Source organism: Schistocerca piceifrons, chromosome 4 (assembly GCF_021461385.2).
Source record: "Schistocerca piceifrons isolate TAMUIC-IGC-003096 chromosome 4, iqSchPice1.1, whole genome shotgun sequence".
NCBI classification, from domain to species: Eukaryota; Metazoa; Arthropoda; class Insecta; order Orthoptera; family Acrididae; genus Schistocerca; species Schistocerca piceifrons.
Window position 1 is genome coordinate 429,596,327 of NC_060141.1, and position 250,335 is coordinate 429,846,661.

A 250,335-nucleotide genomic window follows, 5' to 3' on the forward strand; every position below is an offset into this window, starting at 1 on the left:
TCTTCGTCAGTCTTCGATGGTTCAGCTGAAAATGACTAGCAGGTGCCCAGTCAAGTTATCGTGTGATGATTTAAACGACAACCGGCTGCAAACCCGAAATTTTTTTGAACAGCAGATACATTTTTTGTTTTGTTTGTTCGAATTGCGCCGTCATAATATGTGAAATGTTACAGAATCCAGGCGTTTAAAAGTTTGGATACTTTAACTCATTTAGAATTTCTACAATTACCCGAACTTCACAATTCTTTCTTTAGTTAATTCTCTCCGTACTAAAAGAAACCTGGGAACGTTGTCATGTCTCTAACGAAGACAACGAAGCCATCACTAAGATAATCAACCAAATAAAACTTCATATTTTTACATGTGGATACCCCCTTCGATGCAAAGCATTTCAAAATAATGACTAACATCCGGTCTGCAGACAAGTCACTAACTATGCAGCGTTAAAGAGGCACGTTATAAGATTCGTTCCAGAAAGTAGATGTCGACGTAGAATTTCAACATAGGCACGAGTATCAACAGATGTACTGTTAGCAGACAGCCGATCTACAACGCTGTTTGCAGTAACAGCACCCGTAGTTAACAAACCTGAGCTGTTGCTGCTGCGATAGGAAAATGCAAGAAGCCATTACGGAATCAGCATCACCAACAGCACAAGGATGAGTCGCTACAGCACCAGCATTGGCTTGAGTATGTGTCTGAGTATATAGATGCAGGTAATGACATTAGTTCAGAGAATCAGCAATGGTAGTAGATGATCTCTAGGGCGCCGTTGATAGGGAAATATACTGACGGTAGGACCTGTATTGAAGAAGAGAAATAAACGCACGTATTTAAACAATCACAGCAGCTGGAGTATTGCAACACGAGTGAAAGTTTCTACGGCAGCTATGCTACAGGTTCAGACGTCAATATTGGTGTGTCTGTACCAAGTGGATGTGTTACACAGAGTGTAGTTACGCAAGTCACTCTAAGTGACACAGAGCTACGCAAGGAACTAACGACGCAACACATCAAATGTAAAATCTTGTGATCGCAATAGGTGCGATCCTCTGCAAGCTAACAGTCACAATGCGGAAGGATCAAGTCATCATTATTCAGCTTTTGACGAAGACCGAAAAAAAAAAAAAAAGAGTACAGTAACTAAATGGCCCGTCGACGTCGAGGTCACTGGAGACGGAGCACAAACTCAATTTAGGGTACATAGGAAAGCTAGGCCGCTCCGTTTCAGAGGAACCATCCCGGCACTGACTATAAGCGATTTATGAAAGCAAGGGAAGCGTAAATCTGGATGGCTGACGGGGTTATTAACCGTCTTCTTCCAGAATACGGGTCCAAAGTCGTACCACCGAACCACCCCGCTCGGTGATATCTGGTGCGTATTGAGAGCAGAAACCCACAAAGAAGGGAAAGTTAAAGGCAGAAGGAGTAAATAGAGAGACTATACAACGGAGATGAAATTGAAAGCAATATTACAGAAATGGAAGAGGACATAGATGAACATGCGATGGAAGATATTATACTACGAGAAGAATTTGACAGAACACTGAAAGATCTACGCGAAACAAGGCATCAGGAGTAGTTGACATTCCGTCAGAACTAGATATAAATAAATGGTTCAAATGGCTCTAAGCACTATGGGACTTAACATCTGAGGTCATCAGTCGCCTAGACTTAGAACTACTTAAACCTAACTAACCTAAGGACATCACACACATCCATGCCCGAGGCAGAACTCGAACCTGCGACAGTAGCAGCAGCGCGGTTCCGGACTGAAGCCCCTAGAACCGCTCGGCAATAGCGGCCGGCAACTAGCGATAGACTTGGGAGAGCCAGCCGTGACAAAACTCTTCCATCTCGTGAACAAGACATATGAGACAAGAAAATACTCGCAGACCTCAAGAAGAATATAATAATTCTAATTCCAAAGAAAGCTAGTGCTGACAGGTGTGAATATTTCCGAACTATAATTTTAATAAGTCATGGTTCCAAAATACTAACACGAATTATTTTCAGAAGAATGTAAAAACTAGTAGAATTGGACCTTAGGGAAGGTCACTTTGGATTCCGGAGAAATGTAGGAACACGTGAGGCAATACCGACCCTACGACTTAGCTTAGAAGATAGGTTAAGGAAAGACAAACCTACTTTTATAACATTAATAGACTTGAAGAAAGATTTTGACAATGTTGACTGGAATACACTCTCTGAAATTGTGAAGACAGGAGAGATAAAATACAAGGATCGAAAGGCTACTTAAAACCTGTACAAGAATCAGATGGCTGTTATAAGAGTCGAAGGACAGTAAAGGGAAGCAATGGTTGAGAAGAGAGTGAAATAAAATTTTAGCCGATCCCCGATGTTATTCAGCCTGTACATTGAGCAAGCAGTAAAGGAAACCAAAGAAGAAACTGGAGTTGAAATTAAAGGACGGGGAGAAGACATACAAATTTTTACATTTGCTGCTGATATTGCAATTCTGTCAGAGACAGAAAAGGACTTTGAAGAGCGGAATGGACAGTGTCTTGAAAGGAGGATATAACATGAACATCAATCAACAACGTAGTCGCATTAAATCAGGCGATGCTGAGGGAATTAGATCAGACAAGGAGACTGAAAGTAGTAGATTAGTTTTACTATTTGGGCAGCAAAATTACTGACGATGGCCGAAGTAGAGAGGACATGAAATACAGGCAGGCAATGGCAAGGAAAGCGTTTCGGACGAAGAGAAATTTGTTGACGCTGAGTATTGATTTAGGCGTTAGGAAATTTTTTCCGAAAGAATTTGTATGGAGTGTAGCCATGTAAGGAAGTGAAACATGGGCGATAAGAGGTTCAGACAAGAATAGCTTAGAAGTTTAAGAAATGTGGTGCTACTGAAGAATGCAGACGATTTGATGGGTAGATGACGTAACTAATGCGGAGGTACTGAATGGAACTGGGGAGAAAAGAAATTTGTGGCACAACGTAACTAGAAGAAGGGATCAGTTGATCGGACACATTTGAGATACCAACGGATCACCAATTTAGTACTGGAGGGAAGTGTGGGTGTGTGTATGTGTATGCGCGGGGGGGGGGGGGGGCGGTGTAAGACTCGTAGAGGGGGACGAAGAGATGAATACAGTAACCAGATTCAGAAGAATGTAAGTTCAGTATGTAAGTAGGCCGTTTAGGTTTTTACGTTGGTAACGCCACCTAGCGCTCTATATGAAAATCACTGACTGTCCTGCGTGAAGGCTGTGGTTGGTTCAAATGGCTCTGAGCACTATGCGACTTAACTTCTGAGGTCATCAGTCGCCTAGAACTTAGAACTAATTAAACCTAACTAACCTAAGGACATCACACACATCCATGCCCGAGGCAGGATTCGAACCTGCGACCGTAGCGGTCACGCGGTTTCAGACTGAAGCGCCTTTAACCGCACGGCCACACCGGCCGGCGGCTGTGGTTGGTTTGCATTGTTGGAGTATATGCTATTCTAGTCTTGGGCAGTTGGTTGTTAACAGCGCGTAGCGTTGCGCAGTTGGAGATGGGCCGCCAGCAGTGGTGGATGTGGGGAGAGAGATTGCGGAGTTTTGAGAGCGGACGATCTGGACGTGTGTCCATCAGAAAGAGTAAATTTGTAATATTGGATATCAGGTTGTTTGTTCCCTATCAAAATCTTTCATTTGCTAACTATGCCTATCAGTAGTTAGTGCCTTCAGTAGTTTGAATCTTTTATTTAGCTGGCCGTAGTGGCGCTCGCTGTATTGCAGTAGTTCGAGTAACGAAGATTTTTGTGAGGTAAGTGATTTGTGAAAGGTATAGATTAATGTTAGTCAGGGCCATTCTTTTGTAGGGATTTTTGAAAGTCAGATTGCGTTGCGCTAAAAATATTGTGTGTCAGTTTAGTGTTGATCAGAATAGGTAAAGAGCGAAATACCTGAGTACGTTCTTTTCTGCTCAGCTGTTTGAAGATCAAATAATGTAAGAGGTTTATCAGCACAGTAATTCACTAATTTTTCTAAGGGGAAGTTTCAAGTAGTTATTCAGAGATGAAGAGGCTCCCTCAGAAGAGAGTAGCATGTTGTTGAGAAGACCACAACAACAATAGCAACAAATCTGTTCTCAAATCCAAAGTTGGCTTGGAAACCGCAGCGCTTTACTACACGTGGAAGTGTACCCATGCCATCATTGAGCCTTTAATCTGGCTTTCCCGGATAGTTGTAGGGGGACCTACAGTTTACTTCATTGACACCTACTTTCCAACCGTGCCACAATGACCCTTCACTGCCACTGACGAAATAGTTCTGCCAAAGCATAAGTTTAGACCTTTCCACTATATCTGAAATTCCTTTCGTGTAATAAACTGTCTTCAAAATTAAGTTTACAATGAATATAGAGGTGGTTTTGTGCGAATTTTTGTGTAGTTTGGAAAATTCTTCTGCCAGTAATATAGCTGTTCTTCAGTAAGGTAGAATTCTGAGAAACGATTATCTCTAATTGTGGCTCAAACAGTACAATTATGAGCAACTGAAAACGGCTTGTTAAATAATTTCGTTTACTGCGGTATGCGGGTTTTAAAACTTCGTCTTCATACTCTCACAAAGTTGCTCACTTCCCCCGCTTCCCCCTTTTTTTAATTCGTAAAAAGTTAGATTTTCTGTGCCAAGCTAGCTTTCAAGCTACGGAATTTATCCATGAACATATCGTGTCTGTGACATATGTCAATGACTGGTTGATCACTCCTTGTAATGGCATATTTAATTTATTTAAATGGCTTGTTACATCAACTAGAAGGGCTAGGTTCGCTATCCCTTGGCCGTCATTCAGTGATGGAGGTATTTGTATTTTTATTACCACTAACATGGCGACTGCCTCCTTTACTAGGTGGTCGTTCCTTGCGGTGGTAAGGTACATCACCGTAACCTGTTCCCACACGTAGCAAAAAATAAGAACTGTCGGTGAGTGGCACCACGGCGCAGCATGAAGATTCAACAGGTTCGTCACGATCCCCCTCACATGGGCAAGCACGCAATCTGGCAGCCTGTCACACGCACCAAGCTGGTGCTGAGTCGCGACGCCTGGCATGTGTCCATGACCCATGAAGCAGAGTTGGAAGTACCTGGGCTAGGCAGTGTAATAATTCAGAAACATATTTTTTCTCTGTGCGGAGTACGCCATGACTAACATTTTTACTTCACATGAACCTTGTGTCGGACTGGGACACGAAGGTGAATTTCCCGCCCTTGGTGGAGTTTGAAATGTAAGAAGGAAAACAAGTGAGAAATTGGTTCCGCACTACCTGCAAAATGTAAGGGTTCTGGATTTTAGCCCCAGTTCAATAAGTAGTTCTAACTTATCACAAAACTGTTAACGTTATAATCATTTAATTTCAATCAAGTACTTGGGATGGATCACAGTCAGCACCATTTGCTAAATGTTCGGATAAATATTTTAATTTATTTTTAAATGCTCTTCGCCAGAAGCACACTTGTATTTACCGCTTAGGCAGGCATCTATCTACCAGGACTGTTAATTCACTACTGGCCATTAAAATTGCTACACCAAGAAGAAATGCAGATGATAAACTGGTATTCATTGGACAAATATATGTGATTACATTTTCACGCCATTTGGGTGCATAGATCCTGAGAAATCAGTTCAAAAAATGGCTCTGAGCACTATGGGACGTAACATCTATGGTCATCAGTCCCCTAGAACGACTTAAACCTAACTAACCTAAGGACATCACACAACACCCAGCCATCACGAGGCAGAGAAAATCCCTGACCCCGCCGGGAATCGAACCCGGAAACCCGGGCGGGGGAAGCGAGAACGCTACCGCACGACCACGAGATGCGGGCGAGAAATCAGTACCCAGAACAACCACCTCTGGCCGTAATACCGGCCTTGATACGCCTGAGCATTGAGTCAAACAGAGCTTGGATGGCGTGTCAGGTACAGCTGCCCATGCAGCTTCAACACGATACCAAAGTTCATCAAGAGTAGTGACTGGCGTATTGTGACAAGCCAGTTGCTCGGCCACCACTGACCAGACGCTTTCAACTGGTGAGAGATCTGGAGAATGTGCTGGCCAGTGTAGCAGTCGAACATTTTCTGTATCCAGAAAGGCCCGTACAGGACCTGCGACATGCGGTCGTGCATTATCCTGCTGAAATGTAGGGTTTTGCAGGGATCGAATGAAGGGTAGAGCCACGGGTCGTAACACATCTGAAATGTAACGTCCACTGCTCAAAGTGCCGTCAATGCGAACAAGAGGTGCCGAGACGTGTAACCAATGGCACCCCATACCATCACGTCGGGTGATACGCCAGTACGGCGATGACGAATACACGCTTCCAATGTGCGTTCACCGCGATGTCGCCAAACAAGGAAGCGACCATCATGATGCTGTAAACAGAACCTGGATTTATCCGAAAAAATGACTTTTTGCCATTCGTGCACCCAGGTTCGTCATTGAGAACACCATCGCAGGCGCCCTGTCGGTGATGCAACGTCAAGGGTAACCGCCGCCATGGTCTCCGAGCTGATAGTCTATGCTGCTGCAAACGTCGTCGAACTGTTAGTGCAGATGGTTGTTGTCTTGCAAACGTCCCCATCTGTTGACTCAGGGATCGAGACGTGGCTGCACTATCCGTTCCAGCCATGCGAATAAGATGCCTGTCATCTCGACTGCTAGTGATACGAGGCCGTTGGGATCCAGCACGGCGTTCCGTATTACCCTCCTGAACGCACCGATTCCATATTCTGCTAACAGTCATTGGATTTCGACCAACGCGAGCAGCAATGTCGCGATACGATAAACCGCAGTTGCGATAGGCTACAATCCGACCTTTATCAAAGTCGGAAACGTGATGGTACGCATTTCTCCTCCTTACACGAGGCATCACAATAACGTTTCACTAGGCAACGCCGGTCAACTGCTGTTTGTGTATGAGTAATCGGTTGGAAACTTTCGGCATGTCAGCACGTTGTAGGTGTCGCCACCGGCGCCAACCTTGTGTGAATGCTCCTAAAAGCTAATCATTTGCATATCACAGCATCTTCTTCCTGTCGGTTAAATTTTGCGTCTGTAGCACGTCATCTTCGTGGTGCAGCAATTTTAATGGCCGGTAGTGTAGATGCATTGTCTTGCCACCTACTGCCAGGTAATCCATATCAGCGATCTCAGTAGTCATTAGACATCGCAAGAGAGCAGAATGAAGCGTTCCGCGGAACTCATGCTCTTCGAACGTGGTCACATGATTGGGTGTCGCTTGTGTCATACGTATGTACGCGAGACTTCCACACTCCTAAACATTCCTAGATCCACTGTTTCCGATGAGAATGTGAAGTGGAAACATTAAGGGATAAAAGTGTACAGGCCGACCTCGTCTGTTGACTGACAAAGACCGCTGACAGTTGAAGAGAGTCGTAATGTGTAATAGGCAGACATCTACCCAGACCATCACATAGGAATTCAAAGTGCATCAGGATCCACTGCAAGTACTATGACAGTTAGGCGGGAGCTGACAAAACTTGTATTTCATGGTCGAACGGCTGCTCAAAAGACACACATCACGCCGGTAAATGCAAAACGAGGCGTCGCTTGCTGTAAGGAGCGTAAACATTGGACGACTTAACAGTGGAAAAATATTGTGTGAGTGAGAATCACGGTACACAATGTGGCGATCCGATGGCAGGGTGTGGGTACGACGAATGTCCGGTGAACGTCATCTTCCAGCGTGTGTAGTGCCAACAGTAAAATTCGGAGGCAATGGTGTTATGGTGTCGTCGTGTTTTTCATGGAGGGGGCTTGCACCCCTTGTTGTTTCGCGTGGCACTTTCACAGCACAGGCCTATATTGATGTTTTAAGCACATTCTTGCTTCCCATTGTTGAAGGGCAATTCAGGGATGGCATCTTTCTAACGATCGAGCACCTGTTCATAGCGCACGGCCGGTGTTGGAGTAGTTACACGACAATAACATTCCTGTAATGGACTGCCCTGCACAGAGTCCTGACCTGAATTCTATAGAACACCTTTGGGATGTTTTGGAACGCCGACTTCGTGCCAGGCCTCACCGACCGACAATGATACCTCTCCTCATTGCAGCACTCCGTGAAGAATGGGCTGCCATTCCCCAAGAAGCCTTCCAGCACCTGATTGAACATATGACTGCGAGAGTGGAAGCTCTCATGAAGGCTAAGAGTGGGCCAACACCATATTGAATACCAGAATTTCCGATGGACAGCATCATGAACTTGTAAGTCATTTTCAGCCAGCTGTCCGGATACTTTTGATCACATAGTTTATCTCTCCAGCTGCTGGATCTGTGAGGATGGCAGCTTTAGTGGCAGTATGTCGTATAGTTTTAATCTGCGAATGTATGTAGGCTTTTCTTGTTTCTGTTACAACCAACTTAGTTGAACAAATCAAAGCAGCACATTGTTGTGTATACAGTTTTTGTGTAAAATTACATATAAGGAGAAAGAATATATATGGGAGGAGCGATTTGTCCAATGGTTTAAATGTCCTTCTATCGTAGTTAAAACTGATTACGAGAAAGAAACCGACAGCGTATATTTCGCAGCAGAGCATACATTTTCTTTCTCACAGTCGGTTTTAACAGAAAAACTGGAGATTTTTGCTAACGGCATTTCCTGTTTATACACGGTGAACACTGATAAGGTTCAAATGGTCCAAATGGCTCTGAGCACTTGGGACTTAATTTCTGAGGTCATCAGTCCCCTAGAACTTAGAACTACTTAAACCTAACTAACCTAAGGACATCACACAACACCCAGTCGTCACGAGGCAGAGAAAATCCCTGACCCCGCCGGGAATCGAACCCGGGAACCCGGGCGTGGGAAGCGAGAACGCTACCGCACGACCACGAGCTGCGGACCGGACACATGTTCATAGGACCTCTTTTCCTCCATTTCCAATCAGCAATCCGTCCCTGCAGGTGGTCGGTTTATGAATGTTATATACAGGGTGTTACAAAAAGGTACGGCCAAACTTTCAGGAAACATTCCTCACACACAAAGAAAGAAAATATGTTATGTGGACATGTGTCCGGAAACGCTTACTTTCCATGTTAGAGCTCATTTTATTACTTCTCTTCAAATCATATTAATCATGGAATAGAAACACACAGCAACAGAACGTACCAGCGTGACTTCAAACACTTTGTTACAGGAAATGTTCAAAATGTCCTCCGTTAGCGAGGACCCTCCGTCGCATGGAATCCCTGATGTGCTGATGCAGCCATGGAGAATGGTGTATTGTATCACAGCCGTCTACAATACGAGCACGAAGAGTCTGTACATTTGGTACCGGGGTTGCGTAGACAAGAGCTTTCAAATGCCCCCATAAATGAAAGTCAAGAGGGTTGAGGTCGGGAGAGCGTGGAGGCCATGGAATTGGTCCGCGTTTACCAATCCATCGGTCACCGAATCTGTTGTTGAGAAGCGTACGAACACTTCGACTGAAATGTGCTGGAGCTCCATCGTGCATGAACCACATGTTGTGTCGTACTTGTAAAGGCACATGTTCTAGCAGCACAGGTAGAGTATCCCGTATGAAATCATGATAACGTGCTCCACTGAGCGTAGGTGGAAGAACATGGGGCCCAATCAAGAAATCACCAACAATGCCTGCCCAAACGTTCACGGAAAATCTGTGATGATGACGTGATTGCACAATTGCGTGCGGATTCTCGTCAGCCCACACATGTTGATTGTGAAAATTTACAATTTGATCACGTTGGAATGAAGCCTCATCCGTAAAGAGAACATTTGCACTGAAATGAGGATTGACACATTGTTGGATGAACCATTCGCAGAAGTGAACCCGTGGAGGCCAATCAGCTGCTGATAGTGCCTGCACACGCTGTACATGGTACGGAAACAACTGGTTCTCCCGTAGCACTCTCCATACAGTGACGTGGTCAACGTTACCTTGTACAGCAGCAACTTCTCTGACGCTGACATCAGGGTTATCGTCAACTGCACGAAGAATTGCCTCGTCCATTGCAGGTGTCCTCGTCGTTCTAGGTCTTCCCCAGTCGCGAGTCATAGGCTGGAATGTTCCGTGCTCCCTAAGTCGCCAATCAATTGCTTCGAACGTCTTCCTGTCGGGACACCTTCGTTCTGGAAATCTGTCTCGATACAAACGTACCGTGCCACGGCTATGCCCCGTGCTAATCCATACATCAAATGGGCATCTGCCAACTCCGCATTTGTAAACATTGCACTGACTGCAAAGCCATGTTCGTGATGAACACTAACCTGTTGATGCTACGTACTGATGTGCTTGATGCTAGTATTGTAGAGCAATGAGTCGCATGTCAACACAAGCACCGAAGTCAACATTACCTTCCTTTAATTGGGCCAACTGGCGGTGAATCGAGGAAGTACATACTGACGATACTAAAATGAGCTCTAACATGGAAATGAAGCGTTTCCGGACACATGTCCACGTAACATCTTTTCTTTATTTGTGTGTGAGGAATGGTTCCTGAAAGTTTGGCCGTACCTTTTTGTAACACCCTGTATATTTATATACTATACACCCATTTTTTAAACAAGGTAGCCTATGTTCTCCTGTAAGTTTTTTAGAGTATCGTAAAAATTTGAAGTCGGTTAAGAGCTTTTCGCGATTTTTGCGAACATTTCCTATTATGCATTTATATACCACGCATATTGAAAATATGTAGCCTATTCCCGCCCAAACGTTTATTATTCTATTATGTAAAAATCTGAGGTACATCGATCAAGAATTTTTCGAGATTTTTGGTAACAATTTTTCGATATTTTTAATGCATGTATTTCCTATATACCAAAAAATATACACCTATCGCCATAAGAACTTTTTGAGCGTTTTGGTAAGAGCGTTAAGCAATGGCCCTATGTCCATCCGAATGTTTATTAGTGTATCGTGTAAAAATTTGAAGTAAAATGGTGAAGAACCTGTCGTAATTTTTGGTAACAATGTTAAACAGCAATTTGATTTTATACGGTTGTATGGATATGAAATACATTCAGGTGTTCCCTGACTTCTGAATTTTGAAATCTGTTAGCTCTTGTGCATCCATTTACCGCTCTTGGAAATTTCATTGTCTGCTGCTTATAGTCGTTTTGCTGACGTTTAGTTATACCCACAATTCACTTCCGTAAGCAAGCGAAGAGACCTCATTCCTCGTTTTGCTAATTTCTTCTTTATGTCTTCGTCATATTCGTACGTTGACGTCGCACCTATATAGCTAAAATGTTTGACCTCTTTTATTATCAATCACAATTTTTGTCCACAGGAGTATTTTCCTGTAAAAATGGTTCAAATGGCTCTAAGCACTATGGGACTTAACATCTGAGGTCATCAGTCCCCTAGACTTAGAACTACTTAAACCTAACTAACATCACACACATCCATGCCCAAGGCAGGATTCGAACCTGCGACCGTAGCAGCAGCGTGGTTGCGGTCTGAAGCGCCTAGAATCGCTCGGCCACAGCGGCCGGCGCTCCTGGAAAAACCATTGATTTTGCTCAAAATGGTTCAAATGGATCTGAGCACTATGCGACTTAACTTCTGAGGTCATCAGTCGCCTAGAACTTAGAACTAATTAAACCTAACTAACCTAAGGACATCACACACATCCATGCCCGAGGCAGGATTCGAACCTGCGACCGTAGCGGTCGCTCGGCTCCGGACTGTAGCGCCTAGAACCGCACGGCCACTCCGGCCGGCCATAGATTTTGTCTAATTGTCTTCTTCTCAAATATTATCTAATTAATGTAGTCCCCTTTATAGGTCATCTTCATTCTCCAGCAGCAGTGTGCTGTCGTCTGTACATAAAAGGCAATTCAAGCAGGAATTTATGTTGTTCTTTATTCCCCTTTTAAAAATCTCCTTCTATTTCCTGATTGCGTCATCTAAATAAATGTTAAGAAGAGTGGATGAAATGTTTCACTCTTGTCGAACTTCTTTGTGGTTGCTGGCTGTGTTAGAGTACCATTTAATAATAAAATTACAGTCGTGTGTTTGTACAGACTCTTTAAAAAATTTATTAGAGGTTGTGGCTGTCCTCTTTTCCTCATAATTCCCCACTGTTCTATCACAGTTATCGAATGCCTTAATAAAAACAATTAATGCAAAATGGGTTTCCCTATTAGAACACAGCTGTCCGACTTGAGGTTTTATTAAAGGCCGATTAGAGCGGTAGACGCCAGTAAGCCGCAGAATGCGGTTTACGTTCTGCAGGAAGCAGAATCCTTAAACGTAACAAGGGACGAAGAGAAATGCACAGTGGCACCTCGACAGCTGTGTTAAGCTGGCGACGAACGGAGTTACATACCGTTTCTGACATACACAACCTTCTTGTACCAGGAAGCAGACGCATTCCTATCTACTGAGGGAACTCTAATAGCGTGGCTTCTCATTTCACGCCTTCCAGTCACACGATTCCGAGGCGGCAGCCTTGAGCAGCTCCGCTACGTCGCGCTTCGTAAGCCCCTTACTCCAGGGTTGTTAATTGGCCGCCGCGCCGCAGTAGCAGTAGCAGCAGCGCTTTCCGACCGCGGTGAGCAGCCTTCCTGGAACGGGTGACGCGCGTGACTCCAGCGGCTGACTCAGGGAGGGCGGGCAGTGAATGGGGAACGAGCAGCCGTTCGCTTCCTCTGCGCCGCGTTTACAAACAGTGCCGCTTCTGGAAACTCGGAGACGCGCCGTAGCTTGCTTGGAAAGCCGCGACGGGAACACAGTGCCAAGTGCCGTGGCAAACAGTGCTCGGTGTGTGCTCACCGCCTTGACCCGTTTCAGCCATTATCTCTCTCTGCGTAGCCGTCCGGATACAGGTGCTTGCGGCTGCGTAAAACATTCTTGCAACCTAACCCCGAGCTTTTTCACAAACAACTTATATCTTACCAAGTACGTATGTGAGCGTATTGTTTAACATCAAGATAGGTAGATTACCATATGTAGCAGCTGCATTCAAACTTCTCTTCAGTTGGTGGAATCTCGAAAAATATTTAACAAGGAAATTAATTTGTTGACATACAAAATCTATATTGCACTGAGTCTTTCATTGTTATAATTTTTATGAAGTACGAGAAGTAGTCGTAAAGTTTCAACTATTATCTCGAAAAAAAACTGAGTTACGTAATTAATTTATGCTTGTTGTGATTCTTCAATTTCTCCAGGCATATTTTATGACGAAATAAATCTCGGGTAAACAGCCTGGTATGAGTGTGCATAGGACACAACGGCACACTAGACTGCAACAGCCCAGTAAGTCGGCAATCGCTGAGCATTGCCTGTCGGAACTCCACAGCATGGATTATGACCAAACCAAAGTCCTGACACAGACTTCCAAATACTGGGACTGTGTCATAAAAAAAGCCACAGAGATCAGAATAAGGGAGCCACAACTAAATCGTGACAGCGGTTACATACTTAGCGAGGCGTGGGAACCCGCGATCACCCAGATTAAGAAGAAAAAGGATATTTGCCAGAGTGTACCGACTTCGGGGGAGGAGAGGAGAATAACGAGAGCGGTGCCGGCAGACCCCCCTGAACGAGAAGACCTAGGACTCAGCGCCCAGACGGCGGGAGAACGGACGCTGTACCTGGACCTCGCGCGGGGCGCGGACCGCACCGACTCATAGGAAGCCGCTGAGGGAGGAAGGGAATTGTCCTATATATTGCCGAAATATTGTGTCCTATGCACACTCATACCAGGCTGTTCAGCCGAGATTTATTTTGCCAATTTATGCTTGTTTGCAACTCTGTTTTCATACCTGGTACACACTGACTCCCTCAGGATTCGGTAGTAGATCCTATACCATTTCCACCGAACGTGAAAGACGTGTCATCTGTTTCGTCCTACTGAAAATACCACATGTAAGCTGATGAACTCCAGTTGTATGGAAGTAAAAAATCAGTAAACTTGAAGACAACAATCGAGACTCTCAATACCGACCTGTGTGCAATATCAAAATTGGCGCAGGATATGGGGCTCAAGCTCAACTCACCCAAAACCCACGGGGTACTAGTTGGCCATTCTAGGCTCATTATCCCGAAATATGGGCAAATCCTACTAGCTTTAAACCCTAGATAAGACAGTTAATATCAACTTTACTTCCTCAGAAAAGAGTCTGAGAGTAATATCATCATCATCATCATCATCATTTAAGACTGATTATGCCTTTCAGCGTTCAGTCTGGAGCATAGCCCCCCTTATACAGTTCCTCCATGATCCCCTATTCAGTGCTAACATTGGTGCCTCTTCTGATGTTAAACCTATTACTTCAAAATCATTCTTAACCGAATCCAGGTACCTTCTCCTCGGTCTGCCCCGACTCCTCCTACCCTCTACTGCTGAATCCATGAGTCTCTTGGGTAACCTTGCTTCTCCCATGCGTGTAACATGACCCCACCATCTAAGCCTGTTCGCCCTGACTGCTACATCTATAGAGTTCATTCCCAGTTTTTCTTTGATTTCCTCATTGTGGACACCCTCCTGCCATTGTTCCCATCTACTAGTACCTGCAATCATCCTAGCTACTTTCATATCCGTAACCTCAACCTTGTTGATAAGGTAACCTGAATCCACCCAGCTTTCGCTCCCATACAACAAAGTTGGTCGAAAGATTGAACGGGGCACAGATAACTTAGTCTTGGTACTGACTTCCTTCTTGCAGAAGAGAGTAGATCGTAGCTGAGCGCTCACTGCATTAGCTTTGCTACACCTCGCTTCCAGTTCTTTCACTATGTTGCCATCCTGTGAGAATATGCATCCTAAGTACTTGAAATCGTCCACCTGTTCTAACTTTGTTCCTCCTATTTGGCACTCAATCCGTTTATATTTCTTTCCCACTGACATTACCTTCGTTTTGGAGATGCTAATCTTCATACCATAGTCCTTACATTTCTGATCTAGCTCTGAAATATTACTTTGCAAACTTTCAATCGAATCTGCCATCACAACTAAGTCATCCGCATATGCAAGACTGCTTATTTTGTGTTCACATATCTTAATCTCACCCAGCCAGTCTATTGTTTTCAACATATGATCCATAAATAATATGAACAACAGTGGAGACAGGTTGCAGCCTTGTCTTACCCCTGAAACTACTGGTACTTTAAATATGATGCTGGCAACAATCTGAGAGTAATAATAGCCAAAAATCTAAATTGGACTGAGCAAGTAACTACACTGTGCAAGAAGACACCAGCATGTCTCCATGCCCTACAGAAATATAAAAAGTTCTTCCTTCTTGAGCTGAAAATAAACTTGTACAAACATTTATACTTCCAACTATTGACGACAGCGTTGTTATTCTGCAAGCCCTTTCTCAGGACAGCTCACGATGCTTCGACCTGGTTATGAATGCTAGTATTCGTTACATTTGTGATATTCTAATCTTTGATCATAATCACCAAAATAAACACACCTACCTTGGCTGCATACTGACAAGCGCAGAGACTTCTATACCCTCTGCTTTTCTGCTGTACAGATTTTTAGAAAATTTCGCCCTCTGGTAATTACTTGTGTTTTGTGCCCGATAATTAGAGCAAATAAAAATCTTTTATATTCAGACTTGATTTAAATTATGAGATCCTTCAAAATTCCTCCAGCTTTACCTGATTAGGCGACCCACTGGTAATAAATAGAACCTGTTCCACAACTGAACTTGTTGTTCTCACTATGATGGTATCATCATCATGTACCGTGGCCAGACTCAACGATCATTCTCTTATTATTCAGTGAAGGTAACGAACATTGCACTCGCCTGTCTTGTTTGATTATAAGCCTGTTCATCGACTAGGGAGAGATGTGTCGATTTCCCCGGGTAATATTAATTTGTAGCGTATTATTTCATTACTAATTGGCTAACGGCCTTGCAACAACATGATATAGCAGCGTCATAGCATAACGCTGGTGAAGGGTCATTGCCCACAAACAAGTTATAAACTTTCAGCAGTTAAAATAAAGGACTTAGACTCATTTATGAAGGCATTTACATTAAAGTATTTTAGTTATGGATAATAAACTCAAATGCGTAAAGCTTCCATGGTTTCTTGTCCAAAGCCCGGCTTGATACATCTCTTGCCACTAGTCTGTCCGTGCAATTCTTTACATATCAGCAAAATCACTGCAACTTACTTCCATTTTTTTTATTACACTAGTTTCAGTGTCCCGTTTCCCAATCTAGTTCCTTCCATATCACCTGACTTAAATTCGACTACCCTCCACAACCCTTATTTTACGTTTATTTATATTCATCTTAGCACCTATTTTCAAGACACTATCCATTCCATTCAACTTATCTACCATTTCATTTGCCATATTTTAACAGAAATCCAATGTCATTGGCAAAAGTTAAAATTTTTATTTCTTCTCCCTGAACTTTGTTTACCTTTACACTTTTCCTTCAACGATAAACGAAAAGATCTGCGATTGTTTCATGCTGGACAACGCAAACCAACACACACTGTAAATGGCATATGACAGTATTACTAGGTGTTCCTGATGGCAGTTCTCTGAGAAAAAGATTGCAATATATTGTCACTATACCTCTCAGAAATAAGTATTACTTGGTCATTCTGATGGTACTTCTCTGAGAAAAAGATTGCAATATATTGTCGATGTACCTCTCAGAAGCTATAGTTTGACGGCAAAAGATTGGTTCAGTAAAATAACTGTTCACCATACTCGTCCTTCCACACCATGCAGAGGCTCTGGAGGTAACTGCCGACAATTGTCGGATTGTTCAGCGAGTTTTTACCCTGGTTAAGTGCAGCTATGCTTTATCAAAAAAAAGAGAGTAATTCTGTATCAGCCTCTCAATACTGCACGTGACTGCATCAGCGAGATGCAATAGGGGCCTACCTGAATTGGTCAGTTGATCCCTACCATTACTCTGTAACGTTTCAATGTATAATCAGATGCTGCTGACACACCAGACTAAAGTGCTAAACGGTGTGACTATTTACTTGGACTTCGTTACTAGACGGTTACTAACTCGCCTGATTTAGCTTAAACTGATACGCCATCCAGCATAGCCAAAGGGACGAGCCATGATGTGTGCAGCAATTCGAGCGTGACTCCTGCCTCACCGGTACTGCGCAACGCCGGACACCGCTCTTGAATCATACGTGGATGACCCTGTACCTAAGCGTTACACAAAGAATAGGAAAATTGGCTAAGGCCTAGATCTGGGGCAGCGCCAGTCATAGCGGCATGACTTAAATGCTCAAACGTTGGCAACGCGTCAGTTCCAAGCAGGCAACTGAATAATACTTTCATCTAATCAATGTTAGGCAAAACAAAAAAGAGACAATGTATTTCTACAAGCAGGAATGAAATATATAATCTTGATTGTCACAAATTTATGGTTTTTTAAATACACTTCAAGACAACAAACTCACCACAAAGGTATTGTCCGAATGGGACAGAAATCGGTAGATGTTATGTACGTGTACACACAAACAAATGAGAACAATTTCAGAAAAATTGGGTGATTTATTCAAGAGAACGCGTTCGTCGACATCTGGCCCTTATACATGGAGTTATCCCGCTTGGCACTGATAGATGTTGGATGTCCTCCTGAGGGATGTTGTTGTTGTGGTCTTCAGTCCTGAGACTGGTTTGATGCAGCTCTCCATGCTACTCTATCCTGTGCAAGCTTCTTCATCTCCCAGTACCTACTGCAGCCTACATCCTTCTGAATCTGCTTAGTGTATTCATCTCTTTGTCTCCCTCTACGATTTTTACCCTCCACGCATCCCTCCAATACTAAATTGGTGATCCTTTGATGCCTCAGAACATGTCTTACCAACCGATCCCTTCTTCTAGTCAAGTTGTGCCACAAACTCCTCTTCTCCCCAATTCTATTCAATACCTCCTCATTAGTTATGTGATCTACCCATCTAATCTTCAGCATTCTTCTGTAGCACCACATTTCGAAAGCTTCTATTCTCTTCTTGTCCAAACTATTTATCGTCCATGTTTCAGTTCCATACATGGCTACACTCCATACAAATACTTTTAGAAATGACTTCCTGACACTTAAATCTATACCCGATGTTAACAAATTTCTCTTCTTCAGAAACGCTTTCCCTGCCATTGCCAGTCTACACTTTATATCTTCTCTACTTTGACCATCATCAGTTATTTTGCTCCCCAAATAGCAAAACTCCTTTACTACTTTAAGTGTCTCATTTCCTAATCTAATTCCCTCAGCATCACCCGACTTAATACGACTACATTCCATTATCCTCGTTTTGCTTTTGTTGATGTTCATGTTATACCCTCCTTTCAAGACACTGTCCATTCCGTTCAGCTGCTCTTCCAGGTCCTTTGCTGTCTCTGACAGAATTGCAATATCATCGGCGAACCTCAAAGTTTTTATTTCTTCTCCATGGATTTTAATACCTACTCCGAACTTTTCTTTTGTTTCCTTTATTATTTGCTCAATAAACAGATTGAATAACATCGGGGAGAGGCTACAACCCTGTCTCACTCCCTTCCCAACCACTGCTTCCCTTTCATGTCCCTCGACTCGTGTAACTGCCATCTGCTTTCTGTGAAAATTGTAAATAGCCTTTCGCTCCCTGTATTGAACCCCTGCCACCTTCAGAATTTGAAAGAGAGTATTCCAGTCAACATTGTCAAAAGCTTTCTCTAGGTCTACAAATGCTAGAAACGTAGGTTTACCTGAGGGATATCGTGTCCAAATCTCTCCAACTGGCGCGTTACATCGTCAAAATACCTAGCTGATTGGAGGGCCCTGCCCATAATGCTCCGAACCTTCTCAGTGGATAGATCCGGCACCTCGCTGGCCAATGTAGGGTTCGGCAAGCATGAAGACAAGCTTAGAAACTATCGCCGTTTGCGGGCGGGCTGTACCTTGCTGCAATGTGAGCCGAGGATGGCTTGCCATGAAGAGGAACAAAATGGAGCGTAGAATATAGTCGACGTACCGCTGTACTGTAAGGGTGCCGTGGATGACAACCAAAAGGTCCCACTATGAAAAGAGATGGCACCCCAGAATATCAGTCCTGGTTGTTGGGCCAAATGATGGCTGACAGTCAGGGTGGTAACCAACCACTGTCCAGGGCTTCTCTTGCTGTTCATTGGGGCACAATTGGAAGTGGGACTCATCACTGAAGACAATTCTACTCCAGGCCCAAGACGTGTTTGGAGATGCCCCAGACAGCAGTGTGATACTATCTTGACTGTTGCCCGCCATACGGCCTGACGACTAGGAGTACTAGTCTGTGGTACCACTTCTTTTCACAGCAGGACCGGTTTGGTTGTCATCGGCGGCAACCTTACAACATATTGGTACGCCGACGATATTCTACGCTCCATTTCGTTGGCCTTCATGGCAAGCCATCCTAGGCTTACATTCCAGCAAGACAATGCTCACCTACACACCGCGAGAGTTTGTATTGCTTGTCTTTGTGCTTGCCAAACCCTAACTTTGCCAGCTAGGTCGCTGGTGCTCTTCCCAACTGAGAACTTTCGGAGCAGTATAGGCAGGGCCCTCCAACCAGCTCGGGATTTGGACGATCTAACACGCCAATGGACAGAATCTGACATGATACCTGCGGAGGACGTCCAACAATTGTCACTCAATGTCAAGTCGAATAACTTCTTGCATAAGGACTACAGGTGCACCAGAGCGTCAATGAATTGCTCAATTTGTGAAGCTCTTTCTCTGGAATAAAATTGGATGAATAAATCATCCAGTTTTTTTCTGAAATTGTAATCATTTGTTTATCTGTACATGCACATCATATCTACCGATTTATCTCCTGTGGCATCAACGTTCGATACCACACTTGTTAGGGGTTGCACTTATCGACTGCGGTCCGTATTAGTATTGTTGGACCCGCGATTCGCGACCAGCGCCGCTCCGCGACTTGTATCAAGTTTCTAGCGAGCTCTCGTCCACTCTTGCTCGGGATGTCAAATAGTAAAGTAGCATAGTCTTCAGCTGATAGGAAGCAACCTCTAACAAGGCGCTTAGTAACGTATGGCCTAAGTGAGGCCTCTATAACTATCTGTTTATAATTATATGTATGCAGCCAAGAAGAATCCTGTACAACCAGTTAAGTACAATATATATTATTTTTTTACTATCGACTTCTAATTATTTTAGTCGTTGCAGATGCAGACCATGCAGCCCGCACCTTATCGACGGTACCGACAAACCTGCTATGATTTATATGTTTCTATTTAGCATTGGCCACCAGTCAACACTGGCGACGACTCGTTCGTCATCATCGTAACACCTCCTATTCGGATAACTCCTTCATGGTGAGTCTTTTTTTATTTTTATTAGCGTGTATGTCGCGATTTCCGAGGTGGTGGTTACGGTGGGGCCTAATAGGACAGCTTAAATCTGCGAGTGAAACGGGCATGAATAAAATTTGTAATCTTAAATGGCACAAATATTTGGCTGTTTTCTCCGAATGTGTTGCGATTTCCAAAGCGGTGGTTAGGGTGGGACCTGAGAACACAGTTGTTTTATTTCCGAATACATGACTGATTTCCCCTTTCTATTGACGTAAGAATGTGGCAATATTTCTTCGCCTCCTGCTCCCAAACAAGTCGTCTACCTACTATTCTCTCATTAGCTGTTGGATGTAAAATATAAGTTTATTTACGAACCGAAGTTCGTTTCGCAGTCAGAAAGGATCAGCGTGTTGCTAAAGGACCAAGCAATACTGGGACATTTAAGGGTAAAATTTACGTGAGGGCAGCTAATTTAAATCATTCAGGTTCTCCCTCTTTGAAGCTGCTGCTTTCCAAAGTCTGACAGTTCTTACTTGGTGGACCCTTGGTCAGCCGGAGAAAGACAAGGGCGTGATATCTCTAAACAAGACCTGCCTAGCAATATCGTAAGTAATTATGGCTGTGGACCATTTCACAAAGAAAAAAGAACTAGGGCGTTAGAACCAAACTTCGATTAATAAATGCAAGCACTCCGTCTTCAGGCCACAAGTGGCCATCGGGACCATCCGACTGCCGTGTCATCCTCAGATGAGAATGCGGATAGGAGGGACCTGTGGTCAGCACACCGTTCTCCCGGTCGTTACAATGGTTTTCTGTGACCGGAGTCTCTACCATTCGGTCGAGTAGCTCCTCAAGTGGCATCACGAGGCTGAGTGCACCCCGAAAAACGACAACAGCGCATGGCGGCCCGGATGTCACCCATCTACGTGCCGGCCACACCCGGCAGCGCTTAACTTCGGTGATCTGACGGGAAAGGTGTAGCCACTGCGGCAAGACCGTTGCCCTCGATTAATAAATAGCCCTCGTATATTAGCAGGAGATCCGAGTTCACATCCCAGTCCGGCACAAATTTTTGTTTGCCATGATAAATGAAAAATATCGTGTTTAGCGTATTGAGTTATTGATTTACTTAATTTCAAAGTTTCTACAAATATTCCTAGGCTTACGGTACAGCCACGGTTCGCCAGACAACCAGTTACTCAAGTGGCGACATAGCCATACACCATTCTTTGGATATAGTGCTAAGAAGAAAGAGGAGAAAGTATGACTGACAATAAAAATTTGAATAGGGCCAAGAGGCGAGATAGGGTGATCTAAATGGTTTCGATGATATAAACATGAATCTTGAGTATGTCAAGAGATTTTATTGGGAATAAAATTATGTCCAACATAATCTGTTTCCTTACTGGACACCAAATATTTATTTTTCAAACGTTCAAATGTGTGTGAATTCCTAAGGGACCAAACTGCTAAGGTCATCTATCCCTAGACTTACACACTACTTATACTAACTTATGCTAAGAACAACACACACACCCATGCCCGAGTGAGGACTCGAACCTCTGGCGGGAGTGGCCGCGCAATCTGTGACATGGCGCCTCAACAAGAAAGGGAAGGGTAAACTGGCTGGGCTGATAGCAGGAAATTTAAAGGGGGGAGGAACTACATCTCACGGTGGAAACTCTTTTTTAGTGTAAGATCAGTGTCCAGTGGGAAACTCAGCCAGGCAAGTACTAAAGATGTTAAAAAAGTTCAAGATACTCACAAAAGTAAAGTGAAAAATAATGTTAGTATATTTCATCAAAATATTGGGGGATTGAAGAATAAAATTGATGAGCTTCTGCTTTGTTTAGAAGATATAGAAACTGAGAATGTAATAGGTGTACTATGCCTGTCTGAGCATCACATTGTCACTGATATGCAAAAGGTTAGCATCAATGGGTACAAATTAGTTGCACCTGTAAGTAGAGATAATATGATGAGAGGAGGAGTTGCCATATATGCCAAAAGCTTCCACAGTGTAAAAAATTTATAAACTAAAAAATTTTGTGTAGAACAACATATGGAAGCATGTGCCACTGAACTTAAACTAAATGATGGCACTTTCATAATTGTAAAAGTGTATAGGTCCCCATCAGGGAATTTCCAGCTATTTCTAGAAAACTTGGATGCTTTGTTGTGCTATCTGTCAGACAGGGGGAAGCAAATTATCATTTGTGGGGATTTCAGTGTTGATTCCCTGAAAGAGTGTAATAGGAAGAATGACCTTGTAGTATTACTCAGTTCTTTCAATTTGAGCTCCGTCACTGATTTTCCTACTCGGATAACAAAGAACAGCAGTACATTGATAACTTTTTTATAGACCAAGATAAGTTTAAGGACATAAATGCTTATCCTGTTGAGAATGGTCTTTCAGATCATGGTGCACAGCTAGTTACAGTACATGACATAGCTCCATGCAGTATATCAAATCAGACTTTCAAAGCAGTGCGTTCAATTAACAATACAAATATTGCAAACTTTAGGGAAAGCCTACAGCAGCTAGACTGGGATGAAGTGTATAAGGAACCCGATGCAAACTTGAAATAAAACTTATTTCACGATACATTTTTAAGGGTATTTGAAAATTGTTTTCCCAAGAAAATAGTTAAACATAATTCCAAGAAAACATATAAAAACCCTTGGCTAACTAAAGGAATAAGAATACCTTGCAACCGTAAAAGAGAATTGTATCTAACAGCAAGAGGGAGTACTGACCCCGAAATTGTTCAATATTATAAAAACTATTCTGCGGTACTTAGAAAAGTTATTAAAAAGTCCAGAAGCATGTGTATCATGTCTGAGATCAGTAACTCTGATAATAAAATTATAGCAATTTGGAATATTATTGAAAGGGAAACAGCGCAACCAAGAGCACAGGAAGACTTTAGTGCCATAAAACTGAATGACAAGTGTACTAACAAACAATCAGAAATTGAAAATATTTTCAATAATCATTTTTTAAATGTTGGGGAGAAAATAGGATCTAGATCTTCACTAGAAGAGGCAAGGCTACTAATGGAAGAGGCCATACCTGTACAGTTTGAAACAACTGTAATTCCACCAACCTCTCCCTCTGAAAACAGTAAAATAATAAACTCACTGAAAAGTAAAAGCTCTTACGGAATTGATGGCATTTCCAGCAAGGTACTTAAAGCTTGTTCCCCACAGATAAGTAGGATTCTCAGCCACGTATGTAATAGCTCTTTGGAGCAGGTTGTTTTCCCCGATAGACTGAAATATGCCATTGTAAAACCATTGCATAAAAAAGGGGATACGTCGGATGTCAACAACTACCGCCCAATCTCTCTTCTGACAGCTCTATCAACAATTTTTGAGAAAGTAATGTATTCAAGAGTAGCCTCCCATATTTGTAAAAATAAAGTACTGACAAAATGTCAGTTTGGTTTTCAGAAAGGCTTTTCAACAGAAAATGCTATATACGCTTTCACTGATCAAATATTAAATGCTCTGAATAACCGGACATCACCCATTGGTATTTTTTGTGATCTCTCAAAGGCCTTTGATTGTGTAAATCATGGAATTCTTTTAGATAAGCTAAATCATTATGGTTTGAATGGGGCAGTGCACAAATGGTTTACTTCATACTTAACTGGAAGAATGCAGAAAGTTGAAATAAGTGGTTCATGTAATGTTAAAAAAACAGATGATTCCTCAAACTTGTGGGGGGGGGGGCTAATCAAGTACAGGGTCCCACAGGGTTTGGTCTTAGGTCCTTTACTGTTCTTGATATACATGAATGACTTACCATTCCACATTGATGAAGATGCAAAGTTAGTTCTTTTTGCTGATGATACAAGTATAGTAATAACATCCAAAAACCAAGAACTAAGTGATGTAATTGTAAATGATGTTTTTCACAAAATTATTAAGTGGTTCTCAGCAAACGGACTCTCTTTAAATTTTGATAAAACACAGTATGTACAGTTCCGTGCAGTAAATGGCACAACTCCAGTAATAAATATAGACTTTGAACAGAAGTCTGTAGCTAAGGTAGAATTTTCAAAATTTTTAGGTGTGTCCATTGATGAGAGGTTAAACTGGATGCAACACATTGATGGTCTGCTGAAACGTCTGAGTTCAGCTACGTATGCTATTAGGGTTATTGCAAATTTTGGTGATAAGAATCTCAGTAAATTAGCTTACTATGCCTACTTTCATTCCCTGCTTTTGTATGGCATCATATTCTGGGGTAATTCATCGTTGAGTAGAAAAGTATTCATTGCTCAAAAACGTGTAATCAGAATAATTGCTGGAGCCCACCCACGGTCATCCTGCAGACATCTATTTAAGGATCTAGGGATCCTCACAGTAACCTCACAGTATATCACTTATGAAATTTGTTGTTAATAATCCAACCCAGTTCAAAAGTAATAGCAGTGTGCATAGCTATAACACCAGGAGAAAGGATGATCTTCACTATGCAGGGTTAAATCTGACTTTGGCACAGAAAGGGGTAAATTATGCTGCCAGAAAAGTCTTTGGTCACCTACCAAACAGCATCAAAAGCCTGACAGATAGCCAACTAACATTTAAAAATAAATTAAAAGAATTTCTAGTTGACAACTCCTTCTACTCATTGGCTGAATTTTTAGATATAAATTAAGGGAGGGGGGGGGGGGGGGTGGAAACAACAACATAGTGTCATGCAACATTTTGTGTAATGTAATATCTTGTACAGACATCTTTTATTAACCTGACACATTCCACATCATTACGAAGTGTCGTATTCATGATCTATGGAACAAGTATTAATCTAATCTAATCTAACCGCGCGGCTCTTTATTTTTAAGCAACACAAAGTTTACCAGGAAATCCAACAGAAACTACAAATACGTTCAGAAACTGGAAAAAATGTACAAATTCCGCTCCTCAACACTCTGAACAGATCCACCTGGTATGACACAATTAATGGGAAAATTCCAACCGGAGATAAGCTCCACAAAAGTGGCTTACATCCCTTCACGTACATCTACTGTATACTCCGCAAAGCACCTTACGGTGCCTGCCAGAGGGTACTTCGGGTACCACTGTCACTTCCCATCTTTCCCGTTCCAGTCGCGAAGAATTCGCAGGCAAAACGACTGTTGATAAGCCTCCGAGTGGGCTCAAACCTCTCTGATTTTACCGTCATGTTTTTCCGCATAACTTTTCTAGAATCTTACGCTCTCAGAATTTTGCCTGTCATCTGTAGCAGAACGCCTCTCTTGTAGCGTCTGCCGCTGGAGCTGGCTGAACATCGCTGTGATGCTTTCGCCTTTACTAAATGAACCTGTGAGCATATGGTCTTCTCTGGATCTTCTCTATTTCCTCTCTCAATCCTGTCTGGTAAGAACACCAGATGACGAGCAATATTCGTGCGTTGCTTCAACGAGAGTTTTGTAAGCTGTCTCCTTAGTCAGCGGACTACACTTCTCGATCATTCTTCCTATGGATCTCACTCTTGCATCTATCTTACCTGCTATTTGTTCCATTTCAGATCGCTCCTCAGTCATAGTATTAGATATTTCAAGGATGTAACTGCTTCCAGTTATTGCTCTGCAACCATTTAATCATGCGATAATAGGTGCTTCTGCATATTTATTTATTTTGAGGATCAACTATCAGATCCAGCACCAAACGTCGATCCTCTGCAGGTCTTCCTGCATTTTGGTACAATTTTCAAGCGTTGTGACATCTCTGAATAGAACAGCATCAACCGTGAAAAGCCTCGTGGAACTTCAACGTCATCCACTAGGTCATTTATGGTCCTATAACTCCCTTGGTGTACGCCAGAAGTTACTTGTACTGCAGAAGATTCCTCGCTGTTGAGAATGGCATGCCTTGTTCTGGTTGCTAGAAATTCTTCAGTCCAATAATGCTGCTGGGCTGATATTTCGTAAGCTCTTATTTTGTTCATTAGGCGACAATGTGGAACTGTATTTAACGCCTTCCAGAAGTCAAGGAACGCAACATTCAACCTTGGCTCCGGTATTTCCTGCTTTCAGGGTCTCATGGACGAACAGATCGAGCTGGATTTCACACGATTTTTATTTTCGGGACACGTGTTGTTTCTTATACTGGAGATTTTCGATTTCCAGAAATGTTACAATATGTGAGCATAGAACATCATTCAAATTCTGCAACGGACCGACGTCAGACATATAGGCTAATAGTTTTTTGTGTCTGTTCGAAGACCCTTCCTGAAAACAGGTATGACCCGCACTTTTTTTCAGTCACAAGGAACAATTCTCTACTCCAGCGACTTAGGGTACACCGCTGCTACAAAAGAAGCAAGTTCTCTCGCATTCTCTTTATAGAATCGCACTGGTTCCCACCAGGTCCAGTAACCTTTCCTCTGTTGAGCGAGTTCAGTTGCTTTTCTATCCCGTGGTCATTTATTTCGATCTCTGTCATCCTGGCCTCCATGTGATGATTTAGAAGAGGAACAACAGTACGATATTCGTCAGTGAAATTGTTTCGGAAAAAGATGTTTAGTATTTTGGCCTTCTCTCTGTCTTCCTCCGTTTCCATTCGATTATGGTTACAGATGCCTGGAAAGAAGGCTTCGATCCATTTACTGACGTTATATAAGATCAATTTTTTTTAGGATTTTCTATCAAGTCGCTAAATAGAATTTTGCATTCCAGTTCGCTGATTCCTTCACGCGTAGTTCTCCTTATGCTAATGTTCTTTTCGTTCAATTCTTCTTTGTCTGTGAGGCTTTCATTACGTTTAAATCTGGAGCAGCTTTCTAACACGTCTGTGGAAAGACAGCGGTCTTTCTCATCTCTCACAATTCTCCTTGACACAGAACTGTCTAAGGCGGATTGTACAATACACCCAAACATTGTCCATTGACGCTCAACATTTTCGATCTTGAAGATGAATTTTTCATGTTGACGGCTTCGGTAATCCGAAATATGTTTCTTGTCGCTCTTGTTAATCAAAAATATCTTCCTACCTTTCTTTACATTCCTATTGACAGTTATATTCAGTGCTGCTGTGACGGCCTTATGATCACTGATTCCCTATTCTACGCTAAGGCGAAAGGTTTTGGCTGTTTGAGACCAGGAGATATAGTATGTTCCCTTCACGGTTCTCTCATTCCAAATCTGATATCAGTGAGAAGTGGACGTTAGTAGTCTCCCCAATGTTTGATTCTAGCAACCAATGTCTTCCACGGAGATACGTCAGGCATAGACCTCTGTGATGTATAAGAGCATGCATAGAGGTCGTAGTACAGTTATTTTTCGTTTCTTTTGCATGAATGAAATGAAGTGCAAAGAGCATTTGGCCCATCTAACTTTACGCAGTTAGAGCTTTGCAACTGGCAGGCGTAGACAGTGCGATAACTTCCAGCACAACGACTGGCCGAAAGGACTAAAAACGCGGCTATTTACTCTCTCCCTCTTCTCGAATGTCATTCTACACAGAACGCCAGTAGCATTCATTAGCTCCACATTTGATCACACACTTACACACGCTTTAAGCACAACACGTAGTGTGTGCTGTTGAGCTTGTGTTACGAACTCCCTTGCTACGAACAGGCGAGATAATGGGTGTCGGAGCTTTAGTGCAGTATGCTAAGCGATCTTTGAGGATACAGTGGATAACCAAATTATCGGATTAAGATAACACTTTCGGTTTATTGTGTCTGCACTCGCCCTCTGTAGAATGGCTACTATGGGTATGCACAAGGAATTATAGTGAAGTTGCGAAATAAGCAGTATATCAGTAGGAAGTGTAAAAGCACAAGCAGAGCATGTTTATCCATCAGGTCACATGAACAAACAATCCGCTAGCCCTTGAAGCTGGTGTAAAAACCATAGAACACGATCTATACGGATGAACTGCTGCACGGCATTTAAACACCGTAAACCATCAAAACTGTGTTATTTCGTTAGCTTGAGTGTTCTATATACATGTAATGATTTATTTCAAAAACAGTGCTTCATAAGGCTAACTATGTCCTTTTGATGGTAGATATTGTGTTCGGAGGAGGTTTCGGAAGCGACTACTCGTCGATTGCCTCCATTGTCTAGTCAACAAATCACGTAGTTGGTAAACATAAATTTGTATTGTCTGTGGATCTTAAAGTAAGTCACACGAGAGTTCCAGCTCATCATAAATGAAACTGGCTACTTTCCCTTGTAAACTGGCAGTACTGATGAATCGGACGGCTATACTTTTGCTAGGCTTTCCGGCTCATTACGCCAGTATTAAACAACATCGTACGCTTGATGGCAGATGATATAAAAGAAGGTCCCTTACAAGATTCACATTGACACACGAAGCAGACCACCTGAAAAAGCTTCGTAAGTCCAAACTAAGTTTGCTAGGAGAATATAATGTTTGCTGATGTACCACTTTTCGCCGGCCGCGGTGGTCTAGCGGTTCTAGGCGCGCAGTCCGGAACCGCGCGACTGCTACGGTCGCAGGTTCGAATCCTGCCTCGGGCATGGATGTGTGTGATGTCCTTAGGTTAGTTAGGTTTAAGTAGTTCTAAGTTCTAGGGGACTGATGACCACAGATGTTAAGTCCCATAGTGCTCAGAGCCATTTGAACCATTTGTACCACTTTTATTTATCAAGTTCGTAATGGGTTCACAACACTAAGTCCAGATTGGAAATCAAGTCAGAAGCTTCTGCAAACAAATTGTGAAGGTCTTCGATTGTCCCTTTGAATGCTCTGAAGCAACATCTAAATGTTATGTGATGTATGGTTTGCTGCTCTTCACCACTGTCATATTCAGGGGAGGACTTCCTTCCCCATTGGTGCAGCAATGCCCCACATCTGCCTCTGTCACTTCTGATCCGCTTCAGCATGTACCAGTGTCGTCGGGGTAGATGAAAACCTGCTGGTCGCTCACAGGGAGTTTTGATTAATAGGTGATACTTCATGGAAGAATGCTCCTAACATGCTTCTTGCATGTTGAAGTTACTGAGGCTGACTGCTGTACGTCATGATGGTTTTGTAGATCTCACTCGCCGGGTTCCTGATGATGAAATTTTTTAATGAACTGGTGTTTTTTTTATTCTCGTCCAACTTTCAGTAATGACTCTGATCTCCACCTTTCAGTAATGACTGTGGTCTTCTTACGGATGGCGGTGGAATATTCCTAAGTATCAGTAGCCATTGCGTGTTTGTGATACGAATACACCTCGTGATAAGGCGCCTTGCTTGATTGAGCTGTGTGTCAATTATTTTAGTGTGAGCACTGATTACCCAGATGGTTTAGCAGTATACTGCGACTTAATATGAAAATCTACAGATGATGATCTAAGGACTGTTACAGTGGCGCCCCAGCCGGTCCCTGTTCTTCTGGAGTGTATTGTTCTGTTGTTATTTATTGTATGATTATATGATAGCGGAACAAACACTGGTAGCAGTTACTTCTGTAAAATATCTGGGAGTATGCGTGCGGAACAATTTGAAGTGGAATGATCATATAAAATTAATTGTTGGTATGGCGGGTACCAGGTTGAGATTCATTGGGAGAGTCCTTAGAAAATGTAGTCCGCCAACAAAGGAGGTGGCTTACAAAACACTCGTTCGACCTATACTTGAGTGTTGCTCATCAGTGTGGGATCCGTACCAGTTCAGGATGAGGGAGGAGATAGAGAAGATCCAAAGAAGAGCGGCGCGTTTCGTCACAGGGTTATTTGGTAAGCGTGATAAGCGTTACGGAGATGTTTAGCAAACTCAAGTGGCAGACTCTGCAAAAGAGGTGCTCTGCATCGCGGTGTAGCTTGCTGTCCAGGTTTCGAGAGGGTGCGTTTCTGGAAGAGGTATCGAATATATTGCTTTCCCCTACTTATACCTCTTGAGGAGACCACGAATGTAAAATTAGAGAGATTCGAGCGTGCACGGAGGCTTTCCGGCAGTCGTTCTTCCCGCGAACCATACGCGACTTGAACAGGAAAGGGAGGTAATGACAGTGGCACGTAAAGTGCCCTCCACCACACACCGTTGGGTGGCTTGCGGAGTATAAATGTAGATGTAGGTTTGATTGCAGCTGGCACATTCCGGAGATATATTTTGTATGTCAAAAGACCGGCTGGGGTTACACCTAGGTATTTTGTAGTGTTGCAGTATTGGAGGGTCTGATCTCTAAATATGATGTTAGTTTTGTAGTTTGCTTGTTTATTTCGTAGGTGGAGAGATGATACAATTGTCTATTGAGGATTTGATTGGAGAGAGTTATGTTTAAATATTGATCCATGGTCTTCGGGTCCGATGTTAATGTCGCTTCAGCTTCCCTAAATATTTGATCCTGAGCGATCAGAGCAGTATCATCAGCGAAAATAAATTTCCTGGACTTCGTTTCCAGAAGGCCAGATGTATACAAATCAAAAAGGAGTGGGGCCGAAACAGAACCTTGTGGGATACCATCATTTATTTTGTGAACTCTGCTTTTCTATTTCTCTGAGAACATCTGGAACTATGTATTGTTTAGGACGTTGACAACTACAGTCGTTAGTTTCCGACACCGAATGACACTGATGAATTTGAGCAGGAGTTTGTCGCGCCAGAGAGTATCATAGGCTGCAGCTATATCAAAGAAGACCCCTTGTTTATCATTTCCTTCTCAATGCTGTTTTCCATATGAATTGCTACTGCTAGCAGAGGTTTCTCACATCTTCTTCCTGGTCTAAGCCTAGCTTGCTGCGCTGAGACGGGTTTGTTGTTGGCCGAACAGATTCCCACCAGGAGTTTTGGACGTGACGCTAAGGAGAGCAATGGGGCGATAGTTTCCAACGATGGATAGATCTTTGTTTGCCTTTAGTGCAGCAATGATCTTAGTTTTCTCGAACAGAGGTGGGAAGGCATTTAGCCATTTGGCAGTAGTACGACCACAGTGCAACAGAAACTCAGCCATCAAAGTCAGAGCTTCTGTTTGTTTAGTACTAGCAGTATCCGACTAAAGGCTCAGTTTGGTTACATAGAAAAGAAAGAAAAGGTAAAGCACGCGTTTCTAATACGTATGCTAACTGGATATACATCCTAATCTCCTTCTCCCCCATGCCTCTGTCCATCTCCTCCTCCGCCTCTCTTTGTCCATCTCCTCCTCCTTTCGCTTCTGTCTGTCCATCATCTTGTCTCCCCTCTCTCCATCTCCTTCTGCCCCCTCTTCCTGGAATCTCTTCCATTCCACTCTCCATATCCATTTCTTCCCATCCCTCTGTCCATCTCCTCTTCCCCCTCCCCCTCTCTGATCTTGAAGCTTGGTTATTGTTGTTGCAAATTAAGATTCTATAACAGTATTCCCATCATAAGGCGATAAGCCAGAAACATAGCTAGATTTCGTAGACCCATCATACAGATGTGATACGAGACTGCAGCTGATCAATAACTCGTAGAAAAAGGATACCAACACCCGTAATTCTTCCTAAAAATATTATTTAAGCAGCTAGTTTCGTCGCTTCATTAGCGGCATCTTCAGGCCCATATACGAAAAAGGAATGAGACATATAAACATTGGCGCACACAGAATAGGTACCATATATACTGAAGTAACAAAAGTCATAGGACACCTTCCAATATCGTGTCGGCGCAGTGCAGCAACTCGACGTGGAATGGACTCAACAAGTCGTTGTAAGTCCCCTGAAGAAGTATTAAGTCATGCTGCCTCTACAGCCGTCCATAATCGCGAAAATGATGCTGGGGCAGGATTTTGTGCACAAACTGACCTTTCGATTATTGTTCAAATGGTTCTGGGCACTATGAGACTTAACATCTGAGGTCATCAGTCCCCTAGAACTTAGAACTACTTAAACCTAACTAACCTAAGAACATCACACACATCCATGCCCGAGGCAGGATTCGAACCTGCGACCGTAGCGGTCGCGCGGTTCCAGACTGAAGCGCCAGACCCGTGACAACAACAGTCACAATTGTGCGTTTGGGGTGTACGCATAGAATAAATAGAAGACGACAGTATCCAGTTCAATATACATGGTACCTAATCTGTGTGCGTCAATCTTTGAATGTCTCCATTCGTTTTTCCCGTAGGGGCCTATAGATGACGCTAATGAAGCGTCGGAACTGGTTGCCTAAATAAAAAACTTTAGGAAGAATTGCGGCTGTTCGTATCGTTTCTCTACGAGAAGTGCAACTTAATTGTTTTCTGTGAAAACTGTCTGTGAGCGATAAAAGACAACAGTACAGTGTTGAGTATAGAATTTATGTTTAGAATTAAATAAAATGAGAAAGATTATACGAGGCGTGTTTTTTAAGTAAGTGCCGTTTTGAAATAAAAAAAAAGACGTGCTAAGATATCTCAATAATTTTACTTTTACATGAAATCCTGTACCTTAATCTACGCACTGACGCCATTAGAGTCTGATTCTTCCTTGTTTATGTTATGTACTGAGTGTTTAAGATGCCTCGTGTAATCGTGAGTCCCGCCGACTGTGAAGTACGGGCTGTTATAAGATTTCTTAGTGCTAAAGGCCTAAAAGCGATCGACATTCATCGTGAGATCTGTGCAGTTTACGGAGAAAACATTATGACTGATGGAATGGTAAGAAAGTGGGTGAGAGCATTTAAAGATGGCCGCACAAATGTGCATGATGAACAACGGAGTGGGCGTCCTTCGGTCGTTAATGAAAGTTTGGTGCGGGAAGTGGACAATAAGATGAGAGAAAACAGACGCTTTACGGTTTCCTCCTTGCGGGATTACTTTGCTAATGTTTCTCGTAGTGCTTTGTATGGTATTGTGACCGAGCACTTGAATTACCGAAAATTGTGCGCACGTTGGTTAATGAAAATGTTGACGGATGTGCACAAAACCAAACGTTTAGAGAGCATTGACTTTTCCTGAGTGGTACCACAACGACGGTGATGATTCCTTAAGCCAAATTGTTGCGGGGGATGGAACATGGGTGGCTTACGTCACACCAGAATCAAAGCAACAGTCCATGGAAGTTGGGCAACGGCATCGTTTTGCTGCAAGACAATACCCGTCCGCATGTGGCGTATCAGACCAAAGATCTCATCACATCTTTTCGATGGGAAACTCTAGATCATCCTCCGTGCAGCCCCGATCTTGAGCCCAGTGACTACCATCTGTTCATGCACTTGAAGAAACACTTGGGCGGTCAGCATCTTCAAGACGATGACGAAGTCAAAACAGTGGTGATGCAGTGGTTAACAAGTCAGGCGGCAGACGTCTATGAGGAGGGTATTCAAAAACTGGTACAACTTTATGACAAGTGCCTCAATATTGACGGAAATTATGTAGAAAAGTAGATTAAGGTACAGGCATTCATGTAAAAATAAAATTATTGAGATATCTTAGCACGTCTTTTTTTAAATTTCAAAACGGTACTTACTTAAAAAACACGCCTCGTATATGAGAGAAACAATTTGTGTAATGGTTTAAATACCCCGCCATCGTAATTAAAACTGCACATTTCTACATCAGAGCATTTCCTTTCTCGCAGTGAGTTTTAACACTTCAGTCTTGTACATCGTCTTTCGTAACCCTCTGGGCCTGCTGCGTAATAAGAATCTTTCAAGGACATAATAAATTTCGTATAATAAGTTACTTTTCCCGAGGGCATGTAGCTTTACTGTATGTTTAAATGATGATGGCGTCCTCTTGGGTAAAATATTCCGGAGGTATAATAGTCCCCCATTCGGATCTCCGGGCGGGGACTACTCAGGAGGACGTCGTTATCAGGAGAAAGAAAACTGGCGTTCTACGGATCGGAGCGTGGAATGTCAGATCCCTTAATCGGGCAGGTAGGTTAGAAAATTTAAAAAGGGAAATGGATAGGTTAAAGTTAGATATAGTGGGAATTAGTGAAGTTCGGTGGCAGGAAGAACAAGACTTTTGGTCAGGTGAATACAGGGTTATAAATACAAAATCAAATAGGGGTAATGCAGGAGTAGGTTTAATAATGAATAAAAAAATAGGACTGCGGGTAAGCTACTACAAACAGCATAGTGAACGCATTATTGTGGCCAAGATAGACACGAAGCCCACACCTACAACAGTAGTACAAATTTATATGCCAACTAGCTCTGCAGATGACGAAGAAATTGATGAAATGTATGATGAGATAAAAGAAATTATTCGGGTAGTGAAGGGAGACGAAAATTTAATAGTCATGGATGACTGGAATTCGACAGCAGGAAAAGGAAGAGAAGTAGTAGGTGAATATGGATTGGGGCTAAGAAATGAAAGAGGAAGCCGCCTGGTAGAAATTTTGCACAGAGCATAACTTAATCATAGCTAACACTTGGTTCAAGAATCATAAAAGAAGGTTGTATACATGGAAGAAGCCTGGAGATACTAAAAGGTTTCAGATATATTATATAATGGTAAGACAGAGATTTAGGAGCCAGGCTTTAAATTATAAAACATTTCCAGGGGCAGATGTGGACTCTGACCACAATCTATTGGTTATGAACTGTAGATTAAAACTGAAGAAACTGCAAAAAGGTGGGAATTTAAGGAGATGGGATCTGGAGAAACTGAAAGAACCAGAGGTTGTACGGAGTTTCAGGGAGAGTGTAAGGGAACAATTGACAAGAATGGGGGAAAGAAATACAGTAGAAGAAGAATGGGTAGCTTTGAGGAATGAAATAGTGAAGGCAGCAGAGGATCAAGTACGTAAAAAGAAGAGGGCTAGTAGAAATCCATGGGTAACAGAAGAGATACTGAATTTAATTGATGAAAGGAGAAAATACAAAAATGCAGTAAGTGAAGCAGGCAAAAAGGAATACAAACGTGTCAAAAATGAGATCGACAGGAAATGCAAAATGGCTAAGCAGGAATGGCTAGAGGACAAATGTAAGGATGTAGAGGTTTATCTCACGAGGGGTAAGATAGATACTGCCAACATGAAAATTAAAGAGACCTTTGGAGAAAAGAGAACCACTTGCATGAGTATCAAGAGCTCCGATGGAAACCCAGTTCTAAGCAAAGAAGGGAAAGCAGAAAGGTGGAAGGAGTATATAGAGGGTCTATACAGGGGCGATGTTCTCGAGGACAATATTATGGAAATGGAAGAGGATGTAGATGAAGATGAAATGGGAGATATGATACTGCGTGAAGAGTTTGACAGAGCACTGAAAGACCTAAGTCTAAACAAGGCCCCGGGAGTAGACAACACTCCATTAGAACTACTGACAGCCTTGGGAGAGCCAGTCATGACAAAACTCTACCATCTGGCGAGCAAAATGTATGAGACAGGCGAAGTTCCCTCAGACTTCAAGAAAAATGTCATAATTCCAATCCCAAAGAAAGCAGGTGTTGACAGATGTGAAAATTACTGAACTATCAGTTTAATAAGTCACAGCTGCAAAATACTAACGCGAATTCTTTACAGACGAATGGGAAAACTGGTAGAAGCCGACCTCGGGGAAGATCAGTTTGGATTCCGTAGAAATGTTGGAACACGTGAGGCAATACTGACCCTACGACTTATCATAGAAGAAAGATTAAAGAAAGGCAAACGGCGATAGTTCCTAAGCTTTTCTTCATGCTTGCCGAACCCTACATTGGCCAGCGAGGTGCCGGATCTATCCACTGAGAAGGTTCGGAGCATTATGGGCAGGGCCCTCCAATCAGCTAGGTATTTTGACGACGTAACGCGCCAGCTGGAGAAATTTGGACACGATATCCCTCAGGTAAACCTACGTTTCTAGCATTTGTAGACTTAGAGAAAGCTTTTGACAATGTTGTTTAGAATACTCTCTTTCAAATTCTGAAGGTGGCAGGGGTTCAATACAGGGAGCGAAAGGCTATTTACAATTTGTACAGAAACCAGATGGCAGTTATAAGAGTCGAGGGACATGAAAGGGAAGCAGTGGTTGGGAAGGGAGTGAGACAGGGTTGTAGCCTCTCCTCGATGTTATTCAATCTGTATATTGAGCAAGCAGTAAAGGAAACAAATTAAAAGTTCGGAGTAGGTATTAAAATCCATGGAGAAGAAGTAAAAACTTTGAGGTTCGCCGATGACATTGTAATTCTGTCAGAAACAGCAAAGGACTTGGAAAAGCAGTTGAACGGAATGGACAGTGTCTTGAAGGGAGGGTATAACATGAACATCAACAAAAGCAAAACAAGGATAATGGAAAGTAGTTGAATTAAGTAGAGTGATGCTGAGGGAATTAGATTAGGAAATGAGACACTTAAAGTAGTAAAGGAGTTTTGCTATTTGGGGAGCAAGATAACTGATGATGGTCGAAGTAGAGAGGATATAAAATGTAGACTGGCAAAGGCAAGGAAAGCGTTTCTGAAGAAGAGAAATTTGTTAACATCGAGTATTGATTTAAGTGTTAGGAAGTCGTTTCTGAAAGTATTTGTATGGAGTGTAGCCATGTATGGAAGTGAAACGTGGACGATGAATAGTTTGGACAAGAAGAGAATAGAAGCTTTCGAAATGCTGAAGATTAGATGGGTAGATCACATAACTAATGAGGAGGTATTGAATAGAATTGGGGAGAAGAGGAGTTTGTGGCACAACTTGACTAGAAGAAGGGATCGGTTGGTAGGACATGTTCTGAGGCATCAAGGGATCACCAATTTAGTACTGGAGGGCAGCGTGGAGGGTAAAAATCGTAGAGGGAGACCAAGAGATGAATACAGTAAGCAGATTCAGAAGGATGTAGGCTGCAGTAGGTACTGGGAGATGAAGAAGCTTGCACAGGATAGAGTGCATGGAGAGCTGCATCAAACCAGTCTCAGGACTGAAGACCACAACAACAACAACAACAATCAGTTATGCTGCTATGAGATTATTTATATTTGAACTGTAGACCTGCATCAGCTATTTAGCCATCATCAGGTTATCTAGAACAGAACATCTTATAAATTTTGGTCTATTTGTTGTATCATATGAGTTTCTTATGGAGAAAGTCCTGACTTCCATGCAGTATCGTTTTTTCTGTAGCTATCTACGAGTATTTGCTTACTGATTATATTCTTTCGTTGTTATTCTATTGTTGTGAGTTATGGAATGCTCTGACACTTCGTTAATAATGATTAGAAATAAACTTAATTTGCAGCTGAAATTTCGTGAAAGCAATTATGTCAGATGATATTTTATGGTTACATCTGCTTGTTGACAATTCTGTCAGCTATGCTGTTGGGTTACTTTGAGTGGATATAATTAAATACATATATAATACAAACAGAGAAAAAATTTAAGTAACACAACACCGCAGATATCCATTCAATACAACCCAATAACATCGCTGACAAAACTTTCAACAAGCAGATGTAACCATACAATATCGTTGATCATCTACATAATTGCTGTTATGAAATTTCAGTTGGAAATTAAGTTTATTTCTTACCATTATTAATGAATTTATAAGATGTTCTATAACAGATAACCTGACGATGGCCATATAGCTGAAACAAGCCTACAGTTCAATTAAAAACAATATTCATAGCAGCGTAGCTGTTCTTGTACATTGTTGTTTAAAATAATTAATGTCCGTCTCAATGTTTAATAGAGTCTTGCTTAAAATTTGAAGTAAATCGGTCAAGTACTTTTTGAGAGTTTGGTAACAATGTTTCCCTTTTATATATTACATACACATTTACATATTATGTATGCATATTAAAAAGTATACAGATATTCGTCCGAATGTTCATTAGAGCGTCGTGTAAAAATTGGAAGTAAAACGGTGAAGAATTTTGAGAAATTTGGTAACTACATTTCCCTGTATATATTGCCTGTTTGTGTATATATTATACATATTATAAATAGGTATATAAAGAGAAGCACGTATTCGAATACAACGTTGAGGCAAAATTTAAAGTCAATAGACCGATTACTTTAGAGTTTTGCGATCACAACCATACGTAGGCTGACTCTTTAGACATAAAGAAGATGAGTTTTTGTATGAATGGCTAGCACCGAGGTGCCACTCGGCCTTTCAAGCGTGCAAGAGGCCCAGTAGGATCTGTGCATGGCCAGTGGCCTGTAAACTGCGCTTTTTCCACCGACACCCGGCCGGAACCGCTATGACAGCTGCCCCGAAAACCAGTGATCGTTATCGATGGGCAAACGTCACGGTATCGCGAAGTCTTTGGGAACGACCTGGCTAATAACGTTGTATTTCGAAACAAACGTCCATCTCTTGTTTATTTAATTTCTTGTCCAGTGATACGCCATTGGCGTTATTTATTTCAGCTTATCGGAATAGATTTCATGCGTGTCCCAGCCTGTTGTAAGAAAATTTACACCACCAAAATTGCAAATCCCTTTTTCACTTCAGTTTATGTTAGACAAGTACGAAATGTCACAACATACTTCTTCAGCTGAACATTGTGAAAGTTAACTCTTTGCTAAACTTTCCTCAGAGGCATCGTTTGAGTCATTTAACACTAAGTTTCTTCGTTTCCTGTTCCTTATTAAGAATTAGATACTGCGGCACTTGAATGGTAATTGATAGGTTTACAAAGAACAAATGTTATCTCCTCTCGTTAATATCTTCCGATATAACTTTCGGGGGTAACGCATTACTTAGAAAGACCGCAGGCCCGTTGATTGCGCAAGAGCTAGCAGTGAAAACACAGGTCTGTCATAGGCGCCACGTAAAATAGTGAAGCTATCTAACTGCAGCTTCACAATACATGTTACAATAGTACTGGGGAAAATAATGTCTTCATTACTCAGCGTTTAAACTGTCAGCGTCTATAAAGGTGTTCAGTGTACGGCCACAAAAATCTTTGATCTTTGCAATATCAACCACTCTCGGAAGACGAGATAAAGTAACGTTTCACCAGGCCTGGAATGAAAGTCATACCAATCGCCATGACTCTACTCGGTATAACAGATCCTTTAGAGTAACCTTTCACAACGGTGGCAATCGGGAACGTGATTAATTGTAAGTATATATGAAGGTGTCATAAATTGCCATCCGCACTCGAACACCACGATAGATCAGCGCAGGCCTATACTTCTATGGGATATACAACAACGACTGTATGAGTGAATCGATTTATCCCTGGTAACAGAAGCTTCCCACATCCCTTCATGAAACGTCAATGTCACATCAAAGGAATGAGCTGCTCAGCAAATGGGACCATCTCGACTACGTACCTTCTATTTGGCCAGACCCTATATTAAACCCATTCTATAACGTAGATTGACAAAGTGGACTCCCATGTGCTAAAGCAGTACTACACACCGAATTACCAACAGCGCATCTCTGGAAAATGAAATACACTCTGTACAAGCACGCAAAAATATACCTAAATAAGAAGAGAAGAAGCACACATTAACGAGCAACATACACTCCTGGAAATGGAAAAAAGAACACATTGACACCGGTGTGTCAGACCCACCATACTTGCTCCGGACACTGCGAGAGGGCTGTACAAGCAATGATCACACGCACGGCACAGCGGACACACCAGGAACCGCGGTGTTGGCCGTCGAATGGCGCTAGCTGCGCAGCATTTGTGCACCGCCGCCGTCAGTGTCAGCCAGTTTGCCGTGGCATACGGAGCTCCATCGCAGTCTTTAACACTAGTAGCATGCCGCATGCCGCGACAGCGTGGACGTGAACCGTATGTGCAGTTGACGGACTTTGAGCGAGGGCGTATAGTGGGCATGCGGGAGGCCGGGTGGACGTACCGCCGAATTGCTCAACACGTGGGGCGTGAGGTCTCCACAGTACATCGATGTTGTCGCCAGTGGTCGGCGGAAGGTGCACGTGCCCGTCGACCTGGGACCGGACCGCAGCGACGCACGGATGCACGCCAAGACCGTAGGATCCTACGCAGTGCCGTAGGGGACCGCACCGCCACTTCCCAGCAAATTAGGGACACTGTTGCTCCTGGGGTATCGGCGAGGACCATTCGCAACCGTCTCCACGAAGCTGGGCTACGGTCCCGCACACCGTTAGGCCGTCTTCCGCTCACGCCCCAACATCGTGCAGCCCGCCTCCAGTGGTGTCGCGACAGGCGTGAATGGAGGGACGAATGGAGACGTGTCGCCTTCAGCGATGAGAGTCGCTTCTGCCTTGGTGCCAATGATGGTCGTATGCGTGTTTGGCGCCGTGCAGGTGAGCGCCACAATCAGGACTGCATACGACCGAGGCACACAGGGCCAACACCCGGCATCATGGTGTGGGGAGCGATCTCCTACACTGGCCGTACACCACTGGTGATCGTCGAGGGGACACTGAATAGTGCACGGTACATCCAAACCGTCATCGAACCCATCGTTCTACCATTCCTAGACCGGCAAGGGAACTTGCTGTTCCAACAGGACAATGCACGTCCGCATGTATCCCGTGCCACCCAACGTGCTCTAGAAGGTGTAAGTCAACTACCCTGGCCAGCAAGATCTCCGGATCTGTCCCCCATTGAGCATGTTTGGGACTGGATGAAGCGTCGTCTCACGCGGTCTGCACGTCCAGCACGAACGCTGGTCCAACTGAGGCGCCAGGTGGAAATGGCATGGCAAGCCGTTCCACAGGACTACATCCAGCATCTCTACGATCGTCTCCATGGGAGAATAGCAGCCTGCATTCCTGCGAAAGGTGGATATACACTGTACTAGTGCCGACATTGTGCATGATCTGTTGCCTGTGTCTATGTGCCTGTGGTTCTGTCAGTGTGATCATGTGATGTATCTGACCCCAGGAATGTTTCAATAAAGTTTCCCCTTCCTGGGACAATGAATTCACGGTGTTCTTATTTCAATTTCCAGGAGTGTATAATCATTTCTTCCATCAAGGAAACACTTACCCGACATTCTACAGGGAGAAAAGTATTTTAACCGACAAACTCTGGGAGGTTGTAGGGGACATCAAAACAAATATTTTTCCCTAACTTCATTTTTTCCTATGAGGATTATTTAAACCGGTGGACGCCGTATTACGCTCTTCAGTTGTTAAGGGGCCGTATTACGATCTTCAGTTGTTAGAGGGCGTATTATGCTCTTCTGTTATAGGCAACTGCTGTCCACCAGTGTAGTAGTGCTTTGTCTCTGTTTACTAATGGAGCGATACACCTGGATTGAGTACACTGATATGGTTGGTGCGTTCTACGTAGCGCAGCACAACGGACAAGCTGCAAAGCGGGTTCATCAACAACAATAGCCTAATCGCCGTATCCCGCATAATACGACTTTTGTTGCTGTGTACCAACGTGAGCGTGAGACCGGGTCATTTAGCAGATTACCTGGACAGGGACGCCGTCGCGCGGTAAGAACGCTGAAGCTGTCTTGCAGCATGTCGAGCAGGATCCTTCAATCAGCACTCGTGCAATTTCACGTAAGATGGGGAATCAGACGAATGTAAGAACAGTCCTTCGAGAGCAGTTGTTACGTCCATTTCACTTGTATAGTGTCCACAACCTGAAACCAGTTGATTATCCACCCAGAGCACAGTTTTCGCAGTGGTACCTGGAACAGTGTGAAATGCATCCTACATTTCCATCCTCTGTGTTGTTTACCGATGAAGCAACGTTCGTGCGCGATGGAGTCTTCAGTATACACAATTCGCGTGTTTGGAGTGAGGATAACCCACATGCCACAGTTACTAGCGCTTATCAAGTGCGGTTCTTCGTTAATGTGTGGGTCGGTGTTATTGGGGACTGCTTAATTGGGCCGTATCTGCTACCTAGGCCATTAAATGGCAGGCACTATTACAATTTTCTCGCCAGAGCATTGCCAGGTTTGCTGGAGGACGTCCCGCTCCCTACAAGACAACGCGTGTGGTTCCAGCATGACGGGGCGCAAGCACATTTCAGCCGTCGTGTGGGTCGATTCCTGGACCGATGGTTCTCAGAAACGTGGATTGGCGGAGGTGGTCCCGTACCATGGCCTGCTCGATCGCCGGCCGGAGTGGCCGAGCGGTTAAAGGCGCTGCAGTCTGGAACTGCACGACCACTACGGTCGCAGGTTCGAATCCTGCCTCAGGCATGGATGTGTGTGATGTCCTTAGGTTAGTTAGGTTTAAGTAGTTCTAAGTTCTAGGGGACTTATGACCACAGCAGTTGAGTCCCATAGTGCACAGAGCCATTTGAACCTGCTCGATCCCCAGATATGTCCCCTCTGGACTTTTTTGTGTGTGGAGAGACGCGCAACCTTGTTTACGCAACTCCTGTTGCATCAGAAGACGATGTGGTTGCCCGGATAGTAGCAGCAGCAGGAACATTTCAGCATACTCCTGGTGTTAATGCCCGTGTCAGAGAGAACATGATCCGACGGTGTAATATTTGTTTGCGTGTCAATGGAGACATTTTTGAAAATCTAATGTAATTGAATTGAAATGTGTTTATGTGTTGTCTCTTGGTCATAAAAAAAAAATGGAAAAGTGTTTGTTGGTTTCATTAATTTGCTGCCAGAGAAATCTTCCTCTACCTGTTTAAATACTCCTCATAGGAAAAAATGACTAGGGAAAAATATTTGTTTTCATGTCCCATACAACCTCTCAGAGTTTGTCGGTTTAAATACTTTTCACCCTGTATAGAATGTAGGTGGTAACTTTTGCTTGCTACGTAAACTGCTGTGAGTATACCGGTGCAGTACCTTCAACATCCCGTTTCTGCAACTGGAACCATTTCTGGGGAAATGTGATACTTTTTCCCCTCTACAGATATGTCGTTATGTAGCAAACATGCTCCCATGCTTAAAGTATGAGGAGGACAAAAACGGAGAAACACAACGCATTAGCATGCATAATGCGGTGTAGGAAAACCACTGGCATTCAAAACCTATCTGTCGTCTCGGAACTGATAAATAAATTCAAGTCCTGTAAGGTTTTCATTGTTACTTATTATCACTGTTCCTGAAAAAAAGTGCCAAGTCCAGGTGACATTGATGGAGGGGGATAGCGACCACGCACTCGCCTGTCCTTAATAGACCACAAGGACACAGTAATATTGAGATCTAGTGACTGTAGCGACAATTCATCCACGTGGTCACAAAACCAGTCCTGGACGATGGGAGCTGTGTGAACAGGGGCCCTGTCACTTTGCAACACAGAATCACCACTGGGGAACAAACATTGTACCATGGGACGGACCTGACCAGCCAAAATGGGCGCGTAATCTCTGTAAGTAATGTCCCCTTGCAGAGTAATATTGGCGCCCATGGAACACCAAGTTATGGTTGCCCAAATCATCACCGAACCTCTGTCACGCTTCACTCTTGGGAAGTAAATTCGGCCAGAAGTTGGAAAGAGCGTGAACCCAGACTCATCCGAGCAAATGACACTCTTCCATTGCAGTCCAGGTTTTATGGTTTCAGCATCCCATTTTCCTGTTACGGGCATTTGCATAAATGATGAGTGGTTTTGGAATTCCAGTTCGCCCTCGAATTGCCTGCTTATGGAGCTCCCTTCGTGTCGTGCTGAAAGGATTCGGAAGTGCGACATTCAGTTCTGCTGTGAGTTCTGCAGCTCTTGTCGTCAGTGACCGTCTGTCACGATCGCTCCACACACACTTTTGTTCTCATTGCGACTCAGTGGTTGACGTTTTTCCGCTTTCCCTGTCTGTGTATAAAACCTCCATACGGTGCCTCTTAAAACACCAAACAGTATGACTACTTCGGTTATCGAAGCACCCACCATGTCCCTAGGTTAGTTAGGTTTAAGTAGTTCTAAGTCTAGGGGACTGATGACCTCAGATGTTAAGTACCATAGTGCTCAGAGCCATTTGAACCGTATGATTTGAAGCACTCACCATACGAACACCATCAATTTGCTCCACCTTCGAAGTCACTTATCTCCGACATAATGCACTCAACTACATAGGACAAGTGTGAAATCTTATGGGACTTAACTGCTAAGGTCATCAGCCCCTAAGCTTACGCAATACTTAACCTAAATTATCCTAAGGACAAACACACACACACCCATGCCCGAGGGAGGACTCGAACCTCCGACGGGACCAGCCGCACAGTCCATGACTGCAGCGCCTCAGACCGCTCGGCTAATCCTGCGCGGCAACTACATAGGACAGTGTTCTGACCACAATTGACATTTGCAACGTGTAGAGGATACAGCACAAGTGCCGTTCGTGGTGAAATATAACTGCGCAATCCGTTATCATCTGCATTTACGCTCAAGCAACCATTTCTCGCAGTGTTTCCATATTGTTGTCCAACCCCCGTACATTCAGTACCATTTTAAGATTGCGCCTTGATGCCGAATCCTGTTGGGAAAAAAAGCTCAGACTTTTTCACCACCCTCGTGACTTACATTTCTTGTGTTTCTTTTTCTTTAAATCGAAAGCCTCTTTCTCAATAACGTGAAGAAGATAAATGCCGACAGCCGTAATTTTACGAATTATTGTATTGGCACCATCTTCAGGCCCATGTATAAATCGACAAAATCAAGCTTACAATAGACAAAAAATCTCATATGCAGCATCATTTGCCTTATTTACAGTAAATTAACCATACGCATACATTAGCAAAAAGGATAAAAAGAGATCAAAGAGATCAACAGTAAATTAAAATGCATGTCATAGAAACGTTGGTCACAGAGCTGTCATGTACCCATTAACGGTATTAATAAAAACTGCTTACAGTACAACGCTAACGTAATATTACGAACGTTGAGTCATGTCGTACAAACAATGGTATCACATACAGTGGTCGTACTATAACGGAACGTTGAAGAGACAAAATCTCTCTCAATATACAAAAAAAAAAAAAAGAAAGAAAAATAAGGAACCGAAATAATGAATGCGTAAACATGATAAAGGAATAAGGCAATCTAACCTTAGCAGTGTAACTGAATTGTGAATGTAATAACCGTTAAAAAGACTAGAAAATCAGAAATGAAACTTGCATTTAGGTCGGTTCCTAAGCTGGAAAAAGTAATTTTTGTGGTAGTAGCTGTGATTCACATGCCCTATTACACGTGCGTCGTGTTGATCAAAAAGCCAAATTGTAAAAATAACAAAAGATGTGAAGCACAAAAAAATATAAACCAGAAGTCATCAACAAAGTAAACTTTCAAGTTGTATAGACGAGATGGAACAACAGAATCTTCCTCATTACTTATACGTATAATGAATCACCACGTGTAAACCTGCATCGTCAGTGCCGTTCAGAAGAGTGCGCTTTGTTTTCAATCATGAACGGCACAATGCGGTTTGTGTGGACTGTGGAGTCTTTTAATGTGCCTCCAACGACCATTTCGAGCTTAGCGCATTGAAACTTTACGGCAAGAGTGGTTGTCAGGACGGAAAGCTGCCAGCCGAATCGCCGTGCACCACAGCGATGTCATTCGAACATTCAACAGCTATTTTGAGGCACCGCTATTGTGATCTGCTTCGTAGAGTTTGTCTGCGATCAACAACACCAGCTGATGACCACTTCCTACAAATTTTGGCTCAGAGGTGCTTAAAAAGGGAATACATTAGAACTACGAGCTGGGTTTTTAGTGGTAACTGTGAGCGCTGTCGACGCGGCCAGCACAGTCTCCAAACGATCAATTTGACTTGAAGGTGTCCATTACGAACAACAGCAGAAGACCTTCAGTACCATTTTGTGGGATGACACTAAGTTAGGGGAGGCCTCGAATGTAACCCGGATGAATGGCGTCGGTTTCTCTTCACGACGAGTACAGAATTTGTCTGGCGTCAGATGACTGTGGTACAAGAGTGAATGAGAGCCAGTTTCAGGGTTGCAGTCCCACGTGTTCAGGGTGGAGGTGCGCCAGTCATGCTTAGGACCGGTACCATATGCAATTGCCAGAAACGTCTCATCAGAATTGAGGACAATTTGAGGGTTGTAGAGTATCAGTTCAGCATCCTCCAAAGTGCTGTCCAGCCTCACAGTCAAAATTTCGTCGATAGGTTCATATTTCAAGAGGATAATGCACGATCACATCACTCCCACCTCGACAACACCTTCTTCCAGTAGGCACGGATCAACTGGATGGAATGGCATGTCTGTCTGCTGACATGAACGCAAATGATCGTCTTTAGTACCTGTTGAAACTTGCAGTGAATTGCCGCAGAAAGTCACTGCACGCACTGGATGACCTCAGTTGGGCCACTGTTGAGGAATGAGATCGGCTTGAGCAGCAACGTCTCTACCACAGTGTGAACAGCACGCCATGAAGGATCCAAGCACATTACAACGAGGCTGGAGCAACACGGTAGTGAATGTTACCCAGCAGCAGATTTTGGTTTCTCGAATGTACAAAGATGGGCACTTTTCAACAGACTGGCTACATTTTGGCTCTTTTTATTTTATTCCAGAGTAGCTTCGGAGGGATTATTCTTACAATCCGTGTTCCCTTTGAACCTAATTGAACACGCTCTCAGATACTGAAGTGGCGCAAAACATTTTTTCCGCAGTTCACATAATCTAATCACAAGTATCCAGAATTGGCAACTGGATACCACGAAGGGTGGATAAAACGAGGCAAGGAGTATTACGTTACCACGAGAGAAGCAGTCGGCAGAAGGGGTAGTGTGGAGAGTACAGTGACTTCGAACGTGGACTAGTCACTGGATGACACTTGAGTAACAAATCCATCATCGGCGTTTGCCCAAGTCGCCCCTTGGTAGTGTAATTGTAAGGTGGAAACACAAAGAAATAAAGACCATTAAACCAAGACCAGATAGGCCTCGTGTAAATACAGGGACAGTAAAGCATTGCAGAGGGAGGTAGTAAAAAATCGCATAAAGTCAACGGAAGAAATAATTCGTGAGGTACAAAGTGGTACCAGCAGACCAGGTAACATAATCACTGTGCGTTGGTCCTTAAAAAGAATGGGGTACAATGGTCGATAAGGTCCTCATAAACCACACTTTTCTGTAGTCAGTGTTAAGTGACCCTTGAAATGGTATACCGGGTGACTCCACTGGACAATGGACGACTGGAAATGAGTGACCAGGAGTGATCAAGAACGTTATACCTTGTGGGAACGCGATGGAAGGGTTTCAGTTTGGCGAATGCCTGGAGAACGTTACCTGCCATCATGGATAGTGGTTCAAATGGCTCTGAGCACTATGGGACTTAACATCTACGGTCATCAGTCCACTAGAACTTAGAACTACTTAAACCTAACTAACCTAAGGACAGCACACAACACCCAGCCATCACGAGGCAGAGAAAATCCCTGACCCCGCCGGGAATCGAACCCGGGAACCCGGGCGTGGGAAGCGAGAACGCTACCGCACGACCACGAGATGCGGGCCCATGGATAGTGCCATCAGGGAAGTACGGAGGAGGTGGTGTTACGGTATGGGGGTATTCTTCGTGGGAATATGTAGTCCCTTTGTTACCGTTAAGAAAACGCTAAATGCGGAAAGATACGATGACAATTAACGGCAATGCATACAGTAGAAGCACAGTTCGGATACGACTATTGTCGTCTGCAGCTCGTGGTCTAGTGGCTTGCGTTGCTGCCTATCATGGAGTCCCGGGCTCGATTCCCAGCTGGGTTGGGGATTTTCTCTGCCCAGGGATTGAGTGTTTGTGTTGCCCTCATCATTTCATCATCATCATCATCATCATCATTCTTGACAGTGGCTCGATTGGATTGTGTAAAAATTGGACTGTGAAAAAATTGGGACTTTGTATGGGCGCTGATGACCGCGCTGTTGAGCGCCCCACAAACCACACACCATCATCATCATCGACGACTATTGTCCGCATCAGCATGACATTGGACCCTATCATAAAGTGCCATCTGTGAGGCAATGGTTTGCGGACAATAACATTCCTGAAACGGACTGGCCTGCCCTGAGTCCCGACCTGAACCCAGTGGAACACCTCTGGGATGAGTTAGAACGTCGACTTCGCTCCAGATCCCAGCGTCTAAGATCATTACCTTCTCTGATGTCGACTTTTGGGGGCGAATGTGCTTCAATTCCTCCCGTTACATTCAGACACCTCACTGGAGGTGTCCCTAGCAGAACTCAAGCCACCACAAAGGCAAAGTGAGGCCACAACCCATATTAATTTCCGCTAATAGGTGTACAGATACTTTCTATCATATAGTGTATTAGATTAAACTGAAAATGGGATTGTGTCGAAAAAAAGTGCATTATGACATAAAACACAGTGTTCCATTATAAATCAGAAGTGCTTTCTCTTTGCCTTGTGCAAGTGAAGTGTTCAATACTTGAGACTGGCACTAACCGAACCGGTACGATTCATCACTGCACGACGAAACAGCACAACTATGCGCTAGTGCTGTATGTATACAAGTGGCCAAGACGTTAAATACCTTAATTATCAAATACCTGTATCCGTAGCGATAAAACGTACTTTTAAAAGTTATTTTATCCTCGGAATGATTCATACTAAGCACACATGACGAAAAATTAGTTACCCTCCATGAGACATCCCGCTAATACCGTGTGAACATCGCCTCGAGGAATGGTAATGACATCAATTCACAGAGGAAGATCACCCACAACTTTACCTGAGGAAAGTTGTGGATGATTCGTCATATACATTCATACCGACAATCCTTCTTTCCACGAACAATACGAGACTGGAATAGAAGGGAGAACCGATAAAGGTACTCAAGGTACCCTCCGCCACACACCGTCAGGTGGCTTGCGGAGTATGGATGCAGATGTAGATGTAGAATAGATCCAATAGAGCTAACAAATTGTGGATACATTGATTGGTCCGTTTCACCTACTGTCCCAAATAGTCCAAGACTTTTTTTCGGCTTAAGATTAGTTGATTTAGCGAGCCAGTTGAGGTGCGGAGTTACGCCCATGTGTTCGTCAAGCGTGCAGCTCTGTTGTGATTTTGGAAAACGTGAATGGCCACAGCATACTCTACTCGTCGTCAGACGCAAAGGAACAACTACAGCTAAACCAAGAACAGGCACATCTCCTGTACTGTTGGACAGGGACAGTTGAACATTGTCCACGGTAATCTGAATGAGTGGGCCCAAGTCACGATAGGAAAAACACCACTAAGACATCAGAGAACCATTGCCATAGACTGCGGGTTAAATATTGCTTTGGACCGTCGATACAATGGAGAACTTGAATCAGTTGAACAGAGGCAAAATAGTGACTTGACGGACCATGCTACAAGCCTAGAGTCAGCTAATGTTGTTTGGCACACTGAAGATGTGCAGCGTAATGTTCCTCAGTGAACTACGACCATTTGCGAGGCACCCAACTCCAAATGTCCATTGCATGCAGTTCCCTTCGCCGGTGTGACCGTGCGGTTCTAGGCACTTCAGTCTGGAACCGCGTGACCGCTACGGTCGCAGGATCGAATCCTGCCTCGGGCATGGATGTGTGTGATGTCCTTAGTTAGGTTTAAGTAGTTCTAAGTTCTAGGGGACTGATGACCACAGGTGTTAAGTCCCATAGTGCTCAGAGCCATTCGAACTTTTTGAACCTTCGCATTATTCACTCAGAAACTGGTCGAGATTGACCTGCATTCACCAACTGCAGCGCTTCCTGTCGAGTTTTTACATGATAGTTATGGAAGCTGAAGAAATGAATTAAAATTTATGCCATGGCTGGGACTTGAACCCAGGCCTCCTTGCTTATTGCGTAGAGATGCTAACCATTACACCACCACACCACTGTAACTAACATTGCTGCACGGATTGCCCTAGTCCAATGCCCTCCGTAACACGAACCTCAATATGCGCCTTCAGTTTATTTTCTCCTTCTTGGTTCGTCACGTCATCGACCATCCGTGACATTCGGCTTCAGTTCGTAGGTTCTTTTTACGACCACTGTTCTTGCGCCGTGTTACACGGCTGCGTGTGGTACATTATTCCTCGTAGATATGATGGACAGACCGTGTTGACAGACCAATAAATCGGGGAACATCATTCACGTTGTGATCAGGGGCACGTCCAAACATGATAACACGTTTCTGCCATTCTGTCACGTCTCCACGTCGACCCAACTGGTTGCGCTGATTTGTTACAGCTGACTAGCACACAGACACCACTTTAGTGCCATGACGTATGTCACTTGTGGAAGATCAGGTGTCCGCTTCTCAGCATTTTTGCATCGTCTATAGCGCACCAAAGCCATCAGTGTGTTCTGTTATGGGGACGACTAATATTTTGTCATACGCGCTTATCATCTCTTAGTGTATGTTAATTTCTTTCTGAAATGTCCTATTTTCCAAGCTAAACTCTAGAGATGATGCTCCAATTAAGGGGACCAGGTCGTGAGCGAATTTTTGGTTGACTATACTAACGTTGGTATGCTTTTACCAAAAATCGTTTGAAACATGCATAAGTTGTCATATTTTCGTCAAAGTATATTAATTACATAACAGCATCATTGTTATCACAGTAGATATTGCAAAAAGGTATGTGATCTAAACAATTGGTATTTTAAAAAAATAATATGTCAAACCGTTTCTCTGATTGCCATGATCTTAGTACATTTTAATTAAAGTGATGTAATTAACCCGAGTGCCAAGTTTCATTGACGTATACGTGTTAGTTTCAGACAACATCGTACCTAATGCGTATAAAGATTTTGATACAACCTATTTTCAAAGTTATAAACTCGCCAGGTTCATAGACGCCAGTTTTACGGGTTTCTGTATCCTCCAGCTTACTTTGGAGGTCCGCTTTCAAATTCTGGCCTCTTTTGTCATTTGTAGGGCACTTTTCTCAGCCTCCCGCCCCCTCAGTTGGCCAATTGAGAGAAGCACATTCTTGATGTGCACCCCAGGTTCTACCGCCATACCACTGGAAGCTTTCAGCCTGTTGGCTGACCCATCACTGACACACAACACTGCAACCAAGACACCAGTTCTTAGGGGTTTGAGGCCCACAAATATTGTTTAGGCAGGCGTTCCCGCACACGGTTATTGAAATTTTCGTTGGGGTTTTGAGTTCTCCCATGTATGCATTTAGCAAGCAAGCTTTTGCTAGACGAGTCCCTATAGACAGATTTTATAATATCTGCTATTGGATTTCGTGAGGGATGGTTATGTCTATATTCATTACCAGTTACACTGGCTCTCTGACACTTACACCAAGACTCCGGGCCTTTTGGACAGAGGGAATGATAGGTGGTCCTCTATTATCTTTAAACTTATTACTACTGTAGAACTTGCTAATTTGGGCCGTATTTACTATCTGCACTGACAAAATATAAGTGAAACACAACAAGTTTGCTTCCTAAAATCAACTACTATTTCAAATCACGTCCCGTAAAACGAAGCAGAATGCTAAATAGATGTTCAGCTGTTACCTACACTCGCTTAGCACCGGGATGGCCAACTTGCAAAGCAGTTATCATAGAATAAATAGAGCAGAGGCTAAAAAAGTCTGCTGCAGCCAGGATAAATACGGTTCAATTGACAGCAGAGAGAAGGGGGCGTGTCATTATTAGACAATGCTATTTCTCTCCTATTAATTCACACCAAACATACAAAGACCATACATATTCTGTGGTTCGAGAAGGACTGGGATGTGAGTTAACACAACAAGGAAATTTCGTTATTTCGACGGATTTTCACTTCCTGGTTCCCTTAAGATAGCAGCCGACCTAGAACTGCGAAATCTGGATCACAAGTCTTCTTGACAGTCTGGCAATGTATCCCATATCACATTTATTAGCAGCATACGTCCTCCCATAGCCTTAAACAGCGGAGCTCCTCGTCAACTGCACAGAGGGAACGGCGCACTGGGTATGAGAGCCACTTAACAAATCGCGGCTCGCCGGAGCTTCAAGCTGGCCTGTGGCGGGTCCAGCGCACAGGCTGGGCTCCCAGAGGCCGCGAGCCACGCCGACGTGCCTGCTTTGCAAAGTAGACCGCCCAACCTCGCAGCCGATAACCAGGTACCGTTCCACTCAGACCGACGCCGGCCGAGTGCGCCGCGCATTCGCCACATAGGTGCCAACGCTGGCCAACAGTCGCGGGACAGCGCCCACACATTCGAGCCAACATTCGCTTGAATTCTTACGGAGCCAACGTAAGCGTGTCTGGCGGACAGAGTGCGGCCCCGGCATTCGCGGTTTTAAACGTAAACAATTATATTTTGTATTTGCAAGACAAAAAACGAAAGCATGTGAAACAAGATGGCAGGTACTAACTAATACATACATACAAACAGTCCACTCTTAGACGATGTATTGCATGACATTCAGAATCAGACGACACGGTATGGAAAATTCAATATAGGATCAGTCTTCATATGGTTTAATGCGCCCTTTACTATACATAAGATACATTCAACCCAGAAAAATTTCAAAGTCAGATATGTGTAACCCACGAGTTTCGAAGAACAAAGTTAAGAGGCTAATGTTCTAAAAATGTTTTTATAAATAGTATCTAGAATATGGTTAAATCTGAATTGAAATAATCTCTGTGTTACGTGGAACAAATACAGAAACTCTGACTCACTGTACAGATACAATACGACCCAAACCACCCAGCCAGTCGAATACACAATATGGTTGTTGGGTAATCGTAAGTTTCTGAAATTCATTCTTAAAACACAGCCTACATAAACCAGCTTCCTCCTGAATTACTTTATCATATGTTCATAATATCGATAGAAATTTTGCAAAATGGTTACCCATGTACAAAAGGATACGAGGATCCTGTTTTACAGAGTAATTTGCCCGTTTTTACTTTCTACACAAAGGGCTCCTATTATCATTTGAAGTTATAATCTGAATCAAGTAATTATTTGCCTCTGCCTGTAATTCATATTTTCTAATGTGAAAAATTGCTTAATTCAAATTTCCACAAACGAACAAAAATAATTATTGGCGTAATACCTACAGCAGCTTTTCAAAAACCGAATCACTTACATTATAATATTCATAGAAAAAATGCGTTATTCCACATACCTTCCGTTCGGCAACTAAGCTGTCAGCCAGAACAAAAACTTACGATCTTATGCTCCTGATATATCGAAAAATGTTACAGTATAATGCAAACCTTCGTCAAGATTCTCCATCGTCATATTTGTAGGAAGAACTCCTATTAAACAAGCTTTATTTCACAAGTAAATAAATACAAAAATGGCTCTGAGCACTATGGGACTCAACTGCTGAGGTCATTAGTCCCCTAGAACTTAGAACTAGTTAAACCTAACTAACCTAAAGGACATCACAAACATCCATGCCCGAGGCAGGATTCGAACCTGCGACCGTAGCGGTCTTGCGGTTCCAGACTGCAGCGCCTTTAACCGCACGGCCACTTCGGCGGCCAAATAAATACACAAATGTACACAAAACACAGCACAGTTGCAGAATATATATAACAATACATATACTAAAATTCAATATTTTTTGACATGTGCGTGTTTATTTGTACCCTGAGCGGGAACGATTCCAAAAAGTGATTCAGCAATTCTGTAGCTGCCGTGCATCCGCAGTAACATTGCGATTTTTGTGATTCCTCATAGAAAGATTCCACAAGTGTATTTCTTGCTGGTAAAGTTCCAAAAACTCGAGAGCTTACATCTTTCTGCACTGTTCCTGAGACAATATATTTTCAAATGCCCACCCTGGGAGGACAAGAGACAAACAAACTCCGGTTTCGAAACGACAACGAAAGTAAACAACGTTGGAGCCAAAATGTGTGGTTGACGTGTCGGTATTGGCATCAACGCCCTTTGATGTTTCGTCGAAGTACGGACAAGCAACGGAGTCGTACCAACATTGGGGCCAATGTTGAGGGTGGTCCTCGGCGGGGACCTCTGTTACTAAGGCTGGATCCACACATTGGGGCCAACGTTGACTCCAACAGTGTTAGCCCAATTTGTGGATCACACATTCAACTAACACTGTTGGAGTCAACGTTGGCCCCTATGTGTGGATCCAGCCTTACGAACAGAGGTCCCTGCCGAGGATCAACCTCAATTGATGTACCACGGAGGTAAAGACCAGTATCGTGTCATTATCTGTGTACCGGTACTGACAGGGCCAAATTTACGGACGACGGCGCCCTACACCGAAGACTTTTCACCTCTCTCTTTTCACCTCTCGTTCGTTTCCGACTTACACAGCATTCTTCGCGACTTTTCTTGTCACTGGCTCCGTACTCCTCTACTTGTTCGTTTCCAAACGTTGCGAGCTCCATGCTATCATCACAAGCTTCTGTCTTAAACGACTCCTCAGCATCAGCACCAACAACGATTACATATTCCCGACATATTGTCAGTGGAACAGTGACCAATACAATACTGAAAAAGTTTGTTTTAATCTGTAGTCGTAGTTTATTTATTTTGCCAACCGACTTCCGGTTTCTGTACACAGTACCATCCTCAGGCTAACCCCTGGGATGCAGTCGTCACTCTCGCTTCCCAAGTATCTGACACATCTACTTGGGAAGCGAACGTGACGACTGCACGCCAGGGGATAGCCTGAGGATTGTACTGTGTACTGAAAACGGTAGTCAGTAGACACAATAAACAAACTGCGATTATAGACTAAAGCACACTTCTTCACCAACAACAATGTCGCTTCACTCCTAACTCGACCACTGCTGTCGCCACACATTTTACCGCCTTCAGCGCTTTCATTAGACTCACCTTCTTGTATTCACCAAATATAAGTGGCCTCAAAGATAAATATATGGCAAGATAAGAACCCTCTACCACCGAAAGTAGTTGCTGTTATTGAGGAGGCTTGCTTACATGCATCCTTGTCGCAAGGCCAAATAGACAAAATAAGGGTACACTGATTAGCAACCATTTAGAGCAGATGGTCCAAATACCGGCTACCACTTTCATTAAAGGGTATCTTACCAAGGCGGTTGAACATTTCAAATACAATGGTTCAAATGGCCCTGAGCACTATGGGACTTAACATCTGAGGTCATCAGTCCCCTAGAACTTAGAACTACTTAAACCTAACTAACCTAAGGACATCACACACATCCATGCCGGAGGCAGGATTCGAACCTGCGACCGTAGCAGTCTCGCGGTTCCAGACTGAAGCGCCTAGAACCCCACGGCCACCACGGCCGGCGCAAATACAATAAATTGCAAGATGAATAGTTCAGAAAGATGCACACTATTTAAAAGATGCACCAAATTCACAATTTTTAATATACGACTAGGGTGTTGTATACCATGATTTACATGAATTATCATATTTACTATTAAGTTCCGTGGATTACATATATTTAACTTGTTTTCATGGAATTTGAAAATTTTATTTTTAATAAATGATGTTAACCTTTTTCTTATAAACTATTCAAGAGATTTACACATTTTCTGTGTTTTAATCTCTTTGCATATAGTAGGCTTCTCCCATGAGGATTTTCGAATATATTGAATAGGAGAATTTTAATTCCTTTTAAATTATAATTCTGTAAGTATAATATAGAATCCTTACAAAATTGCAAGCGTTTTGCTCTATATCTCAGCTTGCACTCATAATTTCAAGATTTACTCTTGATACAATATTTGTTAGTAACTCTTCAGGCTTTCCCGGCGATCTAATGACATCTTGGGTTGTCGGGTGTTCTGCCGGATATCAGCGTCGTACTTGCACGATATTTCGGTCACGTAGCTCGTCACCTTCATCAGGTGCGACCTGAGATTGCTCCTCGAGTGGACCTGGTCCAGTATTTATGCCTATGGCCTTCCCCCTCCACCAACGGCTGCAGGCGCTTCCTCTGTGGTCCGCACCCATTCCCTGCGACCTGCTGGAGCGTTGCTGCTCCGTTTTCCGTCCGCTGCGGTTCTAGGTCTTCCCTCTGCGGTCCGCGCCCACCAACCTCGCTCCTGGGGGTTTCATCTACGGTCTGGGGTACCAAGCGTTCCCCCTGCGGTCCGCGCCCGGTCACCACGACCTGTTGGAGCGTTGCCGCTCCGTTTTTCGTCCGCTGCGGCTCTGGATGTTCCCTCTGCGGTCCGCGCCCACCAGTCTCGAGGCCGCCCCAATCGACGCCGAGGCTATGGAGGAAGTGCCAAAGCCGCCCAAAAGGGTGGCCCCACCACAAATCAATGTCCTATGGAAGGACACCTTTCGAGCCTTCCTCGAAAAATTCTCAGATGGTGTGTCCGCACCACCCAAAATAAAGTCCCTCGGGCGTGAGTTGTTACGCATCACACCCGCAAACATGGACGACTACATCGTAACCATGAGAAAGATTCGGGAGGAGGGGCTGTGCTGCTACACTCATGATGCAGAGCGGCTCCCTCTCCTGAAGGTAGTCTTCCGCCGTTTGCCCATGAGCATGGAACCTGACCACCTCAAGGAGGAACTCCTCGCCCTGGGGTACAGCGTTAGATCCACAGGCCTCATGAAGTCACCCAGGACACGGAGGGACGTGCCGCTGTTCCTCGTTGTCCTGGTGGACAGTATCGAGGCAAGAGAGATTTTTCAGCTTAAAACAGTAGCCACAGTTGACATAGAAGTTGAGCCACTCCGGGCCAAGGGGCGAAGAGCACAGTGCTTCTCGTGCCAAGGCCTGGATCATGTGGCCCACTTCTGCACAATGCCAGCCCATTGCGTCAAATGTGCGGGCTCCCATCAAAGCAGAGATTGCAAAAAGACCAAAGATGAACCGCCGAAATGCTGCAACTGCAGTGAACAACACGTGGCCAGCTACAGGGGCTGCAACCTGTTTAAAAAGACTAGGCGCCGCGGACGCGGTCGTGGAACGTCACGCCCAGTCCAGCAAGGCACCAGCTATGCCACAGCCGCAAAAGGCGCGGCCCCAGCCCACCAGGGGTGACAGCAAGCACCCCCAGACGCCACGAGCAAGCCGGCTGCCACAAACCAGTCACCAGCAGCCCAGCCAGGCCCCACACCACCCGCAACAAGCACCAAAGGCTGCTGTCAGGGCCCACTGCGTCCCACCCCCAGCTCCCCACCCCAAACATTGCAGGCAAACGCACAGGTGGGCAGTCGCACGGCACCTGCTGCACACATCCCACCGGTTCGGAATACTGCGACAGCCATTCCTGAGCCCCACAATAAACCCTGTTTGGAGACAACACAGCTAAATGCCCTCCTGCAGTCGCTGACCTCAATGCTCCAGCAACTCCCGGTACTAGTGCAGGTAGTCACGGCGGCCCTCCAGGCCAGCACCGTCCCAGCCCCACACCATGGATAACCCACACATACATGGGCTAACCGTCTGCGGATTCAACGCAAACGGCCTGGTAAGGCAACAAGGTGAGTTTCGCAACTTTCTGCAGGACGAAGCAGTTGATATATGTCTCGTTTGCGAAACCCACCTTAAGCCTGGAGTCCAAGTCAGGGCAGCCAATTACGCCTGCTACCGCTATGATAGGCCGACTGCCGGTGGCGGGACGGCCGTGTACGTTCGACGTGCACTGATGCACCATGCCACACACCTCCCTGATCTAGTATCGGTGGAAGCCACAGCAGTCAGCGTGTCCACCGCAAGAGGACAGATAATCTTTGTTGCTGCCTATAAGCCCCCACGCGCTATTCTTGCCGACCAGGATATCGACGCGCTACTGGCAGCTGGGGGGCGGGTTTTCATTGCGGGTGACTTCAACTCGAAGCACGCGGAGTGGATCTCCCGCCTCACAAATGCCAGTGGCCGCAGTCTCCTCAGAGCTGCTCAGAGAAATGGCGCCATAGCGCTGGGGCCATTCGAACATACTATCTTCCCGGCTCGCCAGGGTCTGTTGTCCGATGTGCTGGACATAGCACTTCTCAAAGGTATAGGGCACCACATCTCTGCATCGACGCGCTGTGCACTGTCATCAGATCACGTCCCAGTGATCTATGACGTGGACATCGTCGGTGCGGCCCTTCCGCCACGTCGCCCAAACTTCAGGCACCTAAATCGAGAGCGCTATCAGGAGGAGGTCCTCCCTCTCCTGACAGACGCCCCAGACCCATCTGAGGTTGGCACGGACACTGCCCTGCAGTATCTGACCGAAAAACTACTCCAGGCCGCCGAGGCAGCTCCACCGCCTCCCCCACAACATCCACCGGTAAACTCCCGTCGCCTCCCGCCCGAAATCAGGGAGACGATCCAGGAGAAAAACCGACTCTTCCGAGAGTGGCAAATTACACGCCAACATCACACGAAGGCCCGGCTGAACCACATGCGCCGGGAGATCAAGGCTGCAGTCGAGGCCCACCGAAACAGGAAATGGGCGGCCCTAGTGGAATCTCTTGACCCTGCTGACGGCGACGCCTGGCGCGTCGCAAAATCATTTTTGAGACGCCGTAGGTGCGTCCCACCAATTCAGGTAGGCCAGGAGGTCTTCAGCCACCCCGATGAAAAGGCGAAGGTGTTGGCCGACCACTTCGCGGCGTCTTTCACGCCCATGGAGGACGTCGTGGACGCCGATCACGTTCGCCTGGTAGAAACACAGCTCCCCACCTTCCTGGCGGCCAGAGAAGACGGAGACGACATTGAACAGATAACAGTGGAAGAAGTGGCCTTGCAGCTACGGACAATCAGCCCGAAAAAGGCGGGAGGGGATGATGGCATCGTCGGCATCCTCCTGCGCGAACTCCCAGCAGAGGCATACCAGACGCTCGCAGACATTTTCAACACCATCCTGCGCAGGGGAATCTACCCTTCCGAGTGGAAACACGCGGAAGTGGTAGCAATCCCCAAGACAGACAAGGACCCCCGTCTGGCGGCCTCCTACCGCCCGATCAGCCCCCTGCCCACACTCTCGAAAGTATTTGAGCGCCTCTACGCCAAACGCCTCCTCAGATACGTGGAGGCCGAACACCTGCTTCCAGATGAACAGTTCGGTTTTCGCAGGGGCCACTCCACAGTACACCAACTCATGCGTGTCGTGGAGGAAGCCATGAGAGCCCTGGAGACCCGGGAATACCTTGGGGCGGTGTTCCTGGACGTCTCTAGGGCATTTGACTCCGTGTGGCACGACGGGCTCGTGTACAAACTATTCGTGCACGGGGTCCCGACGTCGCACGGGGTGCTACTGAAGTCCTACCTCGAAAACCGGATCTTTCATGTGCGCCTTGAGGAGGGTGTGTCTACTCAACGACCGATCCAGGCTGGAGTGCCGCAGGGGTCCGTACTCGGCCCCCTGCTGTACTCCCTCTACACCGCAGATGCTCCACGAGTGGCGTGGGTGTCACTCGCATTATATGCCGACGACACTGCGCTGCTCGTCCGGAGCATGAACCTGCAAGAAATGAGACGGCGTCTCCAGCTAGGGTGTGAGGCTTTAGGAAGCTGGTCGACGAAATGGCGGCTGAAATTTAATGCTGCCAAAAGTCAGGCGGTAATATTCACTAAGGGAATGCTGCCTCCTGACTTAGAGCCGGTGACGATCACGAGAGGCCCCACCCCGTGGTGTAAAACCGCGAAATATCTCGGGGTAACCCTAGACCAGCGGTTAACATGGCGCCCCCACATACAGGAGGTAAAGGGTAGGGCTGCAGGGCGTCTTCGTGTCCTGTACCCTCTACTCAACCCGACTTCGACGCTTCCCCCTCGCCACGGCATCACCCTATACCTGGCACTGGTTCGCCCGGTGCTGGAGTACGCTGCCGTGGTGTGGGGAAATGCGGCCAAAACCCACATTGTCGAGCTCCAGAGGGTGCAGAACCGAGCACTTTGGCTCGCCCTCCGTCTACCCTGGCGTTACCCAACTGCCCAGCTACACCAACAAACTGGTATACCTCTGCTGAGAGATCGCTTCCGACAATCAGCGCGACAGTTCTATCAAGAGGCCCACAGGTCTCACAATAGGCTCATCCAGGCACTGGGCCACCAAATACACCACAGGCTGACCACACGTTGGCCCGACCTGTTGCGAGCATAAAAATTTTGCAACAACCAATGGATGCAACGCATCCGATAGACCAGCCCGAAGTAAGCCAGTTCCCTCCCACATCTTGTAAGTCAATATTAGCAGGAATAGCACCCGATGCTCACCCTGTCCCTTCACGAGCAAAGGGCTGCTCGCAAGTAATAGTGAGTGAGTGAGTGAGCGCCCACCAGTCTCACTTCTGGGTGTTCCATTTTCGGTCTGGTGCGCCTGGCAGTCCGTCAGGGGCTCGTTTTCCATCAAAGAAGGTGGCATATCTGCCCTATGCTGGCTCTATTTCTGCCAGAATGAGTAGGATCCTCCGTAAACACAATATCAAATGTGTTTTTTGTCCATCCAACAAGATCGGGGGACTGCTGGGGAGTGTCAAAGACGACCTGGGGTTACGAAAACCAGGGATTTACAATATACCTTGTCAATGTGGCATGTCCTATATTGGCCAGACGACAAGAACTGTGGAGATCAGGTGCAAAGAACATCAGAGGCACACTAGATTAAGACAGATGACTAAGTCAGCCATTGCCGAACTCTGTCTAGAACTAGATCATGCCATGAAGTATGAGGATACCAAGATTCTTGCACAAACACCCAGATTTTGGGACAGTGTTATAAGAGAATCGATAGAAATTAAAATGGCTGACGATCTTATGAACCGTGACACAGGGTACCAGCTAAGCAGAGCCTGGGATCCGGCTCTGGAATTGCCGGGGCCAGCTGAAACACTACACAAACAGAAGAACCAGAGACATGGAGATGGAAAACGAGCCCCTGACGGACTGCCAGGCGCACCAGACCGAAGATGGAACACCCAGAAGTGGGACTGGTGGGCGCGGACCGCAGAGGGAACATCCAGAGCCGCAGCGGACGAAAAACGGAGCGGCAACGCTCCAACAGGTCGTGGTGACCGGGCGCGGACCGCAGGGGGAACGCTTGGTACCCCAGACCGTAGATGAAACCCCCAGGAGCGGGGTTGGTGGGTGCGGACCGCAGAGGGAATACCTAGAACCGCAGCGGACGGAAAACGGAGCAGCAACGCTCCAGCAGGTCGCAGGGAATGGGTGCGGACCACAGAGGAAGCGCCTGCAGCCGTTGGTGGAGGGGGAAGGCCATAGGCATAAATACTGGACCAGGTCCACTCGAGGAGCAGTCTCAGGTCGCACCTGATGAAGGTCACGAGCTACGTGACCGAAATATCGTACAAGTACGACGCTGATATCCGGCAGAACACCCGACAACCCAAGATGTCAATATTTGTTAGGTTTAGAAATAAGTGTACAAAATTTTATAATTCCAGCCTTCATAGATTCTGAGAAAAGGGTAAACTTTAAATAATATAATTTTCAGGAAATGATATTTAAAGTTCCATCCAACGTTTTTTCTTACGTCGCCTCTTCAGTGGCCCCAGATTTGTGGACCCTACTCACGGTACTCTTTCGCGTCAGGGCTTCTCTTCTGGTTTCTCGTTTTCTGCCTTCTTTCCTTTACCAGGTCTTCAACCGCCTTTTCTGCCGCAGAAAGACGCTGTAAATAATTTTTTTTGTCTTGAGTGAAACTTTCTACCTTAAAACCCAGTCTCTCTAATACCTTCATCCTGTCTACGTTCCCATAATTAATTACAATAACTGTAACGTAAGTTGCAATTCTGACAGTTGTAACGGATGAATATGGATCCTTGCCATTAAACACACTCTTTTAGAAGTTGCGGACCGGTCATAAACCTGTAAGTGGGCTTGACAACATCTAGGATACACTTTGGAAGCCTCTCCTTGTGAATTTAATGTACGGAATTGTTGTTCACCGAGCTAGTACTGAAGTGTCGCTTCAAAAAGTGGGCGCAGCAGGAAGGTCACATCACACATTTAACTATGTTTCAAACGCCTCGAATGCGATTTCATCACTGAAACTTCGCGAACTTATTGTCTATGCGTTCACCAATAAATAAAAAATTAATCGAAGATTGACATTTTCGGCCGATTTCATGAACCTCCCCCCCCCTCCCCTCAAATGCAATTTTAAAACATGTTGGCTTTCTAACACTGAGGTTACAAAAGTAGGTCGAAGTAAATGTTATAGAAAATAGCTTAACAAACAAGGACTTCAAATTTGCCTCGGTAGGGTCCAAATATGGCATACTTCCAAAACGCTATAAAATAGCTATAAAAAGAACATCAACATTTCAGCCATCCACGTCATTTTTTAGGAAGCCTTGCCAGTACCGGGAAAGCTAAACATACACACGTAAGATGACATCATTTCAGAACAATGTACGTATTTATGGTTAGAAATACACAAAAACACATGACAATATTATGAAAGAAATTTGCAATAGTCGCAAATTTACAGCTCTGTTTCAGCACCAGCACATTCACTGTGTGCCCACATATTGCACTCACAACACTTGACCCAAGGTTCTCCACTAGAATCCTCAGAAAAGAGACCCTTGCAAAAAATGAAGCTCGCATCCTCAACATCTGGATATTCTCCTAGAGTTATTTCCAGGTCACTGGCGTCATGCACAACTCGTTCCAGAGCAGTACAATCGTTCTCCGAATATGGGAATTGTTGTATCACTTTTGAAGGCCTTCCCGTTGTGCAGGCTACTGGAGTGTTGGCTTTCCCTTTGCAACCCCCATTGGCACCGGAAGATTACTTCGTCTTACCCTTCTTGACAGCATATCGTTTAAAAGATCAGACAATTCGTGGCGGTATGGTGTTCCAGTAACGAATAGGAACGTGAAGGCTTACGGCCACGATTTGTTGCTAATTTCCTGATACGGGGAAGTGCAGCAATCTCGAAAAGGCTCACTTGCTTTGACTTTCCTGGAAGAGGCTGCGGAGTAGTGGGAGTGGAAGTCGAACATGATGGTAAGGCAATAACGTTAGGAGTGATCTCGGCGGACTTTGATGACGTAGAACTGCATGTCTTCTCTACTTCAATTTCGGAAGCTAGAAAATCATAACTGGAAAAGATGTTTATTCGAGAAAATATTGCAGTTGCTTCAAATGGGTTTACTGCAATCTTCCCAGTATGGATTTTAAGATGTACATTTCCAAACAGCTCCATTAAGTCATATAGTGTAACAGGACGATGGAAGGATTGAATCCGCTGTCTAACTTCCCCACTACAATAAGTTTGCAATGAGCTCATGAATGTCTTATCCAGAGGCTGCAGCTTACGGGTGGAATGAGCATGGTTGTCACATGGTTTGCTCTAGCGATATCAATGTTATCAAAGTTCCGCAAGTGAGTAGAATGCCATCTAAAATCAGTAACACTGATGAATCTTCTTTAGGGCTTTTACAACGAAATGAGAAAGCCACTCCGTAAACAGACTATTTTGCACCCATTCAGATGGATGAGCCCTGCCTGTCGAACCCGGAGGAGATTCTTTCATTAGAACGTCGGTTATGCTCCTTCGTGGAAAAATGACTGGAACAAACTGGGCAGCTGTTCTTATGCAAGCAATAACTGTCACCGCAGAACCTCTCTCTGCAGAAGTCAAAGCTGCTGTTTGCTTCTTGACCTCTGTCCCTACATATGGGATATTGCTCTGCACAGCTGAAAGACCTGTTTCATCCACACTGAATGTTCTTTCTGCGGTAAATGTATGCTTTTGGTACGCTTCTTCCAAAAGGTTACAGAAGGCTTGGACATTTGCTTTGTTGAAGCCTAGTGCCCTTGCAAACGTTGTTCCACAAGGTTTGCGAAGTGATAAACAATCTTTGTGTCGACCCAGGAAATGATCTAGACAGGCTCTACCAGCGCCATTTGACTTGAAAAAAGTTTGCAGACCATTTCTAATTGCAAGTTGAAATGCCAATAGTCTCAAATCTGCTCTAGTATAGCCGTGGAATTTCTGTTCCACGATAAGTAGGTATTCAACCAGCTGTTCCTCTAACTCTGCACCCAAATAGGGTTTGCTCCTGCAGATGGAGTCATGTCACGCTTTTTACTTAAGGTCTGGAGTGTCGCACGAAGTTCACTAAACATCCTTGTTGCTTTCAGGGTCCCCATTCGCTTTTCGCGGACAGCTATAATATATTTCTCCATGTCCTCTCATTCCATCACTTTTTCTTATTCAGGTGTACCAGAATAAGGTGTAAATATGAGCTAACCAATATTTAGACCCTTTTCTGTAGCCCCCTATTTAGACCAAATGGAGAATAACGCTTAGAATGGTAGTAACTCAATGCCAAAATACTTTATCCGATACATAATGATATGCCAAAGAACTGCGGAATATCAGTAATAAGGTGCTGTTAACAAAAAATGCCTTGCTGTAACAACTAATGGTAAATAAAATGAAACAGACAAATAGACACGTCTGCAAAGTGTGTAAAAGCAATCGAAGCGGCGAAATGACGCGTTCTGTATCACCGTATCTAAATACTTAGGCTGCAAGCGATCAACTACTCGCCTCCCTTTGTAACAGTTTAACTGTTTAACACTGCCGCCACTAGGCTGCAGCACCTGTATGCCTTTGGGCAACAACTAGCTCATATTTAGCCCCTGCTCAGTATTTGAACGATTTTCTCTACAATAATTTATTAAATGAAAGTATACGTTATGTAACTTGAGTGTAGAGAGGATTGTTGCCAATGTAGTACAATTTTCACTTGCACTGATCTCTATCTGTGAACAACGATCAAGTCTTGAATCCAGTGAACGATGACGTGTTGTTACTGTATAACAAATTGCTGATAGATTGTCTGAGTGGAGTCGTGCGTCCCTTTATATCTGCGTTTGGCGGATGGATGTATATATAGGAACTATCTGAGTGGCGCTTGGTGTAAGCATAACTTGTCTGTCTTTTCTGCGCGATCTACAGCGTCTGGCCGCAACTACGTCGCGTCTCTCTGGAGGCTGGCTTTGCCGTGTGGCGCCCCGTCTGTGTGTGGCTCCCTCCCGTGTCTTCTGGCGGACACAGTACAAACTGACTTTTAATTCTTTACTACCGATCGGATGGATCGAATTTGTGTTTCCACGCTTAGGAAAAAATTCGCCATATCTTTTAGATTTAACGGCATCTTCCCTTTTGCGTTCAAAAGTTCGTTTGTATTCTGTGCACCACTTAGCTTCTACACCTCGGTCATCATGTTCGATAGATTACTTTATAAAAAAGAAAAGAGTAATAGCTATTATGTGCAATGATGATAACTAACAACCAAAGCAATATTAACTTGTACACGGATCGATGCGAAACACAGTTATACAGCAACTGCGATTTCATCTATTTTTCTTCAACTGAATGCAGCAATGAACCAAAAGCTAGGCAATCAGCACTGCCACTGGATGTTGCCTTGCCTTCCGAATCTTCAAATTAGACGCAGTCTTTTCTCTGTGTGAGATCAAGTCTACGGAAAATATCAGCGACGATCGAAGTCTCTCGGCGCTCTAGTTCGGGGCCCACCCAGTCTTTGTATAAATCTGGACCTGTGTATTGTTCGTTGAGAGATAGTGAATATGTAGACACCCTTCTGTTATGTTGAATACCAAAGATCTGGCAGACAATATTAATTTCAGACTTTTTGTACATGATGCAGTTATTAGTAATGAAGTATAATGAAGTGCTACGTGACAAATTCTGCACAAACATCTAGTCAAGTTTAAAGTGGTGCAAAGTTAGGTAACTTGCTTTCAAAGTTCAGAAATGTAAAATCGGGCACATCACATAACACAGAAAAGTAATATCCTAATATTGCAGTATCAGTGAGCCACAGTTGAAATCTGTGAAGCCATACAAATACTTGGATGTAACAATTTACAGGGATACGAAATGGAATGATCACATAGGCTTACTCGTAACTAAGGAAAGTGGCAGACTTAGGTTCATTTGTAGGATCCTGGAAAAATGCAGTCAGTCTACACAGCAGATTGCTTACAAAACACATGTGCCTCCCATCTTGCTCAAGTGTGATATTGCAATGCATGCATGTCGGAAGAAACTGGTGCTGTGGTGACTACAGCTGTTATGAATTGCATGAAATGTGTGAATTTTAAAACACATGAAATGTATTCGCAGTTGCGAATGTGGACAACACTGAAAATTTGTGCCTGATCGGGAGACATTTTATTTGAAAGTCAATTGTCCGGTATCAGGGGATAAATATGAAATCGGAGTGCACACACGTCCGAAGGAACAGGCACACAGACGATGACATATGGACGTTTGGGTTTGGCCGTGAAGCGTGTTCCGATAGCCGAAGTTGTTAAGGCGACCGCTCACACCAAATGGGAAATCAGGGTTTGAGTCCCGATCCAGCACAAATTTACAATGTCGTCGTTCCATTATACAACTGAAGGCTGTTTATATATTTATCTGCGAATACATTCCCACACGTTACTCAAGTGTGTGTGGGACCCGTACTAAAAGCACTAATGCGGGATATTCAGTGCACCTTTGTAGGTGGGCAGCACGAATAATCACAGGTTTGTTTGGCTCATTGGAGAGCGTCACTGTAATGCTGAGAAACCTGAACTTGTGGGCGACTGAAATCAAGAGTTAAACGTTTCGCGAAAGTCTACCTACAAAGTTTCGAGAATCAGTAGGAAGTCAAACATCTAGAAAAATACAACAAACCGCTTTGTCCCTCTCCCGCAGGGACTGTGAAGACATGATTCGGCTAACTACAACTTTTTCTTTTTTTTCTTTATTGTTATTTCATCCCTCCTCGCCCCATATAGACGGCGGGGGTTGGAGGGGAGGGGTTGGATGGGGTTGGGCTGTTTGCCGTACAGTCAACCCGCTCTTCAGCCAATTCACACAAAAATCCAAATGAGATGAAGGAATAACATAAAGAAACGTGAGATATTTACAATGAATTTAAAACTTTTTAAAGGTGTAAATAAAATGGAATTTTTTATATATGAAAGACATGATTTGCCTCCTTTTTCTTAAAATAGTAGTAAAAGAAGCTGAAAACGGGAACATAATAAGATAACATTTAAAAATACTCTAAAAGGTCTCGATGCGTAACACGGATATTAAAAAGAAGCACTTCACTGAGGCTAAACCTGGAAGAACCTGCTCCGGGGTAGGTAGTCTGTTGTTGAATGGAAGTAGCATATTGATGCAGGACTGGTGCAGGTGTATTGGAGGGGTGGAGAGAGGGATAGGAGCAGCTGAGAGGATACAGAGGAGTTGGAGTAGAGGGCCATTAGTGAAGCTAAAATCTGATGATGAAAAGGGGCAAGGGAAAGAAGGGTGGAAGGGAATGAGGGGGTAGGGGAAATATGGGGAAGGGAGGTAGAGGGAGTCCTGACGACATGGAAGAGGTGGGGTGGTTTTTAAGTTGGTAGGATGGGTGTGTGTCAGGATGGAGTTCATTATGTGGGAGGGGGAGACCAAGATCCTTCATGAGAGTATGTGGAGGTTATGTTGATGTAGGGTTGGTGGGATGTGTCGATAGCGGCGCGGCAGCGTACTAGGGTTGGAAAGTAGAGGTGAAACTTTACGATTACTGGGGGAGGCGTGTTGCGCATGGTGCAGTTCATTTTAACGTGTTCAGTGTGATAGAGTAGAGGTGGGAATTTGGTCCATGTGGAGAAAGAAAGACAGATGCGGAAGGTGAGGCGGAGTGCATGGCGTTCAAGGATCTAGAGGGACTTATAGAACTTGTGCGGTGGGAGGGGGGGAGGGGGAATATCCACGCAACATTTTCATAGCAAAGGATTGGTTAGTAGATGAGGTTTCACAATCGTTGGTTAGTCTGGGGGAGGGGACCAAACAACGAGATCATCGGTCCCATCGGATTAGGGAAGGGTGGGAAAGGAAATCGGGAAAAGGAACCATCCCAGCATTTACTTGGAGTAATTTAGGGAAATCACGGAAAACCTAAAGCAGGATGACTGGACGCTGGTTTGAACTGTTGTCATCCCGAATTACCAGCCGCTGTGGCCGAGCGGTTCTAGGTGCTTAAGTCCGGAACCGCGCTGCTGCTACGGTCGCAGGTTCGAATCCTGCCTCGGGCATGCAAGTATGTTATGTCCTCAGGTTAGTTTGGTTTAATTAGTTCTAAGTCTAGGGGACTGATGACCTCAGATGTTAAGTCCCATAGTGCTCAGAGCCATTTTCTTCCCGAATTCGAGTCCAGTGTGCTAACCACAGCGCCACCTCGCTCGGTGTTTCACAATGGTTGACAGGCTAATTACAGCATGCAAAGAGCTATTCAAACAATCATTCTTACGCGTTTCGTACGAGAATGGAACTGGAAGAAATATCAATATGTGGTAAGACGCGTAGTTCCTCTGTCATGCACTTCACGGCGGTTCGCAAATGTGGATACAGATGTAGATTTTGATCTTGCAGAACGTGGTACGAAATATAATTGGTGAGGCTTTCGCGACGACTTTTTAAAGAGTTACCTGTTGGCGATCTTTTCGAGACGGCGCCACCAGCAATAGAGGATGAATCTCTGACAAAACTAGCCGCTAGTGCTGGTGAAACGTCAGAAAAACCACTGAACGACCGTTCGCCAACAATCCCGAGTAAAGCCCCAACAGGCAACACGTCATAGTACACGATGCTCGTGGTAGATGGTGATTGGTGAGAACGCTTTTGATTCAATTTACACGAAATTTACAGTAATAACTCTTATTAAACAAGGTATTTATTCAGCTTACGTTAGTACACTGAAGAACACATGCGTCAGTGATATATCCCTCATCATACTTGATGAAGACTGTAAGAAATTCACAATTTAAAGGTCATGCAAGGAAGGAGATTCCATAACAGCAGCCGAATATGAAGTTTTTTTTTTTAAATTGAAACTTCTTCATTTAAATGAGTATGTCGGTACTTAAATTGATGAAAAACTGAGACCCACAATATCCTAGCGCAACACAATCTGAATGCGCAAAAAAAAGATAACCTGACCCCAAATAATTAATTAAAAAGAATGGCCCTGGCTAAAAAGAAATCCTGACAATAACCTATACATTTCATTTACCTCACAAAAATCTTCATTACGCGAACTACTGCAATACAGCGAGCGTCAATATTGCCGGCTAAATAAAAGATTCTAACTACTAAAGCCACTAACTACTAATAGGCATGCGGTTAGGAAAGGAAAGAGTTTGTTTCAAACCAAATAATGTGTTTTTTTTTACCTTCATAATGTGACATCCAGTTCAGACACGAATATAAATCATCATTGACATCTAGTACAAGGGTATATAATCATGAATAATACTCAATCTCCATGTCGAACATGTACTGATCGTTAGCCTTCGCTAACACTTCAAGCCTCTACCCTCCATCAATGCTAACTTCTCACATCTAACATCCATCACTGCTGGCTGCGCCGGCCGTTATGGCCGAGCGGTTCTAGGCGCTTCAGTCTGGAACCGCGCGACCGCTACGATCGCAGGTTCGAATTCTGCCTCGGGCACGGATGTGTGTGATGTCCTTAGGTTAGTTAGGATTAAGTAGTTCTAAGTTCTAGGGGACTGATGACCTCAGATGTTAAGTCCCATAGTGCTCAGAGCCATTTGAACCATTTGAACTGCTGGCTGTTCACCTCCGACTGCCCAATAATACTTCCATCACTGCTGGCGACTAACTTCCAACTGCCCAACAGTACTTGCGATTAACTTCCAACAACGAGTCCGAGCAGCCACAGAGTCTCTTACAAAGAAAGCGCAGTCAGGGATCCAGTGCAAAGCGCTACACAGCGCTGCCAACACAAACAGCCCACTTCCAAAATCTCTAAACTAATAGGAAAACATTATCTGTCAAAACCATCTGGACACCTATTAGTGGACATTAATTTGGGACGTATCCATTCTTCACCTTCATATCAACTAGAACTCTGCTGAAGATACTTTCAGTGAGGTGGCTGAATGTCAGGGGATGATGGCAGCCCATTCTCCCTCAAGAGCCGACACCGGAGAAGGTAGTGATCTTGGAACTGGAGTCTGGAGCAAAGTCTACGTCCTAACTCATCCCAAAAGTGTTTCAATGGGTTCAGGTCGGGACTCCGGGAGGGCCAGTTCATGTCAGGGATGTTTCAGAGATGCTGCTACATGACAGGGTGCGCTGTCATGCTGATACAAACAACGGTCATCTCCCAGCTGTCCCTCTGTTGTAAACAGTACACAATGCTGTCAAACGTGTTCATATCATTCCACATTAAGCAAATTCTTACGCACAATAAGGGGACCACACCCAAACCACACCCCCCACACCGTAACATCAGCTCCTTTGTACTTCATTTTCGGAACTACACATCATGGCAGGTCATGTTCTCCGTGCATTTAGTTGGCACAAACGCTTCCATTGGACTTCCACAGCGTATAGCGCGATTTATCACTCCAAATCATTCGTTTCCAGTCATCCACTGTCCAGTGACGTCGCTCTTCATGCCACCTCAACTCTCGCTTAGCACTGACTACCGAAATGCGTAGCTTATGAGGAGCTGTTTGACCACTGTACGTCATTCTTTCTGAATCCCTATACAGTCATTGTGCTAGTTGGAATGCTCACAGCAATTTGGAACTCACAAGTGACTCTTCCCGCTGATTTCATACAATTTTTTACAACGACTCTTCGCAGCGCTCGACGGTCGCTGTCCGTCAGTAAATGAGGTCTGCCTGGTCTTCTTGGTTTAGCTGTGGTTGTTCCCCTGCGTTTCCACTTCACAGTCACGCCACCAGCAGTTCGACTTGGGTAGCTTTAGAAGGTTGGAATGTCCCAGATGCATTTGTTAAGCAAGCGACATCCATGGCCATGTTTGAAGTCAATGAGATGACGTTACAATCTGCTGTTACAATTTGCTCCCTGACAACACACGGTACTCCTCGCCTCCCTTCATACTGGTGGACCCCCTCTCGTGACAGCTAGGGGCCAGTTCCGCATTATAGAGGGTGTCCGGATACTATTGATCAGATAGTGTACATGCTAAAGGGATGTACATGATCCCAATAGTTTTACTGGTGACGACACCGTATTTTACTCAGGGGCATAGCCAATGAGCATGAATAATGAATACACGACCAAGCTTGAAATTAGGCTTCATAATCAATCGTTGTAAGACTCAGTTAATGTATAATCAACCCAGATATAGCCAATGAGTATGAACAATGAATACACGACCAATGTTGAAATTGGGCTTCATAATCAACTGCTCCCCCATGAACCATGGACCTTGCCGTTGGTGGGGAGGCTTGCGTGCCTCAGCGATACAGATAGCCGTACCGTAGGTGCAACCACAACGGAGGGGTATCTGTTGAGAGGCCAGACAAACGTGTGGTTCCTGAAGAGGGGCAGCAGCCTTTTCAGTAGTTGCAAGGGCAACAGTCTGGATGATTGACTGATCTGGCCTTGTAACAATAACCAAAACGGCCTTGCTGTGCTGGTACTGCGAACGGCTGAAAGCAAGGGGAAACTACAGCCGTAATTTTTCCCGAGGGCATGCAGCTTTACTGTATGATTACATGATGATGGCGTCCTCTTGGGTAAAATATTCCGGAGGTGAAATAGTCCCCCATTCGGATCTCCGGGCGGGGACTACTCAAGAGGATGTCGTTATCAGGAGAAAGAAAACTGGCGTTCTACGGATCGGAGCGTGGAATGTCAGATCCCTTAATCGGGCAGGTAGGTTAGAAAATTTAAAAAGGGAAATGGATAGGTTGAAGTTAGATATAGTGGGAATTAGTGAAGTTCGGTGGCAGGAGGAACAAGACGTCTGGTCAGGTGACTACAGGGTTATAAACACAAAACCAAATAGGGGTAATGCAGGAGTAGGTTTAATAATGAATAGGAAAATAGGAATGCGGGTAAGCTACTACAAACAGCATAGTGAACGCATTATTGTGGCCAAGATAGACACATAGATACGAAGCCCACACCTACTACAGTAGTACAAGTTTATATGCCAACTAGCTCTGCAGATGACGAAGAAATTGAAGAAATGTATGATGAAATAAAAGAAATTATTCAGATTGTGAAGGGAGACGAAAATTTAATAGTCATGGGTGACTGGAATTCGAGTGTAGGGAAAGGGAGAGAAGGAAACATAGTAGGTGAATATGGATTGGGGGACAGAAATGAAAGAGGAAGCCGCCTGGTAGAATTTTGCACAGAGCACAACATTATCATAACTAACACTTGGTTTAAGAATCATGAAAGAAGGTTGTATACATGGAAGAACCCTGGAGATACTAAAAGGTATCAGATAGATTATATAATGGTAAGACAGAGATTTAGGAACCAGGTTTTAAATTGTAAGTCATTTCCAGGGGCAGATGTGGACTCTGACCACAATCTATTGGTTATGACCTGTAGATTAAAACTGAAGAAACTGCAAAAAGATGGGAATTTAAGGAGATGGGACCTGGATAAACTAAAAGAACCAGAGGTTGTACAGAGATTCAGGGAGAGCATAAGGGAGCAATTGACAGGAATTGGGGAAATAAATACAGTAGAAGAAGAATGGGTAGCTTTGAGGGATGAAGTAGTGAAGGCAGCAAGTAGGTAAAAAGACGAGGGCTAGTAGAAATCCTTGGGTAACAGAAGAAATATTGAATTTAATTGATGAAAGGAGAAAATATAAAAATGCAGTAAGTGAAACAGGCAAAAAGGAATACAAACGTCTCAAAAATGAGATCGACAGGAAGTGCAAAATGGCTAAGCAGGGATGGCTAGAGGACAAATGTAAGGATGTAGAGGCCTATCTCACTAGGGGTAAGATAGATACCGCCTACAGGAAAATTAAAGAGACCTTTGGAGATAAGAGAACGACTTGTATGAATATCAAGAGCTCAGATGGAAACCCAGTTCTAAGCAAAGAAGGGAAAGCAGAAAGGTGGAAGGAGTATATAGTGGGTCTATACAAGGGCGATGTACTTGAGGACAATATTATAGAAATGGAAGAGGATGTAGATGAAGATGAAATGGGAGATATGATACTGCGTGAAGAGTTTGACAGAGCACTGAAAGACCTGAGTCGAAACAAGGCCCCCGGAGTAGACAATATTCCATTGGAACTACTGACGGCCGTGGGAGAGCCAGTCCTGACAAAACTCTACCATCTGGTGAGCAAGATGTATGAAACAGGCGAAATACCCTCAGACTTCAAGAAGAATATAATAATTCCAATCCCAAAGAAAGCAGGTGTTGACAGATGTGAAAATAACCGAACTATCAGCTTAATAAGTCACAGCTGCAAAATACTAACACGAATTCTTTACAGACGAATGGAAAAACTAGTAGAAGCCAACCTCGGGGAAGATCAGTTTGGATTCCGTAGAAACACTGGAACACGTGAGGCAATACTGACCTTACGACTTATCTTAGAAGAAAGATTAAGGAAAGGCAAACCTACGTTTCTAGCATTTGTAGACTTAGAGAAAGCTTTTGACAATTTTCACTGGAATACTCTCTTTCAAATTCTAATGGTGGCAGGGGTAAAATACAGGGAGCGAAAGGCTATTTACAATTTGTACAGAAACCAGATGGCAGTTATAAGAGTCGAGGGACATGAAAGGGAAGCAGTGGTTGGGAAGGGAGTAAGACAGGGTTGTAGCCTCTCCCCGATGTTGTTCAATCTGTATATTGAGCAAGCAGTAAAGGAAACAAAAGAAAAATTCGGAGTAGGTATTAAAATTCATGGAGAAGAAATAAAAACTTTGAGGTTCGCCGATGACATTGTAATTCTGTCAGAGACAGCAAAGGACTTGGAAGAGCAGTTGAAGGGAATGGACAGTGTCTTGAAAGGAGGATATAAGATGAACATCAACAAAAGCAAAACAAGGATAATGGAATGTAGTCTAATTAAGTCGGGTGATGCTGAGGGAATTAGATTAGGAAATGAGGCACTTAAAGTAGTAAAGGAGTTTTGTTATTTGGGGAGCAAAATAACTGATGATGGTCGAAGTAGAGAGGATATAAAATGTAGGCTGGCAATGGCAAGGAAAGCGTTTCTGAAGAAGAGAAATTTGTTAACAGCCAGTATTGATTTAAGTGTCAGGAAGTCATTTCTGAAAGTATTCGTATGGAGTGTAGCCATGTATGGAAGTGAAACATGGACGATAAATAGTTTGGACAAGAAGAGAATAGAAGCTTTCGAAATGTGGTGCTACAGAAGAATGCTGAAGATTAGATGGGTGGATCACATAACTAATGAGGAAGTATTGAATAGGATTGGGGAGAAGAGAAGTTTGTGGCACAACTTGACCAGAAGAAGGGATCGGTTGGTAGGACATGTTCTGAGGCATCAAGGGATCACCAATTTAGTATTGGAGGGCAGCGTGGAGAGTAAAAATCGTAGAGGGAGACCAAGAGATGAATATACTAAGCAGATTCAGAAGGATGTAGGTTGCAGTAGGTACTGGGAGATGAAAAAGCTTGCACAGGATAGAGTAGCATGGAGAGCTGCATCAAACCAGTCTCAGGACTGAAGACCACAACAACAACAACAATCAATTGCTGTAAGACTCAGTTAATGTACAAGGTGTTTGTAAATGAATATAAGGGTGTTAACGCTTTATAATATTTATTATATTAAACTTACAGCTACAAATTTGTCAAATGAAAGAGCAACTCAAACAGTTTTACCAAGAACCTTATAAATGTTAAATAATAGCGAAGTACGTGATTGGTTGAACTTCACTGTACCCAAGCGCCGGATAGGCCGCAAGGGGGGGGGCCAATGATAGCGCTTGCTTTGCTTTCCTTCATCAAGGATCGTGTGTATGTGCCTCCGCTACCAGCAGACCTCCCTGAATTAAGAAACCGGATTGTAGCAGCTATTGCTACAATCACTGAAGACACACTGCATGGGGGCTTAATTAAATAAATTAATTGAAAATACTTTTAGTTTTAGTAACTGTATGTCCGATTACGTAAGTCTCGTAAGCGGCTGGCCCTGACTAGAATTATTACGCTATCTGACTGCAAGGAACAATGTAAGAAAATTTTCGTAAACACAGTTAATTAATTAAGACCCCAGCAACTATAAAAATCTACGAAACCAATGAGCACAAGAGTAACTGTTCTGTATGTGGGAGTGTGACTCAACGCCCACATCTGGCACGGTTCCTTTCCAACAAGACAAGAATTTTTTAAATACCAACTATACTGACGTGACAAAAGAAATTTAGAAAAACTACAATTACGCAAAAAAAATCACAATTACACTCTAATCCAAGAACACAAGCCAGATGCTTTGTTGACTGAACCTGTAGTGACACATTATTTCAGATACACAACTAATAAAAGGAACATTATAAATTTTACCTTCATATATATTGACGAAATGCACTCATTACAATAACATCTGCTATCTCTCCCATCAAATAACTGCATAAAACATGGAACAACACTCTTTACTACAACATCTTACTCCAACTTCACGACAAGCAGTGCCCACTAGCACATCTCGGTACGAACTCTTAACACACACTCTCCTCTACGGGCTCTCAACAACCACTGACTTCTACAATCTCATAACAAGCACTGTGGAGGCGGCTTAATAGTACTCTTTGGCGCACTCTCTGGCGCAGTGGCACAGTGTAGCCACCTTTCATATGCCCCTCCACCACAGGCCAGAATTTGATGGTATTTTTGCCAGCATTGGTGGTGAAAATACCACCAAATTCGTCCACAAAAATACAGACAAAAATAAAAGATAATATTATTACCTAAACATCACATAATTAGTTAAAATTTTGGCTTTGCACTGACCTTTTACTAACCTAATATATGAAATACAGTAAGCAATACAACTTCTTTTCATACATGTGACTTTACATAATAGTTTACACAATATACAAAAAATCAGTTTATACAAATGTTCACATAAAATGCTTTCAATGATTAGTTTATACAAAAAAAAAAAAAAAAAAGATACTAACAGGTAACATCTTTTCAGTAAAAGCAGTCCATCAGTTGCACCCAGTAAAGTTTAGCAGGTACACCCAGCAACAAGTGACATCATTTCAGTAGAAGCAGTTCCATCTGTGGTACCCAGTAAAGTTGCAGAGGTACACACAGCAACAAGTCACATTAATTCAGTAGAAGCAGTTCATCAGTGGCACCCAGCAATGTTGAGTTGGTGCAGACAGCAACAAGTGACACCATTTCAGTAGAAGCAGTCCATCAGTGGCATCAGCAATGTTGATCAGGTGCACACAGCAACAGGGGACATCTTTTCAGTAAAAGCAGTACATCAGTGGCACCCAGCAATATTGAGTAGGTGCAAACAGCAAAAAGTGACTTCATTTCTGTAGAAACAGTTCATCAGTTGCACCCAGCAATGTTGAGCAGGTGCAGACAGCAACAAGTGACATCATTTCAGTAGAAGCAGTTCATCAGTTGCACCCAGCAATGTTGAGCAGGTGCAGACAGCAACAAGTGACATTATTTCAGTAGAAGCAGTCCATCAGAGGCACCCAGCAATGTTGAGCAGGTGCAGACACCAACAAGTGACCATCATTTCAGTAGAAGCAGTCCATCAGTTGCACTCAGTAAGGTTTAGCAGGTACACCCAGCACAAGTCACATTAGTTCAGTAGAGGCAATCCATCAGAGGTACCCAGCAATGTTGAGTAGGTGCAGACAGCAACAAGTGACTTCATTTCAGTAGAAACAGTTCATCAGTTGCACCCAGCAATGTTGAGCATGTGCAGACACCAACAAGTGACATCATTTCAGCAGAAACAGTCCATCAGTTGCACCCAGCAATGTTGAGCAGGTGCAAACACCAACAAGTGATATCATTTCAGTAGAAGCAGTCCATCAGTTGCACCCAGCAATGTTGAGCAGGTGCAGACAGCAACAAGTGATATCATTTCAGTAGAAGCAGTCCATCAGTTGCACCCAGCGAAGTTTAGCAGGTGCAGACACCAACAAGTGACATCATTTCAGTAGAAGCAGTCCATCAGTTGCACCCAGCAATGTTGAGAGCAGGTGTAGACACCAACAAGTGACATCTCTCAGCCGAAGCAGTTCCACAAAATTCACTAGCACTGATCACACAGTTCATCAGCAGAAATTAAACACGACCAAATGTCACACATCATGTTGAAAAGTGCAGGTAACAGTTCAGAATATTTATCTTCACTAATCAGACAGTTCAGGCTTGAACAATAGTTTGAATGCACATACAAATGCTTTTACAGTAAGATACAAATCATAACAAACACACAAATGATATCAGATAATTGTCCTATTAACTATTACAATACACAAATACCAATAAACCTATAATATTTATGGGTGTCAGTGCAAGCCACTACACACAAATAAAATAATATTTAGGAGATAGGTGGGTAGGATTAGTAAAGGAAAACACACAGAACACACTCACTCATCTCTCATCCACATTAAGTACTACTGTGTAATTGAATAGTGTTAACTGTGTAAATGCAATTCTGTCAAAATTTAATGTTCATCATGTGTATCAAGTAGTACTGGCAGCAATGTATAACAGTCACTAATAGTTAAGTCAACGTCATAGTCATCATGTCAAGACCAATGTTTGCCAAGCCAGATCAAAATGTACTGTTGTTGAACAACTGTCAGTGAGCCAAGATATGCAATTACTTCCTCTCTCCAAAAAAAAGTATATACTGCTTAGTTATTTAACAAAGTGTGTGTATAGACTATCTTCCTTCTATTTTAGTGTTCTAGTCTGCTCTCTTCATCCTCCTTGTTCCATAAGACCAACAAAAAAAAAATATGCTCCTCACTTACTTTACCTCTTATACACCAAAACTCCAATAATCATCTGCATCACATAATCTCAATGATACCTCAATAATACCTCTTCAATACGTCTTATCATCAATATCATTTACCTTACCTCTTGTCCACAAAAACTCCAATAATCAACAACTTAATATACTCTCAATACCTCAATAATACGTCGCTACATATAAACCTCAGCACCAATATCATTTCACTTCCATAACAACTCTTTCCTCTAGTCAGTCTCCTTGAACAAGTACAGATAAAATCCTAATGCAAACCTCATCATCTCATACAATCCGAAGACACATTGTCAACACACAACCTCTGTGTAATCCATCTGACCCAAATTTTCTACTCATTATAAATTATAAGATACATTTTGGTTCCTTGTCCATCATTAAATAAAAGAAATGCATACCTGACCTCTAACAGACTTAGTTCGAATAACTCTCAGTAATTAAGTACGATTACAGAGTGTGAATGATCATAATATTTCACAGTGTGTACACCACTTCAAGAATCATAGCAGAAGCAAACATGTGGAGTATTTTTTGTGTCAAGTGTCACTTCCTATTTCAATTGCTCACGAAAAATGCAGTGTAATAATTGTCAATGGTCTAAACCTAGTATTGGTATGTCATGTCGTTAGCCTCCTTCTTATTAGCATAAATTATACAGCTTCCATAAAACCTCAGCTCATGTGACTTCTATGACTTTCTTGTACTAATGTCGTTCGTCGAATTATAGCAGTTCATTTTCTTATTTTAAAATGTAAGGCACTGAGCGTAAGCAAAACAAGCAATAGCGAGTAAATATACCAGTAACAGAATGTCAACAAGTGTATGCAGCACAATTCCTACAACGAGGCTCTGCCAAGCGAACAATCTATAATTAATACAGTAGTGTGACCTAAACTCTATGTTTATACACAGTATATCAGCATTTCTATATTCTAAATTAAAGAGTAGTTATGACAACAAAACAGAAATGTGTAAATATGCAATCCATACAAAAAGCAGCAAACATGTCATTAGCATCATATCAGCATAAGCAAATAAATGTTCATATGTCATCTTAATAAGTAAACATGAAGGCGCAAGCAGATAAATGACAAAGTACAACATACATACATAATCATAGTCAGCACAATTAATCAGATGACAATTCTAATTTAAATAAATAAGCACATCAGGCACATAATTAAAAAATATGACATCAGTGAAATAGCAGTGCAGCCAACCGATGCACAATATACACAAGTTACAACCCAGTTCATTAATCAATAATTGTCAAAATCAGTCAGTGAAAAAGCATAGCAGCCAAGCGATGCATAATATATACAAGTCACAACCCAGTTCATTAATAATCATTGTCAAAATCAGTTAACGTACGCAAGCACGTCGCTTCACAAGTAATTCCATAGAACATAAAATTAGCACAAAGTATGAATCACGTAATCGCAAGCAGCAAATTACGTCTAAAGTACGTACCTAAGTGAATTAATGTTACCTGAAAAATAAACTCAATTAATAGTTACTTTTTTTTTTTTTTTTTAGTTAATTAGTTTCTTCTTCGAAATTACATTCTTCCTGAAAATTTCTCGATAGCAAGTCGTCTTAACGTCGGAGACACACAGAATTTACCTGAAGTTCTCAAATATTTTACACAACCGTATCCTGGAAAATACTGAATGTTAATAACAGAATTCATCAAGTCACTATAGCTTTATACAGAATTTAGTCGGAGAAATTAGACTGTGTGTTTGTTTACGGCTGTCAGTGCATTCGCACTGAGCGCTCGATCAGCTGTGGGCGCGTGACGTAGGAAGCTATTGTTCGCGGTCAACGACTGCCTTGTGCGGCGCGCAGACTTCACTGTTGCTTTGAGTATGTGCCGCCGCCAAAACACAGCGCGGTATCCTTGTACTCTCTGCGTGTTTACATGTAGCTGTTAGTTCTCCAAAGTATGTCATTCCACAAATATTTTAACGTTTGATATATGATGTATTCCTTTAGAGCGTCGAGATTTAAGAGTTTCTACTTCAACAGTGTTATCATGAATAATTTTGCGAATTCTGTATGGACCGTTATAAAGCAGAAAAAATTTGCGACACAAGCCTTTTCCTTTGTGCGACAAACGATGAGACTTAATTAACACTTTTTGACCAACTGACAAGATTTTTGAACGACCAGGACGCTTAGCTGATTTCTCTCTTCTAGCAGCCGCAGCTGCAATATTTTGTAGAGCCAGGTTGGCAACTTCAGAATGCCGCAGTTTCCGTGAAGGCGGAAAAGGAACTATTTCAGAAATGCGATTTGTTGGTACTTTGTTTTTTAGTATCAATAGAGGCGGTAAAGAAGTTGAATCATTAGGGAGTTCATTCAGAATATTTTGAAAAATATGAAGATACTGATCCCAAGTTCTGTGATTCTGATGACAATAAAGACGGCACAATTTATTGATTTCCTTCATCCATCTCTCTGAAGCGTTAGATTGAGGGTGAAAAAGTGAAATGAAAATTGGTTTAATTTTACGACGGTGTAGAGTACGAAGCCAAATTTTAGAACGAAACTGTGATCCATTATCTGATATAACCTTGTCAACATGACCAACTTCTTTAAGAAAATGTTTGATGAAAGCATTAGATACTGAACGAGCTGTTGCTTTGCGTAAAGGTGTAAAACACACATATTTTGACGTCAATTCCACTGCTACGAAAATGTAAGCAAAACCATTAGTAGAACGAACCACTGGACCAAACAAATCAACTGCAGCCATCTCCTTTAATTTCGCTGGAATGACAGGAAACAACGGTGCTCTGTGAGAAATCGTTGGAGGCTTAGCCATTTGACATAATTTACATTTGGCAAGAACAGATCGAATACGTTTTTCCATATTACTGAAGTAGCAATTTTCTCGTAATTTATGAAAGCATTTTCGGGGACCAAAGTGTGCATAACTGAAATGCGTATACCAAATCAATTTATTGACCCACTCATCAGGAATACAAACTAACCAAACGGAGTTGTCGACCGATTTTCGTTTAAAAAGAACTTTCCAGATAGATCGCAAAAACGAGGTGTGGCCAAATCGTCCAAACTAACAAAGCGTCGCAGAAAATTACAGACACCAAGGAAACTACGAACATCACGTTTTGTGGTAGGAACAGCATAGTTACGAATAGCGTCTAATTTTTCTGGATCAGGAAGAATACCTTCTGTAGAAATAATGTGACCGAGAAATTTCACCTAAGAACGACCAAATTCAGATTTTTCCAAGTTCACTGTCATGCCAACTCGTGCAAAAATACGTAATAATGAATCCAAAATTTTGTTGTGCTCACTCCAAGAACGTTTAGTAATAAGAATATCGTCAACATATGAAATAATATTGTCACGAATATAAACAGGTAAAATTTCGTTTAGGCTACGAATGAATGCTGCTGAAGGTACAATGAGTCCAAATGGTAATTTACGAAATCACTTTTAGGTACAATTAGTCAAATCCGGTTATTGTTTACTTACTCACTAGATAGATTGATAGTCGAAGAGTTGTTTTGACAGGTGCAAAGAATAGTAAAAGAGTAGGCAGCAGTACAGAAAACTAAAAGAGAAATAGCACCACTACAGCTCGGGGCCCTATGCTCGCTACGGCACATATTCACTTAGAGTAGTGAATCCCCTGAGGACTTTAATAAGTTCAAACAGTACTTTTCGAAATCTCATTTAGGTAAATAGTCAAATCCGGTTATTGTTTATCTACTGTCTAGATAGATTGATAGTCGAAGAGCTGGTTTGACAGATGCAAAGAATAGTAGAAGAGTAGGCAGCGGTACAGAAAACTAAAAGAGAAATAGCACCACTACAGCTCGGGGCCCTATGCTCGCTACGGCACATATTCACTTAGAGTAGTGAATCCCCTGAGGACTTTAATAGCTGCACATAATTTCCAGTTTGTGACTTTGTGGCACATTTGGCGGAAGTGCGTACGTAAATTGATCTAGCCATGAACATGGATGTATGTCATTCTTAGAATTGCGGAATATCTTAATCTTCCGAACAGTTAAGAAGTGTTTATAATCAAAGTTTTCGCCTCGTGGCGACAAAGACCTACCGCGTCTGTCCCAGTCCGAATGTCGATTATTGTCAAGTTCACGCTCCTGGCGCTCTCTTGTTGCATCCCGTAAATGAAATAAATTACTTTCTTCATACCCCTCTGCTATCTGTGATTCTAAATTCCTTCTACTGTCCTTTCCTACTATTTCGCCTTCAATTTGTTTGACTTGCTTCCGTAATGCCTCAAATTCCCTTTTCACACGTTCATTAAATTTTCCCTGATTTTCAACATGCTTATTTATGTTCTGGTATTCTTCGGTTTCTGCAAATGGCAATGGAGCTGTATCATCTGAATCTCTGTCCCCATGTAAACTAAGATTTGTCAGTTTATCTGAAATTTCCTCAACTCTTTCCGATAAGTCACCTAATTGTTCTTTCTGTTTATTTTCGTCTTCCGTAAGTGTCGCGACTCGGGTTTCAGTATTGTCACATTTGGTAGCTAGCTGTTCATATTGTCGTGTTAGATTATTTATTCTGTCATTTGGTACGGATCCTTCGATTCTCTCAAATATTTCTTCCTTGTCCTTTGCACGTTGTAAATTTAACTCTGAAAAATTCTGTACTATCACGCGATCTCTTTCTTCCTGTTCTCTATCCTGTTCCCTTTGTCTGACTTCTACTGCAATTAATCTATTATTGTGAGAATTCAGAATCGGTTGTACTTCTTCCCTGATTTCTTTCTTTAATTCATCTTTCATATTTTTGAAACATGTCCCTATTCGTGAATCTAACCGTGTTTCCAAAGTTCCCATCTCTGTTTTAAATTCAGATCCTAACTGTGATCCAAGTGAGTCTAACCGTGTTTCCATTGTTCCCATCTCAGTTCTAATTGTTCCTATATCAGTTTTAATTTCAGATCGAAACTGCTCCATTGTTCCCCTTTGTGTTTTTAACTCAGATCCAAACCGTGTTTCCATTGTTTCCATTCGTGTTACCATTGTTCCCATTTGTGATCCCAGATTTAATATTGCACCCATCAACTGCTCCATATTAACTTGTTCTAAATTCTTTTCGCCCCTAACATTTCCCGCAAGACCATTTTCCTTCGTCATAGCTGTAAAGCTATCAGTGTTCGATACTATTCCAGAATCTTCTATCGTTAATCTCCGATTCTGTGAATTTTCCGATTGAGAAAAAATTTGAAATGGTTCCGGACTGTCTTCCCGACTTATTACATTGTTTTCCACTTCATTATCCATCATACTGTTTTCCTCTGTTGGCGAGTTCGCCATGTCAACAATTTCGTCCTCACTATTCATCATTTTTGCCTTTTTCATTGATCGCGTAATCATTTACAAAATATACGAAAGATTCGTCACTGTACGAAAATTACACACCGTGACTCTTTATCTCCAACAAGACTATTCACACGAGATGTTTCCTCCAAACACGATCAATCGAACAATTGAAATAATTGCACAAAACTGCCAAACGCGCATACAAGGCAACAAAAATCAAATCCTGAAAAACACCATTAGAAGAATGCCAATTACCAAATCTACACACTCAATACAGACCACAATCACTAAACTCAAAATTACTACAACAATACTACAGTCTACAATTTTCACAATCAGAAGAATCCAAGGGACGATCCTGGCAGGGTCGCCACGTGCATGGGGGCTTAATTAAATAAATTAATTGAAAATACTTTTAGTTTTAGTAACTGTATGTCCGATTACGTAAGTCTCGTAAGCGGCTGGCCCTGACTAGAATTATTACGCTATCTGACTGCAAGGAACAATGTAAGAAAATTTTCGTAAACACAGTTAATTAATTAAGACCCCAGCAACTATAAAAATCTACGAAACCAATGAGCACAAGAGTAACTGTTCTGTATGTGGGAGTGTGACTCAACGCCCACATCTGGCACGGTTCCTTTCCAACAAGACAAGAATTTTTTAAATACCAACTATACTGACGTGACAAAAGAAATTTAGAAAAACTACAATTACGCAAAAAAAATCACAATTACACTCTAATCCAAGAACACAAGCCAGATGCTTTGTTGACTGAACCTGTAGTGACACATTATTTCAGATACACAACTAATAAAAGGAACATTATAAATTTTACCTTCATATATATTGACGAAATGCACTCATTACAATAACATCTGCTATCTCTCCCATCAAATAACTGCATAAAACATGGAACAACACTCTTTGCTACAACATCTTACTCCAACTTCACGACAAGCAGTGCCCACTAGCACATCTCGGTACGAACTCTTAACACACACTCTCCTCTACGGGCTCTCAACAACCACTGACTTCTACAATCTCATAACAAGCACTGTGGAGGCGGCTTAATAGTACTCTTTGGCGCACTCTCTGGCGCAGTGGCACAGTGTAGCCACCTTTCAACACTTATCAACGTTTGGGAAGAACTCGGCTATAGATTTGATGTGTGCCGTGTGACAAATGGTGCTCACATTGAACATTTATAAGGTTCTTGGTAAAACTGTTTGAGTTGCTCTTTCATTTGATATCATTTATAACTGTAAGTTTAATGTAATAAATATTATAAAGCGTTAAAACCCCAATAGTCATTTTTAAACCCCCTGTATAATCAACAAAGCCATAGAATCAACTGACGATTCCTTCTGTCAAAAATTCTTGGAGCCAACCATATATTTCTGATGGTATTAACATGTGGTATCACATTCCACTAAAATAGGTCCAGAAAAAAGCCCACATTGTTCTTGCTTCCAAGAGACACTTGCCAATACGAACATGGACCACTTCGGCCAAATTTCGGCCAGAGCTAAACAAGAAAAACATATATGTTCCTCGAAGCAGTCTTTCAAGTGTTTACATTTCAAATCAAACACAATATTTCGAAGAAAATCGTATTTTCAGAAAGCTGAAGTAACTGATTACAGATTTTTCGCCTTAAACATCCAAAAAAACCGATTAAATGACATAATTTGGATAAAAACAACATTATCCTTCGTAGTGTAGAATTAGAAAACCGCAGTCACATTCACTGCTACAAGTTTACGCTTCAGAATTAGTAACATGTTATGCACCTTACCAGAGTGGGAGTACAGAAACTGGTTACTCACTTGATGAGGAGGAAATGAATCTGATAGTATCCTATCGTATCAGGACACGCAAACTGGCCGGTCTTTTATATAGCTTAATTACACGAAGTACGTAATTAGCTTATATTCAGTTTGTACTTACGGTATAGCTAACCGTACAGGGTGTACCAGGAAGAATGATCTATATTCAGGGATTTGACAGGAACGAACATTCGAGCAAAAATTATAGTAAATGTAGGCTCTGAAACGCGTACCTGAGGAGCTATGAGCACTTGTTCAGAAGAAGAGATGTGTTTCGGAGTAGTTCTTAAGGCACGCATTTTAGAGCCCATGTTTACTAGTCTTTTTTGCTTCGAATGATCGTTCCTGTCATATCCTAAATATTGACCATTCCCTCTTGGACTCCCTGTATGTGCTTCAAACTCAGGACACGTCGTACCTTTTATTCTCATCGTCAAAATAAATGAGAGTCCTACTTATTACACAGTTTTTAGGGGAAGCAAAGCAGGCGGTACTGTACGTCCAAATATTTTATCGGCGCTCACAAGTTTCTCAGAGTGTAATACTGTGACGAATCTTGGAGGCTACTGTATACGTGCTACGTTATTCTGCGCAGATACTAAGTCAGCTAAATAGTCCCGAAATACTTTGGAAAGAAAAATACACGCACTCAAAAAATAGAGGTGGGGCCGTGAGAACCTGAGAGGCAGTACTTTCATTACAAACGCTGACTTGCTGCGAAAAGATTTAGAGTCGCTAAACTATGCATTTCGCGATGCGTAAAACTGTTACAGTCTTTGGCCGCTGGATTCGGAGATTCACAACTGTAGTCCGTCGCTTTATACATACAAATCCGAGAGTAACAATGTCCTGCGATTTGGCATGGAACGATCGCATGGATTCAGATGGGTGCAGAAAAGTACAAATTGTAGGAAATCAGAAAACTGCAGTTTGTCTTCGTTCGCTCATTCGTTCATTGTGTTCCGAAAGTTCCCACCGAGAAAAAGTGTGGAATGAGTCAAAATGTACATGAACAGAACACAAGCAAATTGTAGAAATTTAGCCTGCAGGCTGCATTAATAACAATCTACTACTCTACTGGTTGATACTATATGTGATTACGCCAGCTATATATAACCAAGTAAGTTAGAATCAAAAGTTGATTCTGAAAAGAGGTGTGGCTCCCACAGCTATTTTAAATACACACCTCCGATTGGTGGCTTAATATTTGTGAAAGAAAATATCTATTTTACACCGGTAACAACAAAGGCCTGTTTATAGTACACTATTATTTGTCACGCAGCTTAACAATAAACTCTGCTACTTGCCAGATAAGCAACAGAGCGCTTCAATCCTTGAATCTAGTCACTCAAACAGTTTGCAGGAGAAGTGGCTAGTGATGTTTGTTTCCAGTTTTCTTTTGGATCGATTGCTTTACTTTAGATGGGAGATTGCTGAATAGCGGTAACCTTAACAGCAACAAAAGTCATTACAAAGTAAATGTACTACAACTTGTAGTGAAATACTCGTCAGGTTGAGAAAACATAGGAACTGAAGAATATGCAACGAAGTACAGCGTGGGTGGTCACTGACTTAAGGGGTAGGTGTTACGTCAGAGAAGCTCTGAAAATAATACCCAAACTGCCTATTACTCGTGATAATCTACTGATGTTATTTCACAATTTGTCTGTTCCTTCCACAGCGATTTCATAGTGATTATAAAGATCTCTACATCTACATCTACATTTATACTCCGCAAGCCACCCAACGGTGTGTGGCGGAGGGCACTTTACGTGCCACTGTCATTACCTCCCTTTCCTGTTCCAGTCGCGTATGGTTCGCGGGAAGAACGACTGCCGGAAAGCCTCCGAGCGCGCTCCAATCTCTCTAATTTTACATTCGTGATCTCCTCAGGAGGTATAAGTAGGGAAAGGCAATATATTCGATACCTCATCCAGAAACGCACCCTCTCGAAACCTGGACAGCAAGCTACACCGCGATGCAGAGAGCCTCTCTTGCAAAGTCTGCCACTTGAGTTTGCTAAAAATCTCCGTAACGCTATCACGCTTACCAAATTAATCCTGTGACGAAACGCGCCGCTCTTCTTTGGATCTTCTCTATCTCCTCTGTCAACCCGACTTGGTACGGATCCCATACTGATGAGCAATACTCAAGTATAGGTGGAACGAGTGTTTTGTAAGCCACCTCCTTTGTTGATGGACTACATTTTCTAAGGACTCTCCCAATGAATCTCAACCTGGCACCCGCCTTACCAACAATTAATTTTATACGATCATTCCACTTCAAATCGTTCCGTACGCATACTCTCAGATTTTTACAGAAGTAACTGCTACCATTGTTTGTTCCGTTATCATATAATCATACAATAAATGATCATTCTTTCTATGTATTCGCAATACATTACACTTGTTTATGTTAAGGCTCTGCATTTCGCTGCAATATTCTAATGCTGGAACTTCTATGTATACCACAGCATCATCCGCGAAAAGCCGCATGGAGCTTCCGACACTATATATATATATATATTGTGAAAAGCAGTGGTCCCATAACATTCCCCTGTGGCACGCCAGAGGTTACTTAAACGTCTGTAGACGTCTCTCCATTGAGAACAACATGCTGTGTTCTGTTCAAACAAATTTCGGGCTTGCATGCGTCGAAAACTTGCATGCGCAGAATAGTTACAGTACGCTATATATTGCGGAACGGAGGACGTTTTCGCCAGTCTGCGACGGCTCACCTGAAGATGACTGGCAGGTGCCCAGTTGAAATATCGTGCGAAGTATTGAACGACGACCGGCTACAAGCCTGAAATTTGTTTGAACAGTCAATTCGCCGGGAAATTTTTAAAATTCACATGCTGTGTTCTGTTTGCTAAAAATTCTTCAATCCAGTCACACAGCTGGTCTGATATTCCGTAGGCTCTTACTTTGTTTATCAGGTGACAGTGCGGAACTGTATCGAACGCCTTCCGGAAGTCAAGCAAAATGGTATCTACCTGGGAGCCTGTATCTAATATTTTCTGGGTCTCATGAACAAATAAATCAGTAACACTCTTCCACTTACCTTTCGGTAACTTGTAGAAGACAGAAGTAAAAATCTTGGAAATGTTTACCAAAGCACTTTATACGCCGAAAGCTTCAAAATGAGATATAATGTGCACTTCTGTTGACACGAATTCGCTTTAGGAACATTTAGATTGATCTTATGTCAAAATGCTCTCTGATATCCACCTACTTATTTCAAAACACTTCCCGAGCGATCACTGAGATTTTAGTGCGTGCCTGCAGTCATTTTGTGCTATAAATTCTGTACGTGACTTTTTCATTCCCCCCCAAGCGTCGGAAGCTATGCAAATGTAAACCCAGTCTCATTTGAAGCGTGTCAGGACAAATGCTGTAGTCTATGACCATCCGGACGAGAAGCGCACGTTAGCGGGGAGTTTGAACGGCCGCACTGGGTGCGTCGGCCAGGCCGCGCCGCCGCCTACCTGTTGAAGACGTCGCCTCCGCGAGCTGACTGAGGACTGCGCTGTGCCGACTGCTGCGCGTGCGCCGTGTGTCGGAGTTCTGCCAGCCGCCGCGCTCGAAACTCCACACAGACGAGTACTCCCGCGCAGCGCGGCCCGCGGCGCCAATGGGCGCCCACCTGGCCACGTGACGTCACGCAGCTTTCTACCGCCAGTGGCGCAATGCCCGCTCGGGGTGCGGCTTCACGTTGTCCGCGGGTCACTGCGAGCTTTGGCGCGTGCGGGTTTGCGCGGAGGAGCGCAGCTGACTAGCGCTTCACAGGGAGCGCGACGTACGCTGGAGCGCTCCTCACTTCAGAATCGAGCTTTCATTCATAACTTACAAGGTTCTTAACTGAAGTGCCAAAGAAACTGGTATAGGCATTCGTATTCAAATAGAGAGATATGTAAACAGGCAGAATACGGCGCTGCGGTCGGCAACGCCTATGTAAGACAAGATTAGATTAGATTTACTTTCATTCCAATTGATCCGAGAACATGTCAGAAAAACAACAATACATGACAAATATTTACAACTCAAACCAATAAGCTTGTAGTGACGCTACCGCACGCTAATTCAAGCTCGCCGGTGTGCGTGTGTGTGTGGTGTGTGTCAGTGCAGTGCTGTGCGGTCGTAATTACTGTACACAACGTCTGTGTAGTTCCGCGCCCAGCCTCTAGAGGCGCTGTGTTTTCTAGCTTTTTTTATACGTTCTGTTTATTATTATTATTCCTTGTTTTTGAGTTAGTTAGTAGTTCCGTGCCTCCTGGCTTGTGTGGAAGAGTACTGTTTTCTCTCTAATAACTACGGAAGTTTTCCCAGGATTAAGGATCCTTCTTAGAGGCCGGAAGCAAATTTTGTAAGTCCGACCGGTCCATGCATGCCGGGCGTCGTCAGATACGCGCTTGCAATAAAGTTATTGTTGCTGAACTGAAGGTCTTTATTCGTCTGAATCACGTTAAGCAAAGGTCGGACAGCCACCAGTTTAGCTGAACCCGACAAGCTAATGTGCCATTCCACAGGTCCCAAGTGGAATGATCGTCATTTTTAATGAACACTATATGAAAGAATCATTTTACAAATACTAATGCACTGAATTGAAAATAAAAAAAGTTTTTTAAATTTATTTATAAGGTAATAAATGTGTAATACAAGTACTATAATACTTATTTACAATGAACACATTACTGCACTGAAAATGCGCAGAAGTTATACAAATCAGTTGGTTCTACTGAGAAATTCATCAATGGAGTAGGAGTTGGCCACCAATAAATCCTTTAGGCTTCTCTTAAACTGAATGTCATTGGTTGTTAAGCTTTTTATGACTGCTGGCAAGTTATTGAAAATGTGTGTTCCTAAATAATGCACACCTTTTTGTACAAGACTAAGTGACTTTAAATCCATGTGAAGACTATTCTTATTTCTAGTATTGACTCCATGAATTGAGCTGTTGGTTTGAAAAAGTGATATATTTTTAATGACAAATTTCGTTAAAGAATAAATATATTGGGAAGCAGTAGTTAGTATCCCTAGTTCCCTAAACAGGATTCTGTAGGATGTTCTTGAGTTCACACCACATATAACTCTTACTGCACGCTTTTGTGACCGGAAAACTTTAGCTTGGCTTGATGGATTACCCCAAAAAATAATCCCATATGACATTATGGAATGAAAGTAAGCATAGTATGCCAGCTTTTTCATTTTTATATCCACTATGTCTGACACAATTCGCATTGCAAATAGAGATTTGTTAAGACGCTTCAGCAGTTCTGTGGTGTGCTTTTCCTAGCTGAATTTATTATCAAGCTGTAATCCCAAGAATTTAACACTGTCCACTTCTTCTATCTGCTTGTCATCATATTTTAGGCATATATCATGGGACACCCCTTACAAGTTCTGAACTGCATGTAGTGTGTTTTTTCAAAGTTTAGTGACGAGGAATTGCCTAGGAACCAATGATTAATGTCCACAAATATTTTATTAGCTAATCTTTCTAAGATTACACTTGATTTGCTATTTATTGCAATGTTTGTATCATCGGCAAACAAAACGAACTTGGCATCTGGTAATGTTACTGATGAAAGGTCATTGATATACACAAGTGTCTGGCGCAGTTGTTAGATCGGTTACTGCTGCTACAATGGCAGATTATCAAGATTTAAGTGACTTTAAACGTTGGCGCAGGAGCGATGGGACACAGCATCTCAGAGGTAGCGATGAAGTGGGGATTTTCCCGTACGGCCAATTCATGAGCGTATCGTGAATATCAGGAATCCGGTAAAACATCAAATCTCCGGCATCGCTGCGGCCGGGAACAGATGCTGCATGAAGGGGAGCAACGACGACTGAAGAGAATCGTGACAGAAGTGCAACTCTTCCGCAAATTGCTGCAGATTTCAGTGCTGGGCCATCAACAAGTGGCAGCGTGTAAGCCATTCAATGAAACATTATGAATATGGACTTTCGGAGCCGAAGGCCCACCAATGTACTCTTGATGACTGCATGACACAAAGTTTTACACATCGCATGGGCCCATCAACACCGACATTGAACTGTTGATGACTGGAAACATGTTGCCCGCTCGGACGAGTCTCGTTTCAAATTGTATCGAGCGGATGGACGTGTACGGGTATTGAGACACCTTCATGAATCCATGGACCCTGCATGTCAACAGGGGACTGTTCAAGCTGTTGAGCCGGCCAGAGTGGCCGAGCGGTTCTAGGCGCTTCAGTCTGGAACCGCGCGACCGCTACAGTCGCAGGTTCGAATCCTGCCTCGGGCATGGATGTGTGTGGTGTCCTTAGGTTAGTTAAGTAGTTCTAAGTTCTAGGGGGCTGATGACCTCAGAAGTTAAGTCCCATAGTGCTCAGAGCCATTTGAACCATTTATTTGTTCAAGCTGTTGGAGGCTCTTAACGATGTAGGGCGTGAGCAGTTGGAGCGACATGGGACCCCTGATACATCTAGATAAGACTCTGACAGGTGACACATACGCAAGCATCGTGTCTGATCACCTGCAGCCATTCATGTCCGTTGTACATTCCGACGGACTTGGAAAATTCTAGCAGAACAATGCGACACTCCACATGTCCAGAACTACTACAGAGTTGTCCCAGGAACACTCTTCTGAGTTTAAACACTTCCGCTGGCCATCAAACTCCGTAGACATGAACATTATTGAGCATATCTGGGACGCCTTGCAACGTGCTGTACATAAGAGATCTCCAGTCCCTCGTACTGTCACGGATTTATGGACAACCCTGCAGGAGTCATGGTGTCAGTTCCCTCCAGCACTACTTCAGACATTAGTCGAGTCCCTGCCATGTCGCGTTGTGGCCCTTCTGCGTGCTTACGGTGGCCCTGCATGATATTAGGCAGATGGACCAGTATTTTTGGCCTCTCAGTATATTTAACTAGTGTAATCACCAGTAGGGTGGTAGTTTATTGTTAATGCAGTATACAGGTTAAATTTTTACAGTTTGCTTGTGTTGTGTTAATGTATACTTCGAAGCGTTCCACATCTTTTCTCGATGGCAACTTTGGAACACGATGAATGAACGAGTGAACGAAGACAAACTGCAGTTCCGGTTTCCTACCACTGGCCTGCTCCCAACTGAATCCACGCGATCATTCCTAATCAAAACGCCATGCGTTATTACACTCATATTTGTCTGTATATAGCGGCTACAACTCTGAATCTCTTAATCCAATCGCCGAAGACTACTACAATTTTACGCTTCATAAGATGCATAGTTAGTGACGTGAAAACTTTTCGCAGCAAGTCAGTATGTGTAATGAACGTACTGCCTCGCAGGCACTCACAACACCTCTATTTTTTGAATTAGTGTATTTTTCTTTCCGATGTATTTCGGGGCTATTTTGCTGACGTACTTTTAGTTCCCGAGCAGAATAATGTAGCAAGTATGCTGCAGTCTTTAAGACCTTACACAGTTTCATACTCTGAGAAACTCGTGAGCGCTGATAAAATATTTGGACGTACAATACCATCAGCATTGCTTCTTGCACAAGATTCTCTGTAATAACTAGTTTTCTCATTTATTTTGACGATCAGAATAAAAGCTACGTCGTGTCCTGAGCTTGAAACACATGCAGAGCGTCCCAGAAGGAATAGTCAATAATCTAGGATATGACAGGACCTATCGTTTGAAGTAAAAAAATCCAGTAAACATGGGGTCTAAAATTTGTACCTTACGAGCTGTGAGCACTTCTTCACCTTCGATAGTGTCAAATAAATCTCTTCTACTGCAATCTCTTTGCTTTCCATATTTTGAGAGGTGGTAGTACGGACCAAAACAAAAACAATATGTCCAGTAAACATGTGCTCTTTTAGTGCATATCTTAAGAGCTATGAGCACCCAATCACCTTCACAGCTGTTCAACAGGAGACAGCTGCACTAGGCAAAGTGCTGTGCGCTGTATTTACTTTTCATTTTGCGTTATTATTTAAGCCTGCTTGCATGCTCTTCAAATTGTCGATTGATTTGTGTGTAAGGAGCCTTAGCCACTCACAGTTTTAGATGTATGAAATTTATTTAACCCAAGCAACACCTTCTGGTCTACCTGGTTATCATATGTATGAAGGTCCTCCAGATATTAAGTTCTCCAATTTTTTTAAAAGGAAAACATTTGTTACGCACCAAGACAGTACAGAAATGATAAAGGGAAAAAAATTCCTAAGTCCCTACAGCCCAGCATTGCTTCAGTGCAAGAATGTGTCAACACCAGTCAGCCGCAAGGCACAAACATTTTGACATGGCTAATCAGTCACCAACAGTGTGACATTGACACTTCTGTGTGAGAGTGCGAGCAAGCTTAGCAAAAAAGTATAAGATGAACACACACCAAACTGCCTTCATTGTCCTTCTAATATTAAGCAAAATGCACTAGGTAGGACACAACAACACCTATCGGGGATGCGACAGAGCAGTTATAGTACTGAAACAAACGGTTAAGCAAATGTAGTGGGACTGCAGAAGACTGACCACTCTTAATCAACTGGATCAATTTGGTCATTATGAATGATGTTTCACTGTAAAGACTCTCCTTAGTTCAATATAAATATCTTCAGATGCTTTAACAGACTACATGATTTTTTTTTTATTTTTATTTTTTTTTTTCGCAGGACTTGAAATGCATTGTACTTCAAAATAAAATCACAATTCTGACTGGAGGTGCTTGTTCTTTGTTTTATGAAAGGAACATAGTGATGGAAGAAACACTGACAACTATGGATAAAATCAAGTCAGTATAAATATCCCCACCACCCAGCTTAGAACCAGATTATCAGTAGGATTGATGACATCCATGTTGTTTGCAATAGATTCTCTGATTGTTGTATTGCAGCATCTTGTGTATGATCGTTCCAGCATTTTCACACTGTGCCAATCATACTCTCACTGCCTGGCTTAATGATAGCAGTTCTGTAACTACAGATAACTGACACCAGAGTCCAGGGTGGAAGCTGCTACTAACTGGAAGTCCACAGATCCACCAACATCATTCCAGATTGGAGCCCAAGCTGCTCTGATACTTCAGCATCGTATGAACCAGAAGGGCTACCTAGCCAGTGGCCCAGGATCAGCATACATCACGACATCAGACTTTGCGGCACCTGACCCTGCGGTCCATATGATGGTACCACATGAACAGTGACCAGAGAGGGACAGAACACTCTCAGGGTGGCATTTAAATCAATCACACACACACCACAGTTATGCCTTCTTTGCAGTGGATCTGCCACATGGGAAGTACCTAAAGATTGGTGTTCAGGCGACACACCTGACCCCAAGTTGCCATCCCATGCTGCCACTAAGGACAATAGAGTCCACTACAGCCTACGTCAAAATCAGCCATCACTGGTGCCACAACTAAGAGACGTATTCTGAACAATAAACTGAGTAATAAGTAAGCTTGTTTTATTAGCATCCAACAATGCCACATAGGTCCTGGCCACATATCCTGGCAAAACTGTAGGAGTTTCCAGCCCAGAAGTGGAAATTCCTACAGTTACATGAAAAACATTACTGCTTACAGATACAGCTATGTTTGAGCTAATTTTCAGCACACTCAGAATTGAGACACATGTCATATCTTTGGATCAAGAAGCAAATACACTATTCAGAGATAACAGATTAAATGTGAAAGGCAAAAGAGCAGTTTTGATAAACTTCAGTCACGTAACAAACTGGGAACCACCTTGACAGCAGAAATTCGGTATTGCAAGATAGAGCAAGGTCCCCATACTAAATTTTTAGGAGTACGGCCAGTAGGGGCAGTTTGAGAAAAATTTTCTACCCAAGTGACTTATCATTGCCCCCCCTCCCCTCCCCAAATCCATCCCCCTATCCCTTTTTCATCATACACTTTCACCTGTGTCAGTTTTCACTGCTAATACACACTATTAATATAGACTGCTGATACACAAACTGCATGCAAATCTTGCACTTAATTGACCCTGGTGTCCCACTCAGCTTGGAGCTCCAAGTGGCCAATACTAATTGTGGTATGAGTACGTCTTGCATAGAACTCTTACAGTTGTGGTGCCTCTGGTGCCCCTCTCAGCTTAGCAGTCCAAGTGGTAGCTTGTGTCACTTGGACCTTAAAACAACCCTGATGGCTAGATTAACATCTAAAGGTGGGAAAAGCAAACAGAATAATGTTCTTAGAATGCTTAAAAATTCCTGTAGTATTGAGATGGTGGTATGGTATTAATTTGCACTCATGCATAGCATGTTAAAATACGGCACCATCTTTTGGGGGAATACAAGTCTGGCTAAACACTCATTTGTGCTTCAAAACAGAGCGATAAGAGTAATCAATGTATGAATTTATTTAAGAGTAATCAATGTATGAATTTATTCAACGAACTAAAAATCATGACCCTATCATGTATCAATAATTACAACAGAATATGTTTTCTGAAGACACTTTCAGTGTTAAATTGTTAAGTCCATAGCTACAAAACAAGAAATACAGATGATTTTCACAGAGAAATACGCACAAAAGCAATGTAACAAAAGCATGTTCCTTATCAGCCAAAAGTTCTGTTTAGCAAACTAACAAAGAAAATAAAAAGAATATTGTAATTCTAAATACTTAAAAACTCAAGAAAATGCTAATTATCATGAGTTTTTATAGATCCAAACAATACTTGAATCATCGGCATTCACAGTACAGCAACTTTTTCCTTCATTATAGTGAACTGAGACACTTATTTGAAAAAAATACTTTATTCATGCAGATATAATAAAAATATTTTTGTTATTCAAGTTTGGCATATTCTGACTGTTTTTAGGTGTATGGTTTCATGTTGCACAAGAGTAGTCTGAAAAGTTTTTGACCTAACTAAGAAATGAGACTTCTCTCTTCAGATTTATTTTTTTATTTCAACACAATGTCCTTGTAAGTCTATAGACTTCTCCCAGTGATGCTCCCATCTCCTAACCCATCCAAATAATAGTTAGTGTCTTTCTCTGCAGTAGCAATGGCCTCTTCATTCACTGCCAATTTCTCTTCTCTGGGCTCAACTTTCAGCCCAGGGAAGGTCATTTGGCACTGAATTTGGTAAGTGAGGAGGGTTGTTAAGCATGTGAGATCACAGTTTATGGATTTTCTCAATGGCAACCACTAAGGTGTGAGACAATGCAGAGTGAGCAATCGCAGTATCCAATGTGTGGTCACTTTTCTCATCCCTAAGTTTTAAATCAATATGTAACAAACATGTTCTTTAGCTACTGACAGCTCAATACTCAATTTTGCCAACTTTCACAAAAACACTGTATTGTGTTGACAAGTACTGCTGTATTAAAGTTGAGGTCAGAAACTTTTCAAGACTACTCTTGTATATAAGAAGATTGTATTAGCCAATAAGTAATTGTAAAACTTTTCCGTGTATGATTATCTACATAATGTTATATATGACAAATATCATATCACTGTATAAGATGATATATGAGGATGCATTGAACAATACATTGAACTGACATGAACTGAATCAATTTTTCTTTTGCAGTATCATAGAAGTCTACCACCTGTAAATGGACAATTGTCTTCAGCTCTTTGTTATTATGAAAATCCTGTCCTGAGGACATGAATTTTTTAAGGTTCAAGAAAACTTGGAAATTACTGGGAGAAAGGTCGTGACTGTATGGTGGATGATCAAATGGCACCCAGCTGAACTCTTTCTGATAATTGTTGTGCACTGAGCCATTTGTGGGTGAGCATTATCATGACACATCACAATACCTAACTGAGAATTACATCCCTCTTGTTTTGAATAGCCTATCACAATTTCTGTGGTTTCCAGTGATGGTCTGCATCTGCTGTTTCACCTCTCTGTAGGATGCCAATGAGTAGAATACCCTTCCTGTCCCAGAGCACAGATGGCATCAGATGGCACCCTTCTATGATGCAAGAATACAAAAGTTGATCCCACAATATGCCAGTTGACGGGTATCTCAGTTTTAATGGCGATTATATCAAAAAATAGCTCTATCGTTGCTGTATCTGCTGCCAACACAATTTCTCATGTAACTACACTATGTGATCAAAGTATCCGGGCACCCCCACAAACATATATTTTTCATATTAGGTGCATTGTGCTGCCACTGCCAGGTACTCCATACTGGCGATTTCAGTAGTCATTAGACATCGTGAGAGAGCAGAATGAGGCACTCCATGGAACTCATGGACTACAAACATGCTCAGGTGATTTGGTGTCACTTGTGTCATATGTCTGTGAGCGATATTTCCACACTCCTAAACATCCCTATGTCCATTGTTTCCCATGTGATGATGAAGTGGAAATGTGAAGGGACATGTACAGCACAAAAGCGTACAGGCCGACCTCATCTGTTGACTGACAGAGACCGTCAACAGTTGAAGAGGGTCGTAATGTGTAATAGGCAGACATCTATACAGACCACCATACAAAAATTCCCAACTGCATCAGGATCCACAGCAAGTACTATGACAGTTAGGTGGGAGATGAGAAAACTTGAATTTCATGGTCGAGTGGCTGCTCATAAGCCACAAATCACACCGGTAAATGCCAAACAACGCCTCGCTTGGTACAAGGAGTGTAAACATTGGATGATTTAACAGTGAAAACCATTGTGTATGGGGATGAATCACAGTACACAATATGGTGATCAGATGGCAGGGTGTGGGTATGGCGAATGCCTGGTAAACGTCGTCTGCCAGCGTGTGTGCAATCAGAACCACTACAGCACTGATAGGTGTCACATTTATAGTCATGGTGCTATGGTGTTGTCTGTTGCAGCATTCCTGTATGTGCTAGAATATTTGTTCGGCTGTCTTTCTCCATTTTTGGATTACCATTAGTTCATCTAGTGAGTGTAGAATGTCTGGATTCAGTGTATTATTTGGGAAGGTTAAGTTTTGAGTAAGCAGCACTTCTAGCAGTTTCTGAGGCCAGTACATTATAGGTTGTTCCCACTTAAGCATCATCATACCTGTGCTCATCACTGATAAATGAAATGTCATGCCTGTTAATTCACAAATTGTATTGTTCATTATTTTCCGTTATCCCATAATTCCACTCTATTCATACCTGTTGGTTTCCCATGTTCATCTGGTGAAAAAACTGAGTAGATCCAGTGGATACACATTCTCTGCAAATATGGATACGGCGTTAACACTTTGCTTTGACATTCACTTGCTTTATTTTTCCCATGCAGTCTGTATCATCCTACTTGGGCAGATCATAACACATTCCCTCTGACATCTCTGTAGGTCTTCCAAGAACATTAGAACATAGCCATTTCTTTGTTCTGTAATTATTAATTCATCTTTGGTCTGTACCTGTACCCCTTTTCATATGCAACCGGAGAGAAAGGAACCTTTATCACTATCTCCCCCTTCCTTATGATGTTAAGATTATCTGGACAAAATTATATCCCCATATAAAAAAAAACAATATTGAATTGATCATTGGCAATGAAAAATAAATTAAAACCCTTTAAAACATACTATAAATAGAACAAAATTAAACTGGATGACTTCCTAATAATCTACATTGAAACAAATGAAGTGCAATATTGGCAAACAACAATCTCAAATTGCTTGCAGACTTGGCCTCAGCATAATTGATACAGATGGTTTGGCTTCCTGGAGCTGCTGAAGTAGAACTTGGATGAACTTTTCATGTCTGTCAAGGATACTATCCAGGGGCATAACATCATTTATAGTTTGTTTCAAGAGGCTGATGTGTATGGTTAACAAACTGCAACATGAATTTCTCTCATACAGAGGCTCTGTAGAAGTTGTTGAATGTGAGGCCACGCCCAATGTGAGTGAACCTGTTCAAGAATGAATAGTTTGTAGTGTACCCTTGGAACTCTTAACAAATTTGCTGATATTGTGGAAAGGGATAGATATGACAGTGACAGTGACTGAATCTGGGGTGGCATCATTGTGTTCCTTGGGGTTATTGTGATGGCCACAATCTATGACGTTTTGGAACAGAAATGTGTATCTTTTATGCAGTGCATATAGACCTTGATTCAATCTGATGGCTGATAATATGGAAGTTATAATGTTAGCCTAGTAGATGCCTACCCGCAACATGTAGATGTCACAATTATAGTGTGTCCAGTTCACTTCCTGGACATACATGTCATTTAACAAGCATGCAGTATTGGTATGAGAGAACATCACAACCTGTGTTGACATTCTCTATGACACTGACAAAGAGACACTACATACAACTACCACCTGTGGTCCATGATCAGCTTTCCAGTATATCTTGTATCAGCTTCACTGTTTCACATGTCACAGTGTCAACAAATTATCACAATGCCTTGTAGCATTATGATGAATATGAAGTCCCCTTAATTTATAGACATCAGTTTAATTGTATAAAAGTGAACTGCTCCAATGGGACACAGAATGTTTGAAGGTTATGTCTTTCTGAGAGAGTCTCCATTACTCATTACAGCATAACTGTAGGTATCTTCAAGGACTTTTCTTTATTTTCAATGCTGTTATAGGTGACATTGATTAACTGCTCCTTTTTCTTTGCTGCTGTACATAGTGTATAAGGAAAAAAACACAGAAAACAAATGGATGTTAGTGCAGCAATCTCTTCCTTCCCCTCCTGTCACATTACCTCACAGTAGGTGAGTTAAGTGCATGCACACACCCACACACACACTACAAAGCACAAAAATTTGCCATTGGAAAATCCAGTCAGAGATGAAGTCCTGCACAGCACTGATGAAAATGAAATGCATGTCATTGTTTCAGTTTACACGAAGGGCAGCTGGCAGTGGCATGACTTCACTATTATGTGAAAATGTTGCTACCAATGTTCTGCATCTATTCATACAACACACCAAAAATAAATGTAAATCAATTACATAATCATTACCTATAACAATACATGCTAAGTGAATACAGAGCAATAGGTATTTTCACTGCTTACCTCTATTAAGTGACTGTACGATGTCTGTACTTGATGTGTAGAGGGTCTTGATTTGACTTGAAGTTAAATTGCATATTTCTCTGCCCAAGGCTTTCCCTCCATTCCCTTTCAACAACTGGGTGATACAGCTCTCTTTATGTATGTTTACACAACATTTCACACATACCTCTGTTACTATTAAGTGCAGCTTTTTCTGTGCTAGGTATAACATATTAGCCACAAATTTGAAAAAAAAGTTATTTGTGGTGGTAGCTGTGGTAAAACTGATGATGCCTAGAGATTCATTAGTACCTACTTCTGCCTATGTCAGATGAATCATTTTGGTAGATTCTGGTTACCTCAAAACATGAGTGATTATTGATCATATGGGCACTCCTCGTTGTAGTTCCAGTAACAATTATTATTATTATAATTATTATTCAGAGCTAATACTACAGAAAAGTGTTGAAATTAGAATAAATGTTCATTAACATTCTGGGAAAACTGTTCATTCTACTCTCACATTCTGTTTCCACATGAAGAGAGGAGGTCGGTTCATCACTATAATACCAGGAGACATCTACATCTATATATATACTCTGCAAATCACTGTGAAGTGCATGGCAGAGGGTATATCCCACGGTATCAATTATTAGGGTTTCTTCTCATTCCAGTCACATGTGGAGCACAGGAAGAGTGATTGTTTAAATGTCTTCATGCATGCTATAATTAATCTAATCTTGTCCTCACAATCCCAGGGAGAGTGTTGCATAAGAGGTTGTAGTGCATTCTCAAAGTCTTCATTTAAAGCTGGATCTTGAAATTTTTAAGATGGCTTCCCCTGGATAGTTTATGTCTATCTTCAAGTATCTGCTAGTTCAGTTTCTTCAGCTTCTCTGTAACATTCTCCCACGGGTCCTCTATATACATTTGACATCCCCTGTTAGTCCTACTTAGTAAGGGTCCCAAATATTTTGCAATATTCCAGGAGTGTTTGTATGAGTGATTTGTAAGCAATGTCTTTTGCAGACTGATTGCATCTCCTTAGTATTAAATCAATAAGCTGAAGTCTGCCTCCTGCTTAACCCATGACTAAGCCTCTGTGATCACTCCATTTTATATCCCTACAAGTAGTCACACCCACATATTTGTATGAACTGAATGATTCCAGCTGTGACTCATAGCCATAAGATACAACATTTTTCATTTTTGAAGTGCACAATTTTACATTTATGACTTTTAAAGCAAGTTGCCAGTCTTTGCACCACTTTAAAATCTTATCAAGATCTGACTGAATATTTATGCAGCTTCTTTCATAAAGTATTTAATCACAGATAAGTGCATCATCTGTAAGGAGGCTGATGTTACTATTAATATTGTCTGCAAGGGCATTATTATACAATATAAACAGCAAGGATCACAACATACTTCTCTGAAGCATACCCAATGTTACTTCTAGATCTACTGGTGACTTTCCATCCAAGACATCTTGCTGCATCCTCCTTATCAAACAACCTTCAATGCAGTCACAAATTTCACTTGATACCCCATATGATTGTACTTTTGGTAATAAGCAGAGATGTGGTACTGAGCCAAATGCTTTTCAGAAATCAAGAAATACTGCATCTACCCGAATGCCTTGACCCAAGGCTTTCAAAAATCATGTGAGGAAAGTTCAACCTGGGTTTCACATAATCCATGTTTCTAAAATCCATGGTGGTTGGCATGGAGAAGGTCATTCTTTCATTATGTATGAGCTCAGAATATGAGTATGTTCTTAGATTCTACAACAAATCACTTTTAAGGATGCTGGATGATAGTTTTGTGGATCACTTCTGCCACCCTTCTTGTAAGTGGCTGTGGCCTGTGCTTTCTTCCTGCTATGGGGCAGAGTTCTTTATCTGAGGGGCCTACAATAGATTATAGTTAAAAGAGGGACTAACTCAGCTGCAAATTCAGTACAGTGTCTGACAGAGATCCTATTGGGGCCCTGGTGCTTTGTTCAATTTCAGTTTTAATGATTTCGGCTGTTCCTCAAAACCTCTGACAGTGGAATTTAATGCATCCAGCTTTTCAGGGGTACAAGGATTAAACTGGGGCAGTTTCCCTGGGTTTTCCTTTTTAAAGAGTCATTTAAGAATGGAGTTAAGCATTTCTGCTTTCACTTTGATACCCTCAATTTCAGTTCTCATCTAATTTCTGAGTTACTGGACACTAACTTTGGTGCCATTAACATCACACCTACAGCCAGAATGTCTTTGGGTTTTGTGAAATACCATTTGACAAAATTGTGCTAAGTACTCATTGAAGGCTTCACACATAGCTCTCTTGATAGCCAAATGTATTTCATTCAGCATCTCTCAGTCTATAGCCCAAAGCTTTGTTTTACACCTACATGCAATAGTCTGTGTTTCTTTAGAAGTTTTTTTACAGTTACTACATACCATGGAGGTTACCCCCCTTCATGAACTGTGTGCTAAAAGTTTCAAGTTCATATTTACTTTTTTATATCTAGTTTACTGAAATAATATATCCTTCTACCTGTTTGAGTTGCCCTCTGTACTTTGGTAATCATTGTTGCCATAACTGTGTCATGGTCACTGATACAGTTTCCATGTGAACAAACTCGTAAAAGTCAGGTCTATTTGTTGTCATTATATCTAATACATTTCCATCATAAGTGGGGTTCCAAACCCTCTGTTCTAAGTAGTTTTCAGAAAAGGTATTTAGTAAAGTATTTAGTAATGTATCAAAAGATGTCTTGTCACATCCACCACCACTAATAAAATGTAATTTTTCCAGTTGTTTGTTGGACATTTAAAATGTTCGCCAATGATTACAGAACTTAAGTACAAGCAACCTGAGGTTTTCCTTAAAGTTTTCACTTAAATCAGCAAGTGAGACTGGTGGTCGATACAAGGGTCCAATTACAATTTTATGGTAACCCCTGAAAATGAGGCTTACCCTAATAGGCTGGCATACAGCTCCAATTTCTATCTCAGTGGATTAGAGTGTCCTGTCTGTGCAGACAAACACACAATCTCCATTTCCCATTAGCCTACCCTTTCAATACACACTTTAATTTTCCCCAAAAAACCAACTGTTGTCAACTTCAGGTTTCAACCAAATTTCTGTACCTGGTATTATGTGAGCTTCACTGCTTTTTAGGAGTGCTTCCAACTCTAGCACTTTGCTGTGAATATTTCAGCTGTTAACTGCTAGGATTTGAATACTCTCACCTGTGGGGCATTCCTTTGGATCGCACATTAATACTTCCAAGTCTCCTACAACTGTCATTATCTGGACTGGATTGAGAGTTGCCTAACCTAGAAAATCTTCTAACTTCAGTGAACATTCCCCTGCCTGTCAGCCCCCATAGCATCCAGACCATACCTACCTGACTTTTTTCAGCTACCACTTTCCATAAAACTCCCTCACAACATCCCAAATAATATGAAATCCAAACCGCCACAAAACACTGTTGTCAACCATCACCCATAAAACTATCTCACAGAAGTTTCAGTCCTAGCCAAAGGCTCATTTTCAGCCCCACATCCAAATTCAATCATGCTGTACTTCTCACAATCCTTATACTGGAAGTGTTGTGCCGTGTGCTCATACAGCACGGTCACCACACGTAAGATGCGGACACCACCCTCTTGAGCCCTGTGTGCCAATGCTCCTATGGCAGCTGCATGGCATACTTCGAAGTACTCACAGTAAGGGTGCCACAAGAGATGCAGCAGTCATACTACTGGAGTCAATGGAGCCAAGTGATTAAGTCGTGTCGTCGTGACCTGGGAGGGGAGTCATCTGGTGGGCCTCCTGGAGTATAGAGCAGGTCTCCTATCAGTTGCAAGCTGTTACTGTGATAGTGTTTAAGGGAGATTAACTTTGGCTATGGACCTGGACACAAGTGATTGTGCTCAGATATGTTTCACCTTGGTTTTCAGAATAAGTCTTCTAAGTAGTAATTAATCCCGACTTTCCATTTGGTAGTTTGTACCTGGGGCACAACAGGACACACTTAAAAGTCAATATCAGACCTTGCCTCCACTGTTTCATTCCTCTGGCCAACTATGAACCTTCCACATTCTCACTTACTTTCCCTCCAGTTACCTTTCATACATTCTGTATCTCCAATTTGGCATAAACCTTCTTTACCAGGTCCCTTTCATAATAATGCAGACTTCTTGGCAGAAGAAAGAGAGGCCTTAAAGCAGACTCCAAGCTGACCTTTGTGCCTGTGGACAAAGGAGACACCCCTGCCCTGATGAACTGTTGTAACAATCTGCCAGGAGGTATCTGCCGAATGCCGAAGTCTTCCACCTACAAGCCCTGCCACAGTGATCCCACCCCAGATGCCCAGCATAGCCTTCAATTCATATTCAAATCCTTGGGTGCATCTCAGAACTTCTCCCTTGAAACCCTCTCCATCCCCACGCCTTCACTCTATGTGCTTCTTAAAATCCATAAATCAAACTGCCCTGGATGTCTCAATGTAGCTGTTACAGTTCTCAGCACATATTGACCACTGCCTCCAACCCATTGCCCTACAACCCAAGTTTTCACATCTAAGAAACAAAACACTCCCATTATTGCCTCAGAAACATCCCACCCCATTTCCATCTGGAACCATATGCATCACTGTTGCTGCCACCTTCTTGCACATCAATATCGCCGTGCTCACAGCCTTGATGCTCTTGATCACTATCTCTCCCAACGTTCTATTAACTCCAGGTTTACCACTTATACACAAGATAAATAACATCTTATATCTTTATCTATAACTACTTTCCATTTGAGGGGAAGCTATACAAAAACATCTGCAGTGTGGTCATGGGCATCCAAATGGGACCCACCTATGATCTAGACCTAGGGCCAAAACACTCTATTCTCATTCCTCCACAGGCTCAATGCCTTCTCTTTAGAATGACTGTTCAGCTTCTTCATCCTGCAGCAACTGATCCTCAACCCATAATGTTCCCTTCCTGAATGTTGACATCCACCTCTCCAATGGCTCCATCCAAACATCTGTTCATGTCAACATCATTAACCTCTGTCGGGGCCAAGACAGTGGTCATGTGTGTAAGGTGGATTTGCATGTATGTATGTATGTTGTCTATTTCAGAAGAAGATCTTCTGGCCGAAAGCTTATGTGTTTAGTAGTATTTTAGTAGTGTCGTCAGTGACTCAATATCTCTGCTGTAACGTGAGTAGCAATCTGTCCTTTTCATAATATTCTCATTATACTATCCTGGATTTTCTGTTGTAATTAAAAAAAGAAATTCAAGTTACGTCAAGTAAAATGCAGAGGTATATATTGGAAGAAAGCAGATGAGGAAGCTCAGCAATCAGATATGGACTCCAAATACAAGAGGAGTGACTCCTTCAAAATACCCAAGAAAAGGGGAGAGTACATTGGTATGTACAGGATATGGTATCCTTATGTATCAACTTGTATAATTATTAGGTCAGGTTGTAATCTTACCCTCCCACACATCACCATTAAAGTTCTCATTCGTTGCACAAACTTTGAAAATTATGAGAGGAGTAAGATTATAAAAGAAGAATTTTTTACTTATCTTGATTATCTCGTTGTTGTTGTAGATGGCTCAAAGTCTTATCTAGGAGTACTTTCTTGCAGCTGAAAATTTCGATTTCTTAGGTTCATGATGACAAAATAACTGTCAAAGAGTTGCCTGTTGCTATGAATAACTTTTTATTTTATCCCATTCTTCTAAATCACACTGAATTTACAATTTCCTTGTTCAAAAATAATTACATTGTTATTGCCAAGTTTAGCAAAATACGTGTATTTCCATCAGAGGCATGCCCACAACTTCTTACATTCTGCCATACTCACAAGATTCCAAAGACTTTACAAAGCAAAAGAGTTTTCAAAACAAAAGATGAATCATCACTAAAATAAATCATTATTTCTTAAATTAATCCAGAAACAAATTTAATAATTAGTATTAGATCATGCAATTAATAATGTGAATTTTAAGTATGCCACAAATTTTGTAATTTCATATATGTTTAAAAGAAGAGTAATTTTAACTGTTAGTACATACCAATTGTAGCACATTACTTTCTTTTTTATACATTTTAGTCTGAAATATAATACATCATATACAAAATCATATGAATTCTTTTAATGAAACAGCTGAGATAATTTTAACCTATGCGAGATTAGAGATTAGCATGGTATTGGTTATCTCTATATAAAAAAAAGTAATAATAGAGGAGGATGATTTGTTACAATATCCCCCTCACAAAATTTGGAAACAGAGTGTTTACAATATTTTGTGACAGGCTGTAAGGTTTGCCAAATGGTGTACAAAATGATGCCCATGATAGCAGATGGACATTTAGAAGTATCTGATACATAACATATTACAGAGAACATAAGAAAAATATCTACTATCAAAATCATAATCTATACATATAACAGGATATTGCATGCAGATTTTCAGATCTGTGGAACATACTGTCACAAGACAAATACTGCAAGGTCAAAACTACAACATTACACCACTAAACTATAGAAATAAATACAAAGACAGTGTAAATTACTAGAAATTATGTTTTAAGTTGAGATCTATACAATCAAAGCTTCAAAATCTCCAAAAGATAATAGAAAAAATTTCAGAGCCTAAATGTACAACGAGTGAGCCGACACGAAAAACTCACAACAATGGGTACAGACCAGAAGAATATACTCGATCATGAGCAGGATTCAGTCAGCCAGATATGTTGACTCATGAAAGAACAGAATAATGGAAAATTATTAGGATCTAAGTTTATGATGTGGTGATCAACTCATGAATCCAAACCACACCGGGTACAAATCAGCAAAAAGTTTTGACACAATAAAATGAATAAAGTTCATTATCATATCAGTAAGTTCAATCATGTGAAAAGAATAATTGTGGGAAGCATCTAGCTTCAATCAATGGTTGTCACTTTCCTTGAGTACACACACTGTCATGATGATTAGACTTAAGCATGAATCTGCCCACAACTCGAGATCCAATCAGATACAATATTGAAATATTCAGGATAAATACAGGTAAACAGTCATAGTTAGCTTTGAATAATGACATAATCCGGTAGTTTGAGAACCAAAATCAGAGCATGAAAGCAAACAAAGTATACATCTTGTAATATTGTTCATACCAGTAAATGTCTTCCACACTAAACTATGTACACAAAGACCTAGAAGATTCATTTACAATTAATAAAAAAAATTACCTACTGATTTAAAGTTACATAATGATTAGAGAGTCAATCCCCTATCAAACAAAAAAACATACATTTGTGCTGAATAATACTGTCTTTAGCAGTCTTGGTTAACAATTCACAAATACCAGACACAACACACATTCCAGTTGACAATGCTGGAGTACTTTACCCAGCACCCACAATCTCTTGAAAGATGACTGGTCCAGCAGGGTACAGCCATACAGCAGTGTGGGGAATGGATCGATGCACATCTTTCAGTGTTCTCATTAGAGTTATCGTCACACGCCCCAATACATAGGTCACTTCCTGTCTAGCATTCGCATCAAATCCTGAAACATTGTTTTGTGTACTAAATATGCTGTTCAGTGCCTCCTTCACATCACACGAGATATGCTCTCCATCTTCATTTTACATAGTCAATTATATGGGCTTTATGTCAGGTGCAATTAAAAAGTGTTCACATATGAAACATTAAAAAACAAAGTTACATGAAAATGGACTGATAAGGTAATACACACAGATACTATCCCTAATCTTTACAATACAAGTTACCAATATTGTCCCATTTCAAAACTGTAAAAAGTTCTACTTATTTAGTCTCATGGTAACTACATATTTAATTATAAAGCACAAATTCATTGCAGAACAAACTAAATAGTGCATCACAGTTTTTAACCAAAACTTCAAAAATCACAACATATTACATACTAAATTCCAGGAAACAAGACACAGTTATTTAGTCCTATGCATATACAAATAGATGTCAGTTCAGTCAATGGTTAAAATAGAACTCTAGAAATCACATCATCTTACATACTAAATTCATGCCAATGGAAAGGTACAAACAAACAAAAATTAGATACTCACAGGCCATGTCTATCAACGCTTTAGATTTCTCTTTGGCTTTCACCAACACAAGATTTCCTACTTTAAACTTAGAAAATCAACCTTTACCATCATGTCTCTGCTTTCTCCTACCCCTCCCCCTCCTGTGTTTCCATGATCTCCCTCAGTCAATAGATAAAATAGAACTTCAAAACTACATGATCTTACATACTACATTCATGGCCAAAAAAAAAAAAAAAGTTACATAATCTTAAAAATCTACAAACATAGTGAATATTTTCTTCTAGACTAGGTATCATTATGCATCCATTTTCATATCTCTGGCCCTCTGTACTAAATGTTAACAGTACTTGACATTTTACATATTTGCTTTGCTTACCTGTAGCTCCTCTTATCTTTACACCTACAACGGGCATTTCCACAAAGTTATTACTATATTGGTTCTCACCTTTAAATTTTTCAGACATGTCACAAATTAGGCTACCTGTATCAATCAAACAGTTCCCTTCCCACTATTCAATCTTAATCTGTTATTAGATACTTCATGCAAAAAGTCATTTCACTTTCAGTTTCATCAAATGCTACATCTACACAATTCTTACAGGTTTTTATCAACTTTACTGGGATCATAGCATTACTTTGGTTACACATGTTGTCAAGTAAAGACTGAACACGGTCAATGGGTTCCATAGCACAACCAACATCACTTATTACAGAAGGAACACAAAATATATTATTGTCAAAATTACACTTCCTACTTAGAACTTCTTTCAATTCATTCCACCAATTTGGATACAGATTTTGACTAACCACAGCTAGATTCTTCCAGAATGCAAATTTATCTATGTTAGTATCAATATGGTCCCAAACAAATTTTAAAACAATTTCACCTTTATTCTCTAAGCTTACAGATAACCCACTTTTACTGTTTGGATCATTACTCTGCATGACATTAATGAAAAACTACTTTGACTGGACTGGTATTCCATGGCTCTCACTTACATCATCACAAACATCACTTGCCTTACCTGTATTTGCAAATAACTCTGAAACTTCACTATTCTTAAACTCCATAAAAACCTAATACTCATCATCATCATCATCATATCATCCTCTTCCAAAATTACTCCATCAACATCATTAACATCACAATTCCCATCACTGTCAGAGTTACACACCTCACTTACATTCATTTGCAATAAGCTACCAGTCTCAGACTTACCAACCTCAGTCAATTCAAAGCTCTCATTCACATTTACATAAAAAATACCACCTAATTCAGATCCAATAGTTACTACCTGTTTCATATACATCGCTGACACTGTTTCCTGAGCAAAAGAAGAAATCATTAATACACACTACATCAAAATTCTCATTACTCTCACATTCTGGTTTGTGATTAGTATCTACATCATTATAATTAAATGTAGTATTCCAAAACTTTTGATCAAAACATAAATGAGAAATCCGATGTTCCTTCTGTTCAACTTCAGATACCTGTGTTACATAATTAATCTATTATTATTATCTAAATGTGCATGTAAATTGGGGGTCCTGCATTTGTTGTATTTCCTCGCCCCAAAACTCTGGACCTTCATTGAGGTGGACCACTGTTTCCCAAATAGTTGCCTCCATGATTGTTTCTCCTAATATACTGCCCATGATTATCTCCATTATTCCTGTTCTGATGAGACTCAAAATTTCTGTCTCTATTACCATTTTGACCTTGATTCTGTTCCTGTAGTTGTTACCATTTTGATCTCTATCATTATGATTTTTATGGTATATGTTTCATTCTACTACCCTATCCAGCCTGTCAACATATCTTAAAATTTGCTCAAGGCAATCATCATGTTTGTGTACTAAATCCCAACCTTTCTGGTAATCTTTTTAGTACATCAATTAATGTCATTTTTTCAAATAGCCTGCCAAGATGTGCTAATTTCTCAAGTTGATTCTTACAAAATTCTTTCAGTATGCTATCCCTATTCCAATAATTTGGACCATTCAGAAATTCACTTTTAATTCTCCCTTTTTATTTAAAAAACTATTTTCGAATCTTTTATATGTCTCCCACTGACTTAAATTTAGATTTATCCATGACAGAGCTTCACCTTCAAGACATCTTTTAACAAATTTAATCTTTTGGTCATCACTCATGCCTGACACAAAACCATCTCTACAGTGGTGTAGAAAATCCACTGTATGTAAATTGTCTGATAGTAAACTTTTGGTAGGAATGTTGGACCATGCAATACCGTTGTTTGAATACAGACTGTTGTGAATACAATTTTCTTGAAGTAACGAACTTTTGTGGTCTACAACATTTACCTTAGTTAGCACACTGTTTTCAATACATAAATTTTTTTGATATTAGCTACTAAAGTTCTATTCCATTCTTTCTGCTATGGCTTTCTGTTCAACTCTGATGTCCAACATTCTTTGCTTGTTGTGCAGATTGGACCACAAACTCATTTTCCAAAACAATAAATTTATTTTCTAATACATCAACTTTTTCATTCACACTTGTTTGTCCCTCAGACAACCCATTTTTTAGCTCTGAAACCTGATTGCGTAGTTGGTCTATTTGGTATTGTACACTGTCCATTTTATGATTGTTTTCCAACTGTTCTGTTTTTATTTCTGTTAACTGATCATTGACTGCACTAAATTTGCTATTGTTGTCTGTTTTTATTTCTATTAACTGATCATTAACTGCACTCAATTTTGCCAAAATCAACTGTGTAATATTGGTTTTCCACTGTTTCTTTGCTTTCTACACTTTTACTTGGTTCAAACATGTCTTGGCTATGAACTACAGCTTTCACTTCATCACCACTACCTTCATCTCTATTCATTTTGCTAGCAATCACACAAGTCCATCAAGAAGAATTAATTTCACAATAGACAAACTTCATTATCTGTCAACAGATCATGGCTGATGCCACCACTTGTAATCTTACCCTCCCACACATCATCATTAAAATTGTCATTCATTGCACAAATTTTTGAAAATTAGGAGAAAAGTAAGATTACAAGAGAAGAACTTTTTACTTATCTTGATTATCTTGTTGTTGTTCTAGATGGCTCAAAGTCTTGTCTAAGAGTACTTTCTTGCAACTGAAAATTTTAGTTTCTTAGGTTCATGATGACAAAATAACTGTTGAAGAGTTGCCTGTTGCTATGAATATCTTTTATTTACAATTTCCACATTCAAAAAACCAATAATTACATTGTTGTTGACAAGTTTAGCTTACATTTTGCCATACTCACAATATTCCAAATGATTTACAAAGCAAAAGAGTTTACAAAACAAATGATGAATCATTGCTAAAATATATCATTATTTCATAAATTAAACCAGAAATGAATTCAATACTTAGTGTTAGATCGTGCAATTAATAATGTGAATTTTAAGCGTACCACAAATGTTGTAATTTCAAATCTTTTAAAAGAATGCGAGATTCAAGATTATAGATGGTATCGGCTATCTCTCTATATAAAAATTAGGTAATGTTAGATGAGAATGATTCATTACAGGGTGTAGCAATGGCAGGATGAGAGAAAACAATGCAGGGCAAATAAGAGGTGGCCCACAAGCCATAGTATCCTTAGAAGTTTAGTTGGTTAACCAATTGGAAGTTACTATTTGCATTGCTATTCTCTCCCTAGGTTGTCAATAGTAGGGTATTAGAACCAATTTTTGGATCCTGAGGAGGTGAAAACAGTGACAATTAGGCAGGATTTGAGAACATCTTCATTCTGTGGCATGCCAGTGAAGTATCTCTCAGGGCAGGGATCCTTGGGATGGTGGGGAGTGCGATGGGCATCTGACTTCTTTTCTTCTTCAGTTCTAAAATTCCAGTCTTTCTTTTCCTTTCTTTCTTCTCCACCATTAACATATCTGCTCACCCTCTTTCCATATTCAATATTCTTCATCTTGGAAACCCTTCTCTTATCTGTATTTTAAACTACAGTGAAGTGGTGAATATTTGTTCTGGGAAATGGAAAAGTTGTTACTCAAAATAGGAGTGCAACTGGATTAACAGTCCTCTTGGGGCTAATCCACAACTGATGAGTTATAATGATAATGTAAGGAGGAATTTATGTTCAGAACATTTGATAACTCTAACTTACTTCATGAACTTCAGCTCACGTTGAAGATGTGACTACTGATCATAAAATGTTGAGTATAGTGGTTTGAGGTCAGAACTGTGATAAAAGTTTCATAACAAATATGTAACAGTTGTGTAAAGCTTATCTGGATACAATTCTCAATTATATGAATAACAAAGTGTATTCAATACTATCAGTATTGTACATTTGTTTTATGTTCAATAATTGTGATTTGATCATTCAGAGGGACATGTGGTGTAGCAAATCACAATGATAAAGTAATGCACTGCACAATGTCCATAGTAACAACAAAAGATGATCACAACCATGAAAATATTTTTTAGTTTGAATAGTGAGTTTAGATTCGTATGGTGTTTGGGACTTTTTTTTGTCTGTACACAAAATCTGGTGTGGATGGATGCAGCACTTCTGCAAGGTAGGACCTGATAAATGCTGTGTCACACTTTGCAGTACCTGCTGGTTTTGTGGTTTATTCCGTGCAGTCTCATCCCGGCTCAGTGATTCACTGTGCACCAGAGAACAATGAATAATGTGACAATTGATATTATACCCTGAGAAGAATAGAGGAAGCTGAAGAGTCATCCCAATGAGAACTGTTATTTGAGCTGTAAGGATAACATGTAGTAATATCATAACTTGTACTGTATACACACATTCTATGTGGTGTTTAAGTGCTGTAATCATGTCTGAGAAGAAGTGCTTTCTATTAATTTATTACCACGTCAAAAATTAGATAAGCTCTTTCAGATTTTCTGCAGGAATATAGTTGCAGTGAAAAGAAGCCATCCATTAGAAAGTGAAGAGAAACCATCCATCAGAAGAACTTCACAGCTTTACTGGACAATAAGTCATGAAATATTAGTCTAGAATTTAAGGGTATCGGAAAAAGTAACTCGAACTCATAAACAATTTTCACATACAAAAATATCTCACTATTCTCCAATGCTCTCCACCTATTTTCTCCTCTCACCCATTCCAGAAAACCAAATTCTCTTTACTAACTAAGTACTCATACATCATCTATTAAATGCTATAAGACATGGCGTAAAAGTATTTTCTCTGCTCAAGCTTTTCAAATACGCCCTACCTGCCATCATTTTCTTTCACTCTTTTACACATGTGCTTCCACAAAAATGAGTTGTATTATCAGTGCTCTTCTCATGTAATAAAAGAATTACATATGTATGTTACTAGTCTTTTATCCTTTGTGACCAAGGTAGGAATTTGTATGTCTGTCTAAAACAAAATACCAGTATGAATCTTTCACTGTGCAGCAGTGTGATCACTTCTACAAAACTTCCTTAAAGGTTAAAACTATGTGCCAGTCTCTGAATAAAAATCTAATCCTTGCCTTTAGTGGGTAATTCTCTTACTTATCAAGCTATCTATTCACAATTCATGACCTGCCTTCACAGCTTCAGATTATCCGTGACTCTCTCTTACCTTTCAAACTTCTCAGAATTTCTCTCAGTTGGGACAAAGGAGAGGGATAATACTTGCCTTGAGTTGTGATGCAGTTCAATAGTTGCGTGTGGGTAGCTCAGTCACAGAATGTAATCCAAGACAGCAGGAATTCTTCAAGTCCCAAACTGACACATAGTTTTAATATATCATGAATTGTTAAAATTGGAACATTTTACTAATGACACAGAATACTGGAAGTATTCACAGTGCACTTCTCCTCAATTAGGAGACATTCTAATGTAGTTAAAAGCTGAAAACTTGCATTTCTTTTCATCAGAAGAGAGGTTTTATTTTGATTTGTTCAGAACCCTTCGCATTAAATATATTCTCAACTTTATTTCAGACATTTTGAAATCTTCTCCTGATAAGTAATCAATTGAAATGCTTTTTGCATTTCAGTTTCACTCTCAGTACTGATTATAATTAACCAATGACATCATATTTAAATACCGTACTGGTTACTATGAAATCTGATTTAATATATATCAGTTAGCATGGTTGTGTTATGTACCAGGTAGTATGATTGTTGGGTATGACAGGTCTCTAAATACTCTTCTGAATGTAACACCACACTTTTCACACTGTCGTGCACTTCCACTTCCTTTTCTTCTCTGACTACTGCTTGTCATTTTCTCTGGCTGGATTAATATATATGTTCACTTTTCCTGAACGTGCTGTCAGTTGTAAAGTAAGGTGCATGTGTCAGTTTGCACAAATGAAGTTTAATGAACAAATTTTCTGCAGCATTTTCTGGACAACTTTGTTGATGACAACAACAAATTTTGAGATATCTTTTCAGTATGACCATGAATTTTTTGTGGTAATTTTGAGACTGACAGAGCTTTCTGTTTTCAAAATTTTTTAATATAGCATAGATAAAAAAATTAAGGAGAGCTCTTCTTAACACAGTATCATGTCTACCCTATGCAAAATTTTTACCAGTTTATGATGAAGGATGACATGCACTCTGCATAGCACACTGCAGAGCCATATGTGTCCACAGTGACTAATGTGGATAGCCCATGTTACACTTGGATTGTCACCAATGCCATCATCTTTGTCATTTTGTAGAGAAAATTATTATGGATCTGTAAATGATGATAAGATTCCAGGAAATAAATATTCCACTGTTACAGATAATTATAGTGAAAGAAGATATATTTCCTGAAATATCTGTCACCAACAGTTGAAATGACATCTGTATTAATAGACTTTATTAGTTCGAGATGAATATTATTACAAGACATTTTCTAGATATAGTTGAGGTTTTCAGTTACGAGATCAATATTTGAACATACCAATGCCCATGGGCAGGTCAGTACAAGCAGGTCTGCATGTAAGGGCGGGGAGGGGGGGGGGGGGCATCCCTCCCACAACTGATCCATTACAGTCAAAGTGTTTAAGAGGGGAATACCACCCACTATTCACTGGAGAGTTAGCCCTAAGTTGGAAAAAAGGGGCAGAAGAAATTAAAAGAAAGTAAAGAGGGATGATAAAGGCAAATGGTGAGGGTCTCTCAGACACAGCATGCAAGAGGAGATGCTCCAGTCCTCAATAACCATTCCCCATCCCAAAAGTAGTTTAAAATGTTATATCTGAGGATAAAAGCCATTTTCATGGAGAAAACAGAACCATTTCAACTGTCTTTGAGTCATACATCAATATTAGAAGCAAAGAATCCAGAAGTCTATGTTAAGCATGGAGAGCTAGAGCAAGGAGACATTCAACTAGGATGTGAGTTACAATCTTCAAGAAACCGCAACCATAATTTGGGAGTGGTACATAAAAAAAAATGTAGGTTCATCTCCTATGACCAGTGCAGAAATGACATAGGGCACTGAATTCCTTCTGGGAGGAATGGAAGGATGAGCATCATTCAGCAGTAGTCTTCTTGATAGTGCAGAGTTTATTAGAGGGGGCAGTAGCCCACTAGATGTTGTCCCACCTCTAAGTGAGGAAACACCTTATTTGCATCTATAAATCTCCAGCTAGGAACATCAGGGCAAATGTCGTGAGAGTAATCACTTCTATAGCCAAATGGTCAGTCAGGCTCCAAGTGGAGACCCTTCGGATGGCACCTTGGAACAAGAGTTCAGCCAAGGCTACAGACAGGGGGCCATACAAAATGCAAAAGTTGTTGACACACAGTGCAGGAGTGACCATTGTTCCAATGGAGGTCCCTCAGTCATTGAATTGTGAATGCTCTGACATGTGACCAGCACATGGTGTGCAGCTCCCTCAAAAAATTTGCTCACATTGCATATGATTCTTGTGAGGTCAGTCTTGGATTGTGGATGCATTTTCCCCTGAAGAGGCTACAAATTCAATATCTAAACAGGATAGTCTTCGGTATCACTATATTCAAAGATACACTGACCATTGCTAGCCATAACTATGAATGGTGTCTTTGTTGAGGTGGGGGAACCAACATTGAGGATTCAGCTACCTAACAAAAATGTGCTAATCTTTGATAATATTGTACAGTATAAAAGAGTCTCCAAACCTGAAGGTTGAAATCAACGTTTAGCTCAATAATATCTTCCTGAATTTGGCAAAGATTTATACAGGTGAATCGAAGGCCAGCGATGGCAACAAACTAACAAGGGAACCTCCACATCGCACCCCCCTCAGGGCTGTGGTCCCATGGTTAGCGAGAGCAGCTATGGAACAAGAGGTCCTAGGTTCAAGTCCTCTCTCAAGTGAAAAGTTTAATTTTTTATTTTCAGTTTATGTGACAAACTCTTACGGTTCCATCACTTTTTTGGGAGTGATTATCACATCCACAAGGAAACCTAAATCGGGCAAGGTAGAAGAATCTTTTTACCCATTTGCTAAGTGTACAAGTTAGGCGGGTCGACAACATATTCCTGTCATGTGACGCACATGCCGTCACCAGTGTCGTATAGAATATATCAGACGTGTTTTCCTGTGGAGGAATTGGTTGACCTATGACCTTGCGATCAAATGTTCTCGGTTCCCATTGGAGAGGCACGTCCTTTCGTCTACAAATCGCACGGTTTTGCGGTGCAGTCGCAAAACACAGACACCAAACTTATTACAGTGAACACAGACATCAATGAACGAATGGACAGATCATAACTTTGCGAAAATAAAGAAAGTAAAATTTTCAGTCGAGGGAAGACTCGAACCAAGGACCTCTTGTTCCGCAACTACTCACGCTAACCACGGGACCACGGCGCTCCCGAGCTCAGATTGTCCTTGATGTTGCATATCTTGCCCATGGACTACTCAGTTTGTATATTTTATTAATTTTTTTCATAGTTCAACACAACTTCTTCCTGTTTTCTCAATTGATCTGTGTTCAGTATTTCAAGGCCTATCCACTGTGCCAATTTATAACTAAATCTGAGGGGGGTGCAATGGGGAGGTTCCCTTGTAAGATACACACCTTACATAGACAGTTTTATGATGTGAGCAATGAGCTTAAGTGAAATACTAAATGGTAAACTTCCTTACCAAAGCATGCCGAGCTTAATCTATGTGCCAAATGCACATGTAGGAATGGAAGAAAATTAGTCAGCCTTGAGACACACAGCCTGTGGCTCCTCCAGCCAATGGCTGGTGTAGGGTTGCTGATCTGTGGATTTTTGGGAGAGGGTTCCTGAAAAAGAGGATGCTGCTCCTTCAGTATGCTGCAGATGGTGGTTCCTGAAGATAGTGCCACAGGAACCATGAAAGAGAAAGGCCTGTCATACCCCCCTCCCCCATGATCAAGTTTATTTTTCATGGCATTTGGCCATCGCTAATGATCACATCTACAGAACAAATCTTAACGGTTATTCTACTACACACTCTGGTATTTGTTATTTACAGAAAGATAGCATACAAATAAATTATTGATACATGGCACCACTACGATGGAAGGAAGGAAGGAAGGAAGGAAGGAAGGAAGGAAGGAAGGAAGGAAGATTAGGTTTAATGTCCCATCAACATCTAGGTCGTCAGAGATGGAACACAAACTCTGATTGTTTCAAGGATGGGTAACAAAATTGGCCATACCCTTTCAAAAGAACCATCCCGGCATTTTCCTACATCAATTTAGAGATACCACAGAAAACCTAAATCAGAATGGCTGAGTGTTTATTTGAATTGTCATCCTCTTGAATCCAAGTCCAGTGTGTTAATCACCACAGCACCTTGCTTGATGGCACCACTAGAAATTGCTCAAAATGTAATTATACCATAATAATAATAATAATAATAATAATAATAATAATATGCATAGAACTTTACAAAACTTCCACACATCATGTACACAGTATATCTAGACAGATCACGTACACTTAATTGGTTTAACATACCATTTAATTACAGAGTACTCTTTTTGGCTGACATCAACACTGCAGTCGAAATTGGAAGGGGAATCTTTGCATTAACCAAAGCTCAGACAAAAAATTTTTGTTATGTCTTGTATTTGGCTCATGGGAGTAGTATATGGTTCACGTCTCCTCCTTCACTGTATAAATCACATAATGGAGCTACTTCAATTCTAATCAGAACAGGTGAGTTAGAAATTTGCGACAATTTAAATGCAAATGTGTAAGCACTGTTGAATAGTCTCCTTGTATTAGTGAACCGAGGGAGAATGCTGTTTTAGGTTGTACCCATCCATAATACACTTCTTTTGAAATTATGGTTGAATCTCATTATGTCTATGAGACGGTTCTTGCATTTTCATAGATTAAGCTCAGCATTTCTTGGAAAGGAAGTCTATCACTTAGGATTCTACTTAAGCTCATTGCTCACATTATAAAACTGTTTATGAAAGATGTGCATCTTAGTTTGGTGCCATTGGCGGCCTTATGAAAGATGTGCATCTTAGTTTGGTGCCATTGGCGGCCTTTGATCCACCTGTATAAATCTTTGCCAAATTTAGGAAGATGTTATTAAGCTAAATGTTGATTTCGACCTTCAAGTTTGGATACCCTTTCATTATTATTGTTATTAACGTGATTGGCCACATTGGACCACTTGAGTCATTCCATGTTCATTTTCTCTTTGAAGATTGGACTATTTACTTCCTGCGCTCAGCACAGTAATTTTTCATTTGTTCCAAACACAATTTTCATAACTCATCTGAAATCTCTACCGGTCTTCTGTGCACCATTTCTGCCAAAAATTTATGATTCATAAGGAGAGTGTTAATTTTGTTTTTGTTCTCTGTATCAGTAATTCTAAGTCTGACTGCTTCAAGATCCCACTGAATTTCTTTGACCTACTGCCTTCTGTCTTCCTGTCTTCTTCCTGAGACTTCTCATCACTAGTTGTTTAAAATCCTGTTGTCAGGCAGTTGTAAGACGTGAAAGAAATATGAGATTCTTTTCTTCTTCATTGTGCTGGTGATTGGGTCAATCTCACAATAGACAGTTTCATTAGGGAGGATTCTCCAGACTCCATCAACCTGGTGTTTTTTATTGATGCATGTTCTGACAATCCTTCGGTCAGTCTTGAGGAGTTGATCAGTTCTTCTTTCATTTTTAATTTGGGACAGTTTCGCAAGCATAAGTTGCTTCCTGAAGAGTTACAGTTTTGTAATGTTGGATCTTAGTGTCTATTGACAGGCATTTCTCATTATATGTTGACCAGGTTAGAAAGTTTTTTCATATTTAATTGCGTAGGCTTCCGCGGCCAGAGTCAGTTGACATAAAAGTTTTCTGGGTTTGGTACCGCGTCATAATGTAAAAACTACTGCTGCTATGGAAAAGCCAACATTTCGGCTATGATTGCAGCGGCCTTCTTCTGGGTCTAATGGTGCGTTCTAGCTATGCTACGGCGAAGATAATTTGAAAGACGCAGGCTGCGATTAAGGATTCGAGAATTGACGCTGACACAGCCAAGGGTCTTATTCCCAGAGTACCAGTCTCTCCTAGAATTTACGGTGTTCCAGAGATACATAAGGAAAGTTGTCCTTTGAGGCCAATAGTGAATGGGATCAATTCGCCTACTTACAATTTGGCAAAGTACCTAGCCTGCAAACTAAGACGTCTAGTTGGCAAGACAGACTCTTATGTGAAGAACTCGACACACTTTATAGAACGCCTAAAGGGAGAAACAATTTTACCTACGGACATCATGGTCAGCTTTGATGTGAAATCACTATTTACGAACATGCCAGTAGATGAAACTATCCACATCCTTCAGGAGCATGTCCCGCCAGACATATGCGACCTGGTTGAGTTGTGCCTGACTTCAACCTACTTCAAATGGCAAGGAAAATACTATGAGCAGACAGACGGCTTAGCAATGGGGTCTCCCCTATCTTCACTGGCAGCCGACATATTCATGGAAGCCTTTGAAGCAACGGCCCTCGGTTCAGCTCCTTTACGACCACGTTGCTGATTTAGATACATGGGCGACACGTTTGCTATATAGCCTCATGGTGAAACGGAGCTACACAAGTTCCACGAATATTTGGACAGTATGCATGGGAAGATACAGCTCATGCTGGAAGTAGAAAAGAATGGTGCTATCCCATTTCTAGATGTCGAAGTGTACAGGAGAACGAAGGGCAGACTGGGGCACAGAGTATATCGTAAGCCTACACATACTGACAGGTATCCGCACGCCCAATCCTACCACCACCCAGCGCAGAAGAACTCTGTCATCCGCTCTTTGGCAATCCACGCGCAGTGCCTAAGAGATGCTCAAAACAGCACACCTGAGCTTAAAAGGTTACGCACAATGTTTTTAGCTAATGGCTACAGCCATAAGTCGATAAACACAGCCTTGTCGACGAACACAAGCAAGAAAGATAAGCAGGAAGTAGACAAACTGCAGCAAACAGTACACTTACCCTATGTGAAAAACGTTACTGACCGAATGGGCAAACACCTTCACTGCGTTGGGGTGCAACCTGTCTTCTATAGTGGTCGTAGGATCCAGGATGTGCTAGGCTCCACCAAGGACAAGGTGGATGCATTACACACTGCAGGTGTTTACAAGGTGGAATGCGAATTTGAAGAGGCATACATCGGCGAGACTGGTAGGCCAATAGCAACGCGCATTTGGGAGCACGAGGGTTATATTCATCTAGGGCAACACAACAAATCTGCAGTGGCAGAACATCACCATGACTGCAGAAAAGAAATAAAATTCAGCAAAGCCTGTGTGTTGGCCAAGCAGCCAATTGTGACGAAACGCAAAATCAGAGAGGTCATTGAAATACTTAAACACCCGAACAACATGAACAGGGAGGATGGACTCAGGCTTGCCCCATCTTGGATGCCAGCAATCGGAGCCCAACAGACCGCACTGTCAATACGAGGCACGAGCACTACTGGCGAGTAACTGCCGCCGCGCGGCCGACGTCCAGCAGTTGGTAAACAGCAGCAAACTTCTCATTCGACGGTGGCCACCAATCATGGTACATAACACAAGAGCCAATGGAAAACAGAGGCCACGTTCTCCCCCCACCGCAATAACCTATCGAAATAAAGTTCCCTCTCCTTCTTCCTTACGTGACCAATAAACTAACTACCTTTTTAAAATTATGACGTAATGGCATGTGCAGTGAACACTAACAACAAAATATAAAGGACACTGCATAGCTAGAACGCACCATTAGAAGGCCGCTGAAATCGTGGCTGAAACGTTGGCTTTTCCATAGCAGCAGTAGTTTTTACATTATGTCGCGGTACCAAACCCAGAAAACTTTTATGTCGACTTTTTTCATATTGTTGGTTCTATGTATCCATTTTGCTTTCTCACCCAAGTTGTGTAAAATGATTTCTCCAAGGTATTTAAATTGTAGAACTACGTTGATTGCTTGATTGTTTATGAAGATTTCATCTATGTAAAGAGGTTTCATGGACATGGTTTCAGTTTTCTCAAAGGATATTTGTAATCCTATTGGAGACTCTTTTATATTGTACACTATTATCGAAGATCAGCACATTTTCATTCTATTCATTCATTTGGACTAGAAATTCTGACAGACTTCGTGTCTTATTTTCATAGAAGGTCCATCATTCAAGAGGTTTAAAAATCAGAAGCTTTCTTCTATTTCCAGTGACATAGTTGCATTTTTCAGTGTCTTATCATTTCTTTAATCAGTTGATTTAAGGGCATCCTGTCTGTGAGATTTCCTACAGTGTGAATTTAATCTTAAGTTTTTCCCTTCTGATAATGTTGGTTCCCCCATCTCAACAAAGAAATCATTCATAGTTGTGGCTAGCAAGGTTCAGTATCTTTGAATATAGTGGTACTGAAGTCTATACTGTTTAGATATTGAATTTGTAGCCCTTTCATGGGAAAATGCATCTATAATCCAAGACTGACCTCATAAGAATTGTATACAAAGTGAGCAGGGTTTTTGAGTGAGCTGCACACCATGTGCTCGTCACATGCCAGTGCATTCATCTTTGCCCTGGCTTAGAAGACATATCATTTATGTGAGATTTCCACATTGAGCTTCAGCCAGTTCTCATGCCCATAAACTTAGCTTGACCCCTAAATGGGACACTTATTCCACCAAGACACCTAATATCTAGGTAATGCAGAACTCTACTTTGCATAAAAATAGCTGCAGATGCTTTTTCTGGAGTTATCCTCAGACTAGGCTCCTTCAGCAAATTCTATAGGTTGATACAGCATGGTCTTTTGTTGTTTCATTGGAATAAGCTGTTGAATACAGGCATGCATCATCAGTGAATTGTAAGGTAGATACTGTTGTGGCGTAGAAAGACATCCACGCCACAGAAGTAGCCGAAAGGCACGTGTTTAGCAGGCAAGTTATAGGTCTGTAACAGGATACGTAATGAATGTTATAAAGAAAAGTGCGTAGCTTCTGGAATACTTAACTTTATTCCATCCTTGGTACATCGCTATTGACGATATAAGCAAGACTCCATAGATACATGCAATGTTACTAATGGCGCCTTGCTAGGTAGTAGCCATGGACTTAGCTGAAGGCTATTCTAACTATTGGCTCGGCTAATGAGCGAGGCTTCGTCCGTGTAGTCGCTAGCAAAGTCGTCCGTACAACTGGGGCGAGTGCTAGTCCGTATCTCGAGACCTGCCTTGTGGTGGCGCTCGGTCTGCGATCACACAGTGGCGACACGCGGGTCCGACATGTACTAATGGACCGCGGCCGATTTAAAGCTACCACCTAGCAAGTGTGGTGTCTGGCGGTGACACCACAGATACTCTTAGTGAGAAACATTTCTCAAGGTGTTTCTTATACACTATGTATGTGAGGGGATTTAGTTTGGCTTCTTGTAGAAGACCACTGTACTTAACACAGTGTATTCTTTCTGAAAGCACAGATTAATTCCACAGACGAGTAGGTGGTAATTTGTATGAAGCAAGCTTTCTTTCAGATACTGTGATTTTCACACTGTCATAAGTTCTGTGTATATCACAGAACGTCAAAAACAAGAAACATTTATTCATGAAGGTCCACTAAACATCAGTTGTCAAAATCCCCATGTTATCAAGAGCACTCTTTTTTTCTGAAATATAAACTGGGTCTTGAAGAGAACATGACTTCTCTCCATCTACCGTTCTAATATATTTTTAACCATTCTTTCAAGCATCTTGGATGGAGATCAGTCTGTAGGACAAAGGGTTAAGAGGAGCTTTGTTTGATTTTTAAAAAAATAGGAATTACAATACGTGTTGTCCAATTTTTCTGCATTGGGTCGCTCACATTTTACAACCTTCATTGTGTAGAAAGTGCCTCAGATGGCAAGTTTTGGATCATGCTATAATGCATCCGATTGATATCTGGTGCTGTGTTGGGTGAATTTACGAAAGTATCAATTATTATTCTGTAAAAGGGGTACAAAACTCATGTTCTCTTTTGCTACCTTGAAAGTAAACATCTTCATTACAAATTGAAGCTGACAATTCTACCCACAAACAGCGCTAACCAAGGCATTTGTCTCTTAATGAATTCTCTATTTGATTTCCCACATCTAAAGTGTCTATCTTCTGTAAGACCTTTGTCATGCTGGTATCTTTCTTTCATAACAACTCACAGTACTGAATTGAGTTTTTCAACCCACGTGTCTCAAAACATCTTTATTTTATTTTTTTACATTCATTCACTTGTAATGCGAGAACTTTTCTACCATTGGTGTCTTTCTATATTGCTTTTCTACAATTCCATTTAGCTGTGGGGTTTGTTTACTGATAGTTACATCTGATTTTCATAGATACAGAACAATTATCTTAGTGTGGTGTACTTGCCACATAAACATTATACTGTTCTGTAAGTAGACCATAGTATTAGGTCTAATGTAGGTTTTCCTTCACCAGGAGCCATAACCATTGTTGGAAACCATTATTCATAACTGTTAGCAATTTATTACCCAAGAACACAAGGACAGTGTCGCCCGTTCTGCCATTATACGTACAGCCCCAGCTGATGGTGTCAGTGTTATAATCTCCACATAACATACATGTTGGTCTATTTCTTGAAACAAAGCCTCTCAATGATCCATGTTTACCACAATTCTTAGTTGAATGCACAATGATAAAAAAAAAGATATTAGCAGACTTCCTAATTCAAGCCCAAAAGCCACAGCTTGGAATAGAAGATTAAGCAAATATAAGGCTATTCTGTGATGGATTATACAGCTACTCCTCCTCCTCTTCCATTCTCTTTGTCAACTCTGTATGTAGAGTAGGCTTTGCATAAGAATTATTTGGTTGGAACCATATTTCTGATACTCCTGCAGCTGCCAGGCAGCTTTGTGACAACTGTCTCATTATTATTTTTTTTTAATTTTTTTTTTTTATAGACAGGATCCACTGTTCCACTGTAAAATGTTAAATAAACAGATTATGAATCGTTAATTTTTTAAATGAGGGCTGTATGTCTCCTTCAATTTGTATTTGTTCTGTCCAATAAAGTACTAAATCGCGTACTTTTTCAGCCAGCATATCAATGAAACGCCGAATAGGTTCACTACGTCGTTCTAATCTGGAGAGCGTGTTTTATCTGGGAGTGCATTACCAAAACTGCCTCTTGGGTCATTTAACAACTGATGTGGATAGTTATAGTCTCATTGATCCCTTCTTTTGCTGGGCATACATGTGTTTCCTGTTCATAATTCATGAACCATGGACCTTGCCGTTGGTGGGGAGGCTTGTGTGCCTCAGCGATACAGATGGCTGTACCGTAGGTGCAACCACAACGGAGGGGTATCTGTTGAGAGGCCAGACAAACGTGTGGTTCCTGAAGAGGGGCAGCAGCCTTTTCAGTAGTTGCAGGGGCACCAGTCTGGATGATTGACTGATCTGGCCCTGTAACAATAACCAAAACGGCCTTGCTGTGCTGGTACTGCGAACGGCTGAAAGCAAGGGGAAACTAGAGCCCTAATTTTTCCTGAGGGCATGCAGCTTTACTGTATGGTTAAATGATGATGGCATCCTCTTGGGTAAAATATTCCGGAGGTAAAATAGTCCCCCATTCGGATCTCCGGGCGGGGACTACTCAAGAGGACGTCGTTATCAGGAGAAAGAAAACTGGCGTTCTACGGATCGGAGCGTGGAATGTCAGATCCCTTAATCGAGCAGGTAGGTTAGAAATTTAAAAAAGGAAATGAATAGGTTAAAGTTAGATATAGTGGGAATTAGTGACATTCGGTGGCAGGAGGAACAAGACTTTTGGTCAGGTAAATACAGGGTTGTAAATACAGAATCAAATAGGGGTAATGCAGGAGTAGGTTTAATAATGAATAAAAAAATAGGAGTGCGGGTAAGCTACTACAAACAGCATAGTGAACGCATTATTGTGGCCAAGATAGACACGAAGCCCACGCCTACTACAGTAGTACAAGTTTATATGTCAACTAGCTCTGCAGATGATGAAGAAACTGATGAAATGTATGATGAGATAAAAGAAATTATTTAGGTAGTGAAGGGGGACAAAAATTTAATAGTCATGGGTGACTGGAATTTGAGTGTAGGAAAAGAGAGAAGGAAACATAGTAGGTGGATATGGATTGGGGGTAAGAAATGAAAGAGGAAGCCATCTGGTAGAATTTTGCACAGAGCAGAACTTAATCATAGCTAACACTTCAAGAATCATAAAAGAAGGTTGTATACATGGAAGAATCCCGGAGATACTAAAAGGTATCAGATAGATTATATAATGGTAAGACAGAGATTTAGGAACCATGTTTTAAATTGTAAGACAATTCCAGGGGCAGATGTGGACCCTGATCACAATCTATTGGTTATGACCTGTAGATTAAAACTGAAGAAACTGCAAAAAGGTGGGAATTTAAGGAGATGGGACCTGGATAAACTAAAAGAACCAGAGGTTGTACAGAGTTTTGGGGAGAGCATAAGGGAACAATTGACAGCAATGGGGGAAAGAGTAGAAGAAGAATGGGTAGCTCTGAGGGATGAAGTAGTGAAGGCTGCAGAGGATCAAGTAGGTACAAAGATGAGGGTTAGTAGAACTCCTTGGGTAACAGAAGAAATGTTGAATTTAATTGCTGAAAGGAGAAAATATAAAAAAGCAGTGAATGAAGCAGGCAAAAAGGAATACAAATGTCTCAAAAATGAGATCGACAGGAAGTGCAAAATGGCTAAGCAGGGATGGCTAGATGACAAATGTAAGGATGTAGAGGCTTATCTCACTAGGGGTAAGATAGATACTGCCTACAGGAAAATTAAAGAGACCTTTGCAGAAAAGAGAACCATTTGTATGAATATCAAGAGCTCAGATGGAAACTCAGTTCTAACTAAAGAAGGGAAAGCAGAAAGGTGGAAGGAGTATATAGAGGGTCTATACAAGGGCAATGTACTTGAGGACAATACTATGGAAATGGAAGAGAATGTAGATGAAGATGAAATGGGAGATACGATACTGCATGAAGAGTTTGACAGAGCACTGAAAGACCTAAGTCGAAACAAGGCCCCGGGAGTAGACAACATTCCATTAGAACTACTGACGGCCTTGGCAGAGCCAGTCCTGACAAAACTACCATCTGGTGAGCAAGATGTATGAGACAGGCGAAATACCCTCAGACTTCAACAAGAATATAATAATTCCAATCCCAAAGAAAGCAGGTGCTGACAGATGTGAAAATTACCGAACTATCAGTTTAATAAGTCACAGCTGCAAAATACTAATGCATATTCTTTACAGACGAATGGAAAAACTGGTAGAAGCCGACCTCGGGGAAGATCAGTTTGGATTCTGTAGAAATATTGGAACACGTGAGGCAATACTGACCTTACGACTTATCTTAGAAGAAAGATTAAGGAAAGGCAAACCTACGTTTCTAGCATATGTAGACTTAGAGAAATCTTTTGACAATGTTGACTGGAATACTCTCTTTCAAATTCTAAAGGTGGCAGGGGTAAAATACAGGGAGCGAAAGGCTATTTACAATTTGTACAGAAATCAGATGGCAGTTATAAGAGTTGAGGGGCATGAAAGGGAAGCAGTGGTTGGGAAGGGAGTGAGACAGGGTTGCAGCCTCTCCCAATGTTATTCAATCTCTATATTGAGCAAGCAGTAAAGGAAACAAAAGAAAAATTCGGAGTAGGTATTAAAATCCATGGAGAAGAAATAAAAACTTTGAGGTTCGCCGATGACATTGTAATTCTGTCAGAGACAGCAAAGGACTTGGAAGAGCAGTTGAAGGGAATGGACAGTGTCTTGAAAGGAGGATATAAGATGAACATCAACAAAAGCAAAACAAGGATAATGGAATGTAGTCAAATTAAGTCAGGTGATGCTGAGGGAATTAGATTAGGAAATGAGACACTTAAAGTAGTGAAGGAGTTTTGCTATTTGGGGAGTAAAGTAAATGATGGTGGTCGAAGTAGAGAAGGTATAAAATGTAGACTGGCAATGGCAAGAAAATTGTTTCTGAAGAAGAGAAATTGGTTAACATCGAGTATAGCTTTAAGTGTCAGGAAGTCGTTTCTGAAAGTATTTGTATGGAAGTGAAACATGGATGATAAATAGTTTGGACAGGAAGAGAATAGAAGCTTTCGAAATGTGGTGCTACAGAAGAATGCTGAAGATCAGATGTGTAGATCACATAACTAATGAGGAGGTATTGAATAGAATTGGGGAGAAGAGGTGTTTGTGGCACAACTTGATGAGAAGAAGGGACCGGTTGGTAGGACATGTTCTGAGGCATCAAGGTATCACAAATTTAGCATTGGAGGGCAGCGTGGAGGGTAAAAATCGTAGAGGGAGACCAAGAGATGAATACACTAAGCAGATTCAGAAGGATGTAGGTTGCAGTAGGTACTGGGAGATGAAGAAACTTGCACAGGATAGAGTAGCATGGAGAGCCGCATCAAACCAGTCTCAGGACTGAAGACCACAACAACAACAATTCAGCACTATCAATTTGGGGCAGGGTGAGGGGGGGAGGGGGAGGGATCATCAGTTTGTTGACATGTCATACATATAATGCTGACTCATTCTGGAAGCCTCAACAGTCTTTTTTGTTTCCAGTGCAGTTCTTGATACAGGGAAAGGGGGAGGAGGGGCTGTGATTCACTTATATTTTCATTTTTGTATGTCCATATTGTTGAATTTGAGGTACATTAATATTTTCAGATGCAGGGAAAGAATGAACAGCCTAAGATTATGTTGCATTGCATACATCATTCTCAGCTCTTTTAAAGCTCCAGTTGTTTTATGGCGCTGTTTCATTAGCTTGTTTCCTAAACTGAAAGACTTCCTTTTTTGTGTGTTAGTTCACATCCCTTATCACAATGTATACAGTCATCGTGGCACTGCTCCACAGTACGTTGACAGCCACATCGACAGAAATGATACTGACTGTGGCAAGTTATATGCCATAACACAAACACTAAAAACATTGTTTCACTCTTGGAACATATGGAGTAAATCCACAGTGCACGCTATGAATGTAAACAATCTGCAGAAGGATTTGAGTGTCAAAAGTCAGGAAACAGATCCACAAATTTATAACATGACATACATTACTAGGGACATGTTTCGTCTTTCGTATCACTTTGATGATACAAACATAGGATGGCATTATTATTATTTATTTCTAATTTCTGTTACCAGTCACTTTTTTATTTTATGTTTAATCTAATATGTTAGATTAAACATATAGATTAAACACATAGATTAATCTAACATGTTAGATTAAACAGGTGATGCTGAGGGAATTAGATTAGGAAATGAGACACTTAAAGTAGTGAAGGAGTTTTGCTATTTGGGGAGTAAAGTAAATGATGGTGGTCTAATATGTTAGATTAAACATATAGATTAAACACACAGATTAATCTAACATGTTAGATTAAACATAAAATAAAAAAATGACTGGTAGCAGAAATTAGAAATAAATAATTATCCCACACAGTCATGGTTCACAAACATAGCCATTATGGCCGAGAATAATTAGGATGGCATTGCTTCCATAATTACTGCCTTGGAAAATTCTGTACAGACCCCTCAAATTACTCCTTGTTTCAACACCCTGTGATTTGTGATATAAGTCTCAAAATTCTGCTCAGATAGCACTTTTGAATGTACTAAATAATTTGCAGTTGCTGGAAAGCTGGCTTGGTCAAGTTATTTGCGTGACTATCAGAGGTTGATGTCGAGGTAGTAACTATGCCAGGTATTGCCAATGATCTGGCCACAGTAACGGCAAAAGTTGGTATCACTCAGACTGGATACAAACAGGGGAGCTGACTTATAAAAAAATATTGGAGGCCCCATATTGGGGCTTTTGCCCCGGGAAATTTTCTAAATTTTAGATGAAAAATAGTGAGTTTTGAAGGTTTTTGAGCATTTTAGAGTCATAAGATCAACATGAGAAACCCAAAACCTGGACTCTCGATAACTCAACACTCCGGGAAACTCGACAAGCCTGACACATTTTTTGGCTTTGAAAAAAGAAACAAAACATAAACACGCACGGTATTTTTGTAAAAAGCTAATTTAATTTACAGTAATAGTCATGCTTATATACTATTACCAGAGCAGTAAATATATAGCTCTGAAAAGACTGGAATTATATTTAAGTAAATTCTAAACTATCATTAAAAGAATAAAACATAAAATATTGCTGTCACACAGTAATAACACTTCGATTAATAAGTGAAATAGCTAATTTAAGCTTACTTTGAATAGGGCTCAGGGCTCATTAAATAACAACATTATCTCAAAGTGAATGCTTTAATACAGAGTATGCCTAATACTTTCAGTCAAAAAGTTTGTAAATGGCGGGTTTTAAATGGGTCTTATATCAAAAAAATATTTAAGTATTTGAAAATAACTAATACAGAACTATAGTAATATACTAATACAGTACTAAACTAGCACTAATATTTCGAAACTTAAAATTTAACATTATGTATGTATTTGATTCTCTATTTTATAAAGATTTTTAATATTGCTCTAAATGCCATTATTAGGGCTAGAGTGTCTTTAGAAAGGTGCAAATGTCGACGTCTGACTGGATTACTGAATATGAAGTCGTTGGTGACTGGTCGGATATCCAATTCATCCAAAACATCTCGGTGGGCATGAAGAACAGCCAAGTTGTTGAATCGCTTCTGTCCCATTGTTGATCAGAGATATGACTTCAGACGGTTTTTAAGACCAGTTGTTTTTTATTAGTGATATCGGCTAACATATTCCAGTCTCTCAATGCCTAGGTCATTTTTGAAAAACCCAGTTGATTTTTCGAAATTTCTTTCACCTCTGTTTACTAAAACCAAACACTTTTGTTCAACTACAATGACCTGTGTCACTCCAGCTGAAGCAAACCGCTCAGTAATCCAAGATTGCACCGTTTCACAAACTTCAATGTAAATAGCTTTGTAGTGTTCCTTTGAGCTTTTGAAAGTGTGTGGTGAGCTGGCTTAGTTGTTTTCATACTTCTTTGATACACTTCGATTCCAAGGAAGCGAAGGATCATCAACTTGTGAAGGTTTTTCTTTTAAACACAATTCCCAAAAGTGTTCAAAATTATCACGCCTTCCATTCAATATGCAAATCAAGCCCTCATATATTTTTTCCAGATCAGCAACATTTCGATGACGGCATTGAATTTTTGCATTGACATCTTCTACTGGGTTCATTGCATGACAATAAAGACGTAAAAAGAAACAAGTCTTGAATTGTAACATTGATTTAAGGTAGCCTGCACGTTTGTAACCTGCTTCTGTTTTGTCCTCTGCAGAAAATGTTTCAAAAAACTCCAGAAGTTCTTCAAAGTTTTTCAATATTCTCAAGATACTAGAAGCTCGCATAGTCCATCGAGTAGAGAAAAGGAGTAGTAGGCTCCCATCCTTTTGTTGAATTCCCTTAAGCTGTTTATTAAGTCCTTGGCTAAAGCCGTAATATCCCTCATAGATGTAAGATGGCGGAGACTGTCTACAACTGCCAAGTCTCAACTTTAAGCAGTGCAGTGCACATAACGTGCTTTTGGTTGTATGTCAAAAACTAGCTTTTTTAGGCCTTTGAACTTACGTCTCATATTCGAGGCACCACCATAGCACTATCCTCTTAAGTTATACATTGACAAGTCAAGATGAGCAAAGAGGTCTTTTAAAATATGAAACAGAGTTTGTGATTCAGTTTTGGGGGTCTCCTATAAGCCAATAAAGTCTTTGTTGATGATTAAGGAAATACAAAATGACACTTGTTCATGAATCGAAGAATCACTTGTTCCGTCAACCATAATAGAAAAATGTTCAATCTTCTTGATTGAAGCCAATACCTTCCTCAACACAGACTTTCCTAGTAGATCAATGATCTCATTTTGAATATCATGGGATGTCCACTTATACCCCGAACATGCTAACCAATCTTTAAACTCAGGTATGTCATTCTTTCAGAGTTCCAACAAATGAAAAAAAATTTGAGTTTACATCTTCATGCCCTCTAATTGCTTGTTGGTATAGAAATTGCACGATAGTAAAAATTGTCTCAAGAGCTGAACGGCACTTCTTCATATCACTAACTGTTCATTCAATTGGGAGGCCACACTTCGGTTAGTGATAGAATTTAGTTTCAGAACACCTTCTTTACGCATAAACGTATTTTCATGAAGACGGAATTTTTCCAAAGCCTTTCTCTTGTTAGAAAAACCTACAGAAGTAAATGCATCTTTTTTTGAAGAAAATTGAGATTTTTAGCGTCTGCCTCTATGTAGGTTTTGCAAAAAACTTTTTCGGTAGATGCTTCATATTCTAGCCACGTATATTTGATCAACCAATACTTCTGAAATGATCTTCCCTTACCGGACTGTCCAGATTTCGGCTGTGAATGGTTCTCGCCTGAAGACAACGAAGCAATGGACGACATAATAATTGTTGGAGGTTGACTTTCAGTATCATCAACTTCCAAGTGTGTCTTTTTCGTAACAAATTTATCCATTTCAAGCTTAATTCACAATACACTAAGTTGGAAAACCTCTGCAGCATGCACTGAACGAAACTGTCCACACTGAATAACTGCGACAGCAGAGTGGGCTTTATATAGCCGCGGCGTCGTTATGTCTCGAAGCATCAAGGCGCCGCGAGGCGGAGGGTTCCAGGCGCTTCTACACTGCGGACACTGCAACGGCCCCCTCCCCCCCCCCCCCCCCGCCCCCGGTGCACACTTTACACTGCACAGTACGCAGGCGACACAGCCATCTATACAAGAAATGCGAACCAGGACCTGGACATCCATAGGCTACAAAGTGTTTTAGATGACACAGAAACTTGGGCCCGTCGCTGGTGTATCACCATTAACTCTGAAAAGACACATGCTATGTTGATTATCTGCAGGCTCGGAAGGCGCGAACCTCCTCAACGTCCCCCCCCCCCCCCCCCCCTCCATCTTCACCTAAATGGAACCCAACTCCCCTGGCGCAGAACCGCCAAGTACCTTGGCGTAACCTTGGACTCTCGTCTTACGTGGAAACCCCACATAGACGAGGTCCACAGGAAGGTCTGCGCCAGAATGTCCATCCTATACCCTATCCTGAACTCAACCAGCTCCCTTCCCTGCCCAGTAGCAGTAAATGTATACCAGGCCCTGATCCAGCCAGTAATGGAATATGCGTGCCCTGTCTGGGGATATGCGGCAAAACAGCACCTGGACAGCCTCCAGGGCATTGCATATACCCCTTGGATTCTCCACAGACGATCTGCACACCGCAGCTGAAATCCCACTCCTGAGAGAGTGTCTCCAAGATCTGGCAAGGGCCTTCTATGTAGGTTCTTCGAGATCAGGAAACGCCCTCATCCACTCCCTAGGTCGGTATGACATGTCCTGTTACAAGCAGAAGCGCCCCATGACGATCTTCGACGATTGAGTCGAAGAGAAAATCCCAAAACCCAATTCCTTAATCCTGTTCCCTCCTATATAACACCAATCATCTCGCCTACCTCAGGCAAGTACCAGACACAAACAGAACAATTATCACATATCACAGACATCAAAAAACTACAGAAATAATCACACACACACGTACACAGGGGAGTAAAAGCCAAAAGGCTACAAACTCCCCCTCACACTTCACCAAAGAGGGGAAAGTAAAAGATGAGAGCAGCAGGCGCTTCTGCTCCAGTTCTTTTGACGTTGCCAAGGCTGCAGCGCAGGCCCGTCAGCGCCAGACTTTACCCTAAGTGTGCCCGCAGCACTGTAACACTATCATGATTTATACCACTCGTTTTCAGTTAACTGGCTTACTACCTTAAAAATTATTTGTTTTAACACATTACTGAATGTATTTCAAAAGGTAACTATTGTCAAACAAGGAAAATAAAAAATTCCAACATAATTTTGTGATTTTACAAAGCGTAATATAACTAATAATTTTCTTAAAATGAATTTTTGAGGGGGCTCACGCCCCCTCAGGCCTCATGGAGTCGGCGCATGTGCATACAAATGATCACATTTTTTTCTGAGCTTCAAACTAAAAAAGGTGAGCTGTGACCATCGGATTCTAGGTTTTGCATTCCTACATTAGGGCAGCACACTTCGAGGATTATGGAGGGTGGCTGTTCTGAAAGATGACACAGACATGTGGTAGTGCACTTGTTGAATTTTCACACCATTCAGGTCGTGTACATACCAGAAAGACATATATCTGAAGTGCTGCAGGGTGGACATACGGACAAGGAAAAAATTCCCAGATTTCCAGGTTAAAAATACACTTTCACCCGGGTGAGTGAAGTGATTTTATACTTTCCCTCGGAACTGTAAAAGGTATCAATCCTTTGAATGTTTATGGTTTTATACACCAGTGCTTAATTTCCCGTCACTTTACAAAATGAAACTCCGGGAGAAAAAAAAAAAACCATCCTTTGGAAGATCTTTGCTGTGCAGCAACATGTACGCCACATATTTTCGTATTACGAAATTATAAATTCGAATTCCACCAAACAACCGCATGTTACTTTCTGAAGCATTGAAATCGAGATTGCGGATATTCAGAGCATAGCACACGTGATGTAGTCGGCCAATAGCAACATCACTGTTCAGTAGCGCAAACACAAACAACAAAAGTTAATGGTTTAAATTAATATACGTAGTGTTGCTACAAGAAAAGCAAAGTTTTCACATGTAATATTGGTCTCGAAGATTAATACGCTGCTAGAGAAGCTAAGCTTTCACATATAATGCTGATCTTTTTTGCACGTGTTGCACTTTTGAGAGATATGACACAAATGTGCCAATAAAATTTTTGATAACGACATAAATGTCTGATCTTCTGGGTTCGAAATTCTTCTAAATGGCTCATCATCAAAAGAGTACGTTTTTAGATGAGAGTCAAACACTCTGTGATTAAGAAATTCATCATACAGTCTCGAACATAGTTCATCTTGCGTAAAAGGAAATTTACTTTGAAAGTGACGCTTTCCAAACCTCCATTTCAAATATTTTCCCGTGACCTGTTAAGAATAGGTTTGTTTCAGCCTACAGGTGTCACCGCACTTGCGCAGCTGCGGTGAAGAAGGAAGCCCATATGTTTGTACGTGTAAAACTTATAAGATCTTACACTATGTCATAAAAGAAACAAGACATTAGACGATACTCCATGAGCATCGGAATTTCGTAAACCATTCTAAAATGCATAATTCGGCTTAAAGTGTACTTTCGTATGTCCAAATTCCCAATGAACTAGGCCTTGACCTGATATTAAGCTTTTCAGTGTGGTTTTCAGGATGTAAATTCTCTTGGAGTACCAATACTGTATTATCTCATGTTTGGTTTTTTATTACGGCATAATGCCATACGTGATAGAAGATGAAAATGAGCACCTGAAATGCAGTGAACAGTTGAAACTAGTCAGTAGTGTGGATTTAAGCACTTCGTTTCAAATAAATTGACTGCCTCAGCGGGAAAGATTAATGAAAGCTATATTTCTTTAGCAAACCGACAGAAATAGCTTTATTGTTCTGTTTGACTGTCAGAAAGATGGAAATAAAATGAAATCAGGAACTAATAACATATTTTAGCCTTCCTTAATTATATGAATGTATTTTAATTCACTTGATAGCTCCTGGCCTCAGAAATCCATTTTGTTTTCATTTGATGTGAGAGCAGTAAACGGAGAGGAAACAGCCAAATCACTAATTGCAAACACGGGTCACGTGGAGACACCCACCTCCCCACTATAACTCAGACTGTTGCGCACCAGCCCCAAAACGACGATATTTCCGAACCGGGGCAATACTAGACTGTGGTGCCTCTTCTGCTCCCAGTCGGCCGGTTCGACACCCTGCCCTCGCAATTAATACTGGGTGGTATTATTTGTAATGGGGAGAACAAGTACTCTTCAGAAAATTTGAACTCTTTATTGACTATTAGCGATTAACTTGCTGTTTTGTGCGACATAAAATTAAATATTGGATACACAGAACCGGTAAAGACAAGAGATAAGCAAGACAGTACACATTTCTTCAATTATTAGGTCCTAGCATTTCTCCAATCTTGCTACAACTTTACCTGGCATGCTTTCCTTTTCGCGAAAGAATCTACTATCTCATCAAAGTTCGTCAAACGTTTTGCCACGTAAAAAATCGAAATGTCGTCGTATAACACTGAAAAAGCTGTTAGTACAAATAGTACCAAAAACTAATGTGGTTTCTCAATCTGATTTCTATTTTGTCTTCTAGATACAACAAAACAGGCCTTTCTAATATTGCAGAAATTGTAACAAACACCAAATAAACGAGACTGTTTTGGTATAAAAGGTCATTTTTATAACAGGACAGAACATAATTCACGGAGCACCACTATCAAATGCCGGTTAGGCCAACTACAAGCAAAATGCTCTATGTTAGGAAACAGTTTCACATTTCAATCATATGACTGAGTTTCTCAAGCATGAGATCGAAAAGTAGTAGTACGAAACTTTTATATAAATTTGAATCGTCATATTCCTCCTTCCTCATTCTGCTGATGCTGTCGGGGCAATATGTTACATGTATTTACATTCAGGGCGAACTGCCAGAGTCAGCACCATTCACCAATTCTCTGCAGATAATTTATACTAGGAAGCCGCCCTACACAAGGATATTAACAAGACTTAAGCAGAAACAAAAACTAAGATTCATTTTCTAACCACTAGTCTACACAGTAAAATACACAGATACAGTCTCCTTCGTCTCCTTCCTCATTCTAACCAACAATCTTGTAACCACTAATTCTGTAACTATTCCTGCCATTATAAAAACTTATTCTCCTGTTAATGTCACTAACCCCGACAGCATCAGCAGTTTACTTATTTTGTGATTATTCTGTGGTTAGGAGTTTATACGGGTTCGTACAACGCATTTTCCGCGCTACTCCCAGTTGTTTGTTTTTTGTTCACATGCTTCTGCAAAGAAGTGAACTGTATGTGTGTATTTTACTGTGTAGACTAGTGGTTAGAAAATGAATCTTAGTTTTTGTTTCTGCTTAAGTCTTGTTAATATCCTTGTGTAGGGCGGCTTCCTAGTATAAATTATCTGCAGAGAATTGGTGAATGGTGCTGACTCCGGCAGTTTGCCCTGAATGTAAATACACGTAACATATTGCGCATGCATAGGAAAAAGTGGAATGACCATATAAAACAGATGGAGGGAAAAGCAGACACCAGACTCAGATTCATCAGAAGAATCTTAAGGAAATGTAACTCACCCACAAAAGAAGTAACTTACAAGGCACTTGTTTGCCCGACTCTTGAGTATTGTTCATCTATCTATCTGGCATCCCAATCAGGTAGAACTGCTACAGAAGATCCAACAAAGAGCAGCGCATTTCGTCATGGGATTGTTTAGCTGGCGAGAGAATTGTTATGGAGATGCTAAAAAACTCCACTGGCAGACATTACAAAAGAGATGTTGTGCATTACAGAGATTTACTATTGAAATTTTGGGACAGCACTTTTCAGGAGTCAGATAACATATTACTTTCCCCCACATACATCTCGCATATTGACCACAAGGAGAAAATTAGAGCCAATATAGAGCCTTATCGACAATCATTCTTCCCACACACTATTCGCGAGTGGAAGGGTTGGAGGGATCAGATAATGGTGCTGAAAGTACCCTCCACCACACACCACTAGGTGGGTTGTGGAGTATGATGTAGATGTACATAGAACTTAAGCAGTTGCTAGCCTGGGGCTGTACAACTGGCCCTAACTAGTGTAGAGATCTGGCCAAAAATTTTCTGTCAAAATTTCTTTTTCTTGGATACACCAAGACGATAATGCATAATCTTTGTTACCTGTAATTTCTGTTAGTCGTTTATTTCCACTCTGGTAGTCTGAATCTATGGACTTCGTTATTAATCATAGCAACGGTGATCATTCACAAACCCAGTCAACCACATTGACAAACAGCGATTGGCATTCATCCATTCGGCTTTATTCCTCTCAGCTTGTATAGCCCCATCCCCTTTTGTCTGCAAGAAAGTTTATTTCTAGATGCAATGAGTATTCCCCTGGCAGACACATCAATACACTGCACGCATTCAAAAGTCAACTTAGATTCATTCAGAAATCAATTTAGAATGTGTTCAAAAGCCAACAGGTATGTGTTTAAAATCATGTGAGTAATGGATAGATCAGCTTGCATTGGATGCTCGGCACTTTGTGAAACAATTTTTATTCCTCAAGAATATGAATTTGGCACTACACTCCCCCCCCCCCCCCCTACCCACACCACAAGATCTGGGCCACTGCACATGCATGAATCTGGCATCTTGAGCGCACTGGTAAAATTTTTCCAGGTAGCATCTGGCTGCTACTGCTTACACAGCCAGTGGCCTAATTTCTTTGCAATTTTAGTTTTATTTTCATTTCTCTCTCGTTCATGTTTCATTGATGCAGTATTATTCCAGAATAGCAGGATACAGTAATATTCTTCGTATCAGTTCTTACCAGCCAAAATTACAAAAATTTAACTCAAAACTAAAACAATGAAAGATTCCTAGAATTCTAAAAAATTGCCAGGTTTTCTCCCAGGTGAAAAAAATTCCCAAGTTTTTTCCAGATTGAATACACCCTGTGCTGGCATTTAAAGCACTGCATTGGGAGTGGAAAATACGGTTCACACCACACTGGTAAACCATGATTTCAACCTTCTCTGGAAGCAAGCCCCCTCAAAAGCCAGGACGAATGTGCTGACATAAAATCTGTTGACTGGTGGGTCTTGACATACGAAGTGGATCCCTCACCTTTCCATGAGTTCATGATGATCTTCATTCATCTACAGTGTTAGGTCCTGGTGAAAAATTAATCCCTGTATCATGTTCATATGGAATGTTGTTGTAACAGGCACATCATCAGTTGTTTACAATATAGTAATGCCAGGGAGATTTTCTGCCGTAATGAAGATGAAACCTCTTTGTAATTTACTAAGAGAAGAGAGCTCACCAAACATGTTTTCAACATTCTTCACATAGAACTTTGGCTTAGCAAAGTGTTACCTGGTTTTGTTTTCATTGCATGGTGTGGCCAAGGAGGGACAGTTCCTCTGGGTGTAATGGTCTGCACTGAATTGTGATCTTGCTGAAGACATTGTGGGTGCTTCAAGGCCATCAGCTGATAGCTTTGGTCATTTCATGACACCAAATTTCCACACTGATGCCACCTACTTCAAGCGAGGGCTCCACTCAGCTAGAGCAAAGGCCACCTGCTCTATAGCCAGTGCCCGGAGCCCTCAAATGGACAGGTATTCAGCATGCAATGTGATGTGATAGCTTGGGCATCAATAGTGCAATCACTGCATGGTCCTGGGACAACCACCATATGGGTACCCAATGACTCCCCATCCTAGATGGACTGGCTACCATGCTGGGTATTGGGCAACCTTACCCACATAACCCAAACAATCTGTAAACGACTTTTGGAAAGGCAGAGGTCAGTCCCAGATGAGCTGACCAAACATAAGTTAACTGAAATATGTGGTGTAAAATAATGGGAAGAAAGTAGGAAAAGACATAATCAATGTCCTATGAAGGAGCTAGGCTGTCAGTCAGGAATCTGTTCTAACAAATAAGTCTGCGGAAAGATACAGAATGTAAAATTGCAGCACAGGAAAGGGAATAGTATTGCAATGCTTTGGGGCCCCATGTTCACCGTGTACATATCTAAGTGTGAGCCCCCCTGGGAGGTTTCCTTTAAGTTACAAATTATTTAAGTACACCAAAAATCCTCAAACAATGATAAACAACATGTTTCTCAGAATGATCACAATGCTTTGCTTTGTTGGTGCATTTTATTTGTGATTTATGAAAAAGAACATTACAGATAGTCACAAACATGTACAAAATAGTTTTAGTGAAATCTACATATAATAAAAAAAGTAGAATACTGTAAAAAGGCTCATGTGGTAATAAGTTAACAGCCATTTTATATAAATAATGTGCAGCCTTTTTCAGTCTGCATTTATGTAAGACACTTTATGGTGCAGAATAAGCTACAGGCAAAACTGCAGAAATAAATAGTATATTCACAACACTGCAACAATCTGACAACAAGAGTTACATTTCTACAGTAAATACCTGAGTTAATTATTGCAAGGCAATAACATGTCTCCTGAGATTGATAACCGAACAAATGTCACATACTCACTACAAAGTTTATCTACTTCCTTTCAACTGGATTAAGTTTCACCCTAAATGTGTACAAACTAGCAAAATAATTTGCCTATAAAACTACTTGCAAACAGGAGAGTTTGATTTTGTAATCACAATATTTTTAGCAGCAACAGTATAAACTGTGTTAAATATGTTGTATCAGGGATCTCCTAGAAGTCTACTATTCACTTTGAGACTGCATATATTAAATTGTCCAAATAAAGAGGAACTAAATAAAAAAATTATTGCAGTGAACTACGAAAACTCTTTTGCAAACACACACTAATGCGTATGGAGGTGCATATATTTCCAACACTTTAATGCATTCGCTATGCCCTAGAGTGTAAAAAAAATTAGTCCAAGACTGGCAACAACTTGATCAAGCTAAAAAGAAACAAGATGAATGTCTAAAAGTATGGAGTTAAATATTCCTTTTCTTCACAGTTGCAATAAGAAAAGGTGTGTGTGTGTGAGAGAGAGAGAGAGAGAGAGAGAGAGAGAGAGGTGGGATGGGAAGGGGGGGGGGGGGGGGAGGGAGGGAGAGTACAGGGCAAGACTGGATGGGAAAAGGCATGTATTAAGATATAAATAGGTGAGTAAGAGCATAACTACATACACTTTTTGCTTTCAGTTAGAGAAAATTATGAAGCATTTCATTTTTGCCTTTCACATTCAGTTAAAGAAAGAAAATCTTATGGGATTACAAATTTTTATCATTTAATTGGGTACATGCTGTGATGAACATTGTGTGCCAGACCAGGACTCAAATTCTGAAAGATGTCTTCCATTATCAGAGCGAATTGCCTACAAAAGGGAGATAATTGTGTTCAGACAAATTTCTGCTTAAAAAGTACAAGTTCTGTACTGACTACCTCACCTTGCTGTCCACTCAATGATAACTTGCATTTACAATGAATAACAATATCTTGTTCACTAAATTGTGTGATACAACAAATACATGAAACACATGTAACGTTACAGCAATAAGTAAACATACACTTAAAATAAACAGCAAATCAACTAAGGAACATCTTATTGTCAAGCAAATGTTTAAAAATAAAGTTACTAAGAAGAAATAATTGCACAAAGAATTTTTATAACATCCATTACTTATGCATGAAATTGCTTTATATTCTTACTTGTCTTTGTAATATTTTAATAGAAACATAAAAAAGCATCAAATTCATTGCAAACGTTTTTACAGGCACAATATTTAGCATTTCCGAAGAACGAGAGATGTGATTAGGCTGCCAGTTTTCCCACCAAATTGAAATTTTGGTGTTGGGATGATATCAAGGAGTTCAAATTCTGAAAATAAGATTATCAAGTCATGAAATTTTAGCATTCACTACTCTCCACAGAATCGAAGAATGCATGTCTTCATGAAGCTACTTACTTGCTTTGAAATGAGAAATTAGTTCCTCTTGTGTCCAATTACAGGATGTTATAACAAACATTCCAGTTTGAGACAGTATCCTGTGGATGTTTTCAATATATTTTTCTCTCTTTTTCTTAGCATCTACTGGATGTAGACTAACTGCATCATATGTACCTTTGTCTAAAACAATGTCATACTCTTTCAGCAATGTGTCACCCTCAATTAGCTCGTCGTAATTTGCCAACATGTCACAGACATAGTATTTAATATCAATATTCTGCTTTCTTGCAACAGCATTGGCTAGTTCAATGGCATTCTGGGAGTAATCAATGCCTGTCAGATCACAGAACTTTTCACGAGCCTGAAAAAATAATGTTCAGTTTAGATAACATACTCCGTTTATTCCACAGATTCATGGCAATGCAATCCTTACAGATGTGAAATATACCGGAAGAACGAAATATAGAATAGATATTTTACACAAGAACTGATGAAATGAAATTATTATATGGCATTATTGGCCAGGAGATACACTGTCTGGGGTTGTTCGGCCTCCTGATACCAGTCTTTCTATTTGACGTCACTTTGGTGAGATGCGAGTCACTGAAGATGAGATAAAATGATTAGGACAACACAAAAAGCTAGCCCCTGAGCAAAAAATATCTGACCTGGCCAGGAACTGAACCCAGGATCCCATGACCTGGAGGCAGCAACACAAACCACTAGACCATGGGCTGCAGAAACAAGAACTCATATACGCTACTTAGAGTTTATATAGGCTACTTAGAGTTAATACTTATTTAACAATCACAGCAAATGAACAGATCTTCAAAACTGTAGAATATTTGCAGGAACAGGAAAGCACTTTCATTTACAAATTAATAAAACAGTGTGTGTGTGTGTGTGTGTGTGTGTGTGTGTGTGGTCCTTTCTTATAGTACGCAACAACATAAAAAAAGTAGTACAGCACTTGGGATTAACAGAAGTCTAATATTGCATAATTCACATTATGTGATATTTGATATGTATTTCAATTACCAAACAAAAACATACGAAAAGACAACATACACGCACATATAAAACATCAGAAAAATGACGCTACTTTTCAAGCTGCTACTCCTCTCCTAGTGTACGTATAGTCTGTCCATGACAATAATAACTTGCCATGCTGGCACTGCCAGGAGCAGAAAAAAATAGCAACAATTAGATGATATTGGCCAATATTGACTTGTTTGCAACTGCTGCCAATGTTAGCGAGCGAACACGCTGCTTATGGTAGAACTGTAGTAGCCATGTGTCTTTACTGTGTACTGGACTGTGCTGTGTTTTACTGGTTTAATTTTTTACCAGATGTAGATGCCATCAATGGTCTAGGGTACTCACAGACTTATCCTTTTCAAGTGTTCTGTGTCTCAGAAAACTATGGTGCTGATTTCGTGTTGACTGTATGTCATTCCATAATACCTGGCTGCATAGTTCACAGATAAGAAGACAAAGGCTCATACTGGTAGAGTATAGAGTATCAGTTGAAGTGTTCATACTGAAATTTTGCATTGACAATTGCAACACTTTTGCAGGGAGCAAATAAGGCAATATGAAATTCACTAACAGTAGCAACAGTACAGATCTTTGGTGGTAATAATTAACTGCTGGGGATGTGTTATGAATTCAGTGGAAGGAGGAGGTGGTGTGTGTGTGTGTGTGTGTGTGTGTGTGTGTGTGTGTGTGAGGGGGGTGTCTGCTGAAGTTCTGATGAGGAGAAAAGTAAAGAGAGTAGAATATCAGGAAAGCAAGAACACAACAGACTTGCACAAAAGAGATTCACTTTAAGTCTGGGAGAACTTACAGAGTGTCTTGAAGGAATACAAACAGCACCAAGAGAAGAAATAAAAAAGTGTTATGAAATGTGAGAGTAAAGAAGGCGTAAAATGAGAGTATGATATGATTACAGCAAAGGAATTTTAAAACACTATACTTTACAACAAAAAGAGAAATAGAGGGCAGTAGTGGAAAAAGAAATGAGGCCAATGAGAAACTGAATAGAAAAAAATCTATGGTGATTCAAGGAGTAACAAGTACTGCAGCAGAAAATAATCTGCCATACCAGAAAATAAGGGATTTAAAAGAGAGAGAGAGAGAGAGAGAGAGAGAGAGAGAGAGAGAGAGAGAGAGAGAGAGAAATAAACAAATGAAGCTTTGGCTACTGAGTTCTCATGCAGATTAATTTAGAAGAATTCAGAATGACAGGGCTCAGCAAACAATACTACTATTCTAACAGGCTTGAGATTTCCCAATAAGCTGAAGCATTTGATATAGTATCAACGTTACTCGAACAATCACATTAATTGATTCGCATGACACTAGAGCAAGAGATACGCAAGAAACTATGAATTAGCCACTACAGTCTATTGCTCTGGTTAAAACTCGACAATTTTGTGAAACATAGGGGAAAATAGCATTAAATTCTATCATCTAGCAAACTTATGTTTTATCTGATCAGGTTTGCAATAAATGTCCTCATACATGTATGGGTACCGTCTGCAAACATTAATGCTGCTTTTTAAAAAAAGGTAACATTCAGAAATGGAAATGTTGTCCTTCAAAAAACATTTCTTGATTCAGAACCCAGACTAATATTTTATTTTGTTATAAGAGACTGTAGTTATTTACTAAGTGGATTGCAAATGAGAAATTCGGTCACTGTTCCCATATTACAATACCAAGTGTAATTGTCAGCAGCATTTAGTCAGCTTTAGAACATAAAGGTGATATTCAGTGGAAACAAGAAGAAAAATTAATCGGAATGAAATGCATAACACAGGAAATACATAGTATTAAACTGACTGAATTGTTATCGCAAGAATAAAATACAGCAGCGAGACTGATCATGGAGACAGTACCAACAGACAACACTAGATCGTGGGACAAGAGAGAGTTCGAGAATGGGTCTGAATCGTACTTGCAATCTTTTATTTGTGTGTTAATCAGTGTTGTTACATATCACTTGCACCCTAGAAGATACTGTAGTTTTTCACAGTTGCTCAAGCTCAGCACTACAGAAGGTGAGCAGCTTGGCTGAGAGCTACGATGACTGTGGGAAGGGGGTTGTACTGGCAATCATAGGAATTTGTACTGTGTATTTCGGCTTTTCATGAACATCTGCCGTGTTTAAACTGTAGTCTGCCAGAATCTATCTGTAGCCTGAATTGAAATGACTTTAAAATTGGATAAATACTCAATGCAGGGGACGGTGAAAGCCTAGACTTGCACACTTATATGCTTCTTGCTGCAATGCAGGAACGAAAGGGGGTCTGTCAGCTAATGGTTCTGCATACCCAATGAGAGAGTGGTGAGCAGACGACATGTTTGGAAGCAAGAGACATTATAACATTCACATGTCAGTACAGAAGCAAAATCTGATATGTATCCAGCTAAAAACAGCTGTGTTCTCAGGTCCCACCATAACCACAACCTCACAAATCTCAACATATTTGGAAGAACCAACCAAACATTTGTGACAATGAAGAATGATGATGATTAAAAAATACTGATATCACGGACAACAGGGCCAGAAAGCGAAAGAGGTAGAAAAGAAAACGGCCTGAAAATTAATGTAAACCATCACTTTTTGTTTATTTCTCTTAGTAGTATCAAAATGTAGACAATCAATAAATGACTTTAAGCTTAGAATAGGTATAATGTTAACTTTTTAGTAGGTTCTTTATGTCAATAAAACAGATTTTAATTCTGATTAGTCAAAACATGTCCAAAAGAAATTTTCTCAAGGAGCGTCTTAAAAAAATGGGGGCAGGGGGTCATCTTATACTCGGGCAAATATGGCAATAATAATCCAGAATGGACTTACAAGTGGAAGCTGTCCTTTACAGAGAATATAGTACTACATGGTACTCATCAATTAAAAGAAAAGAAAAAAAAGAAAAAAAATATGGATTGGCATTTTTGAAAAAAAAAAAAAAAAAAAAGAAAAAAAGGGAATAATTTCTTTAAATAATAAAAAAAATTCAAAAGGTGACAGTAAAAGAATGACAGATGTGTCCAAACTGAGAATACCTTTGTAATCATAAAGTAATTATCTTTCAAATAAAAAAATCTCTAATAAAATATCTACAACTGTTACAGAGATACAGCATTTTAAAAATGTTTCCGAAATTCGCATCTTTAAAATGGTGTTCGCAGTGTCATCATTGAGGCCTGTATCTTGGGGCAGGAATTTTTTCGAGAAAACAAAAAAACTACGTGTTTCTTACTTACTCCTGAAATTTAACATATGCTAAATTCAATAACATCCGAGGCTATGAAGGTAACTCCCCTGCCTGAACTGATACGGATTATGCCAATTACAAACCAATGTGGATATAATGTCAGACATTAAAAGGAGTAAAATACAATCCTGATTGAAACTGCATTATTCACTTCCTCCCAGTCTCTCTCATGTTGACATGCATATTCACATTATTGTGCAAGCAGTAGGATTGAAGCTAGCCCAATGTTATAAAACATTTTTAGTATAAAACGTGGATCACATCATCAAATGGTCAAGGCAGGACATCTAGTGACAGGTGAATCGGCTGATAGCAAATCAGGAAGGAGGAGAGTCCCCCTCCGCCTCTCCCTTGGCATGGGCTGCGGGTGTGTTGATAGTGGTGACAGAAACTGTATGGCAACTGTCAGTAAAACAAGCCTGGTTATAATAGTTCTTTATTCATGTCAGTTACAAGGTTGGAAGCAAAGATGGAGAGAAGGCTGTTGGTCCCGGTGTGTGGCATGTCGATGTCAGTATTTCACCTGCCTGGCAGGCAACACATGTAGGAAGTCGTAGCTGCTGACGTACAAATGGTTGGAGAAGCCAGATGCATGTGTCGCACTGCTCATGAGTGATGTCTGTAGCAGCTCCTCATGGCTCAGCCGATCTGTGACCACAGCCTGGGATAGATAGTGTTTAAACTGTGGTACACAACATGACGGCTCGTGCCCACCCGAGCAATAAAAACTAAAACTTCGCCCGAACAGGCCACGAAGGCCCAACAGCCCGAGAAACAGTCAGAAACCGTGTGTGCCAGCAAGCTGGCACAGGATCAAACTCATGGCCCACCAAGGAGCATGTAGTCACATAGCAGGTGACCCCTTGGAGCAAAAGCACCAAGCCAGCTCAGTTTGGAGCCTGCTGGTATTGGTGACAAAGTACGCAGTGGATGGCGGGTGGCTGCATAACCTGGTGCTTGCGATTGGTCTGCACTATAGAATTTGTTTACTATCCCTCTAATGGCCTTGAAACGTTCATTGTAAAACAACACAGCTTCGACCCACGTACCCCAACGAGTTACCACTGGTTCGGGAGGTAAAAGTACAAGTTTTTCTTTGTAGGTCTTGAAGTGAGTACAAGCCTTTAGAAAAAATTTATTTGTGGATGAAATCAGTTTATTTACATTCACAAACATGGAGCGTTCTTCTTCAGCAAGGTGATGTAATCACTGAGCAAAGCAGGTCACATGAGTCAAATTGGGATAAAATACTTGGAGGGCTTTTCCTGCTTTGATCATATAGCGAGCAGATCTGAAATAAACACGAACACCCTTTTACTCGTATCTGCAGAAGATTCTGGAAATGTTTTTCTGATACCCTCATTCACAAATCTGGCAATTTTAGAATGATATACTTTTTCAAGTTCTTCGCAGGCCGCTAAATAGGAAGAACAAGGCACTTCTTTTAAAGCACTGACAATTAAATTTACAATGTAATGGCCACAAGTGTCTGTAGCTTCATCAACTGAAATGCAGATAATGCTGTCCTTGAGTTAATTGCGTATTTTTTCCAGAACATTTATGTAAGTTGTCGGTATGTAATTTTTACGCAGTGTTGATTCATCTGGTAGGTATATTTTGATTTAAACAATATTTGTTCAGGAACCCTTTGAGGATAGGGTTTGTAAGTTTATGAAGACAAATATTGCTTGCAATGATTGCTTCGCATAGATCCATGTTAAACCAACTTTTTTGGTTACTTTTGGACAAACCGTTGTTACTGTAACTTGCTGTTGTCAGAAATTGTTGTCGTGGTCCCGTCTTCTGCATTCCTGCGATATGAAGACTTGTCTTGACATGTTCGTCTATTTGAAACTTTTTCTTCTGGCACCAAGCTTTTTTCTCACAAACTTGACAATACAAAACAATTCCATCAAGTGTAAATGTTCCAGGATGGTCAGTTACCCAAGAAACGTCGTTTCTTTTTTCAGGAGACATGGCGCTCGACATGTTACACACTACACATTGTAAACATGTTCAAATGTGTACAAGTAAATAGAAAGCTAAACTGACACAATGGATGAGCGACTACAAGCTTGTGTAGTTTAATTTAATCGTTGCCGACGCGTATGATATGACAGTGGAGGGGCTTAACGGGGGGCGCAGGCGAAGGAGCATTGACTATCTGCATGGTCCTGTTCCTCTTCTGTAATGATAGCAGTGGCCTCTCAGTCAGTGATTGCATGCAGTTCTAGGTCACGGTCAGTCTGTAAGACATCAAAACTAGACCAAGCAAGAGACCGTCTGTCTAAATTTTTAAAATATTGTAAACAAAGAGTGAAAATATTCATCGTCACTAGTTTTTAGTTAAAATGCGCAATAACTGGGAAAAGGAGCCAAATATGCAACATGTAAATGCATATAATCTGGTCACTAGTGATTACTATTACCAGTTTGTAATGGGAGTCGGAGTGAGGAAATTAGTTTACGTAATGAATGGCCCTATACAGGCCAAGTCTAAACCATGTACTTTATTTCTTAAAAATAATTGTTACTGTACAAGATAATATGTTCCAATGAAACTGGTACTGGAAGTACAAGAGAGACCCACAAGTTGTTCTTCCAGTATGCACAAAATGATTACTTTGTTCACTTCCTGAAGCACGTCAAGCAAGCAATCAAACTTATCTCAAAGTCTTTGTATCGTTTCTTGATAAAACTGTGCAAAGGCTGTAGAAATGCATGCCTGAATGTCAACTAGCATTGCTGCAAATTCTGGTACAAACGTCTAATCCATACTGATAAACATCCACACAACACGCTTTATTATAAGCACTTTCTACTTTCCAATTTTGTACAAATTTGGATTATTAAAATTACTAAAAGGGGCAAGCTTTATGGTTGCGGAGCGTGACTCCATACTACAAGCACTACATTTTTTTGAGGGGACTGAGGGGGAGGGAGGGGTGGAACCTAAGATAAATAAAATATTCATTGATGTGATCTCTCACAGTTTCTCAGCAACCGAGTTGTTTTCATCTTATGCAAAATATTTTGATGACCAACCCAGTCATCTTCTTCAGGTGCTGCGAATTGTGCTGTAGTGTGTACCCACTGCCTAGAATGCAACCAGAATGCGAACTGTTGTTGGTTTCATACCACTATCTATATTACTAAACAGCTAACCTAGTTCACGCTTCACGGTAGCAGCCCCAGTTGCAGGTTGGCTATCTAATTGATTCCAGGAACAAGGAAAAATTGATTTTCAGTATTTCATATGATGACTGACCGAATTTAAAAATTCAACACGCTGTCATAATTTATCCATTAAGAGATATCATCTTATGTTAAAGGTTTAACACAGTAAGACAGGTATTACTGTTAGTAACTGTGTTTATGTCTTCAGGTGGCACAGCTCACAGTGTGCAAATTACCCTGACTGTATTCATCCAGTATCTGAGAATGGGGGCACTTAGCAGCTCCCAACAAAATTTATGCATAATTTTGAAACCTTCACAAAACTTTTACTCACTAACTCCCCTGCAAATGTGAAAAAAGTTTACTGATTCCTACATTTTTTTCTGTTCACGCAGAAAACTTCTGCGTAAGGCATGAGGTTTTAATTTATAACTTCTTTACTACTAACTCTATTTGCAGTAGATTTTGCAGATGGTATGAACATATACCACTGAATACAGACTACCTGCAAAATTATATGATTATATGACATATAGCTCAGGAGGTATGATGTCTTAAAACATTGAAAAGTGTGAAGAACTAGCCTTTCCTTAAAATGAGTGCAAATTACCTGCACTGTATTCATTCTGTATTTGATAATGAGAGCACTTAACATTTTCTGGTGAACTTTAAACACAACTGCAAACCTTTTCCTAAATTTTTGCATCTTAAATCCTTGACTTCGAATATTTAACATGTTTATTCATTTGTAAAGCAATCAATTGTTTGAAGCTGTTAACATACACAGCTGTTTTATTCTTTAAAGAACTGGGGGCAGGGCTTTACTGGTTGACAAATGAATGTGAGTCAACTCCAGATGCCCACTACACCGTTTGATGCTGTATTGTTTTCAGAATTCAGTGATATTCCATAAAAATTACATTCTCTCAGTGATTCTCAGCTGAGAAGAATGTGATGGCCAGTGACAGACCTCACACCATGTTCAGGCTGAAACCACCATCCCTGTTTATTTGGTTTTCTAACGTTTTTATTTCGATACGCTCCCTAATCATGCTGCCCAGAAACTTCTGTCTCATATTTCATTTCTGGTTGGAGTCCAGGCAGTGAGTACACAAAACAGCACAACTCTCAGCACATGAAAGAGATGACTCGACCAGGCACTGAAATACTGTACAGCTGGAAGTACACCACTAAGTTTTATTCATTGGAACTGAGCAATAAGGAATTTGTGTGAAACACACAATCCCCCCCCCCTGCATAGGTCTCTCTAAGAATCTTTAAATTCTTACACAGCATACATGCCTAATGTGGACGGAAACACTGCGCAAGAAAACGGGATTTTCCGGTGCTCATACCTCAGGTTCCACTTGCAATAAAAAGGCAGGGTCAAGTGTTATTGGTAGCCCTTGATCTGGGGACCATTTGTATACCCAAGAGAAGGATCATCTTAATGTCACTATTCTACAGTACAGGATCAAAAGTATGAATATTACATAGGCCTACTTCCCCCGGCTTAAGCAAATAGAGCATATTGGTTGGTTCTTTTTGTACTTTATGTGGTCTACGGTGGGCTTGATGGTACTTACAGAGGCATCATTAATTCATGGGCAGTTGCTCAGAAAACCCCACAAAAGGATTTTTTTTAACCAGCAGACCAAAACTCAGCTGAGGATTCCAAGATGGCTATGTACAGCAAGTGGCTGGAATTTTTTTATATATATTCATAATACCTTTATCTCACACAACCTTGAAATTTTTCTTGATATCTTTATGTTTCCAAGATACAGAGGTTCAAAATTACCCCACTTGTACATGTAAAATATGCACATAAAATTCGAAGCGAGGCAAAAATGTAGCCTAATTTATAATGTGATGCGGCATGGAGAAATATGCTGTACTGTGTCTCCGTTATCATCTGGGAACCCCAAGTCGTAGTACTGAAGCACATGAAAAACTTTTTTGCAAGTAAAATATGGTCTGAGGTGTAAAATTACTTCTGCATTATTTCAATTTCGTGTAAGTAAACTATCTAAATGTTACTTACTAATACATTTCTTTTCATATGAGTTACACGCTCTTCTGCAGTGAGGAAAAAAAGGGAACCAATGGAAGAATGCGTCTATTGGGCCCCAAGAAATGCAAATGTGTTCCTGTTTATTTAGAAGATTCTGACTGAAAAGTGGGGCACGAGCTGTCTCATTCTACCTTCCTCCGTGTCTTTTAAAGTTTTCCCAAAAATTTTGACATGTGAACATATTCGTGCTTTTTTATGTTGACAGAGAAGAAGACAGTGGCAGTGGTAAACTGATGGAAAACTATTAAATACTGGAAGGTAGTAGACAGTGGTCGTGTTACAGAAATAGCAAAGGAGATAACGGCAGCATGAGAGAAAGAAAAGGACACAGTTGCAATAGACCACAGCTGACAGTGGCAGAAAAGTGCTTGCAAAAGAGTGAAGAAGACAGTGCCATGGGGGAAGGAATAAAGAGAAAGAGTAAGTGGGAGTAGGTGAGAGCCAGTGATAGTGACAGACCGATTATCTGACAATGACAAAGAGGAATGATAATGATGATGATTGGTTTGTGGGGCGGTCAACTACACAGTCATCAGTGCCCGTACAAAGTCTCAATTTTTACACAGTCCAATTTGTACACAATCCAATCTAGCCACTGTCACTAATGATGATGATGATGATGAAATGACGAGGACAACACAAACACCCAGTCCCTGGGCAGAGAAATCTCCAATCCAGCCGGGAATCAAACCTGGGACCCCGTGAAAACAAAAGAAAATACGCAAGCAGCAATGAGACACATTAATAACTTTTTACATATATAGTGGTATATACAGACATAAAAATTCTGCAAAGAACAGTTTCATAAACAATTTAAATGCAAAGCTGGAAATCGTATTTTTAAAACTCTTCCACCTTGCATACGACTATTTTCCTTGACATCTTTATCCAAAAACAAAATGAGTTCACTTAAAGGTGACAGATATAATTTTTTCATAGCAGTTATTGTCAGGTTTATATAAAAGTGCACAGTGTCTTTGTAATGATGTCACATTCATATTAATATAACATTGGAGAAGGGGGCCTAAAGAGCATCTTTCCTACTGGGCCAGAGAAGGAATTATGATTCATCCGGAGACATGGAGTTATTCTCAACTTCTTTAAATTTGTATGATAACTGGGAACCATGTACCAGTTTTCATTGCATTTGAAAGCCACATACTCCCTGACTTGTAGTTGTTCCCACAAAGCATTTTCATGAGCTTCCATAGCAACAGTGCTGTTCCCATTTGTATCTTTTTAGTCTCTCCATTAGAATGGTGTTAGCAGCAATGACTAGAAACACATGGCGTGATTGTGTTCCAGGAACTGGCCTCACTGTACTGCTCATGTGATCCACGAATCTTTTATACAATTTGATCTCCTGCAAAGAAACAAAGAACGTATTAATGCCTTGTATTCAGTGGAGTGCCCATGTCAATTCTGTAGAGTGCCCACATCAACAGTGCAACCATTTTTCTGATGTAATGGAACTCCTCACTCAGAAATGTAGAGTTCAACTCGCAGTGAACAGATTCAGGTTTTATCACTGGTTCCACCTTCATGGATCACTGTCAGAGTATGATCTCTGCTGATCTCTCAGAGCTCATGGTACATGTAACAAGAAAATCTAAAGGCAGTAGTAGTGTAACAATCTCTCCAGAACACGGGAGTGGTTAAAAGAAGTCACCTGAAATTGTGAAACAAGATGTGGTGAGGTTTTATCAAAATGATGATTTTTCAAGTCTGTGCAAGGAAGGAAAGATTACATTTCTGTCTTGGTAAATAACATGAAGGTTTACTTGCATGAAATATTTTAGTTAATCTTGTTTCTTTGCAAGAGACTGAACTGTATGTAGGTTTCTTGGAACACAGTTACAGTACAATGGGCACAGTTCTACAAATACCATCACAGCATGCATTTCTAGTCAATGCTCTAGTGAAGAGACTCAAAAGATGCAAATGAGAGCATTGTTGCTATAGAAGCTAATGAAAGTGCTTTGTGGGAACAACTGCATGTCGAACAGTATGTGGCTTTCAAATACAACAAAAAGTGATGTATTGGGCATATTTCCAAGGTATCACGTGAATTTCAAGAAGCTGAGATTAACTGCATGTCTCTTGCTGAATCACAATTCCTTTCATGGCTGAGTAGCAAAGATGCTGTTTGGGTTCCCCTCTCCAACGTTATCAGAGCAATGGATGTCAGATCATTATAAAGTCACAGTGCACGATTGTATAAACTTGACAATAACTGCTGTGAAAAAACCTTATATATCACCTTTAAGAGAACTCATTCTGTTTTTGGATTAAGATGTCACAGCAAATAAATTTATATCCAAGATGGAAGAGTTTTAAAAATACAATTTTCTTCTTTGTATTTGGATTTATTTATGAAACAACTATTTGCAGAATTTTTATATCTATATATACCAGTATCTATGTAAAAGGGTATTAATGCATACCTCATTACTGCTTGCATCTTTTCTTTTGTTTCAGCAGAGTTTACAATAACGGAATAAGGATATTTAAGCACATTTGTACACCAAAGCTGCCTCTTGTAATTCTTTACCCTAAAGAGACATTTAACTGTGAAATACACCACATACATCAAGAAAAATGATTGACAACTGTTTTCAGCTCTCACTTGTTTACAGCTCTGATCTACAGATCAACAACAACTATTTGAGGAACAATACACATGGCTTTTATTTACCAATTCACTGTAGTGGTGAAAGTGAAAGGTGTGTGTAAGTGATGGCTACCAGCCATGTGAACACTTCAGAAAAAATTAAGTTGAGATTCAACTCTTTATATACTACCCAAGGACTTTGAAGTTCATCAAAATACTAACTGCAATGCCACATGATTTTCATTATTCTTTATACTTAATACTTTGACTGAAGTGTTGCAATGCATGATCTGTACTGTTTCCCTGTACAAAGTCATAAAGTTTTTAAAAATTGCTGATTAAAAGCATAGCAAAGAAAGAGTGTCCTTTTCAACATTTTACAGAAAATCTGAATGGTTCAAATGGCTCTGCGCACTATGCGACTTAACTTCTGAGGTCATCAGTCGCCTAGAACTTAGAACTAATTAAACCTAACTAACCTAAGAACATCACACACATCCATGCCCGAGGCAGGATTTGAACGCAGGATTCGAACCTGCGACCGTAGCGGTCACGCGGTTCCAGACTAAAGTGCCTAGAATCGCACGGCCACACCAACCGGCTCAAAATTTGACATTAATGGACTATGGCAGTAGACAACTGATGTGAGTGCCTTTGCCAACAGCACAACGCCGCCTGTGGTACCTCTCCTGGGCTTGTGACCATATTGGTTGGACCCAGACAACTGGAAAACTGTGGCCTGATCAGATGAGGCCTGGTTTCAGTTGGTAAGAGCTTATAATAGGGTTCCCAGTTCGAATGTTGCACACACCCCATGAAGCCATGGACCCAAGTTGTCAACAAGGCACTGTGCTAGCTTGTGGTGGCTTCATAATGGTGTGGGCTGTGTCTGCATGGAATGGACTGGGTCTTCAAGTTCAAATGAACCAATCATTGACTGGAACTGGTTATGTTCGGCTACTTGGAATCTTTGGAAATCATTTTCAGCCATTCACAGACTTCATGTTCCCAAACGACGGTGTAGTTTTCATGGATGACAATGTGCCATGACATTGAGCCATAGTTGTTCATGATTGGTTTGAAGAACATTCGAGACAGTTTGAATGAAATATTTGGCCACCCATATTGCCCAACATGGGACGTAAACGAGAGGTCAGTTCTTGAACAAAATACTGGACCAGCAACACTTTCACAATTACGGAAGGCTATAGAGGCAGCATGGCTCAATATCACTGCTGGGGACTTTCAACGACTTGTTGAGCCCATGCCATGTTGAGCTGCTTCACTACAATGGGCAAACAAAGGTCAAACACAATATTAGGAGATATCCTATGACTTTTTGTCACCTCAGAGTAAAAATTTAACTGCAAAACATATGATTAATTCATACGTCAGTGACATGAGGAGGTACACAATTAACAGCTGCACACTGGCTACCACATACTGTCCACCCATTGGCTGCCTCCAGCTTGACTCACAAACAGCCCTTTGTAAAGTTTTCAGTCCTTGCTGCTTATTGCTGTTGCTTTTTGAGCCACATTGCTACTCCTATCGGCACTGTAGATGAATCAATATTCACAGAGATGGATAAGATGTCCCGTTTGCAAATGAAAAAGCAAGCATTAATTGGTAGTTCACAGTATTAGTTGTGTTGGACGGACAGGACTGATTACTTGCAGAGAGAGAGTGTGTGTGTGTGTGTGTGTGTGTGTGTGTGTGTGTGTGTGTGTGGGGGGGGGGGGGGGGGGGGGGAGGTGTTTCCCTTTTTTTATCAATATCATTTCTGCTGTAAAGTGTGACCTTATACAAAACTATTAAGGCTTTCATGGCCAGTTGTTGACAAACTGCCTGTTGGCTTCTGTCTTGGGTTCTTCGACCATTTGTTTGATGATATTTCTGATGTTTTGCCAGCGTGAGTCGCAGTAGTTGCCAAAGCTTCACTTTCCAATGCTGGTGGTGGTGGGCTGGAATCGACCACACGGCTGCAGGTTATATATACCTGACATATCAGTGTCCAAGGGTTCTTTTCGTGTTCATTCCCACTGTAGTTCTCCCCTTAGTACTTTCAACTGTCATCGCTGCAGCATGGGAATCCAGGATATGTTCACCTCGTTCTTTTCGTGTTCATTCCCACTGTAGTTCTCCCCTTAGTACTTTCAACTGTCATCGCTGCAGCATGGGAATCCAGGATATGTTCACCTCGCGGCTTTCTTCTTTCTTGCTGAAGCTATCGTCATGTTTGTGTATTTCTATAGCTTCTCTGCACAACTAGCTCTTCTCTACAGCAAGAACTTCCATGGCGGCGAATTTTATACTATGTGGTAGGTCTCTCTCAATGAATGCTCCACCACGGCTGATTTCTCCAACTACCCCACCCTGTACTGCTGCTTATGTTTGGTGATCCTGATGTTGGTTGATCTGCTTGTCATTCCAACATAGACGTTTCTGCATGTACTTGGTATGCAGTATATTTTCAATATTGTAAATGGGCCCCTTTTCTCTCCTTTGCTGATCTGAGGCACTCTTTGATCTTCTTTTGTCGTTTATAAATAGTCTTTGTGCCATACTTTCACAACAAGCGGCCGATTCTGTCCTTCACTCTGGTAATGTGGATCAGAATGACCATATCCAACATTTCTTCTTCCAATGTGTCACTTCACTGAGTGTTTGGTTCTGTGACACTTCTTATGTAACTGGTGGAGTACCCATTCCTCCTCTATACACTTTCCATGTGTTGGATTCTGCAACTGCGGTGCTGCATCTCACATATTCATCTTGCTCGGAAAATATTCTGAGGAGCAATGGGTACTCTACCAGTTATATAAGAAGTGCCACAGAACCAAACACTTAGTGAAGTGACACAATAGACAAAGAAATGTTGGGTATGGCCATTCCGATATACATTCCCAAAGTGATGGACAGAATCGGCTATATATTATCCAAAAATGGCATAAAGATTATTTATAAATGAGCAAAGAAGATCAAAGAGAGTCTCAGACCGGCAAAGGAGAGAAAAGAAGCCCACTTGCAATGTTGGGAATATACCGCATACTATGTACATGCAAAAAAGTCTACGTTAGAATGACAGGCAGATCAAACATAAGTGACAATGCAGGTTGGGGTAATTGGAGAAATCAGCCTTGGCGGAGCACACACTGTGCGGGACCGACCACATCGTATAAAATTTGCTGACATGGAGGTTCTTGCTGTAGAGAAGAGCTATCACACTCACTTGTTCATAGAAGCTATAGCAAACACGACAACAGCTTAGACAAGATAGAAGAAAGCCTCAAGGTGAACGAGTTCTGGATTCCCACGCTGCAGTGAATGACTGTTGCACGTAGCAGGGGAAAATGGCATTGGAAACAAGCATGGAAAAGTCCTCAGGCATTGACACACCAGATATACATAATCTGTGCCCATGAGATCGACTTCAGCCCACCACCAGCATGGGAATGTGAAGCTTTGACAATGCTGGCCACTTGCCACAATGCCAAAATCATCAAACAAATGTCGGCCGAAGAACCTGAGAGAGAAGCCAACAGGCAGTCTGTGGCCTTATAAGTAATTTTGGGAATCGTGGACATATCTTGTCCTGAATAACTTATCAGTGGAAATATGTAACAGATATATGTAGCAAGTGAACTGTTACAGCATTTTCCTTCCTTTTTTACTTGTTACAATTGTGACTTTACTGCAATAAATTTGTCATGCACCCTTCTTCGTGCTGGTTTAATGCAATTTTACTGACAAAGTTTTTTTAAAAAAATATATTTAACACATACCAACTCTATGAGCAACATTCCATTGCCACAGCCAACATCCAAAATCCTGTCATCTCTTTTCACTGCTGGATTATCACATAACCACCTGTTTAAATAATTACCAAGAACAAAAAATGAGTGACACGTGTTACACAACACAGAAAATAGACAAGATATTAAACGGAAACAAAGTACAAAGAAAGCCAACAATGATATCTGGATTCTTATACGAGGCAACTCCTTTGTTAGCCTATGTTTTGTTAAACTTAGCTTGAGCAGTCCTAAGCTTAACTTACTTATAGTGACTTAACAGTAGTCAGGCCTAATTAGTAATGCAGTTTGTAACTACCTCTTGGTGCTACATTTTAATATATAACATTATTCAATTTAACATCACTGTAGTTTCCCCAACATGTTGGGACCATGGAACATGATGAATGAATGAGAACATTCTCTTTAAAGGCAGCAAGCTTTGTTTCAAATACCTGTTATATATCTTTAACTCACATCTGGAAGGAGTGCCATTAATGATGTTCTTACTTCTTACTCCAGTAATTAAGTCATTTGTGATTGTGGCCCACCCTTACTCTCTCCACTAAAAAACCTGCTAACCTGTCTTGACTCTTTCCAACAGCAGCAGCAGAGTCAGCTTCAGCATGAACTGTTGCTGTTCCAGGAGTGTCCAGGTCATTCCTGATGATAAACCTCTCACATTCCTGGACAGGCTGTTACATGCTACATCATTCACAAGCAGGGTCTACATGATCACCCTCATTCACATCATTAGTTAATGTTTGATGTTTTCTATAAACTGACCAAGGCTCGAACTTGCTTTCATAATACTTATGATCTGCAACTATTATCCTAACTTTAACTGCATGAAACTGTTGGCCTGTGACCCTCCCATTATTGTTAACTGGCAGCAAGTTTTTTCTTTTCCTCTTATTTTATTTACAATTCAAGCTCATTTTCTGTCTCTACTGATTTCGCCAGCAATGAGTTGTTAAAACTCTAAGCTTCCTTCCTTCTTCCTAGGAATGCAATGGTTGTGAGAGTAGCTAAGGCCTATTACTTTCAGATTAGCTAGTACCCACTGTATGTTCAAAGGTTACATGATCAATTCCAATGACGTATAATATTGCTAACTTCCATAGCTTACCAAACTTGTCAGGAACTTGAGGGGAAAAAAAAATAATCATAATTATTTTTGCTGCTGTTCTACAGTGGGGATTTACAAAGCACTTTTTCCTACAAAAACCAACTGTACTTCACTACCTTTCGGATTACTTTAAATATATATGTCGCTCAAGATTTTGCTGCCCATTCACGGAGTATTGTTGTAACATATTTACACAAGTACGAGTTTCATCTACGAGCATTTTTTAACATTAATTACTACCTGACAACCCTCAATGCACTGTCTTCTCCGAACCAGACTTCTCCTATGTCACCATGGTCTTCAAAATTCTGAATCTCTGTTGAATACGTTTTGTCCCAGCTATTCAAAAACAAGAAAGAATAGTTAACAACAGAGTAATGTGATTTCTTACTACATGATATTATCAATCACGTTTACTCACTATTCAATCGTTCCAAGCTCCGAGGAAGCCAATTCTTCATTGTCGTCTTCGCCAGACATTTTACTAATCCCAATTCTTAATATTTCTTGTCAGGCAACTCATAAGTCTTTCAAAATATAATCGTCACTTTCTTTTCGTTAATGCGACGGTGTGTTTCGATGTGATAATTTTGAAACTACGCGGTACAGCATTTCGTCGCTATTAACATCTCACTACCCAAACACATCCCACGTTTGTAGTTTCCAGTGACCTCACGCGACACACGTGGTATATGTTTGCAATCTGTCATCTGTTTACTATCGATTCGTCTTTGTTTCGCAAAGCCGGCAATGTCAGTATTGTTGTTTAATTATTTGGGGCGCGTGTATCAAACAGGTGCCTGTAGCAATGTTGTGAAGAACTATATTCATCACATATCACGCATATCAGATGTCTTAACATCAAAACCCGTTGATTCTAGTGTGACAGTCCAGGTAACATATAAACTTATAACCTATAAACTAAATAAAAATATAAAAAAATAGCTATTTGATGACCATTGAGACGCTTGTGTAATTTTGTGATATAATTTTAGGGATGGGTAAAGGGCCTGAGGAAGATGAAGGACTTGACATTTGTCGATATTAATGATGGCTCTTGTGTAAAAAGATTGCAGATTTTGATTCCAACCCGCGACAAACCAAATCAACTGGCATTTGGAGCGTCAGTGAGAGCATCTGGATTACTTAAAACAAATAGTAAAGGTGATTTGGAACTGTCGGCGAGTCACATTCAAGTAATCGGGCCTTGTGTTTTCACAGATGGTTATCCATTCGCAGCCAGGAAATCATATCCACCAGATTATGTGCGTCAGTTTTTGCATTTAAGGTCAAGAACAACTACTTTTGGTGCTCTTCTGCGGATGCGAGGAGCTGTGTCACATACTGTACACAAATATTTCAATAAACTTGGTTTTCTTTATATTCACACTCCAATATTAACAGCTAATGACTGTGAAGGTGCAGGAGAAGTCTTTCTTGTAATGCCTGAAAGCAAAACGTTACGTGAAGAAATGTCAAAGTCAGGAGGCAGTGAAGAAGAAGCATATTTCGGTTCTAAAGTATTTCTTACAGTTTCAGGACAGCTACATTTGGAAGCTGTACTAAGGTAAGCACAATTGCATTAGTTATACACATGTATATATTTCTGATTTGACTTGTTTATGTTCAGAACAAAATGTCTATTCTTATTCATTTCACAATGGAGTTCATTAGTATTGTATTTGTTTAGCACATATTTTGGGAAGATATGATCTTGTCTTTGTCATGACTTCATATAGAAAACACTAACTTACCTGCAGTTACTAAGCATAACAACATTCATGTACAGATACTGTAGACAGAAAATGTAAACAACACAGAGAATATAATAAAATTTGTTTTACATCTACATTTATATCCTGCAAACCACCATGAGATGCTTGGCAGAGGGTATGTCTTCATTGTTCAGACATCACTCCACCTTGTCACTGGCCCTGGTAAAGTGTATGTACATTACCCAGTGTGCTTTGTTTCTGCTGTTTGAAATGAATCAGCATCCCAGCATTGCATTGTCAGTACTGTATTAGGATATTAAAATTAGAGAATGGGAAATCTAGTATAATCTTATTAATTGTATCATCACAGAACAAAAATTACTCTCTCCCCCTGATCTGTTAGTGAAATATTTTGATGTTGGCAGTTATGGACAATAGACTCGCTTTTAGGTTTGGAACTATTCGGGCAGTTTGTTGTGTGTGTTGGAGATGTGATGGATCAAGAGAAATACTGTGCTACGAATTGTCAGCTTTGATCAGTGATGTAATGTTAATGGCTGATGCGATTCATATTTTATATATTCACAGTTTTGGGATAAATAGGAGTATTCAATATGAGTCAAAGGCTTTGGCCTGTGGCATAGGAAACCTGCAATAAATGCCGTAAACAATGTGGCAACTATAATGTGATGTCAGTAGCACTTTTTTCAAGTGGTCGAAGCTACATAACAGTCTTTCACTGCAACTAGATTTTTTAACTCTCACATTCATTGGATTTGCCAACTCACAACCAAACTGCCACCTCCAACCTAACCTAGACATCATCAGGCTAAGCTGCAGATCAGTCTCACCACACCCACTTTTCTTTGCTTGCACATTTGTTGGTTTCATCAACTGATAACAAAATTGTGAGTATACACACCAAAAGGTGACAGCACAGCAACCATTAACTTTGTCAGTTTTCAAAGCTGACAACTCATATTAAATATTCCTCTTTGCCCAAGTTTTACTGTTGGTTGGTGAAGGCAATGAATGTGTGTGTGTATGGGGGGGGGGGGGGTGGAGGAGGAAACACCCTCATTATGGTGACAGACTGATCTCTAGCCTAGTGCAAGGTATAGATTACACTGAATGGTGACAGTTTGGTTCCGAGCTGTCAAATACAAGGACTATACAACTGAAAAGAACTAGTTTTGGTGACAGACTGATCTGTAGCTTATTCCATTTAAAAATTTTGCTACTGATATCGTGTTGTAGTTGCTATTTGTCGATGGTATTTGTTCCATGTTTCCTATGTCACTGGTCAGGGCCAACAGTCTGTATTGAATAATCATCTGATTTAATTTTATATTTTTTGTTAGTGGTGGATATTATTACATATTTTTGTTAATTATGGATATTACAACAAAGTTCATGAGTAGCTCCCTGGATGTCACAGTGGTGGAAGACGTGCTAATCATGAGTAAATTCCCACTGTTATTCGATGTAATTGCTAAATGTGTGAAAAGTTGTGTTGTGGAAAAGGTGTGGGAACGACTAAAGTTATCGTAGCTCAGACCAGGGACTAGCATATGTGGATTGTCGGCAGTAGACACGTGGTATTCTGTCAGGAAGTTGGTTGTGGGTTTTTTTTTTTTTTTTTAATTTAGTCTTCAGGCTTGTTTGATGCAGTCCACCACGAATTCCTCTCCTGTGCTAACCTCTTCATCCCCAAAGTAGCACTTGCACCCTATGTGCTCAATTATTCATTTAAAGTATTCAGATCTCTCATAATTCGTACCCTCTAGTACCTTAGTGGTCATTCCCTGATACCTTAACGCATGCCCTATCATCCTAGCCCTTCTTGTCAGTATGTTCCTCCTGTCCAGTATGTTCCTTCTGTGGTGAATCTCATTCCCTATCATTTCATCTGATTTCAATATTCTTCAATAACACCACATCTCAAAGGCTTTAATTGTGTTGTGTACCAGTTTTCATACTATATAATGGAAGGAAACATTCCACGTGGGAAAAATTATATATAAAACAAAGATGAGGTGACTTACCGAACAAATGCGCTGGCAGGTCGATAGACACACAAACAAACACAAACATACACACAAAATTCAAGCTTTCGCAACAAACTGTTGCCTCATCAGGAAAGAGGGAAGGAGAGGGGAAGACGAAAGGAAGTGGGTTTTAAGGGAGAGGGTAAGGAGTCATTCCAATCCCGGGAGCGGAAAGACTTACCTTAGGGGGAAAAAAGGACAGGTATACACTCGCACACACGCACATATCCATCCACACGTACAGACACAAGCGTCTGCTTGTGTCTGTATGTGTGGATGGATATGTGTGCGTCTGCTTGTGTCTGTATGTGTGGATGGATATGTGCGTGTGTGCGAGTGTATACCTGTCCTTTTTTCCCCCTAAGGTAAGTCTTTCCGCTCCCGGGATTGGAATGACTCCTTACCCTCTCCCTTAAAACCCACTTCCTTTCGTCTTCCCCTCTCCTTCCCTCTTTCCTGATGAGGCAACAGTTTGTTGCGAAAGCTTGAATTTTGTGTGTATGTTTGTGTTTGTTTGTGTGTCTATCGACCTGCCAGCGCTTTTGTTCGGTAAGTCACCTCATCTTTGTTTTATATATAGTTTTCATACTATCTGTGATTCATTACCATACAGTGCTGTGCTCCAAATGTATATTCTCAGAAGTTTCTTCCTCAGATCAGGGCCCATGTTTGATACAAGTAGACTTCTTATGGTCAAAAATGCCCTCTTTGCCCATGCTAATCTGCTTTTTATGTCATCCTTGCTTCATCCAAGATAGCACAATTTCTTAAATTTTTGATCCCCAATTTTGATGTTGAATTTCTTGCTATTGTCATTTCTGACACATCTTGTAACCTTTGTCTTTTACCTGTTTACTCTAAATCCACATTCTGTGGTCATTAGACTGTTTGCTCTATCCAGCAGATCCTGTAATGTCATCAGTAAATTGTATCATTGATATCCTTTCATCCTTAATTATAATTCCACTCTTGAACCTTTCTTTTAGCTCTGTCATTGCTTCTTTGATGCAGGCCTATGTATTGAACAGTAGGGGCAAAAGACTAATCCCTTTTTAAATCAAGCACTTTGTTCTTTACCTTCCAATCTTTTGTTCCCTATTGGTTCTAGTACATATTGTGTATTACTGATCTTTCTCTGTAGCTTACTCCTGTTTTTCTCAGAATTTTGAACATTTGCACCGTTTTACGTTGATGAATGCTTTGTCTGGGTTGACAATCCCATTGTGTCTCAGTGCTATAAGATTGTCTTGGTTTTTCTTTAAGCTAGCTTCCATTATCAAGTGCAAAGTGAGAACTGCCTCTCTGACGACTTTGCTTTTCCTAACGCCAAACTGATAATCATCTAACAAATCCTCAATTTTCTCTACTGTTCTTCTGTATATTACTCTTGTCAGCAACTTGGCTGCGTGAGCTGTTAAGCTGATTGTGCGATAGTTTTTGCACATATCTGCCCTTGCTATTCTCAGAACTGTGTGGGTAATATTTTCTGAAAGTCTGATGCTAAGTTGCCTGTCTCATAGATTCTACTCACCAACTTGAATAGTCATTTGTTTGCCACTTCCCCCAATGATTTTTGGAATTCTGATGGAATGTTATCTATTCATTCTTCCTTATTTGAACTCAAGTCTTCCAGAACTGTTTTAAATTCTGACTCTAATACAGGATCCCCTGTATCACTCATATTGACTCAAACTACTACTTCTCACATGTCATCAGGCAAGTGCTCCCCCTCACCTATCTGCTCTCTCTCCTGCATTTTAAAGTGAAATTCTCATTGCACTCTTAGTGTTACCAACCTAGCTTTTAATTTCCCTGAAGGTTGCTTTGAATTTTCTATATGCTGAATCAGTCCTCCAAAAGATCATCCATTTTTTCGATTTCTTCACATCTTTCCTGCAGCCATTTCACCTCAACTGCCCTGCCTTTGTTATTTACTTCACTCCTAAAGGATTTATATTACTTTATTCCTGCCTTTCCCCCTACGTTTTTGTACTGCATTCTGTCACTGATCAATTGAAGTATTTCACCTATTACCCAGTTTCCTTCCTTACACTTATGTTTGTCTGTCCAACATCTGTGATTGCCGTTTTTAGAGATTCCCACTCCTTATTGCAGTATCCATGTCCTTAGCAAACTTCAAACATGCCTCATCATTCCTCAGTAGTTCAATATCCCACTTCCATTCACACTGATTCTTTTGGACAATTCTCTTGAATTTCAGTCTATACTTCATCATTACTAAATTGTGACCTGAGAGTATACCTGCACATAGGTACATCTTATGATCCATTATCTTATTTTGGAATCTCTGTCTAATGTGATGCAATCCATCTGGAAGTTTCCAGTGTCCCCCAATCTTTCCAAATATACCTCCGTCTCTTGTGATTTTTGAACAGATTACTCGCTATTACCATCTGAAATTTATTGCAGCACTCGGTTAGTCTTTCTCCTCTCTCATTCCTACTGCAAAGGCAATTTTCTCCCATAGTACTTTCTCCTATTCCTTCCCCTACAACCGCATTCCAATCCCCAATGATGACAAAGTGCTCCTGAAGTGAGCAGGGTAGCTGGAAAGCAACAATAATGGAGAATAGCAACAAAGCAACCTTAGAGTTGATGACCAAAACAGCAAAGTTAAAAAAGGAGTAACAATAAAGAATATAATTAAATAAGTAATAATAAATAAAGAATATGATGAAATGAACAGTAATAATAATAATAATAATAATAATAATGAAAAAATCCAGATAAGTGCTAGTAGGATTCGCGAAGGTTGCATACAAATTTAGTGATGTATATAGATAGTTCAGTCACCAAGGGAATAAAAAATCTCACTGATTGTTGCCTGTGTCTGATATGATACAGGCAAGATCATGTCTACCCATTCCTGAGGAAAAGGGGTCATAACAGAAGGGCAGACAGACAGTCTGATAACGAATGACAATTTTTTTGTGTATAGATACAAATTAACAGTTCTTGGAATTTTTCATTTGCTTGTACTGTGAAACCTTGCTTTTTGCTGGATATAATGATTCTAGGTTAATGGTAGTACCCTATAGGTTTCAGTGAACGAGATCATGAGTATCAAAATATGTGACATAAATGGCCATACCTTTTGACTGCATTGACTTAGAAACTTACATTTTCTACTCCGCCAAGGGGCTACAGACCTTCGCGCGTGACATAAATTTCAGCTGGAGAAGTCTACCCATTCCTGAGAGAGAAACGGTTTTGAATAGTGAGACAGACACTTGAACAGACAAGCAGACAGATGGACAACAGAGTAATCCTATAGGGGTTCCGTTTTGATTGACTGGGGTACAGAACCCAAAAAAGACAAAGAAGAAAAGAGAAGGGAAAATGGAATTTGTATGATAATAGAAGTTATGTCCATGAGATTGTCAAGCTGCTAGAATACGTTGAAGGGCTAGATAATTGGAGCTGACAGCTCTTTTCTGTGCCTATCTCCACCCCTGAAGTTGTTTTAGTTATAAAACCTACTTCTTTGCACTCACCCTCTGCCTATTTCAGTCCCACCACTGCTAAAACATATCATGTCAAATGCAGAGCAACTTCCAAAGCCATACATGTTATTAACCAATTAGCGTGTGTCTCCTGTGCAGCAGTGTATGTAGCAGTGACTGCCAGTATACTTATTGAGTCCATGAATGGCCATACAAGAGCTATGTGTCTCAGAGACATACTGTACCCAGTTACTGAACTGACTTGAGTGTCTCCTAAATCACTCCAGCTACTTGAATCTTTTCACCCAATCCAAGTTTCCCTAAACTTTTGAGACTGGAACTTCCCTCCAGCACATTCTTACATTCCCAACATCCTTGTGCAGTGAAACTCCATTAGAACACAAACTCCCCCTATTTTATTTAACTTTGTTAGTAATAATAATAATAATAATAATAATAATAATAATAATAATCTTAATCTTAAGACAGCCACCAGAACAAGCACAAATAGAACACAAAGTGACACACACGTTAGATATAGAAGAGAAATTTCAGCTGACATATATAGAATACAAAGACACAAATACAGACATTAGACCATTCTTGCATAGACCGCCAAATAACCCACAAGTCGGAACAACAATAAAAACTATCAACACAATCATACACAACAAAATAAATGAGAACACAACTATGGAAGAGCTATAACTACTGGTTTATATAGGAGCACTCACTACACTAAATATACACACTAGGCAGAGATCAGAACCAACCAACACACAGAAGAAACCCACAAAACCAGCATGGCAGCACAGGCTACAGATCAGAATAGAAAAACTGAGAAAAGACATTGGACAGCTAACACAATTTATAAGAAATGAAATGTCAGAAAAAAAAAAAAACGAAAAAGGTTAGGTAAAATCCCACAACAAGAAGTGATAGAGCAATTAGATGAAAAGAAGCAGAAATTACAAGCATTGGCCAAACGATTTAGAAGATACAAAAAAAGTGAAAATAGAAGGAAACAAAACCAAACATTCAACACAAACCAAAAGAAATTTTACCAGACAATAGATAACACACACATTAAAATAGACAATCCACCAAGCATAACAGACATGGAACACTTCTGGAGCAACATATGGTCAAACCCGGTACAACATAACAGGCATGTGCGGTGGATACAAGCAGAAACAGACACATACAAGATGATACCACAAATGCCTGAAGTGATAATTTTGCAACATGAAGTCAGCCAAGCAATTAATTCTACGCACAATTGGAAAGCCCCTGGAAAAGATAAAATACCAAATTTCTGGCTAAAGAAGTTAACCTCAACACATTCACATCTAACTAAATTATTTAACAGTTACATTGCAGACCCATACACATTCCCTGATACACTTACACATGGAATAACTTATCTGAAACCTAAAGAAGATCAAGCAGACACAGCAAACCCAGCTAAATATCGCCCCATAACATGCCTACCACAATATACAAAATATTAACTTCAGTCATTACACAGAAATTAATGACACATACAACACAGAACAAAATTATAAATGAAGAACAAAACGGCTGTTGCAAAGGAGCACGAGGATGTAAAGAGCAACTGATAATAGATGCAGAGGTGACATATCAAGCTAAAACGAAACAAAGGTCACTACACTACGCATACATTGATTACCAAAGAGCTTTTGATAGTGTACCCCACTCATGGTTACTACAAATATTGGAAATATACAAAGTAGATCCTAAATTGATACAGTTTCTAAACATAGTAATGAAAAATTGGAAAACCACACTTAATATCCAAACAAATTCAAATAATATCACATCACAGCCAATACAGATTAAGTGTGGAATATACCAAGGAGACTCATTAAGTCCTTTCTGGTTCTGCCTTGCACTGAACCCATTATCCAACATGCTAAATAATACAAATTATGGATACAATATTACTGGAACATACCAACACAAAATCACACATTTGCTATACATGGATGATCTAAAACTACTGGCAGCAACAAATCAACAACTCAACCAATTACTAAAGATAACAGAAGTATTCAGCAATGATATAAATATGGCTTTTGGAACAGACAAATGTAAGAAAAATAGCATAGTCAAGGGAAAACACACTAAACAAGAAGATTACGTATTGGATAACCACAGCGACTGCATAGAAGCGATGGAAAAAACAGATGCCTATAAATATCTAGGATACAGACAAAAAATAGGAATAGATAATACAAATATTAAAGAAAAACTAAAAGAAAAATATAGACAAAGACTAACACAAATACTGAAAACAGAATTAACAGCAAGAAAGAAGACAAAAACTATAAATACTTATGCTATACCAATATTGACCTACTCATTTGGAGTAGTGGAATGGAGTAACACAGACCTAGAGGCACTCAATGCACTTACACGATCACAATGCCACAAATATAGAATACATCACATACATTCAGCAACAGAAAGATTCACATTAAGCAGAAAGGAAGGAGGAAGGGGATTTATCGACTTAAACAACCTACATTATGGACAGGTAGACAATTTAAGAAAATTCTTTATAGAATGAGCAGAAACTAGCAAAATACACAAAGCAATCACTCACATAAATACATCGGCTACACCACTGCAATTTCATAACCACTTCTACAACCCGCTAGATCACATAACATCAACAGACACGAAGAAAGTAAATTGGAAAAAGAAAACATTACATGGCAAGCACCCGTATCATCTAACACAGCTGTACGTCGATCAAGATGCATCCAACACATGGCTAAGAAAAGGCAATATATACAGTGAGACGGAAGGATTCATGATTGCAATACAGGATCAAACAATAAACACCAGATATTACAGCAAGTATATTATTAAAGATCCCAATACCACAACAGATAAATGCAGACTTTGCAAACAACAAATAGAAACAGTAGATCACATCACAAGCGGATGTACAATACTAGCAAACACAGAATACCCCAGAAGACGTGACGATGCAGCAAAAATAATACATCAACATCTTGCCTTACAACATAAACTTATAAAACAACACGTTCCCACATACAAGTATGCACCACAAAATGTACTGGAGAATGATGAATACAAATTATACTGGAATAGAACCATTATAACAGATAAAGCTGACATCATACTCACCAATAAAAAGAAGAAATTAAGACAACTAATCGAAATATCCATACCCAATACTACAAATATACAAAAGAAAACAGGAGAAAAAATTGAAAAATACATCCAACTGGCTGAGGAAGTCAAGGACATGTGGCATCAGGATAAAGTTGACATTATACCAATTATACTACCAATTACAGGAGTCATACCTCACAATATCCACCAGTACAGCTACATCCAAAAGTATATATGATTTTGTTGTTGTGGTCTTCAGTCCTGAGACTGGTTTGATGCAGCTCTCCACGCTACTCTATCCTGTGCAAGCTTCTTCATCCCCCAGTACCTACTGCAACCTACATCCTTCTGAATCTGCTTAGTGTATTCATCTCTTGGTCTCCCCCTACGATTTTTACCCTCCACGCTGTCCTCCAATACTAAATTGGTGATCCCTTGATGCCTCAGAACATGACCTACCAACCGATCCCTTCTTCTAGTCAAGTTGTGCCACAAACTTCTCTTCTCCCCAATCCTATTCAGTACTTCGTCATTAGTTATGTGATCAACCCATCTAATCGTCAGCATTCTCCTGTAGCACCACATTTCGAAAGCTTCTATTCTCTTCTTGTCCGAACTATTTACCGTCCATGTTTCACTTCCATACATGGCTACACTCCATACAAATACTTTCAGAAACGACTTCCTGACACTTAAAGCTATACTCGATGTTAACCAATTTCTCTTCTTCAGAAACAATTTCCTTGCCATTGCCAGTCTACATTTTATATCCTCTCTACTTTGACCATCATCAGTTATTTTGCTCCCCAAATAACAAAACTCCTTTACTACTTTAAGTGTCTCATTTCCTAATCTAATACCCTCAACATCACCCGAGTTAATTCGACTACATTCCATTAGCCTCATTTTGCTTTTGTTGATGCTCATCTTATATCCTCCCTTCAAGACACCATCCATTCCGTTCAACTGCTCTTCCAAGTCCTTTGCTGTCTCTGACAGCATTACAATGTCATCGGCGAACCTCAAAGTTTTTATTTCTGCTCCATGGGTTTTAATACCTACTCCGAATTTTTCTTTTGTTTCCTTTACTGCTTGCTCAATATACAGATTGAATAACATCGGGGAGAGGCTACAACCCTGCCTTACTCCCTTCCCAACCACTGCTTCCCTTTCATGTCCCTCGAGTCTTATAACTGCCATCTGGTTTCTGTACAAATTGTAAATAGCCTTTCGCTCCCTGTATTTTAGAATTTGAAAGAGAGTATTCCAGTCAACATTGTCAAAAGCTTTCTCTAAGTCTACAAATGCTAGAAACGGAGGTTTTCCTTTCCTTAATCTTTGTTCTAAGATAAGTTGTAAGGTCAGTATTGCCTCACGTGTTCCAGTATTTCTACGGGATCCAAACTGTTCTTCCCCGAGGTCGGCTTCTACTAGTTTTTCCATTCGTATGGAAAGAATTTGTGTTAGTATTTTGCAGCTGTGGCTTATTAAACTGATTGTTCGGTAATTTTCACATCTGTCAACACGTGCTTTCTTTGGGATTGGAATTATTATATTCTTCTTGAAGTCTGAGGGTATTTCGCCTGTTTCATACGTCTTGCTCACCAGATGGTAGAGTTTTGTCAGGACTGGCTCTCCCAAGGCCGTCAGTAGTTCCAATGGAATGTTGTCTACTCCGGGGGCCTTGTTTCGACTCAGGTCTTTCAGTGCTCTGTCAAACTCTTCACGCAGTATCGTATCTCCCATTTCATCTTCATCTACATCCTCTTCCATTTCCATAATATTGTCCTCAAGTACATCGCCCTTGTATAGACCCTCTATATACTCCTTCCACCTTTCTGCTTTCCCTTCTTTGCTTAGAACTGGGTTTCCATCTGAGCTCTTGATGTTCACACAAGTGGTTCTCTTATCTCCAAAGGTCTCTTTAATTTTCCTGTAGGCAGTATCTGTCTTACCCCTAGTGAGATAAGCCCTCACATCCTTACATTTGTCCTCTAGCCGTACCTGCTGAGCCATTTTGCACTTCCTGTTGATCTCATTTTTGAGACGTTTGTATTCCTTTTTGCCTGCTTCATTTACTGCATTTTTATATTTTCTCCTTTCATCAATTAAATTCAATATTTCTTCTGTTACCCAAGGTTTTCTACTAGCCCTCGTCTTTTTACCTACTTGATCCTGTGCTGCCTTCACTACTTCATCCCTCAAAGCTACCCATTCTTCTTCTACTGTATTTCTTCCCCCCATTCCTGTCAATTGTTCCCTTATGCTCTCCCTGAAACTCTGTACAACCTCTGGTTCTTTCAGTTTATCCAGGTCCCATCTCCTTAAATTCCCACCTTTTTGCAGTTTCTTCAGTTTTAATCTACAGTTCAGAACCAATAGATTGTGGTCAGAGTCCGCATCTGCCCCTGGACATGTCTTACAATTTAAAACCTGGTTCCTAAATCTCTGTCTTACCATTATATAATCTATCTGATACCTATTAGTATCTCCAGGATTCTTCCAGGTATACAACCTTCTTTTATGATTTTTGAACCAAGTGTTAGCTATGATTAAGTTATGCTCTGTGCAAAATTCTACAAGGCGGCTTCCTCTTTCATTTCTTAGCCCCAATCCATATTCACCTACTACGTTTCCTTCTCTCTCTTTTCCTACACTCGAATTCCAGTCACCCATGACTATTAAATTTTCGTCTCCCTTCACTATCTGAATAATTTCTTTTATATCATCATACATTTCTTCAATTTCTTCGTCATCTGCAGAGCTAGTTGGCATATAAACTTGTACTACTGTAGTAGGCATGGGCTTCGTATCTATCTTGGCCACAATAATGCGTTCACTATGCTGTTTGTAGTAGCTTACCCGCATTCCTATTTTCCTGTTCATTATTAAACCTACTCCTGCATTACCCCTATTTGATTTTGTATTTACAACCCTGTATTTACCTGACGAAAAGTCTCGTTCCTCCTGCCACCGAACTTCACTAATTCCCACTATATCTAACTTTAACCTATCCATTTCCCTTTTTAAATTTTCTAACCTACCTGCCCGATTAAGGGATCTGACATTCCACGCTCCGATCCGTAGAACGCCAGTTTCCTTTCTCCTGATAACGACATCCTCTTGAGTAGTCCCCGCCCGGAGATCCGAATGGGGGACTATTTTACCTCCGGAATATTTTACCCAAAAGGACGCCATCATCATTTAATCATACAGTAAAGCTGCATGCCCTCAGGAAAAATTACGGCCTTAGTTTCCCTTTGCTTTCAACCGTTCGCAGTACCAGCACAGCAAGGCCGTTTTGGTTATTGTTGCAAGGCCAGATCAGTCAGTCATCCAGACTGTTGCCCTTGCAACTACTGAAAAGGCTGCTGCCCCTCTGCAGGAACCACACGTTTGTCTGGCCTCTCAACAGATACCCCTCCGTTGTGGTTGTACCTACGGTACGGCTACCTGTATCGCTGAGGCACGCAAGCCTTCCCACCAACGGCAAGGTCCATTGTTCATGGGGGGGGGGGGGGGGTATATATACAACTACAGAAATCCGTAATTATTGATACATGTTCAATCACCCGAAAGTTCCTAAATGCAATATAACATATACCGTACAGTTAAAAGGAAGTCACGCTTGATCAAGGTCCGTGTCACTTTCCATTTTTGACCAGACATAACGTCTGAGAAAAGAAAGAAAGATATAATAATAATACAGTTAAAAGGAAGTCACACTTGATCAAGGTCCGCGTCACTTTCCAATTTTGACCAGACATAATGTCTGAGAATAGAAAGAAAGAATAATAATAATAAACCCCGTGGAGGCCCGGGAAAAGAATAGCCTCCGGTATGTTCTGCCAGTCATAAAAGGCGACGAAAACAACAAACCACTAATAGCGCTAACCCCCCTTTTAGTGTGATTAGTTGGTTCAGGACAGAACTAATGAAGCTTCAGACAAGCGCTGTCAGGGTCGGGGACGACGCTTGAACCCTATGCCTGTCCACAATGGTAACGACACTGCTAGCCACACGGAAAATGATTTAAATCCAAATAGAGGTGTTTTGCAGGACATGCTTCCTGCAACCACCCTACAAGGAAAACAAAGGCAGAGGATGAGATGGTCTGATGAAGTTAACCGACACCTCATGTTCTGTTATTACCAAGCAACAAACTTAGGAACCAACACAACTGGATACAGATCACAAGTATACGCAACATTTATTACGAGATACCCAGAATTAAAATTTTTAACAGAACAACGACTAGCTGATCAGATCCGTGTAATAATCAAAAATAACAGGATACCCCAGTCAGAATTAGAAAACATCAAACAACAAGTACAACAAATACTGGAACAAAATAATGTACAGTCAGAAGAAGAAGAAAATACAGTAATGGAATCAAACATCCCAGAGCAAACAAACAAAGAACAACATGCATCAATTAAACAATCAGAGGAAAACGAAATCTTAAGACACCCCCCAGAACAAGCATAAATAGAACACGAAGTGACACACGTTAGATATAGAAGAAAAATTTCAGCTGACATATATATAATACAAAGACACAAATACAGACATTAGACCATTCTTGCGTAGACCACCAAATAACCCACAAGCGGAAACAATAACAACTATCAACACAATCATACACAACAAAATAAATGAAAACACAACTATGGAAGAGTTACAACTACTGGCTTATATAGGAGCACTCACTACACTAAATATACACACTAGGGAGAGATCAGAACCAACCAACACACAGAAGAAACCCACAAAACCAGCATGGCAACACGGGCTACAGATCAGAATAGAAAAACTGAGAAAAGACATCGGACAGCTAACACAATTTATAAGAAATGGAATGTCAGAAAAAAAACGAAAAAGGTTAGGTAAAATCTCACAACAAGAAGCGATAGAGCAATTAGATGAAAAGAAGCAGAAATTACAAGCATTGGCCAAACGACTTAGAAGATACAAAAAAACTGAAAATAGAAGGAAACAAAACCAAACATTCAACACAAACCAAAAGAAATTTTACCAGACAATAGATAACGCACACATTAAAATAGACAATCCACCAAACAAAACAGACGTGGAACACTTCTGGAGCAACATATAGTCAAACCCGGTACAACATAACAGACATGCACGGTGGATACAAGCAGAAACAGACACATACAAGATGATACCACAAATGCCTGAAGTGATAATTTTGCAACATGAAGTCACCCGAGCAATTAATTCTACGCACAATTGGAAAGCCCTTGGAAAAGATAAAATAGCAAATTTCTGGCTAAAGAAGTTCACCTCAACACATTCACAACTAACTAAATTATTTAACAGTTACATTGCAGACCCATACACATTCCTTGATACACTTACACATGGAATAACCTATCTGAAACCTAAAGATCAAGCAGACACAGCAAACCCAGCTAAATATCGCCCCATAACATGCCTACCAACAATATACAAAATATTAACTTCAGTCATTACACAGAAATTAATGACATATACAACACAGAACAAAATTATAAATGAAGAACAAAACGGCTGTTGCAAAGGAGCACGAGGATGTAAAGAGCAACTGATAATAGATGCAGCCAACTCATACAAATACCTGGGTGTAACACTGTAATGGATAAAGCAGATGGTAGACTTTGGTTTATTGGTTGAAGACTGGGGAAGTGCACTCAGTCTACAAAGGAGATAGCTTTTAAATCACTTGTGTAACTGGTTTTAGAATATTGCTCAAGTATGTAGAACCCATCCCAAATACGACTAACAGGGGATATTGAATGTATACAGAGAAGGGCAGCACGAGTGTTCATAGGTTTGTTTAATCTTTGGGGGTGTGTCGCAGAGATACTGAAGTGACTGAACTGAAAGACTCTTGAAGATAGATGTAAACTTCCATAAGAAAATCTAATAATAAAATTTCAAGAACCAGCTTTAACTGTTGACTCTAGGAATATACGACAATCTCCTATGTATTGCTCACATAGGGTTAGTGAGGGTAAGATTAGAATAATTACAGCATGCACAGAGGCACTCAAACAATCATTCAAATGGCTCCGAGCACTATGTGACTTAACTTCTGAGGTTGTCAGTCTCCTAGAACTTAGAACTAATGAAACCTAACTAACCTAAGGACATCACACACATCCATGCCTGAGGCAGGATTCGAACCTGCGACCGTAGCGGTCGCTCAGCTCCAGACTGTAGCGCCTAGAACTGCACGGCCACTCCGGCCTGCAACAATCATTCTTTCCGTGCTGCATATGTGAATGGAACAGGAAGAAACCCTATTAACTGATGCAGTGGGACATACCCTTTGCCATACACTTCGCAGCGGTTTGCAGAATATAGATGTTGATGTACATGTACTACAAATTTTATCTCCTGAAAGTAAATATTGCCCCCCAGTCATGTTGCATACTTTGTTGGTAGGTTCAGTTGACCCCTGTTTTAAATCAACTGACTAACTGCCACCTACATGGAAGATTCAATTAAGTTGGAATTCTTGTAATCGTGATGATATTTTTTGTATATGTTTGGCAGCTTTTTTCTGTCTCTCCTCTGTTCTGGAAATTTGTCTTGTCTACATCCATTCGTTAAAGGGAAGATGAAAAAGTCACAGGAGATCATTTCCAGTGAATAGGATGGTGCGAAACAATTGTCATTTTGTTTATGGCCGAAAACTGCTTAGCACTAACTGCTACGTGACTGGGAGGATTGTCATGATGAAGTATACTATCAATTGTCCACCTCGGCGCAGGTTGGTTTTTTTTTTTTTTTTTTTTTTTTTTTTTTTTTTTTTTTTTTTTTTTTTTTTTTTTTTTTATGATACTTCATGGAATGTATTCATGGTAGTCCATCCCATTCGTGCTGGGAAAGGCAGAAAAGCAAAAAGAAAGACGAAACCAATATTATGCATGAGTGTTTACTTTCCTGATGTACACAAATGACAAAAAGTTCTGGGGATTGAAAACTTGCAGTAGAGTTAAAATACTGTGAATTTTCAGTGAGTGTCATTCCCTCAGTTTGTAGCAAAGTAGTGCAATTTTGCCAGTTGTGGAAAGGCCAACAATTCTTCATTTTTAAATATTTCCCATACAGATTTATATAAATTGTAGGATGTTGACAACATGTTTATTTGTATTACTTTATTTATTTATTCACTCAGATAGCATCCTGTAATGATTTAGGATTTTTCTTCACAATACAATGAAGTAAATAGTCCAAAGTGTTCATGGGGACCATTCCAGCATTTGCCTGAAATGATTCAGAAACACCTAAATCTTTTACCAGTATCTTTCTGTGTCCATCTATGTTAATTGACAATCAGTAGTCAACCTCAAAAAATTTGTGTTTGTTACTCAGTGCAATAGAGTTGTTTTCCCTCTTTGTGCTGAAGTGCGTGCTATTAATTTTATTTATGTTCGAGGTCAATTTATTACATACCGCCCAATTTTAAACATTCTTCAGTGTTCCATTTGCTTTCTCTACAAGGAGTTCTTGTCTTTTATCAGTCACTATAATGTTGCTGGAAAACACTGACACATATTAAGAGCAGAGTTGGACCCAGTACTCTACCTTGAGGCACACTAATGTTTGTATGTTTCTTGTGTGATAATTGTTTTACTAAAAATTTATCATCAGCAGATGTGTAAACTATCTCTGTCTTTTGCACTCTGTTTTCCTGGTAAGACTGTAACCACTTGTTTGATATTCCTGTTACACCTAGTTCTTCTAGCTAGTTTAGTAGTATTGTGTGGTCAACAGGCCAAAAGCCTTGCATAAATCTAAGAATATCGTTCTGTAGTCAGCTTCAAATGCCAGTTCTCCAAATTTCCTCAATATTGTTTTGTGAAAAGAATGTCGTCTTCCCTCAAGGAATTCCTGTTTGTGTTCATGAACCATCTCCGTAGTACTTGCATGTTGATTGAACCTACCAGTAACAAATCTAGCAGCACACCTCTGAATTGTTTCAATGTCGTCCTCTAATCTGAGCCAATGGGGATCCCAAACACTCGAACAGTATTCAAGAATTAGTATTCTTCACAGATGAGGTACACTTCCCTAAAATTCTCTCAATAAACTGAAGTCAACCATTTGCCTTCCCTGTTATTGTCCTTTGTGCTTGTTCCATTCATATCACTTTGCAACATTACACCTAGACAGTTAACTAGTTTGACTGTATCAAGCAGCACACTACTAGTGCTGTATTCAAACATTGTGGGATTGTTTTTCCCACTCATCTGCATTAACTTACAGTTTTCTACATTTAGAGAAAGCTGCCATTCATCAAATCAATAGAAATTTTGTCTAAGTCATCTTGTATTCTTCTGCAGTCACACAACAATGACACCTTCTAGTACACTGCAGCATTGTCAGCAAACAGCTGCAGATTGCTTCTCTCCCTGTCTTTCAGGTCATTTATGTACATATAGAGAATAAGAGCAGTACTGTCACACTCCCCTGGGGCACTCCTGACAATACCCTTGTCTCTAATGAACATTCACCATCAAAGACCATCAAATAGATGACAGAGGGATAGAGAAACAGTTAAAATCGCTCAAAAGAGGGAAGGCCGCTGGACCTGATGGGATACCAGTTCGATTTTACACAGAGTACGCGAAGGAACTTGCCCCCCTTCTTGCAGTGGTGTACCGTAGGTCTCTAGAAGAGCGTAGCGTTCCAAAGGATTGGAAAAAGGCACAGGTATCCCATTTTCAAGAAGGGACGTCGAACAGATGCGCAGAACTATAGACCTATATCTCTAACGTCGATCAGTTGTAGAATTTTGGAACACGTATTATGTTCGAGTATAATGACTTTTCTGGAGACTAGAAATCTACTCTGTAGGAATCAGCATGGGTTTCGAAAAAGACGATTGTGTGAAACCCAGCTCGCGCTATTCGTCCACGAGACTCAGAGGGCCATAGACACTGGTTCCCAGGTAGATACTGTGTTTCTTGACTTCTGCAAGGCGTTCGATACAGTTCCCCACAGTCGTTTAATGAACAAAGTAAGAGCATATGGACTATCAGGCCAATTGTGTGAATGGATTGAAGAGTTCCTAGATCACAGAACACAGCATGTCATTCTCAATGGAGAGAAGTCTTCCGAAGTAAGAGTGATTTCAGGTGTGCTGCAGGGGAGTGTTGTAGGACCGTTGCTATTCACAATATACATAAATGAGCTTGTGGATGACATCGGAAGTTCACTGAGGCTTTTTGCGGATGATGCTGTGGTATATCGAGAGGTTGTAACAATGGAAAATTGTACTGAAATGCAGGAGGATCTGCAGCGAATTGACGCATGGTGCAGGGAATGGCAATGGAATCTCAATGTAGACAAGTGTAATGTGCTGCGAATACATAGAAAGAAAGATCCCTTATCATTTAGCTACAATATAGCAGGTCAGCAACTGGAAGCAGTTAATTCCATAAATTATCTGAGAGTATACATTAGGAGTGATTTAAAATGGAATGATCATATAAAGTTGATCATTGGTAAAGCAGATGCCAGACTGAGATTCATTGGAAGAATCCTAAGGAAATGCAATGTGAAAATAAAGGAAGTAGGTTACAGTACGCTTGTTCGCCCACTGCTTGAATACTACTGAGCAGTGTGGGATCTGTACCAGATAGGGTTGATAGAAGAGATAGAGAAGATCCAACGGAGAGCAGCGCGCTTTGTTACAGGATCATTTAGTAATCGCGAAAGTGTTACGGAGATGATAGATAAACTCCAGTGGAAGACTCTGCAGGAGAGACGCTCAGTAGCTCGGTACGGGCTTTTGTTGAAGCTTCGAGAACATACCTTCACCGAGGAGTCAAGCAGTATATTGCTCCCTCCTACGTATACCTCGCAAAGAGACCATGAGGATAAAATCAGTGAGATGAGAGCCCACACAGAGGCATACCGACAATCCTTCTTTCCACGAACAATACGAGACTGGAATAGAAGGGAGAACCAATAGAGGTACTCAAGGTACCCTCCACCACACACCGTCTGGTGGCTTGCGGAGTATGGATGTAGATGTAGATGTAGAAAGACAGCATACTCGTTTCTGTTACTGAAGAAGACTTCAAGCCACTCACATATGTGAGAACCTATTCCGTATGCTCGTACATTTGTTAACAATCTGCAGCGGGGTACTGTGTCGGACACTGTCTGGAAAGCTAAGAGTATGGATCCTGCCTGTTGCCATTCATCCATGGTTTTCAGGATATCGTGTGAGAAAAGGGCAAGAATTCTGCAGCAAACCAGTGTTAAGGATATTAGTTTGTAATTTTGCCGGTCATTTCTTTTATCCTTCTTATGTACAGGAGTAACTTGCACTTTTTTCAGTCAATTGGGACTTTGTGCTTGGTGAAACATTCAGTAAGGGGCCGATGCATGTAACTCATCCTTGTCAAGAGTTTCAAGTTTCACTTTTGTGAACTCTATTGTGGCCAATATTGTACTTCTCCCACTTCTGAAACAAAACCCTACTTCATTAAAATTATTCTATATGCTTATATAACTCGTTAGTCTATCTGCCATGATTGATTCAATTGTTTTTGAGAATGCATACGGTAGTGAAACTGGCCTGTAATTTTCTACATCGCAAACCTTGTTTCTGGGCTCATTTCTTATGTTCGTTAATGGGGCTTGTTTGCTGTCTATGCACATCTTCAGAATAGAGACTGGAACCTCTTCTGTATCTACTGACTTCTTATTGTTAAACTTATATGTTGGCCTCCTGACTTCAAGTTTCATTGTGGGAAAAAAAGCCGTTGTGCTTGCTGTGCAAGTCATTGTGGGTTCTACATGTGTTTTAGGCAATTTTGTTGCAATTTCTCTGCAATACCAGAAACATAGCCATTCATAAAATTTGCCAATTCCTGAGGATTTTCTGTTATTCTACCCTCATCTTTGATTTGTATGTTATTATACTTGTGTCTGACTTTTCCAGTTAATAATGTCTCATACTACTTTGCTTTTATTTTCTTTGTTCTGTATTATTTTGTTATTGATTGTTTTGCAGATAGTTATAGCCTCCTGCATATTTTTATTGTACCTGTGATAACAATCTTGTGTCTGTGGATTAGTTTAGTGCTTTTGTAAAGAACTGAGAAATTTAAGTGTTTGAGAGGACTTAGAAACACCTGCAGTTATCCATATGTTTTCCTTAGCTACTGATGTTGAAGTGACTATTTTTGGAAATATCTCATCAAAAATGAATTTAAGCAGCATGCAAAATTTAGAGATCTAGCATCATCCCAGGCTTGATTTGCCGGTAAAAGTGCACTTACAGTGTCACTGGCTATTCCATCGTGAGTCAATTTTTGTTACATCTTGCTTGTTGGATGATGGGAACTGAACACGATAAATCATGAGATGGTTTTTGACAATGAATCAGAATGCTGATTTGTAATTTTCTATAATTTGTAAACAAAGTTAACTGTCACTTTGTTATGTTAGGTCAGAATTTAACCTCACAGTTGCAGTTTTTGGCAATATTGAAATATGCAAAAAAACTGGTGATTTCTCAAATTGGGAAACAATCAAGAATGGGGTGCCGCAAGGTTTGATCTTGGGTCCTCTGCTGTTCTTAATATATATTAATGACTTGCCATTCGATATTCACGAAGATGCAAAACTGGTAGTTTTTGCCGATGATACAAGTATAGCTATCACACCCAACAGACAAGAATTAACTGGGGAAATTGTAAATGGTGTTTTTCAGAAAATCATTAAGTGGTTCTCTGCAAATTGGCTCTCATTAAACTTTGACAAAACACAGTATACCATATACAGTTCCACACAGTAAATGGAATGACACCATTAATAAATATAGATTTCAATCAGAAATCTGTAGCTAAGGTAGAATATTCAAAATTTCTAGGTGCATGCATTGATGAGGGGTTGAACTGGAAAAAACACACTAAGGATCTGCTGAAACTTTTGAGTTCAGCTACTTATGATTTTAGGGTCATTGCAAATTTTGGTGATATACATCTGAGTTAATTAGCTTACCACGCCTATTTTCATTCTCTGCTTTCGTATGGCATCATATTCTGGGGTAACTCATCACTGAGTAAAATAGTGTTCATTGCACAAAAGCGTGTAATCAGAATAATTGCTGGAGCTCATCCAAGATCATCCTGCAGACACTTATTTAAAGAGCTAGAGATCTTCACTGTAGCCTCACGATATATATATATATATATATATATATATATATATATATATATTCACTTATGAAATCTGTTATTAACAATCCGAATGAATTCACAAGTAATAGCGGTGTACAGGCTACAACAATAGGAGAAAGGATGATCTTCACTACTCAAGGTTAAATCTAACTTTGGCTCAGAAGGGGGTAAATATGCTGCCACAAAAGTCTTTGGTCACTTACCTAATAGCATCAAAAGTCTGACAGATAGCTATATAGCATTTAAAAGGAAATTAAAAGAATTTCTTAATGGCAACTCCTTCTACTCATTAGATGAATTGTTGGATATAGTAAGTGGATAATTTCCCCAACCCCCCCCCCCCCAAAAAAAAATAAATAAATTAAAAAAAAAAAATATTAAGTGTCATATAATATTTTGTGTAATGTAATATCGTGTATAGACACCTTTTATTAACCTGACACGTTCCACATCATTATGAAGTGTCTTATTCATGATCTCTAATCTAATGATTTACAAGTAGATTATTGCAATGACTACACATCAGTCTATCAAGGGCAACTGTAATTTCATGTTGAGATTTATTGGCATTGCCAACTCACTAGCAGATTGTCTCATTCCAACCGAACCTAGGTCTTGAGTTACACTACAGGTCAGTCTGTCAGCACATCTAGTTCTTTTTCCACTCACCAAATAAATACAAAAAGCAGCGACAACACTTAAAAATCAAGATATAATATGATTAAGAGTTATTCAGGCACTCTTCATATTGAAAAGAAAATATAGTCAATCTGTATCTTCTGCTGAAAGAAAACATTAGGTTCAGCAATTCTCATTTGCTACCATATATTGGCACCCAGTTGGCTATGACGAAAGTCAGTGCATTGCCAACATCATCATGCAGCATTAAAGCTGCTGACACTGTAAGTGCACTGTAACCAATTTGTCAGTGCCCTAACAAAGTATGGATTTTACATTTCAAGGAGATCCTTTTGTAGCCTGCAATTGTATGGATTTTGTCAAACCTGTCTTTAACTTTATTGTTTGACAGTAATGATTAAAACACCAAGATCTCTTATAAATACTTCTCTTTTTACCATGTTGTTATCTGTAATTGCATGGTCTAAGACAGATATTGAACTTCTTGATACTGCAGTACCAGCATTTATCATTTTTACCATGCCAAAAGTGTTCAGAGCATTCAGGAAGTTATCAATTATTTACCCGCAACACCTGTGTTAATATTCATGACTCCACATATTATTTTGTTAGTTCTGGGAGCTGAGACTTTTTCCTGGACTTCAACTAATTTGTTGAAAAAGATCTCCACATTACCACCGGATGACTGGTACATGCAGGGAATAATTAACATTTTATGAAAGTCTAGTTTTGGTAGTTCAGTAGCTTCCAACTCAAAATGTTTATCTGTGCTAATAGTGATCTGATCTACTCTAGCTTTAACGTATGCACCACCTGTGATATAAATACCTGGTCCTCCACCCTTTAAGGTAGTTCTGAAGTAGCAACTTGCAAATTCACTGATGATCGCATTGTATGCTGTATTTGACTGTCTCTACACCAGTGCCCTGTATTGCATGCTATCATGCTGTTCAAACTCTGTAATTCAATTCAGATAAAATAATTTTGGGTGTCGGGCTGCATCATTGTAACTACTAAAACAGCTAAATTGCCGTTTTGACCAATGTGCTGTGGTCCTCTTCAGGGCGGTTTATGTGGCCCAATACCCAAAATTATTTTATCCAAATGACACCGGCCATGGAAGCCAACAAATTTATTTCCGTAATTCAGCTTTAAGCTGGTGCCATTTATTTTGAGACTGCACATTTTGATGATCAATAGATAATTCTGAGCAAATTTCTGTAATGTGTGTGCACTCTGTAGTTGTACATTCTATCTTTCAAGTACTAACTGAAGAAGTCTCTAAACTGAATGAGACACTTCAAGGCAGGGGAATTCTTTGTCATGATTTATCTTAAAAAAGATCTAGTTGTGTACCTATGGTAACAGTTGTTTGACCATGCAGAGCCATACACCTACGTTTCATACTCTTACTGACTGACTCCACTGATCTTCTTTTTCCAGTCCTGTTGATGTGCAGACCATGCCTAGTGTAGCTCTATCTCCCAATAGTCCCCACAAACACCAGTGGAATGTTTGCCCATGCAGCAGTCATCAGTGTCATCTCCAGCTTTGCACTGATTCACTGTACAGCATTGCCAAGATTAAGCCAACTAGCTGCCAGAACAGCTCAACTGAGCTCACCTTGGTGCTAACAGTTAGAGAAACTGCCTTACTCAGGTCACCATCTATTTGTACTCCATGTCTCTATCCAGGCTGTTCCATGGCCTGCCCACTGTGCTGTCTGATCAGCCTTCATGAAAATCTTACACAGAGGTCATGAAACATCAGCCCCCTGATCAAGACCAGGAATCAGCTTGAAAATGCTACCAATTGGGGGTCTACACCACTGCAATGACTGCTATCTAGCATCGGTACTCTCTTCTTCCTAACATTTGTATCATTCCTAGCCCTCCTACTCACAGGCAGAGTCTACTGCCTATTTCCTACTACATCATCATCTTGAGGCTCACCTCCCCCCCAATTCTGGCAGCTGCAATCTGCTCCTGGTAGACACAACATAAGTATCAGATGGTGACCTCGTCCTACTAGCCTTCTTACCAACTGCCAGTTCATGAACAGCTCCCTCACCATTGCCTTTCTTCATCCTTACTAGCTCTCTCCTAGCTTCACTGAAGTGTACCTGATGGACAGAAATTTTCCTCTCCTGCTCCTCTATTATTGCTCTAGTCATGCTGCATATTTTGCAGGATCTCATTGACCTGCCAAGAGTTCTTCTCACATTGTCAGAAGGATGTTAAACCCTAGTCTTCCTTTCTTCACACAGCTTTCTCCCCAGTGAAACCATTTGCTTCAGCTCTCACAGTGCACCCCACAACTTCATTTTCTTATGGCAGCTCTCGCAATTTCTGCGTGTGATCAAGTAAAATATCTATAGCAAAGGAAAACAATCTGTAAATACATGAAACTAAAAAAAAATTCTGATATCTGTTATCCTTATTTCTTTATAAAAGGGTGTAACATTCTATAAGAATCATGCTACCTGTGACTGTGTGTCAAGTGGAGTTTGCACATACGTTATGGACACTATAGCGAACTTGTTCCTCTTAATACACCTTTGGAGGCTGTCGCTGTTCGGGTAAGGGCATTTCAGGATATTACCATCTGCAATGTATACCTCTCTCCTGATGGTGAAGTGTCTCAGAACATATTGTTTGCATTGGTTTCTCACTTCTGCTCACCTTTCCTAATCTCGGATGATTTCAGTGCCCATGATCCTTTGTGGGGTGGAACCATGATTACTGGATGCAGCAAAGAACTCAAAAACTTCCTGGCACAACTTGACCTTTGTCTCTTGACTATTTGTACCCCCACACACTTCAGTGTAGTGCATGGAACTTTCTCAACCATTAACCTTTCCATTTGCAGTCCTTGTCTTCTCCTATCTGTCCATTGGAGAGTCCATGATGGCCTGTGTGGTAGTGACCGCTTCCTGGTCTTCCTGTCTCTCCCTCAGTGTCACTCCCATGGACGCCTGCCCAGATGGGCTCTGAACAGTGTTGCCTGGGGTGCTTTCACCTCTGCTGTCGCCCTTGTCTCCCCATCGCGTGGAGATATCAGAGAGACAGTCCAGAATACAACTAAGCCATTCTTTCGGCAGCTGGGTTGGCGACTCCTGTTCCTCGGGCTTGTCCGATGGAAGACAGAACCATGATGGTCATCATAAATCACAAAGGCCATTAGAGATCGTAAGTAGGCTCTCTAGTTCCATAAGTGGCACTCATTGATGGAGCACCTCATTGCTTGTAAACGACTCCATGCCCAGGTTCACCACATAATAAAATGACAGAAATGAGAATGCTGGGAGTGGTACATTTCAACCATTGGACCAAGTATCTCCCCTTTGTCGGTTTGGGCAAAGATCAGACTTCTCTATGGATACCAGACACCTGCTGGTGTTCCTGGCATTATCTTGAATGGTGGTCTACACTGACACGTAAGCCGTTGCCAAACATTTTGTCTGCATTATGCTTGGGCCTCTGTGTCTGCTTTTACTACATGCTGCCTGGAGCCATATAATGCTTCATTCAGTGAGTGGGAATTCGCCAGTGTCCTAGCCCACTGCCCTGAGTTAGCTCCAGCACTGGACCACATCCAAAACCAAATGATCAAGCACCTATCAGTAGATTGGCAACATCATATTCTTGCCATCTTTAACCATGTCTGGCGCAAGGGCGAGTTACCATTACAATGGCAAGTAAACATCATTGTCCCAGTGCTGAATACGGGTAAGCACACTCTAGAGATGGACAGTTATCACCCAGCTAGTCTCACTAGTGTTCTCTGTAAGTTGCTTGAATGCATGATGAGCTGGCGGCTGTGTTGGCTCCTTGAGTCTCCGCGTCTTCTGGCTCCATCCCATGCTGGTTTTCACCAAGCCTTTCCACTACTGATAATCTGGTTTACCTGGAGTCTGCCATCTGAACAACTTTTGCTCGATATCAACACATTATAGCCATTTTCTCTGACTTGTAAAAGGCGACACCACATCCTTGCTACCTTACGTGAATGGGATCTACAGGGTCCACCCCTGATTCTTATCCGGCACTTCCTGTCACACCAGGCTTTCTGGGTTTGAGTTGGTGCTCCCCTTAGTATCTCCCATATCAAAGAGAATGGAGTCGTGTGGTGCTCTGTACTGAGTATCCTTCTTTTTCTAGTAGCCATAAGTGGTCTAAAAGTAGTTGTGAGGTCCTGAATACCATCTTCCTTATATGCTGCCAACTTTTGCCTCTGCTATTGCTCCTCTAGTGTGGGTCTCATTAAACATTGACTGCAAGGCACCATACAAAAGGTGCAGACATGGGCTGTAACCCATGGTTTCCAGTTTTCAGCTGCCAAGACTCACGTCATGCACTTCTGCCATCGTCGCACCGTTAACCACAAACCAGAACTTTAGAACTTTACTTTGATGACCAAGTATTCAGTGTGGTGGAAACTTATTCCTTGTTAGAACTCATTTTCTATTCTCAGTTGATGTGGGTTCTCCATCCTCTTCAGCCTAAGCGAAAGTGCTGGCTGCACGTAAATACATTTTGTTGCCCGAGTAACATCAGCTGGGGTGCCAATCACACACCCTTCTGTAGCTTTACAAATCCTGATACAATCCTGTCTTGATTATGAGAGTCTGGCATATGGTTTGACACACCCCCCAGAATTGCGGATACTGTATCCGATGCGCCATTGCAGGGTTTAACTTGCGACAGGAGTGTTTCGAGCTAGCCTTGTGAACAGCTTACTCATGGAGGCTGGGCTCCCTCCATCGCAGATCAGGTGCCAACAACAGCTTGTCAATAATGCTATCCACATTCACAACTTCTCTAAGCATCCGAAGATTATCTGCTCTTTACAGACATGGAACTCCATCTCTCGCAATGGCGAGTCAGATCAGGGATTATGATTGAAATCCACATGTGGTCCCTCCCCTGTGAACTCCAGTTATTTCCCCTTCCATCTCTCCTCTGAGCCCACTCACATACACCTTAGTGATGTATCCCTTGGCCACAGCTTTGTTTTGACCTATCACAAAGTCTGAAAGACTCAATTCCTTCCGAAGCCCTCTACCACCAATTTTTATCCATTCTTGGTGTATTCAAGGGTTTAGAAGTAGTCTATACTGATGGCTCAGTTGGTTGCTGGTTACATAGGCTTTGCTTATACTCATGCAGGACATACTGAATGGGTTCCTTGCCAGATGGCTGTCCTGTTGTCACTGTGGAATTGGTAGCCATATCTCATGCTCCCGAGCATATCTGTTGCTTTCTCATCTGCAGCAACTCCCTGAGCACTTAAAAAGCTTTTGACCAACATTACCCTCACCATCCCTTAAACATTGTTATCCAGGATTCCCAGTATGCCCTTGAACAATGTGGTTGTTCAGTGATCTTTGTCTGGACCTTGGGCCACATGGGGGTTCCGCGGAATGAACTCGCTGGTAGCTTGACCAAACTGGCTACCAGTAAACAGATTCTTGAGATCGGTATTCTGAAAAAGACTTCTAATTGGTATTATGCCATCAGGGTTTAGGAATCTGGAATACAGAATGGCTCACTTCACCAAACAAACTACCAGTGATAAAGGAGACTAAGAATCTGTGGAGGTCCTCTATGCAGGCCTCTTGCAAGAACTCTCCTGTCCTTCGCCGACTCTATGTTGGCCATACTGGGTTGACTCATGGTCATCTCTTCTGTCACGAGGACCCATCCCACTGTTGTTGTGGTTCCTGTTCAACAGTAGTCCACATTTTGCTGGACTGCCCCGACCTAGCCACCCTGCAGTGGACTCTTATTAATCTCCCTGACTAGCTACCCCTAGTGTTAGGAGAGGATGCTTCAGTGTCTGACTTAGTTTTATGTTTTATTTGTGAAGAAGACTTTTACTACTTTCTTTAAGGAAGGACTCTGTAACCTTATCAGCCTATTGAGGGGTTGGTAGAACTCTCTGTTGCCTCCTCTGCCCAGAGCGGGGTGCGGCTGCCTGGGCTCAGTGGTCCAGTCCAGTCCTCGCGCTACCTGCTCTTTTATTCTTCTTCCTCCATTTCATGTGGTCTGTTAGACATTTTCATCTTTTGTCTATCTGTGTGTTCTTGCCCTGTCCATGTTCATAGTCTTACCTAGGCAACATATGAGTAGGGTACCTCTGGTGAGTGGCAGGGTTGGGGGATGTAAGTCACCTCATTGCACTCTGATTACGGGGGCTTCCGGCTGCTCCCGAGGTGGGGCACCTCGCCTACATTCCTTCCTCTGTCTCCCTTTCTTCTCTTCATCCCGTATGTCACCTTTGTTGATCTTTGTAGACCTTGGGGTTTTTCTTTCCCGGGGTTTTACATGGTAGACTATCTCTGACCTACTGTCATGTAGACCTGTCTGTTCGAGAAAAGTGGGGCTGATGACCTAGTAGTTTGGGCCCTTTAATCATCCAACCAATCAACCAATGTAACATACATTGTTTTGTTGAGTTTGATACTAGCATGAGTTCAGTAATTTCAGATGTACATACATAAAATGTTAACACAGAAATCACTCCTAAGAGAAGTTCAAAACAGCACAATATATTTCTAAATTGCAATCTTCATTTGTGTGACAAGAAAAAAGATTCTAGTGCAGCTATTCACAGCAAAAGGTATGTATAAAATACTTGCAGATGCTCATGGTTTATTACATGTGTGAGTTTGGCATGTAAACAAAGGTCAGACCTAGACGATGACTATCGTAAATTCAGTGTACAGGTAAAATTTCAATATAATAATCACTAAATATGTATATACTGAAGATATATTCAAAATGAGAAACTCACAAAAAATATACAATCAAAACTTACGCTTTGACAAGCACAAAAATCACATGTCAAGTGTCCATCATCGTGCTAAAGGTTTTGTAGATTTTATGTGGATGGGATGTTTGTACACTCCTGGAAATGGAAAAAAGAACACATTGACACCGGTGTGTCAGACCCACCATACTTGCTCTGGACACTGCGAGAGGGCTGTACAAGCAATGATCACACGCACGGCACAGCGGACACACCAGGAACCGCGGTGTTGGCCGTCGAATGGCGCTAGCTGCGCAGCATTTGTGCACCGCCGCCGTCAGTGTCAGCCAGTTTGCCGTGGCATACAGAGCTCCATCGCAGTCTTTAACACTGGTAGCATGCCGCGACAGCGTGGACGTGAACCGTATGTGCAGTTGACGGACTTTGAGCGAGGGCGTATAGTGGGCATGCGGGAGGCCGGGTGGACGTACCGCCGAATTGCTCAACACGTGGGGTGTGAGGTCTCCACAGTACATCGATGTTGTCACCAGTGGTCGGCGGAAGGTGCACGTGCCCGTCGACCTGGGACCGGACCGCAGCGACGCACGGATGCACGCCAAGACCGTAGGATCCTACGCAGTGCCGTAGGGGACCGCACCGCCACTTCCCAGCAAATTAGGGACACTGTTGCTCCTGGGGTATCAGCGAGGACCATTCGCAACCGTCTCCATGAAGCTGGGCTACGGTCCCGCACACCGTTAGGCCGTCTTCCGCTCACGCCCCAACATCGTGCAGCCCGCCTCCAGTGGTGTCGCGACAGGCGTGAATGGAGGGACGAATGGAGACGTGTCGTCTTCAGCGATGAGAGTCGCTTCTGCCTTGGTGCCAATGATGGTCGTATGCGTGTTTGGCGCCGTGCAGGTGAGCGCCACAATCAGGACTGCATACGACCGAGGCACACAGGGCCAACACCCGGCATCATGGTGTGGGGAGCGATCTCCTACACTGGCCGTACACCACTGGTGATCGTCGAGGGGACACTGAATAGTGCACGGTACATCCAAACCGTCATCGAACCCATCGTTCTACCATTCCTAGACCGGCAAGGGAACTTGCTGTTCCAACAGGACAATGCACGTCCGCATGTATCCCGTGCCACCCAACGTGCTCTAGAAGGTGTAAGTCAACTACCCTGGCCAGCATGATCTCCGGATCTGTCCCCCATTGAGCATGTTTTGGACTGGATGAAGCGTCGTCTCACGCGGTCTGCACGTCCAGCACGAACGCTGGTCCAACTGAGGCGCCAGGTGGAAATGGCATGGCAAGCCGTTCCACAGGACTACATCCAGCATCTCTACGATCGTCTCCATGGGAGAATAGCAGCCTGCATTGCTGCGAAAGGTGGATATACACTGTACTAGTGCCGACATTGTGCATGCTCTGTTGCCTGTGTCTATGTGCCTGTGGTTCTGTCAGTGTGATCATGTGATGTATCTGACCCCGGGAATGTGTCAATAAAGTTTCCCCTTCCTGGGACAATGAATTCACGGTGTTCTTATTTCAATTTCCAGGAGTGTATATTATTTGACACTGAAATTTATAGCATATTCTAAAAGAAAAATTACAGACTTTGTCGTGAATAGTTAAAATGATTTACAATTACCTGAACAAATAAAAATGTTGTATTTTGTAATATTTTAATGCAAGTGATATTTTCTGTTGGATATATGATTAATTTTATCATTTCAGTAACTGCAACTGTTGGTGTTTCACAGGGGAATTGGTAATGTTTACTGTTTTGGTCCAACATTTCGCGCGGAGAATTCACGCTCCGGTAGACATCTTTCTGAATTCTACATGATTGAGGCAGAACTGGCATTTTCTGATAATCTGGATGATGTGTCTGCTGCGGCAGAAGGTCTAGTCCGTGCATCAGCAGAATGTTTGTTGGCAGAGCATTCTGATGATATAGAGCTCTTGGCAGGAAAAGAAAGATGCAGAGTTCTTGAGGTGAGCATGACATCTTAATATTGTACTCGTCAAGATCTTTGTAACGTCCAGCAACAGTAGTTGTCAGAAGTATAAGCTACCAGAACTAAGGATTTCAATAATAAAAGAGGGAGACAAATAGGACTTGGAAGTCTGGGAGGCTAGTGCTATTGAGGACAAATTGACAAATCAGAGATTAAGGCATGAATCACTGTGAACAGACATTTTGCGTGAAGGAAAAACAGCAAGTAGAGGAGGAGGAGAAAACCAAAGACAGAAAATGCAAAAAAGCACCATAAAAAGAAAGAAAAATATGAATGTGAGGTGTGAGGAATATAGTACTATGAATGATGATAAGTGCAGGGGAATAAAGTGAAATGGCTATCAATAACTGGAGATTTTAGTGTAAATTAAGGCCATTCTAGTGAGAGAAACTAAGTTCACCATATGAAGTAAATTCCGTAACTGCTACTAGCATTGAGGAAAAGAATTTGGACCATCTGGCTGATGAAACAGGGCACAAGGTTACATGTTGTGTATTGCAGGGTATGCAGTATTAGAAGGTATTGATATACATCAATATTAGTACTATGCCTATAACATTCCATATCCAAGAAATATTTCTTGCTAGCAGAAGTGAATCAAGGAAATTGCATAGGAAAAAGTATACATTTGGAATTAAATTGACTTCAACTGTAGCTTTCTCAATTACCCTTTCTTCGTACTCATAATATTCTAGTCAACAATGTGATTTGTTTAATGTTTTTCACACGTTTTTGTTAAGTTTCATTAAGAAGGTGATGCTAATCCTACTAATATCCCACCTATCATGTTATGGATGTAAGCTGTATTACTTTTGGCGTGGGATTAATTTTTTCTTGACTTTTGTTTAAAAAAGGCAGTAATTAGTGAAAGTGCACATACTGTGTACCCAGACTTTGTTGTCTGCTGCAGGTGGCAACTGTTTGCACAATGAATTATGGAAAGCGAATATGACCAATTGTGAGTTGGATGTTGGTAGCCGGTGACATTGCTTGTTCGCAATATCCTTTGCCTCGTATATGAAGTTAACTAGTAATTGGTCCCACACTAAGCACTAACTCCGAAATCATGGCTTCCGCAGCCAGATATTTGTGACAAGCAAGATTATTTATGAAATCTTCACTGGTTATCAGCCAAGTGCTGTTGTCTTCTAGTCGCAATGTTTCAGTGGATTGCGTATCTACCCTCTTCACCTGAAGATATGCCTGAAGATGATGGATACGTAATCCATTGAAACATTGTAACTAGAAGACGACACCACTCGGCTGATAACCTGTGAAAATTTCATAGTTGATATATGCTGAGAGAGCCTGCAATTGCATAAAAGCAAGATTATAAGTTTCATTGCTGCTCTTTTCACTCACAGTGATTTAATCTGTGCTATTTCATCCCAACCCAACCACAATCTTGGAAATTGTTACATATTTAGAAAAATGGCCAAATATTTGTGACTCTTATCTCTTTGGTGACAAATGAGATTGTAAGATTGAACGATTCTCGTTGACAACTGTGTACTATCACACAACTGGCTACAACGAACAATAACAAATTGCCAACAGCGGCATACATTGGAAGAGCTGGTTCTGCCATAAGTACTCTTTAGCCATTTTAGTTTATTAATCAGTTTATAGACTTTTCAACCATTAAGATTGTAAGCTTACCTAAGTAATGCCCAACAATTTTTGCACTGTAGCTGTTCCTCTGTTGTATGGCCCATGATCCAATCTGTCACAGAATATATGCCACCATTGTCATATTTCTTGTTGTCTTATATCTCCTCTGGCAATCATGAAATAACTAGCATAGCCAGTTAAAATACTTTACTGAGCAGCAAACAATGTTGTGTTTCAGCAAAGCATAATTACTTTTTTAAGTTATTACTTCTTGCTTGTATTTCTTAGTGCACCTACAAATCCATACTTTAATTAAATCTTTTGGAGGGAACTCACACAAATATTCAAATTCATTACCAGACTTTGCAAATCACAATCTCTTTGTGGAATTTTGATATTTTAAATGATAAAAAATTTCTGGGTGTTATACCACATCACTGTATAAAATACTTTAAATATTAACTGTAAGACTGAGGTTTCGGCCTTAGTACAATGACCTTCCTCAGGGCAAGACTGGTTTTGCAAGAGGAAAGATTCCCCTGTCTGCACACAGTTGGTGTCAATATGTCATATCTGTGAAATTTTATTGGCCATTGAATATAATAGGCTAGACATGACAAAAGGGAGAGGGCAAAAAGGAAACTATTCATGGACTATCCAGTTTGTCAGTAATTGGTGGCAGTTTGCAAATTATTTCTTCACGTCTGGTGGGTAAGTTTTCTACTCAGCATGCGTGGAAAAGCTCTGACAGTGCCCCTGTAGCTGTTTGTTTAGGCTTTCAAATCCATACTCGTTGAGATTTCTGCCACACGACTGCTCACAGCCTGTCCAACTGAGATAGCCAGCAGCCAGGACACCAGAAGTTTGTAGTCATCGTTTTGAATTCAGTCAGTGAGCTCCACCACTGGATCTGATGGCATTTCCGTTTGTGAAGCAAACCTTGCCCTGTGGCGGTAGTCTGCTGCTCCACAGTGTGCATAGTAAATTGTCAGGAATGGTAACTGCATATACCTTGCTCCACAGGTGATGCAGATATTGTGATGGCTTGCGATTGTCTGTATCTTACGAGATTTGCTCCTTGTGCAACACTGTGACTCTTTGGATTAATTCTGATGTAAGCCTTTCATATGAATTCTCTGGAGGGGGTGCGGTGGTCAAGTTTACTCAGTACGAGGGTGAATTTCATTGAGGCAGCTGTAATTACTAAGTAGCAAAAGCTGGCTTCTACTTGCATAAACCATGGTATTGGATTATTTGGTCGGAACAGAGACAAATTGACCGCTAACCTGAACATTGCCAGCATGTCGGTGATCTTGAATAATAATTAAATGCAGTGATGGTGGTTCTGTCTTCTTCAGCTCAGATCACATTAGTGTCATGTCTTGTCGGGTGCAGCATAATTCGGACTGTCCAACCTTTGAGATAACATATTCAGTCTGAGATTATAAGTTGAGGTGGATTAAAATTCCTTATTGGTGAATAACTGGGTTATTTTCTAGCTCATAAAACAAATTTTTGCAGGAGATGAGTAGGAGATCAGAAACGATTAACTGAAAGCAAAATCATTCCTGAGTGTAAGAATATTTCATGAACAGCAGGATACTCATTAGTACTGTAACTGGAAGCAATAGTAAGAACAGAGCAGCTAAACATGAAACATAAAAAACCATATCAAGATTCACACGTCAAGGAATATTAGAAATTGTAAGGTTTCACATCCTGTCATATTAACTGACATGCGTGTTTCTATTATAGAGGTACATAATGTCAGTAGACTTATATTTCAGCTACTAGATATAAATTTAGCATTTTGTAGAAATTATTGTGCATACAGTTGTTTGTTCCTCTGCATGCCACAATGGTGGATTGTAAACCTGAAAATCAGTTTTGGCAAATAAACATTTATAGTGCAGTTCATGGCATATAGAAGATGTCCTTTAATAAATATCTGAAAGCTGTAGAGCACCAAACATTCAATTATATTTAAATGATGTAGTGCTGCCCCCCCCCCCCCCCCCCCTTTTCCTCACAGAGACCACATTTAATCTGTTTGTTTCATTTGTCCACTGGGACAAAATCAGTGAAAAACATTTGCATTACATGCTGGAATGGCAAAAAAGTGCTCTCACAAATTTCAACAGTTCTGGAAGATGACCTCCTTGCTTTTTATAGCCAAAATAGCAAACACATTCATCATAGGTATTTAAATTTTGAAAAGGTAGTCAACTTTACACCAAAAATTGACTTGAATCACATAATTGGTTGTACCTTGTGTGGCATCACCAATCGTGGTATCTTTTTCACTCAGATGCTGAATGCAGATTTCATTTTATGTACTTTTGAATTTGATTTCATCCAATCAGAACATTTTAAACCTATAAATGATACACTCCACGACTCTAAATATCCCACACATTTGTCAAATAATGGAAGTACACATAACAATTCACCATATAGTTGAGGCACAGTGACAGGACAGTGTAGTCTGCTGGAACCATTTGTGTTTTGTGTTTGCTCCAAAGACATTGTCTGAAATCTCATCACCATTTCTCTGTCCTAATGATATGCCTGTCAACCGCACAGTGCTTGAACTATAGAGTGAGGAGTAGAGGTTCTCTCACTTTCTAGTTGTTCTAAGTAGTCATAAATTATTAAACTCAAATGATGTACAAGAAATAAATATGCTTTATTTTAAGACATTTTCGTAAAATTTAAATGCTTTTAGTCGTTTGTGCATGGAAAAGAAAAAGCCTTTAAAGTGTCGTAATTGTAGATTGTTCTGTCAGTTTCTGGAAACACTTGAGCATGTAGTTTTACTATAACTGAAAAGTTTCTTATTGGTGATATCTTCAAAACTCCAGTATTCTGTGAGTTGTTCTGTCCTTATTGTTTGCTGTAGAATGAGAAGTCCCACTCTATGAGCAACACTCTGCAAGTGTACTATCATTGGACATCTGCTGTATGTAAAATCATCGTAATTGGTTATTTTATCCAAATTCGTTTTGTCAGAGGGACCAGGAAGGACAGTTAAACCTTATGGATAATGTCTTGAAAAGAGGTTACAAGATGAACATCAACAAAAGGCAAGGGTAATTGAATCTAGTTGAATTAAATCAGAAAATGCAGAAGGGACTAGATTAAGAAAATAGACATTAAAATTGGTAGACAACTTAAAAAACTGATGATGCAAGTAGAGATGATATAAAATACAGACTGGCAATAGCAAGAAAAGCATTTCTGAAAAAGAGACATTTATTAATATTGAATATGAATTTAAGTGTTAAGGAGTGTTTTTGATATGAAGTGTAGTCTTGTATGGAAATAAAATGTGCGCAATAAACAGTTCAAACAAAAAGAGAATAGAATCTTTTGAAATGTGGTGCTTCAGGGGAATGTTGAAGATTAGCTAGGCAGACCAGATAACTGATGAGGAAGTACTGTATCGAATTTGGGAAATAAGAAATTTGCGGACTAACTTGGCTAAAAGAAAGGATCACTTAATAGTACATATCCTGAGGCCTCAAGGAATCCTCAACTTTGTAATGGAGGGGAGTGTGAATGCTAAAATTTTTAGAGGGAGCCTGAGGCTTGAATGCAGTAAGCAGCTTCAAAAGGATATAGGTTGCAGTAGAAATGCAGTGATGAAGACTCTTGCACAGGTTAGACAAGTGTGGAGAGCTGTACCATACCTGTTGGATTGAAGACACTACAAAAACAACAAAAGATCCAAATTCTCTTCCTTAGTTCCGGTAATACTAACATCGATATTAAGGGGAGTAATAATCCAGAATGAAATTTTCACTCTGCAGCAGTGTGTGCACTAATTTGAAACTTCCTGGCAGATTAAAACTGTGTGCCAGACCAAGATTCAAACTTGGGACCTTTCCTTTCATGGGCAAGGGCTCTACCGACTGAGCTACCCAATCACAGCTCACGACACATCCTCGGAGCTTTTCTTCCTCCAGTACCTCATCTCCTACCCTCCAAACATCACAGAAGCTCTCCTGTGAACCTTGCAGAACTAGCACTCCTGGAAGGAAGGATACTGCGGAGCGTGAGGGATGTTTCCAGAATGGCAGAAATGAAGCTGTGAGGACATGTCATGAGTTGTGCTTGAGTAGCTCAGTCAGTAGAGCACTTGCCTGCAAAAGTGAGTCTCAGTCCAGCACACAGTTTTAATCTGCCAGGAAGTTTCATATTGGCGCACACTCCAACGCAGAGTGAAAATTTCATTCTGGAAGCTTCCCCCAGGCTGTGGCTAAGCCATGTCTCTGCAGTATCCTTTCTTCCAGGAGCTCTAATTCTGCAAGGTTCACAGGAGAGCTTCTGTGAAATTCGGAGGGTAGAAGACGAGGTACTGGCGAAAATCAAGCTGTGAGAACGGGCCCTGAGTTGTATTGGGCAACTCAGTCAGTAGAGCGCTTGCCAGCGAGAGGCAAAAGTCCTGAGTTTGAGTCTCAGTCCAGCACACAGTTTTAAGCTGCCAGGAAGTTTCAGGAGTAATAATAATAATAATAATAATAATAATAATAATAATAATAATAATAATAATTATGGACAGGTAGACAATTTAAGAAAATTCTTTCTAGAACGAGAAGAAACTAGCAAAATACACAAAGCAATCACTCATATAAATGCATCGGCTACACCACTGCAATTTCATAACCACTTCTACAACCCTTTAGATCACATAACATCAACAGATACGAAGAAAGTAAATTGGAAAAAGAAAACACTACATGGCAAGCACCCATATCATCTAACACAGCCACACATCGATCAAGACGCATCCAACACATGGCTAAGAAAAGGCAATATATGCAGTGAGACGGAAGGATTCATGATTGCAATACAGGATCAAACAATAAACACCAGATATTACAGCAAGCATATTATTAAAGATCCCAATACCACAACAGATATATGCAGACTTTGCAAACAACAAATAGAAACGGTAGATCACATCACAAGTGGATGTACAATATTAGCAAATACAGAATACCCCAGAAGACATGACAATGTAGCAAAAATAATACATCAACAACTTGCCATACAACATAAACTAATAAAACAACACGTTCCCCCATACAAGTATGCACCACAAAGTATACTGGAGAATGATGAATACAAATTATACTGGAACAGAACCATTATAACAGATAAAACAACACCACATACCAAACCTGACATCATACTCACCAATAAAAAGAAGAAATTAACACAACTAATCGAAATATCCATACCCAATACAACAAATATACAAAAGAAAACAGGAGAAAAAATTGAAAAATACATCCAACTGGCTGAGGAAGTCAAGGACATGTGGCATCAGGATAAAGTTGACATTATACCAATTATACTGTCAACTACAGGAGTCATACCACACAATATCCACCAGTACCTCAATGCAATACAGCTGCATCCAAACTTATATATACAGCTACAGAAATCCGTAATTATTGATACATGTTCAATCACCTGAAAGATCCTAAATGCAATGTAACATATACCTTACAGTTAAAAGGAAGTCACGCTTGATCAAGGTCCGCGTCACCTTCCATTTTTAACCAGACCTAAGGTCTGAGAAAGGGAAGAAGATAACAATAATAAACCCCGTGGAGGCCCGGGAAAAGAATAGGCCTCCGGTATGTTCTGCCAGTCGTAAAACGCGACGAAAACAACAAACCACTAATAGCGCTAAAATCTCTTTTAGTATGATTAGTTGGTTCTGGACAGAACTAATGAAGCCTCGGACAAGCGCTGTCATGGTCGGGGACTGCGCTTGAACCCTATGCCCGTCCACAATGGTAACGACGCTGCTAGCCACACGGAAAATGATTTAAATCCAAATAGAGGTGTTTTGCAGGACATGCTTCCTGCAACCACCCTAGAAGGAAAACAAAGGCCGAGGATGAGATGGTCTGATGAAGTTAACTGACACCTCATGTTCTGTTATTACCAAGCAACAAACTTAGGAACCAACACAACTGGATACACATCACAAGTATACACAACATTTATTACGAGATACCCAGAATTAAAATTTTTAACAGAACAATGACTAGCTGATCAGATCCGTGAAATAATCAAAAATAACAGGATACCCCAGTCAGAATTAGAAAACATCAAACAACAAGCACAGCAAATACTGGAACAAAATAATGTACAGTCAGAAGAAGAAGAAAATACAGTAATGGACGCAAACATCCCAGAGCAAACAAACAAAGAACAACACGCATCAATTAAACAATCAGAGGAAAACGAAATCTTAAGACAGCCACCAGAACAAGCACAAATAGAACACAAAGTGACACACATGTTAGATATAGAAGAAAAATTTCAGCTGACATATATAGAATACAAAGACACAAATAGAGACATCAGACTATTCTTGCATAGACCACCAAATAACCCACAAGTTGAAACAACAATAACAACTATCAACACAATCATATACAACAAAATAAATGAAAACACAACTATGGAAGAGTTGCAACTACTGGTTTATATAGGAGCACTCACTACACTAAATATACACACTAGGCAGAGATCAGAACCAACCAACACACAGAAGAAACCCACAAAACCAGCATGGCAACACAGGCTACAAATCAGAATAGAAAAACTGAGAAAAGTCATTGGACAGCTAACACAATTTATAAGAAATGAAATATCAGACAAAAAATGAAAAAGGTTAGGTAAAATCTCTCAACAAGAAGCGATAAAGCAATTAGATGAAAAGAAGCAGAAATTACAGGCATTGCCTAAACGACTTAGAAGATACAGAAAAAGTGAAAATAGAAGGAAACAAAACCAAACATTCAACACAAACCAAAAGAAATTTTACCAGACAATAGATAACACACACATTAAAATAGACAATCCACCAAACATAGAAGACATGGAACACTTCTGGAGCAACATATGGTCAAACCCAGTACAACATAATAGGCATGCATGGTGGATACAAGCAGAAACAGACACATACAAGATGATGCCGCAAATGCCTGAAGTGATAATGTTGCAACATGAAGTCACCCGAGCAATTAATTCTACTCACAATTGGAAAGCCCCTGGAAAAGATAAAATAGCAAATTTCTGGCTAAAGAAGTTCACCTCAACACATTCACATCTAACTAAATTATTTAACAGTTATTTTGCAGACCCATACACATTCCCTGATACACTTACACATGGAATAACTTATCTGAAACCTAAAGAAGATCAAGCAGACACAGCAAACCCAGCTAAATATCGCCCCATAACATGCCTACCAACAATATACAAAATATTAACTTCAGTCATTATACAGAAATTAATGACACACACAACACAGAGCAAAATTATAAATGAAGAACAAAAAGGCTGTTGCAAAGGAGCACGAGGATGTAAAGAGCAACTGATAATAGATGCAGAGGTGACATATCAAGCTAATACGAAACAAAGGTCGCTACACTACGCTTACATTGATTACCAAAAAGCTTTTGATAGTGTACCCCACTCATGGTTACTACAAATATTGGAAATATACAAAGTAGATCCTAAATTGATACAGTTTATAAACATAGTAATGAAAAATTGGAAAACCACACTTAATACCCAAACAAATTCAAATAATATCACATCACAGCCAATACAGATTAAGCGTGGAATATACCAAGGAGACTCATTAAGTCCTTTCTGGTTCTGCCTTGCTCTGAACCCACTATCCAACATGCTAAATAATACAAATTATGGATACAATATTACTGGAACATACCAACACAAAATCACACTTTTGCTATACATGGATGATCTAAAACTACTGGCAGCAACAAATCAACAACTCAACCAATTACTAAAGATAACAGAAGTATTCAGCAATGATATAAATATGGCTTTTGGAACAGACAAATGTAAGAAAAATAGCATAGTCAAGGGAAAACACACTAAACAAGAAGATTACATATTGGATAACCACAGCGACTGCATAGAAGCGATGGAAAAAACAGATGCCTATAAATATCTAGGATACAGACAAAAAATAGGAGTAGATAATACAAATATTAAAGAAGAACTAAAAGAAAAATATAGACAAAGACTAACACAAATACTGAAAACAGAATTAACAGCAAGAAACAAGAGAAAAACTATAAATACTTATCCTATACCAATATTGACCTACTCATTTGGAGTAGTGGAATGGAGTAACACAGACATAGAAGCACTCAATGCACTTACACAATCACAATGCCACAGATCTAGAATACATCACATACATTCAGCAACAGAAAGATTCACATTAAGCAGAAGGAAAGGAGGAAGGGGATTTATCGACATAAAAATCATACATCGGCTACACCACTGCAATTTCATAACCACTACTACAATCCTTTAGATCACATAACATCAAGAGATACGAAGAAAGTAAATTGGAAAAAGAAAACACTACATGGCAAGCACCCTTATCATCTAACACAGCCACACATTGATCAAGACGCATCCAATACATGGCTAAGAAAAGGCAATATATACAGTGAGACGGAAGGATTCATGACTGCAATACAGGATCAAACAATAAACACAAGATATTACAGCAAGCATATTATTAAAGATCCCAATACCACAACAGATAAATGCAGACTTTGCAAACAACAAATAGAAAAAGTAGATCACATAACAAGCAGATGTACAATACTAGCAAATACAGAATACCCCAGAAGACACGACAATGTAGCAAAAATAATACATCAACAACTTGCCATACAACATAAACTTATAAAACAACACGTTCCCACATACAAGTATGCACCACAAAATGTACTGGAGAATGATGAATAAAAATTATACTGGAACAGAACCATTATAACAGATAAAACAACACCACATAAAAAACCTGACATCATACTCACCAATAAAGAGAAGAAATTAACACAACTAATCGAAATATCCATACCCAATACAACAAATATACAGAAGAAAACAGGAGAAAAAATTGAAAAATACATCCAACTGGCTGAGGAAGTCAAGGACATGTGGCATCAGGGTAAAGTTGACATTTTACGAATTAGACTATCAACTTCAGGAGTCATACCACACAATATCCACCAGTACATCAACACAATACAGCTACATTCAAACGTATATATACAACTACAGAAATCTGTAATTATTGATACATGTTCAATTACCCGAAAGTTCCTAAATGCAATGTAAAAACAAAGATGAGGTGACTTACCGAACAAAAGCGCTGGCAGGTCGATAGACACACAAACAAACACAAACATACACACAAAATTCAAGCTTTCGCAACAAACTGTTGCCTCATCAGGAAAGAGGGAAGGAGAGGGGAAGACGAAAGGAAGTGGGTTTTAAGGGAGAGGGTAAGGAGTCATTCCAATCCCGGGAGCGGAAAGACTTACCTTAGGGGAAAAAAGGACAGGTATACACTCGCACACACGCACATATCCATCCACACATACAGACACAAGCAGACATATTTAAAGACCAAATATGTCTGCTTGTGTCTGTATGTGTGGATGGATATGTGCGTGTGTGCGAGTGTATACCTGTCCTTTTTTCCCCTAAGGTAAGTCTTTCCGCTCCCGGGATTGGAATGACTCCTTACCCTCTCCCTTAAAACCCACTTCCTTTCGTCTTCCCCTCTCCTTCCCTCTTTCCTGATGAGGCAACAGTTTGTTGCGAAAGCTTGAATTTTGTGTGTATGTTTGTGTTTGTTTGTGTGTCTATCGACCTGCCAGCGCTTTTGTTCGGTAAGTCACCTCATCTTTGTTTTATATATAATTTTTCCCACGTGGAATGTTTCCTTCCATCACATTAAATGCAATGTAACATATACCACACAGTTAAAAGGAAGTGACGCTTGATCAAGGTCTGTGTCACTTTCCATTTTTAACCAGACATAATGTCTGAGAAAGGAAAATAATAATAATAATAATAATAATAATAATAATAATAAAATTCCTCAAAATGTAGGATATTCTAAATGTTGCTTAAACTTTGTGCAGGCACTGGATAGAAGGTTAAAATGTGGGTATTTTTGCTACATTTTCCAGTTGTCTTGGTAACCATAGCTATGAAGCTTCATCCAACAAGCCAGAGAATAAAAATAAAAATAGAGCACGAGTTGTATTTCTGAAAGTTCATAAATATGTTTTCTTCAGTGAAAAGTGATGCACAATACAGGCACAGTAATGTTGATGACTGCTGTGTTCTTCCACTAGGCCCACTTAAAAAAAAAGTGCCTGTTTTTAAAACTCATAACTTAAATTGAGTACCACAAACATAATTTGTACTAGTATAATTTTTATTTGAATATTTTATCCACTGAAAAATCTTTTGTTTGTGTTTGGGATAAAATACAAGCATGAAGAGTTGCATGCAGCTAACAGAAATATCTCATTCTTTCATCAGTTCATGCACAGTGAAGAACCGTAAGATAAGAGTACTGTATGTCTCAAGTTAGATGAAGATTGTTTCCTGGTGGGGGAGGGGGGAGGCAGTTACAGATTGAAATGAGGTATTGCATGATCACAAGAGTCCCATTTCTGGTCCTTCCTATTTGCAATATGACTTGGACTTTGGAAATACTGAGTTATCTTCAGAGTGCAAATAGTTCAACATAATTAACAAACCTATGAAACAAAAGCCTTTTGTTGTCTATGAAATAAAGCACAATTATTGTAGATTAATAAAATAGCTTGAAAATTATGATACACAAAGGAAGAGATACAGATGGGAAAACATAAATGATTTTCAGATTAAATGTTTTGAGCATTCAAATCATTCAATTCAGCTGTGAAGGACAGGGGTCCGCATTGCTGGGAACCAGGTTTCCTGGAGGGCAATGCAGAAAGCAGGTGTAAAGCTCAACAGTTGCCATAGCTCAGCCAGGTGGTGGAAAAAACCACAGCAATTTCACTGAAGGATGACGTTATCATGAGGCTGGGAAGGCATGAGGCATGCAGAATTGGTTGGGAGTGGTGGTGTTGGGGCCACCAGAGGGTCTTTTTTCTTAGCAGACTTCTTTGTTTGCTTGCCCTCTCACTTCCCTTTAGGGGTTTGCTGGGAGGATTTCTCTGGAGTAGCTTCAGGCACGGAGGAAGATACTCTCTCTCGAGGTCTCCACTAATGCCACAGCGGATACTCGCCAGTGGCTAAAGGAGCCTAAAGCTTTGTAAGCTGTTAGAATGTATGGTAAGTTGGTGGTTGTGTTGGGTCCTGGAGTCATGTGGCCTACTGCCTCCGTGCCAGGATGGTTTCCGCCAGGGTCACTCTACTATTGATAATCTAGTTTCCCTTGGGTCTACCATCTGAACAGCCTTTTCCAGACTCCAACACCTGGTTGCCATCATTTTTGATTTACGAAAAGCCTACTACACGACCTGGAAACATCACATCTTTGCCACATCATATGAGTGGGGTCTCTGGGGCCTGCTCCCGATTTTTATCCAAAATTTCCCATCACTCCGTACTTTCCATGTCCAAGTTGGTGCATCCCATAGTTCCCCCCATATCCAGGAAAATGAGGTCAGGCAGGGCTCTGTATTAAGTATATCTCTATTTTTAGTGGCCATGAATCGTTTAGCAGCAGCTGTTGGTCTCACCTTCTCCATATGCAGACGACTTCTGCATTTTATACTGCTCCTCCAGTACTGATGTTGCTGAGCGGCACCTTCAGGGAGCCATCCACAAGGCGCAGTCATGGGCTTTAGCCTACGGCTTCCAGTTTCCAGCTGCGAAGTCATGTGTCGGCATCGTACCATTCATCCAGAACCAGAACTTTACATTAATGACGATCCACTCACTGTAGTGGAGACATATCAATTCTTAGGATTGGTTTTCAATGCCTGATTGACGTGGCTTCCTCATCTTCGTCAGCTGAAGCGAAAGTGCTGGCAGCACCTCAGTGCCCTCCGCTGCCTGAGCACCACCACTAGGGTGCAGATCGATTTATGCTGCTGCAGCTCCACAGAGCCCTTGTTCAATCGCACGTTGACTACAGGAGTCTGGTTTATGGTTTCGTGGCACCCTGAGCGTTGCATTCACTCGACCCAGTGCACCACTGTGGCATTTGACTAGCAACAGGAGCTTTTAGGACAAGTCCACTGATGAGCCTCCTCCATTGAAGGTTAGGTGGGCACAACTACTCGCCAGTTACGTTGCACACATTCTTAGTTCTCCTGAGCATCCGAATTACCATCTCCTTTTCCCATCCACAGCGGTTCATCTCTCGCATCGGAGGCCCAGGTCAGGGCTTACGTTGCGGTTGGCGTCCGATCTCTTGTGTCTGAAGTGGAGTCCTTGCCTTTACCACCTATACTCGAGGTCCATTCACGTACACTTCCATGGTGTACACCTTAGCCAAAGCTTTGCCTGGACCTTTCACGTGGTCCTAAGGACTCAGTTAACACTGCAGCTCTCCGCTGTCTCTTCATCTTGATTCTTGATATGTACCGGGACCATGAAGTGGTTTACACTGACGGCTCGATGGCTGATGGTCATGTTGGCTTCGCATATGTTCATGGAGGATATATTGAACTGCACTCCTTGCCAGATGGCTGCAGTGTTTTCACTGCAGAGCTGGTGACCAATCCTCATGCTCTTGAGCAGTCTACAAGCTATTGACCAGTGTTACCTCCGCTATCCTTTGGTAGCGACCATCCAGGAGTCCACCTGTGTCCTGGAATGGTCCAGTCGTTCCATGGTGTTTGTATGGACCCCAGGCCACGTCCTCCGAATCCCAGGAAATGAACTTGCCAACAGGCTGGCCAAACAGGCTACACGGAAACTGCTTCTGATTGGCATCCCTGTAACTGACCTGCGATCATTATTATGCCGCAAGGTTTCTCAGCTTTGGGAGACGGAATGGGATAATCTCAGTATGTACAACAAACTGTGTGCCCTTAAGGAGACTATGAATGTGTGGAAGACCTCCATGCAGTTCTTTCACAGGGACTCTGTGGTTCTCTGCTGGCTCCGCATTGGCCATACGTGGTTAACACATGGCTACCTCCTCCGTCGCGAGGACACACCTCGGTTTCACTGTGGCTCACATATGACTGTCATCCACATCTTGCTGGACTGCCCACTTTTAGCCACTCTGCGGTGGACTTTTAACCTTCCTAGCACCCTGCCTTCGATGTTGGGTGGCAATGCCTCAACAGCAGATTTAGTTTTACGTTTTATTCTTGAGGGGGTTTTTTATCGTATCATCTAAGGGTGGGCATTTAGCCTTCTCTCTGAGGTTGCCACCCTCCCTCCATTTTAACTCTGTCGCACTTTCTTTGCATTTGTTTGTCTTGTTGGTCGTCTTTTCTGAACATGTTTTCATCTTGCCTTGTCTTTTTGGGGTGGACATTTTAATGTGTTGTAGAGTGGCTGACTCATCCCCTTTTGTTATTGTGATCAGCCAGCCGAGACCAAATGCTCTATGGTTTTAATACCTTCTTCTACTTTTCCTTTTGGTGTACATTTTCCCCACTTTTTTTTGTTCTTTCTATTTGTTTTCCTTTTAGATGTGGTGGTGGTTTTTTTTGTACCTTGAGCCTTGCTTGCATCAGGAAAATGGGACTGATGACCCTGGAGTTTGGTCCCTTTATACCCCAAGCCAATCAGATCAATCCATGTGTGCAATCCCAGAACTTTCTTTTTCAAATTAAGACCTATGATTGAAACTGACAAAGTTGTTTTGGCAGGGAATGCTCTTTCTACCTGTGATAGTCTCTTACATATTCCATCCTTTGCCCATCTTTGAACTTTTTCGATGTTCTCCTTCAGTCCTATCTGGTAAGGATCCCATACCACTTGCAGGACTCCAAAAGTGGGTATGGACAAGTAGTGTAGATAGTCTCTTTAGTAGATATGTTGCATCTTACCTCTAAGGTAGCAGAATTCCTTCATCTTGTACACTGTGTGGTACATTCTGCATTCATATATTGTACTCACTCCATTCAATAGCTCTTGTATTTCTTCCACCTTTCATAGGGTATAGGAACATCATCAGTGAAATGTTAACACCAATGCCCTTTCATTGTGAATTCCAGTCCCACATCTGAGCCTTTCTTTTAGTTTCTTCATTGCTTCTAAATGTAAATCTACATGACTACTCTGTAATTCACATTTAAGTGCTTGGCAGATGAGTCATCAAACCACTTTCAGACTATTTCTCTTCCACTCCACTCTCTAACAATGTTTAGGAAAAACAAATAGTTAATCTTTCTGTATGAGCTCTTATTTGTCTCATTGTATTACGATGATCATTATCATTTCTCCCTATGTAGATGGGTATAAATAAAATATTTTCACATTTGGAGAAGAAAGTCGGTAATTGAAATTTCATGAAAAGATCTCACTGCAACAAAAAGCGCATTTGTTTTAATGATTGCTAGCCCAACTCATGTATCACATCTGTGACATTCTCTCACCTATTTCATGATTGTACAAAATGAGTTGCCCTTCAGTCCTAACTGGTAAGGATCCCATACTGCATAGCAAAACTCAGAAGAGGATATGGACACGTAATGTAAGCAGTCTCTTTAGTAAATCTGTTGCATTTTGGAAGCATTCAGCTAAAAAAATGAAGTCTTTGATTAATCTTCCCCACAACATATTCTATGTGATCATTCCAGTTTTGGATTGTAATCCCTAGGTATTTAGTTGAACTGATGGTCTTCAGCTATGCATGGTTTATCATGTAACCAAAATGTTACGTTATGCACTTCTTTTGTGTACAGATTTGACAGTAGAGTAGAAAGACTACATCCTTGTCTTATGCCCTTTTTTATCTGAGCACTTCTAACTTGGTCTTCCATTCTTATTGTTCCATCTTGGTTCTGCTACAAGTTGTATATTACCCATCTTCCCCTGTAACATATTCTTATTTTACTTAGGATTTCAAACATCTTGCACTATTTCATGCTATTGCATTTTTTTCTATGTTGACAAATCCTATGAAGCTGTCTTGGTTATTTTCAAACTCTGCTTTCATTGTTCCATGAAATTTTGAGCAAACTGCTGAATATCTGTAATTTGCTGCCATGATATTTCAGCACATCTGGCCATCTCCAGATGTGTACTGACAAAAATACACTGAGCTCCCGCATTAAAAAACTCCACCAACACATATGTGATGTATCCAGTTGTCAATGCACGTGAATTGCTTGAGCACATGTGCATCTGTGCTGCAGGTCAATGGTCTGCAGTGTGTGTCCTTCTTGGTGAAAGCTCACCTCATTGTCTTCACATGGTAAAACGCAGAACAAAACCATCTACACAGAGCATGAAGATTTTCCATAATGAGACCCCATGCAGCATCTAATGGGGAAATACCGTCACAGTTTATAAGGACCTCAGGCAGTCATACTTCCAGTGATTCATTGATTGTGGGATTCCAAAAGTTTGATGTATGAACCACCAATTTTCTTCCATGATATTTTGCAAATTTCCAGTATAAAAACAGTGATCAGCGATAGTGGACTTGGTGGCTTGCAGAAGGCGAGAATGGCACTCGTGTTCCAAGATGTGCTCCTGAATAGTGTGCACTGTTTGCCCTTGTAAGATTTTCCACACTTGCACAGAACCCTATAAACACAAGCCTTGCGCAGCTCAAAGTCATCTTTGACAGAGCAGTGCCAAGATTTCTGGTGGAGGACAAAAAATCACTTTAACCTTATGTTTTCTAAATACTCTGTGCCTATTTTCATGGAAATATTTACAATATATGGTAGGTAAGCTGTCATTTTGAAGGTGTAATCCTTTTCCTTGTTCTGCCATTTGTACATCTGTTATGCTGTCTGTGCCTTCTGAGACAATATTCATTGCTCAGGACCACAGTTGTTCCAATTCTACTTGCAAGTTATCAGCATCTGATATGAAATAGACTCAGCGAATTAAGGTCTTCAGAATGCCCGTTGTTTGTACTGGGTGGTGGCTACTACCAGCCTGTAAGGACAAGCCTGTATGAGTCGGCTTTTGAAGTACTAAATGTCAAAGTGTGCCATTGCTCGTATGTTGCACTAAGACTTCTGAACAAGGCAGACGACGTCCTTTGCCCATCTCCATGGTAAATGGTATGTTTACGTGTATGGAGTTAAGATGTTGAAAGGATTGTCATTGTCAGCGACTGTCTAAACCATGAGGCCACACTATATATGTAGCATCAACGTAAGCCTATCATCAAAATATTGCTAGTCTTACAGGTGCTGAGCTGAGTGATAGCTCCTCCCAATCTGCTATAAAATGTTCACCACCAGGAGAGACAAAGGGCTTCCCACAGCGACACCATCAGATTGCAACGCTTTTATATCAATCTCAAACTTGTTGTTGATGAGGTGTAGCGAGTCCGCTAGAGACACTTTTGTAAAAAAGGAAACACACACATTTGGCAGTTTGTAGCAGCATTCATTAGTTGCCAGCAGTATTCAAAACATTACATGAAAAAAACATGTGTTCTTATATTCAGTGCTGTGCTACTGAAATTTGATAGACTGGAAGCAGAGAAACAGCTTTAGAACAAGAAAAGCAAGTACACATGAAAATCAGCTTCTAAAAAATTCCCAAGGGAAAATTTGGGCCTTTATTATGCTATACTAAGTCATAAGGTGTTTCTGATCTGAAGAAAAGCTGTGTATAAATTGAAAAGCAAAATAGTATATAAATAAGTATGTATGTATTTAAGGCCTTTTACAAATTGAAGGCAAAATACATATGGCAATATAAAATTCATTTTATTTAGTTACACAGACAGATTTAAGCTGAAAATTACCAATATAAAGTCAAAATATTTTTTATGTGTTGTCCACTGGATTTTTTGTGATACCAATGCTTTTCTATCCAGCTTCTGTGATTACATTGTATATATGTATACATCTTTTCCTCCTCAACTGAACTACGTGGTGGAGTGGTATTATGTATCAGAGTGTCTTTGTATGGTACATCTTACTGAAGATTCTGTTAAACTATAACCTAATCTTCATCATTACTAATCTATGGTCAGGGTCTGTTTCTGCTATTCATTAGATCTTACAAACCAGTAAGAAAATAATTTAGGAGCAAAGGAGACAACTAACTGAATAACAGAAGCATTGAGTCATCAAGAGGCACACACAAAAGAGAATGGAAACTGTTGTGACAGTGCCACGAGATTTAAAAGTGTCGCTACGTAAGTACGCGAACACGGCAATAGAGGCGCTCTGCAGCTCGGCCGAGCGCGGGAGTACCACCTGGCTATGAACGGCGCCGGCCGCATGTCACGGCACGGCAGTTGAGTGACAGATTCGGAGTTGGTAGCATGTAACTTGCTATTGCTCTCCGTTGTATATCCACGCAATTTATTAGGATTAAAGGTTATAACACTTTTTGGCGACGAGATCGGATATTTTTTTTCCTGCGTTGTGGAATTGTGTGTTCGTGTCGGGGCAGACATGGAACAGCTTATGCAAGCACTCATTGACCAACAAACACAGCTGACGGCTGCTATTCAGGCGTTGTCGACATCGCTTACTCATCGTCTGTCTTCCTCTTCTCCGCCTCCGTTCCCTCCTTACGACGAGGCCGCTGAAGACTGGGAGGATTATGAGAAGCGTTTGCGGCAACACTTCTTGGCTTTCAGCATTGTCGACGCTCCTATGTGTAAGTCGTTATTTCTATCTTGGATTTCCCCACGGATCTATCAGCTGCTATCTCAGTTAGCCCCTCTGCGGGAACCTGCCTCTCTGTCCTTCCAAGAAATGTGTGACTTATTGTCTAACTGTTACCGAAAAAACACCCACGTCGTTGCCGCCCTCGTGGCGTTCTACCGGTGTCGTAAACAGCCCCATCAATCTTACCGGGCGTGGGCGGCGGAACTACACGGTCTGAGTAGGAAATGTCAGTTTGTCACGGACACTCATCATGAGTCTTATGCTGATTCAATGGTTCGGGACGATATTCTATGGCTTGCTCCTGATAAAGAAGTTTGGCAACGTGCCTTACAACTGCCAAACCCGTCGTTGTCGGAAGTTCTCAGCATCGCTCAATCTTTTGAACTGTCTCACGCTGCTGGTGTGCAAATAGATGCGTGGTGTAATGTGGGCGCTGTACAGACCACTTTCGACGCGGACAATTTGCCTGTTTCACAGGGGGACGACGATGTGGCGGCAGTTCACTCGCGTCAACAACGTCGCGTTGGGCCACCACGCTCGCAGCGAAAACAGCAACCACAGAAGCAGGTTCGTTCCGCACTTCCTTCTTGTCCACGTTGTTTTGTACAGCATGACAGGGCCGCGTATCCAAAACGTTGGGCCACGTGTAATTCATGTAGGAAAAAAGGCCACATTGCTTCTGTGTGTCAGTCCCCTAAAGTTCTTGTCGACGAGGACTAGGCATCGGACATGGATGTTAACTGTGTGCTTTCTCAAACAAATAAGTTGTTTGTTACGGTTCGTGTTCTGGATAAAGACATTCGCATGCAAGTGGACACTGGCTCTGCAGTAACTCTCATTAATTCTCGCACATATTTGGAGTTGGGCTCCCCTCCCTTGTCTCCCGTTACTCGGAATCTGCGAACTTATAATAAGCAGAAAATTCCTATCGTTGGCCAGTTTGATGCTTCCACTGCCTACAAGTCTGTTGTTCAGCCCCTCACGTTTCATGTGGTGGATCATGCGGGCACGGAAAACCTGTTCGGTTATGATGCTTTCCAGTTGTTTGGGTTCTCCATTGATGATGATGTGCACCTCATATCTGAGGATATTCAGTATCAACAGCTGGATGGATTGTGTTCTGAATTCTCGTCCGTGTTCTCTGCTGGTCTGGGTCGTGCCAAGGATTTTGAAGCCCACATTACTCTTAAGCCTACAGCTCGCCCCAAGTTTTTCCGGGCACGCCCTATTCCGATGGCGTTGCGTGCACCTGTCAAGGCTGTGATAGACAGGTTAACAGCTTCAGGGATTCTCCTTCCTGTTACCTCCAGCGAATGGGCATCGCCAATCGTGGTGGTTTCTAAACCAAACGGGAGTCTGCGATTGTGTGGTGATTTTAAAGCCACTGTCAACGCTCAGAGCCTCATTGACACTTATCCTCTTCCCCGTCCTGAGGAGTTATTTACCAAGCTCGCTGGGGGCCAGTTCTTTTCCAAACTTGACTTATCAGAGGCGTACCATCAGTTGCCGTTGGATGCGTCTTCCAAGGAATTTCTCGTCATCAACACTCCTTGTGGGTTGTATCAGTACCAGCAGTTACCATTTGGCGTCGCTAGCGCGCCGGCCATTTTTCAGCGGCTTTTGGAACAGCTCACGGCTTCCGTTCCCGGCTGCATCAACTACCTGGATGACATTGTTGTCAAGGGGGCCTCCACTGAGGAGCACCTTCGCAATTTGCGTTCACTGTTTCGGGTTCTGCATTCAGCTGGGTTAAAGTGCAATCTGGACAAGTCACAGTTCTTCCAACCCTCCATTGTGTATCTTGGTTTCCACTTGTCCCATGAGGGTATACGTCCTCTACGACAGCACGTTGCGGCCATTACCGCTCTACCCCGGCCGTCTACGGTCAAAGAACTTCAGGCGTTTCTAGGCAAGATTGCTTATTATCACAAATTCATTCCATCCGCGGCGGCGGTAGCTCATCCTCTGCATCAGCTGTTACGCAAAAACGTTCCTTTCTGTTGGTCCGACGAGTGTGAGCAGGCTTTTGTCCGCCTGAAGGCTCATTTGCAGTCGGCGCCTTGTCTTGCCACATTCCGTCCAGGTCAGCACTTGGTTCTGGCGACTGACGCGTCACAGTATGGCCTAGGGGCTGTTCTCGCCCATCGGTATGAGGATGGGTTGGAATGACCCATCGCCTACGCTTCCAAGACCCTCAACAATGCCCAACGGCATTACTCTCAAATCGAAAAGGAGGCGCTCGCTATCATTTATGCTCTAAAAAAGTTCAGCGTTTTTTTGTATGGTTCTAAGTTTCACCTCATCACCGACCACAAGCTGCTGGTCTCTCTGTTCAGCCCCTCAGCGTCGCTTCCGGATAAGGCAGCTCACCACCTGCAACGTTGGGTCTTATACTTGTCTCGTTTTCACTATGAGATTCACTATCGCCCCACGGCCCAGCACCGTTTTCACTATGAGATTCACTATCGCCCCACGGCCCAGCACGCCAACGCTGACGCGTTGTCGTGTTTGCCGATGGGCCCCGACCCGGTTTTCGAGCGAGATGAACTACTCTGTTTCCACATTGATGAGGAAGAACGTCGTGCGGTCGAGGGTTTTCCACTTACGGGTTCGCAGGTCGCGTCGGCTACTGCGTGGGACCCGGTCCTGCGTCAGGTGATTGGTTTTGTTCAACGGGGTTGGCCGGACAGGACCAAGGGCCGGGCATCGGATCCCCTTCGCAACTACCATGCTTTGCGCCTTCGTCTGTCTGTTCGTGAGGGTGTTGTTCTTCTGGCCACAGATGGCGCATCTCCTCGGGTCGTGGTGCCAGCCTCTCTTCGCAAAGATGTTCTCAACCTATTGCATGAAGGCCATTGGGGGATTTCTCAGACTAAGTCCCTGGCCCGCAGGCACGTTTATTGGCCCGGTATTGATTCAGACATCGCCCACATGGTCGCTGCGTGTGGTCAGTGTGCTCAACAACTGGCTGCACCCCGTACAATCCCCTCTCCGTGGCTTGATCCGGCGCAGCCGTGGGAACGGGTGCACGCTGACTTTGCCGGCCCCTTCCTCGGCACTTATTGGCTACTGTTGATTGACGCCTTCTCGAAGTTTCCGTTTGTTGTTCGATGTCCGTCGCCCACCACTGCGGCGACGACACTGGCTTTGTCCAAAATCTTTGCGCTAGAAGGTCTTCCATCCACGATTGTCATGGACAATGGCCCTCAGTTCTCTTCGCAGGCCTTCCGTGATTTTTGTACTGGACAAGGGATTCATCATGTTACAGCACCGCCCTTCCATCCGCAATCGAATGGGGAGGTCGAGCGCCTTGTCCGCACTTTCAAAAGCCAGATGAAAAAATTACTTAGTGATTTTTCCACAGATGACGCTCTGTTGCAATTTCTGAGTTCTTATCGCTTCACGCCTCTGGATGATCGCAGCCCTGCTGAACTCTGGCATGGCCGCCAACCGCGCACTCTACTGCACCTGCTTCACCCTGTCAGGCCTTGTACTGTGTCCCCCAGTGTGGGCAAGTACTCTGTGGGCGCCGACGTGTGGGCACGAGGGTATGGATCTCGCCCTAAATGGATTCCAGGGGTGGTCAAGGCTCTTCTCGGCTGCCGGCTTTGTGAAATACATACGGACGACGGCATGGTTGTTCGCCATTATGACCAGTTGCGCCCACGAGTGGTGGCCACGCCGGTGCCACCGCCCCTTCTTTCGCCTCCACCAGCCCGAGAAGCCAGTCCTGTCACTGCTGCCGATCTTCCGTGCGTGTTGCTGCAGCCGACATTGCTACCGCTTCCGATTACGCCGGAACCGGCCCCAGTCACGACGCCGCCTTCTCCGGGACCCATCTCGCTGGAGCACACCCCCAGGTCCACGTCACCTATGGATGCTGCTTCGGAGTTTTCACCCACCATCTCGTCCAGGAGGCCCGTTCCACGCGCAAGCTTCCGTCCTGGACATTTTCGACCATACTCTCGTGTTTCTCCGCGGGATCTTCTCGGGGCCTCCCGAGAGGCCATGGATGCCTCTGCACTGTCCGTGTCTCCAAGGGAGTGAGTTTTTTTTTTTTCAAGGGGGGGAAAAGTGTTGTGACAGTGCCACGAGATTTAAAAGTGCCACTACGTCAGTACGCGAACACAGCGATAGAGGCGCTCCGCAGCTCGGCCGAGCGTGGTAGCGCCACCTGGCTATGAACGGCGCCGGCCGCATGTCACGGCACAGCAGTTGAGTGACAGATTCGGAGTTGGTAGCATGTAACTCGCTATTGCTCTCCGTTGTATATCCACGCAATTTATTAGGATTAAAGGTTATAACAGAAACCTTTTAAGGAAAATATGATTGCTAGTTACTTTAAAGATGACAAGTCACAGACAGGCACATTGAAAAGATGCTTGCACATAGCTTTTAGCCAAAGCCTTCATCAGAAATGGAAACACGCACACATTCATTCAGACAAGCAAGCATGCATCATGCATTGCCTCACGTGTTCCAACATTTCTACGGAGTCCAAACTGATCTTCCTCGAGGTCGGCTTTGACCAGTTTTTCCATTCGTCTGTAAAGAATTCGTGTTAGTATTTTGCAGCTGTGGCTTATTAAACTGTAGTAACTACTGGCCAGTAACTACAGCATTGCTCTGTTTTAAAATTCTGGGTAGAGCTGTATGGTATCTGATTTGGTGAAGGCTGCCGGTCTTGCTTACGAGATTAAGGCAGAGCTCACCATCTGCAGCATCGTTGACAGAACTGACTGCAGACCTTTGGTGCAGAGCTGGGTGGAGGGTCTGAATCAGAGGCTCAGACGCTTTTGCGACCGTGTTGGCTGCAGATTCCTTGACTTGCGCCATAGGGTGGTGGGTTTCGGATTCCGCTGAATAGGTCACGAGTTCACTATACTCAGCTGGCGGCTACACGGGTAGCGGAGGCTGTGTGGCGTGGACTGGGCGGTTTTTTAGGTTAGAAGGCCTCGGGAAAGTACGGGGTGGGCTGCAATCTCAAAGGGTGCATGGCAAATACAGGACGTGCTTGGATCAAGGAACAGTCAGAACTGTAGTTGTGAATTGTTGTAGTTGTGCTGGGAAAGTCCCTGAGCTTCAAGTGCTAATAGAAAGCACAGAAGCTGAAATCGTTATAGGCACAGAAAGCTGGCTAAAGCCTGAAATAAGTTCTGCAGAAATTTTTACGAAGTCTCATACGGTGTTCAGGAAAGATAGATTAGGCAGAATTGGTGGTGGAGTGTTTGTGTCTGTCAGTAGTGGTTTATCTTGTAGTGAAGTCGAAGTAGATACTCCATGCAAATTGGTATGGGTGGAGGTTATACTTAACAGCCGAACTAAGTTAATAATTGGCTCCTTCTACCAACCCTCAGACTCCGATGATATAGTTGCTGAACAGTTCAGAGAAAATTTGAGTCTCGTAACAAATGAATACCCCACTCGTACGGTTATAGTTGGTGGGGACTTCAACCTTCCCTCGATATGTTGGCAAAAATACTTGTTCAAAACTGGTGGTAGGCAGAAAACATCTACCGAGAGTGTCCTAAATGATTTCTCTGGAAATTATTTCGAGCAGTTAGTCCACGAACCCACGCGAATTGTAAATGGTTGCGAAAACACACTTGACCTCTTAGCCACAAACAATCCAGAGCTAATAGAGAGCACCATGACTGATACAGGGATTAGTGATCACAAGGTCGTTGTAGCTAGGCTCAGTACCGTTTCTTCCAAATCTACCAGAAACAAACGCAAAATAATTTTATTTAAAAAAGCAGATAAGCCTTCCTAAGAGACAATCTCCATTCCTTCTGAACTGATTTTGCAAATGTAGACGAGATGTGGCTCAAATTCAAAGATATAGTAGCAACGCTGTTGCAGAGGCAACGAAAAAAGCATGCGAAGTTCAGAACAACGCGAAATCCCAAAGATTGGCTAAAATTTACAGATGCGCGAAATTTGGCACGGATTTCAATGAGAGATGCCTTTAATAGGTTTCACAACGAAACATTGTCTCGAAATTTGGTAGAAAATCCGAATAAATTCTGGTCGTATGTAAAGTACACAAGCGCAAGACGCAGTCAATACCTTCGCTGCGCAGTGCTGATGGTACTGTTACCAATGACTGTGCCGCTAAAGTGGAGTTATTGAACGTAGTTTTCCGAAATTTCTTCACCAGGGAAGACGAATGGAATAATCCAGAATTTGAAACACGAACAGCTGCTAGCATGAGTTTCTTAGAAGTAGATACCTTAGGGGTTGCGAAGCAACTCAAATCGCTTGATGCGGGCAAGTCTTCAGGTCCAGCGCAGGTCGCACCAGTGTTTAAGAAGGGTAGTAGGAGTAATCCATCGAACTACAGACCTATATCATTGACATCAGTTTGCAGTAGGGTTCTGGAGCATATACTGTATTCAAACATTATGAATCACCACAAAGGGAACGATCTATTGATACGTAATCAGCATGGTTTCAGAAAACATCATTCTTGTGCAACACAGCTAGCTCTTTATTCGCACGAAGAAATGGCCGCTATCGACAGGGGATCTCAAGTTGATTCCGTATTTCTAGATTTCCGGAAAGCTTTCGACACTGTTCCTCACAAGCGACTTCTAATCAAGCTGTGGACCTATGGGGTATCGTCTCAGTTGTGCGACTGGATTCGTGATTTCCTGTCAGGAAGGTCGCAGTTCGTAGTAATAGACAGCAAATCATCAAGTAAAACGGAAGTGATATCAGGTATTCCCCAGGGAAGCGTCCTGGGACCTCTGCTGTTCCTGATCTATATAAATGACCTGGGTGACAATCGGAGCAGTTCTCTTAAGTTGTTCGCAGATGATGCTGTAATTTACTGTCTAGTAAGGTCTTCTGAAGACCAGTATCAGTTGCAAAGCGATTTAGAAAAGATTGCTGTATGGTGTGGCAGGTGGCAGTTGATGCTAAATAACAAAGAGTGTGAGGTGATCCACATGAGTTCCAAAAGAAATCCGTTGGAATTCGATTACGCGATAAGTAGTACAGTTCTCAAGGCTGTCAATTGAACTAAGTACCTGGGTGTTAAAATTACGAACAACTTCAGTTGGAAAGACCACATAGATAATATTGTGGGGAAGGCGAGCCAAAGGTTGCGTTTCATTGGCAGTCCACTAAAGAGACAGCTTACACTACACTCGTTCGTCCTCTGTTAGACTATTGCTGCGCGGTGTGGGATCCTTACCAGGTGGGATTGACGGAGGACATCGAAGGGTGCAAAAAAGGGCAGCTCGTTTTGTATTATCACGTAATAGGGGAGAGAGTGTGGCAGATATGATATGTGAGTTGGGATGGAAGTCATTAAAGCAAAGACGTTTTTCGACGCGGCGAGATCTATTTACGAAATTTCAGTCACCAACTTTTTCTTCCAAATGCGAAAATATTTTGTTGAGCCCAACCTACATATGTAGGAATGATCATCAAAATAAAATAAGAGAAATCAGAGCTCAAACAGAAAGGTTTAGGTGTTTGTTTTTCCTGCGCGCTGTTTCGGAGAGGAATGGTAGAGAGATAGTATGATTGTGGTTCGATGAACCCTCTGCCAAGCACTTAAATGGGAATTACAGAGTAATCATGTAGATGTGACGTCTGATGATCAGTATATCATTTGCTCTTTACTTTTATCACAAGTTTTTCCTCTCTTCACACCATGAAATGAATAATATTTCATCATTGTATATTCTGCTCTTTCATCAGTATCAAATATAAAGCTTTAAAGATCACAGTTATTACTGAAAATATAATGTAAAAGGATAGATAAAAAATTCACTCATCAAGAGGTGGCACCTTTATAAAAGTATTAACGTTTCCAAGCTTCCGGAGCCAATGGCTTTTCCTTCTGGCAGAAGTGTTGAGAAGGGAAAGGAGAAGGTGAGAAGGAAAATGACTGATGAAGTATAGGAAAAGGGACAGAGTTCGAGAAACTCACCCAGAAACCCAGGTCAGGGGAGACTTACCCGACAGGATGAGAAGGAATGGCTGATTGTTGGGGGTTGTACCAGAGGAGATTATTTGAAAACCCGAGAGCTTAAAGGTTATTACTGAGAGTGACTTGTGCCACTGTCGCTTTGAGTGTTCCAAATATGTTTTATGCCTTCCTTGCTCTTTTCCTAACTGGCGAGTGCTCTTTCAAGCAGTCATAATTACATCTGTTTTCACTAGTCATAAAAAAAATTAGTTCTTTATTTTCCATATTTTTATTGTTTATACATAAAATAAGTATAGGACTTGATTATTTTAACAGAGCTAAGCAAAATTGTCTGAATTCATGTCAAACATCCTCTTAATATGGAGGGTTTTTTCCATCAAGATTTACTTTAGTTAGGAGTAGTGAGCTTGAAAGCTCCATACAGCTATCCTGTTTTAGGTTTGTATGTTTTACCATAAGCTATTTCAAGTGAATGCCTGGATGGTGCCGTCAACAAGGACATGGGCAATTCCCTTCCCTATCCTTGTCCAGCTGACCTTGTGCTCCACCACAAATATTCTGTATTAATGGTATGTTAAATTCCAACTTTCTATTTTTCATGATTTTCTTGTATTGATTTGTATTGGTTGATACAATTTTAGAATTTCGCATGTCTTTTTTTTTTTCAAAATTGTTCCAGTCAGTGCTGAATCCAGACCCTTTCCCTAAAGTAATGCGCAGTGAAGCTGCTGTGGCCCTTGGCATTGACCCTGATGCTCCATTGTCACGAGAACATGAACTAGAGATAGTGAACCGGTTTGGTGGAGGAAGGCCTGTTTTTGTTTATGGAGCACCGGCATCTACAGCCCCTTTCTACGCTAAGCAGTCTAGTAAACCAGGAGAGGTAACGTTTTGTAATATTGTGTTTTTATTGTACATGCATAACTTCTTCATACGGAGGAATGATTGTTTTTTGTAGCACAGTTGAAAATGATTAAATGAAAGTTTTAGATGTTTTGCAGCATAGTTACAAGAAGACGAAAAAATTGTACTTACCACTCTATAAAACAATGACTGAATATAAATTTTAAAGTGCAGCTGGAAATATTCTTCACAAATGTGAGAAATCTACGGCAGAAACCAGAGGTCATAGAATGAAGGATAAAAGAACTGTGAATCCTACTGTAAGATGATTTACCACTTGAAGCAAATATAAGACAGTCTTGGAAGGCATGGTATAGATAAAAGATCACAAAACATTTCCTGACATATTGATTAGTGAAAAGCTCATAGGAGTTTGCCAGTGAAGATTCATCAGAAACGGTTGTCTTTTGTAGAGAAAACCCTCACCATTCTCAAAGTACAAATAAGAATGATCATGCTACATAGTTTAAACCCACAATGAGTTGTGCTGTGCCAGTTGAGAAAGTAGAAGAGAGAGAACATGAAGACAGACACAGTTAGTAAGCACAATACCCACCTGCCGATGACCAAATTCAGAGAATAACACATCCTGAAATTACCTACAGATAGTAGTGATGATGATCATATGACTTTGTGGTGCACATCTGACCCCACCATTGTTTTAACTTTCAGACCTGATTTTTTTTTTCTGGAGGAAGGATAATGTGGTAACGCTATTATGTGATTTTTTTTATGACTTTAAATGTGAGATTTATACAAAAATATGTACCCATTTTCAAAAGATGATTTGTACATTTTGCTTCAGTTTATGGCCTAATATAAATAATCATGAAATATTCTCTATTGTAATAAGTAATAAAATGATCATTCAATAGTTTCCATGCAGAATAACAATAAGAATATTCAGTTATGCTGTGGAATATAGCGAACCAACCACATCCATGTATTCTGATGGTCATGAGCTAGACTTGCTTATATTTTCATTGTGATTTCCAACAGTTGGCAGCACTTGCACATGATTAAAAAGTTGAGCATTTACAAATGTGTATCTCAGGTTTCCATTGGGAAAAAATACTTCTGTGGCAGCTAATGCATAGTAAAAGTTAATATACATGATTGTAGCCAGAGGTTCTGAAAGGGTTAATGAGGATGAAGTGGGTCCCACACAGAATTTAAACAAAAACCTTTGCGTCTGTTTATGAAATCATGGACTTGAAGCTTACTCATTTCTCTCAAAACTCCGTCCCAATAGTTTGAAGTGAGGGCTATAAACTTACATTGGAATAACCTATGGGATGGCTCTTAGTGAGGTTTCATAGTCCCAGATTTACTCATTTATTAACACTTTATTGCATACACAAAACACAGAATAAATTACTCATAGTATCTAAGAATTACTGATCCTGTGAATTTTCCAGAACTAAAAATGAAAATAATTGAAATTAACACAACTCAAATTATGGTAAAGGAAACCAGGAGCCAATTCTGACAAAATCACTTGCTTTTGGCTAGAGCCTCCTGACATCACGACGAGGCTGCATAGTGTGATTGTATTGTAAATGCGTTCCACATTAGATGCTGTGGTGTGTTTTTTTTCTTTTTATTTTCAGTTTGGTTCAGTACACAGTTGGACAAATCAAATCAAATGGCATGGCAGATATATTACACATTAGGACTAAATAAATTATAATTAAGACGAAAAATAACTCACACATTTGATGAAAAAGTGGATGTTAATGTAACCTGTTCCTGATTTCTATCGCTGTTAATCAGATGAAGATGCAATCCATAGCTGTTTCCTCTTTGTGGCACATTTCGTCAAGGCATCCAACTTTGCTTCTTGATTCAGATACCTAATCCTTATAAATGTTGTTGTTCTTACATAAAGAGCAGTAACTGTGTCATGAGACTCGGGAAACTGTTTCAAAATAGGGCTTAGAGATGTAATGACATTTTTTGGTTTGCACACTCCATTTTCATGAAAAGCAGCAAATTCTTTTTCAAACTTCAACATTTTGTTTGTTTATCTTGGTATTGGAGGGTGAAGACCACCACAAAATATAATTGGAACTCCAGTGTGTATTAGGTTCTCCTATTTCACTTTTTGGTGCTGGAAAACCTAATTATTTATCAATCTTTTGGCACATAATATGATATTGCCTGGAATGTATTTCACTGGATCTGGAAGAACATAAGAGATAACAGTAATCACACAATAGTATCACATCTGTTAATAAATTTTCTTCAACATTCACAGCTCCTGGGATACCTCACACTGGCGATTCATCAAACAACATTTACACAGAGGTCATTGGCAATGAAACTTCAGAATGCAGAATCTAAGTCACTGTTATTCTGAGGAGCGGCTTCATTTGATTTCTCAGAAACTAGTGTGTTTCCAGGGAAAGAAATACCACTTGCATTGCCCGACAGTATAAAGAGATACACTCTTTCCTTACTTCAGATGGCATAGGATTATTATAAAATATACTTAATCCTATTACCCTATTGGGAGGTGGGGGGGGGGGGGGGGGATCCAAGCAATCTTAAACTAATCAGGAAATTAATATGTAGCTGACATTCATACTTATTAGGCATTTGAAAAGACTGAAGAGAGATTATTTTGAAGTAATGAAACCTTTTTGGAAAGGTAACAATCTGCCTGTATCACTATCTTGCATACTGAACAAATGTCTAAGACTCTCTTCAGAGTATTCTCCTGAATTATGAGATTCATTCCAAATCCACTACGTAGAGAAGAACATCCAATTTTTGAACCATAGAATTCAAGACATCAAAGACATTGTTAATGAGTTCAAGAAAATAGTGTTGAATGACTTTACTTTGTTAAGAACATACTTCAAGGCCTTGAGCTGTTCATCATGAAAATCTTCAAGGCCTTGAGCTGTTCATCATGAAAATAGATGTGCTGCCATCCTTTCAGACTGTCTTGCTCGTCCCGTTATATTTAAGTGTGCTTCAGTAATGTGATGTGTTATCATTAGGTCACTTTTTGATGTTAAAGGTTCCTGTATAGCTGCCTAGTTATTTTGGACCCATTAGGTAGCATAATGCCTATTCCTATGAGATGCTTCCTCTACAACGTTAACAGGTGTGCACATCGAAGAAAACTACATCGAAGAAAAACAATACATTCCTGGTATCGTCTGCTGGATTTATGGAATATTTTTTGTCTGTATCAATTAACTGTGTGTGATCGGTAATCCTATGGTACTTGATATCAGTAGCTCTGTTTAATAAGATTTCTTTTGGTCATCTTGTCTTTATGTTTGCTGAGGTGGACCTGCTAGTCAGTTCCACCCAACCAAGCTCCAGGAATCTTCAAATAATTTCATCTCCTTGTGCATGGATGGGTGGTGAAACAGAGTATTACAACTATGTGAATGACATAAACACCTGAACTTTCAGCTCTCTGTATTCACCCTTTCTTTAACAACAACACAGTCTCATATACTAAGCGGGTTTACATGTCATCTTAAACATATGTAGCTTGTGCAAAAGCAAAACAAGAAGTATAATTTTTGCACAAGCCAGTTCGACAGTCATTTGTCACTAGGTCTATTGTACTGTGACCTTTCCTCTGTTTTTCCTTGCCTTCTAAACACCTTCTAATATCTTCTACAGTGGGATGTTCTGACACTTACTACTAAATGTCATGAACATCTTTTGTCATCACAGTGGCTTGGAAGTGGGACATGCCATCCTAAAAATCTCATGTCACACTTCACTGTGTGACCTACTGCCCAGAGATGCTGTGCTGCTAACTACACACAGTGACCCTGCCAGATTTAGATGTAATGTGGCATATTGATAGTATGGTGCCATCCATTGAAATGTCCTGCAGAGTTACTGGATCCCTCCTCCCCTGAATCAGGGCTGAAAATGACCTGATCATTGTGAGGGAGGACAGTTGAATGACAGTGGGCTTGTGTTGGATAAGATCCCAGCTGGCATCTTCAGGGTGTCAGTGCTCTGTCCTTTGAGAGAAGGTGAAGAAGCAGGAGCTGGCTGCTCAGGTTGAGGTGCTGCAGGCACTGGCGACTCAGCCGATGGGGGAGCTGGGTCGAAGTCCGTCCAGGGGGAGCTGAAGAGACAAGCATGGAGATGCAAAGACCAAATGGCCAGCTGTCCTCACAAGATACTGCAGATCATGGATCAGAAGTGGCCACTGCTGTGATAGCCTCTTGGATGGTGGTGATGCCTGGCCAGGTATGTCATAACCGAAGTTGAGTCCTCTGCATGCGCAGAAATCTCCACACAGTCGCCGCCAGAATTGGCTGATGGCCTTGTTGTGCCAGAATTGAGTGTCATGGTTCACCCGAGAGTATGCACTCAGTAGGAGTATCCAAATGAAAAAGTGTTGCTTCTTCAACTTAAACAGGTGGCACTAGTAAAGGGTCATGCAGATTCTGACAGGGAACTCATGCAGCAACTCTGCTGAACTCTGGGCATCAGTGGATGTTGCTCTGTAAATATGTAGGAAAATGTGAGGGCCGATTCAGATATGGTAGTCTGCACATCATTTGCCATTTGGGTCTTATAGGTACATAGAAAATGTTCCCTCAGACCTCTGAAGACAGGATCAAACAGAGGAGTCTTTTCGCATGTTTGATGCAATTAGGAGTGCAGAATCACCGGAATGCAGCATCTGTAAACTGTGGTCTATCGTGTGGCAAAGATGGATAGCACTTTGATAGAAAAAATTTTCTGAAGTGCCTTGGTAGTAGTTGTAGTGGCAGTTGTTGTCGTTGTCTGCTGCAGTAGAGAAAGTGGAAAAAGAATCAATAAGGATGAGTCATATGGCTTCTAAGGAAGGCCCCACAAAATCCATATGCAGGTGATTCTATGGGTGAGTGCATTCCAAGCAAAGGGAATGTGAGTGCATAGGTGCGGGCTGATGTCCCTTACAGGACAAACAACGATGCACCACCTGTGTGACGTCATTGCCCATTCACGACCAGGACATGCAATGGTAAGCTGTTTCATGTTTGAGGTTCTAATGGTAAGCTGTTTTGCCTATAACTCAAAATATTATTAAATATCTTATGAAATAAAAGCAAAGTTATGATTCTATCGGTGGTTACCAGACACAGAACCGATCGAGCAATTTCAATACATGAGACAAAGAACTAATTCATTAACACTTCTTGTTGTAAAAAGTCAGTAGTTGCAAACAGTACTCATCTTTCTGTTCATTGCTGTAAATGTTGTTGCTGCTGCTGCTGGTTGTCCTGAAAATAAATGGGATATGATTTCACTGGAGGGTTCCAGGGTCTTGGAAGTGTTTAAGAACATTATTTTAATCTTCCTCTTTGTCTCAGCATTGTAACGTAATTGCTTCACTCAGCAAAGTTGTCAATAATGTAGGTCAGTTGTGTTCTGATAATGACATATTTCAGGTCATAATGTAACTCCTTTAAAACTAACCACCACGTTAACTCACTTTCATATATATTCATCAATTTTGAATAACCACAAAACAATTTTTTCACACTTCATAAACATTAACACTGTAACCCACAAGGGTACATCAGTGATGAGTTACATTTTGACTTATCTTCATCACAGCTCACATCTAACTCTCTACTACTACTAGCCAGAGAAATACATAAACCAAAGCTGCATAGGATTTATATTGACAGATCAGAGAGTCTCATTCATGTCAATTTTTCAACACAATGTGGAATACCTTACATTGAATAATTACTGTTTTTAGTTAAATCAGTTTTAGTATGGGCAGTCTTTCATAATAAAATTAGACTAATGAATGTGACTTTAAAAATTTGGGTCCTCAAACAACGAAATAAACCAGTAAATTCATATTAAGAAATATGCATTACTGAGGTTACAAAATATTACAATAACAGAAAGGTGTACTGTGTTGTATGATTGGCTACAGCTATATCACCCTCTACTGTACTCTAGAGTCACACAGATGTAGTCTCGTTATAGGGTCCACAGTGAGATTTATCTATGAGCTGCAACATGGATCACTGCAGAGCTATGGGCACAACCTCTTGCCAATTGTCGTCTTCCTGTGTCAGCAGCAGGATGCCTTGTTTAGTTTTAGTTTAGTTATGTCATGTTCCATAGATCATTTTTATGATTATTTTATCGATATGATGTGGAACAAGTCAGATTTCAAGATATATATACACACATGAATAGTGCTAATATTAATATTACTGAAATTTTTAGTTTTACACATGCAACTACATTTAGAGGTACTGTCAAATGGGGTGATTTTGGACACCGGGGCGAATTCGTACAGTATGGCTTATTTGCTCTTTGCCACTGCATAGAAACAAAGAGTTACATATTTTAACATCCGTGCGCCAGTTATTTTAAGTGCAAGATTGCATTTAACACTTTCCACAACTTTTATTTTGCATCAATTGTTTCCCTAGGTGAATAACTAACAAACAGTCTCAGTGTTAAAAATCCATGCATTATCATAAAGTGGAAACTTTCTACTGTTGCTCTAAGCGGGAAGTTATTGTAACCGTAATTGACGATGCTCTCAGTAGCTAACAGCATTGAGACAATTTCTGCACAAGTTTGTTGAGTTTCTCGTGCAAGGATATAAAATAATGACAGTTTTTGTAAAACTGTGTACTGCGTGGGGGTGATTTCGGACAATGCCAAGAACGTATAAGAGCAGGAGAGGTGCTACAGTACGGTCTAATTATGACCCGAAACTTTTAGATAAAGCTGTTCGTGATATTCAGAATGGTAAATTATCGTACAGAAAAGGGTGTGATTTGTATGGTATACCTAAATCCACCCTAAAAAATAAAGTGCAGGAAGCACATCTGAAAAAAAATGGGAGGACAGCCAGTGCCAAATAAAGAAGAAAAAGAAGTGTCGAAACAAGGTATCTTGAGAGCTGAACATTGGGGATTTCTCTTCACTAAATTGGATATTAGATATTTAGTTAAAGGCTACCTTGATAAATCTGGCCAAAAAGAGAAGAAATTTCGTAATAATTTGCCAGGAGAAGAATGGGTGCATTTATTCCTCAAACGACAGCCAGAAGATCTTTCCGTTCGCTTAAGCAAAAATATTAAACAAGCTCGTGCAGAAGTGAAAAAAGAGATTGTTAAGATGTTTTTCTCCAATGTCAAGGCAAAGCTGGAAAATCTCCCACCTAGCAACATGATCAACTATGATGAAACCAACATGTCAGATGATCCTGGGAGGCAGCAGATAATTATGAAACAAGGAAGTAAGCATGCTGAGAAAGTGATGGACTCATCAAAATCTAGTGTCTCAATAATGATGGCAGGTAGAGTGCTGATGGTAAACTGCTTCCCCCGTACGTCCTTTACAAATCAGAGTATTTGTGAGACACATGGCAAGAATGTGGACCACAAGGAACCCCAGTAGGAAGAAAAGTAGATGGTTTGACCTGCCAGTATTTGAAGACTGGTTCTTTACAATTGCTTTGCCCTATTTGAAGAGGCAAAACGGGCCAACAGTCATGAGTGGAGACAATTTATCCAGTCACATGTCTTTACATGTTATTGAAGAGTGTGAGCGGAACAATATTTCATTCATTCTACTTCCCCCCAATAGCACGTACCTCCTCCAACCGCTCAATGTAAGCTTCTTCAGGCCAGTGAAAGCAGCGTGGCGAGCTGTATTAACTGATAGGAAGAAACACTCTCATGGGACCATTTCCAAGGATGCCTTCCCATCTCTTCTGAAGCAGACACTGACTAAGATTTCAGCAAACTCCAAGGAAAACATAAAGGGTGGATATCGCACCACGGGCCTAATCCCTTTTGATCCAGATCATGTCTTATGAAAATTGCCTGATAATGAGGAGAGCCAGCAAAGCAACACAGACGCAAGGTCTTCCACTTTTGAAGAAATGCTCAAAGAAATTCGTTATCCTCCAAATAAGCTTTGTAGCTCCCGCCGCTGCTGCCGCAAACTAGATGTTCAACCTGGAAAATCAATCACTGACCAAGATTTTCAAGGAAACGAAAACAGTGCTCAAACAAGTGACAGTGCTTCTAGCAGTAGTGAAAGTGAAAATGACACATCATCCAATGAAGTTTTACTGCTGAAAGAAGAGGCTTTTCTTGTTGCAGAGTACAAATATAAACGTGGAAACAAGGAGCAAACAAGACAGTATGTTGGAGTGGCCACAAATGTTGGTGCTACGGAAGTAAGTGTGAAATTCTTGCACCCACACGAGAACAGTAAAAACATATTTGTGTTTCCTATTGTCCCCGATGAAGACACAATACAAAAATTGCAAATTTCAAGAATACTTCCCACACCAGTTGAGAAGTGAGGAATGTTCATTTTTCGAGAAGATGTGCTTTAGACTCGAAGACAATCGTTTATTTAAAGTGTTTGCAACTTAATTTAGAATGATGAGTGAGAAAAATTATTTTGACCTTTTAGTTAAATTACTGAGTTTGTTTGTAATATTTCAGTTAAGAACTGTAAAACATTTTTATTTAAATTTTTGCAAAATAAAAACTAATCTCTAATACATAAAATTCATTATATCTTTCCATATCAGTTATTCATAACAAAGGGCTACCTTAAAATGTGTAAAATGTCACCAAAATCAAATAAAAAGTAAGTAGAATTTAGAAAAAGGCAGTAACTGTCCGAATTTGTCCTCTATATACCGCAACTTTGGACAGAGATTTAAAAAACACGTGTCTGAAATCACCCCAATCCATGGGGTGACTTCGGACACTTTATTTAACTGCCTCAGATAAATATACCTACACATAAACTTTCTGGTTCTGGGATATTTTATTAGTTACACATATACCCTACCATTTCCATAACAATCAATTTAATCTAACAATATATACAAAAGTTACAATCAAAATACCAACAAAACCGTCCGAAATCACCCCATTTGATGGTACTTATTTTTTTATACCAGTTCTGAAACAGAAACTCGTTCATGAAATAGAAGGAGTGGTCCAAAATAAATGATTTTAAGCTAGATTTAAAACTTGATCTGCTGCCTACCAGACACTTTATGTTGTTGGGCAAATGATCAAAGATTTTTGTTGCTGAATACTGTACTCCTTTTTGAGCAATTGACAGCTTTGATAACGGATAGGAAAGGTCATTTTTCCCTCTATTGTTGTACATATGAACAGCAATGTTCTTCGCGAATTGAGAAGGATTATTTATAACGAATTTCATTAGCGAATATATGTACTCTGATGGTGCAGTTAAAATACCTAACTCCTTGAATAGGTGCTTACATAATGTCCTTGTGTGAACACCACTAATTATTCTCACTGCTCTCTTTTGTGCAATCAGTGCTTTATGTCGAAGTGGTGAGTTACCCCAGAAAATTATTCCATAAGACATTATTGAGTGGAGATATGCAAATTACTGTTTATTACGAAGACTAGCGATTATATGAAGGAGAAAAGAAGCTGAACTTAATTGTTTGAGAAGCTCAGTAATATGCTTCTTCCAGTTCAAGTTGTCATCAATATGAACACCCAAAACTTTGGAGAAATATACCCTGTTAACTGAGCCCTGTTCAAATGCTACACCAATTGTTGGCATGACTCGATTCGGTGTACAGAACTGGATATAGTGAGTTTTTTCAAAATTAAGGGAGAGTCGATTTTCTAAGAACAACTTAATAATTCTTTGAAAGACATCCTTAACAATATCTTCAGCTGCTTTTTCTGGAATGGGTTTATTATAACACTCGTGACATCTGCAAAAAGTACTAATTCTACTTGCTGAACGTTAAGTGAGAGGTCATCCACGTGAATAAGGAACAGCAGAGGACCCAAAATTGAACTCTGTGGGACTCCATTTGTGATAATTCCCCATTCACTAGAATTTACCACCCTCCCGACATTATTTATGTTATTCAACAGAACTTTTTGCTTTCTGCTCATTAAGTATGATTGAAACCAGCTGTGTGCATAGCCTTCAGTTCCATAAAACCTGAGTTTTTCTAAGAGTGTGACATGATCCACACAGTCAAATGCCTTGGAAAGATCACAAAAAATACCAACTGGTGATAATTTGTTATTTAGGGCTTGTACTATTTGATGGGTAACTGTGTAGATAGCATTCTCAGTCGAGTAGCCCTTCCGGAATCTGAGCTGTGACATGCTGAGTAAATTATTTTCACTTAAATGTGAGACTACTCTTGAATATATAACTTTTTTGAATATTTTAGAAAATGAAGTCAGTAATGAGATTGGTCTATAATTATTTAAGTCACTCTTGTCCTCTTTCTTGTGAAGAGGTTTAACAATTGCGTATTTCATCTGTTGGAAACATTCCCTGTGCCAGTGAAGCATTACATATATCACTGAGGACTCCACTTATCAAATTAGAACAACACTTCAAAATTCTGTTAGAGATTCTATCAACACCACATGAGCTCTTGTTTTTCAGTATATTTATAATTCCCTTATCTTCAGTGGGGGATGTTGGTGCTATTTCTAAAAGCCTAAAGTCCTGGGGAATGACATTTTAACATTTTTTTTGCTTCTTCAAGTGAACCCCTTAACCCTATACTTGCAACTTGCGAATTATCACACACAACATCATCATTTAGCTTTATTGCTATGGTGTGCTGTGCGCTGTCAGGCTGCCCCGTCTCCCATTTGACAATATTGCATATAGTTTTAATCTTATTATCTGCATTAGTAATTTCTGTCAGAACACTTAAGCTTCTCGACTTCTTAATGACTTTCCTTAAAATATTGAAGTAGCTTTTGTAGTAAGCAAGTAAAGTCAGATCCTGACTTATTCTGGCCTGTCCATGTACACTACTGGCCATTCAAATTGATACACCATGAAGATGACGTGCTACAGACGCGAAATTTAACCGACAGGAAGAAGATGCTGTGATATGCAAATGATTAGCTTTTCAGAGCATTCACACAAGGTTGGCGCTGGTGGCGACACCTACAACGTGCTGACATGAGGAAAGTTTCCAACCGATTTCTCATACACAAATAGCAGTTGACAGGCGTTGCCTGGTGAAACATTGTTGTGATGCCTCGTGTAAGGAGAAATGCGTACCATCACGTTTCCGACTTTGATAAAGGTCGAATTGTAGCCTATCAAGATTGCGGTTTATTGTATCGCGACATTGCTGCTCACGTTGGTCGAGACCCAATGACTGTTAGCAGAATATGGAATCGGTGGGTTCAGGGGGGTAATACGGAACGCCGTGCTCGATCCCAACAGCTTCGTATCACTAGCAGTCGAGATGACAGGCATCTTATCCGCATGGCTGTAGTGGATCGTGCAGCCACATCTCGATCCCTGAGTCAACAGATGGGGACGTTTGCAAGACAATAACAATCTGCACGAACAGTTCGACGACGTTTGCAGCAGCATGGACTATCAGCTCGGAGACCATGGCTGCAGTTACCCTTGATGCTGCATCACTGACTGGAGTGCCTGTGATGGTGTACTCAACGACGAACCTGGGCGCATGAATGGCAAAACGTCATTTTTTCGGATGAATCCAGGGGTTCTGTTTACAGCATCATGATGGTCGCATCCGTGTTTAGCGACATCGCGGCGAACGCATATGGGAAACGTGTATTCGTCATCGCCATACTGGCATATCACCCGGCGTTATGGTATGGAGTGCCATTGGTTACACATCTCTGTCACCTCTTGTTCGCATTGACGGCACTTTGAACAGTGGACGTTACGTTTCAGATGTGTTACGACCCATGGCTCTACCCTTCATTCGATCCCTGCGAAACCCTACATTTTAGCAGGATAATGCACTACTGCATGTTGCAGGTCTTGTACGGGCCTTTCTGGATACAGAAAATGTTCGACTGCTGCCCTGGCCACCACATTCTCCAGATCTCTCACCAATTGGAAATGTCTGGTCAATGGTGGCCAAGCAACTGGCTCGTCACAATACGCCTGTCACTACTCTTGATGAACTGTGGTATTGTGTTGAAGCTGCATGGACAGCTGTACCTGTACACGCCATCCAAGTTCTGTTTGACTCAATGCCCAGGCGTATCAAGGTCGTTATTACGGCCAGAGGTGGTGGTTCTGGGTACTGATTTCTCGGGATCTATGCACCCAAATTGCGTGAAAATGTAATCACATGTCAGTTCTAGTATAATATATTTGTTCAATGAATACCCGTTTATCATCTGCATTTCTTCTTGGTGTAGAAATTTTAATGACCAGTAGTGTATTTCCCTCTTCCTCTTACACGATATCTTAATTCCCTTAGTAATCCAGGGCTTACTTGGCTTAGTAATGGCTTTTTTGAATAACGTCTCAGGAAAGCTACTCTCAAATATTGAGACAAATTTACGGTGGAATAAATTGAATTTGGCATCAGCATCATTTTCTGTGTATACTTCACCATTCTACCTCTTGTAGGCTGCTTTTAAAACTCTTTACCCTGTTCACATCAATAAGCCTCCCTGCCTTGTATGAACCTGCCTGTAAGGTGCTATATGTGTTATTTCCATTAACTGTGCATCATGATCAGATTGCCCATTAACATTAATTGTTTCTGCCTGAGCACTGTCTATGAGGGTTATTGATAAGTGACCTACTATCCTGCTGCACGCAAGTTGGAAAATTTACAACAGATACTAGATTGAAACAACCAAACAGAGATTCTATCTCATCTTTCCTATCCCTATATTTTAAGAAATCGACATTAAAATCTCCACAAACTGCTTCTTTTTGTCTGACAGGTAGCTCAATAATGCCTCTAGATTTTTCATGAATAGCTGAAAGTTACCTTGAGGGTATCTGTAGATTATTACAATTACTATAGAAGTATATTGCAGTAGCAACTCACAAGCACATTCTTCAAGAATTGACGTTTTCCATGTTGACTCTACATGAATAAGATGCTAATTTGCAATCCCTTAAGTTTAACTTCTCCATCCCTGAGGTTATATGGTGTTCAGAGAGACACAAAACATCCATACCTTCAGAATTTACCCTATTTTCTAGGCATACAAGAAACTCATCTATCTTATTTTTCAATCTTATAATGTTCTGATTTTATTTCTTTGGATACTGCTACAGACATTATGGCACTGTTCTGTTTTAATCTCTTCCAATACTCTCTCTCTGTAACCTGACTGTAATGTAGAAAACGTGTCCCTCTGACTCCAGTTATCACATTTATTTTGTCTTGTGTGCATATGGCCCCCTTTTCATTTTCTGCAAGATGATCAACTAATCTATCCTTCCCCTGCCTATTCAGGTGCAGGCCATGACTAGTGTAACCCCACCTCCCAATTGCATCAGCAAGCACAGCACAGATATGAGATTTAGTTTCTGCCAACAGTAACCCCACCCCTCCAGCTCTCTGTTAACACAGTTGACAGCCGTATTAACCCAGGGCTGGTCATGGTGCTGCAAAACACCCACAAACCCCACATGAGTGTGAGCTGTTGCTGCTTCTATTACATCCAGGTCATACCTAATACTATAGTCCGAATTGCTGGCCAGGCTGTTTCCTGCTCCTCTGACTATAAGAACATGGTCCTCGCCATCAGAATCTTTGCACAAGGCCACTAGGTTTCTGTAACCTGGCCAAGCTTAGCACTAGGTCTCACAATGCTTGTGACCTGGTACTCGACTCCTAGCCTATCCTGCAGCAACTGGCCTACACCTCTTCCATGACTGCTACCAAACAGCAGGACTCTTTCCTTTCTGCTTGACTTTACTTCCGACCTAGCATTACAATTGTTACTAAGAGTCCGCTGCACCCTACATTGCTGAAAAACTGTTTGAGGCTCTTCTACTTCAGGTAATGAATCAAACTGATTGCTCACGGGAATCTGAAACTGGTGAGTCTGGAGGTGGTGGCATCATATGAAAAAACAGTAGAGACCCAACGGTGGTGTGGCTGAAAATTTGATGGACTGTGATACTCAGACATTTTGGAAAACGTGCTGTAATAGAAGATCCCGCCGGAATGCTGCTATAACATCTCTCAAATTTATTGGGGAGACCCCAGAGACTATAACCTGGGAGCAGTCTGAAAACAGGCAGTTTCCTGTCTGTCAGATTTCCCATAGGGAGTCTGGAGAGAGCATCTGCATTAGAACGTTGATGGGAGGGGCAATAATGTATGGAGTACCAGTAACTGGATAAGTATAAAGCCAAATGATGGAGCCAGTTATCCATTCATTCGGACAGTTTAGTCTTGGGCCCAAACAAAGACAGCAAAGGTTTGTGATTTGTACTAAATGAAACCTATTTCCTCAAGAGACAGTGTAGAATTTGTGCACTTAAGAGGCCGCAGGAAAAGGCGGTTTTATTTCCAAAACAAGTATTTCTGTGCTTGCAGTAGAGGAAGGCCACGCTAACAAACTTGTCCTGATAATTGTTTTGTCCCAACAGTGGATTTCCATGATGCATGTAATCCCCGAATTTGGAATGCATACTATCCAAAGATGGAATGCCAAGTCCAAAGATGAGTGCCAATACTAAAGTACATTAATTCATTGATCGTAGAGGCAGATACACTTCCATCAAATAAGAATGTAACAGGTACATTTCAAATTTCCACACATAATAGTATTTCTTACATAGTATTTCCACTGCACAGTCACATCCTGTAATGCTGTTTAAGTAAACAATAGACACTTGCAGGTAGCTATCTTTCAGATTCTGACATATTTAAGCCATTTGTCTTTTATGAAAACCCTGTTGGTGCTTGACCTCATAATAAGGAGAGTCCCGATGATGTAGATCTTAAGTGAAACAGATATTTCCAGTCAGATATTTGTTTGTAAGACTTTTTCATTGCAATATCACTTGTGAGGAAAGACTGTGCCTTTCACTAAATTTATTTATTCATGTTTAACAATAGTATTATGGAAAAGAAAGATTGCTAGTTACCACATAAAGGCAGCATTGAGTTGCAGACAGGCAAAGCGAAAGAGACTGTTAAAATATTTACTTGTAAGCTTTTGGGCAAAGTCCTTCTTGTGACGTTAGCCCCCAGTGCCTGAGACAGTGACCGCACGTGTGTGTGTGTGTGTGTGTGTGTGTGTGTGTGTGTGTATGAGAGAGAGAAAGAGAGAGAGAGAGAGAGAGAGAGAGAGAGAGAGAGAGAGAGAGAGAGAGAGAGAGTTGTGCTTGTGTGAATGTGTGTATGTTCTGTTTCAGGACTTTGTCGAAAAGCTTACAAGTAAATATTCTAGAGTCTTTTTGATTGTGTCTGTCTATGACTCAGCATCTCTTCTGTGTGGTGGCTACAATCTATCCTTTCCACAATTGTTTTTATTGTTTCATCTTTTAGTTTCCATTGTTTTATTCATGTTTAGTGAGAACAGCGATAACCATACTGATGAGAACTCTACCCCCCCCTCCCCCCAACAACCACCACCACCACCACCACCACTGCTACCATTATCTCTGTCTAAAGAAGCAATGTCTTGATGTCTTGTAAACCTCCAGATTATTTTAATGGACAAGAGATATCTGGCTCCAGAAGTATTTTTTCTGTTTAATTCAAGAAGAGTCAGAATCTGTTATATTCTGTGATTTATTTCCACTTATTTGGGATTAAATAAAATCTGTGTTGATGTTGTTGAAGCTTGCATACAATACAGTGCGTGTCTGTCACAGACTTCATCCAATCAAAAAGAGGCCATACAATGTTTTATTGATCAACACTCCAGTGTGAGTGAATGTGAAATGTAAATAATCTTTATCATTCCTCATAGAAGAAGTAGTACAAATCTATTGTTATCTTATTGCATAACAATTCGAAGTATATTAATGAGTTTGGTAATATCCTGTGTAAGTGACTAATGTTTACACAACCCTCCCGAAAATGTCATTAACATCTCTTATAAGATGAAAATGGGAAAAAGTGTGTATAAAAGGTAAACTTGGAGTTTTTATTTTTATTTTGCAATTGAGTTGTATTCCACAGTTCATCTTGACTTCCTCACATCTTGCGATTTTTTTTCTGAATTACACAATAATACCCTGGCTCATTTGACAGCAGTGGTGCAACAGTAGTTTACTAAAAAGTAAGTCTTGTTGTTTCCCAAACTGTACTTTTATTTACCAGATTTGTCAGCTTCAGGCCATATCCTCTTCCCAAAACATAAAATGTTCAAGATTTGATTCAGTTGAGGGGATCCAGAAGACTTAACCTTAAACGCAAAAATTCTGAAGAATGATTTCTCTGAGACCACTAAGAGGTTGAAAACTCGTACTGAGCAATGTACCTGTCAAATTGACCCTATTATGGGTAATTAAACAACCATTATGACTATGACTTTGAATTTGTGGGTTCTTATGGATTACTCTATGTATAAACTGTGCACATTTCACCAAAAATCTCGTTGTCATACTTGATAGCAATTGACAAAAAATTTCTTGCAATAATATTTGAATAAGCGTCAGATTGTTGAGATACTTACTGTGTAGCAGATAAGTCTCTTGTCTGTTTTATTGAACACACAATAAAAGGTGTCTTCTACTGCAACAGGTTGAATCCTTGGAGTTGCTGGCACCCATTGTTGGTGAATTAGTTGGTGGAAGTATTCGTGAAGACAACCCAGATGTCTTGCAAGAAAAGCTATTGAATCTTGGTTTACAAGAATCACTTGCCTGGTATCTGGACATACGTCGCTTTGGAAGCGTCCCTTCTGGTGGATTTGGACTTGGTTTTGAAAGACTGCTTCAAACTTTGTTGAACATACACAACATACGGGACACAGTTCCATTCCCTCGGTGGCCTCATAATTGTAAAGCCTGAGCAATGTTTTGGTGAGTTTTTATTTTTGTTAATTATTTGTTTGGTTGTTTATGGATAATGAAAGAAAAAGTCAAATAACATTTGTTACATATTTCAGAATGAAGTGCACACAACTCTGAAGGAGCTCTGCTATTATTTACAAAATATTATGGCGTGAACTGTGTAATATAAGTAAAAATGCATCTAATTTGTTCTTACCCCAGCCCCATCCCACTCTCCCCTCCCCCTCCCCTGAAGTTCTCACAACCTCCCGTCAGGTAACTGCTCCCTGTGCCCAGCCGAAGAAGTTCCGCCCTTCTTTGGCATCTGCCGGTGATTGGACACCCTCCCAGGACCCTTCTCCCTGGTGTCTCTCAGGCCAGAAGACACTTACCACCACTTGACCGCGAGGTGCACATTCTGTGCGCCCCAAGGTCGCCTGCTCTCTTTCAGTTCCAGATCTTGCAGAAGCCTGTGCTCCCCCTGTGCCCTGCCCTCCTCCACTTCAGAAAGAGAAGAAGAAATATAAATCCCAAGACAGCCATCTCTCCGCTAGCAACTTGTGTCTGACATCTTATTTATGGATGTCACACCATCCTTGTCGGTGACAACTACTGACCGAGTGACCTGACCTCCTCCTCAGCTTCTTCATGTCTACCTTGGACTCATGCCACATGATCATCCAGTGGAATTGCAACAGATACTATCATCACCTACAGGAAATGCAACTTCTTGTCTCCTCTTATTCTGCATTCTGTCTCGTTCTTCAAGAAACGCATTTCCGTGATGACCACTCACCAACTTTTCGTGGTTATTGAGCGTTCTGTTGGTACCATGCTTTCCCCGGGGTAGCATCTGGTGGGGTCTGCACTTTTGTCACTCCAATGTCATTTGTGAGTGGACCCCCTATGTACCACCTTGGAAGCAATAGCAGTTCAAGTGCAAATGATTCCGGCAATCACCATTTGCAATGTCTAACTCCCCCACAGGTAGGCCACTTGCTTACGTTGCACTGTCTACCTTAATCCAGCAACACCCGCCCCTGTTTCTCTTCGTTGGGGGACTTCAGTGCCCACCATCCACTGTGTGGGAGTGTCACGTCAGTGGGTAGGATTATCCTATTTGACCAACTTATCATGGACCTCAATTTGTGTCTCTGCATTTATGGTTCCCCTACCCACTTCAGTGCTGCTCATGGCACCTTCTCTGCTATTGATTTCACATTCTCCTCCCCTGCCCTCGTGGCTTCCCTACATTGGTCACCCCATGATGACCTTTGTGACAGTGACCACATTCCAGTGATTCTATCATTCCCCTGCTGTTGCCAGGCAGACAGGCCCCCATGCTGGGCATTCCGCAGGGCCAATTGGTCTTTATATATGTCTGCTGCCCACTTTGATACTCCCCTCTTGAATTCTGTTGATGTAGTCATGCAAGGCATCTCTGCCAATATTCTTCATGCTGCTGGCATTGCTGTCCCCATATCCATAGGTCCCCCTTTTCATCGGCTGGTTCCATGGTGGATGAAGGATGTCGCAGTTGCTGTCCAGGACCACTGACAGGCACTGCAGTGATTTAAGCGACACCCTTCACAGACCAACCTTCTCGCTTTTAAACATCTCTGTGGTAAGGCTCGTTAAGTGGAGTAAAAAGGACTGCTGGGAGTGCTACGTTTCCTCACTGGGGACGTATGCCTCTTCATAGCAGGTTTGGTCAAAGCTCCGTAGCCTCCTGGTCCGCCAGCGACAGTCAACTGTCCAGGGTTTGAACCTCCAAGGTGTTCCGTGCACTGATCCGTTGGTCAGAACACCTTGCGACACACTTTGCGACAGTATGATCGTCCTCTTCCTACCCTACCACCTTTCTCTGGCAGAAATGCAGAGTTGAATAGACCCTCCTCTGTTTCATTCCGCACCATGTTGAGCCCTATAATGCACCCTTCGCTGAATGGGAATCGGTGCAGGCTCTTAGCTCTTCACGAGAGACAGCCCCAGGGCCAGATTCCATCCACAACCACATGATCCAACACTTGGGCATTCCCCAGAGGCAACAGCTCCTCAGGGTCTTCAACCATGTTTGGCTCAGGGGCACTTTCCCATCACACTGGTGAGACAGTATAGTTATTCTCGTCCTTAAGACCGGGAAAAACCCAATGTCTCCTGACAGCTACTGTCCAATTACCCTTGTGAATTTACTTTGTAAACTGCTTGAAAGAATGGCCAATTTCTGATTATGTTGGGTACTTGAATCTTGGGGCCCTTTGTCCCTGTATCAGTGTAGCTACCAGGCAGGGCGATCTCCAACTGACCATTTACTCCGATTGGAATCAGCCATCCAACAGGCTTTTACTCACTGCCGGCACTTTTTCGCGGTCTTCTTTGACCTACATAAGGCATATTGCATGGCTTGGCGCCATCACATTTTAGTTACAACAATGTAAGCCATGAGATTAGAAATTAGAGAAAAGTTAAGAAATATCCTCTACCATTTAGTACGTACAGAGTGTATACGAACCAGGCCAACTGGGAGATCCGGTAAAAACTTGGGAATTTTTTCATTCGGGAGAAAACTGGGAAAAACCCGATAATTTTTTGCAATTCTGGGAATTTTTCATTGTTTTAGTTTTCTGTTAAATTTTTGTAATTTTGACTGGTAAGAACCGATACTCTAACAGAGGATATTACAGGATCCAGCTACTGCAGAATAATACTTCAACAATAAAACATAAACGAGAGAAAAAATGAAAATAACTTAAATTGCAATGGAAATGCACCATATACGACGACACACAGTGCTCATGCAAGCATCTGCCAACAGCGAAAGGCTTTAGGAAGACTACGCAATGCTTCATAACAGAAAATTACCCCCGATGAGCGTGAAGTCACAACTGTTTACATTAAGGACTGATGCGAGTGCTACGTTTCCTCACTGGGGACGTATGCCTCTTCATAGCAGCTTTGGTCAAAGCTCAGTAGCCTCCTGGTCCGCCAGCGACAGTCAACTGTCCAGGGTTTGAACCTCCAAGGTGTTCCGTGCACTGATCCATTGGTCCTCGCAGAACACCTTGCGACACACTTTGCGACAGTATGATCGTCCTCTTCCTACCCTACCACCTTTCTCTGGCAGAAATGCAGAGTTGAATAGACCCTCCTCTGTTTCATTCCGCACCACGTTGAGCCCTATAATGCACCCTTCGCTGAATGGGAATTGGTGCAGGCTCTTAGCTCTTCACGAGAGACAGCCCCAGGGCCAGATTCCATCCACAACCACATGATCCAACACTTGGACATTCCCCAGAGGCAACAGCTCCTCAGGGTCTTCAACCATGTTTGGCTCAGGGGCACTTTTCCGTCACACTGGTGAGACAGTATAGTTATTCTCGTCCTTAAGACCGGGAAAAACCCAATATCTCTTGACAGCTACTGTCCAATTACCCTTGTGAATTTACTTTGTAAACTGCTTGAAAGAATGGCCAATTTCTGATTATGTTGGGTACTTGAATCTTGGGGCCTTTTGTCCCTGTATCAGTGTAGCTACCAGGCAGGGCAATCTCCAACTGACCATTTACTCTGATTGGAATCAGCCATCCGACAGGCTTTTACTCACTGCCGGCACTTTTTCGCGGTCTTCTTTGACCTACATAAGGCATATTGCATGGCTTGGCGCCATCACATTTTAGTTACCCTCCATGACTAGGGCTTCCCTTCCCCTTCCGATTTTTATCTGCAAGTTTTTATCTTACCAGCTGTTCTGGGTTCGAGTTTGCACTTCACTCAGCACCCCTCAGATTCAGGAGAACGGTATCCCACAGTGTTCTGTGCTAAGTGTCTCACTCTTCCTCGTTGTCATCAATGGACTTGCAACCTCTGTTGGGCCACTGGTTACCCCGGAATTGTATGTCGCCGATTTTTGTATTTGGTGCAGCTCCCACTCGGTAACGTCTGCTGAGCGCCATCTCCAAGGTGCCATCCGATGGGCCTCTGCGTGGGCCACCACCCATGGCTTCCAGTTTTCTCCCTCCAAAACACTTGTATTTATGCGTTTTTGTCGTCGACCCATAGTACACCCGGATCCAGAAATTTATTTAGGCAACCAGCTCCTCGATGTTGTAGCACAGTCCCGTTTCTTGTGTCTTACTTTTGCTAACAAGCTGACATGGCTGCCTCACATTCGCCACCTAAAGACTGCATGTATGTGGAAGCTTAATGCTATCTGCCTCCTGGCCCACACATCTTGGGGTGCAGATTGTTCCACTCTTCTCCATCTTTAACATTCTCTGGACTTGTCCAGACTAGATTATCGTAATTAGGTTTATGGCTCAGCAGCTCCTTCTACTTTGAAACTCCTTGACCCTGTCCATCATTGTGGGGTGCATCTCGCCATTGGTGCCTTTCACACTAGTCCTGTTGATCGGCTCCTCACAGAAGCGGGGATTCCCCCTCTACACATCCGACGGAGCCAACTCCTTGTTTCTTACACAATCACCATTCACCAATCCCCTGACCATCCTGTGTACCCTGTGCTCTTTGCCAATGAGGGATGACTCCCTCCTAAAACCCACCCACAGGTGGGATTGCTTGTTGGCATGTGTCTCACTTCCCTCTGTTGGGATCTCCATCTCCACTCATTGGACTGCACCCCGTGTCTTTCCTCCCAGTACCCCCCTCCCCCCCCTTTGGATGGTGCCTAGACCATGGATTAGGACTGATCTATTCCAGGGTCCTAAGGTCTATGTTGCTCCTGTGGTTTTCCGGCACCTTGTCTGTACCATCTTTGCAGAGTTCCAGGGTGCCACCATCTTTTACACTCATGGTTCTAAGACTATTGATAGGGTGGGATACGCTTTCACGTCTCCTACTGGCTTTGTGCACCATTTATTGCTGGGGTCATAAAGTGTGTTCACAGCAGAGCTTCTAGCCATTCAGAGGGCCCTCCTTTTTGCTTCTCAGGCCTCCCTACACAGTGTTTTAATTTGTTCGACTTCATGAGCAGCCTGCAGGCTATCAACCAATGCTACTCTCATCAGCCTTTTGTCTCTGCTATCCTTGACCTTCTCTCTACTCTTGATCATGCCACCTGTTCAATCGTCTTTCTCTGGGTCCCAAGTCATGTGGGCATCCCATGGAATGAATTGGCTGACTGTTCGGCTAGAGAATCAGATACTTCCTTTCACGATTGCAGCTGCAGATACGCGGATCTACATCAAATCTCTCTTTGCCCAACAGTGTGGAATGCCATCTGGAGTGCTACTGCTCATAGTAATAAACTCGGCACAATCAAGGAGTCTACTGCAGTTAGGCACTCTTTTTTCTGCTCCTCTCAGAAAGAGTCCACTGTTTTATGCCATTCTTGTATTAGTCATACCCGGTTCACCCATTGTTTCCTCCTACATAACGACCCACCCCCACAATGCGGTTGTAGAGCCAGACTGATGATATCTCACATATTGGCGGAATGTTCCCTTCTTTCGGCTCGTCATGTTAAGTATAGTCTTCCTGATTCCTTATGTGAAAGTGGTTTTTATTTCCAGATGTAAGGTTCTCCTTTAGTCTTGGAGCAGGGGCAGGTTGGTTGTAGTTGGCACTTCTTTTAGTCTTCTCAGTCTGAGACTCCATGACCTCCCCCCTTTTTTCCAGTTTTTAGATTTGGTCTCACCTTTTATGCCTTTACTGTGTGTGTTTAATGTTCATTATTTTATAATTTGACTCCCCTGACTAGATCCATTCATTTTTAGCAGACCCTCTTTCTTCTGTAACACACTTCAGAATTGCGGGACTGATGACCTCGCCGTTTGGTCCAATAACCCCTCTCAATCAGTCAATCAAACAGTCAATCCTGTTCCCCAATCAAAATGTTCCTGCTGCATACTCTGGAGTTCCAGGAGAGAGCCTTTTCTGTTCTCCCTACATACTCCCCACTGCATCCACCCCTAGTGAAAATATTTCCTACAAGATTGGCAACAAATCCCTCTACTCACTACCCTATAACAGCTCCCACATTCCTCACTTGTGGACAGTTTCGAAACAATAATTAAGTTTAAAGAATGTTTTAAATTTATCAAGGACGTGAGATCGGCTGTGTGTAAACAAAAAACGATGCAAAGGTCTTAGGTGCAGTGGTTGTTGTTTTTGTACTGATTTAGAGATACAATGACAAAAGAATGAATTAGTGATTACTTTGCTTTTAGAGAATTTACATTATGAAGTATGTTTGGTCAGGTTTTTAAACATTTATAATTTAGAAAATTTAGGCCTAGATGGCATCTATCTAACTAATAAACAATACGAAGTGTGTTAGTTAAATACGATTTAGAAATGTTCAATTATTGTGACAATAGACACTGATGAAACTAGTAGCTGCCTTTTTTGACGAATTTTACACTATCAAGAAAACTTGAATAGAATTTTTTGTGTTTATGTCACGCAAAATTTCGGGTTATGTCATGATTATCAGGACTTCAGATAACACAAAGTTTTTTCAAGAACAAGTTATACTGGGACACTAATATTCAGTTGTGTGACAAGAATGGACACTACAGCAAGTATATGAAACAAAGAAAATTTAAATTTGACACTATTTCCTCTTAAATAAGTTCTTTCAGCACACAAGAAAATACCCCTGAATTCACTTGATGCCCATCTTGTAGATAGATGCAGCCATCTTGTAGGTAGGTGAACTGAAGGGGTATCAGTCTGGTATATGACAAGGTTCATTTGTAAACATGCTGTAGTGGAAGTGCAGATTGACCACTGAAACGTGCATACAAATGCACATCTCACATAACTTGTAAGCCACAGTTAGCAAGTCTGCAAATGATCAGATTAACAGGTTATGTCAATACAACCTATAATTCACGCAGATATAGGAGTTCAGTGTCAGTGGTTTCTCACCAGAATACTGAAAAAGAAATAGTTGTGTACTTACATATAAAATTATCTCCTCCTTCTGTGTCTTTCCTGAAGTGATGAAGCCTTGGGAAATACTTGTAACTACATTTTTCCTCTCATCCTTTAGTCTCTTTATTGTGCAACTGGAATAGCTATTGTCTCCTACAAACCTCTCAGGCACAGTTTTAAGGAGATTTTTGCTTCCTCATTTGTCTCTTCTAACATTAATTTAGTGGCACTGTGTACAATCACATATGCTTGGTTATGAAGAATGTTCCCTGCAGTTACAGTACGCTGAGACTGCGATGCCATGCTATGTAGTAAAGTGATAGCAGTGAAAGAATGCTTGAACTGCACAGGTTGGCAGGTGACTTTCAACTGAGGCTTTCCGAACATAGAGATGGACTTGCTCAGCGCTCAGGATCAGAGTATGTTTCTACATGAGATCCGTGTTATTGTGTGTGAGTTCTACCCTGACATGAAAATGAATTTGTCTGAAAACTAGTAAAGTTTTCAGTTGTGTTTGTTTGCTTTTCGAACACTCAAAGTCTTTACGTCTCGGTGAATTGTTACCTTTACTCTTAAATTATTTTTTCATTATAAATTGTATGTGTCATTTTAATAAGTATAATGTGGGTGTAAATATTTTTTAGATGTATGTTCTGTTTTAGGAATTGAAGCAAGAACCAGGAAGGATGTCTGCAGTGTACTGTGTTCTGTCTTTCATGAAGTGATGATAGAAATAATATGGCCTTTGAGGATGACTTGAACCCCTGAAACTGTCTCAAAAAATGGAAAGAAGATTTCTACAACTGTATAAAAAGCTGTTTGCATTAAACCTTCTTGTTGAGCTTTTTTATGTACATTTTGTTGTAAATAAATAAGCTGTTATATTTGTATTAAAAAATATCTTCATAATGGGCTGTATTGTGAGCATTGTTCCAAAGCGGAGTGAAGTAAGTTGTCCAAGATGTCAACAATGTAAGCCATGAGATTAGAAATTAGAGAAAAGTTAAGAAATATCCTCTACCATTTAGTACGTACAGAGTGTATACGAACCAGGCCAACTGGGAGATCCGGTAAAAACCTGGGAATTTTTTCATTCGGGAGAAAACTGGGAAAAACCCGGTAATTTTTTGCAATTCTGGGAATTTTTCATTGTTTTAGTTTTCTGTTAAATTTTTGTAATTTTGACTGGTAAGAACCGATACTCTAACAGAGGATATTACAGGATCCGGCTACTGCAGAATAATACTTCAACAATAAAACATAAACGAGAGAAAAAATGAAAATGGCTTAAATTGCAATGGAAATGCACCATATACGACGACACACAGTGCTCATGCAAGCATCTGCCAACAGCGAAAGGCTTTAGGAAGACTACGCAATGCTTCATAACAGAAAATTACCTCCGATGAGCATGAAGTCACAACTGTTTACATTAAGCCTAGTTTACATGACGACATTGGGTTGCGCCACTCGTTGCATGGAATGAATTGCACGCAAGAGGTTTCATATATGACACGGTGACACCAGTATACACTTCAGTTTCGTCGCTTTGTGGGTACTCGAGTCATGTCTAAAATGGAAGTTTTGGCAGCTGCACGTAGCACAAGTTGTGATGGAGTTAAAGCTTGTTGCGTGGAATTGCTGCATAAGAAAAAAAATAAGAAACGTGTTTCGATTCGTGACTGGATGAAGAAAAGACAGCTCGGTTGCTCAGCATCCTTGCTGAAATAATTTATAACGGAAGTTTCTAGAAGTTCTTTTAATTATCTTAGAATGTCACCAGAACTGTTCACATTTCTTCTAAATAGAGTTAATTATGCCATAAGGAATAAAGGTACTGTAATGCATGAAGCACTGTCACCAGAACTGAAATTTCATATCAAATTGTGTGCATTACAATCGAGAACACTCTGCATGCTATAAGATACGCTTTTAGTTGCTTATGATGCTATTTCATTAACACCAATAATTATTAACATTAACAATTATTAACATTAGTAACAATAATTACTCGAAGCAGGCCACATTAAGAAGAGAATGGTTTGCAAACTACTTTCTTGAAGAGAGATATTTACAGTGGCAATATTTCAAAATTCTAACATGTGAATGAGGAATACTGCAGCGATGTTTTAAATAGTTGAATATTGAATAAAGAATGCAGCTTCTTGAATTTGTATAGCCTTCCCTACAGTCAATGATATACCTTAACAAAGAGTTGGCCAACTCAAACAATGGGATTTTAGTCTTGTAGACAAGAGCATTGCCACAGTTAGAATTACACTTGCTTGTATTTTTCTTAATTCAGTTGTATATATGCTCCTAACTCAATAAATTTTGCCCTGCCGCTCAGATATTGTCAGACCATCTATGTTATGATCACACATGATGGTCTCAGCAGCAGCAATATGTTGCTTATTTTTGTAGTCAGCATCACTGAAATCCCACAAACACCTATGCAAAGCATAGTTATCCAAAAAGCGAACATTATTCTCCATTCCCCACTTCATATTTCAGTTTGTCTACACTCTACGAACACGCATAACCTCAAAACTCATGCAACTAGTGTCGCCAAAGTTGGAACACGCCCAAAGTATTTAGTTTCATCACCAAGTTGTGCAAATGCGCGGCGTGCATGCACAGTGGCTGGTAGTGCAGTTGCCTGCAACCTAGTGTCATCGTGTAAACTTGGCTTTAGGCCGGTATTACACTATCAAATTTCTTTGTCAAAGATTTGATCAAAGATGTGATCAAATATTCGTCAAATATATTTGACAAAGATCTTTGATGTGGCGCTAAAAAGGAGTATTACACCATCATATTTTTCGACAAAGTTCAAGATGGCTGACAACAACAGTTGCATGTACCACAATACATGTGGGAGAAAAGTGGGGAAAAAAAAAGGAAACGTACCAGGGTGAAGCCATGGTTTTTACGATGACACGATAAAAGCATTCAACAAAACCTGTTACATGAGCTTATAGTGGAGGAAATCAAGTCGTACATCAATCACTTAAGAATGGATGAGCATACATTTCAGTATGTGCTCAGCAAAGTGTATCCTCATATCACCAAGCACAATACTCACTTAAGAACTGCTATAACTGCAGAAGACAGACTCACTGTAACACTCCAATTCCTTGCTACAGGAGACGGATTAGGTTAGGCTAGGTCTCCAATCTTCTTAATCTATTTTTGTATTCAGAGTGCCTCATGTTGTAAAGCGCCTCATCTGCTTCATACATCTCTATTAATTTTGTAGTTGTTGGTACACACCAATTGTATTTACCGGCAATGTTTATAAAAACACTACAGATGACAGAACTCTGCAGCGATGCTAGCGCTCCACGTGGTAAAATATCACATTGAAGTGAACAGAAGACAAGTGACTTCTTTGATCAAATCTACAGCGAGGCCCTAGATTTTATCAAATTTGTTTGATGACAGATGAGATTTGACAAAGTTCCCTATTACACCATCAAATTCCTTTGTCAAAGAAATTCGATGGTGTACTACCAGTCTTAGATTCGTTTGAGCCGTTAAGAGAGGGCTTATGCACATGCGCAATTGAGTTGCATTTGAGTAGTAGATTCTCCCCCTTCTGGCTACAGGAATGTGGCTGTTGCCTGTGCAAGCAGTCGCAGCAATCAGCTAGATGCTACTGGGAAAAGGGGGTGCCAAATTCAGATTCTTGAGAAAAAACATCTTGTTTCAGCAAGTGCCTAGCATCCAGTGCACGTTGGTCTACTGACGACTCATATGATTTTGAAATGCATCCCTGTTGGTTGTTGAACATTTTAGAACACATTTAAAGTTGATTTCTGAATGAATGATAATTTGATTTTTGAATGTGTGCATGTGTACGTGATGTCTGTCAGGAGTATCCTCGTCACATCTAGAAATAAACTTTCCGCAGACAAAAGAGGATGGGGCTATACGAGCTGAGTAGAGTAAAGCTGAATGGATGAATGCCGATCACTGTTTGATTATGTGGCTGATTGGGTTTGCGAATGATCAGTGTTGTTATAATTACAAGCGAAATCCATAGATTAAGACTACCAGAATGGAAATAAACAACAAACGAGTGAGAAAGATAATGTATTATCTTCTCCGTGTATCCAATAAAATGAAATTTTGAGAAAATATCCAGATCGCTGCACTAGTAAGGACCAGTTGTACAGTCCCCGGCTAGCAGCTGCTTCAGCTCTTTTCTGGACGTAATGCGGAAAACGTGATGTACGAACATGTAACAATGCCTAACTGGAGAATAATCACGGGGTAATTAAACTGGTGATTCCTGCAGGGTTAGTGAATTAATCGTCGAACAAATTTTGACAATGGCAGGAATAGCAATAGAATTGGTGATGACAAGATTGTTTGTTAGAACGAGGAAGGAGAAAAAACGGGGCATCACACAAATTATGGAAGAATAAGACGATTCCAAATTTACATAAAAATTTCATAATACTACTTTTCGATCTCATGCTTGAGAAACTGGTGCATATGAATGAAATGTGAAAAGCTTTTTGCTTGTAGTAGGCCTAATATGCATTTGATATTGTTACTTCGTGAATTATATTCTGTCGTGTTATAAAAATGACCGTTTGTGCCTAAACAGTCTCATTTATTTGGTGTGTGTGACAAAATTGCTGCAATATTAGAAAGGCCTATTTTGTTTTACCTAGCAGACAGTGACAAAATAGATGTAATCAGATCGAGAAACCACACCAGTCGTGGGTATTATTTGTATTCACAGCTTTTTCAGTATTAGATAATGACATTTCGATTTTTCATGTAGCAAAACTTGTGACAAACTTTGATGAGGTAATAGATTCTTTCGCAGAAAGGAAAGCATGCCATGTAAAGTTGTAGCAAGATTAGAGAGATAAAATGCTAGGAGCTAAGGATTGAAGAAATGTGTACTTCCTTACTTGTCTCTTGTTGTTATTGGTTTTATGTATCCTATATTTAATTTTATGTCACACAAGACAGCAAGTTATTAGCTAATAGCCAATAAAGAGTGCAAATTTTCTGAAGAGTTCTTGTTCTCCCGATTACAAATAATCCCATCCACTAAAAAAAATTAAAAGAGGGGCAGGTTGTCAAACTGGCTGACTGGGAGCAGGAGAGGCACCACAGGACATTTCAATTTCCACTGTCCTGAATGTAGTTTCATGGCATCTATTATAAAATATACACGTTTCAATTCCACAGAGCGAAATACAGTGACGTGCGATAGAAGAATGCTGTATGAAGAGGCGTGGCACTGCATTTTGGCACACTTAACACCAAATAACATGTCTTACCTTTCCTCAAACACATGTGTTTTATTTTTCAGAAGGACATGAGCTACAAGATAAACATATTTTTGAAAATTTGATTTTTTTTAGTATTGGCCCGGTTAGCAAATATTGTAGATCTGGGGCTGATGCAAAGAGAGTCTGAGTTATAGTCTCCAGGTGACCCATGTTTACATTTAGTGATTTTGCTGTTTCCCCTTCTTTTACTCTCATGTCAAATGAAAACAACACTGATATCTGTGGCTGGGAGCTATCAAGTGAATTAAAATACATTCACATAATTACGGAAGGCTAAAATATGTCATTAGTTTCAGATTTTATTTTATTTCCACCTTTATGGCAGTCAAGCATTAATCTCCTTGCAGAACAATGAAGTTATTTTTGTCTGTTTGCTAAACAAATTTCACTTTTATTAACCTTTACCGCAGAGGCAGTCAATGTATTTGAAACGAAATGTTTAATTCCACAGTACTGGCTAGTTTCAACTGGTCACTGCATTTCAAGTGCATGTTTTCATCTTCTAGCATGTATGGCATTATGCAATAATATAGAACCAAACATGATGTAATACATTACTGGTGCGCCAAGAAAATTTACATCCCAAAAACCACACTGAAAAGCTTAATATCAGGTCGAGGTCTACTTCATTGAGAATCTGGGCGTACGAATGCGCACTTGAAGTACACACTTTAAATGTGCACATTTTAGTATGGTCCATGAAATGCCGATGCTCGTAGAGTATCCTCTGAGGTCTTGTTTATTTTTTGACATAATGTATGATCTTTCAATGTTTTACACATACGTACATATGGGCTTCATACATCATGGTAGCTGCGCAAGCACGGTGTCACCTGTAATCTGCACTCTCTGGCAACTGCCGAAATGAACCTATTTTCTAACAGGTTGCGAGAAAATATTGTGAATGGTGGTTTGAAAAGCGTTATTTTCCAAGTAAATATCCCTTTTTCCCTGATTTTAGTTTTCTAAAGTGCCAGGAAATTCTATGCCCCTGTATAAAACCATAACCATTCAAAGGATTGATAAGTTTTATAGTTCCAACGGAAAATATACTGTCACTTAACATGGAAAAAGTGTATTTCTAACCGGGAAAAATCAGAGAATTGGTTTTCCTTGTCCGTGTATACACCCTGCCATGGTTATAACTGTTCATTGTCTTTCCCAACTGTGGCTACATCATCTCTATGAAATTCACTCCTCCATGTTAAATTTTTAGTACTACATTTAGTTGGCAGTATTGAAGTGATAATTGCTATTCATCGTGTCTTTTTTACGAGTTAAGCACAAATGGGCCATGATTGGTGCTATATGACAAACCATCTGCAAATTAAAAAGTTTTTGTGTACTTCTTTTACCTCAGTGAAGCATGTACGACCTCATAATTTGTTTTTGTTGAATTATATCTGTTTTGTTATTTGAAAGAGTTATGGAAGTTTGCACATTTTATAGTCCCACTGAAAGGTAACCACTTGCCTAAAGCTGACTGAAGAATGACACACAAACAATCTAATGGCACAGGGTCACAGGGTAGCAGAATACTCATAGTCATTTGTGTTTATGATATGTAATGAAAGAAGTCCTCAAAATACCAAATTATTTGTAAGCTAGCTGTCTCACGTTCATAATAAATTCCTGTACGTAGAGGTTAACTATTTGATAACAGTGGACAGCCAGACCATAAAACTCATTATTCTCAGATGTGGTCGTTTCTGGGTGCCCTGTTGGGCTTTGCACAGTGATTTCTGTGAAGGTGTCCAATAAATATAGATGGAGTTAGGTGAGTTACCTATGTAAGGTGAGTTATCTGGTGAAAATGGAAAGAGAGAGAGAACACAAGTTGTTATCTAAATGAAGAAACCAAAATTGGAAAATTATACCCTGAAAAAAAAAAAAAAAAAAAAAAAAAAAAAAAAAAAAAAAAAAAAAAAAAATAATAATGTAACACCCACTCCACTACCCTTTGTAACCGATCTGTGGAACTTCTTGACCAGTGAAACGTAACATACATGCTTGCCAGTCCTACAGAATGGTGACCACCAGCACATTCCTGTGGAGTCCCAATATGGAGTTCCAAATCTCTGTGGCTGAACTGCTAGTACAATGACAACACTGACACCTAACGATCAGTAAGGGAGCCCACCATTAACATACTCAACTGGAAATGGAGCAAGACAATTAATTTTTCTTCTAACAGATAAAGTCTGTTAATTAACAACTCTCTCAGTGTACTAAGCCTTGAATTCCATGCTTAAGTAACCTTAACAGTACTTCTACGCATCACTGAAAAATAGTATTAATTATAGCATTTCAACTTGAAACAAACTTACAAAATATAAAAAAAACTCATTTACAGAATTGCTGTTGATTACAAATACTACAAAAAAGTACAAGTAATTTATAGCTAAGAATTATCGACCATAGAAACCAGTTTTGCACACTATTTCATTGATTAGGTGAGCCATCATTATTCTTTTGCTTTTGATAAGACACAAAATTTTCAAGAGGGGTGTCATTCCTTACTGGCAAACTGGTATTAATCCATCAGTACAAGTTCCCTGACCATCCACTTCACCCAGGTATACAATACAATTGCTTCAGCCTTTGGCCAAACTTTGTCTACTGTTTCCTGTCACTTTGTCTGTGAACTATTCCATATTACATCTTGCTACTAGTATGCTGTCTCTAACAAGACCCTAGCCATGTTCCCAGCTTCAGCTCCTTTCATAGCTCATTCTACTCAAATATTTATCTCCATCTACTCCTATCAACAGCTCTGTAAGTGAGCTGTCTTACACATTACTGTCAGGTCACATACACTACCTGTATAAACTGTAATGTGTGTCAAGATGGCTTATATGGGTGAGTGACACTGCTGGAGAGGGGTGAGAATGCGGTAGAAGCTGGCTGATGGATACAAAACTTCCTCTAGTGTTTACTATTTACATTCATCTAGTCTCTGGTGCTACCATTGCTGATCCTTTGTGAGTGCAGCAGATTCTCTAGTACAGCACACCCCCAGTGCATTTATCTTCCTGCACTGGCCTCATCTGCTGTAGTGCATGTCACACATTGCTGCTGCTGCTATGTCATTGGATACCTTGCATTGCAGGCCTGTAGCTGGCTGGCCTGATGTCTGCTGGTGGCATGAAAAGAAAGAAAGAAAGAAAGGAAAAAAAAAAAACAGGACAAACAAAGACTCTGAACTCTGTGCTGGAGGATGGACAGCAACGATAGCTAGTGAAGTCAGCTGGAACCCAG

At 41.1% G+C, this 250,335-nt stretch overlaps 2 protein-coding genes across 2 annotated transcripts; one reads left to right on the forward strand and one right to left on the reverse strand.

The window, feature by feature from the left end:
* Nucleotides 1-140,086: 140,086 nt before the first annotated feature.
* Nucleotides 140,087-158,689, reverse strand: LOC124794942 (EEF1A lysine methyltransferase 2). The gene is made up of 5 exons (XM_047258656.1): nucleotides 158,420-158,689; nucleotides 158,239-158,337; nucleotides 156,861-156,945; nucleotides 140,949-141,291; nucleotides 140,087-140,860 (listed from the first exon to the last, which is right to left on the reverse strand). The coding sequence occupies exons 1-5, from the start codon at nucleotides 158,476-158,478 to the stop codon at nucleotides 140,766-140,768; spliced, it is 681 nt and encodes a 226-aa protein (XP_047114612.1). The 5' UTR covers nucleotides 158,479-158,689; the 3' UTR covers nucleotides 140,087-140,765.
* A 7-nt stretch (nucleotides 158,690-158,696) lies between these two features.
* LOC124794941 (probable asparagine--tRNA ligase, mitochondrial) lies at nucleotides 158,697-242,660 on the forward strand. The gene is made up of 6 exons (XM_047258655.1): nucleotides 158,697-158,892; nucleotides 158,994-159,565; nucleotides 189,761-189,995; nucleotides 217,893-218,096; nucleotides 234,618-234,898; nucleotides 242,425-242,660. Exons 1-5 carry the CDS (start codon nucleotides 158,749-158,751, stop codon nucleotides 234,885-234,887), a joined length of 1,425 nt encoding a protein of 474 aa, XP_047114611.1. The 5' UTR covers nucleotides 158,697-158,748; the 3' UTR covers nucleotides 234,888-234,898; nucleotides 242,425-242,660.
* The last annotated feature ends 7,675 nt before the right edge of the window (nucleotides 242,661-250,335 follow it).

Bases quoted from the DNA above. Each gene is read 5' to 3' on its own strand.
- LOC124794941 (XM_047258655.1), top strand. From the start codon at position 158,749: ATGTCAGTATTGTTGTTTAATTATTTGGGGCGCGTGTATCAAACAGGT. The intron at 159,566-189,760 runs GTAAGCACAATT...GGTGTTTCACAG, and splicing joins CATTTGGAAGCTGTACTAAG to GGGAATTGGTAATGTTTACT. The intron at 218,097-234,617 runs GTAACGTTTTGT...CTACTGCAACAG, and splicing joins AGTCTAGTAAACCAGGAGAG to GTTGAATCCTTGGAGTTGCT.
- LOC124794942 (XM_047258656.1), bottom strand. From the start codon at position 158,478: ATGTCTGGCGAAGACGACAATGAAGAATTGGCTTCCTCGGAGCTTGGA. The intron at 156,946-158,238 runs GTAGTAATTAAT...TTATTTAAACAG, and splicing joins AGTGCATTGAGGGTTGTCAG to GTGGTTATGTGATAATCCAG. The intron at 141,292-156,860 runs GTATGTGTTAAA...TTATTTTTTCAG, and splicing joins GAATGTTGCTCATAGAGTTG to GCTCGTGAAAAGTTCTGTGA.